This window comes from Drosophila ficusphila, unplaced genomic scaffold (genome assembly GCF_018152265.1).
Source record: "Drosophila ficusphila isolate 14025-0441.05 unplaced genomic scaffold, ASM1815226v1 contig_106, whole genome shotgun sequence".
In the NCBI taxonomy this organism is placed as follows: domain Eukaryota; kingdom Metazoa; phylum Arthropoda; class Insecta; order Diptera; family Drosophilidae; genus Drosophila; species Drosophila ficusphila.
Window position 1 is genome coordinate 7787473 of NW_025063993.1, and position 269194 is coordinate 8056666.

Below are 269194 nucleotides of genomic sequence, written 5' to 3' on the forward strand. Positions count from 1 at the left end.
TTAAAAAACTTTGCTAAAGATAGATGTTTTAAAGAACTTTAAGTTTGGAGAAATCATTTATGTAAATTTTAAAAACTATAAATAATTTCCTGCATTGTGTTTATTTTCCCACGCATTTAAATCCATTTAAAAACGAAAAATTCCTGTGCTATTGAAAAGTGCAAGTAATTTTTTAAATTAAAGCATTGACAAAAGTGAAAATAAAAGAGTGCGTTAACAATTCATAACCCACTTTCGGAGCCATGGCATGCCATCTTTATTGTTATTAATTCGCAATAAGTGCACAAGAATTTCACAATAAATCTCGACGCCGATCGATGCAACAAAGTATGCAGCTTTATATGTGCGGCCACATTCAAATAATTGCGCTGCGCAATCAGTTGGCAAATTTTTTTAGCCTGTCGGCAATGCAATGGAAATGAATGGTATAAATTATTGCATTACTGTTAACAGTCAGCTGAGCTGAGCTGAGTTCTGCGAGGGATCGCTTTTGGGCGGGATATGGGATAATGATAGGTGAGAGGACAAACAAGCGAATGACAACTTACATGAGGCGGAAAGGACAACATGCAAAACACGAAATAACCATAAACACACACACACAGACACACACACACATAAGTACGCGGCCAACTGCATAGTTACATATATAAACACTGCAATTCATTGCATTCAAATGACTGATTAATATTTTTAATAAACAACAAATACGCCGCAACTCAATAGCTAAAAGGAAAATTGTGAAAACATGCACAAAACATGGGATAAGTGTTCATAGCGGGATATTTTTTTTTCCTCCTCAATTATCAATGCGGGATTTGTTGTCGCATATTTGTTTATAATTAAATTACAGAAAATACCGGCAAAAAAAAGTTAAGCAAAAACGAGCGCTAATGAATACAAAGCGAGTGTCAGAAAGGGGCCCCAACACAAATATTATAATAAATTAATTAGCGCTAAATAAAGAAAATAGTTTAACCCATAGTTGGACTGGTGAATAACTAGCAAACAACTGAAAAACAAGATACAAGTATTTTAATTAAATTTATTTTAATTGAAATTGTTTTGACTTCTGAGCTGCGAAATGTGAGAAGAATTTTCCTAGATTATTATGTTTTGTCACTTTTAATCCAATTTTGCTATAAGCCAGGTTTGTTTTTTTGCTTTTCGCTCGAAATAATAACAAATATTTTGTTGGTAAAGTTATTTTACCTCGGCCCCAGAAGAGTAGCTACTAACTATTAGGATAGGGTAGGTATAACGTTTGAATTGTGAGGCAAATCAAGCAACAACAAGAGTCGCAAACTTCCGCATTGAAATTGGACAGAGCAACCCGGACGTAGCTGTAATTAATAATTGTATAAAATAAAGAAACAACCTCTAACTGTAGTTAAATTTTAGCGTATTTAGTATACTTTTCATTGGCATGAGTCACGTTCTTTATTGTACATAAAACATGCGAAACGACGCTTAAATGGGCTAAAGTTGAACATTAACACAATAAGAGAAGGAAGCGAATACCATAACAATGATCAAGTCATATCAAAAGGCATTCAAAATGGTACTAAGATTATCCAAACTAACATAACAAGTTGAACATAAAAATTGAATTAAAAGATACTTAAACCTATTGTAAAATATTTATGAATTCATCGTTGTTAGCTCAAATTTGTGTGTGCATAAAATTGATTAGAGCATTTATTTTTAAAACCACTTAATGTTTGGTTTTTCTTATGGGTTTTGGATATGGTGGCCGTTTAAAAGTTTTATAAGCCAGGCAGGGACTCTTCAAACAACAACTGTTGCAGGTGAATTGCATTTAAACTCAATTTCAGTTATTTAATCTGTGACAAAATCAAAATCCAAATCAAACAAAGCCGCTAAAGTGCATAAATAAATTTAATATCAATAGTAAACTGAAAATTCAAATAAAACTACCGAGATATATGTATGTGCAAGTGCAAGAGTAAATACCTATGAATATAAATGGTAAACTGTCTAAACAAATAAGTATTTATATATATATATCTACAAATACGTATGCGAGCGAACAACTAGAAATGTGTTGCCACAAAGAACTACGAATCAAATCAGATAATAAAACCCGGAGACAGAGCCAGGTCCGAATAAAAAAATCTCAATTGACACTGCCACCAAAAATATAGGCAAATCAAGCGAATTTGGCCCACGGCAACATGACTACAATATTGAAGAGATCAAAAAACAATTAGTATTAAAAAGCATAGCCGTAAGACAAAATCAAATTTAAATACAAAACAATTGTATTTTTATTCAGTGACACTTTTATTTTAACTGATTGAATTCTGACGTTGCCCGAAAACCCTTTTAACCTTTTTTTTTTTAAACACCTCTCACATATAGTCATGCGTAATCATGTGTATAAATTTCAATTTATTTGTAAAATATTACCGAGTAAATACATGAAAATGAGCAGCAGTCGGAGCGGAGCATTTGATATATTTATTAATATTTAGCAAACATATTGTTATCGAATTGCATTTAACTGCCCAAAACCGAAGTGAAAGCATAATGAAAGCAAACAAAGATGGTAAATAAAACTAGCATAATAATAAACATTTTAAACGCACCGTTCTTTTCATTTGGGGGGGATTAATTTGACTTCGAACCTAATGGATCATCTGGCTGAGTAAATGAATTATTCATCTGCCGTAGGGGTGTCAACACTCCATTCTTCTGGCTCCTCGTTAATCCAAATGAATTAAGACAAATTTGGCTGAGCAAATAAACCCGGCTGGTCGGCACTTTGCCCGCTCGAAGCCAACTGACTTAGGTAGCTGAAAGCATTTGCGCAAATTGACGGTCTACCGCACTTGCCACATGCGGCAGCTGAGAAATGCTTGAGCACTCGCACTCGCACACACAAACAGGCGAAAGGATGCCTTTATTATGAGGTCGCTGTGTGCACTGCAGTGACATGAAGTGCTACCCACCAGCCGCCCACCACTCCTAATCAAGAGTTGAGCAAGGTACTCCCTATGATTTACTGGATAATATTCTAGGAACTTAAGGCACACTAACTTACAATTAATATAGAAATTTAAAGCCATTCATAGAAAATTTTGTTATGATTTTACTATGGAAACACAGGTAACGTATAAATATTGTATTACAGATAACAGATACAGAATATAAAAAACTTTTTATACAATTTATACCAGAGTTGATGTGAATTTATTTTAAATAGTTATAAAAGTTCTATACCAGAGTTGATGTGTATAGGTATATATTAAATAGTTATGAAAGTAATACAAATTTATTATAAAAGATCATAGAATAATTTTCAAGCCTCGCTTGGTTTAATATTATATTAAAATATAATTTGATTTTGAAGAGTATCTTGAAAGTGCATAAAAGAAATGTTTATCTATCTTTTATATACTTTTGCTTTGTATTTTTTTCTAAAAAAAAAACAATGGAATATTTTGTTACAATAAATACTTACTAGAACGAACAAGTACCTAATTGTGTACCCAAATTCTACCCATATCTGTTTCGAAACGCAGCGACTAGGCCTTCGCCATCTGATTTCGGTAAACTATTTACTGGATTCTTGGGCCATGTGTGTGTGCAACATGAACTAAATGCGTTTGCGGTTGAATTGTTGCCTTGCCGTTTGTTTTGTTGCCACCAACTCCACTGCAACATAATTAGAAAGCGGGATGGCTTGCAAGTCGGAAGTCATGATTCACGAGTGCCGCACACGCCGCAGTAATTAACACACAAACAGCAAAGTCAGACCCACCAACTGCCAACTGCCAACAGCCCACAGCCAACAGCCGGAGTTACTGGCTACTGGGCGGCTTAAGGATGCCCCGTGTTGGCTTAAAGACCACTGGCAACCTCAAAAGATCTTCGCCACACAGCAGCCGAGTAGCACTCACTCTCCACATTAGCATAAAAGCACTGGGCCAAAACGTGAGAGTTTTGGGCCAAGATTTAACCCCCTCCCCGTCCAAGAAGCCCTTGGGGTATGAAATTTTCCATTTGACAAGTGCCAAAGTTGGGCCGTCATAAAATTAGCGCCGTTTTTAACTTTACCCAGTACACAAAAGGCATCAGTGGGAAATGGTCTGGGGGAAAATGGTGGGTCAGAAAATCCCCAGCATCCCTTTCTCCGAAAATTGCACCCTTCGCACACGCACACACTAAGCAAATAAAGAAAAGGCCGGCCAAAAGTGAAATCATAAAAAGAAAAGACCGAAGTTATTCGGGTTGTGGATGACCTCGTGATTATAGTGATAATATAAAGTCCGACAAACTACATAAAGAATATATTTTGAAGTATGATAACATATCATATCAAAGATATATAGTCACCTGTACTCGTTTAAAAAAAAATTGACAATAATGTAAGCCGTTTCATATAATAAATGGTATTTTTTGGTAACAGACAATTATTCTGAGAATAAAAATTCTAGAATAAAAATCAATACAGACATTCACAGAAAAACTCAGCAAATATAAAGTAAAGAAAATGAGATGCAAAACCATAAACCGATTTAATTCACAACCAGACCAGAAAAGATTGCATTGCCGCATTGTAACAAGCTTATTAAATTCCAAAGCCGACTTGAAGACAGTTTTAATAACTCCGCCGTTGTGCGTTGCAAAAGTTAAGTACTTTCACGAAAGTAAAGCCCATCTCTAGCGAGGGTTTGCACATTTTTGAATACCTTTCGGATTGGGACGGGCTCCCTGCCTTTTGAGCCTGCTCCTCGATTCCCCCTCTACTGCGGCATAAAAACAAATGAGGCCCCAAACGTGCACTGGCACTTCGCTCGGCGGGCGGCTCAGTGGAGCGTTCCGTGATGAAATGGCAAACATTTCGGCCGAGTCCGGCCATTTCTCATAGCAAAAGTAAATAGACTGTTGGGCCAGAGGGCGCTGCTTTGATGGCTCTAATCGATCAAAGGCAAACGCCAAATCAATTGCCCGCTGCCTCCTGCGATTCTCAATTTGGTAGTGATGGTGGTGGTGTGGTGGTTGGGCGGTGGTGGTGGTGCGGAAGTGGCCAAGGCTGCGAATCACTTACCATAATGAGGGCCTAGATTGTCCAGACCGCCCCGCCCTTGCCGGCTTACATGCATTACGTGCTAATAAATCTGCCCGAATGTGTTTATTTATTTGGCTGCCGCAACGGTTGAGCCTGTCACGGCTGCCTTACACTTTCCATTGATTTATGCCGACCGCGTTTGTCGTTTTAAATATTTATCGAAATGATTGGCGTCCACTTGCCTCACATCTTAATTATCGGTGCGAGTTGAATGGAAATGCATGAGGGCGGGCTAAAGCGCCTCAATTTACATGGCAATGGAGTACCAAACGCCCAGTGGATTACACTGGCCAGCCGATTATGGTTTATGGTTAATAAAATGTGTGGTAATCAACAAGAATATCGAGGAATTTTGTGTATAAAAAAGGTACAAAAAATTGTAATTACGTTTTAAAACTTTGAATAAAATATAAACATCCTTATTTCTGTAAATCATAAATATACTTTTTGCAAAGGTTATTTGATTTATATTTTTAACATCAGTTCGTAACAAGAATTTGTTAAGAACCAATGGCATTGATGTATACTTCAGAATACATTTTGATTACTAATTTATTATTTAATGAAGTAATTACATTAATATGTGTATATAATAATACCTATATATAATATAAAAAATATATTTCCCCCTCAAATGTTGAGCAGTGTATTCCAATTAGGACGCGGCATGCGTGCTTCGAGTGCGGCTCCGTTTATTTCGCTGCTCCGACGGGCTTAATGAGCGGTCATCTTCAATTAATGTGCAAAATATGCATTTACAATTTTTAATTTATTTTAACCATTCTTCCGCAAAGGCCCGCTTGAATGGGAGCGAAACGCCGAGGCAGCTGGAGTGTGGAGTGTGGTGTGTTGTACGGCAAGTAATGCCAGTTGCCGGCTGCCATATCACTTACCTTGCATATTTTATTGAAATTCAACACCCGCATATAAGTTTTGTGTTACTAGCGCTGGCCAGCGTCCACGTAAATTGCCGAATTACGTTGCCAGCATTCGAAATGCGGCCGGGAAACCCTAGAGGAACAGAAACCGGAGCGAACCGCCGGGGAAATTGGTCCTACGTCGTCCTTCTGTCTGCGTATGCCTTAATTACCCGTTATATTAGAGCCGACTCCGACACTCCACCCCCCATTCCCCCCGCCCTCCCATCATTCAGTCCTTGGCAAGGCGGCTCGTATTTTTTGGTCCTATAATTGATATTTTGGGAATTGCGGGTCTGTCTTGGGCGAACGCTTCGTGTTGCGTAACATTCAAAATGCTTCAGGAATATTAAATGCGATTTTAGTGCGGGCAGGGTGTCCTTTGGCTTGTTTATGGATATAATACGATGAATATCCGTTTACTCGCCTCGTTTTCTAATAGGAATAAAACAACGTACATCAGATTATTTAATAGGTGTTGATATATTATTATACAAACTTAAAGGTTCCCATTTGTCTGCTTTTAATGAAGGTTATAATTTTCAAAACCAATCTACCCAATGCATATAAAATCTTTATTTATTTTAATTATCATTCCAGCACTATTCCCCCCGAAAATTCCCATACGTTATTACCCACATTTTATAGGTCCTTCCCCTTTTCCCACGACCCCTCGCCCATTTTGACCCGGCCATTATTAAAAGGTTTTGCGGTTTTTCTGTTAACCAATTTGCTTGTTTCCCGTTTACATGTGGATGCCATTTTGGATATTGAACTGCCGTCTCATTCCGTCACATGTCCGCCGCCCGTCGGCTGATGCTGAAATATTGAAAACTTTTGTGCGGTCGATCGGCTGGATTTTTATCCTTGTATCCTTGCATTTCCGCAATTGTCAATTAAAAGTATTACGAGCCGGCCCACGAGGAGCTGGAGGAGCAGGACGATGGGTATCGGCCACAAAGCGGCATGTAAAAATCAATCAGAGGACGGCGACATCGACCGCATTAGCTGGCCAACTAGGCGAAAAGGACGATGGACGACGAACGAAGGACGACGGACGAGACGGCCTAGAAACCGCAGTCAACTTGCTGATTGCGCTTTGTCCTCTGGCCATAATCCCAGAACCCAACCTCGAGTCCTCCGCCTTGTACTTCGAATCCTTCGAATCCTCCGCTCCTCTGCTCCTGCGATCCTGCGGCTGCTGTGGTGCCCTTTGTGCTCGATTTAGTTTCGGGCCGAAAAACTTTTGCCGTCTGCCAATACAAGAGTAATTATCGGAAATGCGGTCTAGACGTAATCCCGGCTAATGAGCAGTTACGACTGCTTCAAGTGTCGCCCCGGACAAATTGAAATACGTTGTGTAAGTCGCGCTGTGTGCTCGTGGCTCGTAGATATGTCAAAATATGAACTGTCGTGGCATTAATACAGCGACTGCATCTGACAGACCGACGACAACAACTTCTGCTAAGCTTTACTTCCTCCTATTTTTTTTTTTTTTTCTTCGCCGAACTGAAGGGTAGACGAATCGCACTCCTGACAGCTGATTGATGCATTTTGCAATTATTTTTGACGCTGCCGGCGAGCTGAGATTGAAAACTTGTCAGTTGCATTGACGGAAAGTGCGGAAAAATGCCGAAAATGCACATAAATGATGCGACAACGATATAGGTTTGTTAACACGATTTATCAGTTCAATAGGGACAAGAAATTTTCAAACTAAAATATATACATATATAAAATACAACTATTTAACTCCCAACTTGTATGTAAATCTTGGCATATTTCTTACAAATTTCTACCAGCGATTTTAACTTTCAGGTGAACCTTTTTCAAGAAGATTAGTAGTTTTAATAAATCCGTTGTTTAACTTTCAGACCGTACTTACTACCAGAATTGTCATCACTTCGCTATCCAAAGGCAAAGGACCCAGGGGAATTTCAGCACACGCCTGAACAATTTTTATTTGCCACATTTTATCTGCATCGAAACTTTGGCGTAACAAAAGATTAGCAAAGTTATGCCAAAAGAGCGAAACTTGTTCTTCCTAGATATTTTTTTTCCTTTTTTTTCCGTTCACCTGATTCTACCTTTACCGGTTACAATTTTTCCTTCGCCAATTCCCCGGCGTGCCGGTGGAAAATGCATAGAATTCAACTAATTAAGACGCAGGGCGAGGAGAAACTAAGGAGAGCGTGCGAGAGATCTTATCGTTTGTGCTGAGGTGCTGAAAAATATTAGAAAGTTTCACTGCCTCAGAGAAAACTTTGCCTTTGACCAGTGGCAGGAATAAAGTACGCAAATGACAGCAAATCCTCACGACGACGAAGGGAAGCGCTCACTGCAATTTTCTGCATAAAAATAAATTGGCTGGGGATCAAGCTCGAACTTAAAGAGCCCGGAAAAGCGCAGGTGGTTTGGTGGTTGGGTGGTTGGATGTGGTTGGATGTGGTTGGGTGTGGTGGATGTGCTAGATGCAAATTGCTTAGTTTTATGGCTTTGGCTGCAGCTAATCGAAGTGAAGCCAATGAAAGGTAATAAGAGTTCTGCAAGTGTCGTAGTTGTCGGAAATAAATTGCAATTGAAGATGGCCCTGGCACATACTTGATTTTATTCAACCCCGAGTCGACAGAGTCGACAGATAATTGAGTGCCGAAGTGAGCGGAAAATTGATGTACGGCTTCGTTGTATTTATGAGATACTTTGCACACACTTTGCCCAACCAAATTGATTACCTCAAATGGCGAAGAGGACTACTACTGCTACTACTGCTTAAGCCCGACTTTAAATTGCTGCTCGTCCTCGTTTCGCGCGCACAGGATGCACAGTGTGTAAGCCGCTTGTAAGCCGAGCAAGAAGTGCGCCACCCCTTTTCGGTATAATTAAGTATTTACTTTCACTTTGCCGTCCAAGGGTGTAGATGTTCCTAGGACAGGAAGCGGAAATGCGATGCGATGCGATGCGATGCGGCAGGGAAATCAAGAACCAGAAGCCAGCCGAGCACCGACATGAAAACTAAGCGAAAAAGCAATTAGAGCTAAACAATGGGAGCCAAGGGGAATGGAGAGGGGGAAGGGGAGCGATGGTAAAAGGAAAAACGATGCTGTCTCTGCAAACTTGATATTATGGGGCTGCCATGTGTAAAATGCAGGCGAGCAGGAAAATCCCAGAGAGCTGGCAGCAGAGGGGAGATGGCAATAAAAGTAGCGTGTGCATATTTCAGGCAAATATGCAACATAAAAACATTAAACAAATGCCAGACGAAGAAGGCGAAGAAGAACCAGTCGAATGGCAGACGCAAATACAGAAGCATTTAGAGGAAGAGGGGAGAGAGAAGAAAAGAGCAACGGGACGTATACTTCATGCGTGGCTGGCAGAACTCACATAACGTATACGTCCCGTTGCCGCTGCGATAAGTGTGACAAACTGACATGTCACAGGCAAGTTGCTCCTCGACCAATCCCCACTGGTAACACGATATGAATTTGCAATTTACACTGACAATTTTCGAGCCCACTTTTCTGGGTGCAACGTGGCGTATGCGTAATTATGGTTTTGCCAACGGCCACATCACAAGTAGCCGTAAAACGGCTTCAACTTCAAAGCGAAAATCCGAAAGCTAAAGCTAAGCGGCCCCAGGTGCACCGAACTTTGATTAACCCATTGCGAGAACGCGACAGAAAGACATGGAAAACCAGGAAAACTCCCCGTAAACTGGGAAATTCTATGACCAAGGATCGGGATCGCGCGTTCGGTGGCTTTCCTATCAAAGACTAATTAAAAACTTTGGCCAATGCCAAAAGCGCAAAAAACGCTTGCCATGTGCAAAGTTTTGTCATTTGAAAATTTAAACAAAAAGCTGAGGCAGCCAGCGGCGGCAACAACAACTGCAACAAGTGCTGCTGCCACCGCCGCTTCCTTTGCCACAGTGGCAACTTTGAAATTAATAAATTATTCATGATAAATGAAAGTTGCGCGAGTTTCTCGTGGCGAGTAGAAATTTTAGGGAACTTTTGGCGAAAGAGCTCGTGCTGAAATCAATGCTAGTGCCGGGTGCTTAAAATCAATAAAGTAGAATGAAACGGAAGTAAATAAAACAGAACAGCTTTATACCGTTGTCGATGGCCTCGGGCTACTGCAATTATTGGCGAAAATTCAAGAATGGATATGTCAATCAGAATGCGCCGTTAAGCAGCATAATCAAGCTGGCAATGGTTTTTATACGTTTACTTTGCCCGTTGTGCCATCGCTTTTTCATGAGTTTCAAGCCGAGCCAATTCACATTTTTTTGCAGTTTTTATAAAGCCAATATAGGGTAACAAAGGTAGGAGTCCATATGAAAAACCTGTGCTTTCAGATTTATGTATTCTCCGGTCTCCCATGCATTCTGTTTTAAAACTTATCAAAACATTCAGCGAAATAAAAGTCATAAATGTAAATGATTACTGCATTTATTTAAAAACAAGTTTTTCAATGATCATACATAATTTTCAAAAATAACAAGCTTCTTCGCTGTTTATATGAAACAACTGAGTAAGCTGATGTTCCGAAGGTCTTCAGTTATTTTTGCCAGGTGCAGGGTTTTTAAAAACGTTGACATGAATAAATATAATAAATGCAGTTTAGCACTTTAACAATTTGTCCGACGGTCGTGCAGTTTTTTGGCCTGCACCTTGCGGACCGCTTGGTTTTGATTTTTTTACAGCGGGGGGAAAGCCCGCGAATCGGGGAATCGAGAGTGAAAAATGCATGTGGCACAAATGGCAATCAGCGACATTAATAAATAAAATCGTTGGTCTTTTGCCAACCGACAGTAATAACATGCACGGGACAAACAACAGAAATCAACGAACAAAATGAGATTTGGGTGAGCGGGGTGAAAAAACCGAACGAATTTGTTCTCTGTTTGTTGTTTGGTTTTTGCCGTTCGCCATTTGCTGGCAAACAGAACTATGTCAGCATTTTTCATTATGTACCGAACTGCGGCGGAAAAGGGAAAGGGCAATTGTTGTGCGGCAGTTGGCATCATTTTTTAAGGCGTCACTTGAGTGGACAGCCATCGAAATGTAATTACAGAGCAGATAGCATATTTTAATTAAATTCAGCAAGCTCAAAGAGCAGAAAAAGCCAAAGCAGCTATCATGTTCGATGCAATTTCCAGTACTTCCGGTGTGTGTCACTCGCCCTCGTGCGGCAATCCATGCAATCCATGCCATCCATGTGGCAGAAAGCACGAAACTTTTGCTGAGCGGCTTACGTGGCGTATGCGCAACGCAAAGCCGAACAATTTAAATTGCACAAAAAGTGCCAGCACGTTGCTTTCTAATTTTAATTGTGGTAATGCGGTTTGCCGGCTTAAGCCCAAGCCAAAGCCCCTTTTGGCAAGAACGCCCCTTGGAAAAACCCTGCCGGCTTTTAGCAGAGGGAAGGGAAAACCTGCGAACGGTAACCGCGCTGTTTGTCAAACAAATTAGCAAGCTGCCTAAGAACTTGCAGTAGTTTTGCAACTTTGCTACTTTGTTATTGCAGGGCAAACAATTTTGTGAAAATTTAATTAAACTTTCGCCGAGTGCGCTGCCACTTTAAAGGACACTTGCCGCTCCACTCCAAACAGGAATAAAAGCCATTGAATGGAATGTGAGGGGGATGGTGGACGCTTAAAGGGCAGAAGCAAATGAAGACTGTGACGAAAATATGTCAAAATCAAGAAGACTTTTCCGACCAGCGTACCAGCGTTGATCGATTGACTCGTTGCCCAGGCCCATTTCATTTCGGACCAAATTGTTGGAAACATTTTTTAACTTTTATTGTTGCTGTCACCGGCAGAAGAAGCGGCGAAGACTACGTGTCTTTTCCACGCTCGCCACTCATCAATTTCCCGCCCACCCGAATCGGAGTAAGGCAACGAGGAATATGGGAAAATGGGAAATGGCAGGGAGTTGGGAAGGCGAGACGGCCATTGGAAAACGACAAACGGAAAGGGAAACAAAGGCGCTCACAAAAATTATGCTAGCCCATTTGCAAACAAGCCACTCGACCACTCGATGCTCAACAACTGCTGCAATTTCGGTTTATAGTCCTTGCTCCTGATCCTACTGCTCCTGCAGTTCCTACTGCTCCTGCCGCTCCTGTTTCTGTTGCTGTCCTTCTGCTGGACGAGTGCATTTGCAGCTTAAACTCAATCAGCTGTAATTTGCACAATGCGGCACAGCAAAAGGGGCTTACTGCCATCGAAACGAGTTGGAGTGCATTAACCGAAAACCAGGATCGGGCCGGGGAACAAAATCCCATCTGCCCACTGCCTGCCCATTGGCCATCATCTTTGCTCTGGCGCAGTTTGATGGCTGCCGCAGACACGGCTCAAATGTGTGAGCCCACTCGGCTAGATAAACACACGGCTATCCGCTCGGAAGTTAATGATTATGCCAGATTTTCGGTTGCACTGCCCATGGAATTTGCGTATTATTTTAATGCCGATAATTTCCGAATAAATGCTTCATTTATTCGCTCAGAGGAGCGGGGGGAACTAGCAGTCGAGTGGTTGGCAAGAGCCATTGCAAAATTGCTGAATAAATCAGAAAGCGAGCTACTTACTCAGCCACCAAACGATTCCGGTCCGATAGCCAATGGTCATTGTTAAATATGCACTTGGAAAATGACTTCTGCACCGAAATAAAACTAAAGAAATATTAAAGCTAACAAATTATTTTTCTAACCTATAAGATACATATTTAATTAGCTCAAGCTTATATATAATGTTAATTTTGCAAAATACTTTGGCAAATGTTAATTTTCCTCTCAGATTTCAATTCAATTTACAGTGTATCCAAATATTGGAAAAACAAACTATAATATCTTTCGTATTTATTAGTAGCAAAATAATGGGGTTCTTGGTCAAAAGGCAAAAGCCATTTAATAAACTCAAATGCGATCTGCCAGTCATATTTTCCGAGTGTCCTACACGTGTGGGCCGAGCGAGAGGATTTAAAATTTGCAAATGGACACAAAAGCGATTTCCAGCTTATTGGTTCGGCATTAATAATTTAATGGGCCCTGCTTTTGGCCGACGCCAGCAGTTGTTTAGTTTTGATTTCGATTTCGATTTCGTTTCTTACAAGCTGGCCGGCCACACACCGCACGGCAATATCGCATATGTTGCAGATCCGGCAACGAGTTGAGGACTGAAGACCGGAAATGCCCATTTTCTGGCCGTTTTTCCGCTTTTTCCCAGGACCATTGTCACCTTTTTTTTGCCAAGGAGCTGGGAAGAAAAAGGCGAGGAAAAAACAACTGTCAGTGGCTTGTTGCCTTTTTATTGCGTTCCCTTTATTTTTTTTGTTTTTTTTTTCTTCTTTTGATTTCGTTGCGTGTGTGAAGAGGGTAGCTTTTTATGCGTCCTGTCAACGCAGCAGTTTCTTTGGGCTTGGGTCCTCGAAATCCCAGCTACGCCTGACAGCCGGCTGTTGGCAGTTGCCAGTTGGTAGTTGGCAGATTCTGTTTCTGTTCCTCTTCCTGTTGCACCTAATCGCATAAATGTGCTGCCAATGAGTGGTGCTGCTGCATATTTCATAAGCCAACTGGCCTGGCGATGCCACCCAACTGGGAAGGCATGTCAAGGCAAAAGTTAACAGGATCAGCTGGATAAGCATAGAGTGAAAAATATTGGTAACAACTATATCGTTGTGCCATATAAATATTGTTCTCCATTAAACAATAAATAGGTAAAATAGAGACCAAACACAAAATAAATCTTCTCACTGATTAACTATAATTGGTGTAAAATAAACTTTTAAAAAAGGATTATTTTATAAAACAAACGCACCGAAAATTATTACTCAACAAAAAAGACTTTCCTGATTTAAATTGTTAATTTCCAATTCTTGAACTTTAGGGGAATATCCTTTTTTTTAAATACCCTCATAAGTGAAACCTTAGTATCAAAAGAACACATTTTCCCAGTGCACCCATAGCGATGCCATAGAGATCTGCACCTGCAGTCGTGCTGCAGATTTAAAGTTTTTAAGTTGCCTGGCCATCATTTTGCCAGGACGGCATTGATGGGGTTGTCCAGCTTACCTGATCCAACAAAAGCGCCTTAGAAGTGTGGCAAAAAATAAGGGAAGGGAAGGGCAGTGGCAACGGAAGGGGGGAGAAGGCAACTTATTTGGCAAAGGATTTGGCCTGGCTTAATGATAGTTTCAATTATCGCCCATGTCCCAGCTTCGTGCACCATTGCACATGGTACAAACCTCAGATTTGAGACCTCATGGCAAACAGTGGCAATGCGTTTGGGCCCTTTGGTGCTTGCTTATCATTTGGCCATAGTTCTGGTCGTCCTCCTGGGTTTTGCTCATTATGGCCAGAAGCCAGTTGGCCGCGTTACGTCTCCCGAAATCCCAGTTCTCCATTCCCTTCTGGTCTGGCCATGTGACAAAAGCAAGTTATGGCTGCAGCTTAAAATGGGGGCAACTCTTAAAGTCTGAAATGAGCATGGCTCACTGGTTCTTAAATCAGTGCAATTCTGGTGGAGAATCGGAGCTGTTTCCGCTTTCCGATCATTTATTTAAGTTGCACTCAACACAAAGTAAAATCGGCAACATTTGATTGCCAGCTCGGGCTTTACTGGCCTTTGGCCTTCGACCCCTCGCAACTTTCGTTTCGTTTCGTGCTCGGCGAAAGTTAGTCAATGCGCGCAATTTGCTAAAAATAAACAGACTGGAAAAAAGTCGGAATGGGTGCGATATTGAAAAGAAAGCGGAATAACAAATGCCCTGAGGCATTGCAATCAAGAGTTTGCATCTCACCTAAACATCAATGCTTTTCCCTTTGGCAGAGGTTGTTATTTGGCCTTTGAAGCCTTTAAAATGCATGTGCAATGAGTGCTTTTATGCTTTCCAAAAGATTGATATATCAAATTATTCGTGTATATCAAATAAATTAAAACAAAACTCACCAATTAATTATTAATGAAAAGGCAGTTTCGGTATGTAGAAAAAGCAATCAATTAATTTGATATATTATGATGTAGCATTTGAAAAATTAATTTTACCACTTAAATTAGAAAAAACACTTATTTATAAAAATGATTTTCTGTGTGTAATGGGACCCTTAAATTTCAGGGTATAATGAGAGCCATTGGTAACTTGAGTCTTTGCTACAAAGTGTTCTGCTTCCCATTCCTTCCTTTTTCCCAGGACCCCTCTTTCTTTTTGTTTGAGCTGCGCTTTTGGCGGCAATACGGAATGGTTTCCCAGGAACCAGAGAATCGAAGGCGGGAAGGCGGGACTAAAGTTCTTTCTTATTACAAGTCGACTTTGGCTGTTTGAGTTTTCATTTTTATGATATTGTAATATATTTGCTTTCAGCTCGTAATTGACATGGGTCGTTTGTTTGGCCAGCAGCTTGCACTGAATTTTTCCGAATTTCTCTCCGCCTGCAAATTGATTCGGATGCGAAGGGGATTCTTATTTTTTTCTGCTGTTTTTTTTTTTTTCTTCGTTTTTTGCGTACCAAATTGGCCGCGCTCCGGTTACCTCAAAAGGTTGACTTGGCCACTCGGATGCGGACCGGGTTTCTAGTCGCTGTTTGTTCAGCTGGCAGTTCATCGGCAGGTTCTGGTAGCTTATTAAATTTCTTGGCCAACTTTCTAATGGCTTCATTTTAGTCTTTATATTTCTCTGTTATTTTCTTGGAAATTTTGCCCGAATTTTTTATGGCAAAGCATTTGCATGGCATAAAGAAGAAGAAGAGGAAGTCAGAGCATCAAATCTCCGCTCACAATTCATAATCACGCCCCAAGGTGGCATCAAGCGAAACGAGTGTCGCATTTATGTGATTTTCCTAAGGGGGCGGGGCGGGTATGTGTGTGTGTGTGTGTGTGTGTGTGGAAAATCCACTTGCCCCGGAAGGCAACGCCAAATTGATAATCATTTGCCGCGGAAAGCTTGAGGAATTTGACAAAATATTAAGTCGCATAAATTCAAATGCGAAGCCAAGCCGCAAAAACTTACGAGGGGCATAAAAAAGTTGCCCCCGCCGACAAATTAAAATACTTTGGGTTAAATACTTGGCAGAGCAACTAACCCTCAAGTATGCACATTAGTGTGTGAGTCCTGGGCGAATATCCTCGTGCGACGGACTACGCCCTTCGGAAGTTTTTGAGCGATTTTCAGTGGCTCAATGCGCTCACATTGGCCCATTTCTACGCAACTTGCCAAACAAATATAAAAATAAATTGTTGTAATAAAGCGCCAAGCCCACACACACACACATCGAAGTTGAGGCTGCTCGGCTTAGACTTTGGCTGTATCTTTTCTATTGCCACGTTGTTGAAATCTATTAGCCACATTTAGTGTGGCTCATAAAATTCTATTGCATCATTTGTTTCTGGTAACTGGGCGGGTTCCGGTCCTGCTTTCGCCTTAGCCATTGCCACTGCCACTGCCAGAGGATCCCTTTCTGGTTTTTCGGCAAAAGCAAAAGTATTTCAAAACAAGTTTTCTGGCTGGCGAAACAATTTGCCGCGCTTTCGCACATCGCTTCTTGCTGCTGATAAGCAAATGAGTTTATGGACAGCCAGGGGATTCTACTACACTGCCGAAGTATATATGTATTCATGCTTATACGGAACCCGACCCCACTGAACCCTTAAGTGCTATGAGTTACAGGCATTGCATATAGCCTGTCCCATTGTCCTGACCTCCACTTCGTTCGAAGCAACAGTGATGGCGTCTAATTTGTTTCTTCCCATCCCCCCTCCCCTTCGATTCCCTTCAATTTCTCCGAGTTTTGTGGCCCGTTGGAAGCCAAGAGGCTTTTGGCCTAATGCGCTTCAAACTATGCAGCAGCACGCAAAACAATTTCAACTCGACCAGCAGCAATTTCAAATGATTTGCCATAAGTTTTGCATTAAAGCGAGTCCTGAAACTTGTGATTAAAGTACAGCCAAGGGTAGAGAAATATATGCTAAAGGTAGATTAATTAAGGGGAGCTTTAAACTCTTGCGTTTTTTTTTTTATATAGAAATTTCATACCAAGGTGATTAAAAAAGTTTGTTATTGAAAACGTTTAATAATCTCTATTTCAGTATAACTATTTCAATTATAAAATATATAGACAAAGTTAATTTTATTCAAATTGGTGTGCATTTCAAAACACTGAAGGGATTTTTTAAATATTATATTATTTATTAAGCCATAAGAAACCTTTTATTTAAAACAGGATTAAGCACCTAACTCTGGAATATTTTTACTCTTATTTTGGCCACATCTGTATATCCCGCCACCCCAATTTAATCTGGCCAAATGAGGGAATGAGTTTGAGGCTATCGATGGCCCTCGCTCATTGCCATTTCCATAGCCATTTTCAGAGCTATAGCCATGGCCATTCCCTGGCCTATACTGTGTGCCAAATGTCAATCACTTTGAAAATGTAGTCAAATCAACTGTCAAATAAGCGTTGCATTGCCCCATATGCGTGTGTATGTGTGTGTGTGTGTTTGTGTGCGTGTGTGAGAGTGGTGTGTGTGCGCAGCACTCAACGGCAATTCAATTGAAATCAAATATGCAACAGCAATCGAGTTACCCAACGAGACGGTTGCCACGCCCCTCCTTTACCCCCATCCACCTCCTCCGCCCCTCATGGGATCTGCTATAAATGTTGCTTGGCGTGTTATGTAGGTGTTTGCAAGTATGTCACCATCATCGCCCAGGAAAAGGGGCTGCTGCTGCTTTAGGGGATCTAAAGGGGGATGGAGAGGGGGAGGGGGAGGTGAAGGGGAAAAGGGGGAGTGGCCACAGCAGTGTGCAAACAAACATTGTTGTAATTGCTGAAAGTGTGTCAAAATGACAGGCAAACCGAGTGTTTGGAGACGTTGAGAGAACAACCTGCAACTTCCTTGCAACAGATGCCCCAATATTTTGCTGGACTGTCCCTCTATTATGCAACTAAACACCTTCCTTAATTCTCAAGGTAGCCATTAATCTCCACTACAATCGTTTCATTCAGTAAGGTGAAGGTAATGTGATTTGATGGAGAAATCACATCTAGAACTCAAATTAGAAGAGTTCTTTTCCGAGTGTCGCATGAACTTAATGGTATTCCTTTTTTTAAAGCAATTTAATACATTAATACAACAGATAATACATTTTTTTCTCAAGCATTTCTTATATTTATAAGACTTAATTGAAAGATTGCTTATATGTATATATTTCTTTAATAAAGTAAAAACATTTTAAAAAATGATTTAATTCCGTAGTGTTCAGTAGAACTTATAACCTTAATTTACCATCTTTCCATTTCAAACTTTCAAGAATGACAACCTTTTTCCACTCGAAATCAATTTCCATAGTCACGACTCGCCGAGCCCCAAGGATGAATTAACTTGCTTTCGCTGAAAACCGCAGATCCCTAGAAATTGCGGCAAACACAACAACACCTGGCACACCCACACAAGCATACAAATACTTATACCTAGCCCACACAGACACTGATAGACAGATCATTAGCAGGCAAGCGTAAAAAACGCTGATTAACGAGTCCTTGGGGAGAAAAAGGACTCCAGACCGTTGCGAACTAAACCGGCTTCCGGTCAAACTGTCGGCGGCCTTGTTCCTCGGGCGTAGATTACAAACATAAATTTAAATTATGTTAAACAATCCCGTTTCAAGGACATTGGCAATGACATTTATTGTATAATTTATAGCCTCTTTATTGGCGCCGAATGCCATTGGAGACTCTATAATATTGATTGCCAAATAATTGAGATTTTTCCTTGCGCATAAAATTTGTTGCCATATTTTATGGTCACACAAGGAAATTACGCAACCTCCCATATACACACATACGCATTTCTATGTTTGTCTATGTATGTGTAGTGGGGGCGTGGCAAAATAGGCCCGAAGAAAGGAGGAAAAAAAAACATAACTACGCTCAAAAGCTCGTTTTGCTGTTTATGATCTGGGAGCAGAAGCAGAGAAATGTCCTCGGGCGTCAAAGTCATAGTAATAATCACTGGGAAAGGTTGCCCCACCTTCGGCCCCTCTGTCAGGGGGCGTGGCAAAGGGCCTCAATAAAATGCCGAATGCCGAAATAAAATCGAAATAAAAATCAGCAAAAAGGTGCGAATATATTGTCAAGGAAAAAAGCGGTAGCTTAGCCAAAATGGCCAGCCGAATGGCCCCAAAATGAAAGGTGCAGGTGTGCTGCTGAAAAAAGATTTCCACCGAAATGTTTTTTTCCCTCTTCGGGGTGTTGATTTGCCAAAGATTAGGGGCGGTCGGCCGCTGCCCTAATCCCCAAAAAAGGAGACTCACCAGGCTCCAACAACAACAAAAAAAAGAAAAAACGAAGCCAAACGAAATACACTCAGCTGACGAATGGATGAAGTCGGGGTGGAATGCTTAAAAGTTCAGCTGGAAAGTAGGCAATATATTTTTTATATTTCCTGAACAAAAGCTGCAATAGCCAGCCCGGCGGAGCAAGGTTTATGGCTCTATGGCTATATAAACACCTCCGGCAGTCATATAATTTACCGTTTTTTGCGAGTTAATAAAGCTAAAAGAGGGGAAATGGAAGTGATCCACCCAGGAATATGCTACAAAAATTGTAATTATCAAATGGACAGCAAAGCAAAGGGAAAGAGTTTTTGCTCCTTAAAATCGTAAGATGAAAAGATTGCTTTGCTCACTTTTTTCAAGCAATACATCTTACGATTTTTTAAACCTTTCGCAAAGATGATTAAAGTAAAGTAATTTTATGTTTGTGTACACTTTGTAATAGTTTCTTTTGACACTTTGATCTCCTAGCAAATGTAGTGACTGAAAAACAGCTTTCAGAATCCTCCACTTATTAACCCAAGAAAGTTTTAGACGAGTTCGTGCCTCTCAGGCGAAACTCCACTTGCTTATCTCATTTCATGCAAATCCCAAGCCCAAAAAGCACAGAACTTTTAGCGCAAATAAATTTACATTAGCGACAATCGACTTTCACATGAACTGGAAAGGCGAGGAGCGTTTTTCGCAAAACAAGCCTGCAGTGTGGGGGTGAAACAGAGAGTCAAAAGTGAACGTCAACGGGAACGCACTTGCTGGGGATTAGCGCAAGGATTGACTTTAAGACGTCAGCCAGTGGGTACATAAGCACTCTGCCCGGCAATAAAGAAAAAAGGCACCGCCGAGCAAAAGAGCTGGCTTAGTCCTCGCCAAAAAGCCAGAAGGTGAGGGTGAGCAAACGAAGGATGTCGGCTACGTCTGTGCCGACGAAATGGCATAAATTTCAAAGTTTATTGCATAAATTGTCGTATTTTGAAAATCTTATTGCCTTTATAATGCCCCGGCCAGGCACTGGGCCCACCTGTCTGCCCTCCTGCGACTCCTTACACTTCTGCCAGTTCTGCCAGTCCTGCAACCTGGCAGGATTCCGGGTTTGCTAGTAGGGCGTATCATTTACTTGTTTGTGGCAAAGGCTCCTAGGCGCCTTTTGGCTGATGCTCGGGAGTTTTTATTGCGATAATAATCATAAAACATGCACTTAACAAGCAGCTTGAAATATGAGACCCAGTCGCAGCTCGAACTTAAATTTCTGCACATTTTATTGGAGCTGATTTATTTTCCCCCTAACCCCCAGAAGGAAAATAAAGATGAGGATGGCGAAAGAGCGGAATTGAGACTGCAAGCTGGAAATCAACCGCGACTTAATTGGGTATGTCGGCTAATTCATTTGTAGGCACCAACAAATTTGTTAACAAATTTGCGTTAATGCCATAAGAAATATTTACACAGTTTTCCCCAGCCGCTGCTTATTTGTACAAACGAGTATATGTGCGCTGCCATAAATTCAATTGTGGGGAGCGTATCTTGCGTAAGCCTTTCGACCTTCAATGAGGCATGTGCCGGCAGCAACTCATTAAGCCGTTGGATAGGAAGGGATGTGGATGTCCTGGCTTCGTTTTGGGTTGGGTTGCGTTTGGGAAAATGGGGGTGGAAAAGTCCTGGAATGGGAGCGGAGTTGGGAGCCTTGCTGCTGCGGTTTATTTTCGGCTGTTATTATTTGTTTAATGAAATAAACGCACGACTTTCATCTTCATAAAACGGCATTATGGCATTAGCGCCGCAAATTTATGAGGTTCACCCCTCTCTGCCAACTTGACACCCTTCTGCCAGCAATCGTCTCCAAAGAGCAGAAAAACACAAGTAAAAGTTCAGCAGCCAAATGTTGACTAGAAAATACTCTTCCTCAGTAGAAATTAAATACCTTTTTAATCATTTCAAGCTTTTTTCTTAAATGTATTGTAAATGTAATGAAATTTACAATTTATATAGTCAATAATAAATGTTTAATTGCCACTTTTTTTACTTTACTCGTTACATGGAATTTCCAATATCATAACTATTTGTTTTGCAAACAATCCATTTGATTTAACAAATATTTTCATAATTTCATCAAAAAGACAAACTATAATTCATTTAATATTTCTTTTTTTTTGCAAATATTTTGTAAATATTCCCCTAGTAATTACCACCCCATTATGAGTGCATAATTTTATTTTAGCTAGTTTTGTAAATATGCAGGGGGAACATAACTACGACATTAGATTTAACTAAAACAAAATTGGTATTTATTTATTCAGTTGCAAATGTTAAATCCATCTGAATATTTGTATAATACCCCCAAATAACACATACAATAAAATATCGTTGCGTAATAAAAGGGAAGCCATTTTACAATTATTCGCTGGGTTAATTACTTGGTGGGAATTTCCATGTACCTTGGGAGAAGAGTGAACATCTCCCGCTTTTCCATTTAGTTGTGTTTTCGGTTGTGTTGATTTTTATGAACTTCGCCGAGCTTTAAACTTTCTGTGGCATACTTTCCGGCGTGCGTGGGGTCACAGGCGCTACGTGGGGTCAAATTCGTGAGTGGGTGTGAGTGCGATAAACGAGTGCGGGACGCTTAATGGGCCGCCTCTGTTGCTGCTGCTGCTGCTGCAGCAGGATTGCTTTACTGCTGCAGTTACTTATGGCACTGCATCTGGTAACCTAATTCCCGGGGAAATGTCATGGCCAAAACGCTCCGTCATACAATCATTGGGCGCAATCAGGGGCACACACACACGCTTTGCATGCACCATTTGCAGGGCTCATTTGCCCCGAAAGCAGTCACAAACCATAAAGCCCCCGCCCGCCCGACGTAGCCGATCTCCTCAACGAAACATATAGAAAATGTAATTTTCATATTTTCTTGCCAAAAGTTCTGGCAAGCCAACGACAGTAACGGAAGGAAAGTTTCCCAGTGATGCATGGCTGGCCTCTTACCAAGTTCACAAGGCGCTGAAATGTCTACTACAACGAATTGGATGCCTGGAGTAAGGATGATGGAAAAAAACCAGAAGACCAGGCAAGGCTACATCCACATGGCATTAACAATTGATCAGCGAAGGCGGGGAGGCTGGGGTGAAGAAAACGAAAAAAGTATTATCAAGTATACGAGTAGACAACAACGAAAAATTGAAAAGAAATAATAGCAGGTGCCGAATTACATGAAAAATCACTTAGGAAAATTAAATTTCACATATTTTTCACTTCAACACCGAGACACGCGGCCATGTCTTTGAAGTTTCTCCTTTTCTTTTCATTGTTTTTTTTTTTGTATGTGTTTTCTTTTTTTTGTTTTTCCTGGCAGCTGTGCGTTTTGCCACCACAAAACATGAGTAATGCGTTGTTCACCGGGGTGAGCTGCCAGGTGCCATGCAAGATTGTTAATGCATTGTCTCAGAATAGGAAACTTTGGGCCGCTGGAAATTCATTTAAAGTCATCTAAATCAATTACATTATTCAGCACTTGCTGTCAAATGCAGGAAAAGAACTGTCAAAACTCTGGCACTTCAGCGATAAGAGAAAAAAACCAAGAAAAACTACCGAAAAGCTAAACAAATCAAAATGTAAATCTAGCCGGAGTTGGGACAGCTGGGCGGCGAGGGAGGAGAGTTCCCCCAAAATGCTTCTAGAATTGCACAAATAAAATATAAATACGCACACAGACCATAGAATTTGAAAATCGTTTTTGTCGTTGTGCAGATTAGCAAATAATGCAGGAGACGCAGACAGAAATAGAAGAGGAATCGGGACACTCAACTCGGGATATTCTATACTCCTTGCGGCTGCTGCATGCCCCTAGATGTATACACCCACTCCTATCCAGATATTTTTAGAGATGCAGCACAGAGAACAAAAACATAAAAATAAATAATATAATAGTAACAAAAATAATACATAAACATGTATTCTACCTTTAATATTTTGATCAAATAAATCTAAACATTTTTATAAATTTTCCCTAAAGAACTCAAGGGTGTAAAACCTCGATTTAACTTCTGAATCCTACAAAGTATTCTCTTGTAATAATTCAATTTAAAGAAATGCTAAAATTGAGTACATAAAACATTTTCTTTTTAACGAAAAAATGTTTACTCACAAAATATTACAAAATTATGATTTTGTAGGAAAAACTTCAGTTTTTTTGGTTATTATTTTGGGGTAACATTTTTCTCAGTGCATTCCCCCCGCTGCCGGCTGTGGCCAATGATGCTTGACGTTTGGCACTGCCAAGTCGTCGTCAACGCCACAGCACCTACACACTGCGAAGGATTCCGGGATTCTGGGATTCCGGGTGGCGAGCAGCCAGCCAAGACAAAGGCGAAAAACAAACAAACAGACAAATAAAAATACTCAAATCCGTTGGCCAAAGCCAAACAGGAGTCATCGTTGTCGAGCTCCTTGAAAGTTTCCACTCGACTGGCCTTCGAACGCATTTTCCGGGGCAACATCTTACGCAGGGAAATTCTTGGGGCATAAGCCCAAGCCACACGCACATCAATCAACTTGCCCCCTCCCCCGCAGCAGCCAAACCAAAAAAACAGATGGATACGGAAAGTGAGAGGGGGGGGGGGGCAACTTAATTTCTCATGTTACCTGCCCACGAAACTTAGGCAACATTTGATTGAAATCATTTTCAACAAGTCAAGTGATGGATGGCCAACATGTCGGGGGATTAGAATAATGACGATGGGAATCGACATTTGATTTTCTGCGGCTCGCTGCAAATATTAGTTTGCCAATGAATCGGGCGATTAAGATCTTGGCATAAATATTTTTCCATCATGTTTTGTTACTTCCTACTTGAATTAATCTTTTTGCCAACTTGCAACTTAATTTTCCGCATCCAAATCGAAAAAAAGAGAAAGGCAAAGGCAAAAAGCTTCAAAGCTTTTTACATCAATTTCTTCGCAAAAAGTTTGCGCACAAAACTTCTTGGCCAAGTTTTATGAGTGCTGTAAAAGTTTATTAAAAAACCGCAAGCGAAATATTATTCCTAAAATGTTAAGGGGACAAAAGGGGCAAATAAAAAAAAAAACGTTGCAGCTTAAATAGTGACCTATGAACAGCGGCTTAGCTCCAATTTAGTTAACTATTTCAAGGTCACATAGACACACACACACGCACACACACACACGTTGATCCTTTTTTATTCAATCTATATGTTGATGTAACGCAATCTGTTACAGGGTTCAATTAAACGAAGCACGCACACACACACACACACGGACAAGAGCGAAAATTGAATTTTAATGAATCAACGTTTGCACAGCCATAAAGAGAGGGCAAAACAGGGAGGGGTAGAGAGAGAGAGAGCGAGAGCGAGACAGTCGCACATTTCGCCGAATGGCGGCCATTTATTTTGTGAAAAAATAAAATTGAAAAATAATTTTGTTTTACAAAAAAAAAAAAGGAAATGGCTCCTCTGTCCTCCGGTTTAACGCCAGAGATTTGCCAATCGACATTGATTGATGAAAATTGATAAATTGTGAGCGCAGCAGATACCATGCGGCGTATGAGCAACAAAACTAATTGTGCGAATTGCGTATACGACACGTGCAACCTGCACTTAAAGTTTGTCATGCTTGCGAATTTATTTACGACATGTTCCGAGTTCCGAGAGTTAAGACTAGAGGAGCAACAGCGAATGTCAGCAACAGACGATCAAATTGTAAAACTCCTGCACATAAATCTTGAGTTTTTTGTGTCCTTCTGTCATAACTCTCCCACACACTCACACACACACGCGCGCACACACACAATTGCACGGGCACAGGACCGCACCTGTTTCGTCCTGGACTTTTTGTGCAGTTTCATGAATTGCGTGACGCATTTTTATGTGCCTCCCCACCCACAGACTTGTATTTTTTTGTGGGTCAACATGAAAAGCAAACATTTTACAGAGAATTCCGCCTTAAAGCATTAACAATGTCTGGCCAAATAACTTTTTGATATCAAAATACTTACCAATACAGCTAACTTTTTCGCAAAATGCCCCAAAGCGCTGAGAAGCGAGGAATAAAAAGTTTAACCTGAAATTTGAAGGTGAAGCTGATTTTGATGGAGACTTTAAGAGTACACCCCCTAAGCCACCCGAATAATTTCTTATTAAATTTTCGAGCGCAAGAAACCCCAGCCCGAGGGCTCGATTGGAAATTCATGAAACTTTGCCAAGTAATGTTTATTTTTTCTGCTTCGCCCCATTCCTCCTATTTTCCATTGTTGAAGTAATTTGCACGGCAAGGAAAACAAGCAGAATGCCAAAGCAAACAATTCCAGCTCGTGGAATATTTTTGATTGATTTCATTTGCCTGGCGCAGGTAATTGGCCAGGTCTACGCGTTGGTTGGCCAGTTTGTTAGCCAAAACATGGCGCTGGCGCCCGAATAATGCAAATGGAGCTGCATCGCCTAAGTGGCCGACACCCAATTTTATATTATAAGCCAGCGTGCAGGCCTACGACTGCTTTTGCCTTTGCTTTTGCTTTATTATTATGCAAATTTCTCGACGCTACCGAACTAACAATGTCATTTCCGCATAAAAACGCTATGAACGCGCCACATTTCCGTCGCAATTGCCGCCATTTATAAAACGGGCCGCAATTTGGCCAACAACACCAAAGGGACGAGGCTTTCAGCATGAGCCAGCAAATTGTTTGCGTTAGTTTTTGCAATTGACAATGGCCGCGGAATGAAGCTGCTGCCACCTAATTGACCAGCTAAGTAATGGACGTGCGACAAATTTTAGCCAAAGAAAAACGAAAACTAAAAGGGGAGGATTTTTTCAACATCCATAGGGTAATTTTTGTGTGTACATCTCAATATCATTTAAGAAATTGCAAAGAAAATATTAAGTTCTGTGTGATTGCTTAAATGGACTTATGAAATCTGGCTTTTCGTACCCTACTTCCAATTTAGTTAGTTATTAGTTAGAGGAGCTCAATAACATTTAAGAAATTCAAAAAAATATTAAGTTTTGTGTGATTGTTTAAAGTTTTTAAGAAATGTGGCTTTACGTAACTTACTCGCAAATTACTAAATTGAATCTAATATTTAACGATGATTTCAAACTGATTTATTAAAGATAGTAAAAATAAAAAAATTATTTTTCAAAAAGGGGAGAAAATCCACCTTAAACACATTTTTTTCTTACCGTCTTGGCCAAACAAATGAAAGCAGGAACGAGAAAATTTGACAAATTCGACAAACGCTCGTAAATCATTGCCACCTTTTGGCACAAAAGGCCAGTCAGTCGGCCATTCGGGCCAACCAGCCACCGGAATTCCCCGGTGAGGCTTCTCTGGGATTGAGTGGAAGTCTTTGTTGCCCGCTGCCAAATGCCAAATGCCAGTCGGCGATGTTGCTGTTGTCGCTGTTCATGTTGCTGCCGTTGCTGCCGTCGATGTTGCTGATGTTGTTACTGTTACTATTGTTGTTGTTGTTGCTGTTGCTGTTGGCGGTGTTGTTGGGCTGCAGCGTGCTCGCCGTGCTAATTGTTACGCTTGACAGGTGCGTTTGACAGTTGAATTTGACAAGTTTATACACAAGCCAAGCCAGCCAAGCTCTTGAAGCTTAGAGCTAGAGAAGCGAGAAACCGAGAGGGGGTGGCTCGCAATCACGAACAAGAAGACTGAAGGCTGGGAAAACCAGCTAAAAGGAAGGGAAAAAAGAAAAATTATGCCAACAACTTTTGCAAAGATTTGACATGAACTCGTATGGCAAGTTTCGGCCAAAGAAAAAAAGAGTAGATAAAGCGTAATAGGAGTTGTAATTTAAGCTCTAAAGACCCATGAATTCATGAAATTTGTTGTACATATATAAAGCAGTAAAGTTAAGTGAATCATGCTTGGTTTTTCCAATAATCAAGATACGAAAAATGCTAAAACCTGAACTGAAAAAAGTTGTTCGGTACTATGGTATTAATTCAACTTGTAATAAACAATTTTTGTATGCAAATACCACAAAAGAACAACGCTTTTTTAGAGCACCTGTTCAATGTTTAATTTGGTATTATGCCAATGTAGTAAATGCAATGCTTTATATAACTATATCTAATCAATAGACCAAATGCTCAGCTCGGTTATTTCCCACAATATCTAGCGACGACCAACTGAATAATTTCGATTGATTTCGATTTGGAAAAAAAAGCCCGGTATGCACATGCAATGCTCTCCAGAGTGCAGTCAATGAATTTCGAAAACCGAACCCCTTTCTCTTCGCTGGAAACAAAATTTCACTAATTAGAGCTGAAATTCGCTTTTGTGCAGCGGGTGCGATAATTAAATTGAAAGCAGCACCGCAAGTATGCAGCGTTTAATTATAATTTTGGGGCAGTGGCAGGTGGCAGGCGGCGGTAGCGGCAATGGAAGTGCAACCCTCGGAATCGGGGGAAATCAGCAAAATGCGAATCAAATACTCCCCACCTCAAACGAGGCACCAAAAATCGCACAACACCACCGAAAATGATCGGGCTCACGTTTGCTGCGGGTAAATTTCTGTTATTTTTTGCGGCCAAGTTTGAGCGTCAGATTTCTGGCAACTTGTTTATGCAAATTGTGTGACTCTGTGCTGGCTTTTGGGGAAAAGTGCGCCAACCATGTCTGCGGCAGCCATAAAAATTATATCAAATTTCCGGGTACCCGGTACCCTAAATGAAATGTAAGCTCACCATTAATATCAGTTAGCATTTATTAGTGCACGATTAAAGTTGGCCCAAGTATGTGGGAGCGACTTTGTTTGGGCTGCAAACTTTATCAAATTGTTTGCATGTTTGTCCTGTCTGTCGTTTATCAGCAAACACACACACCGGGTGTGTCAGAGGGTGACACCCCACAGGACTCTGGCCGCAAAAGAGTGATAAAAATGTAAGCCACAAAAGCGTGGCCCACACACACACACGCACACACTTACACACATTTTGGCCCTCTTGGCAACATGCGAGTTTTTTGGCTCGTTTGACTAACAAGCAAAAGACAGTGACAAATTAGTTTTGGTGAGCTGCTTATGTGAATTTTCATGCAATTTGCATAATGAGCACTGCCCCTGCATGTGTATTTGTGTGTGTTTTTATATACGTATGTGTGTGTGTGTGTGTTCCAGTTTGTGTGACATAAAAATGGAATAAAATTAAATCATGGCTGACACTTTTTGAGTAGTGGCCGCTCGGCTTGAGGTTTTCCATTCGGCACTTGATGAATTGCCGGTTGGCTGCGAAACGAGTGCCTAAGCAGCCATGAAATTCCCACCCGAAACTCGATTATTTATTACTTTGACAGCGAACAGAAAACAGAAGACAGGGAAACAGACAAAGGATGTTAAGGTAAAATCAAGCCGGGAGATAATGATTTGAGGAACTGGCTCGTTTAATAGGCCCCATCGTTTTGGGCTGCTAATTTAAATTTTATTTCTGGCAATTTGCCAAATTTGTTGCCATTTGTGATGACACGCTCGTTTTATGACAATGATACGGCCGGAATGCCATTGCCCTCCGGCGGAAAAGCAGCGATGGGGCTGCCGTTTCGGTTGACATTCATTGAAATTCATGTCGCGTGGCCGTTCAATAATAAAATGCAAACGCATAAATAAAAAATAAAGGTAAATAAACGCAAAAGGGTTTGCTAATGGCCAGCCAGTCGAAAAAGAGGCGCAGACATCCTTCGAATGGTTGGGGGTCGTAAAAGCAGCCTTGATGGGCGTAACGTGTCGGTGCAGAGGGAAAAATAAAAATATATTTTGGTGGTACCAATGACAATGTATTCTTAGAAGTTTATTATTAGCTGAAGGATCAAAATATGAAGTTTAAATAACTGTTTACATACAGAATATTTCTTTTGCCTAGGAAAGAAAGTACATTTTAACAATCATGTTCATCTTGAGATGTATTCATTTATAAATTAGTAATTTATGCTGATTCTATAATGAATTATTTTTTAAACTAAGGTTTATTATTTTTAACCAACAAATCCCGATATAGCCTATCGAATATCGGGATTTGTTGGTTGAATGCACAGAATGTTTACATTATAAATTCCTTTTTTCGGTGTGGTCGAGCATTAAAGATGGGTCTTTAAGCAGAAGTCAAGCGGGTATATAGGCATGTATCCCTCGCCGACCCCTTCGCTTGCATTTCAATTAGACGAGGCAGCCGGCAAAATGTGCAACAAAATTAAAATGCGCATTTATGCAGATTTGCACATTGAAACTGTCACGGCAACGAACTGCCAACGGTGGCAGGAGCAACGGGAGCAGAAGCACCAGGAGCATTGGGAGCAGAAGGAGCAGAGGGAGGAGGGGAGGGGGGCAGCAGAAACAGGAGCCAAGCGTAGTAGCTGGTAAACAATACCCCAACTCTCCCCTCCCCCTCCCCCCCTGCTCCCCTGCTCCCCGCTCACCGAATTTACCGACCCCTTTTTGTGTCGCTGGGTCCTGGGCACAATGCGTGCCCACCTGGCAGGCTCTAATTATTTTTCTGCCGCTGCAGCGACTCACCTGGATCTGGCTGCACTTCGCCGGCATCCTTTATGCCCCATGCCACCGTATCCTGGCGCTCGCTTTGTGCTCCTGTCTGCCGGCTGCCTTCTGCCACTGCACAATAAACAGGCAAAACTGAGCGGCATAAAGCAGGATCCTGCATCCAGGATCTCCGCCTCTTCGGGCCAAGTTTCATGTTGCATTTGCATAATGAACTGTTTGCTTATGTTTCGCATCATGGACATGGGGGCCTGGGCCTAACATTTTAACCAAATTGTGTGCGCTCTATTATGCAATCCCAGTTCCCATTCCAGGCGAACTAATTTTAAAATCATTTGCCGAAGCCAGTGGCTTGTAAGCGAGCTGAATTCGCACACCTCACAAATGATTACCGAGCGACACAATTGAGCTCTAATTGAAGGATGATGGCTGTCCTTGTGTGAGGTGTGATGGCATACCTAAAAATAAAAACAAATAAATATATTACGCCAAATCAAGCATAATGGAAATGTCTTTTCATTTCGAAATATTTTCTCCCCTGAGGTGCACGTAATATATTAAAATATCTGGCCGACATGTGACCGACTCATTTGCAACTTCTGCACTCCCGGGGCCAAAACTAACAGCCTGACAATAATAGAGCACACTCGAGATATGAATATTATGGCTGGGCGCGAGATCAAGCAGCCATTGTGTGCAATTCCCATTTGCCATTTTCAATATTTATTCTCACCATTACAAGAAAAGCAAGGGAATTTTAAGAAACAAGGAGTGGGAATGAGCTAGGTATTTTAGGAATGGAAAGTACCCCTTAACTAATTACAAAAATTTATATAAAATCTCTGTACTATTTTTCAAAATTTTTTGAAAACTAGAAATAAGAACGTATTAAAATTTTATTTACGAATGCATGAATTACTCAAGTAAGACTTGTTATAGAATACTTGTGGTTTTATCAGGTTCTACAAAATTTGTCGAATCACTGCTTTTGGCATAGGAAACATAGTTATTTTCTAATACTCAGACTTTTGCCCAAGCCATCCAAATAAAATCACAATAAAATTCTTTTGATCCACTTTATGATCTCGGATATTTTCACTTTGTGCCAGACAAATATACGAATCAACTGCGAATGCAATATACCCATGGGTGCTAATGGCAGCGGGGATTGGAAAAAAACGCAGATGAGAAAGACACAGCAAGGCAGCTACAACATATAATAAAAGTAATATGCTCGGCACCAATGCATTTGCTGCCAAGAATATCAATTTCAATAAAATACAAGAGACTTTCCCGTGCACACACAGATATACTTACACTTACACTTACACACACACCAACATACAATCGTATGTTTTGCCAGCAATTTCGAGAGTGCCGCTCACATCGTTTTCCTCTTCTTCTTCTTCTCGCTTGCACTCGCCCACTTTCGCCATAGTTTTTTGTCGAAACTGTCAATGCTGCCAAGGGAAGTGCCGAAAGAGATGGCAATACCGGGAAGGGAAAGAGACAGACAGAGAGATAGAAAGATGGGGAGAGAGAAGAAGAAGTCCCGCTGCGCTTTTGGGACACATCGTCTTATGCAATATTTGCTTTGTATTTTTAAGAAATTATAAAAACGATTCCGAGCATTGCTCGAAAAAAATACAACGTGAGCCAGGAAAAACCCAACGCAATCAGGGCAAAAAGGAAACCAATGCAAAACCAAGGCAAAGCAAAGCAAACCAAACCAAACTTACAATCGAACCGAATTCGAATCGCTTTCGGTAATGATATCCTAGTGAGCTCTCGAGGACGAGAACACACTGTGCCGTCAAAGCTTTGTGCTTTGGACCAGGACCTCTCGCTGGCCATTTTCTATTTGTTTCGCCCCGGAGTGGGCGTGGCAATGTCCGGGTGCAACTCAAGTGTCGCCGGCACATAGCCTTCAATCCGATGGAGCAAACAGAATTTCGAAACGAGTCCAACTTCCTTTCGATATTGGAAAAAGGAGATGTGACTACATTGAAATAAGTCGACAGTTTGATGCTCTGAATGAAGCAAATATCCTGTAAAATGTTACCCCGTGTTCAAAATATTTTTTTGGTAAAAAAGTTTACAATTTGTATTCAATTTAAATATTGTATTTAAATAATCATAATTGAATTCTAAAAAACAAACAAACGCTCTAAATAAGCCCAAACCTATCTAAGAACAACAATAATAACAAACAAACAGTAAAATCTTTTCATCAAGGCAATCAATCACTTGTTAAGTTTCTACTTCCCCACCTACAATACTGTAGAAAATTCCTAACTCCCGAAGGACGTTTTAACTTTATCCTTCCGGCAGAAGTTTAAAGGATCCCCAGGGAGGGAATATTTAATAGAGAACGAGAGATTGTTTGTCGCCTGCATCATTTGTCTTTAGCAGGAACTGCAGTTGCAATGGACCCCTGTTCCACTTTCAGCCATTCTTGGCCCCTGCTGCGTTTTATTGCAATAGAAATTGAATTTCCATTAGGGAGTTCCTTTACTTTTACGGCAGGTGCTAAGCAGGCGCCATAATGGGAGAGCGGTGACCATTGAAAGACTGTTGATTGCATTTGATTTATTTTGGAAGAGGACATGTCGCAAATCATAAACGTATTTCCAGTGCCCCCTGAAAACTTTAAAAGAACCCTTCGTATTTTGTTGCATGTAAGCTGCGGCTGACTAAACGAACAGGTGAAAATTGCCAACATGAGTTGACAACAAGACATGACAGTTGCGCAGGGAAAACGGGGAAAGGGAAGGGAAGGGGTTTGGACATGTCAGAGAATCAGAAAATGAGCAGCTAGGACGGCAGGTATAAAAACTATTTCCTATGTCATCCTGTGGGTCCTGACTGCCCTGCATTTTTACTTGCCCGAGTCACGTCCTGTTGCAACAACAAAACATATCTGTATATATTATATTTGGCTTGGGTTTTTGTGTGGGCCAGCATGATAGCCACAAATATGACAACTGCAACAACCGGGCGTGTCAAGTGGTCTTGGCCACATTTTTATCATGGCCAAATTGAGAGCTGAGCTTGTGGCCAGGAATTATGCATGCCTGTTAGCAAAGAAAGCTAGTTTTCAACTGATGATATTTTCTTGTGGGCGATTAACTTAATAAGTGTCAATAAAGTGTTTAAGGCGATAGAAATTCGAAGAAGGTTATGGCACTTTCATTTGAAGTACAATCGATACGAACAAACTTTAAAAGCCTGGAAAATATCTGCAGCTACACGAATAAATACAGTCAGAGCATTTCCTTTTTTCTTAAATGTAAAAGGAAAAAGGCGAACGCTTTAATATGGTCCAATTAAGCGGCTCGCTTGCGGCTGCAATTTTTTAAAGAAAACAATTTGTCATGAAATGATATTTTGTTTATTCAATCGATGGGATGAACGATAAACTTAATTAGCGTTAATTAACTCTTTATAATACCTCATAAAATTGGCACGCCCACACACACACACACACGCCGCTTCCCCTGCCGGAATTTAAATACAATGGTAATTAATCAAGCGAACGCCTAAAGTCAATTTCAACAAATTGATTCAAATTTGTTGGGCAAACGCGCGGCTTAAACGACACATCCATCCCTTTCGCAGTCGCAGTCGAAATCGCAATCGCAATCGCAGACGTGGAGTCAAACAGTCAGCAGAACGGTGTAAGCCTGCTATTTGAGTTTGGCAACACGCAAAAGGCTGCCGCAGTTGGCAACACGTATACGCACCCTCATACGCACACACATACACACTCACATACGCACACCCACGAGGGCAAACATTTATTGCATCAATTAAGTTGGACATGTTAATTGCGTTAAGTTGAAACATCACGCACAGGCTACCTGTTCTGCCTGTTCAGGTGTTTCCCGGCTCTTCTGGCTTCCTGCTGCGTATGTGAGTGTGTTACAATGCATATACGTGTATGTGTGTGTGCGTATGACAATGGAGGCAGAGGCTGGGGACTTCGGCCAAAAGCGTCAGCGTCAAAGGCACCAAAGCTATTTACGCATTGCGTGCTAATTAGAAATTGGTTTGGGTTTGAGCTCTGACTTCCCAGGCATCGTGCATTTGAAATGTGACTTAAATTCAATTAAACTGTTAATAATCAGCAAGCAAAAAAAAAAAAATAATAAGAGAAAATAATAGGAGAAACTTTGATTAATTGCGTTTTGCTAACCGCAAAATGAATTCCGCTCGACTGGCTGCCCTGCGAAGTATGCTATTTAATTTGTGGGCCCCACCCTTTAAATGCAAATGCCATTACTCAAGGATCCACGGGACTGCATCAACAGTTGTCGGCACTTGCCTTAACCTATCGCAACTTGGGCCACCTTATTATAAACCCACAGCGGGTCCAGCTACACTTGAAGTTACATAAATCACCCGCGGAAACCGAAACGTGGAAAAGTTCTTGCTAAAATGTCTGCGCCAAATGTTACATTTTCGTTAAACAGTAGAACGGCGAAAATTTATGGCAACCTCTGGGCAACATGAGAAAATAAAGAAAAGCAAATACAGCCGCACAACACGAAAAAAGTGGAAATTAAAGCGACATTTCGTTTTTCTGCGAAAAAAATAAAATAAGAATACGTCTTTAATTTAAAGAGTCTCTTGATATTTGAGTTTTCGTTTTATTTGCCAAACAACTAATAAATAGTTTAGTTAAACAGTTATGCCACACAATTGATACCATAAATAGCATCTGAATATTCACAAATTAATTCGAGACGAGTGTATGAAATAAAACAAACAGAATCCATTGGTTAAATGAGGTATTTTTTGCCCAAAATTAGTATCAAATGCACGACAAAGGCACCGCAAATGCGTATTGGCTTTTTATGACATTAATTATTTTGTTATAAGCGCCGACTTCGCTAATATATATCATCTGTGATACAAAATTCTGCCCGTTGGCATTTTAGTCGGTGGTCGACGCAACAATCTATTCGGATGTTCGTGTTTTGCATTATTTGCACCTGTCCGACGACGTGGAGTGTGTTTTTCTACACCGTGTTTATCTGTAAACATGTATGCATTTCTGCGGTTATTTATGGCCGTTGTTGAATTTGATGTTGTTCTTGCTGATTGTTATTGCTAGCCCCGGGCGATGGTTAAATGAAATTTTGATAAACACAAATGTTTGACATGACTTTGAGGCGGCGAACAAAAAGCAATTTTTACGTTGGTAGTTAATTAAATTGAATCAAATGTAAATGTGTGTGCCGATAGTTATTTAAATTATAGAAATTACATTATGCTTAATTGACAATTAAGCGAACACAGAACTGAAATGATTGAATGGACTGCAAACAACTTGGATTTACATTCTGCCACGTGCGACTGAAACGGAATCCCACAGGTTGCAACGAAATGGGGGGTTGTGGGTGTGGATTTTCCATTTTCACCTGGCTGGATGTGCCGCCTCATCAATCACCTGGCGCGACTAGCTGCCACGCCCTCGGAAAAAGGGCTGCTAATGATTTATGATCGCGGAGCGAAGAGGCAAGGCTAAATGCGAAAATTCAATCATTTAATTAGGGCAACACAACAAAAGAAAATTAATTAAACTCTGAACTCGGCGAAGGTGAACGCCAAGGAAAATTTAATTCAATTTTGGTTACGCCCTCGCGGGGCTTTTTATGGCTGTAAAAGTTAGAACGTGGAGGGGAAGGGGGTACTCAAGGGGGAATTGGAGAAAGACAACTGCCCCCGCGTGACATTTGCATTATAAATTGTCCCAAGCTCGATTCCCATGCACGCTGACATTTCGTGATGGGAACACGTAAAAAATTGCACATCCAGCGACTTTGTCAGCGAGTACATGAAAATTCATGACCCTCCGCCAGCTGCCTGACACTTCGAGCATTAGGTGGGCGTGGCCTGGGGGCGGCCACACATCCACAATCCAGAATCCCGTTGCCCGCATTCCACACACCCCGCACCCCGCATATGTGTACGTACATATATAGTATCCTATATCCCATATCCCATATCCCATAACCATCGCCTTCGTCAGCTGAATTTTCGTGTGTTCGGCTAACGGAAAAATCTGTGTTGCGGCGTTTTAAAGCCAAATTTGATTTACATTTCAATGCGCGAAAGTGAATTTTTGGCGTTCCAGTTAGACGACCAGACGCCATTTTGTTTGTCACCAAAAGTATGCGAGTGTGTGTGTATGTGTGCGAGAGGGAAAGAGAGAGTGCATTTATTTTTGTTGACTTTTGCATAACTGCACTAAATTAAATTACTCAGCAAGAAAGTAAATCCAAAGTATTTCTATAAAGACGAAGAGAAAATACACTAATAAAATTAAATAAAATAACACTTATAAATTTAAATAGAAAAGCATTTTAGTTATTTAGACAATAAAATATAAAATAAAATAAAAAAATGTAAAAACATTTATTTTGCATTGCTCCCGCTTTAAAATCCTATATTTACCAACTGTTGCACATTTAGTAAACTTAAAATGTATTTTCTACAAGCAGTTCCCGTTTGCTCTCAGTAAATTTAATTTACTCAATAGTATTGCAACCACTTTTCTGATCCCAAACCGCAATTCACTCGCCTTCGTATCCCTACTTTCATTTGACAAAGAGTACAAACTTTGTCCCATAAAGAGAGCTTCTCCAAAAGGCAAAACGCTCACAATTTGTCATAACTTTCACAAAACTGTCGCAGCAAGCATGGCAAAACAACAACAATAAAAACAATAACAACAATAACTGACTCCCGGAGCAGCACAAAAAAATAAAATATACTAAAAACGAAATGAAAACTGCCAAAAATTGCAACCAACTGCAGCGAGTGAACAGAAAAAAAAAAATTTGCATTTTTATTGAATTGCAAAAGTTTTTTCGGTCACTGCTGTCACAGTGCTGACTGTCGGTCGGGCCAGATCCCAGAATAACCCCTCGCGAAAAACAGTGTGGAAAAGCCCCTTCCCCTTTTGTTCGGATCGGAATCCAAACCGGAAGCCCATTCGCGGCATGCGAGCAAGTGGAAAATTGCAATAATATTGAATTTGGCTATTAAGTCGTTAAGGCTTGTTTGTTGTTATGTCATAAACTTGGCTCGAACCGGAGTTCCGTTACCAATATCCACCTACAATAAACAGGCACTAAACGAACATAAATATGTGCCACGCCCCCTTGTCCATATCAAAACTATATATGAGGGGGGCGAAACCTTTTATTATGACTGCCATTGATTGCCTATTTAGAGCCGCACGTGACTGGCAAAAAGCCGAGGTTTAAGCCAAAATAAAGAAAAAAAAAAAAAAAAAAGAAAACTTGGCGAGACGGCTGAGCTAAGCGAGCGTAAAAATTAAGAGGCCCAAGCGCTAGTTTATATATTTTATACAATTTATTTTATCGCAAACTTTTAAGCCATTTAACCGATTTGGCGACACTAAAACAAGCGACGAGCATTAACATTAACCCGCACGAAAATTGATTCATAAAAAAGTAGTCCCGGCGAAATAAATTCGTATGTTGGTGTGTGTGTGGGGTGAATTTCATTGTTGGTTTTTAAGTGAATTTTAAAAGGCTTTTACCAGTTTTTCGCTTCATTTGCTGTTTTATGTCCGCCCCAGACAATATTGAATCTAAGGAAGGATGCAGGCGGCTGGGGCGTCAAGTAAATGGTTTTATTTATTGACACATGTTTACTTATCGGCTGCCTGGCTGCCTGGTTGCCTCGATGGATGTTGTTGGTTAGATGGATGCGAGGCTCTGGGCACAAAGGTTGTCATGCTTCATTTAATGCAATCGAAAGTCCCCCAACTTCCCGGAAAAACAGCACGTGCCCTGCTCATTAGGCATCCTTATCTGAAGGCATGTATCTGAAGTATCTGCTGATAGATGCGCTCGTTCAGCGGCTTCAAATGTGGTAATTTTTAATGCATGAGCTCGCAGGCTGGCTCGTCAAAACAAATGTAATGATTAATTGTGCGAATGGATTGCCATCATTTCAAACATAAAATATTAAATAAACTTCAAGCGAACTGCCGGCGGGCGTGTTCCTTCTTCGAGTTCGCCAATAGTTCCGGACTAATTTGGGCAAATTATAAATGAGAAATGCTTAAGCTTCGAGTGTGGCGCATGCAGTCAAATGTGAGCTTAGATCTGGAATTACCCACAGCCGAGTGCCCAAATACGTAATCACAGTTATGAGGCTTTAGCCGACGTAGTTACACACAGAAGTAGCCGACCTAAATGCACATTATGCCAGCATATTAATGACGATATCTCCGCCCACAGAGTATTAGTCCTACATAGGTACTATATATACAGTATATATATATATGCAGTCCTGTGTGCAGGACGATGCCATATAGTAATACCTATACAAGCGCATTTACATAAATGCTGCAGTCCAGCGACGGAAATACAGAGTGGAAACTATCTGATGGCCAGGTAACTGCTAACTGGGCCCAACAAACTTGGCTTTCAATCACAGCTCGAGGCTCTGACATGTTAATTGACCAGATCCTGTCAAGGTTAAGGGTCCTTCGGAAACTTTCCACTTTTAATTAAACACGTATAAGTTTTCCACAGATTTTCACCCTCTTGCCTCTTCGAGTTTTAACTTTCAAATTAAAGACACATTTAGCTAGCAAATCACAGTCAGCACAAGGGGGCAAAAAAAATGGGAGTGAAAAACAAACGGAAAGCGGAGGAAACCGTTCTGCACCATTAATTCTAATGTTAATGCCAGTCCGAGGGCCTCGGCAATGTCACAACAAAGACGCATCATCGATTTTATTCGACCTTCGATGGGCCGCCAAGCGAAATAATGACGGGCTCCTGGCCCCAAAACTTCAACCCTCCGCCAACAGTTGCACGGCAAAAAATGTGGCTTCTTTTAGAGAATCTTTGTTTAAAATTAAGCGGGAAAATTTAAATGCTCAAGTCCAGAGAATTCATACTTTAGAAAAAATATATGACGAGTTGTTTACAATAATCGGTCTGTATAAATTTAAAATTGATTATTATATAACCTCTTAGCAATGAACAAAAGTTTGGATGCACTCTGTAATGGTTTTAAAGCTCTTTAACTGCTTCTCAAATGGGGCTCAGTTTTAAGTTGAAAATAATATTTCGATATTCGACACAAATTTATAATATTTTACAGGTTCAAGGAACTTTTTTTCATTACTACCCAAAATAAAGGCAAGGGGTAAGTATCTCTCTCACATCGATTCTTAGGACTTTTTAATCTGGGGCATTAGGAAAAGTTACTTTTTTCGGTGTGGTTCAAAGTGCCGGACAAAAGACCAGCAGACATGAGTTCTCCGGACACATGTCAATTAAATTTGGGCCATGGCTCGCTGGCTCGCTTTCCCACTTTTCCATCCCCCTCCCCCGGGCGACAAGTGCAGCAGGACGTGGTCGCGCGGTGGGACAATGGACGGCAAGGAAAGCAAGCGGTGTCAGCGTTTTCGAAACATTAAGAGCATTTTAAATGGCGCATAATTATATTGGACTGGCACATTTAGCGGTCGCCCCGAGGCGAAAAACACACACTGCATTCTGTCTAATAAACTTTACAAAGCCAGCAGCAAATGGTAGGGCACAAAAACAATGACAGGAACAACCAGGGGAAACTGGGAAACTAGAAACTGGGAAAGAGGAGGAGGGAAGAAGCGAAAAGGCAAACGAAGTTGGCCGCAGGACATGTAAATGCAATTAAAACGCTGCCTTTGTGCCACGCCCCCCTCCCTCCTCCAATTGCCGGCAACAAAAGCTGTTGACTGATGCAGTCAACGTTGCAATCGTTGCAATCGCAATCGCATCGATTGCGGCCAGTGTACTAATTAACTTAATGGTTATTTTGGCACTGACCCCGGGCTAAAAAATAAATGTACATGGCATAAATTTTCCCAAAAATTACCGTTTCTGTTTTGGGCCCTTCTAAATAGTTGTGGTACAGGCACTTGATTTTTTTTTTCTTTTGGCCATTTTCGTCGCCAAATTGAGTTTTCTGTCGACACTTTGGGGGCAACGTGGCAGCGCTAATAAAGTCAACACTAAAAGCCTCGTTCAATATTCAATTAGACGCACACACACACACACATACCCACTAACTCTCAATCACACACACACACACATAGAAACAAAGGCACGCACATTTTGTTTTCACCGCCGTTGTCACCGTTTTTGAGCTGCCATTGACATTTCCGTTTCCGTCGCGCGCTCTGATTCAATTAGCACAAACCGTCGATGGGCGGTGGGCGGTGGGCGATGGGCGGCGGTTGATTGTGGGCGGGGGGCACCATTGTGGAAAAGCACTGCATATGAGCCCGCTAATAGGCGTAATAGTGGATCGGCATCTCAAGAGTGGGTGGAAATAAATGCTGGAATGGTCGCCTCCCCAAGTAAACTTGCTCCAAATGACACGTGTAAAAGCCACAATGTCTACCGGATTTAGCTGTGCCAACAACTTCGAATTAGACAATTATGATTTCGCAATTCCAACGTAATAAAGTTATAAAGTTTCAAGTTCACTTGCGTTCACAGATTGCCCACGTTTAATGGGATTTCTCATATGTATTCAACATTAGATTTAAAGGGCACAACTGCTCCAGCTGCGATAAATAAAAACTTATGACTATATTGGTCACACGTGACTTTGATTTAGGTATTTGTGTTTAAAATTAAAATTCATAACTACAAGAAATGTTTTATAATAAGTTATTAAGTTGGTATAACCTTTATAAAATTAAAAACTGCCTTTAGTTGTCTTCCAGAAATGTATTATAATTTTTAAAAAAATATTTGCAATTTCACAATTCCCAGTTTTTAAAAGTAACTTTATTTTTTCACCACTTTTTTTTTTTTTTGCTCAAGAATACAAGAACCAGCTCTATAATTCATTTGTTTCTTCTTCTTTATTGCTTTTACATACTTTTTATTAAGGCTTAAAATATTTAATATTTTTATTAGCCTCTCAAAAAAGGAGCTTTACAAATGACACGTAATGAAGCCTTAATTCCTGGATGGTTTTAACTTCAAATTAAACAATTATTATTTCATTGAATATAAAACATATTTGGCATTATAAAGTTATCGTATGTGGAGCCCTTAATAGCTTCCCTATTTTTAGTTTCTGGTATCGCAGAAGCGCCACGCGTTCTAGTCGTAAAACAATTCGTGCCCAATATAGTTGGCTGGATAATATACACTTGGCCGGGGATGTGTGTGGCATGACGGACCCCTTTGGGGCTGGTCATTTGACAAGTTTCAAAGTTGCCACTCGTAAAGTTGGCGCAATAAAAGCCAACAAAGGCACACGCTACCGCTGGCCAAAAGAGGCTCCACGGCCAGGACAATCTAACAGGAAAGGAAACAGGCCTAAGGACCCTAGCCCCTGGCCATAAATATTATGTCCATTGTGGTCATAAAAGCCGAAAGACATTCGGCGGGCGAAAACAAACCGACAAAATAAAATAACGAAATATCATAGAAACGAAGGAACCGAGCAGGCAACAAATTTAATTTATGTAAATTAAACTGGCAAATAATTGGCCCAAAGGCAGGACGCCGAAAAAGGAGAGGAAACGAAGGCTCTGCAATGGCAATTACTTAGACGATAAGACGAAACGAAGATGCCGTAAGTAAAAATGTTGGATGTGCGCTAGAATTTCCCTAAGAAATCGCTGCAATCAATCAACGTGCAATGGCAACAAGCAAAATCAATTGAAATTGAAAGATGATTTCCCTGCCCTGGTCTCTTGGCCCCACTGGTCCAAGATCAGCGAGGGGAAGTGTCTTGGGTAAAAATCCAAAGGGGGCGGATGCAGGACTCCGCCATGTAAACGAGCGCCCGCAAGAAAAATCACTTACATTAATGAGTTCAAGTTGTTTTTGCCTTGCGGCTGCTTCTTGCTGCTTGGTAATTTATAATGTCAGCAACCAAAGGAACCTAACCGAACCGAACCGATTTCAATGCATTGAAAGAAAATATAAACAGGTGAAGCTTTTATATAGGTATAGTTTTTGTATTATCAACGATGTAAATAGCTTTAAAATTAAAAAATATAATAGAAATGGTAAGTTACTCTGATGAAGTTTTGCCTTATTTCTTTGTTTGTTTAAATATACAAGTTAATTTTAAACATAGATTTATTTACTTAAAACATGTCCAAACATCTTCATCTAATGCTTTTTTAAAAATTATAACTTAATCTCCTTTTTAAACCATCTTTTTGAACGGTGTGAAGTTTCACGGAGCAGAAGTTACATTTCCATGCACAATTTACACCAATCTACCAGATACAACTACACATGGCGAGGAAAAATCGAGGAAAAGCAAAGCAAAGCTTGCGGCTGAGCTAATCAATCTCGTGGCATGTCAGTCAGTCAATTTGTGAGCATGTGTGAGTTCATATGTACTCGTGTGTGTGTGTGTGTGTGTGTGTGTCTATTGTAGCGCTTGTAAGAAGTTAGTCTAATTAAATAAATAAGTGCATGTGATTTATTTGCCAGACGAAACAAAAAAAAACAAAAAAGACAGGCAAATGGAATAACTGATAGAAGACGAGAGCTTATTGATGTTTATATTTTCACCATTCATTCTCTTGCTACTGTCAATGAGAACAGACGTGTTTTTATATCGCTCCGCCGTGTAATTAAAAATACATCGTAAATAGCCGAATTCCATTTCGCGAAAAGACGCTGAGGTAACGCATGGGTACATGTACTCGTGTTGCCTATGAAATAATTTCAAGTTGTGTTCAAAATACGAAAATAAACAATAGTACAGCTGATCATAAACAAAGCCAACGTTTAAGAGCACCAGCTCTGTAACGAAGAGTGATAATGAGCAAGGCTCGGCAACAACAACAAGACGAACGTCGGCTCTCGTCAATTAGAAACAACGCTTACTTCTCCATAAGAGCGGAAGAGTTGGAACCGACAACAAGTTCAACACTAAAAGTGAGTACGGAGAGAGCACGCTCGCTCTCTCCCGCCTTATTATGTCCAAGCGGCGCATCACAAAAACAGCCGTGGAGTGCCCAATGCCTGTCCCCCGACCCCTACAACATTACCAACGATCTGCTGATAACAACAACGACCAGCACAATGCCATCGTTTAAGACGGTGACATCGACACTAGCGGCGACAACAACCACTACAACAACCACATCAACTGCAGTTTCTGTTTCGTCAGCCCTTACTGACAAGCTAGCCAATACCCAACCCAAAAATAACAAAAATGCTAATAGATCGTTAATTCAAACCGGAATCGATCGGTACGTGCAAATTAAGAGAAAATTAAGCCCACAAGCAGCCAAAAAAACAAATGCATCAAAAGTCACCAAGAAAGTTGAAGCCACTGCACCTAACAATGCACTAACAAGAAACCGATTTTCTATTTTGAGTGACCCAAAGGAAGATGAAACCGCTCCAAAACCTCAGACCAAGCAACTAAGGCCACCACCAATCTTTGTACGTCAGGCAAATTGTTCTGAATTGGTCAAAAAAATAACTGATCAAATAGGAGCAAACAATTTCTACGTTAAATCCTTAAAAAGGGGAAACATTAATGAAACAAAAATACAAGTGAACAACGAACATGACTATCGATCTGTTGCCAAACACCTTGACAACGGAAAAATTAATTACTACACCTACCAACTTAAAAGTTGCAAAGGACTACAAGTAGTTATAAAAGGCATTGAAGCAACAGTCCCTACTTATGAGATAATAGCTGGACTTAAAGAAAAGGGCTTTAATGTCAAACAGGCTATGAACATATTAAATAAAAATAAAGTTCCACAGCCAATGTTCAAGGTAGAGTTGGAGCCGGAAATTTTGAAACTCAAAAATAATGAAGTCCACCCAATTTACAAGCTTCAATATCTTCTGCACCGTAGGATCACCGTGGATGAGCCCCACAAGCGGAATGGGCCTGTGCAATGTATGAATTGCCAGGAATACGGCCATACGAAGACTTACTGCACTCTACGTGCAGTCTGCGTTGCCTGCGGAGATGCACACTCAACTGAGGCCTGCCCAATAAATAAGGATAACCATTCTGCAATAAAATGTAGTAATTGTGGGGGAAACCACACTGCAAATTACAGAGGTTGTCCTGTCTACAAAGAGTTGAAAAGTCGACTAGGCCAACACATAACTGCAGCTCGAAATCCTGTAACCCGAAACAGTTCTTCTTTTATACCAACGACCACGATCCCGGGAGTCTCTTTTGCACAGGCTTTAAGTAACAACAACGGGGCGAACGCCACAGTATCTAAGGTGACAGTTCAGCAAACCACTGCTGATACAGTGCGGCAACAAATATTGAACCAGACTCCAGAAACTACTGGCCAACATGTGAATGCAAATACACAACTGCCTAATGGCGTAGAAGCAATGTTGGTAACTATAACCAACACAATGGTAGCAATACAGCAAACGCTGCAGGAACTTATGCGCTCTCAAAATCTCCTTTTGGAGCTACTAATAAAACAAAAATCTGTTTAGATGGGTACTCTAAAAATATGTTTCTGGAATGCGAATGGCATTTCTCAGCACAAATATGAGCTCTTGCAGTTCCTAGATCAGTATGACATTGACGCCATGCTTATATCAGAGACTCACCTAACTAACAAAAACTACTTTCACCTAAATGGCTATTCATTTTATAAAACCAACCATCCTGATGGTAAGGCACATGGCGGCACTGGCATACTGATCAAGAAACGCATCAGGCATTATGAGTTGCCATCATTCGCAACAACCTTTTTACAAGCTACATCAATACAGATTGATACCCAAAGCGGTTTCTTAAACCTATCCGCTGTATACTGCCCACCACGCTTCTCCATTTCCGAAGATGAATTTGTACAGTTCTTTAGCCTATTAGGTGACCGTTTTATAGCGGCTGGTGATTACAATGCGAAACACCCCCATTGGGGCTCTCGACTCACCAATCCGAAAGGAAGACAGCTGTACAACGCCATATTAACACCAAGAAACAAGCTTGACATTATCTCTCCAGGTAAGCCTACATATTGGCCAACAGATCCTAACAAGAAGCCTGACCTGATGGATTTTGCCGTCACAAGAAGAGTGCCTAGAGGACATGTCCATGTGGAACACTTATCAGATCTTTCATCGGATCACTCCCCCATTTTAATTCTTCTCTACGACCATCCACAGCTTTCTAAACAAACACATCTCCTAACTTCCAGTAAAACAGATTGGCTTAAATACAGAAAGTATGTAAGTACCCATATTGATGGCTTCCCAAACATGTACCAAAAAGAAGAGATTGATAGCTCAGTTGCAGCACTAGTGTCTGTTATGTCACTAGCTGCTCAACACTCCACACCTACTATATCGGCTTGTAAGTTTAATTCTAATTTTAGCAACAGTCGAGCTTCTGGGCATATCAACGAACTGCTACGCAATAAGAGAAGGCTTCGGAGGGAGTGGCAAGCCCACAGATCGCCTGCCTCGAAGGAGCGGCTCAAAACAGCCAACTATCTTCTACGCACAGCCCTAGAAGATGAAAGTAATCGATCCCAATTATTCTATTTGCAGAATCTCTCCCCTAACAGCAGACGATATCCACTGTGGAAAGCTAAATCGGGTATATGTCCACCAACCGAAAGCGAATCGCCATTACACACACAAACAGGAGAGTGGGCTCGCAGCAACGAAGAGAGGGCGAACGTATTTGCTGCGCATCTGGAAAACGTCTTCAAACCGCTTCCATCAACAAACGGCTTTGTGCTCCCAACAATCATCACTCCAGAGGCTACCCTGCCTATCGTATTCGAACCAAGAGAAGTGACAAGAGTGATCGAGGCTCAGGAAAAAAAGAAAGCGCCAGGACACGATCTAATCTCCCCGAAAATGACTATGGAATTGCCAAGCTGTGCAGTAAATCTTATCACCACCATATTCAACAGCATGATGAAATGGGGCTACTATCCACAACAATGGAAAAAGTCCGTTATCACAATGATCCATAAAGCTGGAAAGGACAAGTCCCAGCCTTCATCATATAGGCCAATCAGTCTTCTGCCGTGCCTATCAAAAATATTTGAAAAGACTCTGCTGAATCGTATAAAAGAACACCTGCAGTCCCATAATGCCATCCCAAGTCACCAATTTGGTTTCCGCGAGAAACACGGAACCATTGAACAAGTGAACCGAATAACCGCAGAGATACGAAATACATTTGAAAGTCGAGAGTACTGTTCCGCAGTCTTTCTGGATGTCGCCCAGGCCTTCGACCGCGTTTGGTTAGACGGCTTGATTTATAAAATTCAAAATTTGCTACCACAGAACACCCACAAAATACTGGAGTCATATCTTGTGCATAGAAGTTTCGCTGTACGGTGTAAAGATTTCCTCTCCGATTACCATCCAATCGAAGCTGGAGTACCTCAAGGAAGCGTGCTTGGACCAACGCTGTATTTAATCTACACAGCAGACCTTCCGACAACCGGCCTTACAATAACCTCAACATTTGCTGATGATACTGCCATTCTAAGTCGATCTAAGTGCCCCACGAGAGCAACGCAAAATCTATCAGCTCATCTCGGGCTTTTGGAGAAATGGCTAGCAGATTGGCGCATAAAGGTTAACGAGCAAAAGTGCAAACACGTTACTTTTACCCTTAATAGACAAACTTGCCCCCCACCATCTCTGAACAACATCCATATTCCACAAACAACGGAAGTAACGTATCTTGGAGTCCACCTTGATAGACGGCTTACCTGGAGAAGGCACATCGAAGCCAAGAGAACACAACTAAAATTAAAAGCAAGAAGCCTACACTGGCTAATAAATGCTCGCTCTCCGCTTAAATTGGAGTACAAGGTACTTCTCTACAATGTAGTTCTCAAACCAATTTGGAAGTATGGCTCCGAGCTATGGGGGAACGCATGCGTTAGTAACCTAGAAGTGATCCAGAGAGCCCAATCAAAAATACTAAGAACAATAACTGGTGCACCGTGGTACATACGAAATGAAAATATTCACAAGGATTTAAACGTGGGATCTGTTAAAGAGGAAATCGACAAAGAAAAAGCAAAGTATATGATCAAGCTACAGGCTCATCCAAACAGGCTGGCGCGGTCTTTAACGTGGAACACTAGCCACACACGACTCCGGCGAAGAGACCTCCCCACCCAGCAACAATAGCTAGGGCCGTTTTACCACAAAATAAAAACTTAATCTTAATTTTAATTAAATAATTATATGTATTAGGCTAAGATTTGAATACTTGTCGTTAGTCTCATTGAGAGAAGGTCCGATAATTAAATACCGTAATTAAAAAAAAAAAAAAAAAAAAAAAAATATTTTCACCAGACCCCCTCCATCCCTTTCTGTCTCCCAATTTCACCATAAATCCATCTCTGTCGCTCGCCTAATTGAATGATACAAATTTCATGACGACCAATAGGTTACCATGACACAATTTTATTTATGCCGAAGGCTTTGGGAAAATAATTAGCGAAGGCCTAACTTATGGTTGCATTTTCCCGATTCTATACCAATAATTACTAATTGTAAATTCGTTTTAACAGAATCAATCCAAATGCAGATTTTGCAACAATTTATGACATTTGTATATTTACAAGCTTTGTTTATTAATTTGTAAATGCATTTTTACAAATAACTAATTTGTTGAATTATTCGATACATCATTTGTAATTGTAATCTGTTTTTCCGTATCCTGTTACATTAATTAGATAATTTTATGATTTAAAGTTAAGACCACTTTAGCCATTTTGCACGAAAATCATTACAATGCTAATTACTACAATTAATTGCATTTATTTTAGGCTAGCTTTCATCATCTATTTTGAAAAAGAGTCACTCCCTAGTTCTGCTGACAAAAATAAACCTTACTCAATGTTCGTATTAAGTGCTTAGCCTAATAAATTTTAAGTCAATTGATCTTGACCGCCTTTTGAACAAAGATTAAATTTCCAAATACGACAATTTAAATCAAGGTCAATTGAATTAGCTTGCCACTTTAAGCTCTTTTAACTAAGCGGCTGAAGGCTTTTTGAGGAGTCCACTCTAAGCTAGTTAAAAAAGCCAATCAAATAGTTACTTCTCTATTCATTGCACATTTCTTTCGGTAAACGAAAACTCTTAATCCTGAAAGACATGTTACAAATGCAAAATCGTGTGTCAAGACTCTGTTTAAATAAGTAATTTAAAAGCAATTAAAAAGTATACTACATAACAAAGTTATTTTAGTCTTGATGTTTGTGAGAGTCATTTAAAATACATTGCATCAGCACCATTTTGTGCACTTGAACCCTGATTAAATTCCTTATGCCGGACTTGGCTATTAAGGCCACAAATGGCTATATTACTTTGCCCTCTTTGCCACTTGGACTGGGGCATTTAATTTGCCAGTCAGGCCACGCCCCCCGAGCTGAAAAAATGAGGCGGAAGGGGGGAAGGGGAATGGGGGTTGCTGGCCACAGACGAGCGACCATGCCCACATGCTGCACAAAGGATTTAATGAATTTTGTAAATTTATTAAAGCCGCACGCATTGCAACCATGGGCAACGTTTCGCCGCTTTTCGCCTTGCAGTTCCTGCGACAGACGGCCAACACACCAACAACGAGGCGAAAAATTTAATTAATTGCAGACCAGTAGCGGGAAAATTGCAGCATCAGGATCGGGACAAGGAGCAGGACCAGCAGCAGCAGTAGCAGGACCAGCAGAAACAGAGAGCAAGAGCAGGTCCTGGCTGCTCCTGGCATTCCGGTGGAGCATAGTCGCCCCCAGTCCGGCAATCAGAGGGGGGCGGGCCAAATCGGCATGGCCTAATGATTTTCCTGTTATGCCATCTAAAGGCAAAGAAAACATAATGAAGCAGCAGACAGCAGAAGATGGCCGGGAATTTGGAACAGAATCGTTGGAACAAGGATAACGACAATGACAAGGACTTCATTACCAAATTGAGCGGCGACTGCCATCGATGTAGCTGTGTGTGTGTGTGCTGTGTAGACTCCGTCGTTTCCGTTTCCGGCTGCATTGACTGACCGAAAGGAGCTGCACCAATACCAATGCGCCGGCGAACATCCTGGCGCTGGCGATATATAAAGATATAAACGTGGCCGAGCAATCAAGCGGCGATGGCGACGATTTCCTTTCGGATTTGTTTCTGTTCTGCTCCTCTGCTCAACTTCGCGAATTTCGCCTTGGGCTTAAATACCGCCTGGAAAATCCATCAAAATCTTTGCCAACGACTTTTGAGGCCATAAACTTGTGATTGATACCGAATTTAATCAACTCGAGCGCATTTGGCATCGTATCGTTGCGGCCCTCAGTCTCATTTTTGGTATGCGCCTTCATTTTTTGGCTTTGCTGTCGGCCGCTTCTTATATTTTTAATTTACGCCTCGCAGCACGATTCTGCATGGCTTATCACAGAGATTGGCAAACGGTTCTGCTTCAGTGCACTTCAATTAGTTGGCCCGGCCGGAGAATACGACACCAGCGAGCGGGACGGATCATCCATCCATCCGTCCGGCTCACAGTTCGTTTTTTTTTTTTTTTTTTTGGGGCCATTTCCACGGACATGGTACATATTTATTTCTATGATTACTTGTCCTTTACAGAGAAGAAAAAAATTAACATTTTGTTTTATTTAAATAAATTTATTCAATTAAGGCAAACTTTTTTCTTAGTTGGAACTAAGAATATGTAGATTTGGGGAGACTTTAAACTAAGGTAATGCCAATTAATCTTAAACGAACTTAAAAAAAAATGAGAGAATAGATTTTAATTTTAATATTGTCCTCGTTTTATTGTCGACTAATTTAGAGATTTTATTATCAAAAATTAGTTTCTTGTAGAAATTTTTTTTTTCTGTAATTTCCCAGTTTCTTTCACCGTTCTTGTTGTGGTTTTCATTTTCAATATGCACAAAAAAAAAGAAAGCCCCAGAATTCCGGATGTTCATCAGCCAAATGAGGGGAAAGCTAGCCAAGAAGAAGACCCAGAAGGCCAATGGAAAAGCGGAAAATGCTTTCACTCCGATTCTGGGCCGGGGTCAGGGGTCGCGGCGAGTCGAGAAGGTCGCTGCGCTTACAAATTTCAATTTGACTAAAATTGGTTGACACACATTGCAGCAACTGCATCGCACTCGCCCTTTTCCTCTTCTTTTCCTTTTTCTCCGTGTGTACGTGTATGTGCACCGCCGAAATATTCATGCAAATGCACTTAAAACATTTTAAAAGCGTTTCTGCGGTTCAATTTGCATAATTCCAGCCACACTCACACTGTAAAAATGTACAACATTTTACCACTAATGGTGCATACACCCATGCCTCTGTGGGTATATGTGTGTGTGTGTGTGCCTGCACTCTCGCACACATGTGCATACATTTAATTATCGAAATGGCAACCGGACCTCCCGCCACCCCATTTTCACGACTTGGTCTACATTTCAGTGAAATTGACCAGAAGCAGACATTAAATTGCACGTTGCCAGTAAGCGGAGTAAGGCGCCTTGGTGTCCCATTTAACAGGATTGCGACAAAGAACCCACTAACCTGATGGAATCGGCCAAATCAGAGCAATTTAATTAGTCACGCTCAAAATTATTAATCAGTATTCAGAAATTTAAATCAAATTGGATTTGTAATTTTTAATGGTATAACACCAATCAATAATTTTATGGGTTAAGTAAACTTTAACTAATACTGGTCGAAAACTATTGTTCCTAAGGTAAAAATAGTAAACGTAATGTACTCTTATCACACATTCTACTGTTCGTGAATTACATTTAAAATAGATGTGCTGTAATTTAACATAACATTATGTTGCCATAAACTACCCCTTCAGCGTTTTGTGGATCCAAAAAGATAACATCACGAAGGAAACAACTAAGCAGGAAGGGTCTGTAACTTAACATCTGTGGATACCATGTTATGTGATTTTTATGGATCCAAGCATTAACATTATGTTTCCCATAAACAACCCCTGCTGTTATTGAAAGTTAACAGGAGGTTAACTTTAGCATTAGGTTTGCCATAAACAACCCCTGCTGTTATTTAAAATTAACAGACATAACATAACAGCAGCAGAAAGTCACTCCATAGCAACGCCATTCCACCTTTTCTAAAAGATGTCCATAAACTACCCCTTCTGGAAAATGTGGATCGAAAATTGACAGTATAACATAGCAGCAGAATAACAGAACTAATAACATCCTCAAAGTAACATTTCTGTTGGCTCTAAGAACAGTTGAGAAACGCATGCGTTGCGAAAAGTGTTCTCATTTTATGTTCAGGGGTAGCCACTGTTAAAACTAACAGATTTACACTAACATTTATTAAGTGTTGCATCCTTTAAGCGGCTCAAAAAATCATGCATAATCATTAGACAAAATACCTAGCAAGCTAACCAAAGTCACGCGCCAAAGTCTGCAAGTACTTGCGATAATTGTGAGAAAGGCTGCAGGAAAATTTTACTTCGACACGCAGTGCATTTGGAAAACATTTGCTTAAATGCCGCAAACCAAAACTCAGATAGTTCAAGAATGAAATGGGCACACACACTCGCACACACACACGCACACACAATGTGTTGGATGGTGCAACTGCGTTCCGTACACGTTTTTGCCACATATGCAACCATCCCATCCCCACCCCTTTCCGAATGAAACCCACCCACTCGCGCGCTTGAACTCAATGGTGCACCACAAAACGCGCAGCCAATACGCCCGCGGGTCCATGTTAACTTGGGATCAGGGGGGTATAGCGATATGGGAATTGGTATCGGTGTTGGTAATGCACAGAAAAGAAAGTAATGCTAGAACTTTAAGCGACTAAAACTTTTTTTAAAAAGAAAATATATTTTAGCTAAAAATCATTCATTTTAATAAAGTTATAAAGTTATAAAGTCATTTATTTTAATAAAGTTATTTTTCTTAAGATTTTTTTTTTTTTTTTCTTTGTAATAGTTACATACTTTAAAATTTTAAACTTTTTTTACAAAACTAAATTTTGTAATTGTGAGACAAAAAAGAAAATTCTGTAAAAACTGCATATTGTATTGTAAAAACCAAAATTTTATAACTTTAGTCTATTAAACTTAAATTTTAGTCTAATAAAATAGCATATTATGATGGTATATAGGACAATAAGATTTTTATGTTTTTAAGTATAACCAAATTTCGCCTGTTTCATATTCTGTTGTATGAATTCCATTTCCTTTCCTTTCATAACTTTTATAGAAAAACCAAAATGGTTTAATCTCTGACAGTGATTTTTCTGTGTGTCACAAAGGCATTGTGCACTGGAATGGATGCCAACTAGCACGCGAGATATTGATGTGCACAAAATATGCCAAATATCAGTGAGGAGGCAGGCCCATACATTATACAATACGAACATGTGCACGAGTGTGAGCTGCCAAATCAAGCGCAAGCCCAAAAGTAGCAACAAATAAAATTTTATGCGCTGTGCGAAAAGTTTTCCTTTTGCATAACGCCCAGCAAATACAACAGCCACAACACAGGAGCATCATTGGGGAAGGCAATGCCAATTTACATGTACAATGCAAAAGTTTCGATTTTATTGTGTGGGAGTGTTGGTGGAGAAGGAGATGTTCCTTTTTTTTCGAAAAAATGGAGGGGGGGAGAAGGAGTGGCTTTTTCGGGGCGTTTTGGTTGAGATGTCTGATTCTGTTTGTTTTCACTCTGACAGCCATTGGAGATCGAAACGTTCTGTGCGCTCCACGTTCCACGATAAACACAAAGGGCAGCAACATCAAGCGATTGCCGCTGCCGGCGATGGACAAAAAGTCAAAAATAGTTTCGAAACGCCATTTGTTGTACTTATTTTCGGGAATGCCAGTTAAGTGGAGGGACTTCATTTGCCATTACACGCTCAAACCTGTTTGAACGGATCGATGAAACTTGTGTGTTTCAGTTTTAAATGGTTGGCCAACCCAAAGGAGATTGTAGCTTAAAAATGTTCAAGAATTGGTTCTAATAGAATTGCAATGTGGGGTATTAATTAGAGAGATTTAAAAGGTCGTTTTAAATTTACATACTTTCCCAGTAAAAGTGCATGGATTTATACAAGCTCGTTTCTGATTATAAAACCACAGAGTCATCACAATTTCTATCTTTTAAATTGTGGCAATACTTCATGGAAGAGCTCTAGCTGAACTCTTCGGAAAGCAGATAAATCGTTGGCAATTTCAACCATGCAACGCATCGCATTCTACTTATGCACATCTGCTCAAGCCGAACAATGAATGATACGGATGCACATACATACATACTCTATACATATAGTACATATAGTATATGCGCCCTAATGCAGTTTATACCCACAATTTAACATGGTCAGCTACCGCAGATGCAGTACAGTTCCTGGCCATGGCTAATTTGCATATTGTCTGGGTCAATTGCATTACAGAGACGCAGCATTCCAGGCGAATCCTAATCAATTGGATTGTTGTGTGTTTATAAACCGAAGACTAATCAGTCCATCATTACGACTAGCCTCGGGGAATTGCAAAATTAAAGCACTGTTTTGCAGGGGGAAAGTAAGATAAGGAATATTTTGACTTTAGAAACGCTTGCTGTTGTGAATTTGGATGGGATAAAGCTGTGCAATGCAGTGAAATCGCAACGGAGGTGGCGGGTCAAGGCCTCCAACGTATTAGCGGACCCATGACAGTTTAAATTGCCACAGAGCCACTTTTTTGCGCTGCGCTTTTGTTGCATATTTCAGGGCGCCGCTGCCCATTGCTCTTGTTGGCCAGGAAACACAACGAACTGCCAAATGGCTTGCGCAAAGCGGAAGAAAAACTAAAACAAATGTCAGTCGTAGTTGACGCGTTGCCACCGACCACCAGTCACCAGCCACCGGAGCGGTTCCGCAGCAGCTTCCCCCTTTCTCTACGGGATCCCCAGGATCTACTCTTTCCCATCCTGCAATCCTGCAATCCTCTCCCCACTTCCCCTCTTCCCCCCCGATCCCCGCTGGCTGCCAGTGAAATGCAAATGTCATTTGCAGTTGACACTTGACTCAGCACTTCGCACTGTCCTAGGGCACTTTGGGGTTTTCACCTGCGTCTTCGCGCCCGCTTTCCCGCTTTCCCCACCCATTTACTGCATTTGGTGGCACAATGGCGCTGCCTTCCCCCTTCACACCACGCAGACAGCGGCAAATAAAAGAAAGTCAAATAAAACAAAAGTTGGGGGGCCAGGTCAAAAAAAATATAAATGTAGAGGTGAGCGCGGGGAATAGGGGAACAGGAAGGCGGGAAGCGAAGGGGTATGGGGGAGGAGGGAGGGGCGACTAATGCCAACTGAACATGAATAAAGTCGTGGCCTCTTGGGAAGCTGCTACCGCTGCCATGTCGTCGTTATTCTCGTGGTCGTCATTAGGAGGGCAGACGTCAAAGTATGCGCTTTGTTTTTGCTGCGTGCCATGCAGCGTGTTAATAGCCAGGCACCGGGCTCCAATCCACCAAGCACTGCACTAGGAGAAATATCCCTTCATTCTCTCTCAAAATTCAGATAGAGAAAACAATTAAAAATAAATAAAACTTTATCCAACAACTTCAAAAGAATTGGGCTTTACAAAATATATTAACCCAATTGATTAAAAAATATATTTATATCTGTAATTTATTGTTATCTGTATTATTAACTTCCAAAATTTAAAAAATTATTTAAATATTTGTTTGAGTTTGAGTTTCAATGTAATAATGTAATGTAAAAATGACAGCAATTGTTTAACACAAATCAAAAAGAAAATAAACCAAAACAAATAATCTTAAAATTCCTTATTCATATTTTCTCGCTGTGCAACACCGTGAGGCATTAAACCGCTTTCCGCCCAAAAGCCAGAAGCCGAAGTTGACAGAGCCTGGGAAGGGGGCGTGGTGAGGGGGCCGGGCGGACCACGTGGACCAAGGGCCACGGCAAAGTCGAGTGCTGGAGTTGCTGTCGTGTGGCGAAAGTGAAGCTTGCACAGCGTGCAGCGAGTGGCTGACATCTCGTGTGGCTGCTGGCTGAGTGTTGAGCACATTAAATTGATGCGCTTGATGCGGATTACAAGGAAAAGGCGGCTTAAAGTGCGCAATTAATAAAGAAAACGCACATGAGAATTAAGAATACATAAATAGAATCTATTAAAATATCAATAACATACAATTAATGAAATATTAAACAAACCTTTTAATATTTGTATATTAAATATTAACAGGTGCATCGGTGCGTATGCGTAATTTAAACGCCGCCCTTTGGATTGTTCAGTGAACTTAAAATAAGCTTTACCTTAACTTTTTCAGGCATTTACTAACATAAATACCCACTAGGTGGCGTTACCTCAAGCTTTAATGAAATATTTAACAATAATAACTTAAGTACAATGATTTTCCCCATTAGAAAATTTATATTTCTAGGTGATATTACTTAATATGCACTAAGTGCTTTAAGTGCTTTTCTAGCTAAGTTAAGGCCACAAACATTCCACCCTATACGCAAATCAAGCAAATTCAATGTTGAACACTTGTCGTTTAGCTGGCGCGCAAGCGGTACACAAATCACAACACTCTGGAGACAATATCGGATTTTTTGGAACGTGATCACCAACATAAAAGGAAATATTTCAGCATTAACAAGGTATCAAACGATGAGATATTGAATATTTTAATAGGACTTGCAACGTCCAAAAACATCACATATTTATGCAATATAATCCTAATAATTAAAAATATCACTTCTCATTTAAAAAACGCACTTACAAATGTAATGTTTTTTTAGTTTCCAAAGGTGCACTTGTATGTTGTTAAAAGGCAATTATAATATTTATATTTATTATATTTATTTTTTGATTATTTTGTTTGTTTTTTTTTTTTTTTGGCAGAAGGAATTTATGTAGCAATGGATAACAACGATCCAACGCCCGAAAATGCACTGTGGTCATTGCAGGGCGGAGAGCGACCAAGTGCCGCCCAAAGACTCCATAACCTGACTTCGGGAGCAGGATCGAATCCAGCTTCCGGATTGCCCCTGCCACCGAACATCTTCACAAACCCATCCATCCAGCCCTCCAGTGTGATAAACCTCAATCATTCCACCGACGTTGTGATCGGTCCCAGGTATCATGGACCCGTGTCCATATACTATATGGATTACACGGAGGCACACGCCACAGCAGCAGGTGAGTCCCCCATTCTGGGAACAGGGGAAAATATTTTACCGTTTACTATCGGGAAATTCAATCAACAATTGGCTCAATTCATTAACATAATAATGAAATAATATGTGACAACTTTGATCAGTGAGGAAACCATTGATGGCAAATTAGTAGTTCGTTGCACTCAAATGAATGAGAGAGAGAGAGAGAGAGAAATACGGTTATCCAGTGTTTGTGGATCAAACATTAGCCACTTGCGATGCACATCGCACATTGCGCATACGTCACGTAGTACAAATGAGAGAGGGAGAGAGAAATGTGAGAAGAAAGAGTGCCTTTCCCTTACACAAAAGCAAGCGATATGGCTGCTTTTCGAGCGTTTTTGCCATTTCTGTTTCTGTTTCTGTGTCCCATCGACAGCTGCACCGCATTTCCAGTTTTTTGTTCGACGGGTTCAGGTGCGGTGGCGGTACCAGTAGCACTCGCCTGTGCAATTATCGGTCAATCCCATTAAAAACCATTATAAAACAATAAACATCCAGGCCGCTTCTGTTCCCCGGTATATTCTGCCCGCTAGCCGATAATGCTCAGTGTTGTACCATTTATCCAAAAATTGTGATAAAACTTCAATAGGAGCGCACGGCGCGCAGGCGACGTACTCCAGAACCCAGTTTAACACACTCCCAGGATTCATCAAGTATATATAAATAAAACATCATATCGCATAACTCTGACTTTCTACTCCAAAAAACAATATTTAGTTGAAGCAATAAGGGGTGTCAGATAAGAATCGTGCACTGAAGGAACATATTACATATTACATAGTGATACTTGATACTGATTTATAACTTGAAGTTGATTTATAATAAGTCTGTTTTCTAACTTTTGTTAAACAATACATTGATAAGCAAATTTTTAGCATAAGAAACAATCCCACTTTTTGGGCTCGGTGTATAGCAAATGCTAATTGATTGGCTTTCGCTAATTTAGGAATCAACAGTCACAATGCAAATGGCAATGGCAACGCCAACCGAGGCCGCGATAAAACGCCATCGCAGAGACTCACCCGGAATACCATACTCCTGATCACGCTGATCCTATTGGTCCTGGCCACCATATTGGTGGTGCTCTACGTGGAACTCAATCGACCCCGAGCGGAGTTGCCCAGCAACAAGGCCATCTACTTTGGCAACAACTACGACCACGATACGTGTAAGTGGGCGGGACTCGGATTGTCCTCATATCCAATTCAATTTTACAGTTCCGAATCTAGGAAACGGCCACCTGGTCATCGACAGGAAGCAGTGGGGAGCAGCCGAGAACACCCCCGCCCTGATCATTCCCCTCAAGAGACCAATTCCCTATGTCCTGATCACCCACATCGAAGAACAGTCGCCTTGCGAGAACATGGCCAAGTGCACCATCAGGATGCGAACCAACCAGGACTGCGCTATTGTCGAGAGGGGATTGCCGGATTTACAGTCCAATTTTTATGTAAGTAATTGAATTGATTTCCTAAAATATATGAGAACAAGAATAAGGGGGCTGTGCATAAAATTGGAACGCAAATTGTCAAATTTCCGAGTTTATTTCGACCAGGTTTCGGAGGAGGGCAATATCTACGTGGGCCGCGGCTGGGACTGGGCCAACACGTATGCGAACCAAACGTTGGGCGTTACCTTTATAGGCGACTTCACCCGCTTTAAGCCGTCTGCCAAGCAATTGGAAGGTGTCAAATTTCTGCTAGCCCATGCAGTGGCTAACCGAAACCTAGAGGCCGACTACAAGCTGGTAGCCCAAAATCAGGTAATAACGCCAGAGACTAGTGAAATCTAAAAATACACAATTAAACTATTCCAGACAAAGACGACGAAAAGCCCGGGGGCCTATGTCTATCAAGAAATCCGGAACTGGCCGCACTTCTACGGCTGCGGAATGGACGGGGCACCGGCTTGTGGCATCGAACTGGGCATGAAACCGGAATCGTGGAATGGCAAGCAATAGCAACAATAGACTTTTTACCAACTAAGTGTATCACCTGCGTCTTCGTGTCGTGGGCTCATGTCATCGTTATTCTCGTGGTCGTCATTACTTTGTTTATGCTGCGTGCCATGCAGCGTATTAATAGCCAGGCACCGGGCTTCAATCCCCCAAGCACTGCACTGGGAGAAATATCCCCTGATTTGGACAAAACGCAGATGGAGTAAAAATTACAACCAAACCAAACTGTAATCCTAAAGCTTCAAAAAATACATTGGCCCAATTGATATTAATATGCCTTTAAAAATATATTTAAATTTTTAATCTATTTTTTACTTACAAAATGTTAAAAATTAATAAAATATTTGTTTGTGAAACAAGAAAGAAAGCTAGCTTCGGCAAGCTGAAGCTGATATCGAAGATGGGCCACCCTGTACATAAAGGCTAAACCACATCACATAATAATTTTATATATTTTGTTCATGTGACAGCTATATGATGTAGTTGTCCGATTTTTATGAAATTTAATTCGTTAGAAAACTCTATATTCCAAAAATCATGCTTGTCTGATGGAGTTGCCGTCGTATGGCGAAAGTGAAGCTTGCATAGCGTGCAGCGAGTGTTGAGCGCATTAAATTGATGCGCTTTGTGCGGATTACAAGGAAAAGGCGGCTAAAAGTGCGCAATTAATAAAGAATGCGCATAAAAAAATTAAACAAACCTTTCAATATTTGTATATTAAATATTAACAGGTGCATCGGTGCGTATGCGTAATTTAAACGCCGCCCTTTGGATTGTTAAGTAAACTTAAAATGTTCTTTACCTTAACTTTTTCAGGCATTTACTAACATAAATATCCACTAGGTGGCGTTACCTCAAGCTTTAATGAAATATTTAAGAATAATAACTTAAGTACAATGACTTAATTATTTCTATGTGCTATTACTTAATATGCACTAAATGCTTTAAGTGCTTTTCTAGCTAAGCCCTATATGCAAATCCGGGAAAATCAACGTTGAACAGTTGTCGTACGGCTGGCAAGCAATCGATACACAAATCAGAACACTCCGGAGACAATATCGGATTTTTTGGAACGTGATCACCAACATACCTAAAAGGAAATATTTCAGCATTAAACGGTATCATACGATGAGATATTAAATACTTTGTTGTTTGTTGTTAAAAATCAATTTTAACATTTATTACTTTAACAGTGCTTGGTTAGCTTCAAAACAATTTTTTTTTTTTTTTTTTTATTTTTATTTGGCAAAGTAATTTATGTAGCAATGGATGACAACGATTCAACGCCCGATAATGCGCTGTGGCCATTGCAGGGAGGACAGCGACCAAGTGCCGCCCAAAGTCTTCACAATCTGACTTTAGGAGAAGGATCAAATTCTGCTTCCGAATTGCCCCTGCCACCGAACATCTTCACAAACCCATCCATCCAGCCCTCCAGTGTGATAAACCTCAATCATTCCAGGGACGTTGTGATCGGTCCCAGGTATCATGGACCCGTGTCCATATACTATATGGATTATACGGAGGCACACGCCATGCAAACAGCATCAGGTGAGTCTCCGATTCTGGGAACAGTGGAAAATATTTTACTATCGGAAAACTCAATCAACAATTGGCTCAATTCATTAACATATTTCTGTGGTAATAATAATATTGGCATAAATTGCATTATAAGAAATATGAGCTTAAAATTTTTAAGTATAAGTAAGTATAAGTATAAGAAGTTTATTTTTCTACTGATTAAAAAAACTTTGTTAAACATAAACTTGCTAGATAAAAATTAAAATATTAAAAAAAAAAGTATAGTATAAAAGTAACTTTGATCAATGTGAAAACATTTGAAGGCAAATTAGTAGTTCGTTAACTCGATCGTCAGCTATGGATATTTTATAGGGTCAATAATTTTACGGGAGGAACAGAACAATCAAGGTAATTGAAATGCAAATCGTGCGTTGGGGATTCCAGGAATCCCCTGATAATCGTACATATATATTAAAACTAGAACAAAGAGAGTCCCCTCTCAGTTGCATTGATATGAAGAGAGAGAGAGAGATTGAGAAATACGGTTATCCCGTGTTTGTAGATCAAACTTTAGCCACTTGCGATGCACGTCGCACATTGCGCATACGTCACGTAGTACAAATGAGAGAGGGAGAGAGAAATGTGAGAAGAAAGAGTGCCTTTCCCTTACACAAAAGCAAACACGAAACATGTCAACCAAGGGAAGAGCGAGATGGCTGCTTTTCGAGCGTTCTTCCATTTCTGTTTCTGTTTCTGTGTTCCATCGACAGCTGCGCCGCATTTCCAGTTGTTTGTTCGACGGGTTCAGGTGCGGTGGCGGTACCAGTAGCACTCGCCAGTGCAATTATCGGTCAATTCCATTAATTATAAAACATCCAGACCGCTTCTGTTCCCCTAGTATTTTCTGCCCCCGCGCTTGTTGTGCTAATACCAATGATTCAGCGGACAGTTAGTTATCGAAAATAACCGATAATGCCCAGTTTGGTATCATTTATCCAAAAGTTGTGATAAAAGTTCTCCCTGAGCGCACGACGATACTGATTCATAACTTGAAGTTGATTTATAAAATGTATAAAAATGATATTAAACCAAAAACAATTTTAAGGCCTTACAATTTAATCTTTATTAAAACAGTGAAACCAGAGAATATACAAAACATCAAAAAATACAATACATTGATATGCAAATTTGTAGCATATGAAACAATCCCTATAAATTGGGAAAATTGGGCACGGTGTATAGTAAATGCTAATTGATTGGCTTTCGCTAATTTAGGAATCAACAGTCACAATGCAAATGGCAATGGCAACGCCAACCGAGGCCGCGATAAAACGCCATCGCAGAGACTCACCCGGAATACCATTCTCCTGATCACGCTGATCCTTTTGGTCCTGGCCACCGGATTGGTGGTGCTCTACGTGGAACTCAATCGACCCAGAGCGGAGATGCCCAGCAACAAGGATATCTACTTTGGCAAAAACTACGACCACGATACGTGTAAGTGGGCGGGACTCGGAATGTCCTCATAGCCAATTCAATTTTACAGTTTCGAATATAGGAAACGGCCACCTGGTCATCGACAGGGAGCAGTGGGGAGCAGCCAACACCACTCAAGCCCTGATCATTCCCCTAAAAAGACCAATCCCATATGTGCTGATCACCCACATCCGAGACACATGGCCCTGTGTGAACATCTACCAGTGCACCCTCAGGATGCGAAGCAACCAGGATTTCGCTATTGCCAAGAAGGGATTGCCGGATATACAGTCCAATTTTTATGTAAGTAATTGAATTGATTTCCTAAAATATATGAGAACAAGAATAAGGGGGTAACCCTTATCAAATGGACTTTTCAAATAGCATTAATATAAACTGTGCATAAAATTGGAACCCAACCAATTGTTGACAATGGAAAGTTGATTAAATTTTATAGATCCTAAATATTTTTCAAGTTTATTTGCAAAAAGAAATCCCGGCACGTGCCATTTTGGGCAATTAGCTTTCCGCTTACGCAAATCGTCAATTTTCCGAATTTATTTCGACCAGGTTTCGGACGAGGGCAATATCTACGAGGGCCGCGGCTGGGACTGGGCCAACACGTATGCGAACCATTCTTTGGCAGTTACCTTTATGGGCGACTATGGCCGCTATAAGCCGTCTGCCAAACAAATGGAAGGTTTCCAATTTCTGCTAGCCCATGCAGTGGCCAACCGAAGTCTGGAGGTCGACTACAAGTTGGTGGCCCAGAATCAGGTAAGAACGCCAGAGACTAATGAAATCTAAAAATACATCATATAACCATTGCAGACAAAGACGACGAAGAGCCCGGGGGCCTATCTCTATCAAGAAATCCGGAAGTGGCCGCACTTCTACGGCTGCGGAATGGACGGGGCACCGGCTTGTGGCATCGAACTGGGCATGAAACCGGAATCGTGGGATGCCAAACAATAGCTACAGACTTTTTTCAAACTAAGTGTATCAGCTGCGTCTTCGTGCCCGCTTTCTGCAAATAAAACAAGAAAAGAAGCTTATATACCCATGCAGTCATCAAATATGTCGAAACAAATACATAAAGGCTAAACAACATCGATGCTATGACGGTTTTTCTAATAATTTTCCAAATCTTGTTCATATGACAGCTATATGATGTAGTTGCCAGATTTTGATGAAATTTAATTCGTTAGAAAACTTTATATTCCAAAAATCATACTTGGCTGATGAAAAGCAACTATGTATGTTGTAATTTTATTTCCGTTATTTCTATATATATTCTTTGATCTTTCCTGTGGCAGCTATATGATAACGTTGTCGGATTTTAATTAAATTTTTTCTCGATTCAACGGTTATTAAAAACCCCATATTTTTAAAATCATGCTCGTGAGATTAAAAACAACGATGTTATAATTTTTATACCCTTCCAGAGCAAAGGGTATTATAATTTCAGCGGAGCGGTCCACGTGGACAAAAGTGTGGCAAAAGTAAAGCTTGCACCGAGTGGCTGACATCTTATATGGCTGCTGGCTGAGTGTATAGCACATTTAATTGATGCGCTTAATGCGGATTACAAGGAAAAGGTGGCTCAAAGTGGGCAATTAGTAACGAAAACGCATAGGAAAATTAATAATATATATAATCTATTAAAATATTAGTAAAATAAAATTAATAAAATATTAAACAAACCTTTTAATATTTGTATATAAAATATTGACAGGTGCATCGGTGCGTATGCGTAATTTAAACGCCACCTTTGGATTGTTTAGTGAACTCAAAATAAGCTATAAACACCACTATGTGGCGTTACCTCAAGCTTTAATAAATTATTAAATTATTAGAACATTTATATTTCTAGGTGCAATTAATTAATATGCACTAAATGCTTTTCTAGCTAAGCCTAGGCCACATATATTCCACCCTATATCTAGATCATGGAAGTTCAACGTTGAACAGTTGTCGTTCGGTTGGCACACAAGCGATACACAAGTCACAGTACTCCGTAGACAATAACGGATTTTCTGGGACGTGATCACCCACATAAAAGGAAATATTTCAGCATTAACACGGTAATAACGATAAGATATTAAAAAAATATGGAATATATCACATGTTTACACAAACTGTCCTAAAAATTAAAATTTCAGAATGATTTTGACAATTTAAAACATAGTTTTCCATAAAAAAAATTGCATTTAAAAGTGTAATGATTGTTTAGTTTCCAGAGTTGCACTTGGATGTTGTTAAAAAGCAATAATAATTTTTACTACTTTAAGAGTGCTTGGACAGTGCTTGGTCAAAACAATGTTTCTGTTTATTTTTTTCCTTTTTTTTTTTTACTAAAGTAATTTATATAGCAATGGATGACAACGATTCTATGCCCGATAATGCGCTGTGGCCATTTCAGGGAGGACGGCGACCAAGTGCCGCCCAAAGACTTCACAATCTGACTTTAGGAGCAGGATCAAATTCTGCTTCCGGATTGCCCCCTGCCACCGAACATCTTCACAAACCCATCCATCCAGCCCTCCAGTGTGATAAACCTCAATCATTCCAGGGACGTTGTGATCGGTCCCAGGTATCATGGACCCGTGTCCATATACTATATGGATTATACGGAGGCACACGCCATGCAAACAGCATCAGGTGAGTCCCCTATTCTGGGAACAGTGGAAAATATTTTACCGTTTTCTATCGGAAAACTCAATCAACAATTGGCTCAATTCATTAACATATTTCTGTGTTAATAATAATATTGGCATAAATTGCATTCTAAGAAATATACATAAGTAAGTATAAGTATAAGAATTTTATTTTTCTACTGATTAAAAAAAAAAAACATAAACTTCCTAGATAAAAATTAAAATATTAAAAAAAAAAGTATTTTAAATCGTTAAGTCATAGAACGTGTTTTTCCACACTCGAGATGAATTTCGATTAGATTATAACAAGACTTGTGATCTGATTACTAATTAATTGTCTGAGAAATACTTTAAACACTAATTTAAGAACAGAGAGTTTGTTTGTAGATCAAACTTTAGCCACTAGCAATGCACGTCGCATATTGCGCATACGTCACGTAGTACAGATGAGAGAGGAAGAGAGATATGTGAGAAGGAAGAGTGCAAATCGTAAGTATGTAAAATGTGATATGGTAAAAAGTTGTTTGTTCGACGGGTTCAGGTGCGGTGGCGGTACCAGTAGCACTCGCCAGTGCAATTCTCGGTCAATCCCATTAAAAACCATTATAAAACAATAAACATCCAGGCCGCTTCTGTCCCCCGGTATTTTCTGGCCTCGCTTATTTGTTTTGTATCATTTATCCAAAAGTTGTGATAAAAGTTCTCTCAGAGCGCACGACGATACTGATTCATAACTTGAAGTTGATTTATAAAATGTATAAAAATGATATTAAGCCAAAAACAATTTTAAGGCCTTACAATTTAATCTTTATTAAAACAGTGAAACCAGAGAATAGTATATAAAACATCAAAAAATACAATACATTGATATGCAAATTTGTAGCATATGAAACAATCCCACTTTTTGGGCACGGTGTATAGCAAATGCTAATTGATTGGCTTTCGCTAATTTAGGAATCAACAGTCACAATGCAAATGGAAATGGCAACGCCAACCGAGGCCGCGATAAAACGCCATCGCAGAGACTCACCCGGAATACCATTCTCCTGATCACGCTGATCCTTTTGGTCCTGGCCACCGGATTGGTGGTGCTCTACGTGGAACTCAATCGACCCCGAGCGGAGTTGCCCAGTAACAAGGCCATCTACTTTGGCAACAACTACGACCACGATACGTGTAAGTGGGCGGGACTCGGATTGTCCTCATAGCCAATTCAATTTTACAGTTTCGAATCTAGGAAAAGGCCACCTGGTCATCGGCAGGGATCAATGGGGAGCAACCAACACCACTTCCGCCCTGATCATTCCCCTTAGGAGACCGATCCCTTATGTCCTGATCACCCACATTGGAGAACAGGCGCTGCCCTGCGAGAACGTCTACCAGTGCCTCATCAGGATGCAAACCACCCAGGATTCCGATATTGCCCAGAAGGGATTGCCGGACTTACAGTCCAATTTTTATGTAAGTAATAGAATTGATTTCGTAAAATATTTGAGAACAAGAATAAAGGAGTAACCCTTATCAAATGGACTTTTGCTTTCCGCTTACGCAAATTATCAAATTTTCGAATCGATTTCGACCAGATTTCGAAGGAGGGCAACATCTACGAGGGCCGCGGCTGGGACTGGGCCAACACGTATGCGAACCAGACGTTGGCCGTTACCTTTATGGGCGACTACACCCGCTTTAAGCCGTCTGCCAAACAAATGGAAGGTGCCCAATTTCTGCTAGCCGATGCAGTGGCCAACCGAAGTCTGGAGGTCGACTACAAACTGGTGGCCCAAAATCAAGTAAGAACGCCAGAGACTAATGAAATCTAAAAATGCATAGTATAACTATTCCAGACAAAGACGACGAAAAGCCCGGGGGCTTATGTCTATCAAGAAATCCGGAACTGGCCGCACTTCTACGGCTGCGGAATGGACGGGGCACCGGCTTGTGGCATCGAACTGGGCATGAAACCGGAATCGTGGGATGCCAAGCAATAGCTACAGACTTTTTACCAGCTAAGTGTATCACCTGCGTTTTCGCGCCTGCTTTCCCGGTTGACCACCCACCGCCCACTTACTGCATTTGGTGGCACATTGCCGCTGACAGCGGCAGATAAAAGAAAATATAATAAAACAAAAGTTGGGAGGCCAGGACAAAAAAAATATAAATTTATTTTTACAGCATTTGCTTGCCGCAAATCAAAAAGAAAATATACAAAATAAATAAACTTAAAATTCTTTTATTTTTTCCCTGTGCAACACTGTGAGCCATGAAACCGCTTTCCGCGGAGCGGTCCACGTGGACCAAAGTGAAGCTTGCTCAGCGTGCACCGAGTGGCTGACATCTCGTGTGGCTGTTGGCTGAGTGTTGAGCACATTAAATTGATGCGCTTGGTGCGGATTACAAGAAAAATGCGGCTTGAAGTGCGCAGTTAAGTAAGAAAACGCACAAAAATAAAAGAGATATAGAATTTATTGAAATACCAGTAACATAAATTTAATGAATTGTTCATAAAACCTATTTTTATACCCTTGCAGAGCAAAGGGTATTATAATTTTGGCCAGAAGTTTGCAACGCAGTGAAGGAGACACCTTAGACCCCATAAAGTATATATATTCTTGATCAGCATCACCATCTGAATCGAAATACGTCTGTACGTCTGTCCGTCTGTCCGTCTGTCCGTCTGTCTGTCTGTCCGTCTGTCCGTCTGTCCGTCTGTCCGTCTGTCCTCCTGTCCGTTTCTGCCCAAACTAGTCTCTCAGTTTTAAAGCTATCTTGCTGAAACTTTCCCAAAAGGTGTGTAGTTATTGCACGCAGTATATAAGTCGGAACGGCCCGGATCGGGCGACTATATAGGATAGCTCCCATACAAGAGATTGAAATACAAAATTCTAACGCCGTTGTTTTTAATCAGAACGACTTGATTTCTTCCACATGGCGTTTTCTAGTTACTATTGAGTTTCGGGTTAAATTTTATCGAAATCGGATAACTCTATCATATAGCTGCCATAGGAGAGATCAAAAAATATATATAGAATTAAAGGAAATTAATTGATTACGTCATTGTTTTTCATCACACGACTATGATTTTTTCAGTATCAAGTTTTTTAACTAGCCTTGGTTCATAAAAAAAATTTCATAAAAATCGGACAACTATATCATATAGCTGCTATAGGAAAGATCGAAAAATCTATATAGAATTAACGGAAATAAAATGATAATATCCTTATTTCTCATCAGAAAATCATGATTTTTGGAATATAGAGTTTTCTAACGACTCTTGAATAACAAATAAAATTTCAGCAAAATCGGACGACTATATCTTATAGCTGACATATGAACAATATTCAAAAATATGAAAAATTAATAGAAAAGTTGTCGTTGCTTCGATGTTGTTTAGGCTTTGTGTATTCTGTTTGAAATATTTAATGACTGCAAGGGTATATAAGCTTCGGCTTGCCGAAGCTAGCTTCCTTTCTTGTTATATTAAATATTGACAGGTGCATCGGTGCGTATGCGTAATTTAAACGCCGCCCTTTGGATTGTCCAGTGAACTTAAAATAAGCTTTACCCTAACTTTTTCATGTATTTGCTAACATAAATAACCACTAGGTGGCGTAACCCTTAGCTTTATTAAGATATTAAAAAAAAATTATACCTTAAGTACAATGACTTTTCCCATAAGAACATTTTTATTTCTAGATGCTATTACTTAATATGCACTTAATGGTTTTAGTGCTTTTCCAACTAAGTCTAGGGTAATATTCCACAAATATTCCACCCTATATGCAAATTATGCCTATATAAAAGCCTACAATTGAATATAAAAATATGCATGATTAACAAAAAAATTCCCCATTCACACTGATTTTCATTTCATTACAATAAAAATAGCTGCGCCAACTTCGGATCAGAGAGCGAACGGCACTTGAATCTCAATCACTATAGTGCCAAGTAAGTAAGCCACGAGAGAGGACTCGATATTTTGTTTACTTTTCAGTTTGAACCCCATCCATGGAAGTTCAACGTTGAACAGTTGTCGTTCGGCTGGCACGCAAGCGGTACACAAATCACAACACTCCGGAGACAATATCGCATTTTCTGGGACGTGATCACCCACATAAAAGGAAATATTTCAGCATTAACACGGTATCATACGATAAGATATTAAATACTTTAAAAGGACTTGATGCGTTAAAAAAGATCACATATTAATGCAAAATGATCTTAATAATTATAATAGTCATTTCTCATTAAAAAAAACGCATTTAAAAATGTAATGTTTTTAGGTTTCAAAGTTGCACTTATATGTTGTTTAAAAGCAATTATAATTTATTACTTAAACAATACTTGGTTAGCTTCACAACAACTTTTTTATTATTTTGCTTCTTTTTTTTTGGCAAAAGAAATTCATATGGCTATGGATAACAACGATCCAACGCCCGGAAATGCACTGTGGTCATTGCAGGGCGGAGAGCGACCAAGTGCCGCCCAAAGACTCCATAACCTGACTTCGGGAGCAGGATCGAATCCAGCTTCCGGATTGCCCCTGCCACCGAACATCTTCACAAACCCATCCATCCAGCCCTCCAGTGTGATAAACCTCAATCATTCCACCGACGTTGTGATCGGTCCCAGGTATCATGGACCCGTGTCCATATACTATATGGATTACACGGAGGCACACGCCATGCAAACAGCAGCAGGTGAGTCCCCCATTCTGGGAACAGTGGAAAATTTTTTACCGTTCACTATCGGGAAATTCAATTAATTAATTAACATATTTCTGAAGTAATAATAATATTGGTAGTAACTTCTATTATAAGAAAGCTGAGCTTAAAACTTTAAAATATTTTTATAAAGTAATAATTTTTATAATTAATTTTTTTTTATTATTACAACTCTATTAAACAAAAGCTTGCCAGAATAAAATTTAAAACTTAAAAAAAAATTTATTTTAAATTAATCATGGAACGTGTTTTTCGCAACTCGAGGTGAATTTTGATTAGATTAAAAGCTTTTGTGATCTGATTACTAAATAATTGTCTGAATTGGCAAATGTGCGTTGTCGCGATTTTTTTTATGCTAAACACTTTGTAACAAACTTTTAGTAAAAACTGACGGCATTTAAAATAATAAATTTGTTTGATCAGTGAGAAAACCATTGATGGCAAATTAGTAGTTCGTTAACTCGATCGTCAGCTATGGATATTTTATAGGCTCAATAATTTAACGGGAGGAACTGAATAATCAAGGTAATTGAAATGCAAATCGTGCGGCGGGGATTCCAGGAATCCCCTGATAATCGTACTTATATATCTAAACTCGAGCAAAGAGAGTCTCCTCTTAGTTGCACTCAGATATGAACAGAGAGAGAGAGAGAAAGAGCAAAATACGGTTATCCAGTGTTTATGGATCAAACATTAGCCACTTGCGATGCACGTCGCACATTGCGCATACGTCACGTAGTACAAATGAGAGAGGGAGAGAGAAATGTGAGAAGGAAGAGTGCAAAGCGTAAGTGTGTAAAATGTGATATGGCAAAAAGACAACAATAACAACAAAAGGCCGGCAGTGCCATGACGCATCCGCTCCACTCTCCCCACTTCCCCTTTTGCCTTTCCCTTACACAAAAACAAACACGAAACATGTCAACCAAGGGAAGAGCGAGATGGCTGCTTTTCGAGCGTTTTTGCCATTTCTGTTTCTGTTTCTGTGTTCCATCGACAGCTGCGCCGCATTTCCAGTTGTTTGTTCGACGGGTTCAGGTGCGGTGGCGGTACCAGTAGCACTCGCCTGTGCAATTATCGGTCAATCCCATTAAAAACCATTATAAAACAATAAACATCCAGGCCGCTTCTGTCCCCCGGTATTTTCTGCCCGCGCTTATTATGCTAATACCGATGATTCAGCGGACAGTTAGTCATCGAAAATAGCCGATAATGTCCAGTGTTGTACCATTTATCCAAAAGTTGTGATAACCGAGTGACAGCCACCGTGAAGCAAAGTGCCATGAAACTGCTGCTAAAAGTTCACTCGGAGCGCACGGCGCGGAGGAGACGTACTCCAGAGCCCAGTTTAACACACTCCCGGGACTCATCAAGTATATATAAAACACCCATCACATCACATATGTATCTCTGACTTTCTACTCCAAAAACAATATTTAGTTGAAGCAATAAGGGGTGTCAGATAAGAATCATGCACTGAAAGAAAATATTATTAATGTTTTATTTATCAAGTTTAAATGATTTCTTTTTACTGAAAATGAAAATGGGTATGGAAATAATTTAAAAAAAACTTTTAAAGTGGTTATAGTTTAGTTCTTTTCATTAAATCAGAAAGATAAAAAAAATAAGTGAATATCAACTGATTCATAACTTGAAGTTGTATTCATCAAGTATAATGTTTGAATGATTTATAATAAGAATATAAATGACATCAAGGGAAAAAATTTTTTAAGGCCTTACAATTGAATTATCTTTATTAAATCAGCGAATCAACGGAATCTATAATATGTTTCTTAACATCAAAAAAACAATACATTGATATGCAAATTTGTAGCATATGAAACAATCCCTCTTTTTGGGCTCGGTGTATAGCAAATGCTAATTGATTGGCTTTCGCTAATTTAGGAATCAACAGTCACAATGCAAATGGCAATGGCAACGCCAACCGAGGCCGCGATAAAACGCCATCGCAGAGACTCACCCGGAATACCATACTGCTGATCACGCTGATCCTTTTGGTCCTGGCCACCGGATTAGTGGTGCTCTACGTGGAACTCAATCGACCCCGAGCGGAGTTGCCCAGCAACAAGGCCATCTACTTTGGCAACAACTACGACCACGATACGTGTAAGTGGGCGGGACTCGGATTGTCCTCATAGCCAATTCAATTTTACAGTTCCGAATCTAGGAAACGGCCACCTGGTCATCGACAGAGAGCAGTGGGGAGCGGCCAAGACCACTCCCGCCCTGATCATTCCCCTCAAGAGACCAATTCCCTATGTCCTGATCACCCACATCGGAGTGCAGTCGCTGCCCTGCGAGAACATCTACAAGTGCTCCATCAAAATGCGAACCATCCAGGATTCCGCTGTTGCCGAGAAGGGATTGCCGGACATACAGTCCAATTTTTATGTAAGTTATAGAATTAGTTTCCTTAAAAATATGAGAGTCCTATCTTACCGCCTAAAAAAAAACTTAACAAAATGATTTTTCAAATACATTAATATCAACTTTGCATAAAATTGCAACTTTACCAAATGATTGTTAACAACTAAAAGTTGACTAAATTCTAGAAGTCCTAAAAAATATTTTTAAAGTGTATTTGCAAAAAGAAATCCCGGCGCGTGCATTTGTGTTCCCGGCACGTTCACTTGCCATTTTGGGCATTTAGCTTTCCGCTTACGCAAATTGTCAAATTTCCGAATTTGTTTCGACCAGGTTTCGGAGGAGGGCAACATCTACGTGGGCCGCGGCTGGGACTGGGCCAACACGTATGCGAACCAGACGTTGGCCGTTACCTTTATGGGCGACTACGGCCGCTTCAAGCCGTCTGCCAAGCAAATGGAAGGTGTCCAATTTCTGCTGGCCCATGCAGTGGCTAACCGAAACTTAGAGGTCGACTACAAGTTGGTGGCCCAAAATCAGGTAAGAACGCCAGAGACTAATGAAATCTAAAAATACATAATATAACTATTCCAGACAAAGACGACGAAAAGCCCGGGGGCCTATGTCTATCAAGAAATCCGGAACTGGCCGCACTTCTACGGCTGCGGAATGGACGGGGCACCGGCTTGTGGCATCGAACTGGGCATGAAACCGGAATCGTGGGATGCCAAGCAATAGCTACAGACTTTTTACCAACTAAGTGTATCCGAGCACAAATTATATTTAATACGTATACTAAGGCGAGGCGGGCTTTCTTTTAATCGGTTATGCTGGCTCGAAAACACCGCAAACCGGTTGGGAGCGGGCGGGTTATTTTTAAAAAAATAAACAGATACTCGTATCGCCCTCTCTCTGGAGCTCTGTTTGTATAAACTGTCGCTCAAAAAGCTGGAAATTCCCAAGCCGCAGTCAACCTATCAGTACCAGTACCCCATTCTCCCACAGACAGGCTTTAACACTCATGGATTGTGTGTGTATTATATATGGACAGCCTTTGTGCGCCAGTACAACATCATTATCGGTAGCTTCACTTCACTTGTATTGATGGTGTTGTGATCGCTCTGGCTGCCTTTGTCACTTATCTGGTTTTCAAGTTAATTAATACACAATAATAATGATAATAATGAGGTTGTAAAACGTTGGGAATGAGCACTTTCCAACTCACAGGATGGCTAGATAAGTCTGAAATAAATTGTAAATAAAAATATTGGATATCCCAGTTGTGAGTGAGTACTTGAATCACAGAGCTTCAGTGTAAGGCTGTAAATATGTGATGAACATTTGTTGATATTTAACAGTCACATCCACATGAAAAATAAACTATTTATAACTATTCTGCGGTCCCAACTTTTGGACTTTAACTATGACGGCATTGCAGCATATACATATTAATAATTTGCACAGAAATATGGGTATACACTTTGACCCCTTATCGCTAATGGCCTTCGGTTCAATCCCCTAAAAAGAGTGACGTACATTCATTGACTAATTAAACACAGACCACCTTGAGAAAAATAAATTATACCTACTCCGCGGAACGAATTTTTGGCCAAAACAATGACGAAAGTGCGGCACGTGTAGCGACCAAAACAAGAAAAAAAAAAAAAAGCAAATGCGATGAGGGAACCAAGTTTGGCAAAATAATTAATAATAATTAACAAAAGAAAATGTGTAAAGGAATGTGTACAAAAATAGATACGCTGATTGATTTTGCAGCTGATGTAAAAAAATACGTCGGAAATGATTTACAATAATTACTAGTGTTTTTCGCAATAAAATGGGTCAACAAAGAATAGATTGCCTGGCGACACACGATATTCATAAATCACAAAGAGACAGTTTAGTTTGAACTTGAACTGCAGCCATACAAATAAATTATAAATGCCACGCTATTTCTTATCAGTATTTTAAAAACACTTAGAAACAGAAACTTTACTGTTTTCCGATCAAAGGTTTTTCTGCTTTCTTTTAGTCTCTTTTATTTTAAAATTATGGAAAAAGCGTATTTGAAATTCGTTCCATTAATTTAATGATCTTTACAATTTATCTATCAACAGTTTCCCGGCGCCCTTTTTATACTTTCAACGATCACCAAACCACCGCTCGTCTATAATTACATTAAATATTTTTCAACGCAAGCACAATGGGTCAAGCCGGAGTTCGTAGAGAAAAGCGATATGAGAAATGGCCAAAACCGATTGCGGGCCACAAACAAAACAATTCTCGGAAATGGTAGCGCAATTTAAAATGTTCAGATTTTTGCCCACACTGCACTGTCTGTACCAAAAGTATTGGGAGTCGGGAGAGAGCCGCAGATCTGTGTTGTTTATTGGTTGAACAAATACAAAAATATAATACGTATACGCCGTGTTGGGTGTATTGGTGTTGATGTGGTTTGGACGACTAAACAAAAACAAACAGTCATCGTCAGGTGGGTTGGCAGACTGGAGTGCCCGATCTCCAGCCACGGGGCGTAGATAGAAGTATCATTATGAATTTGACTAATATCTGGAAGATATATGTATATAAAAAAACCCGAAATCAAGAACAGGTTCCTCAACTTCGGTGACGCATGGAAAAACCGAAAAATGCAGGTCTGAAAATGCAGGTATCGGCATTTTTTCAGATTCTTTGGATCACTAACTTTCCGTTTCAAACTTGTTTCGGCCTGGGAAAAGTTGCCCCACTAGTAACTAATTAGGGGATTCTTAGTAAATTATTTATAAGCTCATTCAGAGAGCAAAACAAAACGAGTTTTACCGATGTAAAAATAAAATTAAATATGTTTATTACCATAAAAATAAACTTTTATAAAATTGATACAATTCAACATGATTAATATTTACTTTATAATAAAACATTTTTTAAAATTTGACTTTGATAAAGTTTTAATATGTTTTTGTAACATGGTACGATTTTGAAGTACATCAATTTTTTTGAGAATATTTGGGACAAGGTTTTCCAGCCACACTTTGAAAATCTTTTCAAAAAAATTATATTAAAATGCAAATCTGGAACGAGTTGAACTGCTATAAAATCGGATTCAAATCAAACAACTTTGGTTAAATAATAAAAAGGCGGCCGCTCTTTCCATCTCTCTCTTATTTCTCAGCGCTCTGATCTCTCTCTCGCGCTCCCACACGCTGCCATTTAGGCGCTCCAGCTTTTCAGGCCGCTGCGATTTGATCGGCGCTCAGTTGATCAGAGTCACTCGAACGCGCCGCTGCTCAACGATTCGGAATTGGCGCGCAAAATCAAAAAGAAAATAAATTCAACTTACAAGTTTTTTTATATAGTATACCCGCTCAAATATTTACGCGCTGCAACGGATTCGCCGTCAATTCGAAGTGCGTAAAATGTTAAAATATGTAAAGTATTACACACCTTAAAAGAAATCAAGTTAAATCCCCATAAAATGTGACCACAATTTAAATATAATTGGCCAATTGAAATAAGTGCATAAGTGTAAACTAGTTCAAGTGAAATATATTTAGTTTAAAAAACGATATTTACTCCAAAGAATGTTAATTACAATTATGCCTTCAAAGAGGAAACGGAATATTTCATGGAACAACAAGCTATCAAAACACCGATCAAAAATCAATTAATTTGCACATAGGCCATATTTAATGATAATTTCCAAAACACGTAAAACACCAGAGTTGTTAATTATTATCGATTCTCCAGACAGACAGACAGACAGAACCCAACCAACAAAGAGACACCCATACTGGGATGATGTGCAAGTATGTTAGTGACAATGGCCGCCGCTCAAATGCCAGTGTATTGGTGCGCTCAGTAAACTCTAAGTGCCATTCCGTTCCTCATTTGTAGCCGTTGTCGTTGCTCGGCATTTCGTGTTATCTCAAAAGCGCGCTCTGTGCCAACTCTAGCACATCGATGCCGACATATACACATATAGTCGAAACCCTCTGCCTCCACTCGATGTTCCTACGGGTTTATCAGAATTCCGGGAATTCCGTAAAAGAGAGTTACTGTCTTGCATTTGGCAACCACAAAATCTTCCACTAAGACGTCAGACAACATGCCTATTATGAACTTTTAACCCCTTGAAGATCTCAACCAAAAGTCTTCCACTAAATTTCCATGAAATTAAGCATATTTATCCAGCTAGTAGCAAGTGTATTTTGTGTTTCGAATTCGAATTCTCGGAATCCACTTAAGTAAATTTACTACGTCAATAATTATAGGTAATTTGCATAAGCCCCGCTTTCGTGAGAGCTTATTGACCAACTTTATGAATCGAACTGAGGGGTATACAATATAAGTGAGCAGTAAACTGAATATATCCGAGCACTGTTCGAAACCTGAGTGTCTTAATTATACGAACTTCATTGCTACACAGCAGCCGCACAGCTTTTATTCGCGTTTTGAAAACGCAACAGACCCTCGGCCAATTGAGCTTATCTTCAATCGTGTATACATGAACTATAAGCGTTGATTATACTTATAAAGCGCAATTCAACTAGCGAGTAAAATAACCTCTAATTGACTGTGATAACAATAAATAAATATTTTAATCACTTGCAATATCAGTGATATTAAATATATGTATATAGTGAAGTAATGACAAAAACAAAACAAAATAACTCAAACAACAAAGTATAAGCTTTGGAAATTTAAAATTTGGGAAGTGTATTAAAAAAATTTGAAATCTGTTCAAGAATCTAATCTTATAAATAAATCTTACTTTTCGAAAAAAATTTAAAATAATACTTAATCACTGATATGAAAAACATATTGACCAGAGAACTCAAAGTGCACTTTAAAAATTAAACCCATTTAACCCCAATACAAACAAAGACTTTCTTCGAAATTTATCATTTGACTTCCTCATTATCAGCCAGTTAACGGGAACAAAAAAAAAACCTTACCTTATTTGCAGATGCTCATGATGTGATGTTTGCTGAGAGCTGCGCCAAGTCAGCCGATCTGCCATAACAAAAAAAAAACTAATTCCCGGCGAAAATGTTCTACTCAATCTGCTAATAAAAAGGCCAACACAAAAGTTTAGTTATATAGAGGAAATAGAAACCTGGTTACGTAACTGCTTCGATAGATCGACATGCATTTTAGCAATGAAACGGAAATGAACCAATGTCCTAATCCGAAACGCAGAAACCTCGATCCGTCGGCACCAAAAAACTGTAGTACTTCGTCAACGGACTCGGGAGTGATACTAAATGAAAATGTGGCGACATTTCGGCCGAAAAAGGATGGGGAGACCAAAGATCGGGGGACGAACGAAGGGCAGTCCGAATCAAAATCGGAAACGAAAACGGAACCCAAACGCATCAGCATCGAGCACACTGTGAATATAACAAATGAAAAGGCCGGGAAGTCATCTTCGCCGACGGTTTCCATACGGAGCACCACCATTTCCATTGTGTCCATCGATGAGAATGCCGTGGACTCCAGTTGCATCGATAGTGATTCGGAGGCCGAGGCCGAGGATTATACGGTCCAGAAGCTGGGTCACCAGGTCACCTACCCGCCCAACAGTTCCCACCTGCGCGACCTCAATGAGGGTCTAAAGGTGGTAAGCCACCAGGTTGCTCCGGGTCAGTCGGACATTCCGCCGCCACTGCAAGCCGGTGTTGTGGCCAAGCAGATCCTGAACGGAAGCCTCGCAGTGGCCACGCCCACTTCTCCGCCGGGCGGAACGACCCAGGGCATCGGGAGCATCGCACTCACAAACTCCACTGACGTGACCTTCGGTGATAAGCACTTCTACGAGGGACCCGTCACGATACAACAGTTTCTCATCGACAACCGGGACAAGTGGAAAGCGGGCGAAGGACCAGGCGGTGGGCAGGATAATCCCGCCTTTAATGGCGGGGCAACCACAAATGGCACTGCGCCGGGTAAGTCAACCAAGGTTTTTAATTTGTAACATTATGTAAGTTTGGAAAATACCCAATGATCATTTATAGTCAGGCAATAAGGCAATAAGGTTAGACGGATTATAAAGGTATACAATAGGCCATAATTCTGTAATAAAAGAATATTAAATTAGTATTTTTAACGTTTTTCAGGGAAAATACGTTAGAATAAAATTTCGTTGCTTAATATTTTCATCACAAAAAAAATACTGTTTCCAATTAATAAATTGCTTTCTAAAAACATATTTCTTAAGTTCATATTTTGATATTCTTTGAATAAAATTCTATTTTATTTTTTACTATATTTATTTTGCTATACATCCTTTGAACATATTTATATTATCGTTGCAATTTCCTGCTGCCTTTGTTTACATTCCTTCTCCGTCTTTACCTTGCCTCGGTTTTGTTTGCTTTAATGGGCGATACTGAACGCGTGTGGCGATTTGTTTACCCAAACCAGTCAGACAGTTGGCCAGGTCTAACGATCGTGCTGCGAATGGTAGATTAGCAGATGGCCCACAAACCGCTTAAATTTATTAGATACGACTAGAACCAATACTACTTTGTACTCGAATAACGATACGATTGCATTTTATTCCACAAGGCCAAAGAATCTAAGAAACTCTTTTTTGAAAATTGTACGAAATTTCTTGTTCAGAAATGAGATTAGCAGTTTATTTTTTTAAATACATAAATTTTCCTAGAAATAAATAAAACAAATGAATAGTAATTATTTTATTTTGTAGACAGTGGACGGTTATAAAGAACAATAGCAAAAAAAAAACATAGTGGACTAATTAAAAAGAATTGAAAATTTTGTAAATAAAATGGTAATGCTTAATGAATAAGATCTATTTACTTCACAAAAGCAGAGCACGATTTCATTCACGAAAAGAAAATGAATCTATGCCGATCCAAGGTCTCTTGGCTCGTAAATCAAAATGGTGAAAACTCGCAATAAATTCTTAAAAAAAACAATACCGGCTGCCAACATGCAATTGTTTACTTGAATGGTTTTCACAATTACCATAATTAAAGCGCCAGCCAGAAATCAACATCCAATTGGAGTTTAACCAGGCGAAGGGGTGTAAATTTAGTTAGCTGTACTTAGGTAATCGTACTAAACAGACAGGTGATTCCCCTGGATCTGGCAATAAAAAGCCCTCGTGCCTCTTTGGCTTGGGGGTTTTTTTCATTGTGAGAGCCTTAAATACTTGCTAAATGAAAAGTACAAAAAAACAAGAGTGAAATATGCATACGCACTGATCAGAAAAAGTACCCACCGATCGGCTTCAGTTGTTCATATGGAGCGATCGAATAATGTCGTGGAACGCGCTTGAAATTTGCCTAAAGTGCCAAAAGTTAATCGTGGATAATTCCAATCGAATCAAGTGTGACAATGGGCTGTGCGGTCGATTTTGCCATCGTAAATGCTCGGAATTAAGTGAAGATCAGCTTAAAATGCTGGATACAGTGCCCAATTTCAGTTGGAAATGTGATAACTGTCTGGGCAAGGTGAAAAGTGGAGCAAAAATGAGCCAGTGGTTGGAAAAATCCTTAAGGGAACATGAAAAACGATTGGAGATCCTAGAGCAGGGCCTAGAAAAGCGTAAGGAAATGTTGAAATCAAAATTATTATCATTCAATTGTAGTTTAACAAAACAAAATGAATATTTGTAAATCAACTGTAATAGGGGAACCAAAAGTTCGAAAATCAAGTTTTTCTAATATTTTTTTAATTGTTTACTAATAAAATAAAAATATTTATTCAAAAAATATTTTGCACAAAGAGATAAGAATATTATCTTTTTAAATAAAATGCTAAAATGATGATCATTCATCAAAATTCTTGCAGATAGTTTGTCATTGAGTTTATTTTCAAAAATTTTTTACTAACCCACAATTTTTTACTATTTTGTAGGCTCAAAGCTGGAGGACCCGGTAGCTCCACCCATCTGTCCCTTTCTTCCTACCTCAATTGGTCGAAGGGCTCTCATAGCAACAGTGGCTTTTGCGTGTTTAACCATCCTGCTGTTCGTAATTTTGGCGACCACCACAAACCTTTTTGGGAAAACGTTGAACCAAAGTAAGCTCGGCGATGTCGACGATTCCAGACAAAATATTCCAATCAATTCAACAATAGGTACAGTTTTGTCCTCAATTAGTTGTGCGATAGTGCTTCCGACTAATCAATATCGAATTGGCAAATGTGCTCTTACATATCCTCTCGCACCAGCCCAACCAGCATGTAAATAACCCATCCTAATATCATACTGTATATAATAACTCATTGGGAAAGGTATGTCGTTATGTGTCAGTGCATTATCCATCTTTGTGTTCGAATTGCGCGTTTCTTATCACTGTATCAGTGTTGTGAAGTGAACCATGAATCAAGAGTGTGGCCTAAAGTTCAGTTGAATGGAATATGCCAGTGAATCGACCCAGTGCCACCTTTTCATTACGCCCACAAAACAATGGTAGTTTGATCGAACATCGAAAATGGATGTTTAGTTTTCAAATGTAGATTCTTTAAGTACCAGTATCTTTTAAACACAAAAAATTGGGTTTATTTTTTCGAGTGATCAACTCCATTGTTTTGGGCGCTTTTGTGCCATGCTAACCCCCCAAACTCTCCATGCAGCCGAGGATGTCGTCGATGATAAATCCTTAGTCATCTTAAAAGTGCCCGACTGGGGCGGAAGGCCCGCCAAACATAAGCTGGCTGAGCAGGTGCTGCCCATCAATCGGGTTGTTATTTCGCATACTGCCGCCGAGGGCTGCGAGTCTAGGGTAAGTTAATGCCACATTCCATATCCCGATCACTCAATACAAATAACTTCAACCAATTCACATTGCCCATCGAAGGAAGTATGCTCCCAGAGGGTTAAAGTGGTCCAATCCTTCCACATGGACAGCTGGGATTGGGATCACGTTGGCTACAACTTTCTAGTGGGCGGCGATGGTCGTGTGTACGAGGGGCGTGGCTGGGACTATGTAGGTGCCCATACCAAGGGCTATAATACCGGCAGCGTTGGAATATCCTTTATTGGAACCTTCACGAAGACAATTCCGAACGAGAGGCAATTGAAGGCCTGCCAGCTTCTTTTGGAAGAGGGCGTTCGACTCAAGAAGTTATCACCCAATTATCGCCTTTATGGCCATCGGCAACTGAGCGCCACAGAAAGCCCCGGGGAGGAACTCTACAAGATCATCCAAAAGTGGCCCCACTGGTCACACGAAATTTGATAAGTCATGTATTATAAATATTTCCAGTAAATAGAGTCTTTAGAAATATCAGAAAAATATGTTTAATCGATTTCATTTCCCCCAAAACCCCGACATGAAAATTCAAAAAGAAGCAAGTGTTCCAGGAGTTGAGTTGAATGGAATATAAACTTAATAATAATAATAACATACGAATGACTTGAAAAAAATATTTGGAAAATCTTTAAGGAAAGGTTGCAAAACTTTAGAAAATGTTTAATCTGCTTAGAATCTGTTTTCTTAAAGTGATTGGTGGTGATAAGTTATATATTTATTCAAATATCCAAATTAAACTTTTTTAATCATTTTAAAAATTAAATTAATACATTTATAATTGGACTTCATTTTTAAGTTTGCATCTTTTCCTAAAAAAATCCCAATAGTTAACTAACACAGCTGCTGTTTTTGAACCAGCCGATGATTCCGAGGTCCGTGTCGACGGAAAACTAGTGGTGATTGGCTTAAAAAGCTGGGGAGGATTGCCCACTAGGGGAAAACTAGAACCTCTTGACATCCCGGTATCCAGGGTTATTATCTCCGATACTCCGCCAGAGATGTGTCTGACAAGGGTAACCATTTAGAATATATAATCTTTAAAAATCAATTAAAAGCATCTCTTACATTATCCTTTAGGAATCCTGTTCTTATTGGGCGCGAGTGCTGCAAAGCAGGCACATGGACACCTACAACTGGGGTCAAATAGGTTACAATTTCATGGTGGGCGGGGATGGACGTATTTACGAGGGGCGTGGCTGGAACTTTGAGGGCGCCCACACGAGGGACAACAACAAAAGCAGTATCGGTATTACCTTTTTGGGAAACTTCCTACGAAACGAGCCAACTCCCAAGTCACTGGAAGCCTGCCAACTACTCCTTGATCAGGGTGTACGCCTAAAGAAACTAAAGCCCGATTACCAACTTCTGGGTCATCGGCAGATAACGGGAACCTTAATGCCCGCCGAGCGGCTCTACAAAATCATCCAAACCTGGCCACATTGGCTAAATTTAACTAAGACGTGGCCCGATCTTCATATGACGCATTAAACACATGTAAATGACTAAGTTAAGATTGAATAAAGGTGCCAAAAAAAAACGTTATTGAAAATTGATTTACATGAAGAAAATGTATTAAAACTATTAGCTATTAACCAATAACTATAACAATAACATCATAGCTATAAGTACGAATCATTGAATGGAATAAAGTAAATGACTAAATAAAAATTTGGTGTTTGCCTACTAACATTCATAATTGTTTCATTTAAATTCCCTAACTACTAAAGCGCTTAAATTTTCTAACCAAAACTAAAACATTGCTGTTAAAATCTAAAAACTAAAATAACCACTGATTAATTCACAGATCAGGACAATATTGGCGGCGGCTTGATACTGAGGTTCGTGGAGCGTCAGCAATGGCTCGCCCAGCCGCCGCAAAAGAAGATTCCCGATCTGGAGCAGCCCGTAAAGTTGGTAATAGTCCTGCCAACAAACTCGGATGATTGCAGCACGCAGGCGCAATGCGTTTTTCGGGTTCGCCTGCGACAGTCGTTCGATATCGAGTCCGTGCAGGAGGACGATATAGTCTTTAACTTCCTGATCGGCGGCGATGGCAATGTGTACGTGGGACGCGGATGGGATCAAGTGGGCGCCCACATGGCTGGCTACAACTCAAGAAGTCTTAGCCTGGCCTACATTGGTTCATTTCAAACGCGCAAGCCGTCGGACAAACAGCTCAGCGTGACTCGACTTTTATTGGAGCGCGGCGTTAAGTTGGGGAAAATTGCGCCAAATTATCGACTCACAGCGGCCAGTAAATTGGAGCCCAGTCTTACGCAATACAAAGCGGATGTCCTCTACCAAAGCTTTGGCAACTGGACGCATTGGTCGTGAATAGTTTTATGAACATTGATTTAAGGAAATTATTGTCAGTTTCGTATTGATATTGTAGCATATATAGGTGTTCTCTCTTAATTCTGTGGCATATTCGCGTTAGCTAGAATTACTATTCGTTTGGAAAAAAGAATGTGATATTAAATAAAGCAAAATGATTATTACTTGATGAATTTCAATCATGTCAGCGGGTCAAAATCTAACTGATAATCGGGGATTTTATTTTAGGTAATGTCTGAAACGACCTGAAAGCGGAAAAGCTGAGTTACTGCGTATGTCTATTCGCAAGATGCCGTGCTAACTAGATTTTGTCTTTCCATTCCGAGAGTTCGGGGGACTCCCCATTCTTTTAATACAACCTGTTTGTCTTCTTTGTTTTGGCTCGCTTATAATGGGCGATAACACCATTACTACAAAAGCCATTCTTATTATTAAAATTCATAATTTATGATTTATTGTCAAAAAACGTTTGACTGTGGTTTTTGATTTAAAGGTAAAATATTTTTGAAATGATATTTACTTTCTACTAAAAGACAAACTATTGATTTCTGTGTCAATTTAAATTCAACTTAAATAAGGACATTATACATCGGTTATACACGATTTGTGTGTAAAGAGTTATGTACGTACAACATTAATAAATGTGGAATTTTTCCTCATAAAAGTACTAATTATAATAAAACAAAAATATAAATTAAAAGAAACAAACAATATTGACGTTGAATGACTTTTGCAGATAAGGATGTGCAAAGCTTTTTTTTTGCAATGCTGATACATATGTATTTTTAATTTGATGCTGACTAATTTCAGTGTGCAATCAGCTTTTGTTTTGACTAGGTTACATTTAATATTTGTATAGTATGGAAACTCTCGAGTTAAATGACCTTCTTGAAAATCAGGATAAGAGATTGAAAATAAAACGGTTATGGATAGTCGTTTTTTTCTTTTTCTTAATCACTCTACCAGTTGGATACTACATTTGGATCCGGAGTACGTGTAAAAAAAATCAAAGGGACTATTAATGCTTATCAGTTCAGTTTAGGTCACAAGAATGATCTTTTGATGATTGAACGTGATGAGTGGGGAGCTAAGGAACCCATCGAAAGGGAATTTCTAAATCTGCCAGCCACAACTGTAGTTATTTGCCACACAGCCACTGGCCCTTGTGAAACCAAGGTAAGAAATTATTAAGCTTAAAGTAAACCAAACAAATTATGCTATTATGAATCTTTTAGGCTGCTTGCATACGTCAAATGCAGACCCTTCAAGACTTCCACATGAATAGCCAATTTAGGTACGACATTAGCCTGAATTTCCTTGTGGGCGGCGATGGAGAGATATATGAGGGGCGTGGTTGGGATGTAAAGGCTCAGCATTTGAACGGTGATGGAAGTGTATCTATAAGCATTGCTTTTATTGGAACCTTCTCCAATGTGGAGCCTCCAGCACGACAAGTGGATGCAGCAAAGCGATTGATGCTCGAAGGAGTTCGCCGGGGAAAGTTGCACCAAGATTATCGCGTTTATGGCCACCGTCAATTTCAGCCCACCGAAAGCCCTGGCCAAAAACTATATGAGCTTATCAAGCAGTGGCCGCGATGGTCAACTATTATTAAGCATATTAGCACGATACCTTAAAATTTTTGAAGTCCACAAACTAAATTTGAATAAAATTAAGTAAATATAAAAATTGCATATTAAAATGAACAATATAATAAAGATTATCAAAAATTTTCTTATCAGACATTCAAAGCTTTTTTTATATATATTTGGAACACGAGGCTGACCAATCTCAGTGTCAATCGAGTTTTTGTTTCGAGTAGGTTATACTAGGATCGCCTAAAATCAACGAAATGGAACTAGAGGAAAATCGGGAAAATAAGGTGAAGAACAAGCGACTGTGTTTTGCAGTTATCCTGATTTTCTGTATAACTTTACCTGTGGGCTACTTCGTTTGGAATTTCTTCCAAGCTTCTTCCAGTGAGTCGGTACAATTAATTGAGCTTACGAATCATAAATATATATCAATTAATTTCAGGTCAAAAAAATGATTTATACATTTATCGCAACGAATGGGATGCTGAAATGCCTCTTAAAAAAGATTTTTATTTTATTGTGCCAGTCCCAAATGTGATTTTCTATCAGACACCCACCCTTCCGTGTAAAACAAAAGTAAGATATGATGTAATATACGGCATAGGAGTTCCAAATACTAAATATTTTAATAATTTGTGTCAGAAATTTTGCAAAGAAATCGTTAAGTTTCTTCAGGTCAACCACATGAGCTGGGGTTTGCCGGACATAGGATGGAATTTTCTTGTGGGCGGCGATGGAAATATCTACGAGGGGCGAGGCTGGGATGTACGGCCCAAACCTTTGAAGGGTTATGAGGCAGTATCCATAAGCATTGCTTTCATTGGTCTTTTCGAGGGTGTGGAGCCATCAACGCGCCAAGTTGATGCAGCCAAGCAGCTTTTGAAAGACGGAGTTCACCTCCAGAAATTAGATTCAGATTACTTTATTTATGCAGAACGACAATTTGAATTCAGATGTGGTTGGTGTGCTGACCGAAAACTATATGAGATGATAAAACAGTGGCCGCACTGGTCAGACAATCTCGAAAATTTGGCCAACTATGGTGGAAATCGTTTTCTACTTTTCCATATTTGAAAAATATTTATAAACAAATAAAAACAGAGCAAAGATCGTAAAGAACCTTTTTTGTGTCAGGCGGTCAAAACTTAACAAACAGTTTTAATCGGACTTTTGTTCCAAGAAACCGGAAAATAACATGATTTGGTACAAAAGATGCGAACAAGAGCTATAGAAATACCAAGATGAAGTATACGCCCCCTTGGCCAAAGGGGGTTCCCATTTCTTGGACTCCTCACTAGCATTTACGATCTCTTTCTAATCCCAAGTGGGCGGCGTTTGAAGATCACTCACCCTGTTCGGAAAATAACACCCTTTATAAAGCTTTCGAAGCTCACCAAATATAAATTTATTTATAGGTATGAATATGTCTTATCAAAGAGCTTATGAACTGCGCAGCCGCTGCGCAGTTTTGAACGCCGGGGATTTTTTCCAAGCGTCAACAGAAATAAACAACAATCAAGCCAACTTGTTAATGGGTCCGGCTCCGATCAGTTGGCATCGGACGTTCGTCTGGAGAGGAACGATCGCTGTTGGGTTTTCTATTTATAGTATATCGAACACATCTTAAGATGCCAAAAGCCGTGGCAACTGATCTTCCCGAAGAGCCGAGAAGTAACGTTAAGAGATTTCCCCGTGAGCTTCTCTATCTCAGCGCGATTCTCCTCATTCTGGTGGCTTTGGTGTTTGGCTATTCGTTTTGGGTTATGAGTGAGTCTCTAAACCGATCAAAGATTGATTGAAATTTAATTGTCGACTCAATTGTTAACCTGGTTTAGCCCACTCCACGAATTCTCCGAACAAAGGCCTGCATATACTCGATCGCAGCGAATGGCAGGGGGAACCCCCAAGTGGAAAGGCTCCACATATAAAATTGCCTGTTTCCAATGTAATTATCAGCCATACAGCCACCGAAGGATGCGATCGGGAGGTAAGTTCAATTTGGGATTCCTAAAACTGAAGTAGCTAGGTAACAAAGTATCTACTAGAATATTTATGACGCAAAATGAGTCATAAAATGTTTAGCAATTCCAATAACAAATATTTGAAGCACGTTTTAAGACTCAGCTTAAACAGGTCATAACTAAATAATTTTCCATTTCCATCTTTAAATAATTCAATAGATAAATGTATTTTTTTCTTCTAAAGTTGTTATCTGAAACACTTCTTGGAAAAGCCCATCGTAAGACCCACATTTTAAGACAAAAGTTTCTCTAAAAACCCCCATTTGGTTGATGATGTGTACCGAAAGCCAACTTCTTTTAAGAAAAATCCCCTATCTTTCATTTTTTTTGTTTTTGGACTTTTGAAAATTTATTTAGTGCTTTGACAAATATTTATCAACCTAAGAAATGGAGCGAGAGCTTACAGGCATTTTTACTCATATTCACACTTTAATTTTATATATTTTTCCAGGATGTTTGCATTAACCACATGCACAGCATTCAAGCATATCACATGAAATCCCTCGGTTGGGTCGACATTGGCTATAACTTTTTAGTTGGCGGCGATGGTCAAATCTACGTGGGACGAGGATGGCACATTCAGGGTCAGCATGTGAAAGGATATGGTGCTATATCCGTTAGTATTGCCTTTATCGGAACCTTTGTGAACATGGAGCCACCGGCTCGGCAAATCGAAGCAGCCAAGCGATTGATGGACGAGGGTGTACGACTTCATAGATTGCAACCAGATTATCGCATTTATGCACATCGTCAATTGAGTCCCACCGAAAGTCCTGGCCAGAAGTTGTTTGAACTGATGCAGAAGTGGCCACGTTTTACGCCGGATGCTACTTCATGTGAGAATAACTTAGGAAAGAAATCTTTTATTTATTAATTATATGTATTATATTTTTTTAGTGCGCCTCCTCAGCAATTCTACGTTGAAATTCGTTTCCAGGCCCTATTGGCTTGCTCAGCCACCAACTATGCCACTGAATCCTCTACAACTTCCGATTCAGAGCGTTAGATTCGTTTCCACAAAGACTGAAGCATGTTCTACACAAGCGGAGTGCGTCTTTCGTGTGCGTCTCCTGCAAAGCTTCCATATCGAGGGTATGGGGTATAAGGACATCAACTTTAACTTTGTGGCAGCTGGAGACGGTCATATCTACGAGGGCAGAGGCTGGGATCACAGCTGCGAGCCCTCCAAAAATGGAGATCAACAGGATCCACAGGAACTAATTGTCGCCTTTGTGGGCCCATCAGAAAGCAATAAAAAGCTAGCTTTAGATCTAATTGAACAGGGCATAAAACTGGGTCACATAAGCAAGGATTATAAACTAATTGAAAGCTCAGAAAAGTCATAGAAGTTGAGAGCAGGCGGGAATGAAGCTGTACCAGTGCCATGCCTGTGCCATCTTTCAAAGTGATAATAATTTAAGGACTATTTTAAGACACCGAAGATATCTCATTTGGAATACGTGACAATTATTTATAGAAATAAACATGCCTTTATTGAGTTTTAACAACTGCTATCTTTTTATATATCTCATTTGAACGACTACAACTAACATTTTTGAAAACATATTGCGATGCGTTTTTGAATAAAAAACCCTGACTGGCTACCACTTAACGATATATACAGACGACACACTTTGTGCTTACAACAATTGGCTAAATCAAATTCGTAATTGAAAATTTGGAACGCGAACGTGGCTACTACATAGAACTTAGAAAATTAGGCTACAGTTAGTGAGACGACATCCAATTGCAAAGGATTTGGTTTAGTGGTCCAAGATGCGCATGTTGCCCGACACGATCTTGTTTTCCAGAATGGCGCCGGCGGGAATATCGATACGGTCGCCATGGTTGGCAATAATGATCACAGTGCCCTATTTAATTATATAAACAAATTAGCATACAAAGGGCATCATCACAATGGCATTTAGAAACTCACGCGAAGGGAAACACCACGACCGAAGGTGACATCACCGCTCACGGTCAAGTGATCCAGCTCGATGATGTCCGGGATGTTGGCGAAGCGACCCAGGAACTCCTTCACCTTGGAGAAGTGATTCTCGCCCAACTTCACCAGCGGCGTGGTGGGGAACATGCGCTGCGGCGACATCACCAAGCTGCCGTTCTTCAGGGTGTATAAATTCGACATGACCAACAGCAGATCAGAGGACTTCTTCACGGGCAAGAAACGAGAACGAGGCACATTGATACCGATGGCGCCATCGAAGCACTTCATTGCCGCTCCCACAGCAGTCTCCAGCTGGATGACACGGGTTCCGTTCTCCAAAGTCTTGTTGTTCACAATGATCTCCATGTTTAAGGTGCGCTCACGCAAAACGCGATCAATAGCTATTTGAAACGAAAAACAGTCGTTTTTAAGGCTTGCCTTGGAATAATTACTTTGGTGGTGACTCACCTGCCAGGTTGGCCCAAATGTTGTTGGTGTTGAAGAACTTGAAGGTCTTAACGGACTTGAAGTCGTCCACATGCTCTGGAGGCACTTGAGCGATTTCCAACAGTCGCAGCTTGTTCTCCATTTGGATGAGAGTACCACCCTGGAATAAAAGAATTTAAATTAAAAACAAATCAATTACAAATTAATCAACAAATACGGAATCAGTTTTATAAATATTTCTCGATGTAGTGATTTTATACAGTAATCGTTATCTCACTATAACATCTTAATACCATTTATACTTCAACATTTCCTGCACAACTCTTACCTTAACGTCAGCACGGGTCTTGTCAGTGACCTCCATCACAAATTCCACGGGAGTGGTGGCCCGCTCCTCGCCCACCAGCTTGTTAAGAATGTTCAGATCGACGGTGGCGCCCAGGTTATCGATGTTAGAAAGGAAGCAGTACTCGCGGCCCTCCTCAATGAACTTCTTCAGCAGACCAGAGTTGCGGAAGGTGTCGTAGAAGTCACCGTGACCAGGTGGATACCAACTAAAAAAGGAATTTATTAAATAAAGAACATATTTATCTAAAATTAAAAGTCACTCACGCCTCCATATCCTTCTCAACCTCAAAGTCCTTGGCCACCGGCAGGTAATGCTCCCGACTGATGCGCGGGAAGCAGCTCTGGTTGAAGGTGTGGATCTGCACCCGGAAACCCTTGTACTTCCGCACGATCTTCTCGGTATCCTCGTCGGTGTTGAAGGAGTTCATCAGGACCAGCGGCACATTGGCATCGTAGGTCTTGTTCAGGTGCTCGATCTGCTGCACGGTCAAGTCCAGGAAAGTCAGATCCGAACGCACGGGGATCACACTCTTGGGACCATGGCAACCCATCGAGGTGCCCAGACCACCGTTCAGCTTGATGACCACCAACTTGCCCAGCATGTTGCGAATCTAAATACGAATCGAAATCGTTATTACCAGTGCCACAAAGTTAAATACCAATAAGGTGCTGGGTTAAAGAGCTGAGAGGAGTTGGTTAAGCTGCAGTGATAGCCGAATTTCATTAGGGTTTAGTACTACAGCGCAGTGTTTACAAACGAAATAAAACTAAAACTACAACAAAACTAGGTTCAAATTCTAAACGAAGCGTCCAAAGCCCAATAAGATTAGATTTGAGCCCATATTTTAACAAGAAACAGAGCGTCAGCGAGAGACACACATATATAAATATATAAATATATATAGTGAGAGCCGTGAAGCGTAGAAGTTTAGGTAAGGGAAAACGCTTTACCTCATTCTAGGTGCGATACACACGATTATGCATAGTATTTATAGGCAGACATAGCCATATTCAGTATTCAAATCAAAGAACATGAAAATATGCAAAGTTGGTAAAACAAATTAAGATAGTTGTAATATCATCGAGTTGGACCCAGTTTGTGATTTCGGTATCAAGATGTAATTCATTGACGGGACAACTTGGAGTGGTTTTTTTCGGGGTCTGGCGACAGGCCCTCCGCATACCTGCTCGTTTTTGGGCGACTTGAGATTCGAGTAGTTCATCACGGCGTTCTCCGGCAGCTTCTGGATCTTGTTCCACTCCAATGCGGGACCCTCTAAAAGGATAAATCGATTTTAGAAGATAATCAGTTTAAATTTAATAAGCTATACTTACCCTCCTGGATGAAGCGTCCGAAGAGATCGGCAAAACGTTCCATTTCTGCCTTGAGGGCAGGCTGACGGGCCTTTTCCGTGGTCTCCAGCAGGCGGTCCACATCGTGCTCCAAAAGCCTCAGGGCATCCCGTTTGGTCACCTCGTGGAACTCCTTGGAATCGGAGGGTGCTCGCTGGTGGCCACGCACCTGTTAAAAAGAAACACAAAATAAAAACCATAAGTTATACTTGGAGAAACTTTAAAGCCGCATCGATTAACGTGGCCAGCAAAGCGCATCTTTGGGATGCACTCAAGTGACAAAATTAGTGGAGGAAATGCTGACAAAAATTGTTAGCTATTTGTGGAGCTGTCGCAAGTCGAATTACAAGCTTGGGCTGCCACTCAGACGAGGGCGTTGCCAAATGCTCAGGATCGGCGACAGTTTGAATCCAAACCTCGTAATGACAAGTCGCTGGCTGCTATTCAGTTTGCTACTCTATTTGGGTGGCCAAGAGGCCTCCTCGGGTGTAATGGATAATTTCAATGATGGCTTGAAAATGGCCGGACAAATGTTTGGCATTAATACGGCCGCGGATGTGGCCAATCTGGTGGCCAAGGCCTTTGCCGGAAAATCAATGGCAAGTGTACCGAACCTGGTGAGCTATGTGCAAAAGAGCTTCGGAGGTCCGCCAACAAACGACGAGGACGAAGAGCAGAATGAGGATCAATCGGAGGAGCAATCGGAAACGGAAAATGCCCAGGAAGAGCCACCGGTTGAGAGCAGCACCAGAAGCCCTCCTCCAATTTCCTTCGACTCGGGACAATTGTTCACGAACATGCTGCGAATGGTGGGATTTGATACCCGCAAAATTGGAGCTCTAGCTTTGAATGCTCTGATTATGATTGCCCAGGCGGTGAGGTCCTTAAATCACAGCTATCATTTCACAAACAAAATTTTGTTGTAATACTTATAACTAAATATTCTTTCAGATTGGCAGCTCCTTGATGCAGGTAACCCGGGGCGGCGGAGGAACACCAATAGATGCTCAGGAATCCGTGTTCGAACCCAGTGACCATCGACCAAGGTCCCTGTCCATTGGTTCTCCCATCGATTTCTTCCTGCAACGAACCGATCGACATAGCAAACGACTAATCAAGGATATCATGGATCGGGATCTGCCGGATTATATCGTAAACATGATCGAGGACAAGGAGAATCCGAAAGAGGGCATAAATGCTGGATGCCTAAAGCTACTCATGTGCAAGGGAAAACCTCTTATTTGGGGCATGCAGGAATCTCTAAAGAAGCGACTGGCTGAAGAGCCCGAGGAACCCGAGGAATCTGACAGCTACTTCAACAAGCAAATATTCTTTAAGTACTTGCCCAGTCTGGCGGATTTCAGGAACCACAGTGCTAGCTGTGAAACTAAATATCACGAGGATTGCCCCAAGAATGCAACAACTGGGAGCTTCTTTTAAGATCACTATTCTCGTTAAAAATATAAATAATAATTCTGTTGCAAAAAGTTTTATAATAAATAAAATCAACGTGTTTAAACTGTTTTAAGTTATTTTATAAATATATTTAAACCAAAGAATTTACCTATATGCAATCTTATTTAAAAACAATTCTATCTATTTTTGTTTAACCGGGCCAAGGAAATGTAAATTATGTTTAATGTGCATTAATAATAGGGCAATGTTGTACGTGGACAAATCATATAGATATAGATACACTAATTATATTGTATAGTCTAAACAATTTTCCACTGGTCATCATTAGTTGACCCAACAAACGCTGACTATTTAGCCGTTTAATGATGAATTCGACATTCCGATCAAGTCAAGGATGATGCAGAGATAAGAGCCACCCAGTTGGGGTTAAAATTCCAACCTAATGTCCCATGAAACGACCTCTAAAATGCAATAGCCCTGGCAAGTTGTGTAATATAGTAATTTGCGAAATCGTAACTTTGTCAACGAGCGCCTCCCCTATCGCCCCAACTGATAACTAATCTGAATGCTTTATAAAAACTCACCATGGCTTTACTAATTCGGAATCTAATCATTTAATCTAAGCGTTTCTTCCGTCATGTATTTCTTATTTCTACGTCACATCTGATAATCAAATCTCGATTTGACCATTAAGAATTTCTAAGCATTCTTAGCTAAACATGTATATATTTTAGTTCAATGAACTCTGGTAATGTTCTTATCACACTCTGTGCCTCTGGTCGCAGCTTATCGACTAATAGCATGGTAATAATGATTGGGAAGGAAAATATGCAATCGTTAAATAGGCAATAATGGTAAGGTAAATATTTTTAGTTTTTTTTTTTTGGACCTGACATTGACTTTTAGTTAAGGTTGTCACCAGCTCTTGCAGATGGCAAACCCAATATATTGGAAGTAAACAAAGCTGAAAGCTAAACAAAGCAAACTCCACAGTGTAGGCAAAGATAAGACGCCACCTAGCGTTCGGATTGGTTTTAAGCCTTGTCAATCAAAGCAGACAAATGCAATTGACTTATGCAAAATAATTGCTGTAATCGCTTTTATTTTGCTGTTTACTTTTCGAAATCATTACGCAAAAGGCGGAATAATGAGCAGAGTGTATGGAGTGTAAAAACACGTGCCACGCCCACGGCGCCTCCGACGATGCCAGACGATTGCATGTGGGTTATTTATAAAGCAACCGCACTTGCCGCCAATGAGCCATTTGAGCCCCAGCGATAAGCCAAAGTCAGAGGGCAGGTGTTTGAACTTCGGCAAGGTCAATATGCTCAAGATAATTTGCTAACGTTTCATTGATGCTTCTGCTGGCGCCGCTTTTTTCTTATTTAGGTAAAGGCTTTATGCATTTCATCATTGATTAATTGCTTAAAAACCTCTGAGATCACAGAGATTAAGTAAAACGCCAATGAGGAAGTGGATTAGATAAGGTATGAAACTGTTCTCGGCTATTTAATAATCTTTCACTGCCCTGAAGATCTCTGATCCAACATTTTCCCATTACTCACTCTGAATTTTTCAATTATGTATTACAATTGTTTATGTTAACTAATATTAAGTACGCAATTTCCTTATATCCGCATATTTATTTGTAAAATAATATTAATTTAATCGAACTGTAAAGGCAAATAATAAAAAATCAAGTTAAACAATTTTGGTTTGCGTTTTATGTATGTGGCCTCTCAGATAAGATACGTGGACAGTTCCGAGGAGAAAAGTGCAAAATGATCGGCGGAACACCTTAATTAATGAAATCTGATTTTGTTTAATAAAAATATTTTTCCTCGAAAAGAACTGATTAAATTGTGAAACATAGACAGTACTCTGTGATTAGCGGAAGAATTTGTCTTTAAGTTTAAAAAACGAACAAACACAACAATGTTTCGGTTTACGGGTCGAATGATAACCTTTTGAATTTACGCGTTAAATATATTACATGATAAGAAGGTATTTACAGAGGTGTGTTGGCCATATTTCTGGGTTTTTTTTGTAGACAGCTTGTACATTTATGTTTTTCAGTTGGGTAAAAATTGCAGTTCCATTTCCTGATTCAGTGGAATTTTTAGGAAGCAATTTTCCATATCATATTTTTTATTTTTGGATTAAAATACATAACGACTTTGCTTGTAGTCTAAAGTAAAATGACATTAATTCTTTGAACTTGGCCCTAATATTTCATTTCGAAGGTATTATTCTCGGTAAAGTTAGAAAACTTACGCCGGCGCGCTCCAACAGAACGTCAATGGGTCTTATGCCGGAGGGCATTGTGAATTATGGAGCACTACTTTAATAATATTTCACTATGGGACACCGAATCTTAACTTTTCTAGTGTTTTGCTTTGCACTCGCGGCAAAATCGAGAGAAAAGAACGCAATGCGGAGAGGCGCGAAATGAAAACGAAGCTATCTGGTCGAGTGTGCAATTGAAAATAAAGCTGAGTTCCAAACGAAATTTGAATTTCAATACGAATTTTTCCAACACGCGGCGGCCGCGACGTCGCCGTCGACAGCAGCAGAACGACACAACGCGGCGACAAGTGAAGTGAGCCAGCAACAAGTGATAGCAAAAATAAAAAAAAATTACTACTACGAAAAAAAACAACAAAGCGGCTGTTACGGGAAGCGTGTGTGTGTAAGAATTGAGCAAAACAAAAATAAAACAAAAGAAACAAATGGAAACAACAAGCCGGCACTTAAGAGGGAGTGAGGAGGATGGCTAGATAGTTGGGAGAACAAAAAGATGAAGAAGAAGAGGAAGAACAAGAGAGCTGCGGGTGCTTATCAGTAAAAATAAAAACAAAAACAATCCGTTTACGGATTCCGTTACAGTGGCGGATACAGGGGGGCGATAGGGGCGATCGCCCCCCTCAGCTTCTGAAAAAGGTGCTTCACTGGCGTGAACTTCGGAAACCTGCGTGTTACAGCGTGTCGCCAGTCCTTCCTTGCCCTACTTCTTCCCTTGTCTATCGCTCCTCCTAAGACTAACTAGCCTAGCATTGCTACATACGCATTCCGAAATCAGTATTCACATCGAGAGAGTTATAGAAAAGTTTTTAAAAAGAGGGAAAAGAATAATGGAATTCGCCATTTAGATTAAAATTAATTAATTTATTTGTACAGAGTGTTTTGAATAAAACTGCGTATAATTTTTGATTATTTGCCACCTGCTACTTGCATTGTTTAAAAAAAAATTTTGATCGCCCCCCCCCAGGCAGATACCTGTATCCGCCCCTGTTCCGTTACTACGATTCCAGGGGCATGTTCTAGTGATAAGAGAGCCGCTATTAGATATATTCCATGATTACGGCAACTGACAACAAAACCAAGCTAATTTTTGGTTTCCCCAAAAGTATACACGCACACACCCACAAAAGACAACCATACCGAAGGCGACACATGCCTGTGCTTGGAGGTCACTTGAAGGTTAGCGCTAAGCAAATGCAATACATAAAGCAAAAATCCAAAGACAAAACCAGTCAAGAGGGCGCAACTATAACTAAGGAAATGGGCCCATAAGTATAGCCCCTCTGGAACCGGCAAAAATTGCTGCATATACTGGAATGTGCAAGCTGCACTCACACAATTGCAGCAAGAGCGACTTGGAATAAAATCGCGGAAGAGAACGCTTCCCTTTCCTCTAGCTTTCAAAACTGTAAACTTAACAACTCACCTTTGCTTCGTGTGGAACATCCAACATTTTTAAGGGTTTTTAGTTATTTTATCACTTGTGTAATTAAGCAATTAAGTGTCACTAATTTAAATAATTTCGCAGCTTCTACACACGCACGCCCAAGAGAGAAAAGAGAATGAACCCGCAGCTGTGCGATTAAAATGGTTTTCCGCAGTTTGATTGGCGCTGCCCCAAATCGACGATACCAACAACAAGAACGAGCGATACGATATTAATTTATTGGACCAATTTTGAAAGATCTCAGAGGTCTCGGCTTCGTCGCACAAAAACAGCTGTTGCGCCTAACAGCACAGGAATTTAAGACTACAGCACGCTGTTAACCAATCAGCTGTGCCAGCAAAACAAAGGGTGAAGGAGAGGCCGAAAAACTACGCAAAATTCCAAAGAAGCCCTATTAGACGGGAAACCCAGAAAAAGCCAACAAACAAGTGTTATTTGTTCAGGAAATTAGTAGTTAATAAAAATTGAGCATTATGGGAGTCTGTCTATCTTGCTGCGGCCAAAGTGCCGAGGAAACCAACCTAATGCCCTCGCCTGTGAGTTTATGGTTTCTCTAACTGCAAAACAAAGAATATCTTTAAAAAACCTGTATGATTTTTCCAGGAGGAGCGAAGACAGCAACAATTGGAGGCGGCGGAAAGGCGTCGACAGGAAAGTGAAAACCGAGGTATTAAAAATCCAGACAGTGTACGGAGACAGCAACAAAGGGCGGAAGAACTCCAGCGAAGGGAGGAGGAGGCCGCCCGACAGGGTCAAGGACAATCCAATCTAAGGGTGATTCATCAAGAACCTCTTTCTTCAAGTACCCTATATTAAATGTCCTTTTATTTCAGTGGCAAACGAGCTAAAAGCAGGAGGATCTCCATCCTCTACTTGCTTATAAAGCACATCCACCTTTTCCCTTCTGTGTCGACTGCCTTTTGACCAGGCCTTTTGTACTGCTCCGTATTTGTACTGTACTATATACACCCCCTGTATTCCGAACTTTGTATATTTTTAATCTTTGTAAACGGCCACCTTCGATTTACCATAATCCGAAAACTTTTAGCTGGCGACCAAATTGTACAACCAAAAATAAAGTGCACACCAAATTGTTATCAGTGATTGAAAATTCAAAGGAAAACTTGAATAATTATTGTGAGAGTTAGTTGAACTTATTCAGAAAATGAATTATTACTATCATTTTGTCATGACCAGGGCTAACAGAGTTATGTTTTTAAATGAAAAAATATTTATTTCCATATTTTCGCCTTTTTTCCTATAAATCCATATTTTGCACAATCACTTGAATAAATCCATATTTTGAGCATTAAAGTGTCTGAAAACCTATAGAAAGATATGTTTGGCTCAAATATTAAGAAATTTCTGTCGTTTTCCTTATACTTTACTAATTGAGCGTTCATTTTCATCATATAAACACATATTGAGTGACAAACGCCGTAGTTTTGTTTTTACTAATCTGACACAACATGTCATATTGTCTGCAATGATCTTTGAGACAAACGGCGCACTTTTGTTTGTAGCGATTTCTAATTGTTCATTGTCATAAAAAGTTGATATGATCGATATAATCGTCTGCGTTTATTCATTTTTATACCTATATTTATCCCTTTTTTCGTCTATACTACTTATATTTATCCATATTTATCCATTTTATTCCATATTTGTCAACTTTTTTGTCCATATTTCGTCCATATTTCTCTATTTTTTCGTCCATAAATCCATACATATTTTTACGTTTTTAAGAACATAACTCTGTTAGCCCTGGTCATGACTATTTGAATATCTACATAGCACTTAAATCAATTAATAAGCTCGTTTTACATATCATACAAAAATATTTAAAACATTTTAGACTATTCGTTGCACATGTACGTATATATAAGTGTTTTTCATAGTATCCGGGTGCATTCTGTCTACAAATATATATTTAAATTTATATGCTTTGCTAAAAATTTCACCGGTAAAAATCTTTCAATGTTACTTGTCATAGACTTTAAATTCGAAATGCCTTTATTACAGAAATACTATACTTGCGGTGTTCAAAGGTAAGTCAAGGCAAAGGTAGAGTTTTTTATTACTTTATGTTGTAAATAATATTTATATTGATAATAAAATACAAATATTTCACCTGACAAATAAACTTTTCTGAAGGTTTGTAAATATATTAACCGTTATCTAGTGGCGGATCCAGATCAGTATTCAAATAGTTCGATAGTTTGAACCGATGTTTATTCACGTACGGATACTCGCTACGTCGACCTGGTAACACTGCATAATGGGGGTGTTGATAAAAGGGGGTATTGTAATGGATTTGATTGCATTCCAAGGCCGAGCAATGACGACTCGTTAATCTAATAGAGGTCCAATCTCTTATATTTTGTTTACGCGAAGACCGCTCACTGTTTACACCCGTAATCTCCGCCGAAGAGGTTGCCACTCATCGGTTATCAGTAGTTATCAGCTAGAGAGACTATATATTCCCGCTCCCTGGCTGATAACATGGTTATACTTTCCGGTTATCTCTGTGTGAGTGTGTGACTTCTAGGCCCATTAGCTCCATTTGTTCATTGATCGACGGTCACTCGACGCGGAAAGTTACACGGAAAATCACAGCAAAAATGTCACAGGCAGCTACTCCGGGAATCAAGCGGGTGTTATCCATCCAGAGCCATGTGGTCCACGGATACGTGGGCAACAAAGTAGCCACTTTTCCCCTGCAGGTTTGCAACCTTGACCTTTGTCTCTTGGTAATTTGAACTCACTTTTGGTAATTACTTTTTGTTACCAGTTACTCGGCTTCGATGTGGACCCCTTGAACTCGGTGCAGTTTTCCAACCATACGGGATATAAAACCTTCAAGGGTCCCGTTTCCAATGAGAAGGAATTGGGTAAGGTCACAAAGTATTTGCGTTATTTAAAGTCAAGTTTTTAAACTCCCTATAAATAATAGTTTGCATAGGGTTATCCTAGCAATTTTGTGTCCAGCTTAACGGTATCTGCTCGTCAAAAAAGAAAAGAAAAAGTTTCCAAGCAATAACCAACTATTCACAAATAAACATGAATGGTTATATTTAATTAACTTGTTGCATACTAAGGGAGTTTATTTAGTTTACTTTAAATAGTAGTAGCAACTATTTATTTATATTATTTATTCTCTTAATCTCTATTAGCCAGCATATTCGAGGGACTGGAGGAGAACGAATTGCTGCCGCTTTACTCACATCTCTTAACCGGTTACATTGGTAATCCCCTTTTCCTCCGCCAAGTGGGTCACATTGTAAAGAAACTGCGACAGGCTAATCCCAATCTGGTGTACGTGTGTGATCCGGTGATGGGTGACAATGGGCAGCTGTACGTGCCCAAGGAACTTCTTCCTGTCTACCGGGATGAGATCATTCCCCTGGCGGACATAATCACTCCGAATCAATTTGAAGTGGAGCTGCTCACGGAGAAGGAGGTTCGCAGTGAGGCAGCCGTTTGGGAGGCAATGGATTGGTTTCACAAGCGGGGCATCAAAACAGTGGTCATCTCCAGCAGTGATCTTGGACAGCCTGGTGTGCTGCGTGCTTTCCTCAGCCAACTGGATGGGCCCCGCCTGGCCATCGATATTCCGAAGCAAGGAGGCAAGGATCTGGTCTTCACCGGCACCGGAGATCTTTTCGCCTCGCTTTTCCTGGCCCACAGTCATGGCAGCAAGGATATAGCTAATGTGTTTGAGAAAACCATCGCCAGTTTGCAGGCGGTAATAAAGCGAACCGTGGCTGCCCTGCCAAATGGAGGAAATGGTCCGGTTAAGGCAGCCGAACGAGAACTAAAGTTGGTGCAGTCCAAAACCGACATCGAACAGCCACAAGTGCTTTTAAAAGCGCAGCGACTTAACTAAACCGGGAAAACATATCTGCACCTGGACATAAACGATTACCTTAAATATACATATACTCATTGTACTTGTTCACGGACAATAACCTTTTGATACCTATAAATCAGCATTTGTGTGCATTGTTATAACGATTTATGATCATTTTGAACACACAAAGTGACAAGCTAAGTACCATAAATAATGGATTATCAGCAGAGATCAAATTTATATATCTATGCTCGCGTTACGGACATGCTTTGATACCATAAGTTAAACTTTTATATGCATTATTATAACGACTAACTATACAAATATATAAAGTGACTATTGTAAAACTATAGTGACAACTTGTTGACATCTCAAAGACCCTAACGATACGGTTCTTTGCCCTTGGCGACCGACAAGTGGCTATAAAAGATTGCAGCCAGCCGGCGAGAAAAACAAACCCAAAATAGCAAACAGAAGATATGTGGCTGCCGCTTATCTTTATTGTTTGTCTCGTCGGCGTGAGTGGATCAGTGGGTGGTGAGGGAAAGCTGCCGGTGGAACAGGCCTTTGTACCCCGATATACTCCGGTGGTGGAGGGAAAGCGACAGGATCTGGATTTACCCGCCGAAGGAAGTCTCGACCAGCAGCAGAGACCTCCGGTGGTGGACAAGAAACCCTGGCGACGTGTGGAGTACGGCTACGATGGACTTCCCTCGGCTTCCTGGGCTGCTCCCTCAGCTCCAGGTGCCATCCTTTCCATACTGAATCCCCTGCTGGCACCCGGATTGCTTCTTCTGGGTGTTAATTTAGGAGCACTGCTCTACATGCTGCTAGGTCTCTTGGGTCTCGCTCCCCATCGAAGTGGCCCCACTAGCCGGGTGGCCCCGCATCCGGATGCCAATCCACATTCCTGGCCCGACGATCACATCTTCTACCGCCGAAACAGACACAATCTGGATGAGGGCAAGGAAACGGCTGTATATTTCTAGATATAGCGCGTAACGCAAGACTTTCTTTCAACTTATAAAACGTATAAAAAGAACATATATAAATAAATTCAAGGGTTAAGTTATGGGTCAAAAGAACTGAAAGCGAACGGGCATATTTTTGGAGGGGTTAGTGTTCTATCTATATCTATGGTTATAGCTATGGCCCTCACAGAAGATATGGTCACCAAGGCAAACTCAAACTAACGATATAAGAGCCCTACTTCTTCAGGCGGAACGAGGCTGCCCGATTGAACTTCACCAAAGGCGGCTCTTTACTGGACGATCCGAGGGGCTTTCGCGCCAGAGTGGAGGTGCCTGCAAGGGCTGTTCGAAACAAGATAATTATAAATATAATTTAATAATTATGTTTATTGTAGAACTTACTTTTTGCCATCAGCGCTCGTGGACTCTTGCGGACATAATTGGCGTTGTATTTGACATTTTCCTTGGCTAAAGAAGCCGCTGCCAACGTTCTTTGAAGGCCTTGGGCAGTAAAGTGATTCGATTTGAGCAGAGCTGTAATGGTAAACCATAGTTATAAAGGTTTTTTAATAGTAATTAAAAGTGGTAACGAGCATTCTGATTTGAATAAAATTACTTAAATAGGGATTAATTATGAATTATATTACTTTTCTTATCAGGGTTATAAAATAGTTATGGCAAATTAAATATAACAAGCTGATAAAACTGATAGGCCATCTTGTTTTCTACAAAATTAAATCTGAAATATACAAACATTAATTGTACATCTGGTAATTTGAAAATCAAAATACCCTTCGAAACAGTAAAAAGCTTCTCACATTTAAAAAGCAGAACCGTACCCTTCTTGATCTTTTCGTTGCCACCGCGCACGTTGTGGTCGGACAGCATATCGCTGATAATCCTTTGATGGGCGCTCCTCGGCTTGGTGACCGTTGCCGTGAGAGCTTTCCTGGCGCTACTGGTGCTACTGCTGGAGCTATTGATGCTACTGGTCGAGGGTGCGAGGACCTGTGTCTCGTTCAGGTTGCGTGGTCTCTTGAAGGTCAAGTGCGCGTCCTCGGATTCCGATTCGGTGTCCTGGCTGTCGAAGTCCTCCATACTTAGATGCAGATCGTCGTCGCTTTGGGCGGCTTGCCTCTGTCGCTTTCTAGCACTGGATGTCAGGCTGCTGGATGGCTCATCTTCATCTTCGCCGCTTCGCAGAGCTTCAGGCACCACCAGCGAATCCATCTCGGTCATTTTAATGTTGGCCTCGGAGTCCGCAAATCGCATCTTTCGCAACAGGCGCTCAAAAACAGCCTCTATTTCTGGCGTCAGCTTTTGTCCATCCTCGAGGCGATCGTACGTCTGATTAAGCACCTCGCAGGCTGCCCGGAACGACTTTCGCATCAGGTCTAGATTCTCAACCAGCTCCTGGTTAATTGCGTTCACGTGGCTGTTAAACATGTTTTGCTTGGTCAACTGCAGGTCGAGATCCTTGTACTTAACGTATACGATGAGGATCTGATAGGCCTTCGACTTGTTCACCTCTCGCTTCAGGCTTTCCAGATCCTGATACACTTTCTCCATTTTGCTTAGCCATGATGGCAACTCTTCCTTGTACTTTTCCATCTGGCTGGTCAGAGTGGTCATGTAATTGGCAAAGCGCCGGTAGTCCTAAAAAAATATAAATAATAATTTAATCTTTCTACATTTGTAAATAAAGTATTTACCACCTTTAACATTTTCAACTTTAAATTTAAATAAAAATATTTGATTAAACATAAGATTTTAAATTAGTCCGCCAACGTAAGACTTACGTTACGTAAGCATTCTTTACGTTTGCGTTTTTTACGAGTTTCAAACAACAGCTGATGCTGTGCAATCGAAAATCACTGCCGCATTTAATCCAAACAAAATAGCTTAAATTTAAATAAAATGCTGCGAAACGCGATGCATTTAGCAACTCTTGGGGTGCGCCAGACCCGAGTGATAAACTGCCCACAAAAACATCTTGCATTTCTGCAAAATAATTGTAGTAACGAAATAAACCTGCAAGTGGCGCGCGATTATGCAAAGGGCAAGGACAAAAAGAAGGAAAAAGGCGGCAAGGGAAAACCCGGCAAGGTGGAAATCAACGAGCAGCAGCTGCGCGAGATCCTCAACTTCGATGGACTTAACAGTCAGATGGAGAAATCCGTATTACAGATGAAGGAGGATTTTGTAAAACACCTTTCACTGCGCTCTACCAGCGGTGCGATCGATACACTACGGATTAAAGTCGATGGTCAGGAGCACGAGCTGCAGGAATTGGCCCAGATATCCCGGAAAAATCCCAAGACCATCATAGTAAACATGATAGGTTTCCCTCAAACGATTCCCGATGTGCTTAAGGCCATCGAAAAGAGCGGCATGAATCTGAATCCCCAACAGGATGGTACTACTCTGTTTATACCAATCCCAAAGGTAACCAAGGAGCACAGGGAGAACCTGTCGAAGAATGCCAAAGCCCTGTTTGTCAAATATCGCGATGCCATTCGTGGCGTGCAAAACGAACACATCCGCAAACTAAAGAAGCAACCGGAATTGGGCAAGGACGACGCCTTTGCTGCCCAAGCTCAAGTGACTGCCATTGCTGATCGGTTTATTTCGGAGGCGGACAAGCTGCTGGCCAGCAAACAGAAGGAGCTACTGGGCGACTAAAACCAAGACCAAGACTGATCCTGTTCCAAAAGCCTTTTAAATCTAAATACACACATGTTAAATAAAATGCAACTGTCTAATTATTAATGTATTAACGAAAACCCCTTACTTGTGAAAATATGGAAAAGGCTACTCACCTCCTGGCAAACTCGCTGATCGACGCACATTAGCTTTCTGAACTCTTCCAGCTCTTTTTTTAGGGTATGCCTGTAATTGATGTTCTTGATCTTGCTGCGCATACCAAGGACATGTTCCTGCAGCTGTTTGGCGGCCGAATATACAGCATCTATCTTGCTGTACCACGACTTAAGCTCCTGCGGATCGAAGCCATTGCTGCCCGCTCGCTCCAGCTGGTTAACCTTTGCCTCCAGGGTCTTATTACGCTCCTTGAGCCGCTCGTTTTCGGCCACCACCTCGTCGATCTTCTTCACATAGAACTCGGTAGGCATCTTTGACTTCAGAACATTCTGCTTAAGAGTTGTGCGTATCTTCTTTGCCCGACTGGCGTACTTCAGCGTGTTGTAAGTGTCTTCATAAGTCAGAGAGCTCATGGAGACATTTGCCACCATCAGCGTGCGACAATTGCCGCCCAGCGAGTCCTTCAGGATGCGTGTCAAGTTGGAGTCGCGGTAGGGAATGTGTTTTAGACCATCGGCAAGCTTGTTGATACAATTTCCCAGCGCCAACAGACTTTTATTGATGCTGGCGCCCTCCTTAAATCGCACACCAATTCCCTTAGTGCTCGCCGCTCGTTCACTGCCAGCCAGATCAATCATGGAAAGTTTAACAGTCCTTTTGGTGTCTGTCTTGCGTTCGGTTATCCGGATGTGCACCTGAAAGATGGCATGTGACCGAGAACTCTCAGCGTTCGCATCTGTGGGATGCTGGGTGCGATTGGAGTTGCCCAAGACAAGCATTCTAAGCAGCTCTTCGGCGCTGTAGATGGGCGTGAGGCAAAGACCACTGACAACCACGCCATTGGTGTCTTCACGGAGTTTAAGAGGACCTGATTTGGTCAGCAGATTCATCACATGCTCGTTATAGACCTCCAAATAAGATACACCAACATCGAACTTGCGCACATCACTCTGGGCTTGGATCTTATCGAAGAGATCTTGCATGGTGAGGAAGGTCAATCCCGGATGAGCTTCACTGCCTAACATGGTGAAGGTTTTGCCGGCGCCAGTCGCTCCATAAACAAAAACTGAGCAGTTGTAACTAAGGAAGGGTAATGAATTTAATTAGTTAAATGGGTTATGAAAGAATTGAAATTTTATTTACCCATTTAACACTGCGTCGACCAGCGGCGCCGTGCACTCTTCAAACAAATCCTGGTTGGAATTGTCTATATCGAAGACCCTATCGAATTCCATGGTCAACTTTTTGTTCATCCTTTTGGTAATATCACGGTATGGCTGTTTGGCTCCTTGGAAAAAGAACTCATCGTCCTCTTCGTCCGGATCAAAAAGTATGGCCGATCGATCCATCACTTTGATAATACTCCGCTGTTTTTGCTCCAATTCCCGGACATTATACGGCCGTACGCGAACCGCGACTTTAATATTCGTATGCTGCTCCGAAGGCATTTTCAATGAAATGCTCTTTGCCCGTCACTTTTAATACTTATTTTATCTTTTCCTGGTTTTTGTCCTTTTTTTCCAGCAGTTTCGATATCCTCGCACATATAATTTTCTTGTACAGCCTGAAGTGATCGTTGTTATTTGAATCGTTGCTATCGGCGCATCCGCTTTGTGGGCATCTTTATCTAATTTGCTTTGCGCGCTTGTTCTCGATTTTGAACTGTATTTCCAGGGCTGCTAAGGCTGCGATCGATAGTTATGACAGGGCTGCAAGTTGACAATGCTGGCTGTCAAATGGGTAATTTACACATGAATCTTGTGCAATTTTGGTAATGCTAAGCTCTTTTAGAGCGAAGTTAATTAATTTCAATATTTTCAAGCCGCATACGAAACTTTAGTGGGGCAAATGAATTCTTTTTTAACAACCCTTGGACACTTATTTAATATTTAATATTTAATGCTTTATTCGATCTTTTTTAAGGTGCTAAACCTTATTTATAATCAAAAAGTAATTTATTTAAAAAAAAACAAATTTACAAATATCGATTGAAAACTTCCCTGAACTCATATCGTTTCGTTCATCGCTTTGACTATCGCTCCCCTACCATCGCTAGCAAAAAGAACCATTTTATTTAAAGCAGCAGAAACAACAAGTTTTATAGAATTCAGCACAAAAGCGAACAAACCTCAACAAAAACAAAACCGCCGAACGCCAAACAGGATGAGTGGAAAAGTATTATTCGCCTGCTCCAAGTGTTTTTCGCGCCATCCGTACGAGGAGCTTTCCTCCGGCCAACAACTATGCAAGGTGAAAAGCAAACCAAATGAAAAAGAAAAAAAAAACATTGACCGACACTTGAAATTAAAAAAATCTCGAAGCCGACGCCAAACAAAATGCAGTGTCAGCATTCCGTGTGTGTTTGTTTGCCAGCCGAGAAAAATGACGCGGCGTTGGCAAAAAAAATTTGCTGCGCAAAAAACCAGGGAAAATGCAAAGCAAGAAGAAGCAGCCAGGCGTCGCGTCTAAAAATGAGTTTAACAACAAACAAAACAAACGAAATAAACAAAAGCCATAAAGCAGTCAATAAACTAAAGGATAACCTTGACTTTTTCAGGGCTGCCGTGGTTCTACCTCAGTTGGTAAATGTACTTACTGCCGCTCGGAGTTTCAACCCGCCACGTAAGTACGATAATGTAGCTATATAGCCCATACCTTATAATATATGTATATACTATATGTATATTCCGCAGCAAATCACAGAGTGCCTGCAAGAAGTGCGAACATTATCTGGGGAAGTATGGAAAGCCCAGTGCCTGCGAGTGCTGCAAGATTGTTGCCGCCTTCGGTGGATCTAAATGCATGCGGTGAGTTGCGATTCTTTATAATCTGTAAGCCGATCGAGTAGATAGATCCTATAGTAGTTCATTCCGCCGAACCACAACGGCCGTGTAACTTGAATGCACAATGCAAGAGCTTCCTTATCTGATCACTCTTATAAACAGTTGAACCTTAACCAAGAATTGTGCCTTCAAAGTACATGACTTTGCAGATACTCCTTCCCGATCTCTCTCCTTCGGAACACACCAAGCAATTCAACCGTCTCTTATGAACGCAAAACATTTCTCTTCTTCTCTTTTCCACCCGCCAAACAATCAAAACGAAATAAAACCCCACATCGCATCGAAATATAGATGCGCCAGCTACGAGGCAAAGTACGGACCGCCGGTGCAGTGCGATGAATGCAAGCTGCGATCAGCCTTTGACAGGCGCGACGAGAACAAAAAGGTCAGCTCACACTGCTCGCAGACGAGCGAACCTGGAGGATTGTTCGCTACGGAAGCAGCCCCTAATGTTAAAACCCTAAAATTAAGCCAAACCATTGTAGAAAGAAACTTGAGCACCGTGTACTGTACCCCGAGAGTCATGAACTTGCGTTCATAAGAGACCGTGTTGTTTGTAGCCTAAGATTATCTACCTAAGCCTTCACTGTAACCGCTCGAAAAATATTTAAATCACCTTTTGTCGCCGGCAGGTCAATGGCAAACTGCTTTGCTGGCTGTGTACCTGCGCCTACAAGCGAGCGCTGCTCAAGGCGCAGCAGGAGGGCCGAATACCCATGTCCAAGAAGAGGCCGCACGAGAAGACATCGTCCTCGCACAGAGATAGCTCCGCGGCCAAGAAACCTTCGCGCAACGAGCTCGGGAAGAGCGGCAGCGGTGGCAACAGCTCCGGTGTGAATGCGGTCAGTGGAGCTGGACTAGATCTGCCCGACAAAATATCGCGCGGAAATGGTGGCAACGGGACCATCGCAGCACCAGCTGCCATTACTGTGGACACCAATTCATCTGACCATGTGGTGGCCATCACATACCTAAAAGAGCGCATCGCTAGTTTGGAAAAGCGCCTGAATCAAAAAGACAAAGAGCTGCTCGAAAAGGACAAGCAGGTGGGTGAAGCAAAAGCTGGGTAAAAAGGGGTTTTTTTTCCACCCCAAAAGCTTTATCTGCATCAGCAGCTGATCAAATCTGAAAACTAACATCTGCAATGTTTTACCATTAGAAACCAGTCTGCCAGCTGTGAAGCTATATCCTTTCAATTTATATTAACTACTTTGTCATTTCAGCTAACTGAACTGAAGGGCAAGAACTTCGAGAAGGAAAATGACATGCGCAACCGACTGAAGGAAGTAGAGCGACTGCACGACATGAAGGTGGACAACTTGAATCGCAAGATCGCCAGCGTGCTCAAAGAGTTGGCCGTGCTCAAGAAAAGCAGCAACAAGAAGGGCACTGCCCTCAGCAAGGCCGAGAAGGAGGCCATCAAGCGGGAGAACCTCTCTCCCAAAGAGGAGATCCTTGCGGCGGCGGCGGTGCCGGAAAAACAGATCAAAACCTCGTCGGAGCCGGCCGATCTTGACAAGGATGAGAAAAGTCGCGATCGCGACGAGGAGCGAAGCGAGCAGGAGGATCGGGCCAGTGTGCGTTCGCGTTCTGGTTCCAGCAGCCCCACGCCCTCATCCAACTGAGAGGCAACGACTTCCAGCTCCTGTAGGAGCGGCAGGCCAGGATTCAGGATCCACAGAGTCTTCATGCCCTGCCCTTTTAGTTTTTCGCTATACAAATTTATATTTTTGTACTTCTGCTTTAATTGTAATATAGTTTTACAAGATTGTTTCATATCACTCTTTTTATGTCGCTCATCCCAACCGCCCGAGCTCTGCGTCCTTTCTCCTTTTCCTAAAAATGTAACCCAATCATCAGTTAGAAAATGTAATTTGATAGGCTCAACTTAACGAATTCTTATTTAGTTTAATTCATGATGAAACAACACAACCGAAGCATTGTTTACATCTTAAGAAATATACAAGTTGGGAAAGAACCAAATGTGGTACTTTAACAGTCGTTATATTTTCTAATAAAACAGGATAACAATAATGTTAGTGGGGCTTAGGCTTGTGGCCGTCCACGTAGAAGTTTCTGGTGGCCTTGGGCAACTCCAGTTCCATGCCCTCCATGCTTTTGTCCAGGACTATTTGACAACCAAGTCGGGAATTCTCACGCAGAAACGGGGCCATGTCGAGCAAGTCATCTTCCTTTTCCTCGGCTTCTTTAAGCTTCTCAAGAAAGTCATGCTGAATGTAAACATGACAGGTGGTGCAGGCTAGAGAAGCCTCACATGCGCCCTCCATTTCGATTCCATGCCGATGGGCCAAGTACAAAACATTGTCACCCACTTTGCCTTGAACCTTGGTGCGTTTTCCATCCTTGTCCACGTATGTGATGTTTACTCTGGTTTTGCAGAAGATTTTCTGGTTATGGGGCGTATACTTAATAGGCTTTTAGAAACTCACATTTCATCAGGTGACTTGGGATCCTGCCATTCGAACTCGCCATGCCGCCGAGCTGCAAAGTCATCCGAATTTCATAATCTCAGTGGGTTTTTTATTTTAAAATATCGTTAATTCTATGGATGAAACTGGTCTACTTACGTATTGTAGTGTGCAGAGCATTATTAAATGTGTAGAGCGCGGGCTTTTCTATCTGTTTACAAATTAATTTGCAGGTATTATGAACTGCAGACCGCCGCAAAAGTAAACAAAACATTTTTGAGGTTACAGTGTCAGCTGGAGATGGGGGATTAACGATATGTCACGGGTTTTGATAAGACGGTGTACAGCATATCAGTAAACATAAGTTTTGATTTCAAATTTAGTCACTCCCACCTTAAAAAAATAAATTTGTTACAATTATATCACGAACAGGGCCTTTGTTATTTAATTAACTTAGTGACATTTTAGAATTTTACTTTTAAAAAACTGTTACTATTTTGAAAACTGTGACTGAAATCTATCGATATCTGGACTTTTGGCGCGCTTTCATTTATAATTCAAAAAGTTCATTTCAGTTACTCCTGGGAAAAGGCTTTAGGAAGCTTTCTTAAGTAGGATTGACATTTGGGGACCTAATTTAAATATGCACAGCTTTTAGGATGCGCATAATTGAACAAAGGAAAGTAACAATATTGTACCAAAAATTCAAATTTACAGATAAGGTAAGAACAATTTTTTGGTCTACAATTTGTAGTATAAGTGTTGTCTTTCAATATTGTACCAAAAATTCAAATTTACAGATAAGGTAAGAACAATTTTTTGGTCTACAATTTGTAGTATAAGTGTTGTCTTTAATTATAAAAACACGTATTTATTGTTTCTAGATTTGATAATTAAAAGTTATATCTTTATTTATCAGAAATAAACCCTTAAAAAGAGAGCAATAACTGAGACATTCATATTCCTTTATTATAATACTTGGTTTCGATTAGTCTTAAAATTGGATTGGACTTTTAAAATTTAGACATTAATGAATAAATGAAGTGCGATGCGTGCGTAATTTTCATGACTTTTTAGTGCAACGATAAACGAGAGTCTTGGGAAATCACTTGGCTGCTGAAGCTGCAACATTTGGGGGTTTTTTACTTGGTCTCCTGAGCTGGAGTGGAATCTGGGGCAGCTGGCTCCTTGTGGCCGTTGCCATTCTGGAAGAGATCCGAAGGACCCACATGCTTGATGGGTATTACCCGCTCCTTGGGCTCCTCCTTGGAAACCAATGGAGGAACTGTGATGTTAAGAACTCCATCCTCCGACAAAGTGGATGCAATGGCATCCGAATCGAACTCCTTGGGCAGCGGATAACGACGAACAAAGTGTCGGGAAATGTGTCCATGATCATCCTCCCGTTCCTCGTGTTTTCCCTCGACAACGATGCAATCGTTGACCAATTTAACCGTTAGTTCACCCGGTTGAAAGAGTCCCACATCCAGGTGAACCTCAAAGTTTCCCTGCTTATCGCGGGCTCCAGTTCTACCCAAGGCAGCCAGCTCTCCGCTCCTCTTGTTGGTCACCAGGTGATGGGCATGTGCACCCATCCGGGCAATCAGGCCCAGGGTATGCAGATCCAGCTCGTTATGCTGCCGCGAGTGCAATCGCCTATAGATGCGATTCGGGAACATATCATGTCCGTAGTACATGGAGTCCGGGGAATCCAAATTCAAGACAAAGGGAATGTCTGGCATTTTTCCTTCTTAACTTCTTTACTTCTCTGTGTATCTAGCGGAAGTTCGATGAACCGACGACCTGCTTTCCTTTCAAGAAGATTCCAGGGGTTGATTTGCCAGCGGGGGGGTTGAATTTACAATTTCCGTTGCAATTTTTCGCTTAATTCACCTTGACTTTTCCGACTCGAATGTGGAGTTTTACGGGCCGTTGCTTTCTTTTATAGACCCGGAAAAGCTTTTCCGACGCGTCGAGCTTTTCTGGAGCAGCAACTCGGTGTTTCGATGATTCTGGGGCGACATTTGGGAACCTTCTGGCTGCCAAGCTTTCGGAGATGTGCCGCTGGCTAAACCGCAGACAACATTCGAATTTGATCCGATTACAGTGTACGCATGTACCGTGTAGCCCACTTAAACTGAACCATTATGCGAATCAACAAACTTTAATTTATTAAAAAAGTCTGCCATTTTTAAAATTAAACGATTTATTTTAATAAACAATGAAATATTGATTTATAAAATACTAATCTATAACGGGGTTAATGTTCTTTCCCAATAAAAAATTATTTATTTTTACAATTACCACACAGTTTAATTTGATGTGCAATTTAATTTGACATATGAACGTTCGACTATGTAGCAGATAGCAAGCTCTGTCTGAGAGACTATCCCACTATTTGAAATTTAAAGTGAAATCGGATCGAGGGGCCCAACCGGCGCCGTTTCCAGCGGACAATTAGCGGAATCTCCAGCGCCTGCGTCAAGTAAACTGACTTGGCAAACAAGGCGACACCACAATAATCAGACTGCGATAAGCCGACGTGGACAAGCATACTGGGATCGCGAATCTCGAGCTCCATAAATGGATCTTCTCGGGCCCGCTGGCAAGTCAGTTGTTATTCAGCTGGCGAACCGTTTGAAGTTCGTACTGCGTCCCCTTAGCACAATGGCCACTTACGAACAAGTTAAGGATGTCCCCAACCATCCGGAAGTGTATTTAATTGACGTCCGGCGGAAGGATGAACTTCAGCAGACGGGCTCTATTCCGTGCAGCCTCAACATACCCTGTATTATACTGTTTTCCCTATCATTTCTATAAATATCTTAAATATTTATTATCTTTCCTTCAGTGGATGAACTGGACAAAGCTCTGAATCTGGATAATGCCGATTTCAAGAACAAATATGGACGATCCAAGCCGGAAAAGGAGTCTAGGATCATATTCAGCTGCCGATCGGGAAATCGGGTGTTGGAAGCTGAGAAAATTGCCAAGGGCCAGGGATACTGCAAGTAGGTTTTGAAAACCAAATATAGTTATGCATAATTGTTATTTTTAAAATTATATATTTTCAGCGTGGTAATCTACAAAGGATCCTGGAACGAATGGGCCCAAAAGGAGGGACTTTAAACTTTAAGTCCTTATAGTCTATTTGGATTTGAAATTATTGTTTATTTTTATGATTGGTAAAATTTGGGAATCAGGTATTGAAATAAATTCCAATTTGTACAACTACAAAGAGGGTTTAATTAGCATTCTAAATTAATTTAAACAAATTTAGAATGTTTTAAAAGATTCTGATATATTTTTAATTATTCAATTCCAGGGTATTCTTCTTTATTTAAAACAGAAAATATAATAAACAAATAGAAAAATGCTAAAAAAGCTTTAAGACAACTTTGATTAACTACACAAGCCCAACCACACGGTACAAAATAATATAACTCATACACCCTCAGAAAGCGATAGCTCTCTCTATTTCTCTTCATTATAGTACTCTCTTAATGTTGAAGAACTGACCTGCCCCACTGCGCGAACTAAAGAGATTGTTGTTGAAAGGTTAAATAAAAAGTAAATAAGGTATCTTCAGAGCACCAAAAGTACCGGAAACTTCTACAACTTTCTCTAAAGGCCAGAATTCAACCCCTATTTAAATGCCAATGCCCGATTTCAGGCAAAACTGAAAATTGCATCAGCAAAGAGCGAAGAAAATTCGAGAGAGTGCCGGTGGTTTCTAGATTATATGGTTTTCCTCTTGCCAAGAGTATAAATAGCAACCGGTTGAGCGCCGTTCTCGCAGTTCAAAAAAATCAAATCAACAGTTGACAACTCGCTAAAAATTAAATTAAACTAAAATTTCACCAGCTAAATAGAAAATTACAAGCTCAAAATAAATAACTCAAAAAAAAAGACTATTAAAAAAGATAATTCAAAAGAAAAAGAAAACATTGCATCAGCTAATAACAAAATTATAAAATCTAAAATTTCATTAGAAAAACAACACAACACAAAACTAAATATTTAGTTCAGTTAAATCAAATATTAAATTGAACAGAAATAGGCAAATATAAACCATAATGCGTTCCCTACCGATGTTTTGGCGCATGGCCGAGGAGATGACCCGAATGCCACGCATCTCCTCGCCGTTCCACGCCTTCTTCCATGAGCCTCCAATTTGGAGTGTGGCTCTTCCCAGGAACTGGCAGCAGATCGCCCGTTGGCAGGAGCAGGAGTTCGCCCCACCGGCCACCATTAACAAGGATGGCTACAAACTCACCCTGGACGTCAAGGACTACAGCGAGCTGAAGGTCAAGGTGCTGGACGAAAGCGTTGTCCTGGTGGAGGGTAAATCGGAGCAGGAGGACGGCGACCAAGGAAGCTACAGCTCCAGGCACTTTCTCCGACGGTTCGTCCTTCCAGAAGGATACGAGGCTGACAAGGTCAAATCGAGCCTGAGCAGCGATGGTGTTCTGACCATTAGCGTTCCCAATCCACCGACGGTTCAGGAATCTCTTAAAGAGCGAGTGGTGCCCATCGAGCAAACTGGCGAGCCAGCCAAGAAATCCCAAGAGGAGCCCAAAAACGAGAAAACCGAGCAGTGAAATAACGAGCTCCGACTGAAAAAATCAGATGCTAGTGACCATTAGTTATTCCTCCCAATCTAAATTTAATTAGTTTAGTGACTAAATTTGGAAACCAAACAATTGTTTAAGTAGTAAAAGATAATAAATTTGAAAAGGTTATTAAACAAAATATTGGTTATTATTTTGGGGAAATTTTCTTAAGCACTGATGCATAAAATTTTCTATCATTGTTAGTTTCTAATGGCCCTTGTATTTGTACATTACGAAAATTAATTTTGGGTCAAACACATTTTAAAGTATAAGGAGAACAAAATGCTATAGTAGGGTGCTACTCTTCGAACTTAATGAAAATTCCTACAAATAAAACTGCCATCTAATGATTTCTGTTGGCCTGGTATTTGAAATTTTAGAGTTCCAATTGGTCTTGTCAAAATCGGTCAGGCAAGCCCATTATTTTTGGTCCAAACGCAATTTGAAGTATCAGGCGAAGTGAATGCAATATTAGGTGGCTCTACGAATTTCTTACTTGTTCCCAAAAGTTTGCTACTGTTTTTTATGGAAAATTTATACAATAAAAACTCCCATCTAATGAATTGAACCCTAAGATTTCTTACTCAAAAATATTAAATAATATACTGAAATTATAATTATAATACGCATTGCAAGGGTAAATTAATATCCGTGAGCAAACGATCGCTCGCTAGCCTTTTTATTCCTTTCCTTACATGGAAATACTTTTATTAAGCCCCAAAAATACTTTCAATTCGTCTTATATTTTCCTCACACCTTGGCCCCGTGAAAGTGCAATTCCTCATATCTTTTCCGTTTCCTTCTGTGAATCCGGTGACGTAGCCACTTGACGCGGGTCCAACTGGCCGTAATATTGTCGTGTGCACCTCGTTGGCCTCGTCGCCTTCACCGCTGCACTTGGCCGATCCGATCCGATTCGTTCCGATCCCGTCCGATGCGCCTCGTCCGGATGATTCATCCGTCGTCTCCGCCAGCAGCCAGCAGCCAGCAGCCATCCGCAATCCGCATCCGACGAGGCCAGACGACCATCTATAAAAGAACTGACGGCGGCGGCGACAAATTTTATAAGAATTTCGGACTCGAACGCAAGCGAATCGTTGCCCTAATCCCGGCGAGAAATGTCCCTGGTGCCCACCACATATCGCGATTTGTCGCGCGAATTCGATCGACCACGTCCGCTATACCAACCACCGTATGATTTCCAACTTTATCCGTATTTGTGGGACGATCCGCGGATCTGGTGGCCAGCTAATACCTCAAGCAGGAGTGACTTACTTCGACCTCTGGATGAACTGGTGACGCGACGAGTGAGGAATCAGTTGATTCAATCGACGCCGTACGAGTGGTCACATCCCATGAGATGGGATAACTACTATTCTGGGGAGAGAGTCCATGTGGATGAGAAAGGATTCCGGATCGACATCGATGTACGGCAGTTTCATCCTCACGAGATCGTTGTGAAAACCAACGACGACTATGTCATAGTTCAGGGGAATCACAATCGTCGCAATGAGGGATCCAATGGAATGGTGGAGAGGCACTTCGTAAGGAAGTACCTCCTGCCGCGCGGATATAATGCCAATGAGGTGATTTCGGATATATCCAGCGATGGTATCCTCACCATCAAGGCTCCACCACCGCCGCCAGCCAAGTACTATTCGCCCGGAGAGCGATTGGTCCGGGTCCATGAAACCGGAAAGCTGGCCCTGCCCTGGAAATAAGTAAGCTATCCAAATCGAGGAAGGCAAACAGTAAATGTTTACCAAACCCAACGAAATCCCACCCATCAAAAGCGCCTTACTCAAGGTGAACTATTTTCGGACGGCAAGCAAGTGCAGCCGAACATTTAAATTGGATTCAAACATAAATAAAATACAAATTGTACTCGTAGGTAATATATAAAATGCGCAATAAATATTTGCTAGAATCATTTTGGCTTTCGGAGGGGTCTTGGCCCGGTCGCGCCCAAATGCAGGCGTCAATGTTAAGGTGCAACCAAAATTTCCTCGTGGAAATTTTCTTTCAGAAATGAAAAATTATTTCATTTGGTTGAACAAGTCGGTATCTTTATTTGTAGCATACATAATCTCAGAAGTGTTATGATTTTTGACATTCAATAACAATAAAGTAAAACAATGAAATCATTTTTTACCTTTATTTAAACAAACCTTCGGTATGTCAGAGGAGCAGATCAATAAATATAGTAAACATTTTAGAAAACTTTAAAAAAAAAACAAAAGAAACCAAAAAAGTTTCAATTTTTCACACCAGGTGAATAATGGTTTTATTAAGTTGTTTTTTTTTAAGTCTTTAGCTCATTACAAATGCGATGGAATAAATAAGGAACAGATTTTTGGGGGAATGATGGATGATTTTTGAGGGTTTCTTTGTGAAGCAGATTCTCTTGCAGATTCTCTACTTGGCGGTGGCTTTGTTGCTGGCTCCATTTTCCTTGCCTTTCAGCTCGTTTTCCTTGCCTGGCTCAGTGGAATTCGGTTTAACGTTTAGGTGAGCAGGTCCAACTTGCTGGATCTGGATGATGCGCTCCTTGGACTTGTCCTGGATGGCCTGCGGCTTGGGAATGCTGACGGTGAGCACGCCATCCGAGGAGAGTTGCGACACCACCTGGTCCGCCTTGTAGCCTTCAGGAACTTTGTAGCGGCGCACAAAGTGGCGCATTATATGGCCATGGTCATCCTGGCGCTCCTCGTGCTTGCCTTCGACCAAAATGGAGTCATCCACCACCTTGACGTTAAGTTCACTCGGCTTGAACTGGGCCACATCCATGCACACCTGGAATCCATCCTTGCCCACCTGGCTGGTTGCTGGCCAATGGATGTCGTTTTGGTTGGCTATCTCGCGACGTAAGGCCAAAACTTGGCCGGCGGGCGACGAAGGACAAATGGGCGAGGCGCATGGACATCCGTTAATCGAACGGCGATGTTGGTTGCCATGTGGCTGCAGGTAGCGGGAATATGGGTTTATTCCCAATCCAAACTCGTAAATGGGGGAGCGGGGCTCCTGGAGTTCGTCCACCAGCGATAGAAGAGTAGATAGCGCCATTTTTGCTTTTGCTTTTCAAGTTAGGTTTTCGTAGATGTTAAACAAAATATTTTCTTTGGTTAGGTTGAATGAACTTGTATGACTTGCAAAGGTGTTTTCTCCCTTTTCTTTTATGTAGATGCTTTTTAGTTTTGCTTTTCAAGCTAAGTTGCTTTAACTTCGCTCAGAGCTCTTTTCTGTTCGACTTTTGAATTTGAACTGTGCTCACTTCGAACAGCGGTGCCGCTTTTATAGCCGGCCGCGGCTTTCTAGAAGAGTCCAGAAATAGCAAGCAAGAGTAATAATAAGCAAGAGAGTAAAAAAAAAGAGAATGTGTACACAGAAAAAATATTTTTTGTTTATAAAAAGCATCAAGCTTGCAAATTTGAGTACAAAGCCTAAAATTAATTTTATTTTATTAATTTATTTGGTGTTTGTTTAAAAATGTTTCTAGAAGAGTTTAGAAAGACCGACAATTGTGAATACTCAATTTCTAGAAGAGTCCAGCAGTTGCGAGAAGCCAAAGAGTAAAGTTCTTGCCGGCGCCTGAGAGGAAGAGGGAGAGCGAAAATGAGACCGCCGGTTAACGGCAAACAAAACAAAAGAGCAATTTTTTTTATTTTGTTTATCCTCTTTATTGTTAAGTACATTAATTCGTGTTTCTTTCTTTAAGTTTTACTGGAATACTTGTAGTTGTTGTCACATATGTTTTTAGGAAATCAAACATCGTCCGTTATCTCCCACGCTTACTAATTGAGTGCTTTTCCGCAGCTTTTCGTTAGCTCTTTTGTGAAATGCAAAGGGAAACACAAAAAACATTTATGGAATAAAACGCACGCCTACTCGTGCAGGTTATTATTTGTTCTTAATTATCTGTTTTTGTTTTTTATTTTAGTTCAGTCTTCACTTGGCCAACTCCTCGGTTTTGGCAGCTGTGGCTCCATTTTCTCCTTGGTTTTTGGCCAAAAGTATGGCCGCATCCACGGCGGCCAGTTCCTCGCCGCCCTTCTCCTCCACTTTCTCTACTTTTTCGAGCTTCTCCACCTTCTCCTCTTTGCTCTCTTCTGAAGGAATTTCGGGTTTTTTGGCCAGCGGCATTTCCACATCCTCGGGTGTTATGGCTGCAGCTCCATTACCGTTATTCGAGGCAATGGCCACTTCGTTGGCATTTGCATCCTCTGCTTTTAGCTCCCCTTCGCTGCTCATAACGGGATCGGGTGTTGGTGTGGGTGTGGGTTCCTGTTCCTCCACTTTGGCAGCCTCATCGTTTTTGGCAACCACTTCCATGGACTCCGGCTCTGCAACGCCATTGTTGGCACTGGAAGTGGTTCCTGCAGTGGAAGGGGCTTCCACTGCAGCGGCAGCCTCGTTGGAAAGAGAGGGAGAGAGGGCAGTCACTTCCGACGATTCCATCTCTATCCCTGTCTCTGGCTCCACCTGACCGTTACCGTTGCTCTCGGCGAGAGTGAGCGAGAGCGATGGAGTGGGGGCAATAGGTGGAGTGGGTGTGGGTGCACTGGTAGTGGAAGAGGGAGCATTAGCTACCGCCTGCTGCTCTAACTGCTCAGCCGGCTTCGGCGGCTGCGCGTCCTTCTCCTTCTGCTGTTGCGAAATCTGCTGGATATCCACGATGCGCTCTTGCCGTTCCAAGTTTCCCTTCGCCACTGGAAGGGGTGGCGGCGCCTTGACCGTTAGAATCCCATCGGATGACAATGTGGAATGCACCTCGTTGGGATCGTAGCCCTTGGGAAGGATGTACTTGCGGATGAAGTGGCGTGAGATGACCCCGTGGCCATCCTCCTTCTCGTCGTGTTGGCCTTCCACGACGATGCAATTATCGATGGTCTTCACAGTCAGTTCGTTGGCGGCGAATTGCTTCACATTCATGCTCACCTGGAAGCCATTGCGATTTACCACTGAATAGGCGGATTTGCTGGCCGTCGGCTGGCTGGAACTGCCCCCTCCACCACCGGAAGTGCCCTTATCACCCAGCTCCTTTTCCAGTTCCAGCAGCGACTTATTGCAGCAAACGGTCTTGGCTCCAGCCACTCGGTTATAAGGATGATGGCGATGCTGCTGCACCGGCGATTGCCCCTTAATGGGCACCCACATCATGGCATTTCCACGCCCCAACGAGCGACTCATCTGTGGCGCATGCAACTGTGAGGAGGCCTCCAGAGGATACAGCCCAAATCCCGACGAATCATCGATATCCATGGCCAGGCTGCGATTGAAGTCGTGCAGCTCCTCGGCCAAATCGAGTATGAACGGTATCAGCGACATTTTCACTTTTCCTTCGATGACTTTTAGTTTTCTATTTTTTGCTTTTTTTTAGGTTTTTGGGGGATTAGTTTCTTCTGGGAACCGGCGGCGATCCGTTCTGGTCTCCAACTGGACTGCGTTTGAGCCCTTATGGCTGAATGACGACGCTTTTAAGCGGCGGTGCAGCGCTGAATGGAAAACCTGGTCACTTTCCAGTCCTCCTTCCAGGCTAGCTCCCAGGCGAAAAACCATGAAACCTCCTCCAGAGAACCCGAAAAGTGTGAGGAACACGCATACAACTGGCATCCAAACCATGTACTATGCCATTTTGTGGTATATAAACCGAAATACGAGATACTTTTCCTATATCTGAGATACCCAGAGAACAAAGAAAGTACTCGTATTCCAGGGCGAAACCAGAAAAACTGCAGCGCAGTGCAAAAAAAAGAGGCAAACCGGCTTGAAACCAAAGGAATATATGCACGAAAAACCCCCCAAGAGATGCCATCTCCGTGGCAGTGGATATATAAACATATACACATATATATTTATAGATGGGCTGTATGTAAAGTGGTCGTGTTGCAGCTGAATTTCCACTGCCGGCATTGAGCGAACAGCTGAGAGTCTCGTGCCGGTTGCCGAGTCGCCGGCGATAAACAACTACAACAACAGCTGAGTCGCTGCCGCCGCCTGGAAGCTACAAATCCGCTGGAGCTGGAGGATTGGCAATCGCAAAACCGGCGTCGCGTAAACATGCGCAGTGTCAGCGTCTGGAGGAAAATCGTACATATGGTCTGGGCATATACATATGTACTGTGCCACACAGATGATGATATGCTGGTTCGTACACACACGATATTACATAGCCAAGTGCAAGCGATGGTAACCGGTTGAAAAGCTCCAATAAGCAACAACAACAACAACTTCATCCAGACGAGGGCCAGACAGTGGAGACTTGGTTAAATTTTAGTGGGACCCCGAGCTCCATTCCCGGATACATTTTTACGCGTATATTCCCAGCTGCAGTGGGAAAAGAGCAAAAACCTTTCGAGAGTTCTGCGTTCGAGAGATGCCCCCTATGTGCTGTACCACATACAATCGCAATCGCAATGTACTCGCTTTTATTTACCCCAACAAGGGGGAGAAATCAGCCAGACGGGCACTCTGGTACATTATATGACCACCTTTTTGAATAGACAACTTCCATTGCGTTGGCGTTGGGTTGTGTAAACCTGAGGTACATTCCACATACTATGCATATATGTACATACATATATTCCTGGGGAAGGGAGCACAACAAAAAAAACGGGGCCATAAATAAAACTCAAATGATATAACAACCCAGGATCGAGTTCCAGAGCAGTATATGGTTATCCGAGAACTGAGTTCTCGTTGTAACAATAATTTTATTTAAAGAAGGTTTAAGAGGGCAAAAGTTTCATTTTGTAAAATGGTTAACCTTCAACGTTAACACGTTTCTAAGAAAAAGTAACCTTATTAAAGAAAATACATACATATAACTCAATCTTAAATTTAACTAACCTAGTATTTAATGTGTTACTAATAAAATGGTAAAGCCTTGATAACATCTAAACTGTTTGTCTTTTTTTATTTCATAAATTTACTAACATCAAACAAAATACCCAAACAAATTATATTAATTTATGATTATACATACCTTATAATAAAAATGTACTCCTTAATTTATAAAGTTTAATAAAGCTTTAAACAATTTTTAAAGTATTTATTAATTAAGTGTCAGTGGCTAAATGCAATCCCCTCTTCATTAGGCATTTATTAATTTTATTTACATAACCACTTTTCTGCACGTTAAAAACTCCAACGCTTGAATGCCATGGCATAAAAAAAGAATTGTTTGGCAGCCTCGAAGTTTCGCGAATTTACTCCATCCTCCGAGGTCTCTGTCCGCTATCTTTTCACATCGGGTATATACACACATTGGTCTGTGCTGATGCAGCGAGTTATCAGCCCACCAGGCCTACCCCATATCATCCCTCCCCTCTCCACTTTGCTCATTTTCCATGGCGATACTCTCGCTTTCAATGGCAGATAATGCGTAGTTCCTGCAAATTCGAGAACTTTTTGCTATATTTTCAGCCCGAGAAGTTTCGTGGCCCTTCTAGATGTTTGTGCCCAATTGTACACAGATACGACACACACACAGCGCCGGTACTCGCACAGATACGATAACACACATACAACGGCGGCGCGCGGTTGTATAAATAGCCGGCACTTTCATTCAACCGGCGTCAGTTGAATTCAAACAACCGAAGCGATAACAGCTAAAGCAAATCAGCTCAAGCAAAAAAGCTAAAGCAAATCATCAAAAGCATAACATTACCTACCAACAAGTACTATTTTCAAAATAAATATTCTGCGTATAAAAGCCAAAGCGAAAGAGATACGAAAGAAGAAACGAAGAGATATTTGAAAAGTACATTTTATAAAAACAGAAAAGTATCTTAAAAGCATTTGAAATGGCAAACCTACCGTTATTGTTGAGCTTGGCCGACGATTTGGGCCGTATGTCGGTGGTGCCCTTTTATGAGCCATATTACGTCCAACGCCAAAGGAGTCCTTATTTTGCCATCGCAGGACCTTTGGAACAGCAGTTGCGTCAGTTGGAGAAACAGGTGGGAGCCTCGGGAGCCTCTGGAGTAGCTTCGAAGATTGGGAAGGATGGCTTCCAAGTCTGCATGGATGTGTCGCACTTCAAGCCGAGCGAACTCACCGTTAAAGTCCAGGATAACTCGGTCCTTGTAGAAGGCACTCATGAGGAACGCGAAGATGACCATGGCTTCATTACCCGGCACTTCATCAGGCGCTATGCCCTTCCCGAGGGCTATGAAGCCGATAAGGTGGAGTCCACCTTGTCCTCGGATGGAGTTCTCACTGTGAAGGTCCCCAAGCCGCCGGCACTCGAGGAAAAGGGCAATGAGCGCATTGTCCAGATCCAGCAGGTGGGCCCTGCCCATCTCAATGTCAAGGAGAATCCCAAGGAGACAGTGGAGCAGAAGCAGGATAACGGCAGCGAGAAGTGAAGGATCTCCTTTTAAGCAAAAACTATATTAACCATTATCAAAGTCATGTATCTGTTTTATAAGCTATAGTTGAACGGGATACTCTACCACATACAAGCCATAAATGAGTGTCCTAATTTAATCTTAATTTGGAATATGTATTACTTTAGTTGGCTGAATTAATATTAATAATACAAATAAAAAAAACAAATTTAAATCAAAGAAAACATTACATTTCTGCTGTGTTTTTGGCTGGTCGGTAAAGAGAATTTTCAAAACTTCTTGTTTTTGCTTTTCTGAATAGAGAAGTATAGAGAATTGAGAATTTGGCTTCCACACTTGCAAATCGTAAAATGGTTCGGTTTCCGTTACTTCTTAATTTTACCCAAACCTTGCAGATCTGATATTGGATTTTTTTCATTAATCTAGAATGCTGTTGGGGATTTATTCCCTGCTTAATCGTGCACATTAAGTGAAGCTAAGGTCACGGGAAAAGATACAAAGGGAAAAGACTCTCTTAAAATGGATATATTTGGTAATAAAAAGACTCCCTTTTAATAGATGGAATAAGCTAAGTAATAAAATGCAAAAGCCCCAACAAATGTATGAAAATGTGTTTTTGTATGTACGTAAATATGTAGCATACATACATATGTATGTACATACATACAAAATGTAGAAATGGAAAGCCTTTTTTTAGGTTTATTCTTATTTCTCAAAGGACTTTGTTTGATGGGTGAAAAGAGAAGAAGGAAAGTAACATCAATTAAACATAATTAGAATACTTGTTGGATAACAAAATGGGTTTATGCAACTGTAAATGTGTATATATGTATGTATGTACATGTGAAGCAGCACGAAGCAGAAAATGCGAAAGGAAAGTTCAATGCACCTTCTCCAATAAAAATATCATCTCCGTTGCACTCCGAACAGACAGCGTTTAAAGGTCCGATAAGAGAAGAAAATGTTTTAAATAAATATTGAACTTATGTACATACATAAATATGTATGTACTGATATTCAACTGCTTTTTATGTTTATTTTTTTGCAAAAAGAAACTCCCAGAAATGTCAAGAACTTTCTAGCTCTCTTCCATCTTCATATACAAAAGCCGGCTGTGATAGAAAGAGCGAGAAAATGCGAGAGAGAACTGAATTCAGGGGCGGAACAGAAGTTAGTACCCCTATTTTAAGCATACGATTACTAACATTTTTTTACTTTGTTCTGTGATAATTCGCTTTCCAGTTATATTTTAAGGTCAATTTTAACTTCCAAAACATTTTGGTTAAGTTTTTGATTTACTTACGTGGTAAGCAAAGGTTGTTGATGTACAATCCCCTAAATGTTTCCCTAGCTCCACCCCTGACTGCAATGCGTTAGTATGTGTGAGCCCAGCGTCGGTATAAAAAGCCGGCGTTGACGCCGACAGAGCTCATTCGAAATTCGAAAATTGAAGGAAAAAGTTAAAGGAAGCTTCACACAAAACTAAAAAAAAGTATTTTCTTTGTCTAGACAGAATCGTGAATAAAAGAAAAGGAAACAAAAATGTCGATTGTACCACTTTTGCACTTGGCCCGTGAGTTGGACCACGATTACCGCAGCGACTGGGAGCATTTGTTGGAGGATGATTTCGGTTTCGGGGTCCATGCCCACGATCTGTTCCATCCACGCCGTCTGATTTTGCCCCACGGATCCCTGGGTCGTCGTCGCATTGCGCCCTACGACCGCCATCATGGCGGCCATCATCATCATCAGTTAGTGCCACGTCGTTCGTCGGGCGGCCCCAATTCTTTGCTACCGGCCGTGGGCAAAGATGGCTTCCAGGTTTGCATGGATGTGTCGCAGTTTAAGCCCAATGAACTTTCGGTCAAGGTAGTGGACAAAACCGTCGTGGTGGAGGGCAAACACGAGGAGCGAGAGGATGGACACGGAATGATCCAGCGCCACTTTGTGCGCAAGTATACCCTGCCCAAGGACTTTGATCCCAACGACGTGGTGTCCACCGTGTCCTCCGATGGAGTGCTGACCTTAAAGGCTCCCCCTCCCCCCAACAAGGAGCAGGCGAAGTCGGAGCGCATTGTCCAGATCCAGCAAACTGGTCCTGCCCACCTAAGCGTTAAGGCTCCCGAATCCGCAGAGGGAAAAACCGAAAATGGCGGCGGCGAGAAAATGGAGACTGGCAAATAAAGAAGTGGAAAAGCAGAAACCAATATTCGCTGGCGAAGAAGGAGAAGAAGAATTTAAAGCAGAAACGGGAGTGTTGCAGCGCTGCTCGGAGAGTGCAAGACTAAGAAAAGGACACCACAAAACACACCCAATGTATTACTCTCACACAAACACACACATCATCACACCTTAGACCTAAGCGATTTTAAATCTCCATTCATCATAAAGAAAAAAAAACCATTTTAGTCTGTACGATTAGGATAAAAACTGGAGAATCCAATGCTCCCTCTTTTTTGAGTTGATTCATTTTGTAACATGAACAGCCGCAACACTCGAGAGAATTTCGCATTTAATTTGTCCATAAATAAAATAAAATATACGAAAAAGAAATCAGCTGGGTTTTTTCTTCTCCCCTTTTTTGTTCCCTAATTTGCAGTCTGCACATTTGCGATTCAGAATAACTGGTTTTTAATGGGCGTTGTTTACTTCGCTGAGTCTTTATTTACGTTTCCCGACAATGTCCTTGATTTGCAATTATTTTTCATTTCAAGGATACGTTGGAATGATGATAAACGTGAAATAGGAATTGGAACATTGAAAATCAACCTTCAGATGTTAAGTTATTAAGTGTTAATTTGGAAAACTTGTTCTATATTCAATCCACTTCTGGAAGATTTTTAAATCAAATCCCAATAAGAATAACAGTTAACTAATTTAATCAAATGTTTGCACATATTTATTTAAATATTTAATACATAATAAAAAATTTAGTTGCCCGTTTTTGTTTCTTATTGGTTTTTATGTTCGTAACTTGTAGCGATCATAAGTATTTACTGTTAATGCTATGTCTATATCTAAAACGGATTCTAATCATATTTCTCAGCAGGGTTTCGAGATACGGATGTATCTCTAATTCTCGGCTCCGTGGAGCTTTCGCTGTTAACCGCGAAAAAGCTTTTAGTGGTTGTCATGTTCTTGTGGTTGTTGGTTTTATCTTAGTTGATGTTAAGTAAAAATGATTTTTATCGGCATTTTCTACTGCTGCGGCTGCTGTCAATATGTTTTTGCTTGCATTTATGCATGTTATGTATGTATATTCAATGACGCTTAATCACAGATCAATTTTTTTTTAAATTTCATTTGACTTAGAAGTTAAGAAACAAAACACACTTTCTACACATGGACTAAATAATTACTGTCTCTGGTTGGTTTCTGGGCTTTTTGGCTTGGACAACTTGGTGGACATACATCAGAGTGGACATGATCAGATGTTGGATAATAGCAGTAAACGAATACAGGATAAATTATACATCGATTCAGCGACTAAATCTAGATACGCAGACGATCTGGTTCTAAACTTTACAATATTCTCTTTCCTTAAGTTTTTGCTTTTGTGTTTTGTTTTAATCATTGCAGTCTCAAATTGTTAATGGGCTTTGCTATATAGAGAGGAGAACATTGGGATTGCTGGGCCGCTGGCCACGATCTGGCTTTTGAAGCCCCTTGGTGTGCGGTATAAAAAATAGTATTTCGTTTGTTTTACATTCTATGTGGATCTCGGGGTCTCCTTCGACCAGCGGTGAATACTTGAGAGCAGAGGGTTTCATTTTGGGGGATAGAGAGCGCGCAGATAATGGGGGATCACATCAGATCAGTTGAGCGGGGTATGTCCCTCACTTTTGGAGCAAACTTTCGCAGCTACTGCTGAGATTTGGCAACGACTTGAAACTGAGCCGCGTACGATCCATCTGGACGTCTCTGCTGCTCCTGCTGCTGCTCACTCCATCCACACCCCGATCAAAAGATGAGGAGATGACCAGCGGATGCGGATGCTGGCGCGATTCCCTCTGCTTCTGCTGGCTGGCATAAGCGGCAGGTGGCGATAGTGGCGATGTGGGCAGATCGATATCCAGTACGGTGTCCGCCTCGCCGGGCTTTAACTTGGGATCAGAGTAGCGCCGAAGCTCCTCCTTCGCCTGCTGACCAACCAAACAATCGGTGGTGCAACAACCAATGGGCAAGTCCACACTCATCATGCCCGAATGACGATAGTCGATCTTTGGCGGCGTGCTGTAGTCATAAGGATGAACGGCAGTATCCGGACCCACGCTGGTCTGATCGCTCAGCACATCGCGGTTCTCCAGAAAGATGGACGAATTGGAGTAGCGCTTTGTCTGGTGCGGCTTGTAAACGAAGCCACCAAGGCCATTGGCCACCGCATGCGACACTCCGGAGCTGATCGAGGGCGCCTTGTGCTCGCCACTGCCTAAAATCATCATAGTTGAGTTAGTAAAGGGTATGAATAAAATTATAAATGAATTATCCACTCACCACTGAAGCTGCTGAGCTGGAGGGCATGTTCGCGGCCAGTGTCCGTGGAGATGCCGCTGGCACTGAGATCTTGACGTGAACCGGCACACAGATCCGTGGCCGAGCCGCGACTTGAGCCCTCCGAGTGCTCCAGCACATTGTGTATGGAGTCGTGGAAGGGCGTCATGCTGCCCGATCCCTGGGGACAGGGCCGGAATGAGGAGATCTGTGAGACGACGTCATCGAGCGCCCAGTCGCGATCGTAATTGTGCTGCGACTGCGAGCACTCAATGTTGGCGGCCACCGCCACTTGGCCCAACTGCTGACCGCCCGGCTGCATCTGTTGGTGCCGCTGGTGGCCATGGCCGTCCTCCGTTTGCGTGCAGGCACTGCTACTGCTGTGGGGCACCTCCAGTTCCGCGGCCAGTTGAAGCATATGGTGTGGTGAGGCATTAAGAAGGCGCTGCATTTGCTGGTGCAGACCCAGGCCAGGACCACCGCCTCCGTTCTCCATTGACGCACAGCTCGCTTCGTGGGCACAATGACCGCCGGCCGCTCCGCTGGCATTGATCTCCACCGCTCCGCTGGCCGGTCCGGCATGAGCCAGCGGCTCACTGAAGTGCTGATGATGGGCGGCTACTGGGGATGGAGGCGCCAACGGGTGGATCTTCTCCGGGGCATTCTGAATAAGCAGAATTCTGTAAAACAATAGATAGACGATAAACCAATTATTTTAACGTTCAAAGAATTGTTTAAAAAAGCCAAAGGAGATGTAGTAATCTCCTTTAATAAAAGGCTTAATAATAATTCAAAACCAAAACTAGTGTATGCAAATTTTAGCAACATTTGTTTAAATCACACTACCCGCACAAACAATATTTTAAACAATGGAGAACTTAGATTTTTCAATACAGAGTTATTATGATCTTCGCTTAATAAAATTTGTATTTCTCTTTGTCTTTGCCAAACAAAGAGAAAACAATAATTTCGTTTGAATGGAATAAGTGAGGAATAAATTATGAATTATTTCAGACTATGCAATTGAAAATGGCTCATATTCCTTTAAATTCACAAAGATTCCAACCTATTCTAATTGTATTTACTCACTGATTGCGTATAACAACATTTCTCACATATTTAAGATTTCTAAGATTAAACTTTGAGTGAAATATTTTATAATTATATGGTATCATTCTAGCGGCATGTTACATAAATTATATTTAATTTCCGGCTCTAATTTCTATTTAACATTTCTTATGTAATTCTCTGTAATGCAATTCTCTAATGAGATCGTTTAGCAAACTATTCGAGTTCTTACATGCACCGAGTAGCTTTAATAATAGCATTTTCTAATTGGAATTTTGTTAAGCAATACCAATGATCTAAGGTATTACAAATTTCAGAATTCCCGATCTGGTAACCAATTTGATATTGACCTGTTGCGTGCCTTCCAGCGGTGGCAGAGATGCAGATACGCCTTGCACTGGATGTACATGAAGACAATTCCGCCGGTCAAGCCCACGGTGACAACGGCCAGCTTCGTCCAGAAGGGCCAATCTGAAATGGCAAAAGGGAACAGGTAATTCGAAATCCGCAAATAGTAAACAGTCGGTGTAATAATAGCTCAAGTTCAAAGGCAGGTCGAGCGCAATTATACAATTACGGTTTTCGCTGAGCGGTTATTTGACCTTTCCGAACTCGAGGCTCGAAGTACTAACAACCCGCACCTATTAGGCCACGTTGGACATCGTCGGCGGCCCGCTCGATGAGCACACACAGCGACCAGATGACGCACAGGGCGGCGGCACAATGGAACAGGACGGAGCAGCACAGCCGCCGCCTTTCAATGCCGGAGATGTCAAGGCTGCGCCACTGCAATTGCCATTGCAATTACACCCATCCAGTCCAATCCAATCCAATCCAATCGAATCGAATCCCGGCCGCAATCCAATCGATTCCGAAGCCAAACAATGCAAAGACAAAATAAAGTAAATTAGCTTGACTTTCGGTGCTGAAATGTGACAACCCACCTCGTTGAAGGGCTTAATCTTGGTGTGCATGATGAAGGGGAACTTGCAGAGCTCGCAGGAATTCGTCTCGGAGGCGGTGAGCCATTGCTGCAGGCAGGCCTGGTGCACGTACTTCAGGCTTCCGGAGCAGTAGCACGGCGTCAGCAGCGGGTTCTGCGGATCACTCTCGCAGTGGCAGATGCGGCAAATATCACCGCTGTTCTGCGAGGCCTGGCTGCTCCCGGAACCGAATCTATAAAGGATAAGAAAAGGATTAGACTTTTCTGAATTCATTTATGTTTAAATATAGTATCTACGGTCATGATTTTATTTATCCTGCCTCTAATAATAATGGATGTTAAATTCTTTAAAGTACACTACTCAGAATACATTAAAAATTACCATTTTGATATTTATTTTGAAGCGTTTGATGAAATGCCTAATAAAAATATAGGTCATAGTGCTTGTGATGCTTTCTTTTAAAAAATATTCAATAAATTATATGAGGCTAATTCGTGCTCGCTTATATGTAATTTTTAGTTCATTACGATGCATCACGATGTCACTAAATCAAATCAAATCAATTAACAGGAATCAAATAGTTTCAGCCTGGCTTTTCAACCGAATTTTGTGTTTATTAAAAGCGTAGGTACTCATGCATACTATAAGCTATTATTCAATTTCTATCTAAGTAAATAATGATGTGTTATTAAATTTTTACATCATTATTTATGAGAAAATTGATTGAATTTGATAAATTTCCAAAACAATTCAAGCGGACGGGTTCAATGAATATTCATTGTTTCTGGTACAAACAATGCAAGCATTCGTACTATTCTCCATTTAATCAAAACTTTACTTAAATATTTAATCAAATTAAGCAAGTCATTAAACATTTGTTAATCGGGTAAAAATATGATAATTGCACTTTTGTTTACATTATTAATTTTCTTTCTTGAATTGTATAGCTGTGTAGTTTTCCGTACATATTTATTGAATTTTATCGCATGATGCCATATCTCACATATCATCATTCATTATAAAGTATGCATTTTAATAAATGATGAGTATGATTCATCATCATTAAATGATGAAAGTTAAATTGTAAACAAGTCATTGACACTTGCTTATTCAAGTTAATGTTAATCGTGGGTGAAAATGTGCACATATATTAAATAAATAGGCGGATATCTGATTTGATTATAAGTTGTTAATGTGATATTGTGAACTGTTAATATTTTTATTTAAATTTCGTATGAGTAGTGTTTAACAGAAAGTTCAAAGCCTTTGGGCTTAAAAATAGTAAACAAAATTTGTTTTTTTTTTTTTCAAAAATTTTTATCATAGTTATAACCGCGTTCTATGAATTTATTTGGGTTTTTTTCATGTGGAAACTTCCAGGAATAGTCTGGGTTTTTTATTGTGACTTCTAAGCAAACTAATGCCGATACACTTTGGGCGGAAACAGCAATTGAATGTAAATATTTTTCTAAGAAAATAACAATAATAATAATTTAACTGCATATATGTATGTACATGCACAGTTTTAGAGACTAATTCGAATATGAACAAACACATATTATGAATAATGGGGAACGACGAGTGAATTCTGTGGGAGCCTTCTTCATTACTAATAAAAAGTAAGCATTCTCATTCACAGCCCTTCCACAGAAGGTACACATATCAATTAAGTTCTGATGCGGTTCCCTTTGGACTGCGGCAATCTGGTGCTGGTTTATGGCCAAGGCAATTAGCTCCGTTGGCCGCCCTATCATTATGGCTGGCAAACGCCCACTCAGCACCTGCGAGGGGTTTTTTGAGGGACGGAGAGGAGTATCTAATCTAACTAACGGCCAGTGGATGGCGTAAAACTTTTACTTTCTCCGCATGAATGCACGGAGAAAAACAAACAAAACATTTGCGATTGAGCTCCTTCGAAGAGGTAAATACATATGTGTGATACTCGGGGAAACCCATTTTCTTCGAAACTTTTGGCTCTGCAGTTGCCACATTGCTTTAACATAAGACTTACAAAAAATAACGAATACTAATGTAATGCAATTTTCAGGGTTTTTTTTGTTTAGATGGGATTCTTCTTTTAATTTTTAATAAAGTCCTAACATATGTATATCTATGGAAAGGTAATATTACAAACTTTAATATACCATTTTTCAAATTTCGAGTTTTCTTAGTATTATACATGTTATTCGCGTTTAAAGTTGCAAAAAAACAAAAACCGAATATTAATGTGATACACTGTAGGTTGTTATAGTTCTGTAGTTGATCTTGTTTTTAAAAATATATTTTTTTATCAGAGAAATTATCCTTGGAATACCCTGCCATCATGTTGAATTTATTTAGCTTTTTCCTCAGTGCACTATAACTTTCCCCTGCCAATCTGCACTATCTGGAGTACCTCTGTCCGTGTGTCTGTCCGTTTGTCTGTGTATCCTTTTTAGAGTTCAGGCAGCCAGTGCGTGATTGAGGCGAAGGACAGGCCAGTCAAAGGCTCTGCCAGCACATTTGTTGTGGCTGTCGACATGGTCATGGACATGGAACTGGACACGTCCTCCCCACTCCTGCCATGTTTTTTTGGGCCAATCGACTGGCCTTGGATCGATGGAACGCGCTTGTGGCCTACACCGCAGAAAGCGGTTCGAAAAGTACACAGCCGCAAGTACACATGTTTGTCTATCCGCAGGATGGAGCAACATTATCCTTTCTTGGCACTTCTTGTATGGCAAGGATATGCGTAAGTAGCAAGTTTTACGACTTCATTAGACGACAGACAGTCGCCGGTTAGACATTTCCACACCTCCTGGAGCCACTCAACCGAAACAGCCTCATGACTTGGCATTTATGGGTCTTTTGGGAAGGCAAATTGCCTGTTTGACATTGAACGCAACAAATTTCGACTCAATTAGAACGGAAATGTCGATTCAAACCCATAAATACACACTGTAGTACATATGTAAATTCTTGTCGATCATAAACACAAAAAAAAAAATAAATAAAAACTAAGGGAGAACACTTCTCGGAAAGATTTCTCACATTATTGATCGGCCTTTTTCTTTTGTTTTGTTTGTTTTTGCGCTCCACAATTTGATTAAGCGATATCAAAGGGTAAATACTATATACACACATACGAATCGCTATCGCATTACCAGGTAAAAGAGAGAACGCGAGACAGGTGCTTTATTTCAGCGAAACTAAAAATACGAAAAACCTTTTCGCTCTCGGGTTTAGGGTTTCAAGTGCAAGCTGCAGTTAAGCATTTATTGCTATTTTGCCCCTGACAAAGTGCTTCCGTTTGAAATTTCGGAATTCTACGAACAGTCATTATTTGGCAACAAAACATTTATGTTCGCCAATCTAATAGAGCTCAATCCTTATCATTTTAGTAAACTTTAATTGTGACTTAATCAGTAAAGCGTATTCAAAGCAAAAAAAAACAATTTGGTCTTTTTTAGTTCCGTACTTTGGTTTTGATAATTAAATACTTTTGTGTAGATAACTAAGAACAACTAAATCTATAATACTGTACTCTCGAGAGTAAGTTTTGACCCAAAAAGGGAGCTTAATGGCATAATTATCCAAGGGTCAGTTGGCAATTCCAGCTTAAGCGGTTTTATCTCAGTGCTTTTTATGTTATTTGCGTAAGAATTTAGTCTTTTGAGGACCTGATACCCGAGTCGTGCCCACTTTTAATTACAACTAAATTAGCGCATTTTATTAAATTCCACACCAGAGCAACGAAACAGGGCACGCCCTCTCTTATTCCGCCGGACCAGATGAAACAAGTAATCTTCACATGATTCCGGGGGAATTTCGAGGGGAACGGACGGGAGGGGGACTGGGGGAACCGGAGTCCAATTCAACTGCTTTGCGCTTTGTTTTCGCTGCTCCGCTTTGTTCCAACGCTTTTTGATATTTTGCGCATTATTTTTTTTTTGTGCGCTGTGTAAAACTTATTTTTAAGTCCCAACTGGTTTAAGTTCGAGGCAATTAATGCAAAAGTTATACCCGAATGGGGGAGCCAAACATGCTTGGCCTTTGTTTGAAAAACCTATTCGAACTGCGGGTTGCGAATATACTTGGGGGAAAACCCGAGTCTTATCAGCGGTATATTTTCCGCTCCGGTTCCATTTTACATTTTCATTATACTCCGCAAATATTTGATCGTAATTGCCCAAGCCGCCAACACATAAACAGCAACAATTGCCAATGTTGATTTAACAACGACACCTGAAATAACAAAAGCACCAGCTAAGGAGACACATTTACACACTCCGGCGACAGATTAGATTTGCGATGGACGGGTGATAAGCTTCATCCGTCCGACATCGAGGGTGTTGACTGGTCTATATATATTTCACAAATGTACTGATATAAATTAAAGCGTCACAGGAGCTACAGATATTTATGAAATTAAAATATATATTTCGCTTGTCTATCAAATAAAATTATATTAATTGGTCTTCTATTCACACATGACAGGTATAAATCTAATTTAAAATATGTTTTTGAAGTCGAATTTTATGTGAGCTTGATCCGTCTCTTTCGTGTTAATTAAAATATGTACTAAAAAAGACATTGCCCGCTGACACTGCTGATTAAGTTATAAATAAATCACAAATAAATTATAAATTTATAATCGCTCATAAGATAACAGCCGGCGCCTCGTGTCAAGTACTTGTCACCTTTTGCACATAGTAAACTCATATTTGCATTTCAAATGATTCAAGTGCCGATCCGCTTAATACAAGTATGGTAAGTAGAAGTAAGTGCAATTAAACGATGTTTAATGGTTGTCATTAGCAGGTTTTCAGTACGAATTAGACAGATTAAGATCTCAGCTGTTAACAGTGGCATAAATTTAAAAAAAATATGAATAAGTGGGGCAGGTGAAAGTGATATCATCTTAAGATGAATCACTATCTACTTAAAACTGGGGTATTTTTGTTTTCATTTAAAGCCGTATCTTATCTGGTTTTGGCTCTTCGAGGGGGTGTCTTGATCAATGTATGGACAGCTGGATTTGAGTATTGAGACCGAAACACAGCATTCTCTCTAGCAATTAGATACGCGTAAAAAGCTTAAGAACTCTGCGTTGAGAACTTATTTATTTCGATTCCCCGAGCAATCAAACATTTAAATCATGTCCGTTTCCTGGCTATAAATAAACAATGGACAATGCCAAGAAGAATGTCAACCATCCCACAATTTTTCAATTGCGTGCCTGCACTTGGTTTGTTTTTATTTTTATTTTATGTGGTGTACTTGAATAATTTATAGGGTTCTCTTTATTTTTTTTTTTTTATTGGCCATGTCAAGGGCAAGCCAAAAAATTATACAAACTCACCTGACATTTGCATAGTGCTGGCCGGAATTCCAATCCACATGCTCGATATCCGAAGAGGTTTTGGCGTTGTCGCAAGGCATTTTGTTCGTAAGTCTTCTCTGTAAACTAGACTGCACGGTATCTCATAGTCGTGGCGATCCTGGTCGGCTTTCTAAAGAGGGGTTTCAACCCCAAAAAGGGGGGTCCCTTTGTCTTTTTTTGCTGGTTAGTCTTGCGCTTTTGTTATGATTCTCCGCTGGTTATTTGTTTATTTCCAACGATAAACAGAGGCTGTCGCCCGTCTTTATTTTTAGCGACCCTGTTGGCAGGGGCTACTTCGATTTTTTGCACAATGTAAACCGAATCTATTGCACTTTTATTTTCCTTTCTTTTCGTTATTTTTTCCTTTCGACGACAACGAACTTCTCTGCGTGAGTTTGTTTGTGTGTTGGTAGGTCTATTATTATATATTTTTCTGCTTATGCGCGCAGAACGGTTTCACGAACGTTGTACAATTTTATTATTTTACCTAGCACTCGACTGATTAACTACTCTACGCTGCTATTCTAAACTTTTAAGAATTGCACATATTTTTTTATGTATTTTTATTAACTAAACACGGAGACATATCCTTTCACGATTTCTCCAACGACGCGACCAGTGTGACTGTGGGTTGGCAGTTGAAACATGTCATAACAGTGTGGCCGGTTTCCCCTGTGTCTTTATATACTAGAGCTTATCGCACTTTTATAAATACAATATCTTTTCATTAGTTTATTATTTTTTATTACTATTATTATTGTTTATATATTATATACGTATATTATTGTTACTTGAAAAATCTTATAAGTGCCTAAAAACACATTAATGTGTGGAGCTATCGATAAGTCGATACCGATTATGGTCACCCTAAAATTTTGCAACGTTTTTTGCTAAATATTCAATTTCAAATTTGGAATTAAAATATTTGTTACCATAATACGCTGGGCAACGCCACAATCGTTCAGATTTTAGGGCTTCTAAATGTAAAAAAATTTTACGTCAAAAGAGTTCTCTAAAACCTAGTTCCTATTAAAGTCACATAACATAATTTATGAAACCATGTTCAAAAGTTCAAGAAGTAATGGGGTTTTTAGTTTAGATTTTTATTATAATAATTTTCCGTTAAATCCATTATTGACAAAGACTACAAAAAGCGGATCGATTTAATAATATTAGCCGATTTTTGATAACAAAGGTGCCTTTTTCGGTTTCGTTACGCGGGTCTTGGACAAGAGTTACGATCTGCCATTTATAAGCATAAATAAAGGCAACACAAACAATCTACAAAGTGTAGATCGATTTGACGTTCGAGCCTTGCTTGACCATCGTGTCCTTGTGCAACTGGTACTGCAGCGAGTTGTTACGTCCCAGACGCAGGGCATCGCGCAGCTTGTGGCCAATTTCTAAAGCGGCTTCCTCGTTGTTGCCGTTGGCAGTCCAGATCGCTAAAGAAAAAAGAAGGAGGTAATAAACAATGGAATTCATAGGAAGTTGGGGGATGTGAAAACTTACAAATCTTGTTGCTCTTGCCACGAATGTTTACAACAGCCCCGCAAATCTGATCGGAGTGGTCGAAGGCCTCGCCAATCAGGCAAAGCAGCTGCCATGAAAAACATATGATTAGTCATAAAGAACATAGGTGATCTCATTGTTGTTATTGTTAAATGTGTTTTAGAAGAAGATATATTATCGGCTCTATTGATATTATTGGATTTAATTATCTTTGATTTATAAAAACTAATCTGATTAAATTAGGATTTGCTTACCACATCAAGCCATAGGTTATCCAGATCGCTCTTGGAGCTTTTGTTTAGGGTGATGACCCATCGGCCGCCCTGCTTGTTGGCGGCATCCTCCCACATGGGACTGCGTTCAAGGAGAGGAAGAATATTAATGAGATAAAGTCTATTGACCTAAGATCCAACCCACCGAATGTTCTTTTTGAAGAGCGAGTAATCACTGCCCAGTTTGATTTCTGATGGCGGCTTGATGTGGTTATATAGGCTCCAGAAGTCCTCGACGGTGTCAAAGCTGGTGATTTCGTTTTGCATGTCCTCCCATGACTTAGATCGATCATTTTCGAGATACCACAAGGTCCAGACGTTCATGAGCGGGTGCTTAAACAGGTGCTCGGTGCGAACAGCATCATCGCCGGCGGGGGTAGTGGATGCGGTGTTTGCTGCTGGCTCAGCAGCCTCCTGGGGATCCTCCTTGGGCTTGACATCCTTCGCCTCTGCCTTGGCGGGTGCAGCCGGAGTGGGTGGTTCCGGACGACCCTGCTCGCTGCTGGGGGCGCTGGTCTACGAAGAAATAGGTATAAGATCGGACGAGGGGATTCAAAAGATTAGATTAGCTTGGCTTAGCGACTAGGCGCGCTAGAGAGTATTACTTTGAACATTGATTTGGGATTGGCAAAGTTCTTCATTCTGTGAAAGTCGCTCTGCATGTTGGCGGCCGTGTTTTTGGATGCGTTTTTGATGGTAGAAGGATCGTAGGATCAGTTCTGTTTCAGTTCCGAAGAGGATTCGCCGTGATTCACTTGCCGCTCTCTCTTTCTCTCAGTCGTGGTGTGTGATAGTGGTGGTGGTGCGAGTGTGTGTGCAAGAGAGCGAAGCTTTTGATTTCTGTTCGAGTGTGTGTGGATTTTGGATTGTTACTTGGTATCTGACTGCAATCCACTGCTTTTCACTTGTGTATTATTAACCAAAAAACTAAGTAATGATAATACAAAAAAATCTCGTTAAACTTGTATTATTGAGTGGGTGGGAAAGTATGTTGTGAGTATGTAGAGTATCCTGTTTCACTTTGGGTGCTACTAGTAGCTAAAAAAAGCGAACAACTGTTCCTAGCAAACTCCGAATCGAGAGTGGCGATGGAATTACAGCACACACACACACGCGCACGTATTTGACATAAAAACACAGATTGCCTGTTGAAAGAATTGGAATTGATGTTTTATATTTGAGTTTGAATTTATTTTTCGTTATTTTTTCTTTGTTGCGGCTAAAATTCGAGACTGCGTGTGCGACAGTTCAAAGCAGCGGCGCGTTTAACTGAAAAAAGTCGAAAGGAAGGAGGTGGAAAGTGGAGAAGAGAAAAACCAACGGTTCTGGCGATGCCCGAACTGCAATGGCCGACAAAAAATTATGATTTAACTGTTGTTCGCGACTGCTTAATTGCAGTAATTCACTCTTTTTATTTTTTGTTCTTTTAGTCTCTCTGCCTATTTATGTAGCAAAAAGAAACAGAAACCCACACACACACGCGCGCGACGTCTTGACAAATTCCAGCCACAGAGAGAAAGAGCGAGAGAGAGAGCAGTGAAAACGTGTGGTATGCAAATGCGAGGAGAGGAAAGAGAGCGAGTGACCGCGAAAGCGAGATAGCCAGATAGAGACAGAGAGAGGAAGAGCTATGACGTAGACAACAGCGTGCAAGTAGAAATAATTAGCAATTATAGTGCGCGAAATTACGGGGCTGCTAATTAAGGTGAACAATGAGAGGGTGATGCCACGCCAACTGCACACTTCTTATTTTTACTCGACTGTCGCCTCCCCCTCTTGTGCAACAACCCTGTTTTTTGTTGTTCCTGCCACGGCTCAGCCGAAATCGGAATGGAAACCATGCGGCTCTTGCCTTTGCCCGTCTTACCTTCTCCGTCTCCAACACTACCATGATTTCACTATCGCTTTATGGGATCCTATTTGTCGGTTACGCACTCGCACTGCGTAGGATTTGGGCTTAATTATTATTAGAATTATTAAATTCTTTAATTAAGTTTTGGTTTTTGGTGGCCAGACACAGTGTGACCGGATCCAAAAAGGTGGAATAAACCAAAATATACCGAAATTTGGTGATGGCAGACTTTCAGCAGTTATCGGATTATCGATAAGACAGTTCTTCGCATGGCTGTCACAAACAGGTTGCTATAAAACATTTACACCCGTTAAATTTAAATTTATTTGGGAAAGAAAAAAATTTTGTGCGAAAGCTGAGCCAGAAACGTCTAAGAAAACAATGTATTTATTATCTATTTTCTCTTGACATATATATTAAGACACGTAAGTCATTGGTAAACTTTACTTCAAGAGGCTCTATTTACGTATGAATTTATATGCAAGAGTGAATCATTAAACTCATTAATATTTAATCTTCAAATACAGTATAAGTTTAACTGAACCGTTAAAGCAATTTAAATAATATATATATAAAACAATTTTCAAAACTGTGAAAATTCGTATTTCATATAGGCTGAGAATATTATCAAATTTTAAATTTAAAATTTAACAACAAGCTTGTACAGGTTTCATGGCAATAAAAACCTTTTATTGGACATTTTTTTACTAACACCTTCCCTCTCATTGTTCCGGTTTTACTTTTAAAAAATGATTATATTGCTTACATGTTGAATAACTTACTTCAAATTCATAAGGAAGTCAGATAAAACGCCAAAGCCAATCCTAGATCTTTAATCACAAATATAAATGCAAATTTAATTGACATTTCATCTGTTTCCCACAGCACGATCGCCATCAACAACAAAGTTTGCGTCATTTATCATACGCAATTATTTGATATTTTAAAGGCAGCAAAAAATAACAATATATTATAAATAATTACTAACCAAAATTTGAGACGGAGAGGCCCAGAAAACCTGATTTTTGGTCGAAAATTAGGTCTTCGTTTTTATTTAGACACTGGCATCATCAATTGGCATTCAATAACAAAATAACAAACTTAAGAATGAATCAATGAGTTTTCCAAATAATAGGATGCTAGTTTGTTTATTTGTTTTCAATGCGGATTCCAGAAACTGCCAGAAGAAATAAAAATTAATGAATGAAGTGACAAAGTAACAAAATTACTTTAACTAGAAATTGGACGTCAGAGTTTATGATTTTGCCACATAACTTAGTCCAACCAGTTGGTGAATCATAAACAATCCAGAATTTTAGTGGTTTCTAAAGCTGTTTAGTTTTAGGAACCAATAAAGTTCTTTTTCAAGATTGGCTCGCCTTTGTCTGCTTTAAAAATAGCAAAAAGACCCCGAAAAAACAGTGGGAAACACTCGGCAACAGATTGTGATGATGCTACTTATGAAGATGATGTGGCGCTTTGGATATGCTTGACTTTTAAAATAGACTGTTGCAGTAGTCGCAAGCTGAAAGATTGAAGATGTTTACGGGCCCAGCCTGAAACGTGAAGCGTGTTTATTATTTAAATAGTTAAGTCATTTTGTAAACGAACAACTGCGCAGTTGCCCTTGTAATCGCCTAATAAGCGGGCTTTCAAGAGTTTTTCACGATCGCTGCGCCGAAAACCCTTCCCGAAACCCAACATCCGTGGTCTCTAATTACACTTGAGCCGGGCTTATTGAACTGACATTTGATCGGACACTCGAGTGATGCGATTACCCATCGAATCCTCTATTATACTCGCCTCGCATCTAATTATGCAGCAATCAATCGGAGCTCGAGTGCTTGGCGCATGTCTAAACAAAAACTTCCGCCGATCTACAGGAAACCCGGAGCCAAAGTAAAACCTATAGCAGTAAACTTTGCATTCATTAAAAGTAAAAAGTGATTGAGGCGCTCAAAGATGCTTAATTGTAAATAAATCATAGCCAAGTGGTTAGAGGAAAAAACCCTTGGGGTCAAGGGGTTCGACTTGGGGGTACCTCTTAATTTTGTATATATATTTCAAAATATTATTTCAATTATTTCAAATAATACAATAACGTGTGGAAATTCACTGAAAATCAATGAAAAATCACTAAAAAAAATGTCATTAAAATGTTGGAATTTCTAAAAACAAATTCTTTGTACAAAAATATCTAGTTGAACCGTCATAGAAAATTCTTTTCAAAGACCTCTAAACCAAACCGCTTTTAGCCATCAAGATAAGATAATACAAACCAGACTTGAGACATTCAACCACCGAATATGCCTGCCACACCAGCGAATTCCAATTGGCAAAAAAAGTATCTTTAAGATACTCGAAACTGACAGCCAGTGAGCGCTGAAACTGCCACTTGAAACGAGTCGAAAAGGGTTCTCGAGAACGGCAACCAAAGATGGGTAGACCACAAAACTATTAGATAACTAATTGACCAAGCGGCATACATACAATTAATGATGTTTTCATAGCTGTCTCCGCATCCCCCCAGATATAACCCCCACCTTGGATATATCCGTAGTATCTGAGTGTGAGAAGTGCGAATTTGAGCGACGTTGATAATGAACTTCAAACTGCCGCCACTGGCTGTGGGATCCGAATCGAGATTCTAAAGCTGAGTAAGAAACCGGACAGGAGAAGCTCCGTCCGCTGGTCAGTGAAGCACACCAGCACATCTTCATTCAGATTTATGCAAAACGCAAAAAACAACAATACACCGCCGACTTGAAAGTTAGTATAAAAGCAGTCACTTTGGATATTCAGTTATTAGTAGCGCGCCAACTGCAGAACAGCGAAAACGTATTGATATCTGGATATATAACTCACATTTCGATCGGAATCCATAATGAAGTGCTTCATCTTGGCTGCCCTCTTGCTGGTAAATGCAGATAATTTGCATAATTAAGCCGATATTTACGATCATCATCGCTGAATAGATTCGATTCCATTCAATTAAAATCCGGGTTGAGCTCGCTATAAAATGTCAACTGTGTGCGCGATTGGCAGAGTGCAAATACAAAAGTTATACAATGTGCAAAAATTAAGCAAACCTCGGGTTACATGCGAATTGAGACTTTAATCAATGACATGACATCATCTTTGTTTTTGTGATCTTCTCGCCAGAATTTGTGTAGCGTGTTAAATTGGCCATAAAGCCAGCCCACCTTTAAGCCATAACTTTATGCTTGTCTAAGTTTTTTTTGCTAATTATATGCACACGTCTTTCGTTTTATTTTAGGCCACCCTTGCCAGCGGAGAGAACATCTTCAAGATCAACATATCGCCCGAGGAGGCGCAGCAGTTTCTGAACAGCGCCCAACTGCGTGGCATCGGCGACATCGAGTACGCCCCGAAAACCGGCGAGAATCCTCTGCCCGAGGCTCGCAACGAGAAGGGCGAGTTCGTGTACATGGGCCGCGTGATCGAGCATCCCGAGGACTATGTGGAGGAGCACTACGATGCCCACCAGTACCATGGTCAGGATGGCTTGGGTCAGTTTGCCTACGGCTACAGGGACTGGAACCAGGGCAAGAACGAGAAGCGGGATGAGACGGGCAAGGTGACCGGATCGTACAAGTATGTGCAGCCGCATGGCCGTGACTTTGTGGCCAACTACTATGCCGACAAGACCGGCTTCCACGTGGAGGACAATCGCCCTGCCCATCTCAAGCTGCCAGCCACCAAAACCCCGGCTGTCCTGAAGGCCGAGGAGGAGCACTTCAAGCTGTGGGGCGAACTGGCCGCCGCCGCCGGTCACAATCCCGATCCCTATGCCGCCGAGTACCAGCAGGAGGGTCGCTACCAGCCCGCCGAGCCGGAGTACCAGCCCTACGTCCACGAGGAGCAGCCATACGTGCCCGGTCCCGAGGAGACCGGTGAACCGAAGGGCTTCTTCTACGCCTTCGACTACAATGTGCCTTTGTTGCGCAACAAGGAGGAGCGCACCGAACTGGAACGCCTGAGGGCCATCAACAACAAGGATGAATAAGGTTGGATCCTTTTCCAGAGCCTTCTGGTTAGAGAAGATCCAGCGCATCCATGTATAGGTCGTCCTGTAGAAAGTAGCAAACATTTCACATATTTATTGAATCCTTCGCAAAAATAAATCGCAGCTCCAACTACACTTTTGTCAAATACGATCTTTTATTATTACATACATATACATATAAAAATGTGTGTGTTCTGTTTGTGTTTGTTGTAGAAGTTTTTCCGGGGTGTTTTCTTTTGGAAAACTCTAGATGTTTCAGAGGCTGGGAGTGAACCAAAATTCGAATTTTTCTCTGGGAAACGTAGGTAACTTAATAAAATTAAAATTTTTTAAGGTTTCTTTTTTTGTTATCCAAATATCTAGAGTTTTCCAGTTGAACCCCTATTGCTATCAACTTGCCACACGCATTTTCATTATAATTTCCTTGCCCGGCTTCTCTTTTCAAGTAAAATTATTGCTTTTTGCTCTTCGCTTAGAAGACTTGAATCTTAAACTAGTTGAATTCTTTAATTATAGTGTTATGTTTGTTGTTGTTTGTGTGGTTGGGTTCGTGCTATAATTAAATACTAATTTTACACGAGCATTTCTCATTTACAACCAGTTAAAAACTAGCATATACTTTAGGGTTCTCGGTACTCATTCCAACTCACAATTAAGGAAACTCTGGATTTAAGTATAATACCAATTGGATGCAATCAATTTTGATTAATTCTCATACACTCTTCCTGTATGGCACCTTAAAAAAAAATAAACAAACGAAACACAAAAAGAGAATTTGGATCCTTCGCTAATGTGAGGATTTTTTCCTAGCAAACAAAATTATATTTTATTCGGTATACTTTGTGTATGTGTTTCTAGTTTCTCAATAAAATGCTTCGATGTGGAAACAAAATTAGATTTTCGATTGAATCACAATTGAAATTTCGTTCGTTTTGTGGAAATATGTAGCTAACTTTATATACAAAGTCGTTACACGTATATACTTTTTTATATGGCAGCATTGTTCAGTCCGATATTGCAGTTGAAACATTTAGTTTTCTCTTCTTTTTTTCCTTAGTGGTGTTTTCCCGAATGTCTATTCGAATTGTAGAGGTTTACTCCCTATAATATATGATTGAGTGGATGGTTTCGTTTGAAGTTGAGGGATCGGGTGTTAGCACGAAACAATAAACACAGAAAAAGGTTAAACATTCCAACAGTTTCAATTACAACACAACAAGCACGCACAGAAAATAAAATAGAAGGGGAAATAGTGGATCCCCTAGAGAGGAACTAAAGTTAAACTTTTTAAAATAAAACATAATAGCGACATTGCGGATCTGTATACTGTCCTCGCATTCGGGTATACTAAGGTACATAAGTTAGTTGTGGCACTCCAGAGCCGTCTTCAAAAACTCCCCCGTCGTACTGCCCCTCAACTTCAAAGCGTGGAGATCAATCGATCCAGGGTTTGGGTCTTGCTTGGATCAGCGAAGTTGCGTAATACTTTTGCACGGATATGAACTGGGAAATGTCTGGTGGGTTTTTGTTTGGTTTGCCGATGAAGTGACGATACAATTTGGGAATGGATCTAGTTAATTAGTGTTGGATGTTTAGATGAGTGCTATGATGTTCGATTTGGCGCATGAGTTTCATTCGACGATTACGTGTTTTAAATACATTAAATCTCGTGTTTATCAACTGGTTCTTGCTAGGTTCTTGTCGCTCTCTTGGGCTTTGTTGTATATAAGGCAAACTGTATGCGAATCATACATATATTGAACTATGTAAATACGTTTTTTTTTTTGTTTTATCATTTCATTTTGTTTGTTAAATGCCGGGGAAGATCCTGGGAGAAGCGCTGTCGTCTATAAATGTCTATGAGCTGGAGCATGGCACAACTGTTTGTTCATCTAGTCCTGTTTTTGAGTGGCTATCCGATAAATTGACCAACGGTGTAAACGGGTGTGTGAGTGTATACATTTTCTGTATATATATATATATATATGTATATATAAATCTTGTATATGCTACACGACTCTCTATCCACGACTCTAAGCCCTAAGTGCTGGCGAGTGCCGCCTCTCCTACTCCTTTCGTCCTAACTCCCACTTACCTACGAGATTTTGTGTGTGTGTGTAAATTCAGGATTATCTCTACTTGGCCGCCGCGGCCGTTGCCGCATTTGCATTTGCCGGCGATACTTTCAGCTTGATGAACATACTGTTGTCGCCATTGCTGCCGCTGTTCAGATCCAGCTTCTGCACCTCGCACTCCAGATTGTTGATGCAGTTCTTCTCGTACTGCGTGGTTCCATTGTCCGAAGCGGCGGCGGACTTCTCCGACGGCTGCTCGCTGGGCGCCACCTTCTTCTCCTTGCTCTTCTTCAGCGCATTCAGCAGGGTCTTCTCTTTGCTCTTGCCCTCCTTGTGACTGCTGTCCTTGTCCTTGTGCTTGTTGTTCTTGAAGCGCGGGAAGATGCAGCCGTTGGGCAAGAAGCCACCGAGTTTGTCCTTCTTTGCGGGGGCAGCCGGTGGCGGAGTTGGTGTGGCGACTGGTGCAGAAGCGGGAGCTGGAGCTGGACTGGGATTGGATGTGGTTGTGGCTGTTGCTGGCGGCGGTGTAGAGTTGCTGGCTGTAGGCGTGCTGGCTCCATTGGTGGTTGCCGTTGGAGCAAACTTTATCTCGGGTTCGATCTCCACCGCCCCCTTCTGATTGTCCAGCACAGCTGCTGATCCGTTTGTCGCTACATTAGCAGCTCCATTCGCCGAGCTGCCGGCGTCCGTTTGATCCACGCAAGCCTCTTCCAACAATGCCGATGGTTCCTGCTGTTCCGCCTGCTCGCTGGCCACCTTGTTGTCCAGTTGCTGGGCGAAGACAGCCAGGGTGATGCCATTGCCATTGCCGTTGCCGTTTCCATTGCTGTTTCCGTGCTCCGCCAGCAGCGGCTCAACCAGATGAGCCGGTGGCGAGCCGGCCTCGTTCACTGAAGCACCAGCACTAGCTGCCCGCGCGGCATCCGGTGACTTCGGAAACATCTGCTGTGTGGTGATGTTCTGGTAGTGCTGCTGCTGGCGCTGCTGCATCATCTGCTCCTCTCGCTCGCGATCGCGCTGTGCCTGCACGGCGTTCCACACGTCCTTTAGCTCGCCGGAGATGTCGCGATCCTTGAGTATTACGGCGTTTCTGAGGGGTATCCAGGTTAGTTTAATAAAATCTTGAGAATATATATAATATTTGTATATTACCTGACTAGTTTCACGCCTGGGTTCATAGCCTCCACAAAGTCGCACATCAGCTCCACCATGGCTCGCCGCTCCTCAGGATCTTTGCTGTGGCGTCCTGAGTCCTTAAGCACCTCAGGATTGGCCATGACGGCAAAGACAATCGGAGGACTCCGAGGACTGCCAGGTGGAACCTGAACAAATAAAAAAGTGTTTTTAATTTTAATACAGTATAAAATAAAGAAGTGTAATACTTTTTCTTATTGGTTATTTGTTACAGATAGAAAATGTTATACTCCATAAACTTACCCGCATGCCTCCGTAGAGGGGAATGGGATCACTGGGCTCCTGCGGTATCACAATACGCGTCCAGCTAAGGACGTTGATGAAGAGCTCCTCGCCGGACTCTGTGGTGGTGCGGATGCACATGTGCGGTTGCGGCGGATTCTTGAAGTGGCGATAGGCCCGCGAATGCCGGTAGCTGTGTGGCGGTGGTGAGGAGTTCATCAGGCTGATTCCGAGTCCTGCCATTCCGTTGTTGCTGTTCCCCTCGATTTCAGACTGCTGGGCATCCTGATGCAGCTGCAGCTGGGTTTCCGGATCCAAATTGTTGTTGTAGCTGTTTGTTGTGGTTGCATTTTCATCGATGGCAGTGTTTGTATTTGATTCCTCGCCTTGCTGACTTTGTTGTTGTGGTTGTTGCTCCTGGGCAGCAGATTCGGCTTCAAGCTCCGCAGCAGACATGGTTTCGGTTTTTTTTTTTTAAGTATATAGCTTAGCAGTCTTTAGTTTAATTATTTTAATAGGATTTCCTTTTGTTTTCCTTGTGATTATCTGGGCTAAGCTTCAATGCGCCTTGCGGCGAATTTGTCATGCGGCGAATCCGCTTAGCCGTGTTTTTCGTCCTCTTTGTTCTACCACGCACTCACACCAAAACATAAGCTCTCTCGCTCGCTCTTGCAGGCTCGCCGCCTTCTTACAACATTATCATTGCTTTCTTTGGGTCCTGGCTGCGTGCCTAACTTTTGACCTTTGGCGTAATTAATGGACTTGTCTGCATATTAGTGGCTATTATTTATGTCCCACGATTGACACCAATATCCTCCAGAAAAGTCAAAGTCTTTTATCTGGGAAAGCACACACACACGAATGCAAAACACCCTTCTGCCGTTACATACGTACAAGTGGGAGTTGGTTGGCTGCGGGGCAGGTGGGGGAAGAGAAAAGACGAGGTGAAAACATGAAAATGGAAAAGTTCAAAGCGTTTTGCGGTGCCACACTTACACATTTCCCTGCTTTTCATTTATAATAATCACTTTTCCATTGCACCGTGCACACAAAAACACTCAAACACACACTCGCTTGGGCGCAGTTACATACTTATATGTACACACACAAGATGCGTTTTTTCTGACTTGCACTCACATATTTTCCAACGATTTGGGAAAAAACAATGCAGCCACCGAACGTGTGCGCTGCGCTGATTTTTATATTTAGCTTTTTAGCAGCTTTTCATGGCGCAGACGGACACTCGGGAAAACAGCCGATTTTTCCGACAACGTTCCAACATAAACAAAAAACTAATGGGCCAATATGGCCAGATGGTCGTTTGGAGCCACGGTACAATATTGCCAGATGGGTGAAACAACCAGGAGTGTCACAGCTAGAAAAATAACTTATATTTTTAAAACATACTTTAAACTTTAAATAACCTCTTGACATAAAATATAATAAAACCATTTTCAACAAATCCAATAAATAAATATTTTTCTTTCCTTATATGTAACTCACAAATCGATATATTTCTTGAACCGGTTCCGCTCATAAGAACATAATCAATACTTTTGCAGCCCTGGTCCAGCCGGTTAATTTTTTGCACAAGCGCTGGACAAAAACTAAGAGAAAACGGCCCAAAGCGTGGTTTAATTGACAGCCACAATTGTAAATAAACAGTTTAATATTCGACTATTGTGGGAAAATAAGTTTTCATCGCGCAATATATTGATTTCTTAGTTTGTCGTCCAGTTCGAGCCGCAATTTTCACTTAGCGGTGTGTGTATAACAAAATGGCGTCCTCGCAAGTCTCAAACAAATCGGGCTCCGGATGGCCGCGCCGCGGAAGTCAAGGACAAGCGGATGCAGTAGCCAGCAATAACAACGGCACCCAGAAGTACACCAACCAAGCGCTGACCATTAATCGCACCATAAATCTGTGAGAACTACATCACCCACAATCTGAAGGGTTCTTGTTCTGATAAAGATTCATACATTTTAGATACCCCCTGACTAACTACACATTCGGTACCAAAGAGCCACTCTTCGAAAAGGATCCATCTGTACCGTCACGATTCCAGCGAATGCGCGAGGAGTTCGATCGCATTGGAATGCGACGATCCGTCGAGGGAGTACTCCTTGTCCATGAGCATGGATTGCCACATGTCTTGCTCCTCCAGCTTGGCACCACATTCTTTAAACTGCCCGGCGGCGAACTAAACGCTGGCGAGGATGAGGTTGAGGGCCTGAAGCGACTGCTCTCCGAGGTAAGCACTGAATAAATAAACACCAAATAGAGCCCGAAATGGAAATAGGTCATGCAGTTACCCAAGCCATATATCTGTCTGAGTTGGGCTTTAAACTAAATTAATTAATTAAAAATTTGAGAAAATGTTCCTCAAATTTTTTTGTTTGTTTTTCTTAAATAAAATATCATTTAATCATTTGCACTAGGTAATTAACATAAATATAAATTTTTTTAGACGCTGGGTCGTCAGGACGGCGTGAAGCAGGAGTGGATTGTTGAGGACACCATTGGAAACTGGTGGCGGCCGAACTTCGAGCCACCGCAATACCCGTACATTCCACCGCACATCACCAAACCCAAGGAACACAAGCGTCTTTTCCTTGTCCAGCTGCATGAAAAGGGTAAATATCCGCAAGTAGTTTTAGGGTTCTACGCGTGGGTATATCGAGCAAACCAGTGTATCCAGAATATCCATCTCTCCATGTAATTTAATATAACCTATAGATTTTGATGTTTTTTTGCCAAAAACCGAATACGCTAACAAACCTCATGTCATATCTTTTTAATGCTGTTTAGATACGGACGGGAACGCCAGTTACGATGTACCCTGAGCTGTTCCATTAGCGCCGTGTGTGTCGTATCTACCCAACTCTACTCTCAAGAGTGCAATGCCATAGAACAACAATCGAGCAAACAGATCATATCAAACAGAAAAGAAACAAACAGATCGCAAAGCAAGCAGGCGCACGCGACGTCTTAGTTAGTTTTGATTCTAGTCCAATTGTAAATTGTATTCTTGCTCAGGACTGCGTGTTGGCATATTTTGCTGTTTCCGACTCTTGTCATTCAAAACCCAAATATTGTTCTTGTACATTAATTTTGTAAATATGTCGACATACTTGTTAGACTGAGCGCGACCATGTTATCGTTCTATTTACATATTTATTTATCTCCTAGCTTCTACTCTTACTTTTGTCAAGTGTCATGTGTTGTTCATCTTATCCAATTGTGTATTATCGAAATGAATCCACCGGGCAGGCAGCAGAGAGCATTGTAACGTTGCTGGCTATCGCATTAATGCGCCCAAATCTCGCGTGTCTTGCAGATTTGCGTGCATGCCGGTCAGCCAGGTCGCCAGTCGCTCCTTAAATTAAGCACTCGTTTATGTAAACACAAGCAAAATACTTTTTAAACTTTCCGTTTCATGCTAATGGTAATGCCTTCGATGTGCGCTGAACTGAATTGCAGTCCCACCGGCTGAGGCAATTCAGGGCACAAATCGAACCTCACATATCATGTATAATGTTGTTCTTAATGGAAATTATGTTCATGTCTGAAAATTAGGAAACGTCACTGAGCCAGCAAAGTGCGAGTTGCTTTGCGAGTCGGAGCGAATCCTAGTTATTAGTCTAACGAATCTAACTATGAATGTAAAACGACTCTATATCATATGGCAGCAAAAGAAATCCTAATATGTAAATTGTACAACCGATTGTAATACCCCTAGATAATACATATATTCTGTGAATTTGAATACTCGTTGCTATTTCTACATACATGAATTCTGTCTCTATCGTTTTCCGTAATCTAGCACTATTTGCTGTGCCCAAAAATTATAAGCTTGTTGCTGCGCCATTGTTCGAGCTATACGACAACTCGCAAGGCTATGGACCGATCATCTCATCCCTTCCGCAGGCCCTCTGCAGGTAAGCTCCTCTGTTATACCTTACTTTCCAGACGTACCACTAATATATTCATATGTTTCTAGGTTCAACTTCATCTACATGTAAGGGAAGACGGAGGAATCAACGTCCAGCAATATTTAAGCAGCAGTGAAGCACCAACGAAAGGTCTACCTTAGAAAGTTCAGCACCCCAGATCAGCCCGTAGATTTCCATTTCATGTGTGTGTGTGTAAAACGTACATAATTGTATTGCAGATAAAATGGAAAGCCAGTCCCTTTCACTTGGCAAATAGAGTCGACAAAATTTGTGCTTTATTTGTATATCTTCGTCTTTAATCTATTTGCATTTGGGGGTTGTGTGTTCTATAAACTAAATGTTAGACCGTTTTTGAGAAAATTTTGAGTATCGTTATGAAGATGGGCTCTGGCCAACTGGCGCTCTCCCTATAGCATGTACTCGTCATAGATTTGTTCGAAATATTCGCGTTTTCTGTAATTGGAAGATACACACGGGTTGAATAACATTAAGAGGTTTTGCGATTACACGGTACAAAGCAAAGTCGTTGATAAAGCAAGACAAATTATGTTTGAAAATTATCTAGCTCAATACCGACAGTTTTAGATCTACATTTCAATTTGCTATTGTTAACATTAAATCGTGAGGATCTAGGTTTACAGATGCTCTTTGGAGTGCGTGGCTTGTAACAAATGAACGAATCAACAAAAGTCTGAGAAGAAGCTCACAACAAAATCAACGAACTGAAGTACAGGAACCGTTTGGTGTATTATTTCGATTAGGTAATAGATTCTTACTGTCTAGATTAATTTTGTTAATTATGCTTATGCCACACGTACAAAAAGATGCTAGCAAATATTGCGTGGTTTTTTCTTCGCCTTGTGGCTTTTACCACAACTTATTGTGATAGAACTTTAGATCGTAGTAGCCCTGATCGGTGAGGCCGCCACCACCGCCGCCGGAGGAAACGGTGGACATGGCATCCGTGTTGTCCTGGCCCGGTGAGGTTACTTCGTGGCCGGGTGGACGGTTGATCTTGACCACGCCGAAGTCCTCTCGCTCCATCTGATCGAACTCCATCTTGCTGCTGGGCATCACGGCCATTCCGACGCCGAACGAGCGATTCTTCATGCCCGTGTGCTGCTTGCTCAGCTGGAAAGCCGGTGGTCTCCGGTTGTCGCCAACGATGCTCTCGGCCACCTCGGGCGATCGCACGGTCGGAGGAGTCGGAGTGTGACTCTTTGGCGGCGGTGATGGTGGGGTAATCACCTCCGGCTCAGGTTCCGGTTCCGGTTCAGGCTCTGGTTCAACTTCCGGTTCCGGCTCAAAGTGGTTCACTTCCAAGTCGGCCAAACTCTGCCGCTGCAGTTGCTCTGCAATTTCGACAAGATCTGGATTGCCATTGCCGCTGTTGGAAGAGTTTTCAAATTGATTAAAACTAATCTTTATTTTATTTCCTAATAAACAAAAAAAAAAAAAAAAAACAAAAACAAACGCTTATAAACATTCAATTAATTAATATCATTGATTTTATTGCTCGAGAAAAAAAAACGAAAATAAGTTACGACCAACAATTATGTAGTTAAATGTTAAATGATAAGTTATATGTTGTAATCACAATTTGTCAGGTATTTTTGTATGTCTTGTGTAAACGGTTCCGATTTAGTGGTTTGCTATCTTTTTTTGCTTGAGTGTTTTGTTTGCTTGTTTGCTTCGGTTGTTTTCATGTTGTGTTGTGGGTGGTGGTGGTTTTGTTTTTGGTGGTGGGTGGTGGCATGCGGCAAGTGCAGCTTCATCTGCTTTAGCTCGTACATTAAGTAAATTCATCGTTTTTAAAATTAACTAGGCGAAATAATATAAATAATTGGCTAAAATCAAAGCTTTGTACAATTGGTTATTATGTTGACATTTCAGTTTATCTAGTTCTGATTTCTATTTCTTTTGTATGTGAAGCAGCCGTGTGCAATTTTTGTGGGGTTGGCTTTATCTATTTGATTCTGAAAGACAAACGAAAAGAGTAAAATGAAACCCAAATGAAGACCATACACAAAATGATAATGCAAAAGAAGATATTAGGGAAAATAAGTGCGGTTTTACCTGTTCGATTCCGCACTGCCGTTGCCTTTTCCACCCTTCGAGGTGCCAGCATGAATTATCTGAAAATGAATCAATTATTAGGTCAAACTCGGCGGTGAAAACAATTGGAGATAAGATCTGTCTATTAACTTAAATTAATTGCCATTTTGTGGGCCACACATTTCGACGAATTTCTTTATTAATTCCCAGGCCTACAACTTAGTATAAATATTAGGTACAAAACGCAAACTAGTTTCCCCGAAAAACAACCATTTGGCACGCAGCCAAAATATCACCCCCTGATTTTTTGGGGTGACTTCACCCCAAAAGTGGTTGACCCACTCTTGGTAAAAGTTAAAGCAAATGTTTTACTCCTGAATTTCTTTATTTACAAGTGTTTACCAATTAGACCAAAATGTTTTTATGTTGCCCATTGTCAACTATTGGTTTCTAAAAGGTAGATTTGTGTTAACCAGGTCGTTACATACTTTTTAAATCGTCTTCACTAATAAAACAAAACAGCTTCCAAAATAAAACGTAGAGTCAAGCACTTAAAATTTGGTGCAATTCACTCTGGATCGATTTTCTTTTTTTTTTTTACTGAACAGGTAGACTGGCGTCTCCATGTCCAAGCTCCGGGGTTCGCACTAAATAAATGGTGGTCTGACAGTTGGGACAAGTGGTGCACATCTCGGCATCGGGTGGTGCTGCAGCTCCCCCTCCGTTTTCCCTGGGCGCATTATTGCCGCCTCCTTGTTGAGTCATTGCTCCTCCAGTTGCTGTTGGCTGAGTTGCCTGCGGAGCTCCGGTTGCCGACGGCTGGGAAGGCTGTGGGGGTCAGATGGATTTTATATCCCTTCCAAGGCTCTCCAAAAAGGTTATTATATTTACATATCCATGCTGAGGCAACTGGTGTTGCGGCTGCAATTGATGTTGCTGCTGCATCTGTTGCTGCTGCTGCTGCTGAATTGGTTGAGTCGCTTGCTGCTGTTGCTCGTAGCCACCATGCTGTTGCATGTGCTGCTGCTGCTGATGTTGCATATGCTGCTGGTGGACATGAGCCCTTCCCGACGGTGGGGGCTCCATACGCGTTGGCTGTCCGGCAGCCGGTTGTTGCATGTATTGCTGTTGCAATTGTTGCTGCGAGGGCACAACCGCCGCTTGAGGAGGCATCTGTTGTTGTTGCTGCTGCTGTTGCATGGCATCCGCTGGAGGCATCTGCTGATACTGCTGCTGCTGTATTTGTTGCTGCTGCTGCTGCTGATTGGGATCCTGACCCCCGGAAACGCGGATGGGAGCCATTGCTGCTGTGCCCTGTTGACCAGGAGGAGCTCCTCCACCTGCAGCTGCCTGCGGCAGGTTGTCCCTATCCAATCCAGAATGACGAACCCTGGGCGGTCGGGCAAAGGCATTTGAGGCAAGGAAGGCATCGTCCACATCCTGCAAGCCGGATCGTCGCTGGAAAGGATTCTGATTGCGCACGGGACCGCTGCGGCTTAAGGCATCCAATGGACTCTTGAGGGGCTGTGATTGGGTTTGTCATTCGTGTAACTCCTAATCAGTCGGGCAAGTCTTACATTTTCCGAATTCCTGGCCTGACTGGGCGTCAGACTGACCTGGCTGACCTGCTTGCGTCCCATGGCTACTCCACCTCCTTCGCCACCGCCATTATTGGCGCCATGGCGTGACTGTAAACCAAGTTATTCAGTCATCATCTGGAGGAGAGTTTTATTCGACCAACTTACAGCCACGCTCGTCTTGGAGGCATGATAGCCACCACCACCACCGCCGCCGCCTCCGCCTCCGCTTTGGCGTGCCCCAGAGGCATTACCACGTTTGGCATCCATAAATTAAATCACTGGAAATTAGCAAGGCACACGAAGAACTTGGCACAAATCGCGTCGAAACGAGTTATATGTTAAAAAACATATAAAATACAAATATTTTTGTATATAGAAAGTCGAAAGAGCTGTCCGACTGATGTGGAGTATAAATTTGAACTGAAGTAAAGCCGAAGCTAGGTGGGAATATTGCAATTGACAGATTGGGAGCCCGAATCCTGGCAAGCTAAGGTTTTGATTTTTTTTTTATAGTTAGTTATACATAAAGTGGTTTCACATATGAATTAGAAACAATGAAATTGTCTCTTTTTCTAGATGGATTGTCTTGGATTTAAGCAAGAAATCCCATAAGAAAAAGTTTAGTTTAAAAAAATTAAATAAAATTCTTATACTTAGCTCATTTATTATATGAGTCCACAACTCATGAAATAAATAAACAACTAAATTAAAACAACTTATCGTTATGTTTTCTAGGAAATTAAGACCATTCTACAAACCATAACCAATATCTCAAAATTCCCAGAAACAAGGTTTGTAATTACTAGATTTAAATAAAGTATTATAGTACCTCGGCCATGCTGCAGGTGGGACGAGGTGCCCCATATCGTCCGGACGGAGAGATCTGTGTTATCTGCTGGAGCAGCACATTTGGTGTTGTCTGCTGCTGGGAGCCACGCCGCCGATTAGAATCCTCGCCCAGGTAAGTAGCACCAAAGAGCTGTGTGTTAGGACTGTTCTCGATGTGGTTGGTTATCATTTTGGTTATGGGTTAGCGCAATATGTGGAGAAAGAGTTAGGCACATTGATTATATAGGGTAAGAATGGAATAGATTGTTTACAATTTTATTTATGGCTATCACCTTAATGTGAACCATTAAAGTTTTGAGGTTTTCTTTTAGTAAGCTAACTTATGAGTTGGTCTTGAATGATGATTACTGGGGATAAAGAGGCAATGCAAGCAACAGGCCACCATTAAAGCGATGTCATTAATCAACTCGGACCGAGCTTTATCGATCGGCGGGCTTCCTACCGGCGAGCAAACAAACGAATCTAGAGTCCGATTTGCATACGATATGCAAATGGGGCCAAAAGAAATGGCCAACTGAGGCCGAAAGTGAAATGTTTCCTGCAGCGGCGAAAGCAACGCCTTAATTGCCACGGACTGCGCCAGGTGGGAAAAATCAAAGGAAGGCGACGCCTCCTCACCTGTTTGTGATGTGCAGGCCGTTCTGGTTGCGCTGCGGCGACTGGGCGTGGCCGTGGGCGTTACCATGTCCGTTCGCCGAAGCCGCATCGTCAAAGAATCCCTCGTAGAGTACGAAATTGTTCGCCTGCGGAATGATTCGCTTCAATCCGTAATGCTTGCTTAGGAAGGCCAGCAGCTTTTCCGACGGCCTGTCCACGGAGCACTTGAGTGGCGTCCACTGCTCCTCGCTTAGCATCGTCTGGAAGAGACGCTTTCCCAGGCCGGCACGTTGACGGGACTCGTGGACGTAAAAGTCCAAAATAGACGGAGCCTGCTCCACCTTGCGCGTCTGTCCGGTTTCGTCGAACAAATAGAGATCCTTTGTGCCCACCTTAAGAAGTCCCGTGACGGCACCGCTGGAAAAGATACATAATATATTATAAGATACATACAAGCTATAGAAGACTTACTTGTGTCCCGCCTCACTATCCGCCAGCAGATAGATGGTCTGGTTATCGGACATCCTCAGGCGCTGGGCCGTGGTCACCGGCTTGTTGAGTCCTTGCGAGATCGCCGACAGTTGGCCCAGCCGGTCGATGATCTCCGACATCTTGGAGGTGGCATCCCTGCATGCGTGCGTGGGCGAGTGAGTGTGGAAAGGGTATCGGTTAGTCGGATCAAGCCAACGGGATCCCACACCGCGTACAATTTCAATACTCACAAACACTGACGCCGATCGCCGCGGAAGGTGTGCGGCAGGAGGTTCGATGTCACCTTGATAATTGGCTGCGGAAACAGCGGCTTGATATCGAAGCGGAACTCCACCATTATGCTGGCCCTCGATTGTTCTCTTAGTTAGTTTCTCTTTGCTTTTTTTTTGGTCTACTTAGTGTGTGCGAGTGTGTGTACACAGTCCCTGCAATTGAGAAATGAGAATCGCGAATTTAATGGAGCGTTGCGAAAGCGGTGCGCAAACAATTTGATTATCTGATGCCGACTTTGGCTTTCGGCTTTGTCTATTTCGCTGTGGGAATCGCTGCACATGCAATCAAGCCAATCGTTGTTGCCTTCGCCCGGCGACCGCCTTTGTCAATGATTCAGCAGATGCAAGCCCACACGTGTACACTCGGAAAAATTGGAAGCTTGAGAGCCTAAACTTTTTATCACACGTATAAATCTCTATGTAAAGATAGACTGTATGAGAATACCTTTAGAAATAAATGCGCATTCCCAAAAGAAAATGCAAGAAAAAAGGTAAAACCTATTTCACCAAAAGTTTTATAAAAATAAGGAGAATAAATAGCTTTTAAAATCCGTAACAAAGCGGATAATTAACCAGTCATCCAAAACGAATTATATGGTTTAGATTTTATTTATAAAAAACTAAAACGTTTATAAACAAAACACCAGTCCTAGGGAAAGGTTCAACCATGAGGCTTTGTGCTGTTCTGTTCTATGGTATGTTAGTTTGATTTATGGGACCACTTAAGCTGACACCTTTACTTCCATTGCCAAAAAAAGGTCTTTCGGAAGGGACGCTTCTTCTAACTGTTATGGGTTTTCTAACGGTCCAACAAACGAGGCTAAAGTTCCGATTCTTTCACGAAGTGGCTGTTAATTCCCACAACTTAACCGTGGATCCGGTATCGGTTTCCCAGTTGGCGGAGGCAAAGAATAGGATGATTGCGTTGGAGAAAAGTGCCTCTAAGATGACCGAAGATCAAGTTCAGAACCATCTTTTGGAGATTTGCGACTCTATCAAAAGAGATCCCTGTAAGATCTGGCAGCCAGACGTTTGTCCGTCGTGGCGACCAGGTTGTTACGGCCGGCCACGGCAAGACACGTGTCCACCTTGGATCTCCTCGTGCCTGATTCCTACTCCGCCAGTGCAGTGCTGGCTCCATCCTGGCGAGTATTGTCCTCAGCCCCTGGGGGCCTATTGCCGTTTAGGTGGTTGGTGTAAACCTGGTGAAAAATGCCCCGGGGTATTGACAACTCCAACTACAACTATACCAACAACAACTACAACTACAAAAACAAAAACTACTCCAACTACAACAACAACTACTACTCCAACTACAACAACAACTACTCCAACACCAACTACAACAAAAACATTGCCTTCAGAGTTTACTACTTCAGAACCAGGCGAATGTGGAAGGCCTGGAGGTCCAGGTGGTCCCAATGGTCCAGGTGGCCCGAATGGCCCTGGAGGCCCTATGGGACCAGGAGGTCCTGGAGGTCCCGGGGGTCCTATGGGACCAGGAGGACCTGGTGGACCGGGAGGACCTAATGGACCGGGAGGACCAGGAATGCCTTGGGGTCCTGGAGGACCGGGGGGACCTGGTGGCCCAAACGGGCCTGGAGGACCGGGCGGACCCGGAGGACCTGGCGGCCCAGGAGGCCCCGGAGGACCTTGTGGACCGGGATGTGAGAAGGCAAAAAAGAAACCTAAGCTCAAATGTTGTCCGCCGGGTCATAAAAAAAAGGAAATCACCATATAGAGATACATCCGAATACCCCTCACTTACCAATTGGTCCGCCTGGACTTAATCATCGAACTAAGTTGACGGGAGGTCCTACTCAACACGAGGAATCCTTAACTACTAAGCAAATACTTCCCTGCAAGCCTTTTCTATCGCGGAAGACACTTCTGAGTGACTTCTGGAAGATAAAACTATCTTCCGCGACTATCGCTTTCGGATCGCGGAAGTGACGTCCGTCGGGAAGAACTGTGACACTTCTGCGTCACCCCCCAGAAGAGACTTCCGCGAAACTTCCAGAAGTGACTTCTGCGTCACCCCCCAGAAGAGACTTCTGCGACACTTCCAGAAGTGTCTTCCGCGACACTTCTAGAAGTGACTTCCGCGACACTTCTAGAAGTGACTTCCGCGACACTTCCAGAAGTTACCCAGAAGAATATTCCCAATTGGAAAAAAATAATAGAAAATATTTTTACTATATTTATTAAAAATTTAATTTTTTTTTTAAATATAATAACTTATACATATGTTAATATATTTTTTTTAATATAATTTTGTATATTTTCGACGCTTGTACACCCGATGAACTGTTGATGGAAGATTTTTTGATTTTTCAGCTCTGAATCATCCAGAAATTTAACAAATGTAAACTCTAAAAGAAAACAAACAAATAATATTATTAAAATGAAAAGCATATTTAGAAACTGATGTGCATTACCTTTATATAAAAAATAGTTGATCTTAACATGTGCTGCATTTTTTCCGGCATTGTACGCGTTGTTAGACGCAATAATATCTTTAAACACTTAACAATTTTCAGACTAGAACTGGCAAGTCAGCAATCTAGAAACTAACTGACGCTTTGCAGCAAAATCAGTACGCGGGTCAAAGGAAAATACAAAAAAATGTTCAGTAAAACCAGAATATCGGTAAATTTTTGGGACCTTTGCTTTACTATCTTCCTATCAACTTCCAGAAGTGAATTGGAAGATAGTTTTTTTTTGTATATTTGTTGTTGTAAAATGTGTGCTATCGTCTTTCTATCTTCCAGAAGTGACTCAGAAGTGTCTTCTTCGGGATAGATGTGTATTTTGTTTTTGTAAAATGTGTTCTATCGTCTTTCTATCTTCCAGAAGTGACTTATAAGTGACTTCTAGGCGATAAAAAACTCTTCTTTTTTTCCAAAAATTTCTATCGTCTTTCTATCTTCCAGAAGTGTCTAAGAAGTGACTTCTAGGCGATAGATGTGTATTTTGTTTTTGTAAAATGTGCTCTATCGTCTTTCTATCTTCCAGAAGTGACTAAGAAGTGTCTTCTAGACGATAGGGGATAAATTTATCTTCCAAAGGCTTGCAGGGACCAATCAATTGAACTCCATTTTAAGATCTGCACGTATGGATCACCCTTTTCAATATCTGAAAAGTTTGGACTGGGATTCTTCACGAAATAATACAAGGACACTAAATATGTTCAGAAGCGCAAACCGAGTTAATTGCATTGTGGCACATATACTAAAATCATTCAATGAGGACGAAAAAAAAATGTATGGGTAGTACTGTTTACGAAAATCTATTTTAACTTTTATTTGGTTCGGATATTTGATCATGATTATTGTTTTTTACATTTAAACAAAAAAGACAATTTTTTATATATACAATTTTTTAAACTTTATTGGGCAAGTGTATTTTTGGGGGCATAGCCCCGTCATCTGCATATTTTTGCTTCTGTTAGCGACTCCGCCTGTTGACCTAAATCATCGTATTAGGCTCGGATTACAATCGAAACTGTTGCGTTTTGCGGAGAATCCTTTTTGACAGAACTGGGAATATAACTTTTGTTCCGGGGGCGTGTCTGTCAGGACAAACGTTAGTCGGTTGCATGCCACTACCGCCTTTGTTAATTTGCGAAGTGCAATGAACTCTGAGAACTCAGAGAATAAACGATAACGCAGAGCAGAGCTTTCAATTGTAATTACCTTTGATGGAGGCGGGCAGCTAAACTTTTTCCCTTTGTTACGGTTTTGTCAGGGGAAAAGTTAAACAACTCTCTGCTGGCGTCGCAGTTAGCAGCGCTGCTCGAGTTTCCAGTGCGATAGCAACAGAAAAGACGTTGTCGGCAAATGACGTGTTTCCATTACGTTTTTACATATCAACAACACCTACAGCTGTGCTCAAGGCAATGGCACTAGAAAAGTCATAAAAAAAATACCTTAACTATTGCTACTTTTTTAAGCTTCTAGATAATAAAAACTTTAAAAAAGATCAGGGAATTTTTAATCTTGAACTACCGTAATTATACCCTTGCAGAGCAAAGGGTATTATAATTTTGGCCAGAAGTTTGCAACGCAGTGAAGGAGACACCTCAGACCCCATAAAGTATATATATTCTTGATCAGCATCACGAGTAGAATCGGAATACGTCTGTACGTCTGTCCGTCTGTCCGTCTGTCCGTCTGTCCGTCTGTCCGTCTGTCCGTTTCTGCCTAAACTAGTCTCTCAGTTTTAAAGCTATCTCGCTGAAACTTTCCCAAAATGTGTGTAGTTATTGCACGCAGTATATAAGTCGGAACGGGCCGGATCGGCCGACTATATCGGATAGCTCCCATACGAGAGAATGAAATTAAAAATTCTTACTCCGTTGTTTTTGATCAGATCGACTTGAATTCTTCAAGATGGCGTTTTCTAACTGTTATTGAATTTCGGATTAAATTTGATCAAAATCGGATAACTCTATCATATAGCTGCCATAGGAGAGATCGAAAATTATATATAGAATTAATGGAAATAAATTGATAACATCGTTGTTTTTTATCCCACGAGCATGATTTTTTGAATATAAAGTTTTTAACAACGTCTATATTGAGAAAAAAGTTTCATAAAAATCGGTCATCTATATCTTATAGCTGCCATAGGAAAGATCGAAAAATCTATATAGAAATAATGGAAATAAAATTATAACATCGTTGTTTTTCATCAGACAAGTATGATTTTTGGAATATAGAGTTTTCTTACGACTCTTGAATTACGAATTAAATTTGATCAAAATCGGACAACTATATCGTATAGCTCCCATATGATCTATAGTCAAAAATATGGAAAATGAATAGAAAAATCGTCTTAGCTTCGATGTTGTCTAGCCTTTATGAGTTTTGTTCGACATATTTGATGACTGCAAGGGTATATAAGCTTCGGCTTGCCGAAGCTAGCTTCCTTTCTTGTTTTTAATAATATTAAGTCACAACGTTCGTTTTGCATTAAAGAAGATCTCAAATTCTTGGTGCTAACTTTGCATCCTCAACTGTAAGTCGCACATGTCTAAGGCCCCCCAGCAAGGGGACTACCTTGTTGTTGTTATTGTGATTGCGATGGTTGTTTATTTTTTCAGTGCATGAAACCGTTGACGTTGCCATACACAATCAGCCCACTTTGTAACTGTTTATGAACCAACAGCAAGCGATGCAAAACAAAAATACAAGACGACAAAACAATAAAAAAAAAACCAAAGTAACAACGAGAGCGACAAAGAAAACCACGCACCTTAAAAGGAGTCAGAGGGAGAGGACAAGTGCAGTTCTTGGGCTCCCTCTTTTGCTCCACTTGTAAATGTGTCAAGTGAGCTTGTCTCTCTTGCACACGTAAACTTGATATGTAAAGGTGTGTAATTCCATACGAGAGCGTGAGAGAGTTAATCAGCGGAATTAAAATCGCGTGCTGCCCCGTAAACAAGTCGAGTGTTAGAAATTAAAAATGGAGGGATCGTCACAAACAATCGAACGGTTAATCAGTAGACAGCCCCACAAAAATAACAACAACTCGGCATGGAAACAACTGTGGAAAAACAAATCAATCGAGAGGTGCAGACAATTGGCAAAGCGAAATATAAATAGTCATTTCCCCATTAATCTGCCTGGTGATGAAAATTAATACAGCAATTTCACGCAGCCTTCAGTCTAGAACTGTATAGCTATTAAGCCCAGCCTATCAGCTTACGGCTGGAAAAACAATCCCACAAACTGTCGTGTCATTATGCAAGCCTCCGGCTTTTTGATTGAAAGTGGGAGGTAAAATAGTTGGGGGTGTGGTCAGGGGCTCAATTACCAAACAGCTGTTAACTGCCTCACTATATTCGATGTTGCTATTAATGGAAACACAATAAAAAATGTAACTTTTGATATAACTTTTGCAAGGGAATTTTTCAATCAAATAACATATGTATTTATGTATGTAATTTTTAAACAATACATTTAATTCTTTGAGTCAAAAGAGTTAAAGCTCACAATATACTATTTGTATTTTCTAAATGTCCAAAACATTTGTAAGGCTTCGACTTACAGAACTTGAACTGCCCAATACATTTTCGGTAAATTAGAAACCATTATCGCGTCAGGCACTCAATGGGCATAATAAATTAGCCAGCTCAGGTACTTTGCCATGCGTTTCAGATCAGGTGACGAGCCTACCTCTATACTTTGTGAGTCCAAGGAAAATATACCTACATACATAGTGAATAGGACTTGTTGGAAAATTTATGCAGCAACAAGGTCAATCGATAATGCAGACCCGAAAGGAGCACCAAAAACCCAAGACCAGTTGCCTAGGCAAGGAAAAACTTAAACTGGAAAACGAAAAATAGGAAAACGACAGGTGCCGCAGCCGTTGACAGGGTCAGGTAAAGGTACAGGTGTGTTCTCTACTATTATTTCCCCCAGATTTTCATTCCTTCTTGGGTTCTTTTGTCGCTCAAGGCAACGGCAATTAAAAGCAGTCAACGTTTTACGGTTTTGTTTAGTGGAAGTCACTGGCCGAGGTAAGCTTTAAATATGCATGAGAACATGTTCAAACATGCACATGCACGCACAGCACGCAATGAATTCTTTATCGTTATCGATAAAGTGTCATTGTTGGCAATGAAATACTTTTTTGCGGTCTGACCACCGTTTATTATGTTGTTTTGCACTGTTTACCACAAACGAACGATCGCGAACGGCCAAAACAACTTGTTATTCTACAATTGCGAACAAAAAAATTGCCATAGCAACGATAACAAAAACAACAACAAGAAACCGCAGAGGGAATTGCATTTTCATCCGACATTGTTGTTTTTGCCGCTTGCATTGCACACGCCGCGTTTTTTGTTGTTGTTTTGTATCTAATTGCTGTAGACTGAAAACAAATAAAGAGATATCAAAAGAGAAAAAATGATAGAAGATTCTCCAGATTACATTAATACATAATAACTGCAACAGTTGCCTGATATTGCATCAGAATCGGACAGTTAAAATATAATTCCCGCCGTTTTAAAAATACTTAGAGCTTACTCCAGCGATAATCAGCAGGAATTTCGGTTATTTTCCACATCAATGATTAATCATGAAAGCAAAAATGAAAGTATTGAAAACACGGCGATCAACAAGACCCAAAAGGTACACTGAGGTTTAAAATCGATAAGCGGCATTTGAAATACAGTCAACCTTGAAGAGCAATTGTTTTGAATGGATCGATTAAGAAACAATTTTGATAAAAAACAAATTTTCAATTTTAGCAATATCTAAGATTAAGTTAAGTTAACGAGAAGATTTATTATTATTAAGTTTTGTGAGTGCGTGAGATCGAAGTCTGTCCGTTTGTAAATTTTACTAGTCATGCTTTCTAGAACTGGGGTCATAAATGCCATGCTTGCTATTTGTTTGTCGATAATTTTGAGGTAGTCTTTCGATGTCTGGTCAAACCCCGTCTCCTGGAAATCACCCATAGTTAAATGGTGCCACAAAGATAAGGCATGATGGTCTGCTGCTGGCAAATCCAGTTCTAGGCGGTTCTTCTAAGCACTCGAGTGTCGCGGGTTTAATGACAGCTAAACCATAATTTTTCATTGTTTATATTTTTTGTGATAAGCAGACATTGTCGCATTCATGCAGCACATGTTGGGTTCAAAGGTTTATTTTCACCCAAAGCAATTCGCTCTTTCAATTGAAGCTGATTAAATGAATTGAGTGTTATTCTCGGATAAAAAACGAAGAAAGGGTAATCCCAAAGTCGTGGTGGACTTACGGCTGAATGAAAACTGTTGTTAATTTGTAGCAAAAACACACATTTCTCTCTCGTACACTTGTAATACTTATCGCTCGATCGCTACACGAAGAGAAAATTAGCTTAACAAGTAGTTGTTAACTTTGTAATTTGCCAAAACGTGTAATTGTTAGTATTTTAAAGTAAAATGTTCGAAAACGTCGACGTAAAATGTTTAAAAATCTTAATTTAATAAGAATTTATAGTTAAACTGTTTTTTCTCTGTGTGGTCCGTACGAGCAGAGAACTTAATTTCAATCAAATTTTTCTTTCGGTGTGGTCAGACATAAAAAAGAGAACGGAAAGAGAGAAACCGCTTTTGTGTGCGTTGAGCGGGTTTTTTTTTAAAAGGGCGATCGAGTCTTTTTGAGTCACTTGTGAAAAATCAGTCATCGCGAGCAGTTCGACTAAAGAAAACCCGCTGGCACACAAATTAAAACCACTTATCAAACAAAAACAATAAACAGCTGAGCAGCAGCCAACGCGAAGCGCGTGTGCGAAAAGAAACGAGAAAACATATACAAAACACAAAAGCACAAGAGATACACAAAAAAAGAAAAGAGAAGCAACGGAAAATTTTGGGGACCAAACAAAGCCGAAGCTTTTACGTCAAGCGGTTGGATAGAAAAATAATTCCTATCGAAAAAATCACAACGTGTACGCCGGTGAAGATGAGTGGTTCAGTTTTGAGTTTGGCGCGTCCCGCTGCAGCAGCCACAAATGGCCATAATCTGTTGGCCAAACAGCTGAATTGCAATGGCAACGGTACGTCGGGCGGGGCGGCCAAAACCACCGTGGCCTCGGCCATAACACCACCCAAACAGCCTCAATTGGCGGCCAAGGTCATCCAGCAGTCGCAGATCGTTTGCTTCGATGTGGATTCCACCGTTATTTGCGAGGAGGGCATTGATGAGTTGGCCGAGTTCTGTGGCAAAGGAAGCGAAGTGGCCCGCGTCACAAAGGAGGCGATGGGCGGTGCGATGACCTTCCGGGATGCCCTCAAAATCCGGCTAGACATAATTCGGCCCACCCAGCAGCAAGTGCGGGACTTCATTCAAGAAAGGCCCAGCACACTGAGCAAAAACGTCAAGCGTTTCGTGGCCCACTTAAAGGCGGAAGGCAAACAGGTTTATTTGATCTCCGGCGGATTCGATAGCCTTATTGCGCCCGTGGCCAATGAATTGGGTATCCCATTAACCAATGTTTATGCCAACAAAATGCTGTTCGATTATATGGGCGAATACGATAGTTTTGACATCAATCAGCCAACATCGCGTTCCGGTGGAAAAGCCGAGGCTATTGCCCTGATAAAAAATAAGGATAGCAATCAAGATTCCCTCATCACCATGATCGGAGATGGAGCCACCGATTTGGAGGCCGTACCGCCAGCCAACTATTTTATTGGTTTTGGTGGCAATGTCGTTCGACCGGAGGTCTATCGTCGGGCCCAGTATTACGTAACGGACTTTGAGCAGCTGATGGGGCAATGAGATGATATATACGTAAATCTGTATCAACGGCGGGGGAGGGCGAATTTAGTATTTGAAATCAACGTGTTATAGCTCTTAGTAATGCACATGTTATAGTCCATGTATGTGTTTAAATGAATGTATGTACAATAGTTCGTAACTAAATAACAATAAAAAGCGATAGTAAAATAATGAAAAACGAACAAGTGAAACCGCACGAGGTGACTTTGTTAATGTTAACTCCTACAGAGAAAATGTTAACTCCTACAGAGAATGTTAACCGCGCGCTTTAAGTGACGCAGCGCAATTTGTAAAAATACAGGGTGCGCCGCTTTTTAAGGTTTATCAAGTATAAGTGTTAAACAATAAGCAACCAAAAGCTAAATTTAAAATGAAAAGGTAAATAAAAAAAAATCTTATTAAACAAATAACAATTTTTGCTGTAATAAGTTAAATGCAATATTCAGTGGATATCGAATCATGGTAAAAGTCTCGCAATCAAGGCTTCCTATTTTGAAGACTAGGAAGTAGGTTGAGCAATAGGCAATCCAATAAAACCTCTGAATGATTTTAACTCGTAGCCATTTGGAGCAATTAGCAACTTTAATAGTAGTCTATTAAAATACAAAAACAAAAGAAAGGGCCTTTATGCTTTCAGCAAAAGTTCATGCCAAATACGAACCTAGTTTAGATTTCTGACGCTGTTTTATGCCCTTTAACAGAAATAAGATTACCTTATAAAATGTACAAACAAGGTTTCCAAGTATTTGTGACCGAATTCCCAAACAACTAATGCTTCTCATAAGCTTTATATTTTGTTTTCATTCACAATCTTAAGGCCAAGAAAATAACGTAAAAAATTACAAAAAATAATAAAAGGCAAAATCATATAGTAAACCTTATGGTTCATCATAACCAGCTTTTCCATCATTTGCGATTGAAGACCAAGCGTTTAATTGCCCAAGCAGCTTGCATTCCATTTGATTTTAGCACGAAGGTGCCAGAAATTGCCGGCTCCAAAGACCACTAATACCAGAAAACAACGCCTTCTTGAGCAATTATCAATTGCTGTAATCGACTCCGGCGGAGTTAAAAACAGTTGGCAAGCGAAAACAACGGCAAGGCCGAATCGTGGGTGTCAAGCATCGGGCGGTAATCCATGAATGGAACGGGTGGTTTGGCGGTCAACGTCATCGTGTTTAATTGGCTGCGGGAAACGCTTTGAGCCAGCTTAAATGTGGACCATATTAGGCGTGCTTTGACTGCCGTTTAAACGGCATAGGGGCGTGAATTAAGGCCAGGCTGCAGTCAAACTTAGAACGGGAAGAAAGCAGCCGCCGATGAGATCACCTTCTAATGAAAGGCGCCCAAATCGGATCTTTTATGCCCTGCAGCCCTAATGAATAACTTGTCTTGGGCACTACAGTAAAACATCTTTAACTTTTACTCTATCGTTTCGGGACTTCTAAAATATCTAATTATATACCTATCGAAGTTTTTCTGTGCCATGAAAATACTTGGGACTGCAAGATAACTACTTATGTTGTGATACATTAGTTTTAATAATATAAGTATTACTGTTATATGTCATGCAGATGACGCACTTTTTATGGGAACGTAGCAGCCGCTGTTGTCTCATTCTTTTTTCATATGTAACTTGACAGGGCAAGCTCGAAATATTAATGACAGCTATATGAGAAATAGTGAATTGGTAGAAGTTACGCTGAGAATACCATGCAAATGAATTATCTCAGTGGACGCTGCTGTCTCTTGGTAATGACTTCAGAGCTCCGTCGCATGACGTAAAGATGTTTTATTTATGTGCCCACTGAGCCACACGGCAGTGGCACGAATGCGAAAGCGGTGGGCAGCGGAATGGAAATGGATATGAAAATGGCATAAAACGTAAACAGAAAGCTTGACGAAGGTAGACTTACCGCAACAACGAAACAACAACCTCTGACGGATTTAAATTGGGCTTGGAAATATATCTCACGGCTATACGGATTGCACGTTCCAGTTTCCAGTGGTCGCCTATGGATGCACTAATCCGGCTTTTTTGCTGCAATTTTCTCTTACGGATGCTGCGCGTTGAGATGCGGGCGTATCTCTTTCTCTCTCTCACTCACTTAGACACTCGCGGGGGAGGTGGGTGTCTTATATTGATTTTGAAATTTGTTTCAGTCCGACCAAAATGTTTACGAGAATACTGTTCCGTACTTCCTTATTTGTTTTGCTCTAACACATAATTCAACACCTGGTGGTTTCTTGTTTGTGTATGTATGTATACGCGCCGCTTCGCTGTGGGAAATTGGAGCCAATAGGCGGATGGCCGTAACGCGTGGACTTAGCTCGAAAGTCGGTTAAAAACTGATGTTGAGGAACTGAACGGCGTTTGCGGCGAGCTCAGATTTTTTGGGGGTGAATGGCTAACTTCAAAGCCAGTTGCGAAGCTTTGGCTTGCAACACAGTGATGGCAAGCTGCTTATTGACCTATCGATAGCTTAGCGATGGGATTTTTTAATGTTGAAATGATGCACAAATATTAAATCCCACTATTAAGTATATTGTATATTCAATGATCCAATATTATTTAAAAATGATCCAAGATTTTAAATTCATAGGTTAACAATTAGGTTTTAATATTAATTGATAGGTGCTTAAAAGACTCAGGCTCTCTAGCAGAATAAAAATTTTGAAGCTCCACCCCTGACAACTATCGATATGTCTGCAGCTTATGCGGCCACACTTTTCCCAATACGGTCTTACCTTGAGTAATATACGAATTACTAATAACAAAGGCTGCTGCTGGAAAAAGGACCAGCGAGGACGCCCGAACGCTGTCACACGCCCACAGCAACCGCACAAATGCCGAAGAATGGAGACGCCGGCAACCGGAGTGGTTCCGGGACAACCAGCGACGGCTGCGTTTATCCGGACGACGTCATAATGGGCGTTGGTGTTGCATTCAATGTCCGGTACACGGGCTGCGTTGAGGTGAAGACCTCTATGAAGTCTCTTGATTTTGAGACCCGCACTCAGCTCGCGCGGTAATCAACAACTTTGAATGAATCACAACCACTGGTTAATCATGTTTTTCCCTCCGAAATAGGGAGTGTATCAACCGGGTTTGCGAGGCCGCAGGCCTAAAGACCGCTGGCAAGCGAAAGTTAACCAGCTTCATATCGGATCGCCCCAGCATGCAGCACGCCGGCACCAACATCGTCATCAACGTCTCCAGCCGTGCTCTGTCCCTCAGCAATGTGGAAACAGGCGAGGTTATAGCCAATCATAATATGCCCCGCATTTCGTTCGCCTCCGGCGGCGATAACGACACCCTGGACTTTCTGGCCTACATAGCCAAAAACGAGGATGAATGGCGAGCCTGTTATGTTCTGGAATGCGCCGGTGGACAGAGCGAGGATCTTATAGTAACAATTGGCAAAGCGTTTGCCCTGCGCTTCAACGCTCTCAGTCGGCTAAATGATCCATCGGGGGATTGCAACATCAATCAGAGTTGCAAGGAGAATGTTAAGGAGTATTACAACGATTTGCCCAACAAGCTGCCGCCCGAGCTGCCGGATCAACAACAGCAGCAGCAGTTGCCACTGCATCCACATGCGCCGCGTGTGGCACAGCTTAATTTGAAGAAGCCGCGCGATCGCCTGAGCAGCAATCTCATCGACCTCAACTCCCCGCCTCCCGATCAGACGACCAATAAACTGGGCCACTTTGATCCACTCCATGCGTCTACCACGGCTGCCAACTCAGTTTTGGCCACAGTGCGCGATGTGTTCGATGGACCGCAGTGTCCTCTCACCGCGGAGGTGTGGTTCCATGCGGGTATATCTAGACCAATTTCGGAACGGCTGCTGCAGCAGGATGGTGACTTCCTGGTGCGCGAGTCCGGGGGAAAAAGGGGACAGTATGTGCTTACCGGACTGGAGGGCAAGACGCCTAAGCATCTGTTACTCATCGACCCCGAAGGCGTGGTCCGTACCAAAGATCGCATCTTCGACAGCATAAGCCACCTGATCAACTATCACTGGTTGCACGCACTACCTATCATATCGGAGGATTCCGAGCTGGTCTTGCGCAATCCGGTGCGAAGGCCGCAGCAAGATCAGGCTGCGGCTCCAATTGCAACACCTGCTTCCTAAATCGGAGGGCACAATCATACATATACTTACCACCCCTCATATACACAACATATATACATACTGGCATCAGCGTACACGCTTAGATTTAAATATTGTGCACTCGTAGAGAATATCTTTTATATTTCGTCAGTATAGGAACGAACCCATTTATTTATGGATTAAATATTTACATATTTACAGATATGTGCATGTCTACATTTTAAATTCGAGTGCGAATAAAGAAGAGAAACTTAAGCATATATTTTGGGTTTTAAAAATGGAAAAGGGCTTGTAAATATGATTTTTTTGATTTCTTTGCTATTATATATAAAATGATATTTGCAAAAAGTACGATTATTAGTAAACTTCTAATAACGGTTGAGACACTTTTGAATTTGTCGATCTTATCACTACAGATAAGGACTTTGTAATCGAATATAGCTAAGGTACAACAAAGAAGATAAGAGCAAGTAGCTGATTAACAGTTTTGTCCAGTTTATTTATTCTAAAAAACTTTACGCATACAGTAAATAGTAACACCATGTTATGAATAGATATCATTTATTAATCAAGTTCAATTGCTTTATGATTGCTTTTATTATTAGTGTTCAAAATGGCCGAGAATGGTGAATTCGTTCTCAACGCCGACTGTCTTTTGGAGATCATGAAATACATAATTGCCGACCAAAATAAATTCCTAGGGACTCCCCTTCATGATGACATAATCAACTTCGTGCTGTCCCATGAATATTGCTTGCAAGTGTTTGCAGAGCAGTACAAAAGTCTGTACAAGGATATAGAGCGGGATCTAGCTCTCAGGATCACAGTGCTATTAATTGATTTACGGGTCAATAAGATATCAAAGGATGTAAAAGAACTTTTCTGGAATTCCTATCTGCACTCTTTGAGGAACAATATAAAACCCTATGATGTTCATTTGTTCTTCTACAAAGATAAAAACGAAGGAGATAACGGATATGTAAACATATTTATACCAGGTATACCAACATTTTTTATAATTTTAAAAACAGCTTGCTTCATTAAAAATATTTAGCTTTTAAGATTTTTAAAAATCTCTACTTTAAAACTACTTAATTTTAAAGGCACGCCTACAATCACCAAGCTGGTAAAACTAAACGAAAATATTACATCAGAAATATTAACAGACATCTGTACCACTATTCCAAATTTGAGGAAATTGGACTTTGAAGGAATCGAAATATGTGGAAGTTTATCGGATATTGTACCCTGTTGCAAAAATCTTGAAGAACTTGGAATAAAGTTGAATACAGGAATCGAGGGTGCCCAATATGCACCGCTAGTAATACTACCGAATTTAAAAAATATTACAATCACCGGAGTTCAAGAATGCGGTTCAGAATTGCAATTCTTTGGGGATTTACGAAAGTGGCACCGTCCTAAAAATCTTCCACCTTTGACATTGACAATCGTGGATTATCTGAGCGAATTAAATCGGTCGTTTAAGTTTGTGACATTTGCATCGTTGCGGAAGTTGAGCACTTTGGGTAGGTGTTTCGTCTCCTCGGATAAACAAGACTTGATTTACAAAACAGAAATTAAAGCTGAGTACGATGTGTATGAATTATGGAAAGAAAGCAATTTAATAGAGGAACATATCGCATCAATTACTTTATGCCAAGAAGAGCAGATTGAGTTTGATTGGTTTAAAGGAGAACTTAATTTGAATATACATCCAGAGTCGGACATTGGCAATTTTGCATCATTATCAAAACTTCCGAATTTACAAAGATTGGTCGTAAGGAATGCTAATACATCTAGTGAAAACGAAAATAACATGATACCACTCGCCAAGTTTCTTCGATTAATGGCCCCAAAAAGATCATGTTCCTTAAAGTCTTGCAGAATAGAGGACATACCATTAGATCGATTGAGCTGCAAGGAACTTGGAAGAATAGAATCAATACAATTTCTCAAGTGCGACATATATGATTGGGATTCGATCAAGGAATTAACTCAATTAACTAACCTCCAACACCTCATTATTCATGTTATGGAACCCATTAACTTTAACACTTCAAAGCTAATCTTCAATCTGCTAAATATATGCCAAATACAAGCTGACATATTTTGTTCCGCATTTCATATTACCTTTTGGAAGATTAAAAACCGTTTAAGGATCCAAAACACACAGGGCTTTAAAGCTCGCTATCGAGAATCTGAACTTCAACTTCAGATCGAAAAGTGCTCGGAACCTGGATCCCTAAATCAGCTCTTTGACGAATTTTCAGCCAGCAATTTATTGAAGATTGAAGAGTTGGAAATTTCCAATTCAAAGAAATTGCCATTTGAATACATCTCCAAATTGGCAGAGGTTCAAACAATAAAGAAACTAATTTGTGACCCCGATGACTTAACAGGCATTGAGAAATTGGCCAATTTGAGTAACCTTGAGGATATGACCATAAATTCTTCAAGGTATATTATGGACAAAAATGATTGCCTTTCTTTACTTCTAAAAAATATGGAAGCGCAACACTCAATTCAGTGTATAAACTTGCCATTCCAGAAACTTACTTTTGAAGAGGTTTTTATTATTTCACGGATAAGGTCACTGAAAAAATTGAGATGCGGGTTTTCCGAAATGGAAGACTTTCAGTCATTGTCAGAGCTAGCCAACTCAAGTATTGAAGAACTAATTGTTTTAGATACACGCTTCCCTGTTTTAAACTTATTGACTGCTTTTTCTTTAAATCGTACTACTAAGCTACAGAAGCTTGAATTTGTTAGAAATACTCTTGGCGTGAGAGAAGTGTCTGAGATTTCAAAAATTAAAAAACTTACAATGCTAAGTGCAACGTTCCAAAATTCAGAGAGTTTTGAAGAAAATAATTTGTTAGAGCCACCGTTGAAGATTTTGGCAATCAAATCACCGACAACACTCCAAAAATTGGAACTAAATGAATGGATTGGTATTGGTTCCACTGAATGCAATTATTTAACTCAAATCGAAACTTTGGAGTCTTTAAATTGTAAACTGCGTAGAGAACCTGGCATAGAAGTGTTGGCAAATATAAAAAGGCTTACAAAATTATTTATCACAGAATCATATAGTTCGCAAAATGAAGCGCAAAGTACTGCAATGGCCGAACTTTACCGGGCTTTGGCGCTTAAAAGTGATTCAATGTTACAAGAACTTCAAACGCAAGTGAACGATTCTGTTGAGAACTGTGAAATATCAAAAATAAAATCGTTACAAACTTTAAAAATTATCTATAATAGGAAATGTGACAACATATCAGATCTGGGACAACTAAGCGAACTTAGATCATTGCATATAGCTGAAAACTATGGAAGCATTGATTGCCATAATTTATTGTCAATATTTCAGTCTTGCCAAAATCTTGATTTCGCCACTTTTGAATTTAAGAATAATGATTTGGATGCAAGCTTTATAGACAAAGTGATTAGCATTTTAAAATCTTCAAGGGATCCCGTACGTCAAAGACCGTTAAAACTTCTTTTGATTGAAGAATCTACCTTTCCGAATTTCCATGTATGTAATTTTTATTATATTGGTAGGCCGAATCTTATTACAAACGGTTTTTCTTTCAGCTAAAGGACATTGACTCAGCGTATATGAACATCTCCTACGCGTACAAACCAGAGGACATGATGATTTTTCCAGATGACGGCGAAGAAGAATTTTATTTTGATGACCTAGATTCTAATGACTCGGAGTCCCTGTTTTTTTAATTGCTAGATATTTAAGAACAGTTTGTCTTGCAAAAATTAACTATTGTAATATATTTTATATTAATAAACAAAAAACAGTTTTAAAAAAGTTTTATAAAAAATGTATAAATGAATTAATGTTTGCTGGCCAGCCGAGAGCAAGAGTATCATAACGCGATATAAAGGCTAACTTTCTACGGGCCTTAGAAGTAAGCAGAGTTCTGCTTTGATTAATATCGCAAATAAGGCATCGATAGTGGTTCCCATATTAAAGCACTAAAATTATCGATACGATCGTATGTAATAAACGCATCTCTAGCTGTATATTTGACTCTTGGCGCATTAAGATTTTTTTATTTATTGCGTTGTAGAGAGTTTTTTCATTAATTTACAGTGTTTACCCATGAATATCAACAAGTTGTAATCGATCGTTTTATATTATTGTGTGTTTTAACTCAAGGTATGTTTTCCAAGTTTTTGAAGAATGAAATGAGTTGCAGTTATTGAAGGGAGATCTTAGTTTCCGGGGCCTCAAGATTTGAGAACATATTTTGGTTAATTGGGCCAAAATAAACACTTCTTACCAAATAAAATGTTTCGATATCTCGCACCGTTTACGAGATATTGAGACTTAAATGTCGGATAATAGTGCGGGCTGGTAGCGGGCGAAATTACTTATTGCACATATTTTTCGCGGAACTCGCAATATTTGCGGTACTTTTGGCCGAAGACAGACACTTATATTTATTTTTTCAGTTTTTAGCTAAGTGCGCGCGCACTTATGCATTGATACATATGCTACATATATTATTTTTTGAGGTTTGTTGTTTAAAAAAAAAATTCAGCCAATTTTCAGTTTTTAGCTTAAGTTTTTTTTTACAACAATCAATGCTTAAGTGCGCGCGCACCATATGGTATATTATTTTTTTGAGGTAAATTTTATAAAAATAAAATTTCCGCCAATTTTTTTATAAAAAAATTTCCAGTGTAACGACCGCACTATAATCCGACATTTAAGGCTTGATATCTCGTAAACGGTTGGAGATATCGAAAAATTGTTTATTAAAGTGTTTATTTTGGGCCAATCAGCCAAAATATGTCCTCAAATCTTGGCGCCCCGGAAACTAAAATCGTTCCGTAATTGATCATTTCTTATAAGTTTGATTTATCGTTTTTATTATTGAATGAAAATATTTATTGCTTTCACTATTAGCCTTCAAAATGGCAGGGAATGGTGAATTCGTTCTCAACGCCGACTGCCTCTTGGAGATCATGAAATACATAATTGCCGACCGAAATGGAAACCTGGGGACTCCCCTTCATAATGACTTAATCAACTTTGTGCTGGCCCATGAATATTTCTTGCAAGTGTTTGCAGAGCACTACAGAAGTCTGTACAAGGATATAGAGCGGGATCTAGCTCTCAGGATAACAGCGCTATTAATTGATTTACGGGTCAATAAGATTTCAAAGGATGAAAAAGAACTTTTCTGGAATTCCTATCTGCACACTTTGATGGGCAATATAAAACCCTATGATGTTCATTTGTTCTTCTACAAAGATAAAAGCGAAGGAGATAATAAATATGTAGACATATTTATACCAGGTATGCCAAAGTTTAAAAACACCTTGCCCCATTTAAAATCTGTTTCTATTAAAAGGAAAAGGAAATCTCTTTTCAAATTCATTAACCTAATGTTTAGCTTTTAAGATTTTTAAAAATCTATACTTTAATCCTACTTTAATTTAAAGGCATACCACCAATCACCAAGCTGGTAGAACTAAACGAAAATATTACATCAGAAATATTAACAGACATCTGTACCAGTACTCCAAATTTGAGGAAATTGGCCATTAAAGGAATCGAAATATGTGAAAGTTTATCGGATATTGTACCCTGTTGTAAAAATCTTAAAGAGCTTAGTATAATGTTGAATAGAGGAGACGAGGGCGCCCAATATGCACCGCTGGTGGTACTACCCAATTTAAAAAATATTACAATCACTGGAGTTCAAGAATGCGGTTTACAATTGCAATTTTTTAAGGATTTACGAAAGTGGCACCGTCCTAAAAATCTTCCACCTTTGACATTGACAATCGTAGATTATCTGAGCGATTCAAATCGGTCGTTCAAGTTTGTGACATTTGTCTCGTTGCGGAAGTTGAGCACCCGAAGAGGAGATTTCGTCTCTTGGGATAAACAAAACTTTATTTACAAAACAGAATTTAAAGCTGAGTACAATGTCTATGAATTATGGAAAGAAAGCTATTTAACAGAGGAACATATCGCATCAATTACTTTATGCCAAGAAGAGTCGATTGAGTTTGATTGGTTTGAAGGAGAACTTAATTTAAATGTCCATCCAAAGTCGGACATTGGCAATTTTTCATCATTAACAAAACTTCCGAATTTACAAAGATTGGTCGTAAGGAATGCTAATAAATCTAATGAAAACGAAAAGAACATGATACCACTTGCCAATTTCCTTCGATTAATAGCCACAGAAAAATCATGTTCCTTAAAGTCCTGCAGAATAGAGGACATACCATTAGATCGATTGAACTGCAAAGAACTTGGTAGGATAGAATCAATTAAATTTCTCAAGTGCGACATTTATGATTGGGATTCGACTAAGGAATTAACTCAATTAACTAACCTCCAACACCTGATAATTAATGTTAAGGAAACCATTAACTTTTACACTTCAAAGCTAATCTTCAATCTGCTAAATATATGCCAAGTCCAAGCTAACATATTTTGTTCAGCATTTCATATTACCTTTTGGAAGATTGAAAACCGTTTAAGGATCCAAAGAACACAGGGCTTAAAAGATCTTTTTCGAGAATCTGAACTTCAACTTCAGATCGAAAAGTGCTCGGAACCTGGATCCTTAAATCAGCTCTTTGACGAATTTTCAGCCAGCAATTTATTGAAGATCGAAGAGTTGGAAATTTCCAATTCATACAAATTGCCATTTGAATACATCTCCAAGTTGGCAGAGGTTCAAACAATAAAGAAACTAATTTGTGACCCCAAAAACCTAACAGGCATTGAGAAATTGGCCAATTTGAGTAACCTTGAGGATATGACCATAAATTATTCAAGATATTCTATGGACAAAAATGATTGCCTCTCTTTATTTCTAAAAAATATGGAAGCGCAAAACTCAATTCAGTGTATAAACTTGACATTACTGAAACTTACGTCTGAAGAGGTTCTTGGTATTTCACGGATAAGGTCACTGAAAAAATTGAGATGCAGGTTTTCCGACATGAAAGACTTTCAGTCATTGTCAGAGCTAGCCAACTCAAGTATTGAAGAACTAATTGTTTTAGATACACGCTTCCCTGTTTTAAACTTATTGACTGCTTTTTCTTTAAATCGTACTACTAAGCTACAGAAGCTTGAAATATGTGGAAGTATTCTTACCATTAAAGAAATGTCTGAAATTTCAAAAATAAAAAGAATTGCAAAGCTCAGTGCAACGTTCAAAAATTCGGAATCTGTTCAAGTAATAGATCAACTGGCTTGTCTAGAGCACTTAATAATAGATGGATTTAAAGGACAAGAAAGTCCTTTATTGGAACAACCGTTGAAAATGTTGGCAATCAAATCACCGACAACACTCCAAAAATTGGAACTAAATGAATGGATTGGTGCCACTGAATGCAATTATTTGACTCAAATCGAAACTTTGGAGTCTTTAAATTGTAAACTGCACATAGAACCTGGCATAGAAGTGTTGGCAAATATAAAAAGGCTTTCAAAATTATTTATCACAGACACATATATTTTGCAAAATAAAGCGCAAAGTAATGCAATGGTCGAACTTTACCGGGCTTTGGCTATTAAAAGTGATTCAATGTTACAAGAACTGCAAACCCAAGTAAACGATTCTGTTGAGAACTGTGAAATATCAAAGATAAAATCGTTACAAATTTTAAAAATTACCTATAATGAGAAATGCTATGGAAGCATTGATTGTCATAGTTTATTGCCAATATTTCAGTCTTGCCAAAATCTTGATTTCGTCACTTTTGATTTTAAGAATAAAGAATTGGATGCAAGCTTTATTGACAAAGTGAGTAGCATTTTAAAATCTTCAAGGGATCCCGTACGTCAAAGACCGTTAAAACTTCTTTTGATTGAAGAATCTACCTTTCCGAGTTTCCATGTATGTAATTTTTATTATATTGGTAGGCCGAATGGTCTTACAAATGGTTTTTCTTTCAGCTGAAGGACATTGACGCAGCGTATATGAACATCTCCTACGCATACGAACCGGTGGAATTGATGATTTATCCACATTACGGCGAAGAAGATTTTAATTTTAATGACCAAGATTTTGATGACCAAGATTTTGATGACCTAGATTTTTTTTATGACTGAGAGTCCCTGTTTTTATAATTGATAGATATTTAAGAACAGTTGGTCTTGCAAAAATTAACCATTGTAGTATTAATTATCTATTCTGCTTTTTATTAATAAACAAAGAACAGTTTTAAAAGTGGTCAAAAATTAATTAATGAATTAATGTTTGCTGGCCAGCCGATAGCAAGAGTATCATAACGCGATATAAAGGCTAACTTTCTGCGGGCTTAAGAAGTAAGCAGAGTTCTGCTTTGATTAATATCGCAAATAAGGCATAGATAGTGGTTCCCATATTAAAACACTAAAATTATCGATACGATCGTATGTAATAAACGCATCTCTAGCTGTATATTTGACTCTTGGCGCATTAAGATTTTTTTATTTATTGCGTTGTAGAGAGTTTTTTCATTAATTTACAGTGTTTACCCATGAATATCAACAAGTTGTAATCGATCGTTTTATATTATTGTGTGTTTTGACTCAAGGTATGTTTTCCAAGTTTTTGAAGAATGAAACGAGTTGCAGTTATTGAAGGGAGATTTTAGTTTCCGGGGCCCCAAGATTTGAGAACATATTTTGGTTAATTGGACCAAAATAAACACTTCTTAACAAATAAAATTTTTCAATATCTCGTACCGTTTACGAGATATTGGGATTTAAATGTCGGATTATAGTGCGGGCTGGTAGCGGGCGAAATTACTTATTGCACATATTTTTCGCGGAACTCGCAATATTTGCGGTACTTTTGGCCGAAAACAGACACTTAAATTTATTTTTTCAGTTTTTAGCTAAGTGCGCGCGCACTTATGCATTGATACATATGCTATATTATTTTTTGAGGTTTGTTGTTTAAAAAAAAAATTCCGCCAATTTTCAGTTTTTAGCTTAGTTTTTTTTTACAACAATTACCTCTAAAAATAATATAGCATATGTATCAATGCATAAGTGCGCGCACTATATGCTTTATTATTTTTTTGAGGTAAATTTTATAAAAATAAAATTTCCGCCAATTTTTCTTTAAAAAAAATTTCCAGTGTAACTATAAGCCAACATTTTAGGCTTGATATCTCGTAAACGGTTGGAGATATCGAAAAATTGTTTATTAAAAAGTGTTTATTTTGGGCCAATTAGCCAAAATATGTCCTCAAATCTTGGCGCCCCGCCAAGGCCGTAATTGATCATTTCTTATAAGTTTGATTTATCGTTTTTATTATTGAATGAAAATATTTATTGTTTTCACTATTAGCCTTCAAAATGGCAGGGAATGGTGAATTCGTTCTCAACGCCGACTGCCTCTTGGAGATCATGAAATACATAATTGCCGACCGAAATAGAAAACTGGGGACTCCCCTTCATAATGACTTAATAAACTTTGTGCTGGCCCATGAATATTTCTTGCAAGTGTTTGCAGAGCAGTACAGAAATCTGTACAAGGATATAGAGCGGGCACTAGCTCTCAGGATAACAGCGCTATTAATTGATTTACGGGTCAATAAGATTTCAAAGGATGAAAAAGAACTTTTCTGGAATTCCTATCTGCACACTTTGAGGGACAATATAAAACCCTATGATGTTCATTTGTTCTTCTACAAAGATAAAAACGAAGGAGATAATAAATATGTAGACATATTTATACCAGGTATGCCAAAGTTTAAAAACACCTTGCCCCATTTAAAATCTGTTTCTATTAAAAGAAAAGGAAATCTCTTTTCGAATTCATTAACCTAATTTTTAGTTTGTAAGAATTTTAAAAATCTATACTTTAAACCTACTTTAATTTAAAGGCATGACATCAATCGCCAAGGTGGTAAAACTAAACGAAAATATTTCATCAGAAATATTAACAGACATCTGTACCACTATTCCAAATTTGAGGAAATTGGAGTTTAGAGGAATCGATATATGTGGAAGTTTATCGGATATTGTACCCTGTTGCAAAAATCTTGAAGAGCTTAGTATAAAGTTGAATACAGGAATCGAGGGTGCCCAATATGCACCGCTGGCAATAATACCGACTTTAAAAAATATTACAATCACCGGAGTTCAAGAATGCGGTTCAGAATTGCAATTTTTTAAGGATTTACGAAAGTGGCACCGTCCTAAAAATCTTCCACCTTTGACATTGACAATCGTGGATTATCTGAGCGATTCAAATCGGTCGTTTATGTTTGTGACATTTGCTTCATTGCGGAAGTTATTGTTGCACTGTTCTTTCTTGGGCAGCACAACATTTAAAGCTGAGTACGATGTGTATGAATTATGGAAAGAAAGCAATTTAATAGAAGAAGATATCGCATCAATTACTTTATGCCAAGAAGAGAAGATTGAGTTTGATTGGTTTAAAGGAGAACTTAATTTGAATATCGATCCAGAGTTGGACATTGCCAATTTTGCAAAACTTCCGAATTTACAAAGATTGGTGTTAAGAAATGCTAATTTATCTAGTGAAAACGAAAAGAACATGGTACCACTTGCCAATTTCCTTCGAATAATGGCACCAAAAAGATCATGCTCCTTAAAGTCTTGCAGAATAGAGGACATACCATTGGATCGATTGAACTGCAAGGAACTTGGAAGAATAGAATCAATTCAATTTCTCAAGTGCGACATATGTGATTGGGATTCGATCAAGGAATTAACTCAATTAACTAACCTCCAACACCTGATGATTAATGTTATGGAACCCATTAACTTTAACACTTCAAAGCTAATCTTCAATCTGCTAAATATATGCCAAGTACAAGCTGACATATTTTGTTCGGCATTTCATATTATTTTTTGGAAGATTAAAAACCGTTTAAGGATCCAAACAGCAACGGGCTATCAAGAATCTGAACTTCAAATTCAGATCGAAAAGTGCTCGGAACCTGGATCCCTAAATCAGCTCTTTGACGAATTTTCAGCCAGCAATTTACTGAAGATCGAAGAATTGGAAATTACCAATTCAAATAAATTGCCATTTGAATACATCTCCAAATTGGCAGAGGTTCAAACAATAAAGAAACTAATTTGTGACCCCAATAACTTAACAGGCATTGAGAAATTGGCCAATTTGAGTAACCTTGAGGATATGACCATAAATTCTTCAACGTATTCTATGGACAAAAATGATTGCCTTTCTTTACTTCTAAAAAATATGGAAGCGCAAAACTCAATTCAGTGTATAAACTTGACATTCCTGGAGCTTACGTCTAAAGAGGTTTTTAGTATTTCAAAGATAAGGTCACTGAAAAAATTGAGATGCAAGTTTTCCGACATGAAAGACTTTCAGTCATTGTCAGAGCTAGCCAACTCGAGTATTGAAGAACTAATTGTTTTAGATACAGTCTTTCCTATTTTGAACTTATTGACTGCTTTTTCTTTAAATCGTACTACTAAGCTACAGAAGCTTGAATTTGTTAGGAGTATTCTTGGCATAGAAGAAGTGTCTGAAATTTCAAAAATTAAAAGACTTGCAAAGCTACGTGCAACGTTCGAAAATTCGGAATGTGTTCAAGTAATGGACCAATTGGCTTGTCTAGAGCACTTAATAATAGATGGATTTGAAGAACAAGAAAGTCCTTTATTGGAACAACCGTTGAAGATTTTGGCAATTAAATCACCGATAACACTCCAAAAATTGGAACTAAGTGAATGGATTGGTGCCACTGAATGCAAATATTTGACTCAAATCGAAACTTTGGAGTCTTTAAATTGTAATCTACGTAGACAACCAGGCATAGAAGTGTTGGCAAATATAAAAAGGCTTACAAAATTATTTATCAAAGAATCACCTTGTTTGCAATTTGAAGCGCAAAGTAATGCGATGGTCAAACTTTACCAGTCTTTGGCTTTTAAAAGTGATTCAATGTTAGAAGAACTGCAAACCCAAGTAAACGATTCTGTTGAGAACTGTGAAATATCAAAGATAAAATCGTTACAAATTTTAAAAATTACCTATAATGAGAAATGCAATAACATATCAGATCTGGGACAACTAAGCGAACTTAAATCATTGCATATACTTGAAAACTATGGAAGCATTGATTGCCATAGTTTATTGTCAATATTTCAGTCTTGCCAAAATCTTGATTTCGCCACTTTTGAATTTAAGAATAAAGAATTGGATGCAAGCTTTATAGACAAAGTGAGTAGCATTTTAAAATCTTCAAGGGATCCCGTACGTCAAAGACCGTTGAAACTTCATTTGATTGAAGAATCTACCTTTCCGAGTTTCCATGTATGTAATTTGTATTATATTGGTAGGCCGAATGATCTTACAAATGGTTTTTCTTTCAGCTGAAGGACATTGACGCAGCGTATATGAACATCTCCTACGCGTACAAGCCAGAGGACATGAGGATTTTTCCAGATGACGGCGAAGAAGGTTATTATGATTACCTAGATTCTGATGACCTAGATTTTGATGACTGGGAGTCCCTGTTTTTTTATTTGCTAGATATTTAAGAACAGTTGGTCTTGTAAAAATGAACTATTGTAATATTAATTATCTATTCGGCGTTATATTAATAAACAAAGAACAGTTTTAAATATGTAATAACAAAAATTAATAAATAAATTAATGTTTGCTGGACAGCCGAGAGCAAGAATATCATAACGTTGTACATAGGCTAACTTTCTTACAGGCTTAAGAAGTAAGCAGAGTTCTGCTTTGATTAATATCGCAAATAAGGAATCGATAGTGGTTCCCATATTAAAGCACTAAACTTATCGATACAATCGTATGTAATAAACGCATCTCTAGCTGTATGTTTGACTCTTGGCGCATTAAAATTTTGTTTATTTATTGCGTTGTAGAGAGTTTTTCACTAATTTCCAGTGTTTACCCATGAATATCAATGATGGGGACTTTAAGGACCTCCGCTGCAAACTGGACATCATGGGTTTCACCCAGACACTTCCCGTTTTGGCCATTCCACTTGTCCAGGTAATATGCATATTTATATAGAATATAAATTTATTTTTTGGGTTAACATGTTAACTCTTATTGTAGGCGATTTTTGGTGACTTGATCAAGACCACTGAATGTCTAAGAGATACGAAAAAGAAGGTTGCCGAATTACTCGAGGTGGGTGAGCCATTAGACGTTTGACTTTGGCCTTTTTCTATACCCTTGTTTAAATTATCAAAAGTAGCGCTTTGCCTTTAACTCTCATATAAGCTATCTGTCCATATCTGTATGTATGTTCGTATATAAACTTTAAAAAGCCCACGTTTTTCTGTTTTTATGTTGTGCCTTAATTGGTTGCTAAGCACACCTATTTGTTGTGGCTTTCCCTTTTGGCAGGAGAAAACCTGTTGGGAGCTGGGCGTCGAACCGTACAAGTGCGATAATTCTCGCCTGCTGGCCGAGTGTAATGAACTCCATTTGCAGTTTTTAAGGGACCGAGAGGACTATGAGCTGCGCCTGTGCGGTAAGTGCGATTGGGTTCTCCCTCTTACCTATTGCTAATATCCTCAATACCGTTTTGCAGAATCTGAACGCAAAATTCGAAACCTGGAGACGGACAAGCAGCACTTACAGAGCCACAATGATGGACTTCAAAGCCAACTGGATGCTTTGCTTTCCAAGCAAATGGTTTTATCAACAACGGCCAAAAAAGTTCCAACTGGGATAAGCCGTCAAAGTAGGTCGACAAACCTGTCCATTATTGGACTGAATATGTATTACTTTATAAGGGGACTACCTATTATTTTTGAACTTTTGTATTCTTAGCACTCTGACATCTATATCCTTAATTTCAGACAAGAAACCCTTCATAAGTACAGTGCGTTCCGGTAATGTTCTACCCACTGTACTGGGCACCGGCATTTCCGCCCTTAAGTGCACAAAATGCAATGCAGGGGTGTTCCAAAAGACGACAACAACCACCAAGGATGGTGTGACAGTCACCCAAACCAGTGGACAGGAGGAGCTGGACAAGCTGCAGAACGATCTCACTTCAGCTGGAGAACAACTGGAATTCTACAAACGCAAAGTGGAGGCCAGAAATCGAGAGATCATTCGGTTAAATGATATGCTAGCAGGAGGACGACCGCCGGCAGCTTTGGCCAAGGATTGCTGCTACAAGGAAGTGGGCGCCCTCTCCCAGGACATTGATTTGCTGCAGCACGAAAAGAGCGATCTGATGTTGCAGGTGCGCGATTTCCAGGACAAGATGCACGATGCCATGCAACGAGCTCTGGCTTCCGAGGACGAGAAAAGGAAGCTCCAAACGCAGCTGGAGGAACTGAAGGAGGCTGCACTGCAGGTCGAACAGCAGGCCAATGCGGAGATTGATGCCAAGGAGTTGGAAGTTAGACAGCTACAATTGGAACTGAAGCATCTGCAAAAAGGCAAGGATCAACGATTGACTGGTGGATATGCATGCATTCCAAGTGACAAACGCAATTTAAATGAGCGCTTGAATCAACTCACTCGCCGCGAAGAGGAACTGGAGGCCACTAACGAGAAGCACAAGAAGAAGCTGCATAAAATGCAGGCCAAGATTTTGGAGCTGCAAAAGGAGCTCAAGGATAAGAACCAACATAGCACTGTGAACCTGGACGAGGAGAAGATACGCCTGACATCCGAAAGGGACTTCTTCCAAAAGGAGTACCTGCGACTAATGAGCAAGTCTGGTTCGGAGTCGGAGATTGCCTTCCTGCACTCACAAATTAAATCGAAAGATGACGAATTGCGGGCCCTTCGAACTGAGTTGTTCCCTGGGGGAAAACTGCAGTTTTCGCCGCAAAAGTGTGTGCAGTATGAAACTCTTCCGCCGGCTACAGCTTCGTCCAGTGCATCAACTGCCAATAGCAACCGTAGTGACTGCGTCCAGGCCGCCATTGCCAGGGTGGAGCGGGAACGGGATTGTGCTAGGTCAGAGCTCGAACGAGTTCGCTGCGAGCGAGACACTCTAAGGGAGAAGCAACTCTGCACTGTTCAACTTCACGCCGAGGAGCTGCAAGCTCTACGCCTGCGCAACGAAGAGCTCAACGATCGATTGCGGCAGATGGAAAGAGATAATCGGGAACTCAATTCGGCTCGATTGCCAGCCGAGACAAATCTAGCGCTGCTCAAGGAGGATCTGGTTCAAATGAGACAGCGCGTGGCCACCATGCAGACCGAAATCGATCAGCTAAAGACGGAGAATAGTCAGATAACGTAAATTAATATAAATAACTATTAAATTCACTTAAACTTCATACATATTTTTGTCATTTCAGCATGCTCAACGATCAAAATGAACGCATCATAGCGGATTATCAAAGTAAACTTTTGGTTGCCGAGCGTCAACGGCAATCTGCGGATGTAAGGGCCAGCACCTTGGACTCAAGCCGGGAATCCAATCGTAACGAGGTGACTCAGCTGCGCACGGATATTGGAGCTCTGCGACAGACCTACATTTCGTTGGAACATGAAAAGGATACGCTACTGGTATATTTAATTTTTACGAGTTTATAAAAGATATTAACTGTAGCGTTTCTTGTTCATTAGCACCAGCTGGACAGCAAAACTGAGCGAGCTTATAAACTGGAGTATGAACTTAAGGATTGCAAAGAGAAACGAAATGCTTTGGAGCAAAACGTCAAGGAATTGGAGGAACAAGTGCGGTAAGTGTTGCATTATTTTAAACTTGGCCTGCCTTAAACCGAAGACATATTTTTCGACTACCAGCAAATTGATACTTTTTAATGCTTGGAAATTTATAAAAAGTTTTATAATGCTGCTAGTCAAATCCTTTTTTAAGCTCAAGGACATCAATAAGCATTAATATTTAATATCCTGAAAAAGTTTAATTAAGGTACAAGTTTGAGTTTTAATTATTGGATTAGTCTTTTACAATTTTTTATTTTGCCTTATTGGGAGTTTCCTTAAATAAGACTCGTACATAAGTCGATGTAATACATTCATGGCACAATCTCTTCCTATCGAACACGTTAACCGAATATTTCTAAAAACCACCTAAAAATAAAACAAAATGGTTAATTGAATAACAAGTGATCGGATCGAAAGAATAACACGCAGCATGCAACACACAGAAATCACAGGGGGAAAACGTGTAGAAACAGAGGGAAACAGGTAGGCATGCGAAGGAGGATAGCTTGAAGATGGGGGTAACCACTCAGGTGGCCCCAACAAGATGCAGATCATTGAGGAACTTCGAGTTGAGACGCTCGTTGGTTAAATACCTCGCCAGGCTGACGCTCGGTGCGCTGCAGTTGCTCAGGCCGCGCTGATCGGCCTCGGCGGGCGTGTAGCCCGGTCGGCAGACGCACTTGGCCCGGCTGGCATGGGCCAAGATCATCGAAGTGCCGTTCGATGATTGCGTTTTCAGCGGCTCCAGCCACTGGCCCGCCCCGCAGGGTCCTCGGCTGTACAGCTTGTGGCACTGGCCATTGATCTCCACCATGCCGGGCGTGGACTCGCATATGTTCTGCTCCCTATCGGCACCCTCGCCCGAGCACTGCTGGTCCAGATTGGTTAGCACGCCGGAACAGCCGCACATGCCGTTGTACGAGATGCCATCGATGGACGGCCGGGCCGTGAAGTCGAAGATCACGACCTGATGCAGGGCGCAGGGGCCTTGAGATCCGATCCTGTAGCAGGAGTCCTCCGCCGGGAAGTACAGGCGGTTCTTGCCGCAAAAGTTGCGCACACAGCTGGTCCCGTTGACCAGGAACTCGTTGGCGCCGCAAGGACCCCGGGTGTACAAGCGATAGCAGATGCCGTCGCTCCAGGGAACATAGCCCTCCTTGCACTGGCACTTTGCGCGCGGCAGCAGCTGCAGGGTACTGCCAGTCGTCTCCTGGACATCGTCGGGTATGCGGAAGATGTGCCCAGGTGGACAGGGACCAGGAGTATCTGTAAAAAATAAAAACATTGTATATGATAAGGAAAAATTGAGAGTTGCTATATAATAGGACTTTTCTAAGGCAGATAATTATAATATTATATTATATTATTAGAATACTGCCTTAGATGCGTTGTATTCCCTCAGTGATTCCCTTAACCGTAACCCAATCCTACCCAGCTCGTAGCACATTTGCTGCGGAGCATGATAGTGCGGCAGGTGCCGCTGGCAGTCGCATCGGCCGCCTGGCAAGAAGATGTGACCCGGCGTCGAGCAGGGTCCTTTGGTGTAGTGCTCGTAGCAGGACTCCTCGGCCGGATAAAAGAACGAGGACAGCTCGCCCTCGTTCTCGCAGCGGCATTCGGCCAGTCCGTCCTCGTTTCGGACGAGCAGTTTTCCCCGACTGCAAGGTCCTTTGGCATGCCTCGCATAGCATTTGTTGTCCCTCGGCCAGAAGATCTTGTCCTCCGGACAATGGAGTGGTCGCTTGCAAGTGCCCCATCGATTACCGGATCTGAAAAGGATCAAAATACACTAAATTTTAGGCAGGTCTTAAAAGAATATTTATCCTTGTTTCAGTAACTTCTACTCAAGAGGAAAGCTTTTAAGATTAAGATTAAACAGAATGGGTTCTTGTTTAATAAACTTTGGTTCCAACTAACTTATAGAGTTTGTGGGGACACGTAGGCCATGCCAAAATTGCCTGGACGCGTCACACATCAGAAACAATGTCAGAGGATTTAGTTGAGAAGGGAACGCTAGTTTTATTGAATTCAGCAGGAGACACACGCAACACCTTTGATTTCTTGATGGGCGATGACAGGAACACTTCGGATTTGATACCGGGATCAGAACCCATACGTAGCACCGGTGACAAGGGAATGGAGCCCAAGGACATCACGCTGTACGACTGCAACATTTGCCTGGACACGGCACAGGATGCGGTGGTCACCATGTGCGGTCACCTGTTCTGCTGGCCGTGTTTGCACCAGTGGCTTTTGACGCAACCGCAACGCAAATTGTGCCCCGTTTGCAAGTCGGCCGTGGATGAGTATAAGGTAATACCGCTGTACGGGCGAAACAGTAAGCGGCAGGAGGATCCTCGAGACGAAATTCCGCCACGTCCCACCGGACACTGGACGGAACCAGAACCGGAAGAAGACTTAGAGACCCTATATGCATTTGCTCGGGGTTTTCACGTGACCTTCGGCCTTGGGTTTCCGTTCGGCTTCTTAGCATCAACATTGAATTTAGTCGCTGCACAACTTGGTGGCAATGATATCGATGGAGAACAGAACCCGAACAATCCACAACTACCCAACTTTTTTCTCTACATGGCCTTTGTGCTCATTGGTTGGCTAATTTTCGTCTAGGAAGCTTAGGTAATCCACATAATCTGTACAAAAATTGGTAAAATTGAACAAAAGTCGGGGGTTTTATAAATTATGTTCAGTGCAATTTTTACATTTCATTAAAAGTTTATAAATAAATAATTATAAACTGTATTTCATTTTGTTGACAAGCCAAGAAAGAGTTAAATTAGATCTGGTTAAAGTTAAGGCAGCGTTTATAACAAGTATGAGTAGGTGCACAACCATATTTATTTATATATTATATATATTTAAACAAATTTCTTGTTTTACCGATCAAGTGCATTAGAACTTTCTCTATTTCTCAATTTGGAAAATGAAAGTTGTATTTAAAAGTAGTAATCATAACCTTTAGGAAGTGAAAATAAGAACATGTCACTGCCATTTTAATAGGGTCTTAGGTCTTATTTTAGGGGTCAAGAACTGATCTCACCTCTTGGTCTGATCCGGCATGGGTTGGAAGTACTCCTCGGGTTGGCAGGGTCCCCTCTCGTACAACTTATAGCAAACGTTGTTGGCCAGCGGACTGAGTGCTGTTCCCGGAGGACAGCGGCACTCGGCCGCCGGGAGATCCTTTCGCTTGGCACTGACAGCTGTGGGACTGAGCTCCATGGTTTCCGGACACGGATAGCCAAGGGTGAAGATCTTGAAGCACTTCTTTAGTGGCGCCCAGTAGAGTAACTGCCAGCCACCAGACATACTGGCGCAGGGATTCTTTGAGGGATCACTCCATGGGGGTGGCACAATTCCGGCCGCCACCTGGCGCGGATTGTGACCGGTGGTCAGCAGGAGGAGCAGGCAGGTGAGGATGGAGCTGCCCGCCTGCAGAGCAGCCCAGCAGATGAGCACTTTGCGTCGTCTCATTATGAACCTGAAAAAATAAAGATATTGGGTTTATAATGTTAAAATTAACAAATACTGTTCTCAATTAATTTTGTTACAAGAAAAAAATCTTGTTTTTAATTATAAAAAAAAAGTTTAATCTGCAAAATTTTTGAAAAAAAGGAAAGGAAAAATGTATTGATCTTTAACTAAAATTTCTTGGAATCTGATCACTGACTCCTTTTTGGAAATAGGTGTTTGTATCTTAAAAATGATCGACATAAAACAGCTTTAAGTTGTATGTTGTCAAAACCCATACTTTTATTATTATTATAGCCTTATTATTAATCTGCATATTATGTTGAACCATAATCAATAGGTTATGCCTTTTTTGAGGGTCATTTATTTTGAGTTGTTTGCCCAAAATTAGCCATTGACGTTTCGTGCAAGGGAAACCAAATAATGCGAAATTTAGTCATTAAGTTTTATTAAGTTTAAGTTAAAGATTTTCGTTTTTGATTATTATACCCTTGCAGAGCAAAGGGTATTATAATTTCAGTCAGAAGTTTGCAACGCAGTGAAGGAGACACCTCAGACCCCATAAAGTATATATATTCTTGATCAGCATCACCATCTGAATCGAAATATGTATGTACGTCTGTCCGTCTGTCCGTCTGTCCGTCTGTCTGTCTGTCCGTCTGTCCGTCTGTCCGTCTGTCCTCCTGTCGGTTTCTATGTAAACTAGTCTCTCAGTTTTAAAGCTATCGCGTTGAAACTTTTCCAAAAGTTGTGTAGTTATTGCACGCAGTATATAAGTCGGAACGAGCCGGATCGGCCGACTATATCGGATAGCTCCCATACAAGAGGTCAAAAAAATAAAGGATAAAAAATTATTACGCCGTTGTTTTTGATCAGATCGACTTGAATTCTTTAAGATGGCGTTTTCTAGCGGTTATTAAATTTCGGATTAAATTTTATCAAAATCGGATAACCCTATCATATAGCTGTCATAGGAAAGATCAAAAAATATATATAGAAATAATGGCAAAATAATCATAACGTTGTTGTTTTTTATTCCACGAGCATGATTTTTACAATATCGACTTTATGAACTACCCTTGAACCGAGAAAAAAATTTCATGAAAATCGAACAACTATATCATATAGCTGCCATATGAACAACAGTCGAAAATATGGAAAATTAATAGAAAAGTCGACATAGCTTCGAGGTTGTTAGCCTTTATGTATTTTGTTCGATTTGTTTGATGACTGCAAGGGTATATAAGCTTCGGCTTGCCGAAGCTAGCTTCCTTTCTTGTTTTTCCCTTTGCTTTTGCAAAGATTTCGGGGGAGGAAGCTCTCATTAAACCGGATGATAGATGACTTTTCCATTGTCGCCGTTGCTGTTTAAAAATCAATTCACCGCCGAAGCGGAGGGCTTTAAAGCGGGTCCAATTCGAATTAGCCAACCCTTTGGGGCAGCTGATTATCATGTTGACCGGACACCACCGAACGGACCACCAACAAAAAAAGAAAAACGGCCAAAAACCCCAAAAACCAAAAACCAAAACACTGAAAACGAGTAAACGGTTCGCGCGCGGTTAACCATGACCCAAATACCCATTTATCTTGACTTCTTTTGCGTCTCAGCCGCCGCCGATCGTTGGTCAGAAATCTTCTGCTCTTTTTTCAGCTGGTGGTCATAATCGAGAGGCCTTCTTATGTAACCGGCGCAACCGGCGGCAGCAGCAGATGATGAAACATGTGGCAGCAGCAGCAGCAACAGCCAGCGAAGCGATCACGCCGCCGGACACGAAAGGTGCCACACTTTTTGGGCGCTGCAAGTTGCGTGATTTGTGGCCCGTTTGAGCCGCTCAGTTAGCTAGTATCTGCATTGTAGCATTGGCAACTGGTTTTCTTTTAACGTTTTTTTTCTTAACTGCTGAGGATTACAGCCAGCCAGCCGGTCTACTTCAACATTTGATTCTGGCTTTCTTGGGATTCTCCGGCCCATTTACTTCACTCGATTTCGCACCTTTCGTAAGCCCATTGTGTTAACACACAAAACTGGATTTAATTTGATCGCTTTATATAAATCATTTTGGCGGGTTGAGCTCTTTCTTGCTCCAGGTTATTTCTTTAAATTATTTATTAGATTTTTTTATGACGATTTATACTCCTTTTTTTGGGACTACTCAACCTTAATTTATTTTTTTTAAGCACAAGAACTGCATTTCAACTTTTTAAGTATTTCAACAGGGGTTTTTATTTAAAGGTCAACATGTAGGTTTATTTGTATAGTGTTTTGTACAATCTGTCTTAGTTTTAGTTCTTGTTTTTTGTGCAACTTTTTGGCCCAATTTCATTAAGATCACGTAAGCGGTTGCTTGATTTAAACATAAACTTGATTTATTTGGTTGGCTTTGTAAACCTTATTAAAGCGAAAATGAGTTCATAATTTAATGTAAAAACGCTTACAAATTATGACCCAAACCAAATTCATTTCCTTTTTACACTTTTATTTCACTCTCACTTATTTGATTTATTTTTATTCCGGTTTTCTTCTTTTGCTGGGCCTATTGATCCGATTTTGAGATTGTAGCCCCTTATTTTATTGGTGTCTCCACCTTTTATAACATTTGCTATTATTAATCAACATCATTTCGTTTATAGAGTTTATGAGCTTAAGACGTAAGAAATAATTGCTATTGAAAAGAGTCTATTAAACCGTGGAGTCATAATAACCTTATTTATGAAGTCATGTTTTACCCATATAAGATCACTAAACTTATTTATAATCCGATTCTCCTGACTGTTGTGCATTAAAACTGATTTGATTCGATATTAGATATTCCAAAAAATTTTATTTTATGAAATTTTCATATGTAATTTTAAATTACAAAGATTTTATTAACTTCTCTTCTCTCCTTTGATTTTTTAGGGTTTTATATTTAATTTATAAATTCATTTCTTTCATAAAACAGAGGACTGGACTACTAAGAATTAACTCGAGCAAATGTTCTCGGTTTCCTCTTCAACGTTGAGTTTATTCTGGCTTTCTTGGGATTATCCCGCCCCTCATTTGCGATCGCACCTTTTGCAACTTCGTTGTTATAATAACCAAACTGGTTGCTTGCTGAGGTCTCAATTTGTTTTGATTTGGTTTCGTCAATCACGCACAATAACAAAAACACAAATATTCGCTACACTTTGCCTTAAATTGAGACGGTTCCCTAGGGCAGAATCGACTATTGACCACCGACCACCGACAACCGACCGACTGCACAGATCAAACGAATCAGAAACCAAGCGATCGCGGCGTCCGTTCGCTTGGGCAGGTAAGAAACGTCTGAGCCAGGTTTTTTTTGTTTGAGCCAGCTCTTAACGCTCTTGGCATATCCGCTCTTCCACACGGAGCCGCAAAGGTGAGGCACAACAGAGCCCAGTTTTGTGTAAATGTGTTAACCACTTTGGCCAAAAAGGTAACAACGAAATGTCAGTGGTTGTCTCGGCCACTCTCTTAGCCATCTTAGCCATCTGAGCCGAACTGAGCCGAGCTGAACTGAGTTCTGCGTCAGCGACAGTGACGGGTATTTGAACTTTGTTTAGCCTTAATGACTGACTGACGGACGACGGTGGATACGGCGATGGCTATGGCTATGGCGATGGCGACTTTGACTGCCTCTGTTGACTGCCGTGTGTTCTTGAGCTTCTGGCCAAGTGCGGATGTGTGTGGCTACGTGCCTGGCATCTGTAGTTATGCTAGACACTCTTGGCCACCATTCCGTGCACCGCGATTCAAGATCTTTATTTATAATTTATTTAATCTTCACCTGAAGGAAGGTACTTATTACCTACACATTTTAATGGCATATTATTTTATTTAAATACTTGAAAACAACTTTCGCAATTTAGAAAATAATACATTTAATGGTCTTACCATTTTTTGTACAATCAAATACATCAGTTTTTTGCATGTTTATATGTTATATGATATAAGATTTAAAGAATAATATACAAAATATTTTTTTTATCAGCAATAAATATTTTGTTCAAATTCAAAAAATTTTAGAGCTCTTGTATTTGCAATACATATTTTTGTTTATTTGCGTGTGAACGAACTTTTCTATCAAAAATTCGAGGTTATCTGCTGAAGCATTATACAAATTATTAAGGGGATTTCCGTTTAAAGGTTAAACCTTTTTTCTCTCAGTGCCTTTGTGAGCCGACTGACCCCCTCTTTATGGCCATCGGAAGAGGGTCAGGTTCTGACGGCGGGCAGTGGCATTGATTGCGCTACGCCTGAAACATTGATTCCAATTGATTTGGCCCGCTCTTTCTTTTTTCCAGCAAACTGACCAACAGGAACCGGCAGCGCGATTCAGAACTGACGGAGACCTCCACTGAAAGTAAAACGCTGCGGCAGCAGATTGTGGCACTCAAAGCCAGTCGCGATGAGGCAATATCAGAGAATCGGTGAGCAAAAAAGCCATTAGCGAGGTGAAGCTATCATAGAACTGCTTCCGCGCTGGGGCAAATCTTTTTCTTCCCCGATCATTAGGGCGGTTTTTTTTATGGTTTTCCAACAAACATATTGTAACCACATAATTTGTTGCCTCACAGCCATCTGATGGACAAATTGAGCGATGCCCAAGTGGAAGCCAGGACATTGCAAAATAAGCTGACGGATTCGGAGAAGCAGGTGGCCAATATGAAGCAGCAGCTGCACAAATACGTCCAGGAGGTGAAGAAGGCCGAGGATCTGCTCACCCAGAAGGTAACTAAATTCCTAAGATTAGTGCCTAAGTCCAAGTACTCGAGTTGGCATACAGATGCTCTCTAAATTAAAGGAAAAGGAGCGCGATGAGATGCTGGATCATTATCACTGCCTGACCCAAGATCAGGCGACGCTGGAGGGAAATAACCAGAGTCTGGAGTGCGAAGCAGCTGAGTTCAGGTGAGGTTTTACCTAAGTTAAGCATTGGGAAGGGACTCTAAAAATATCTATTAATAATTCTTAAGTTTTAAGCAACAATTGGATTTCATATTATTATTTCAATAACCTAACTCCTTACAAAATGAAGAGTACTACATTTATATGTTAACTATTTTAAACACAGACGACAGATCTGCGAGCTGGAGTGCGAGGTGCGCAGCCTGAAGGATCAGTTGCATTGCCGCCAAGGCGCCCTGGACGATATGGAGGTGCAACTGACCGCCGCTCGCGCCTCGTTGAGATGCCTGGAGCGGGAACTGGAGAACGCCCGCGATGATCTGCGTGTCCAGAAGGTGGATCTCGAGGCTCGCAAGGAGCTGTGCGACAAACTCGACGTGGAAAAGAGCAAGCTCAATGCGGAGCTCAACGAAGTTAATGAAATCCGTAAAAAGGTGAGCTTTAGCTCAGGTCCTGATCAGTATCAGTATCTCTATCCTAGCTAGAAATCTTCGCTGTAGTCCACTTCGCTATCTAACTCTACTCTTACTAACTATCCGCTTAAAATATGTGATTGTGAGTAGCTTCTATCCATTTACTATATTTATTACAATATTATTTGTAATGCAGCTGGAAAAACAATGTGAAAAATTGCGCGATGAACTCCAGCAGAGCTCGGCCCTCAATCAGATTACCACAGAAACCACTGATCAGATGCTGGGCCGCTTGCATAATGATCAACAGCGTCAGGATGACGATGACATCAGGGCCAAAAACGAAATGGATCGACTGCAACGTCAACTTCAACAAACTTTGGTGAGTATTGATCATAAAGGGCAACCACTTTATTTTTGCATTCATGGGGAATCCCATTTGCAATTGGTTAAAAATAGGCCGACAAGTCGATAACAATATTACTCAAGAAAGTTTAATAATGTTGAAGTTTGAACTTAAACAAAGTATAAGTAAATTAACTGGTTTATTATTAATGAAACAATGAAAATATATACATTTTTAACTGCAATAATTTATTAAAAAATTTTCTTATCCAAAACAAATGTTCTATTCTTTCCCCCAAACAGGATCAACTGCAGGAAGAGCGAGCTCGCTGTAGACACCAGGAGAACTTGGCCACCGAATTCGAGCAGCAAGTCCGCGATCTGCGGCGGAATCTCACCGAGGATCGTTACAACCAAGCCAGGACGCGCGCAGTTAGTCCTCGAGTGCCATCAACGACTTTGTAATGCTTTATTTGACAAATCTTGTAACTTGTTTGTATGTTAACTCAAATTTAATGTTTTGCTGGGATATCGAAATTGTAAAAATATAAGAAATGTTGTCAGAACTGAATATAAAAAATGGTTGCAACGCTGGCAGCGATAATCTCGGAAAAGGACTCTCACTGAATGAAGCGACCTTCCTGTTGGCACATGGCTGCCAGGTTGACATACGTCTGGTACATACAGGGACAGGCATTGAAAGAGGGCACCCTACCGAAATTTCTCTGGGAGTGCCCCTCATCGCAACTGGCAAAGTCCTCGTCATCGCAGTTGGATTCGATGCAGGTGTGATCCGCCGAACTGCTGGATCCTGCAAACATATATATTTAATGTGATTTATATTGTTTATGAGTATTTAAACCATTTAACTTTTTATAGATGTTATAATTAATAGATTATAAATAAAACTAGTTTTACCCTCTTTATAGATAAATAAGTTAGTAACTCACTGCAGGTATGATTATCATCTGTATTATCCGGCCCATCGCTTTGATCGATCAGGTGATATTTGGCGGCCCGTTCCCAATCGATCTGACTATGACAGGTTTCCTGCACGTGTTCCTCCTTGGTCAGATCCCCACAATCGTTTTCGAAGGTGACTCTTCGTGTGCGCTTCTCGCAAATAGTCTCCAAAACAGGATCATCCCGGTTTTCGATGCGTGTGTAATTTCTGGGGGAATGTAAACACGACCTTGGGCATCGATGATTACAAACCTGATTACTTTTGTTTGACTGGTGATATTCAGGTCGAGTCGTAATATATCTCGGCTCGATTTGATGATGACAATTTTGGTATGGGATATGAGGTTCCCCGAAGGACTCACTATCACTCTGAGTTTGGAAATGCTCCCGATTTCCACTCGTGTAAGGAATTTGTTTCTGATTGGACTTGGCTGGGCTTGGACTTCGATTGGAGTGCAAACTCGAAGGCGGATGGTTGAGTGGATAGTTTCCATTGGGACTTTGACCTCGGGCATTTAAAGAGTGGCTTGGACTTTGATTGGAGTGCAAACCCGAAGGCGGATGATTTAGCGGATAGATTCCATTGGGACTTTGACCTCGATCATCTAAAGATATGTTACTATAATACTCTTCATGAGGGCTTTGGCTGGCTAGTATGATCGAATCCTTTATCCTTCTAGGACTATACTGTCCGGATTCAGGACTTTGATTGGAGTGCAAACCCGAAGGCGGATGATTTAGCGGATAGATTCCATTGGGACTTTGACCTCGATCATCTAAAGATATGTTACTATAATACTCTTCATGAGGGCTTTGGCTGGCTAGTATGATCGAATCTTTTATCCTTCTAGGACTAAACTGTCCGGATACAGGACTTTGTTTGGAGTGCAAACCCGAAGGCGGAGGATTTAGCGGATAGATTCCATTGGGACTTTGACCTCGGGCTTCTAAAGATGAAATGTTACTATAATATTCTTTATGAGGGCTTTGGCCGGCTTGTCTATACGAATCTTCCATCATTTTAGGACTCGGTGAATCATATGATGACTTCTTTAATATTCTTGGTGCGCTTGGAGAAGTATCTCTAAGATTTTCTTGCATGTTTCCGTCTTTTTCATTCTGTGTGTAGTGTACGTTTTTAAATAAAGTTTCAGCACTTTCATTGTGCGACGAGACTTCATGAGGTGAAAATTTTGCTCCTGGTGGGGTTGGTTGCCCTCGAAAACTTCTCTGTTGTTCCAGGCAAACTTGGGCAGCCTTCTCGAACGAGGGTTGCGTCTCAGTTTGCGTGGGAGTTTCCTGCCGACTTGGAGTCTCTGTTTGGGCCTCTTTTTGAACCTGCCTCACTGCAGCAGCTTTCATTAGTTGCGATGGCAATGAGGCATAACTGGTGCTTTTCGTACTATAAGCAGAAATCGAGCGCGGATAAGGGTGAGCCTCTAATTTACTTACGTCATTCGATGCTTGTTGCAAAAAGATTTGCTGTTTTGATACCTCCCGACACTCCTTTTTTACCGTCTTTAACTTTGTATCTTTAGATCTGATTGATTTGGATTGATGAGGATTCATATCTGTTATGGTTGTATCCTTTTTATAATGATTTGTATACCTATTTATTTTAATTGGTTTGGTATAATTCCATGGAGCCACAGGAGTAGAATCGTAGAAGTACCTATCTTTAGCCGACTGTTCTTTCTGCCTCGAATAATCGCAATTAGTTGGGAGACTTCCAGGGGATCTGTACATTTCTTCTTTATAGAAATCTTCCGTATTAAATAAACCTGGTCTTTTGCCTTGATAATAACCATCGGGACCTGATCCTGGAGAGGTGCTAGGTGATAAGGAACCACCATTGAACTCATCACAGCAACAATTTTCTTTAAGTTGTTTGTCTTCATCAGGACTATTTTGGTCGCTATTTTGATCAACTTGGCAAAAACACTTGTCTTCTTCGAATATTTCACCTTTTTGATCTTCCTTAAAATCCTGGCATTCCTTCCTATCTGAATCCGTAAAATTATTTCTATTTGGACTATAAGATGGTTTTTGTTCGAGTTGCGTCGTGCATTCTGTATCATCAAGTGGTATCCTTGAGTACGTGGGAATTGCATCCACGTCCGTTTGGCCTAGATTTTCGCTTTTGCAGTGCACCTTTTGATACATATTGAAATATTCCTCATACATTTGAGCCTTCTTTTCATCCGTGTGGTCTTCATCGGCAAATTTAGTTGGTGAAGCTTTACTACTCACCTCTTTTGGGGAAACTAATTCGTCGCTCACTAATTCTTCCGATTTCACTTTAGTGCTTTCTGGCTGACAATCTTCTAAAGATTGATTTTCTTTTTTCATGTTATATTGCTTCATTGAGGCGGAGTCAATATTCTTAGCATCCCGGTTTGTCATCCTTTCCAATTTCCTTAAAGTTGTAGTTTTTCTATTCCTGTCTAAACACTTTTTATCCCGTGTTCGAGTTGGTGATGATGACTCTTTTTGATTATTTGGTGATGCAGTACGTTCTTTTATCGAGTTGGAACCCCGAGCGCGGCAAATCTCCTCGGTGTTCAGATCAGTGGCCTTTCTTCCAACAGTTTGACGAGGCATGACAAACTGCATATTCTGTTGAGGTGACATATCACCACTATAATAATTAAAACCGCAGCAATCTTGGTTTCCTCTTGTGTGGCAGATGCAGTTGCAGGGGCTCCTGGAATGATAGAGGCAGTTTCGATGGCAACATTGGTAGTTTCCGTAACAGCAGCCACCACATGCTCTTTGGCTAAGATCTCGAGAATCCGTGGTTGGAGAAGACTTTACGGCAATAGTGCGACATTTCGGTGACTTTCCCTCCGATTTGGGGGATCCTAAAAAGTCCTTTGCGAAACCAGATACCGGACTTCTATTTAAAGCCAGGGGACTGACTTTGGCTTGATTGGCCTCCAAACTATGGCTCCATGTCATGTTCCTAGTATCCGCCATCTGCGAGCTCCTCGATGTGGTCCTAATCTCTTTGCCTTTGAGGATATAGTCGTGGAAGTGCTTTAACTTGTCTATCTCATGTTCGATCTTCCGGTTCAGGCTGTTCACCTGCTGGAGGGTTCGCTGAATTTTCTCATTGCCCTCCGAGGAGGACGATTCCTTGGCTTTCGGTTGCTTCGTGGCGGGACCGGAAGGTCGCACCGATGGATGGCGGTAAAGTTCCCTAACCGGTTTAGGTTTGCTCTTGATGTAGATCCTTTGCCGTCCCTCGAAGGAAACGCGTTCCTTCCGTTCCAAAATAATGCTATGACCTGTGGAAATGTTTATTTTACAGCCTTTCAGTAAACATTTTGTTGTTTTGCCTACCTTTGTCGTGTTTGTCTTTATTCTCCATATGAGGCTTTCAAGCGGGCTTATTATCAACAAATTCATACAAAATATATTAGATGAGCTGTCATAGACAGCTTTCTATGATCACCTTGTATGCTTTTCCCATTGATACTAAACATTTTTTTAAGCAAGGCTCCCAAATTCTTTTCTTTAATGATTGGAAAAAGCTTAATTCTATTCTAATACTACCAATACCACATTAAAACACTTTTTGCTTTCGATTTTTTACGCACAATATACACTAGTAATTTCATTTTATTTTTTAAATTGACATAAATAATGCCGGGGATTTGGTACGCGTTGACTTTAGAGGGAATTGTGTATTGCAAATAATGATGTTAAAATTAAAATAGTAACTTTCAACAATTTCTAATTAACTACAATAAACCTAAGTATTTCAAGTGCATCAACAGTTTTACAGGCGTCTCCTCTTCAAAAAAAAAGAAAAATTATAAATACTATTACACGCCAAGATCGTTGTGATGGGATCGGCAACTGGAACTCCAACTGGGTTTTGGTGGTGGGCTTTCTACTCTAATCTAATCCTTCGATGTGGCATATGGCTCCGATCCGCTGCCACTGAACGAGCTGGTGGACAGCGGCGTGCTGACATCGCGGCTCTCGCCGTTGAGCAAGTACACCGGCACATGACTGGTCACCAGTTCGAGGTTGTGGGATGGCGAGAGCATCGAATTGCTGTCCTCGTTCTCCGGCGAACGTATGGGGGCAGCTATCTCCAGTTCATTGCCCACCTCGGGCACCATGTCCTGGTCGAACTCGAAGGCAGGTTCTGGATCGGCAGCTGAAACTGGCTTGGTTGGTTTTCCAACTGGAGTTGATTCCTCAATTGCAGTTGATTCCTCAACTGCAGTTGGTTCATCAACTGAAGTTTGTTCTTCAACTGGAGCAGGCTCAATAACTGAAGATGACTCTTCACTTGCTGCTGGATCTTCATCTGGAGCTGGCTCGGGTTGTATAGATGCGGTTTCCAGTCCAGAATCTGCTTCGAATTCCATGGAGTCAGCCAGAAGTCTCTGCTTCTTCAGCTTGTTCTTTGTGTGCGTCCAAGGGGTGCGCTTAACACGCCGCCTTCGCTTAGGTTTTTGGCGTGATAGTGCTGGCTCGATTTCATTTTCAATCTGCGGGTGAATTTCTGATTGCCGTCTCTCTTCATTCTTTTGGAGTTGCTCCTCCTCCAGCTCACGGTCATCGTCATGAGGTGGTTCTTCCTCTTCCGATAGCGTATCCTCTGGATGATTTGTTTCTCTCTCAGCCAGCATTTGACTCTCAACTTCTTGTGGATTCTCTACCTCAGGTGGCTGATCCTTTGACTGGCTTTCATCTTCAACATTTGCCTTCGGTTCATCCTCCAGTAGTTGCGCCTCCTCCTCTACCTGCTGCACTTCCCCCTGCTTTTGCTGGTCCATCTCCAGTTGATATTGTTCCTGGAGAAGCTGCTCTTCCAGAAATTGTTGATGCTCTATATCGTGCTCTTGCTCGTGCTTACTTTGCTCTTGAAGCCTATGGCTTTCTTTAACTGGCTCTGTTTCATCGTTTACAATTCGCGAAGAAACTAAAGTCTTCACTTCCTCCATTTGAACAATGTTCTCAGGCTGCTTTTGTCGCTCTTTTCGAGGCTTCTTCTTTCTCGTTTTCTTTTTCTTTTTCTCTGGGGTAGGTTTTTCCTGTAACTTCTGTTTGATATCCGCCCTTTCGATATTCTCTTTGCTCTTGCTCTTGGGCGTTTCATCCGTTTTCTTGAGATTAAACCGTTTCAGTCTTATTATTGGCAAATTTCGCGGCGCAGATTTCCGAATGGTGGACAGATTCTGTTCCAAATTCTCGATCTCGTTTCTTTTCTGGGCGTTAAGGTAGCGTAGCTCACGGCGTCGCTTCGTGGCCTGCTTGATCAGATTCTGGTGATCCAGCTCCTTCTGCACCGGTTTCTTTGCTTTTACAGTCTTTTTCTTTTTGTTGTTTAACCTGCGACGGCGGATATTCTCACGCTGCTGGGTTAGCAGCTGGTTGTAGTAGCTCACTTCATCGCCAGCAGCCTTGGCGAAAAAGCGACGACTGAAGCCCCAATCGCTGTGATTGTCGGTGGTTGCACTTTGATTCTGGCAGGGACTGCTTGAGCTGTGCGTTGAAGCTGGCGGCGTGGGCAAGCCCACTCTTTGCCCGCGCGGCGTTGCCCGATTGCGGTTGGGCGTGGCCGAGATCTTGGTGGGTGTACCACTGGAGGCATTGCTTGTTGTGGGTGTTAGTTGGCTAGCAGCGACATTTATGGCTTCATTTCTGGCCTTGATCTTGGCGTCCAGCTTGGCAAACATTTTCGCACTGGCCTTCTGATGCTCTGCAAACAACGTATTCGATATATTTATTATAATTTCAAACATGTTAACATGTTTTTGCCTTACCTGCTTTCCAGAGTTGAGATCCTAAACCGTTTGCCGGGGACTTTGTTATGTACTGCTTGATGGCTGGCTTCTTGGATAGACTGGCCTTGAAGTTCGAGGCAGTGGCTCCCAGATGCCGTGGACAGAAGGTAACCTGTTTCTTAAGCAGTGACGAATCACTGCAGTTGCTGTTCTGACTAGAAGTTTGCCGGCAGTGGATTATCGGAGTGAGTTGTCCGCTGGCGACGCTGGCACTGCTGCTTCGCGGGAAGAAGCCCTGACTGTGGGCACTGGGATATTGATCCCCTTCAATTAGATCCTGCTCCTCGTCCTCAAACGTTTGAACACACTGATCGACCAAATGCGGCGCTGTGGTCGACACCAAATGAAGGCTATCCCGGCGACAGCTGTAGCTGTTCACAATGCGCGGCACTGTGTAGGTGGCGGGTGGCGGCAAGGCCCTTTCGTAGGTGCGCAGGTTGCTGGGATAGATGCGGGTGACGGGCACGGAATCGTCCTCGCCGAGGATCGTTGTCGTTGTTTGATTCGCCGAATCGTTGGAGTTGGAGTTTGAGATAATACCATCCACATTGGCAGGCACATTAAAGTTCACGGAGAACATTTCCACGTCGTCGTCCGAGTCGCGTAGCTCAACGATTTCAATGGAGTTGTCGATGCCGCTGAAGAGAGCATTGGCCCGCTTGCACGGCTCCAACTGGCGCGCATTTTGGCAGAGATTCTGGAGAAAAACGGGCGGATGATTGTTCAGCACGGATGGCGGCGTACCCGATATGTCCCACATCGGGCAACTGTCTTCATCATCGGAGCTTAGTACCTGCGGGGGCGAAAGTTCAACAAAATATATTACAAACTGGAAAAACAATGTGTATAAGGAGGTTTGTGTTTATAGGCACTCAGCTGAGGTTGAAGTCATTTTGGGACAGTGAAATAAAGCCGGCCACCACCTGTCACGCGACTAACTGCGCCGGCAGTGGCTTCTGCCAAACTCGCTTATCCGAATCAGACCTTTTACTAAGACATCATAGTTAGCCAAGAAGAGCAACACAGTAAGTATAACTATTTTAAATGCTTGCAATGAGTTTTAATACTTGTCAATGCTAAGAATTCATGCAAGCACGATCAAATTAAAGGAAACCAAACTGAACTTTTCCTTACTGTGTTGCTAATTTCTGGTGATAATTAAAAACGCATCAGAAAAAAACTGAAACTTACCACTTCGTTTGACTGTTGCGGTCGATTGTCCACTTTGCTAACCACATGCAAACTGGTGCAGCTGCTTATCCGCAGATGGTTCAATATGGTACGCGTGGCCGTAATCGGATCTGTAAACTTAGGCAAGTAGTGGGCATAGACACTTTTTAAGGCCAGAGATCTAGAGGGTCTCATGAACTTTTCGGCAAACTCCACGATTCGCTCCTTGACCGACTCATCCGATTCCAGACGTTGCCAGTAGTAGAATATGAGTATGTATTCGATGTAAAGTTTGTCAGGCAGTTCTGCTTGGATCATAATATTGGGCATCGACCAATGAGGAAAGAGGCGACTGCGGAGTAAAAATGGGGAAAACATGATTTTATAAGGGTATACAAGCATTTATAGTGTCATTATAAGCCTAATACCTGTGATAAGACTAATTTCTAATTCAGATAAGATATGAAAACAATTCGATCGGAATCAAAAAGGAATTTCGAGTATTCAAACTTAATTTTAATTGCTTTATAGTAATTATTTATTATAGTTATAGGATAATGTTAGAATGTTATTTTGGCATGGTGTACATGGGAATAAAATTCTGAACTTAACTAATGTCTTAGCAAATATTAATGGACTTTAAAAAATAATCAAAAAAGTGGTAAGGCCAAAAACAAGTTTAAAGCTTTTAGATGGCACACTACACATGTGTCATTTGATCCGGAGATAACATGCGAGTTTAAATTAACAAAGCAAATAGAAACCATTTGCTAGCCTTATAATTACCTGTAAAGCATGGACAAAATACTGGCTCTGTTGAAGAGTTTTGGAGCAGCGAGCAGAGAGCGCAGCACATGCTCTCGGTGGACGCCTGCGCCACCTTCTCCGTACTCCACGTAGAGCTTCAGGCAGCTGTTGATCCGATTGATGATGATCTCCTCGCTCTCCACCGGCTCTTGGGCGGAACAGAGTTCGCAAGATATGTAAAAGCCGACGATGTTGCACATGCGTTGTCTATAACCTTCGTCCTGCTGAAGAGTCCGTCCCTGGACCATGGTGTGGATGACATTTGTGAGACCGATTAAGATTCTCGAAAGTTTTCGGCACTTCTCGGGCAAATACTGAGCCCGCTCGAACTCTTCCCGAATGGCACTAAAAATTAATGTTTATTATTTATTGCTGACTATGTACACCATATGTACTAACCACTCGTATTGCATGAGCAACCTGGCCATGCGCTTGTCGAAGCTATCATCGTTCATTGCTGCAATGGCATCATGAATCTTGCGTCGCGTCTCACTTAGATGGCCAAACTCCGGCTCGGGTTCATTAATATCCGGCTCCCTAACTCTTTCCCGATTCCGATCCGGGTCCGGTGACACACACTCCGTTCCATCAGCATTTGCCAGAGTGCTGACCTTGTCGAATTCGTCCAGCGTGCTACCGCTATTCCGCTTTCGGTTCCTGACCAAACAGCTCATGGTGCTGCATAAAAAAATTTGCAAATCGAAATGGATGCAAATTAATGCAATTGAAACCAGAAACGATATAACTCGTTAGCAGTGAAAGTCGGAGCAGCGCCCCTGTCGCGGGTCCCGAAGAAGAAAAGACCAAAAATGAAAGACTTACCATGAAAATGTGTATTTTTGCTAGAAAAACACTCTACGCACGAAATTTCGATGGTCCTCGGCAAGACACTAACGCACTGCACACCTGAGCGGATCCGAACATATTATCTTTGTAATATGCGCACTGTTTATATATCTTTTTTGTATTTTGAGCAGGAGCAATACCGATTAAGAGCTTCGTCGGATGAATTTTGCGTTTATGCGGTGCGCAGATGCGGTTAATCAGATATCGTGAGTTTTCTCTCTTCATATTGAGTTCGAGGACTCAATAATTTTTATATTCAGTACTGTATACGACAAATAATCTCTTCCTTGGTTTCGTGCCTTGCCTAAATCCACTTTTTAAAATTATATCACAGCAATTTGAACAATTATTAAATACAGCTTCTAGCGATTTTGTCTTAATGCGTGATTCAGGACAACGTGGGAACGAAACGAGCAGATGTCGTCTTTTTTTGGCAGTGTTGGATATCGTTGTCCTGTTGCCGATACTGCGTTTATGCATTAGAAAAAATGTCCCGAATTCCACTAAATACGATTGTTGTATTCTATTTATTTTTTCATCAATAATTTATAAGGAGGTATACAAACATATACCAATTACTCATATAAAAAATAAAATTGATGTGTAAGTTTTAGGTAAGCACATAAAAGTGTCTTTCTTTTTTAAAGCGGTACTGATTTTCATAAATATTATTTTAAATTTTTTACCTATTGAAACCTACTGTGTGAACAGGAACTTAGAATTTCACGAACAGTATACGATTTCAGGAGTTACACAACACTACCTAAACTACTGTTAGTCCTATACATCAGTATCGATATTTATAACACTATCGATTAAAGCAGAATTCACATTTTTATTATTTTTAAAATTGCTGGCCTTGTAAAATAAATACAAGGAAATCCCATTTTTATAGCGCAAAAATGTAGTAAAATCAAACTAAGCAAAAGAAGTAAAAATAATTTCAATTTACTTTTTTTTACATTTTCATTTAGTTTTTCTTTTGTAGTAATTATATTTTTCTTGAGACGGTAATGAATGAAAACACAACGGACACATTTTAATAGAAATTCGGCCAACATATGATTTATTTTTCTGAAAATCTAATTGAGTTGTTTTTTATATCAAAATATATAGCATTTACTTTATTCCCAACCCGATATATTCAGTAGACATGGATTTAATGTTGTTACCAACTTTATTTGTTACGTTCTTAATCAGTTCTTTCAATGATTCTAAAAATTCCAAAATAGAAAACTTAAAGAATTAGATATTAAAATTTATCGTTTTCGTTCATTCTTCATTAAAACTGAATTTTAAGTTAACGCAATCTGCGTTGCACGTGTATTATAAATACCGAGCAACGGAAGTATGTATGCGAATGAAAAACCGTGGGCGGGCAAATGCTTCGATGGCAGTGCTGGCGACCAGCTGATCCCATTCAAATCGACTGACAAAAACTCAGCCGCCGGATGGGAAAACTCTGGACGCCAGCAAACGCCGAAACGTTACAAATAAACTACAGAATGTACGTTGCTAGTTGTGGCTTGTTTTTGTTACACGGATGTTGCTGTTCATAGTTGTTGGATTTTCGTGTGTGTATAGATGTGTGTTTTTGTGTGGCTGTGGTAGTTGTTGGATTTACAACTCGTCCTTCTTGGGCGCCTCCTCTTCCTCCTCGGTCTCCTCGACGGGCTCAGAATCGGCGACCTCACCGTTGGCATCGAGGAACTTGACGAAATCGTCCAGGGTCCTGTCCAGATTGAAGTCAATGACCTTGTTGTCCTCCTTGCGGAAGTACTTAATGGTGGGGAAAGACGAGATCTTTATGCTCTCCAGCTCGTTGGCGGTGGAGTCCATCTTGGCAATGACAATCTCCTCGTTGTCCTTGTACTTCTCGGCCAGCTGGTCGTAGATGGGGGCCAGCTGCTTGCAGTGTCCGCACCACGGGGCGTAGAACTCAACCAGAACGCTCTTAGACTTGTCCAGGGCAACGCTCTCAAAGTTGCTGGAAACCAGCACCTTGACGGGGTTCTTGTCCCAGTCCTCAGGCAGTTCCTGGGAAAGCAGGTGCTGCTTTAGCTTGCCGTCGAGGAACTTCTTAAGGAAGGCCTCGATGGTCTCGGCGGACAGATCGTTCGACTCGGGCTTGTACTTGGCCATGTCCTCCTCCAGCTTGATCAGACGGATGGTGGGCACCTCCTCCTTGTTCATGCCGAAGAACTCGAAGATGCGGGTGTGGTCCTCCTCGTCGGACGAGATGGTCACGAACAGGATGTCGTCGCGGTACTTCTTGGCGATCTCCTTCAGGGGATCCACGTACTTCTCGATGTGGCCGGCCTCCCTCGACACGAAGAACAGCAGATGGGACTTGATCGAGCCACCAAAGATCTTGGAAGCAGACTCGTGGTTGAAGTCAACGATCAGGGGCAGCGACTGCACCTGAGCGAACTTCTTCAGGTTCTCCTCGGTCAGTTCACCTTCGAACACAGATTTCTTGTCGTCGAAGGGCTTGAACAGGATCACGCCGTTGTCCTTAGCTTCGTACTTGGCAATTACATCGGCATTGCTGCTCACACCAAAGACGAACGAGTCCAGTGCGTTCGCGGCCTTGGTAAAGGTCTTGGCCTCCTCAGACTCGGCATCCTTGAAGAATCCAATGATAGCGATCTCGTTGTCCTTAAGAAACTGCTCGGCATCAGCGACGCTGGTCAGATCCTTGGCCGGTGGGCCGGTCTTCTTGGTCACCCAAGCGATGATGTCAGCGGCCTGGCGGCCACCGCTGTACTCCACGGGAGCACCGCTGCGGAAGAACTTCAGAGTGGGGTAGCCGCGCACGGCGTACTGCTCGGCCAGCTCACCCTCGACGGTGGCATCGACCTTAGCCAGCTTGATGGGCGACTCCTTCTCGGCCAGCTGCTGGGCAGCCTTGGCGTACTCGGGAGCCAGAGCCTTGCAATGTCCGCACCATGGGGCGTCTGGAAAAAAATAGAAAAAGAAATCAAAGTCAGCAAAGGGAGGGCCAGTAGTTTTTTTTAGTAGATCAATCTATTAACCGGTTTCTAATAATTTAATGATATCATTTTAATCTGGGAGGCTAATGACGATTGGTCAAGCTACGCTATAATTGCTTCGAGATTGATCTAAAGTAATTTGTTGAGTTCAACATGGTGTGACCCACACGTATGTTGTATTCATACAAAGTATTTAAAGATTCATCTATAATTTGTGAGTTTAATTGTTGTCAATTAAATTATAAATTGTGTTAAACAGGTAGCATTTTGTTTAATATGCAGAATAAAGTTGGATAAACAAATTAAAACTTATAAAATAAAACTAACCATGGTAAGTAAAAATTATAAAACAAAAAACTTCCACATGGTTTCTAAAAGTTATCTATTCAGTTATCAAAAACTTCTGCTACCGACAGGGACTCATTTGTATAGGAATGGCTAAGTTTCAATGTAAATGCGAATATTAAATAATCCTATTCATTCTTCTGATGTAATGAAACCTTTCAAATCCCTTTGCCTCTCAAGATGCAAAACCCTTTTGTTTACATTAACGACTTGGAAACGCAATTAAATGGCGCGCACTGGAAGACCATCAGCCAAGTGTAAAATTCTAAATTTGGAGCGACAATTATCCGCGGTAGATTTGCCACGGATCTGGAGCAAGGCCCCCTGGACCTGGCCATATAACCTGCGCCAGATGTTGCCATTATGCAAATTCCACGTGTCGAAGTCTCATTGCCCAAGTGCAGCTCCTCAGAAGCCACGGCTGCAATTTGATTCGCATCCACGCACACAAAACGAAATAAAAGCTGGGGGTCCCGGCAGATGACATAATGCCGGGCTTGACAACGTCTACGATTAAGATTCCATCTTACATATAGAGTACGCCTTATCGTCAGCTTCTGGCTTTCGATTTAGTTATAGCTGCGGCTGACGTGGCCCTGGCATTGGTTCCGCCTTAAAGAACATCATTATAGTCCCACCGATAAGAACTTCGCCTTGGATGAGCGGGCAATTATCGACTTGGCTGACGTTGTCACCTACAGAAATCCCACACAAAAAACAACACCGACAAAAGTGCAAATTTTAATCAAACAAATAAAGAGAAAACGCTGGCATAAACAAACCACACATTCCGCCATATTGTTAGCTGCCTAGTGATGCCAAGCTAGCATATCTGTGGTTTAAGGCCAAATGGGGGGACTTTTTTGTATCACTGATTTAGGCTTATCTTTCAAGTGTTTTTCAATTTTCAGAGATAATAATGGGATTCGATTTTTTTGAGGTTCTCATTAGCAGAACATAAAACTCAATTGAAGATGTGTGGTTACAATGGGAGAAGCCGTACAGGAGTTTGTGACAATATTTAATAACCCTAAATAATACATTTTCACTTAATACAAATAGGTAAAATATAACAAGATAAAAAAGCTAAATATATCAAAATTATGGAATATATATTTCTAAAATATCCTTTCAGCTTTTCTCCGGCTTACTAGCAATCTGTTGCTCGCGCTAAGCATCACTGGCGGCTCAACACCGTTAGGCACGCGCAGAGAAAGAGTTGAATGAACTTTCCATTGCGTGGCCGCCGTGGAAAAGGGACCGAAACCAGATTTGAAGTGAGTATAAGAACCGAATAGAAAGCAAATGGTGAATAAAAGTGGGTTTAGGTTATTTTTTAGGTAACCCATATTCTCGAGAAAGAAGGAACTAAAAGTTGCCCGACGGCTTTCTGCCGCCTTTTGTTTCATTAGATATTTTTATTCTGAGATTGCTAAAGCGGATGTGTGATAAACATATGCCACGCCCCGAAGTCGCCAACTTAGAACAAAAAACTAGAAACGCCGACAAAAGTTAATCGTATAAAGAAAATAAAGCTGCCCACAATTTTGTTTCCTTTGGCATTTATAATTTAAAAGAGTATCAGGTTTAAAGCGACAACAATAACAAGTAGTTCTACAGTTCTCTCCTCTCTCGCTCGCACCTACAGGTGAGGAAAAGAGATGACACTTTCGTGCGAGAGAGCCCTCTCTTCTGCCACTCTCCCTACTCTCATAAGATGACGCGAGAGATAAAAACTGTTAAACAAACGATAAAATGCAGGAAAATTCACTAAACAAATTTTCCAAACCGCTGACTGGAACTACTTTTTCAAATGGATGACCAAAAACTATGCAATTGCGCTGGCTTCAGTTTTTCGTATTTCCAGTCAACAACAATTGCCACGCAGACAGATTTTCTCTGACGCCTGGAAAGACCACGTAGCCGCTAAGCTGCATGAATCAGAGAGTGCGAGCGAGAGGCCACTAGCGGCCGGCACTGTCATTTCGAAATTTACAACGATTTTCGGCACTTTTGTGCAGTTTTTTTTGGCCATTCTCAGACCGTACTTACAGAACTCGACCAGCACGAACTCGTTGTCGGCAATCAGCTGCTTGAAGTTGTCCACCGTCGCCACCAGAACGCCCTCCTCAACCTTGACCTCCGCCTCGGCGGAAGCGGCCACGTAGGACGCCGCCAGGAAAAGTGCACAGATCAGGAACTTCATCGCGGGCACTTGCGTCTTCTTATTATCAACTGGATTTGTGTGCCCTGTGTGGGTGCAGCTCACTCGCCAACCAAATTGGAATTCGAAGTTCGAACTGCGCTGGACTTGCCCGGTTGCAAGTAAAAAATCGAAATGAGACTTGTCTGGATCGGGGGTATATATATACTTTCTAGTAGAGGTGGAAAAACTTCGATGCTTCGATTCTAAATCGCTTTCTTGTATTCGATTACTTACTATTTAAAATGCCCGCCAGGTGTCGTTACTAATGAAAGTTTTCGCCGCTTGGGGCGCTCTTCTATTACGAAAATGTTTAGCGAATACATCTTCTTTTTTAACCGAAAACAACCTTCTAGCACAGCAAATACATCCTCTTAAATAACGACTACGTCCTTTTAACCCATTTTATCATGTGCATCAAGTTTTTCGTCACGTCACCACCCATTTAAGCCGAAATTTAAAAATAATTTTTTTTTTATTTTAATTTATACACTTGCTAACCGAAATTCTAAAAAAAGTGATGTTTTTCGGTATCCTTTCTTCAGACGATGGGATTTTGGTTTGCCTTGTATAATCTTAGGCAAAGTCAAAATACGTTGCTACTTTTTATATCGACCCCATAAATAGATATATAAATTTCTTATCAGCATCACCAGGCAAGTGCTTATAGTCATGACTACTCGGAATATCAACGGTTTTCATTTCTTTTTTGAGAATCTGACTAATTTGTTTTTATAAAATGCATTAAATATTAATAGTATTATTACTAATGAACATCACAAAAAAAAAATACATTTAAAGTATTTTTTATTAACATTTTAAATTTTTAGCAGGGCCTATTGTCCATTTTTAATCTTTAAAGAATTACAATTAAGTTATAATTAAATACCAAAATGAAGGGGTCATTCACCTTTAAAAATACAATATCTTCTGGAATTGTTTAAGCACAAATTAATTGCTTAAATGTTTTAGCAGTTGTACTGCCTTCCTGCTTATATTGTAAAGGCATTAGTACTTCCTAAATACAACTCATTTATTCAACAATTTACAGCACAATAATTGTAAATACACATAGCTTAAACAATACTTAAAACCACAGACGGTGGAGGAATTAAATGCAAACGTGAATTATACACAGGCTGCCACCTGTTGAACGCATTGTTCGACTACTGCAAAAACAATTTCAGCAGTTTTCTCGGTGCTAAATGGTTTGTCTATAGGCGGTACATGGACGAAGAGGCTCCTCTTTTTGTCCACATCCAGAGATTTCAGGTAGATATAGCCGCATAGAAAGTCGCCGACGTTTTTTGAGACCTTTGTAGCGCCAAGAGGCTTAATATTATCGTTTGTGGGGGCTACACATCCGTCGCACTCTTCATTTACAGCCGCCACAATCTTATCCACATCGAGACCGCATTTTAAGACGTTTGCATGCCCATTGTGGGGGAGTTCGCAGCTGCCGTTGGGCAGGTATTGTCCAGAGTTATCGGGTCTTCGGAACTTGTGGTTGTAGGCCAGCTTCTCTATATAGACACACTTTGCAACGCCCGAAACGCCAACATGTATGACCAGCTGGGGGGAAGATGATATCATTTGAGTGCTATTTATGGTCCAATTGAGAACGCAGTGCTTACATCTGGCTGGCGTTTCCATATCTCCGTCACAGCCTCGTCCACAGCTCCATATTCAACCTGAACCAGACGCTTTTCTATATCGTATTCGGTGCCATTGTAGCTGAGGACCTCTGGGAGCAGCTTCACAGCCTCCCAGCTGGCGTTGATGGTGTCATGGCCAGTAAATGGCCCGAACCCGGAGACCACAATTAGCTTTCGATCCGACGACGCCATAACAAACGCTCCAACTAAACATCATCCCACCCCCATGAACTACTTTATATATGTACCATATGTTTGTCTTCTTCTTCTTCTGTTTGATTTCGCGTCTCCACTGGTCATTTCATACAAGAAATTCAAATATTTAGTATATTTGTTAACGGTTATCAATAATATTTGCGTAGTCATATGAAATGTATAGGTTTCCATATAAACTACAAAAAGCCTAAGAAGTTTATCAAATGACTTAAGTGTTTTTAAAAAAACTGAGCGTGTATTATACTAAACTTACGTCTAATTTTTGGTGAAAATAGATACCCTGTAATTATACAACTAACCAGTTACAAAGTGGGACCAACCATTTTCGAGCAGTATTTTCTGGTTTTCGGTATTTTTGCGACATCTACCCTTGGGATTTCCACCAAAACAAGGCAGACGACGCAGTATGCGGCTCCAAACAGAGAAATAACACTCGAGGCGAAAACAAAAAGATAAATCCATACCATACATTCCATAGATCCGATCCGAGCAAATGCAACATCAAACGAACGACGGCCAATCGAATCGATAAGCTAGCGAACCAGATCCGAAAACGGGGAATATAGGTGGGTATTAGCTGGTAATCTAATCGGAGCGGATAAGTTGCTGGTGCTCCTCTGCTGCCACCTTACGCACACAGGTGAACTTTGCACATTAACAATTCATTAACCTCGAACAGGTCGCCGGTGGAGCGGGAAAAGCAGAAAAGTGGGGGAATCGGAAAAGCGGCTAGCAGTTGGCTCATTTCACACAACGCAGTCCAAGGAGCGAGAGTCCTTTCACCAATCGTTAACATGCTGTCGCGCCTGCAGGACTTCTTGTCACGCCACCGGCGGAAGTTTTTAGTGACCGGCGTTCTGGTGGGCGGCACCATCTTTGCGGCGCGTTACGCACAACGCCGTTTTGTGGAGTTCCAGGAGAAACAAGCCAGGGAGTTTTTCGAGCGGACACGCCGCCTGACCCACTTCGAGTCCACGGAGAAGACCTGCAACCAGGTCATACTCGGCATGGGCGAGGAAATGTGCCAGGCTGTCCTGCGGGAATGCAGCACGGACGAACTGCTCGAGCAGCTGCGTCAGAATCCCAAGAACAAGCTGGAACTGTGGGAGGACATGAAGATTGTGGCCTTTACGAGACTGGCCACCTATGTGTATGCCTCCTCCATGCTGGTCATTGCCCTCCGTGTGCAGTTAAACCTTCTGGGCGGATATATCTACCGCGACATCATGACGGAACAAAAGCAAATCACAGATGAGCTGAAGCAGCAATATCTCTCGCTCATCCGGCACTTTATCACCGAGTCGGGCATCCGGGACTTGGCGCGGTACATACGCAGTCAGGTCATCGCCGTTGTCAAGTCCATGCCGCTGTCCCAGCAGCTTTCCCTCAACGACTTGGAGCAGCTCTTCTGGTCTCTGCAAATGGCCATCAATGCGGACACCCGTCGGGATCCCAATTCCCGGATGAGCAAGTACCTGCTGCCCAGTCAGAACCCCAGTCATTCGCCGCTGCTGCAGAAGATGTTTAACGAAACGCTGGATTTGCTGGAGAGCGAGGATGCCATTGGTGTGTGCTCGCACAATGTGAGCCGGGGTTTTGTGTTGGCCTGCGATGCCATTGCCGAATCGATGGGCGAGACGCTGCAGCACCTGCCGCAGGCTGAAGTGCAGACCCAACAGGAAAACCCAAAGTTCAACCAGGCAGGAAGCTCCAGCAGTTCAAAGAGCCCAGCAGCGGAAAACAACAACTTCAACATCAACCGAGTGCTGATGGCGCTGGCAAACCTCATTCCAATCATAAGTGGTCTCACCTCGAGGGGATTCGACAGCACTGCGCGACCACATAACCTGCCCACCCAGCTAATCACCTTTTACGTGGTCGCAGAGAAGACGAAGACGCTGGGTGCCAACGTTTACGAGAGCTTCAGCTCAGCCTAGAAGCTCGACAAAACTTGGATTATGCACCTGTGCATAGGCTAGGCTAAGACAATTGCAACATTTTAGTTTATAAACCTGTATATTTTTAATACGATCATAATTCTCGGATGCATTGTTTGTATGTCTGCTTGAACCCCATCACGTATTAAGTTTAGCTCCTAAGAATATTTAATCGAAAGTGAATGTAAGGTATGCTTAAGTCGGTTCCCCATTGAGTCCAGAGGGAATTCTACGAGACAGGGAGTTACAATTCGAGTAACATGAAGGCCTTTTAAAATAACTGGAGTGAGTAATTTGTGCTTAGGGGGAGAATTTTATATGGTATCAAAAATAAATGGAAACGTAAATTATATGTGTGTAATTGTAAAGTTTTAAAGAAATTTATAAAGTTTTAAGGGAGTACAAATGTTTTGAGGAAAATCCAGTTGAAAGAAAAAATCGATTATAGATATCCTATATTAGGGCGTAGGTTCCATTTAAATGGATTGTAAAACACATACACACTTAATAAACAGCATTCCCTCTTTTAAATGATTATTTATAAATTAAAAAAAAAAAACTATAATCTGAGTAATCGAATTTTTATAGCATACACAGTGGATATCCGAACCGTTTGTAACGGTTGTCTTTGCTATCAGTGAAAAGGGGGTGGCAAAAAACCGCCCTGTGATAAGACAGCTGTGGCTGGTTTTTGTTTGTTTGCCATTTCTCTTGCTCTTGCCGCTCTCTTTCTCTCCCTTACTATAAGCACTTGCGCAGAAATGCCGCAAAAGAATGTCCATAATTATATTAGGAATACGCATATTATAAGGCTATTTTGTAGTACAACAAATTTGTTGCTTAACTTTTGGTTAAAATAGGTAAATAAAGACAGGTTGATATAAAATGTAATGCATAAATCTGTCTTTCTCTTTCTCCGGCTTAAGTGCTCTCTCTCTGGCTTGCCTCTCTCTCTCACTCCTTTGGGTGCCCAGCTGTCTGGTAAAAAGAACACATTTACATTTCCATTTTGGGCGCAGTTGCAAAAGTTACGTGAAAATCAAAGGACAACCGTTGCTTTTATACCATCCTTCGAGTTAAAGTGTGTGTGTGAGTGTGGAAAAATAATTAAAATTAAAAAAATAAATCATCCAGTAACCAGAAGCAACTAAGCCAAGTTTAAACCTATTGTGCAAATATGACAAAGTCTGCAAAAAGTACACAAATTAGCATAGCCAGCAAGAGAAGAAAAGTCTAAGGATTTCGGACAAACAACCAAACAAACAAGCAACAACAACACGGCGGCTCAATTGTGTAAGTGCACTTGCAAAATGTTTATTGACCAGTCGAGAGGGCTAAAAAGCCTTTAACCCATCAACTTTGGCCACAAAATGTTATTGATTAAGACAAAAAATGAAAAAATCAAAGGCACATAGGAGCACGCGTGAGGGAAGAAAACGGACATAACGGTATATTGGTAACGGGACAGACAGTGCGTGCGTAAAGTGGGGTGGGATTGGCTGGAAAAGTGGGAGGGTTGCAGTGGAAAAACCAAAACGCGAAGTATATGTGGGCTAAATATATAAACACTATATTATTAGACGGGTCACAAGTGAACAACCAACTAACGAGTTGTGAGGACACAATCAACAAATCCTCCAACGAAAGTCCTTTATAAACAGAGAGAACCTTTCTCTTTCGAAACACCAATCTTAAAAGATTCTTTATAAACTTTTGAAACATCTAAAAAGTATAAATTGTAAAACTAAAGTTGATACAGAAGTGAACTTGTAAACTGGCTTTTCGAAAGAAAACAAAAACTATTAAAAATTAGAATACTCTTTAGCGAAGAGTATCCTCTTGTAGCAAAGAAAGTCAAGTGCGGCAGCGTGAAGACAACAAAGAAATGGCATTTTCCCCAGCCAAAGTCCGTGTGGGATATTCAAGGAAAACAATGCATGCAAGTCGGGCAGCCCCTACAACCAAAACACCACCCCATTCACAAGTTTCCCCACTGGGTGCTTGAGCCCCTATATTGTACATATATATAGGCATATTGACATACTAAAGGCGTAGATCAAGTGCCTTGACAAGAGGCCACAGCACCTAACTAAATATAAACACATAAATTAGGGAAAGTAGAAGAAGCGTTCTCAGCGGAAAAAAGTACGTCATGGAAATTTGATGAAAAATAACAAAGGGTCTCAGGGAAAACCTTTAGGCTGCGGATATCTTGGATATCTCCTGATTTTAAATGTATATGTATTATATATGTCATTTAAAATTTTTAAGGGGTTCTCAATATCTTTACAAGTCATAATTCCGACAAGTCAATTAAAAAATATTTTAAATACTGCAATCGGTGCCAACTATTTATTCTCGTTTCCAAATAAATTAGCATTCAATTAATTCTCAGACAATAATAAACCCTTATCAAATTTAGCGTTAATGCAGTAACGAATTTTCTTGAATTTTGTAATTCTTATCAGCACGCTGTAGAAAACCTTTTTTTCTCTTGATTTACTGCAGGCGGCATGTTACTAATAAGCGTGCAATGTTAAATACACTGATACCCGGGGAAAATGGTTAGTTTTCCGGCAACTCTCTTCAGTGCAGGAATACAGAAAATACGCATGTGGATCGAAAAGTAAGGGTGCTGGAAGAACAACACCTTCGAGCTTTTGTCAAAGAACTGGGAACGGTGCTCCAATCAATAGAGTGAATTGAAAGGTGCATAAATAAACTCGTATCATGCTCCACTTGGACTTTTGTAACGGCTAAAAGGGAGTGCTATGGCATATATCCCAACCCTTTCGGACTATATAGATGTCTTTGCATGCGGTTTTGTTTGCTCACGCCACTTTCACATTCCAGTTCCCATCCCTGTATCCTTCCCATCCGAGTCCTACTTTTGCAACATGAATGAATGACTCTAACTACATTTTTCATGCAAGCCGAGGGATCCGCTCTGGTTATCCCCACTCCTTAATGCTTTCGTCTTTCTCCTGCTGTTTGCTTGTCAAAAACGTCAAAAATGCGATAGTGAAGACCCCAATAAAGAACAGGGTGGTCTGCAGGCTTCACTTTGGAAAAAAAGAACCCTAAGATTACATTTCTTAGAAATAAGATAAAGAATTAAATTCAAGATATTCTTTAAAGTATATTTATTCAATTCCAATTACTTCTACTGCATTTAAGATATTTTGTTTATATTTATAAATTATTTATGGGTTATATGGGTTATATTTTAAATATCCCATTTAAATTTGAGTATTGCCTAACTACTACCTCTATTTTTTTCGAGTGTGGAATACTTGCGAAGTAGAGCGGGCAACTTGAGTGTTGTTCAGCCCCAAACCACAACTTGCACCACCTTATTTGCATGGCTACCAAAGTAGTGCGGAACCCCCAGACCTCAGACCCAAAGTGATGTTGCAACCGCCGGCGGGATGACGCACACACACACACACACACACACACACTGACAGAGAATAGTGCCATAAATGACATGTGATAGATGGATGGACAGGACACTTGGTGAGGGCTTTGGGGGATTAGCCGGGAATGCGGCCCAAATGAAGCTGCACCCGTCTCCTGTAATTAGGCTTCCTTCGGGGCAGGTCCATAAAAGCCGTTGGTAGCAGCAGCCAGATCTGAGTCCACTTATTGCTTGGCTGCAGGACAATGTGGCTTTCACCGTCCCCCACTTTTTCAAGCACTTCACTCGATTCACTCTGGGCACTCGGTTCGTTTTATTACGTATACGCCCCGCCGGTTGCTGTGGAACAGCCCTTGACGCGAGACGGCCATCTGGCTCAATATTTGCTGTGGGCAAATATAAATTCAGATATTTTCATTGACCAAACGTAGAAGACTTTCGCCTCTCCCACATGCAGGTAATGAATATTTTTCCGGAGCTGGGACATCGGTTTCATGCCCTGCCGATCGACTTGGAACTAATGACATCCAATTTATTTGTTCAGCCATGACTAATTCAAAAAGACCGAAAAATAGCATCACTCGTAACTAATCAATTTTTAAATTGTGCAGAAAGAAACGTATGCCCTCGTTTTCAAAATTCATCCTTTGATAAGTTTGAGTTTCGGTAACAAAAATAAAAAATATAATGCAAATGTGTTCGGTCGATTCTAATATTCCTCGGAAAAAACTGTATTATCAGGAACTCTAGAGAATGTTTTGTGGCATGAATATATTTGATTAAAAAGCTGGGTAGTGAGTAATGTACCGCCCCTCATATCGCTGAAATGAAACATTCCGAAAACGGGCTCAGTTCACGCGTAGAGTCTAAGCGATCAACACGATTCAATAGAACTGAGAACCAAAATACAGAGTCCAAAATAATTAACACGGGTAATTAGAGCTGAAATTTTGTGGCTCTGACAGCGATGGCGATGGAGCTCGAAAGTGAGCCGTTTATTTGGATTTTTAATTTACCATAATATTTGTTCATCTATCTCGCACAGCACGATGACAAACGCCAGCTGAAGACGACGCAGTCGGTTTATTGGCCCCCGAATCCCGTAGTCTAGAGCCCCATCGCTGAGGAGTGGTCACCATGCGACGCCCGAAAATATCCCTCAAAAAGTACTTCTACTTCACACTGATATGCGCCCTCCTCCTCATATTTGGTTTCAATCTCAAGTGAGTAAAGATAGCGGTGTCGGTAAGGGTAAACAAAACCGATCCAATATTTATCTAAGAATGCCACACAGGTAGATTGAAAGAGATATAACATACCGGTTTTGGAAAATACTCAAACAAAGTTTACTGACTTATTATAGTTTAATTCTATATTGGACATAGTACAAATGATAACTGAGTTCTTAAGTTATGATAATATACATTTCTTTAAGCATTACTTCATAATTTGAAAGACTTCATTTTTCTTATGCAAGTTAAAGCTTAATTAGATGTATAATACCAGCAAATCTTATTAACAAATATCAACAAATAACATTCTTGTATGTACAAAAACTGATTTTATGACTTCCCGCAGAGAGTACGAAATATGGAAGACGCGGAGTCCCCGACCGTCGCAGATAACCACACAGCAGCAGCATCACCAGCACTTGCATCAACTGCAGTCCATGGACGAGGAGCATCCACTGGCCACCAGTTCGACACCTTCGCCAGCTGCGGTCACCTTGCTGCCTGAAGTGGCCGCCAATCTTGTCGAGGAGCCGGAGCAGACTGTTCTGGAGGAGGAGAATGTCGAGGCGGATCGGTTGCAGGAGCCGCCGGCGGAAAAGGCCTGGTTCTTCAAGAACGGCGAGTACTATCCAAAGCCAGCCAGGACCTACAGCAATCGAAAGGCCAGGAAGCGACATGCTCCTCGATTGCTGCCCCATCAGGATCCCTATTCCGATCGGATCGTTAACCAGCTGATGTATGTGCCGCACAACTACGAGGAGATCAAGTCGAGCGGAAAGCTGAAGACCATCCTTCTGTACAATGGACTGGGTCCTTGGAATGTGAAGAAGGGTCGCGACGTCTTCCTGAAAGCCAAGTGTCCCGTGGACACCTGCGAACTGACTGCCAATCGCGATCTGGCCAGTTCAGCTGACATGATCTTGTACAAGGATCACTACATCCCCACGGGCATTCGGCGACCCAGTAACTCCAAGCAGGTCTCCATGCTCTACTATCTGGAGTGTCCTTATCACACACAGAATGTCAAGGTGCCCGACGCCATCAATTGGACAGCCACATACAGGTTAGTCTCTTTCTAAATAAGGTTCAAGCTCAAAAAATGGAGCTTTTTTGCTACAGCTAAAATAGTTGATAACTAATTACCTCCGATAACCTCGACACCCCAAATTTAGGTTTAGGGGTTATCAGAGAATAGAAAAATGTTGGGTTTTTTAAGACATAAATAACTATGAATCATTTTTTTCTGCAGGCGGGACAGCACAATTGTCGCACCCTATGAAAAGTGGCAGTACTACGACACAAAGGTGCAGCAGCAGGAGCAGGATATAAACTACTCCGTCAACAAGACCAAGAAAGTAGCTTGGTTTGTGTCCAACTGTGGGGCGAGGAATGGTCGACTCCAGTACGCCCATGAGCTCCAAAAACATATTGAGGTAAGGTTACAATTGTTTATGATTTCATTGACTTAAATACAAAATAAGCTTTTAATAAAAAGAAGTAAAAACTACAATTTGGTAGTGCAAGTTAATAAGTCAAGTAATTATATTTATTTATTTCTATTCTATTTATTAATCTCAAATAATATCCTTCCCCAGGTTGACATCTACGGGGCATGTGGCAACTTCAAGTGCTCCCGGAGCACGGCGGACAAGTGCTTCGAGATCCTCGACAACGACTACAAGTTCTACCTGGCGTTCGAGAACTCCAACTGCAAGGACTACATCACGGAGAAGTTCTTCGTGAATGCGCTGAACAGAAGGGTTCTGCCCATCGTGATGGGCGCCCGTCCGGAGGATTACGAAGTGAGTGCTCCTCGGCGATCCTACATCCATGTGGACGAGTTCGCCTCGCCGAAGGAGCTGGCCGAGTATCTGCGCATCCTGGATCGCGACGACGAGCTCTACAACTCGTACTTCAAGTGGAAGGGCACCGGGGAGTTCATCAACACGTACTACTGGTGCCGCGTGTGTGCCACCCTCCACAACGAGGAGCAGCTGAGGAAACCCCGCTGGTACACAGATCTCAATGACTGGTGGCGAGGACCGGGAGTCTGCACGACAAGATCCTGGCGGAACTTCAAGGCGCGCAAGGACGTAATCAGCGATTCCAGCGACGACTGAGTCCAAGTTCTCGATGCGATACAGATCGTGGGATTGGGCATTACTTAGATTAGAGATCATCATCAGGCGTCTTCAGTGAGTAACTCGCTTCTGAGTGGTTGTTGCTTAGGTATCACCAGTCCTTTTTCCACAAGATGGATCCATTTTGCTTAAACATTTCTGGCTGAAAACTTCAGCTTCAAAAAGAGAGAATGGATAAGCCAATGTGTATTTAAATGTGCAATTTTACTTTAAAATATCCCAGTGACTAAAACCATTATTTTTAATTGATCGAGGTCAACGAAACTCTCTAGTTTAACTTTTTCCCCGATTTCTCATCGCGACCAAAATGTTTTTAGAGAAAAGCAACCTTCGCAGTCCATGTGTAAAGAACCGCTTCGTTTCTGCCGGAGTTTTACGTAAATGTGTTTTGTAGTTAGATAGTAGGTAAACCAAACCTCGGAGCTGCCGGCGCCCGGGAAACTCAAATCAAACCGAGGAGGCACGAGGTGAGGAGCGTTTGAACACTAGCCCATAGACTAAAAGATCCCCGTGCTGATCGCTGTAACATATACAATACCAGATGCATAAGTGAACCTAGAGTACTAGCCTAGTTATATATGGATATACAAATGATATGTATACATAGTTCGGTAATTTATATAGTTGTTTAAACTAAAAGCAAGTCCAAAATAGACCATAATAAGATAACGAACGAAAGGCAAGTTAAAGTAGTTTGACATTATGTATAGTATAGCTTCGGTGCAGTTAAAGGATGCATTAGCTATATTGCATAGATTTTTTGTAAGTGTTTTTGTGAGCTAACCGCAACTGATTTCAATTCACAATTTGGTTTTCGGTTTTAGACCTTATCAAGCCGGGCTTTTAGTTGAAATGTAAGCCGTAGAGAGCTACTTAAAAAGGTTTCCCAGCCTGTTGACTAACTAATTACTCTATACCCGATTCGCACAAGCTAACATATATATAATATATCTCAATACAAGTACAATTTACATTCCTATTTTTCAAAAAAATATCATATGGCGTTTAATTTCAATTCAAACAGTGCATATGAGTGTTTTTTACAGTTTTTAGCAATATTTATATTTATTGTGTGACAATTAATTTATAAGTATTAAATAATATCATCTGTGTGTGTATTTTGATTGTGAACTTGTTTCAATTTTAATTTTTACTGTGATACAAAAAAATAATAATTATAATAAACAAGAATTAAACAGTGGCAACTAATAGTAAGTTATTTCTAATGATTCCTGGACTTCAAATGAAATGTGAAAAGTAATAGTAACTGGGGATGGCGCATGTATTCATTAATAGAACATTCATGCATTCATTTATAATACTTAAAAATCTGAGCATCTTAAACATGGCACATTTTCAGCTGCACAAGTAATTCTTTAAGTGCGTTTAATTTCTCCTTTTTGGAATCATTCTTTCCTGCCGTGGCAGCTACGATCTTTGCCGTAATTTTACGTTGCAGTGCAATGGCTTCAACTTTCTTTGAAAGCTGCAAATTTAAGAAAATGTTTAAAGCTGAATAAAACACAACAAGTAAATAATCACCCACCTCATAAGCCCGCTTAATTATTCCTTGCGGCATTCCAGCTAATTTGGCTGCATTAAAACCATACGATTTGGGACAGGCACCAGCTGTGTATTTGTAAAGGAACGTGACAGTTTCTTGTGTGGGATCGGCATTGTCTTCGTTCTCCACCATGCAAGCCATGTGTCCCAGCGTAATTCTCTTGTCGTTGTGGAAGAAATCAATAAGATTGTGGTAATGGGTGGAGAAGAGAGTGCGACACTTGAGATTGGCCAGGAAGTTGACCACAGAGGCAGCGATGGCTGTGCCATCGTAGGTGGCAGTTCCTCTGCCCAATTCGTCGAGCAACACAAGCGAATGGCGTGTGGCGTGCTTGAGAATGAGAGAGGTTTCGTTCAGCTCCACGAGGAAGGTACTGTGTCCAGCAAGAATATCATCTTGGGCACCTAGTCGCGTGAAGATTCTATCCACCAACGAAAGACGACAGCTGGCAGCGGGAATGTGAGCACCCTAAAATTTAAATTAAATTAAGAAAAGATAACCAACTTATATGAAACAGAATAAACTCACAATTTGTGCCATGATCACCAGCAGACCGAGTTCCCTCATCAGCGTGCTCTTGCCGCCCATATTTGGACCTGTTAGCAGAGAAAGCGGCGCCTCCGATTCCGTGCCCAATTCCAGGCCATTGGGTATGTAAGTAGAAGCATTTACACAAGGATGATAGCCCTCCTCCAGCTGGATAAAAGGCTGCTCCACACCAGAGACCAGCTCTGGCACACAGATGACCATCTGTTGGCCGGCGTACTCCGCCAGGGAGCCCAGGACATCCAAGTTGGCCACGCAGTCGATGCATTGCTTCCATTGGTCGTAGTGGTTGGAGAACTTCTCGAAAAGGCGACGCGCCAAGTCCTTGAGCACCATGTTCCTTGTATCCTCGGCCTGCTGCATATCCTTGAGCAAAGCTCGAGTTTCAGCGGTGGTGTAGCGACGTGAGGGCTTCTTGCCCTTCGTTTGTCCCTCCAAGGTGTAGGACTTATTGGCCTTGTTGGCATGGGTTTCGGGCACATCCAACTGGTAACGTTTCTTGTCGCTGCCAAAATAGGTGATGCGACAACCGAAGTGGCGCTCCTGCTCCACGAGATAGGTCTTCAGGCGTTGCTCAACCTCGTTTATTGAATCCATTGCCGAATCATACTCGGCATCCATTCCGGCTTGGGGAGCAATCACTCCAGTTTTGGCCGCTGCTTCATGATCGAAAGCAGTGGCAAAGTATTTAAGCTCGTTGCTAAGATCGGGAAACGTTCCTCCAGACTCAGGTAGTTGGGTTATTCTCTTTAGCAAATCCGACTCACATTGATGAAACATCAAAGGTAATTTAGTCAGAGCATTAAATCCCTTAAGAACGGCCATGAAGCCCACAAGCTTCTGCTTGTTGTATAGTTTTTCCTCGAAGAGAATGGCCCGGGAGTCTGGGTGATCCATCTGCTTAATTTGCTTGTTCCCGAATAGGTGAATCTGAGCCAAATTTCGCTCGAAATCCGGCATGGGTGCAAGAAGGGCACGCATTTCCTGCAGCTCGCTGCTCATTCGAATCAGTTCGCCAATGGCATCTTGTCGCTCCTTGATCACCGCCACATCGCAACTCGGAGCACAAAGCCAGTGGTGTAGCAGTCGCTTTCCAAACTTCGTGCAGCAGTGATCCAAAGTGGAGTACAGGCTATGATCCTCGCCAATAATTCGCAGGTTTGACAAAGTAGTTGCATCCAGCACCATGTGGGAACGCCTCAAAGTGGAGGCCACGGCCGGCTTGGCATCAGCCAGCTGATCCGGTGGCACATATAGCTGATAGCGTGCCATTGGCATCACTTTTGGCTCCAGCTTGCATTTGTGAATGAAGAAGATGCACTCGCCAAGCGCTTTCAAAGCCAGCTTGTAGTTATCGTTGGGTGTGAGACCCAAATGATCCACATCCGACTGCATGGTGCGCAGAACCAAAGGCCAGTTGTCATCGGATCCATTTCCTGCATAGTAGCGCTCAGCCAAAAGTTTCAGGGTCTTTTCTGCATTACAGGCTTGCGATCCATTGCTTGGCACTTGCTCTTTTAGGATTCCACCCAACACAGTGCGGACAATTTGCTGCGAACGTTGGCTAAAAGCGGATTTCTCGCTGAGGAGCTGGGGATTGCAAACAAATTTAAAGTTTATAATGTAACTAACATAAAATTAGTGATCTTACCAGCACAGGCATGTGATGCGAGAGCAGTGTTAGAAGCCGGGAACAGTTTTTGTCGTCCTCGAACTCACCCAAATGGAAGTCGCCAATTGTGGTGTCAATGAAGCACACACCGAACCGACTCCAAGTGCCCTCATCCTGTTCCACCAATGCGAGCATATAGTTTGGCTGATGGTTTGGGCCGATCCTGCATTGTGACCCAAAGACCTGGGTGCCACGATTTGTAATCTGACAGATCTCGCGGGCCACCACTTTATCGAATTTTGTGGCCTTAATTCGCTTGCAACGTTCGGTCATCATGTCTGGGGTTTCAGTTTGCTCCACGCGAGCAACCTGGAGGAATGTCAAGAATAAGTTTAATTGGACTAGAGAGCTTTTCCTCCAAAACTCACTTTGTATCCTCTGTCTATGAGAACGGTGGACATTTTGTCGAAGGATATCTCCGGGAAACCGGAGTGCGCAAATTCACCACGCATGTAGGTGAAGCCCAGCTCATTGACGCCCACATCCGCATCCATGTGATACAGTTCATAGAACTTGCCAACTTTGAAGAACAAAACGCAATCATAGTTGTCCGATTTGAGAACCCACCACTGGCGAACTCCTGGCGATAGACCATTGAGGAACTTTTCCGGCACATGGAGGGTGCTCTTATCGTAGTCCGGGTGATCCGGCCGCCTTCCCGCCTTGTCCTTGATCTTGTCCGGCTGCAGAAACTCGAGTTTCTGGTGTGGCCACACCACAGGTTCATCCAGAGTAGAAGTGGTGGTCACTATGTCATCGTATGAAGCATCTTTCTTGGCATTGCTTTGTAGATTCTTGAGTTTCTCTTGGAAGGTAGAACCTTCGGCCAGCTGGACAGATGTTTCCAACTTGACCTTTTTGCTCAAGGGTTCGTTGTTGTTGTTGTTTAGGATTTTGGACTTTTTACGCGATTTCTTGGGCGTAGGACTGTCCACGGCCGTGTCATTCTCGCTGGGCGACAGCTCTTCTTCCCCGCTGCTGACGCTATCGTCGCTTGCTTCTTTGGCATCCGGTTCGTAGTCGGATTCACCAGCGGAGAAGTCGTCCTCTGATTTGGTCTCATCCATTTCCGGTTCGCTGTCGGTTTCCGGCTGAACGATGCGTTTCCGCTTGCGCTGGCCATTGACAGCTTCATCATCGGAGCCTCCGGAAATGGGTAGTTTTCTTTTGGCTGCTGGTTTGCTATCCTTTGCTTTGGAATCCTTTGGTTGCTCTTCTTTTGACTGCTGGTTCTTGAGATTCTCCTTTTCTGTGGTATCTCCCTCTATTTTTGAGCTCGGTGTCAACTTCTTCTTGTCGACAGCCGGTGACTTGCTGAAATAATTAAACAACGTATTTGTGGGTGTTCCTCCCACACTTGTATTCAACTTCTTGGACATGTTTGCGATCTAGAACTGATTGCCAAAATGCGCAAAAATCGCGATGAAGACGCCGGGATTATGCGCCAAAATGGGGACAAGTTGCCAGACCCTGCAATACAGGACAGATGAGCAGATAGCGCTGCCGGACTTTTTAAAAGAAAGATTTTAACTTTCAAAAGGACATTTGTGCTCATAATAATAAGATTATGTATATTCTAAGAAATAAACCAGGTTTAGGTCATAAAAGTATTTAATTTTACCTATATGCCAAAGGACTATTTTTGTGGCCCCGATTGTATATTGCCAATACATTTCAATATTTTTGGTGATGCACGTTTGGTATATTTAAGCGGCTGCGTTACGGTCACTCTATTTTCAGCACGCAGGAAAATAAAACATTTTTCAATAATTTCAGTAAACAAACTTGTAAATAAACAAAAATGTCGCTAGCAGACGAACTTTTAGCTGACCTCGAGGAGGACAACGATAATGAGTTGGAGGAGGACGATGCTGAGATGGCTAGTGCCGAGGACGAAAGTGTAAGACATTTAAACAATACTCGTGTCCTTCTTTAACACAAAAATTAATTCTGAATAGTTGTTGGCGGAGAAGTTGGCCAAACCGGCTCCCAATTTAATGGATGTAGACGTTACCGTGCAATCGGTGCGAGAACTTTGCAAGCTGCGCGATTCCGAACGCTTGCGAAATACCTTGCAGCAGATTGAGCATTACGCCAGTCGCCAGAGAACCGCAGCCGAAATGCTAGGATCCGTGGAATCCGATCCGGAGTATTGTCTTATCGTAGATGCTAATGCTATAGCCGTGGACATCGACAACGAGATCTCCATCGTGCACAAGTTCACCAAAGAGAAGTATCAGAAGCGATTCCCTGAACTGGATTCGTTGATTGTCGGCGAAATGGAGTACTTGCTGGCGGTCAAAGAGTTGGGAAATGATCTGGATCAAGTGAAAAACAACGAAAAGTTGCAGGCCATTCTCACGCAGGCTACCATTATGATTGTGTCCGTCACGGCTTCCACTACTCAGGGGTAAGTTATAATTTCTTATAATCCCCCAAAACATCTCATTTAAATGACTTCTTTTTTTTCAGTACCATGTTAACTCCGGCAGAAAAGGCCAAGATCGACGAGGCCTGCGAAATGGCCATCGAGCTAAACAACTTCAAGTCCAAGATCTACGAATATGTGGAGAGTCGCATGACCTTTATAGCTCCCAATCTTTCCATGATTGTCGGCGCTTCCACAGCTGCCAAACTTCTGGGCATTGCTGGCGGTCTATCCAAACTATCTAAAATGCCTGCTTGCAACGTGCAGGTTTTGGGTGCACAAAAGAAAACGCTTTCGGGATTTTCGCAAACTCAGATGTTGCCTCACACTGGCTACGTGTACTACTCCCAGATTGTTCAGGACACTGCGCCGGATCTGCGTCGCAAGGCAGCTCGTTTGGTAGCCGCCAAATCAGTGCTGGCTGCGCGTGTGGATGCCTGCCATGAGAGTGTGCACGGGGAAATTGGCCTGCGCTTCAAGGAGGATGTTGAAAAGAAACTGGACAAGCTGCAGGAGCCACCGCCAGTAAAGTTTATCAAACCGTTGCCCAAACCCATTGAGGGCAGCAAGAAAAAGCGAGGAGGAAAACGAGTGCGCAAGATGAAGGAGCGATATGCGCTAACAGAGTTCCGCAAACAGGCAAACCGAATGAATTTCGGAGATGTAAGAATATTTTAGTTAAAATCTTGTTCATAACTAATTTTTCTATTTATCTTACAGATTGAGGAGGATGCTTATCAAGGGGATTTGGGTTACTCGCGTGGCACCATTGGCAAAACAGGAACCGGCCGCATTCGCTTGCCCCAGGTGGATGAAAAAACCAAAGTGCGCATCAGCAAGACGCTGCACAAGAACTTGCAAAAGCAGCAAGTCTACGGCGGCAACACCACAGTCAAGCGGCAAATTTCCGGAACAGCATCTAGTGTGGCGTTTACACCATTGCAAGGCCTGGAGATTGTGAATCCACAGGCGGCGGAACGCTCACAAACCGAGGCCAATGCCAAATACTTTTCAAACACCTCCGGTTTTCTGTCAGTGGGACAGCGAACCACTTAAAAGAATAGCTAAACTTTTCATTTTCTATAAAATTAAGCACTTTTATTTGGAGATTTGTCGAATGTATGAGATAGGCGTAGTAAAGCTGCAATGAAGCTGCACAAGAGATTCCAATTGTTGTTAGCTGAGCTTGCCCACTTCCAGTTTGCGCTGAATGGCTTCCCAGGAGTTGTTTAGCAGGACAGCCAGAATGCCGGCCACCGTAAAGACGCCGCCAATGATGGAACAGCAATTCGTGGCAAAGTGGCCAAATGAACTGTGGATTCAAAACGAAACTAATAAACAATGTAATTAAATATTAATCCTCTGATTTACTGACTTGTGTTTTTCCGCATATTTGACCATCAGCGGCGAGAGTTCGTAGTTGAAGAATATGCCCGGCATTCCTCGCTCTCGGTCCGAGAGATCTTTTCGGTATCGCGTAACCGAGAACTGATTCGTGTGTATGGGCTGACCATTGCTTCCCCGCATATATAAGGTAGGTACGATTTTTAAATAGTAGTTGAACATTTCACTTTTGGAGTCTGTAAGCAACGATTCATTTTATATTAATAAAGGGACAAATTTTTGAATGTCGCGCTTGTTCGATAGCGCCCCTGTCGTCTATTTTCAAAAGCACAAAGATAACGTGGCAACCTTATTTCCGATTTGACAGCTCACGCACACCAGCGAAATCACACACATTTACGAACTGTTCGACAAATCGGCCGAAATAAATAGAAATAACTAGGAATATTCCTAAAATAAACGGACTCGTCGCCACTATCTCGATATTTGAAAGTGAATCAGAGCAACGACGTTTGCCACTTGGCGGGATTAACTAATTGAACAGGAGAGCGGGAGAAACCAAGGACTTTGCGGCATGCCACTGCCCACGAGCTCATTTTCCCAGCAGGGACCATCGTGTTTCGATAAAATGAAGACTGGCTTCATCATTGGATTCTGTGTGGGAATGGCCAGTGGAGCGGTCTTTGGAGGATTCTCGGCACTCAGGTTGGTTGGACTTTGCCCGCGGTTCTCAATTTATCACTCCTCCAATGGAGTGACGCAAGTGTAGGCCGGCAATTATGTAATTACACCGGCTAACTACTACAAATCTCTTACAGATACGGACTACGTGGCCGGGAGCTGATCAATAATGTGGGCAAGACCATGGTACAGGGCGGCGGAACCTTCGGGACCTTCATGGCCATCGGCACCGGGATTCGCTGTTGATCCTGCTAGCATTTTTGACTAGAGTTACTAAAAACCAACCTTAAGCCCTACTCCAATCTTGTTTAAATTACGCTAAGTTATTGCAATAGAGATGTTAAAGAGATACCAGAATGCTTTGTGTTCACAACTCACCAGTCACGTCTACTCTCAGTCCATCCAAAGGATGCGTTTTGGCGAACTCTATCTTCTCTCCAAAAGAAAGATGATTGATTGTGTGCGACAGTTTAACATTGCTGAATTGGAAATCGTGAATGTGGAACTGGCGGATGGAGAAGCTCTTGCCGGGCGCAAAATGGAAACTGCCGGCCATGCGGTTAACCTCCAGGTGGCCCTGAATGCGACAGCCCTCTTTGAATGCGTCCTCGTCGGTGCGTTTGTATTTTCCCTTGCACTGCTCGATCTTGTCCACTTGCACGTTCCACTTGCGCAGCCTGTAGGCGTCGAGCACTTCTTCGCACGTGTTGCAGCAGCTGGAAATAAGAAATATTGTTCAAATGCCTTGATGAATTAAAGCTATAACAACATGTTAATAAGCACCAGCTACATCTGAAAATGAAGATTTTAGCAAGCCAGCCATTACAGTAAATGTTCAAATTGGTTCCTAAGAACGACATAACTGGAGCATGGAAATATGCTTTCGTTTTCAGTTTTTTTAAAGGGAAAATGTGAGGCTAACGAAGTTAAAAGTTGGAGAAAGAAGACTAAATCGGCATCTTACTGGGTGGCATTGTGTTCCGCTCCGTAGCAACTGCCACAAGTGACGTTCTTATTGGGCGGAGAGACAGCAACAATTTCCTTGATGGGCGTCTCCTTGAGAGGCTCTCCCTTGAGATCCAACCGGTGCTTGAAGACATCATGATCCACCCTTAAATGGGTATCCCCCGAGGAATCCATAGCATCTAGTGATATATAATTGCAGGCCAGATTATGAAGGGTTACGTCTAGATTGATTCGCAACTTGTGACCCCTCGTGGTATCCACAAACAGTTCTTCATTCATGGTGGGTTGCATATAGTTGAGAAATTCGAGGAATATCAGTAAGCTGATTATGCTGGTACTGATGATTGTGACTGCAAGTCGAAGGAAAGCCGGTTGTTTAGGTTTCTTATCGGGACAATCAAATTTACACCTGCTCTCACCTGCAGCGCCTCCCACTGTGCGCACACTAAAATCGTCTAAGGTACGTGGATAGGCGTCCAAACGACGCAGAACGTCGGCAAACTTCATCTTAATTACAAATAACACGCAAAAAACACGAATCGGAAACGTAAACAATAAAAATTACATTTTTTTTTGCAGCGGCAGGTGACGTGTTGCAATTGACGTTGCCAGATAGATGAAGCCGTGGGTCCAAACATATGTTTGTCGCGATTCGATTAGTAATCAAAAATCGATAGAAAATAATCATCGAATCGGTTTTTGAATAATATTTTAAACAGAGTAGATAACTGTCCTTCGATGTTTTCGCTTTGAATGCTTACACGTAAAGAAATAAAAAAGGTGTAAAAAGAAAATTATATTAAAAAGGAGATATCTATAAAAACATGTTTTTTTTTTGCTTAGCAGGTCTTTTTTAATAAAGCCTATATAAGCACTCGTAAATAAACGTTATTATTGTTTGCCTTAAAAGTTCTATAAAGTGATTGAACTTAAATGTGGAAATTCAAATAAAAAATATAAAGTAATAACATTCGCGTATACAAATTTTATTAAATTATTAGAAATTCCTGTAACATTTTATTTGAATGTTGCTTCAAATAATTGTATGAATTCAATCGACTAAACTTGTGATCAAGTTTTTATAGTTTTGTTAAGTTGTTTTTCCTTTGAAGAATTTATGTTTTTTTAATTTTGTTGTTGTATTTTGGTTTCACTCTTCATTAGCTTCTATACATTGATTGCGCATACGTCGCGTTGTCCCGACTATAATTAAGACCTCAGTCTGCCCACCCCCGTTGCGTGGCCACGAATAATGTTTAATAGTGTTGTCATGTCTTGGGGCTGTGGTTGCGCATACATTAGGCAAAGCCAACCCACCATCGGCACCACCCCTTAACCCATTCTTGCTGCTGTGGTCCAGGCGACCGCGTCTAATTTTATAATACATGTTAAACAGATGAAAGGTTAATTGAAAGGAACCACAAGTTTCGACAGCCCACGCAGCCAATGGCTTGGCTTTTAGGGGTTGCCAGCCCACCTCCACCTCTCAAACTAATGCAAAAGCAAGAATAATAGGAGACCGTGGGTTATCCCCGGGGATTTTGGTTAGAGTTAAAAGTTTTCGCTTAAATATAAATCACCAAATGGCTTGCCGCTTGACTGGTTAAAGCCGAAAACCCGAAGGCTCGGGTCCATGAACCCGAAATCCATGCACGGTCACAAATAATTGTATGTAGGTGTAGAACATACCGCGACTTTGTGTAATTACCAATTAAGCTCAAGTCCCCGAAGCTTTCTCATTTTCTTTGGCACTCTCTAGTTTCCTTTGTCTCCCTTCTGCTGGCTTGACCTTTTTTTTTCGCAATTACCTGGGCTAGCAATCTGTAAAATCAGTCAAGGCAGCAGATGACAAAGATTAGCTAGCGGTAATTTTACACTTTTTTACTTTCTGAATTGAAGTAAATGGATTGGGAAGGGTATGAGATGGGAAATGGGATCTTTGATATGGCTTTAATTATAATTCTTCTAAAAAAAGCTTTTAAGGACTTGACCTATTTTAAATTCATTAAATTTTCAGTATGAATCTATATAAAAATATTTTTCCTTTGGCTTCGCAGTCTGATAAGTTCATAGCCCTTTTCTTATTACTCGCCCTGGTATTAGCCCAACTTATGGCCACAGGGCATTCGGGTTTTTCCATGACCATTTCCCCCGACCACGCCCTCTGACCGCCCCTCCTTATCTATCGCTAATTTGCATTTCTAACCATTTCGCTCTAGCCAATTCGCGTCATTTCTTATTTGAAACAATGAGCCCAACAGCAGCCAGAACAAATAGCGGAGAAGGAGTCATTGTGCTCCAGCTTTGCAGGCAATAAAAGACTCCGGAGACAAAAGAACCGTAGAAAAAAAGAAAGAGAGAGAGAGAGAGAGAGAGCGTGTCAAGAAACTTGGGCCCGGACGGAGAAAGAAAGCCTGAAAAGAAGTTGGCGTAAAGCAGCTTAAACAATCAGGACTGCCTAATGGATATTGACACTTTAATGCCCTGGCCACCGACTCAGGCTCTGATTCTGAATTCGAAACCGCACTGCCAAAAAAGATTTACAATTTATACACACAATATTTATATATATTTGTTCTGACACAACCCATTCTCTCTTTCACATTCAGTAGGTCAAAGCTTAACCGTTATTTATGCCTATCTATAAACAAAATTATTGGTTACAATCAGTAAACAATATTATAAATCAACCAACTATTATAGTTATAAATATATCTAGCATTTAGGTTGAAGATTTATTACAATCCAGATCTTATCAAGGCCTTTAAAATATTAAAATTGTGTTATTTATGGAGAAGAAGAAATACAAACCAATATTTAACTGATAAAAAGTAAAAAATAAATCTATGTATAGCTACTAATCAAAATTATTAAGATGCTATGTAAGTTATTACGTGTTAAAATGATAACAGAAAAAAAGGTAAAAAATTGAAAAAATTATTGAAATATGTTATGTAACAAATATTACATAACATTATTAATGTCATTAAAACTCCGAATCGATCCTAGGACGTTTTTTTCTATGTAAGTTTTAAATTGTTAATGGAGTGGGCAATCCCCGCGAGGAAGGGAGGATCCATCCGTGCAGATGTCCTGCTCTAATTCGGTTCGGTTTTCAGCTTTCCGTGGTCCAAACTCGTACATATTTTTTTCCTGGGCCGCATTCCTTGCTTTAAACAAAATTGCAGTGCCGAAATTAATTATAGAGCCGCCGCACCCGGGCCATATTTAATTAAACGTGGACATTTTAAACTTGGAACAACCGAACCACTGAACCACCCAAGAACGTGGAACCAAAAGGCGTAATTAATTAGTGGAGACGTGCCAAATAATTGCGGCAGAAGTAACTTTTTCCTTTTTTCGGGCGACTCCTTTATTATTTCGCTGGTCAAAGAATGTTTCAATTACGTGTATTGCTGATGGGCGATGGGGTTTTCGGGGTGGCTTTTGCACCAGGACTAAACTTTTCACCATCCAGGTCCAGGTGGAAATTAATTAAATTAGCAGGCGTCATTTTGGAAAAGTGTCGCGCAAGGACTTGAAATATTTTGTGCCTTTGCCGGTTTCCTGTCACTCACAACCTACAAGCCCCCTGAAAATTGCCAAAATGTGTCCCGAAAATTCGCATACATAACCTCCACATCCGCTGGCTAAAACCGAAAACGTCATTTCCGACAAATTAGTCCAGTCAACTGTGCCACGATATATTGTGCTCGGAAATGTGTGGGCGAGTCCCAGCGTTTATATCGTATGTGTGTTTCGGTGAACGATTTCAAATCGCTGACCACGTTTTAAGCATATTTCCTGGTTTAGCATGAAAAATCCTTTTTGTCTGCCCCAATGGCCGACAAAAGTTTCGAAAGCGTTTCAAAATGCCCCTATTCTCATTCTCTTATTCGATTCAAATTGGATGAATTATCATTTTATGAACATACATAATGATTTCTTCTGCTCGTTACTTTTAATTGTCGCGCCTATTAATTGCATTTACAATGTGTTATAATTAGGGGCGCATTAAGGACAAAAGCACCACCCCTTAATCAATAGTCTTAAATGCGATCGGAGAGGGGAGCAAATTTAAGATGTAAATGTCGATTGATTGAAGCAAATCCTATACGACTGAAAGTATTTAATAATTGGGAAGCTCTTTAAATGTCTTTTACAAATGCGAATGTTGTATGTGTATATATTTACATGTTTAAGAAAAAGTAAACAATTTTTAAAGACAGAAAAGCTTATGAATTAAACAGAAAATACTTAACATTTATTTTGTATAAAATTACTTCGGTTTTCAAAAAGAAGTTAAGCTATTTGAAGGGTCCATTTTCAGTAATTAGTTTGATTTAATTGAAAATCATTGCCACAATTGCAATATGCGGAAAATAAATTCAGAAACATATTTTCCTTGATTGCAAAATGTGCATTGTGGGTTTCCCATAGCACCGAGTCATTTTCATATTTATATTCATCTTTTTTTTTATAAGTTTTAATGAAATAATTGAAGACCATTTATTGGTGCGAAAAAACGCGAAACTTTCGCGTACGGGGTGCGCTTTTAAAACCCAGTCTGAAAATCGGTTCTGTTCAATCCTTTCACAGGATCCACTCCTTTTTGCACTTTAACCATTTTGTGGGCTGGACCGCGACAATGGGCTCTTTGTGCAGACCCTGTCGGGGTGAGAAATAGATGAATGGCCGCCAACCTTTAACCCCTTTTGTGTGGGCGTCCATTTTTCGCCTATTTTTGTTTATTTTCTGGGTGAACATTTTTGTATTTTTTGTTTCGCATACGCGCGGGTCACGTCAACAGAAGTGCATACTTTTGTTGTCGCTGCCGGCTGCCGACCGACCAGCAACATGAAAAATTATTTACATAAATATCCGCGCTGTCAATTGTGTGTTGTGGCATGTAAAGTGACAGAAGCAGCGCAAAATGGCGTCGCTGCCTCTGCCGGCGTTGTACGTGACTGCACATTTTTTTCGCTACTCGCCGCCCTCCAAATGTGGGCGGGGCTATCAAATGCAAATGCATTCTGCATGTCGCTGCACACAGGAAAAAATACCATTCAAATGAATCAATATATGCTTTTTTCAAACTTTTGTACATTTAGGTTTGTTATTAAAAAGTAAAAAAGGTTTTTGGATAATATTCAGTTTTTTTAATTGTTTATTTTTTTGCCTATTTATAAATTTTTGAACAGTTTTCGAAGGGTTGAAGATCGTCTCCTGCAATACATTTTTGTATTGACTTTAAGTACTTGTAATGCTTACCGTATGGTATTGATAACATATTTTCTCGCTGTGTGTTTGAATAATGGTCGAACGGGATGCAGTGCGGTTCGAAGGGAATGCGGTGTGTCAGTGGCGGTCAGACGTCAACGTTATGGCTGCCAAAGTTTTCAATTTTCCACTTAATTGCTTTCAATTAAGCAAAGAGTCCTCTTTAGTCCCCCACACGAACGCAACTCAACTCAACTCGACTCGACTCGACTCGATGCGACTCCTGGACTCCTCGACTCAAGCCCGACGACCCCACTGCCTACTACATATATATGTGTGTATGTTTGTGTGCGTCTCGTTATGTCCGTTCAATTAAATTACACACTAAAGCGCTGCGCTGCAGCTGCAGCTGAGACCTGAAAGTCCTGAAAAGTCCTGCCAGTCCGTCAGCCCAGTCAGTCCATCCAGTTCGGGTCACAGCCTCTGGAAAGGACCTCGCCGCATTGTTATCATTGTCAAGAAGCTGCAGCAACGGCCTCTGCTGGCAGAACCTTTTTTGAATCCGAATACAGTGGGTTTCAGATATTCTAATAATGCAAGCTCTTAATTACATTAGTCTCTTTATTGAATACTAATCACAAATAAAAATTAACAAACAATAATTGTATGACACTTGTTCTAAGGGTTAAAATCTTTTATTGAATAAATATAAATACTATGTATAAGTATTTCAAAGTTGTTGTTTTATTTAATTACTTGGTTGTGCGTTATCGAATTGGGAGGTCTACTTGACTGTAAAAAAGTCCCCAATTAGTCCTCTTTTGATCGAGTTACAAATTATAGAACAAACATTGAAATGAAGCAAGCTACGATGGTTAATTTTCTTTCAACCAAAACGTTTGTTGACCTTAGCAATCCACTGTGCACCCGCACAGTCAGGCTTCTGTGTGTTTGTTGTTGGTTTGTTTGTTTGTTTGTTTGCTGGGTGGAAAAGCGTTGCTGCGTGTTTTTGACAGTAAGCGGGGTTCGTGGCCGCCTTGATTGTTGCACCGGTTGGTTCTCTGCAAGGGGCCAAAGGTCACCGGAGAGCAAGCGAGATGCGAGGCAAACAAATGAACAAATAAACAAACAGAGCCACGTTAACCCGCTCCAAAAACGGACGACTACGAGGTCCCGGCTCCTTTGAGTCGACCATCCCGTCTCCCACAGCACAATATGCAAAGGAGCGTGTAATGCGACTGTCTGCATTCTCCGATGCCCCACTCTTAATTTATCCAGGTGCACAGAGGCGGTCAATATAATAATTTTACTCTAAAAACAAATAATTGCGAACCAGTAATGTAAAGGTGTCTAAAATTGGTATATTTTATTGGTTAATATGTACATTTACATAGCGGTCGAAAAGTTATAATTCTTAGAAGTTACATTTATTTAAAATTATATTTCAGATAATTTAGTGTTCAGATTTAGTGTTATTACTGTCGAACAGAAATATCAACAGACTTAAAGTCAGAAAAAAAGGTTACCACGTATTATTTTCGTAAAATAAGTAACAAGTTGCATTTCAAATTAAATTTTTTATCGTTATTTTCGTGGAACCCACTTGTAATTTGACCGCAGCTGTTTTTGAGATGTACTTAAAAACAAGTGCTGCATGCGGTTGGCTAATGCCGGGGAAAGTCTCACACTTTGAGCCCACATAACTGACCAGGCTGCCTCCAAAGGGACCCCAAAACCACGCCCAACCCTTTGCAGTCACCCAGCGGGAAAAGGTGTGGAAAATATACTATTTTCCTGTGCTTTCTTCATACAAGCGGAATGTGGAAAAAAGGGGTAAAGCCTTACATTTTTGCCGTCTCTCCTTTCAAAATACACGGGGGTGACACAAAAATGAAGGGGTAAAGGGAAAAATCCAGTGGACCTACAGCTGCTGAATGCAGGGCAAAATCCTGTGGATGCTCTGGCTGCTGAAAGCAGGGCAAAATCCTATGGACCTACAGCTGCTGAATGCAGGGCAAAATCCACTGGTTTTTGTACTGAAAAAACCAGTGGATTTCTTGCTGCTGAATGCAGGACAAAATCCACTGGTTTTTGGCCTTCCCACTTTACAGAATTTCCACAAGCAATAAAAAAACAATACTTTTTAATTTGGTATATGCATTTATTAATCTATTTACAGTCCAAGGGCCTTTATCATAAATATTGTTGTATGTTTTATTTTTTGCCTTAGTGAACGGTGAACGCAGATCATCTTGATATTGGGGAAGACTGTAATTGTCGTTTCTGAGTGACTCTGAAAATAAAAACCATAATATGTTAATATATTACATATTAATACAAGTAATAAATATATAAAAAGTAATGGGAAAAATGGATAAATTTAGAAAAATAAGTAATAAACATAGTAAAAAGCATGGGGACACAGGCCTGTTGAAACTTATTAAAAATGTAGTGAGTACTTACAAATGCTTCTGGATTGGCTTCGCCGTCGGAGTCCAAATGGCCGAGTTCTTCAAATGACGAAATCGAAATGTCCGCTTGCGCTTGTTCAGATTTGCCGTTAATATTAACACAAGGGCCAGAATCATTGAAGTCGAATCTATTACAAACTCTAAAAAAAACAATGTTTGTTCTTTTAAAATTGAAAAATAAATTTAAATGAAAAACTTACATACTTACTTGACAAACGCCTCCGGCGGCTAAAATGTAGTTTTTGGAAAAATGCCTATGTTCACCATATCCGTAACGCTGAAATAAGGATATACAAACAAAAATATTTATGTTATAACTTACCTTTATCTTGTTTTTTAAGATTAACACAACATTCTTTCACTTTTTACACTTTTTGCACGAAATTTTATACTGATGTGACCGTGCATCATAACATAATTTATAACAACATTCCGAAGAAAGACAATAATTAGTCACAACTTCGTTGTAACTTATGGTCATATTCAGAAACCCACCCCATTTAGCGGTCGGAAATTTTCTATCCCTTACCTACGCCTGCTAAAAGAAGTAGGTTTTCATCTATCCCTACCCCTACGCCTGCCAAAAGAAGTAGGTTTTCCAGTACTCTAAAAACCTACTTCCCACTTTCCCGCTGGGCAGTCACACACACTCCCACATACACACACACACACAGACACACACATCACACACAGGTGGAGATTTCGGCGCCTTTGCAAAGAGCCAAAAGGATATTTTAATTACATTTACGCAAAATTGCAAAATTGAATAAAGCCATGGTCAGGTGGATGGAAGAGTGTGGGTGGTTGGATGTTTGGGCGCAACTGCAACGGTGATTGTGGTGGAGAGTGAATGAACGCCGAATCCTTTAAGCTGCAATGTAAACAAGTGAAAAGCATTACTAAGACAGCAGGAAATCTGTTTAAGGTTATTAAACAACCATGACGGCCTCTGGATGCATTTCATTAGTCCCCTCCCCTCATTGTAATTACACTCGGCTGGAGAATGTCAGTAAATTGCTCATTTACTGCAGAATGGATCAGAGGTTGTTGCAAGAACGGAATCTGGTCAAGTGTGGATAAGTCCCGAACAATGTGGCGGCCTCACCGAGATTGATTGAAGGGGAATTCGAAAGTAACACTTAGCAGTTAAGTCCTTACAAACTTTGTCATTCTCTTTGAAAATTCAGTCTCTGAGGTATTTGAGTTGCGTATGTTGTATAAAGTGTACTTGCTGGGTGTTTTTTTAAATTTAAATATGCATACCATGTTGCACAAAAAATTTTAATTTCTTGCAATCGCGAAATAGTGAAACTATAAATCCATTGGCAAATATGATTCCAGCCCATTCCGTTTGCTCGCGTAGGTAGTACACATTTCAGCACTTACAGATCAGAGGGGGTCTCTTGGCCAAAACCCACTTCCCACTTTATGGCCACCTACATGCGGCACAGCAGTTGGCCAGCTCCGCGGAACTCAACACGAAGCGAAAAATCCAACTTATGAAAGCCCAAGCTGAGAAAAATTCCATATAATATACACAGTTCTTAAAAAACAAATAAGAAAATCGTTAACACAGAAACACATAATAATTCTATAAATTTAATCAAAAATGTCTGGAGGGCTGATGCGAAATATCGATCAAGTTGGAGTTTCGTTTTGGCTTCGAATGGATTCAGATGAACCTGGAAAATTTATATTAATTAGATGTATAGGGGTCAAAATATGTACCGTCTCCAAAATAAACAATTAAAACGCACATCGCTTTTTAATTTGTTCACAATCAATGTTATAATGTTAGAAAGGAGGTACTTACTTTAAGGGAAAACAAACTGCCCTTCAACTGTTTCAAAATTACGAATGCAGATTTTTTAAGAGTTGTCAATTGTATTTCATTTTATTGGCTCAGTGTATAAAAACTAAACCTCACTGAGGCCGAAAGCCTAATCGAACACGTTTCATATGACTGCGGCGCTAAAGATTACATTTTAATCTCATTGCATCTCGCTCTTCCTCCCTCCTCGTTCTCCCCTCTCTGTCTTCCCCGTTCTTGGCATGGCAACTAATCAATGCCCCGTACTTGATTTTAACTTGCTTGTAATTGGGCAGCGATAGAGAGCTTCGAATGGCGACGACAGCCAGGCGATAAATGTCCAAAAATTCTAGCCGCGTACAATGTGCCCCACCCCCTTCCCTCTTCACCGCCGCCTTCTTTTTTCTGTGTGTTGTCCGGCGGTGTGAAATTACCGTTTAATGAAAAAAGCTCCAACAGCTTCCCCCCAACGAAAAGGAAAAAAATCACACAAAAAGATACAACCACTACTTTTTGTGACCAGGTGCGTAGTCGGAAAACTTTGACGGGTACTAGAAAATGCACTCCAAAAAATATGACTCTATCTGCAAATATTTATAATATTTTATTTAAATATATATTATTATATAATTTTTATATGGAACATATTAATTATTATTTTTTAAAATATTTTGTATTTGTTACCTATTTTTAAAGATTTGGTGCTAATAATAAATTTTATCATACCTGTACAGAATTATAAATTTTGATCGGCTCATAAGTTCTGTTTTAAGTTTAGGTAATATTATGTCCATTATTTAACATTTTTTTTTGCTTAGATTTCAAAGTATCGTATTTAATTAAACTTTTCAATTATTTTTCTCTGTGTGATGTTTAGAATCTACGATTTCTGGATCTTTCGCCCGGGCCGATAAAGTTATGCAACATTCTTGAGGGGGCCGATTGCCCGACGCCCCTGGCCATGATTTCGGCCATAGTCGCAGCGGCAGTCACAGTCGGAATCAGAATCAGAATCAGAATTAGAATCGGTGAGCGCGTAGGTAGTTAGATATTTTCTGCTGAAATGCGGGAAATTGCCACCGCTGAAAACGCACACACACACAAACACAAACACACAAGCACAGCACGTGACAAGGTGAAAGAAAATGAGAAGCCATCAGCGGATGGCCACGGATGCCCGAGGTTCAGTTGCTCGGTTCGGTTTGCAGTTACAGATACGAATAGCACCGCGGAAGATACATGACGATACAACATCTTATTAGTTTTTAGTGCGGCTGCTAGATGCCTTCAACATCCAACTGCAGTAGCACTTGCGAAATTTGCATACCAGTCGGGCAAATATTCAACCGGCTACCGTTGACATCCTATTGCATTCCTCAGTGTCACTGGCTTTATTGGTTTGGCCGGAACTTCGGTTGGGCTCTGTCATTACAGATTTTCTATAGATTGCTGGCTAAGTGTTCTGCGAACTAAGCCAAACTTAATTATGTATAAATCCTTGAGAAAATTAGTTTTTTTGTCCCATTCTTTCACTAATTCCAAAGGACAATATTTGTGGGGTATCTGTAACCCAATCTTTATTTGTTTTTCTTTTTATTTATTATTTTTATATAGTAAACGCGTTTTGAAGAAATATCTTTTCTTTTGAAAGAAATAGCTATTAAATTTTTTTTTGATAGATAACATTGACAAGAATGAATATATTGTATAACAAAATATATTTACTTAAAAAGGCTTAACGTAGTCAACATGAATTGTAAGCCAAGTACCCAAGTTGTTAATAAAAAAAAATTTTAAATGGGTTTTATATTTTTTTAACTTCCTAAGCGGTTAAGCGGAAAAAATCGAACTCTCCTGATTGTCTTGGAACCTTGATTACTCAAACCTTTTAACCGGCTACCGCCACGCTCAATGACAGTTAACCCATCGCAATTGCATTACGGACATCGCCGGCCAAAAAGAAAACCCTATTAACCTTTGCAACTCCCGATGTTAACTAGAAACGGCGGGGGGTACTGATACTTGGGCACTGGGCATTGGGCACTGGGCACTTCCTCATCCTCATATCATCCTGCTGTTGCTGTTGCTGTTGCTGCTGCTGCGATTGGTGTTGCTTTTATTGCAGCTGCCTTCGACTGAAACTCCGGTCGCACTTTGCACAATTTACGTGCACATAAATTACCATTAATTAAATATTTCTGCGCTAATGCCGTCCGAGCGGCGAGTGGCCTCCCTTTCCCGGTAATGACAGCGACTTTTGGTCATTTCACGGCACGGGGGAACGGGGAAGTGGGCTTCTTTAAACCGACAAGTGACAAAGACACCGGTATCTCAGGATGCACAGAGAAGAAATATGATTTTATGGAAATTGTATTGTAAAATAAGTATACATATAATAATAAGTAAATAAAAAAAAAAACAACTACGATTAATACAACTTTTAAACTGGAATATATAATAACCAGTCTAGTAAGGAAGACTTTTTAGATTCATGTGGTAAATCATTGCAGCATTTTAGTATATTTAAATTATAAATATAAAATAATTTTTTCTCTCCATGTACAACCTTCCACCGATATAGTTAAGGACGTTCATTAGGCTTAATGTAGCGGAGCAGTCGTATAAAGAGGGTTTCCCCGTCCCCTCCCTTTTTGCATATGACAAACGCGCAGGCGCGTGGCCCCAACGAGATTTCAGGCTACCAGCTCCTTGGGGCCTTTAAATTTATGGAATTATGAATAATATTTTAAGAGAGCCCCGAGGGCGGCCACCGGGCATTGAAACCCAAGCCGAGCAGTCGGATTGTCCGGCTGAAAGTCGGCTCCGAGTTGAAGTTGAAGTTGGGTTAGTTCTGCTGGCTGATTGCCCGCGACGGTGACGAATCGATTGATGTCTCGCTTTGAGTTATCACGTCGCTTGTCTTCGGCCGCCTTTAACAAGGCCTTATCCCCCACACTGGAAAAAATATGTATCTGATTGATTTATGATGGCTCATTTAAGCCCAAAAAAATTTAGTTCTTGGAAAATAAAATTGTTTGTGGGGGATAACTAATTATTTTTTCAATTACTTTGATATCTTCATAATTTTAACTTTCTGAACTAACATAAAAAAGTTAAGTTATTTTCTAAGTACAAAAGATAACATTTGTATATTTTTTTTACTTTCTAATTAGGTTTCAATTTAAAATAACTTCGACTTTTTTTTTTTTTGAGGTTTTTTAGTAAGCAGAATTATTTTTTGGAAAATTACTGTAATTTAATTGACAAGCTGAAAGAAACTGTATAAACAGATTCCTTAATTTTCAATTTTTGAAAAGAAAGTTCTAAATTGATATACTATTTTTTCACTGCACTCATATATACCTACATAGATGCCATATCTGTTCTTGTCGTGCGCTGAATTTTTGATGAAAATCACTTATAATCCCATCAACATTCCCCATCTCGCTCTCCAATTGAAAGTTAATGTCTTGTCTTCAATGGGAGTGGGAGTTTTTGGATCCCGGACGGGGGGAAGTTATGAGGGGGAAAGGCCCGAAACTTCGACTTGTGTTTGTGTTGGCTCGTCGTCCGTATCTTTTTATTGATGATATCTTTGTTTATTTGTTGTTCCCATGTTGTCGCATTGTTTGTTGTCGTTGCTGCTGCCGCTGTTGTTCTTGCTGGACGCGCTTCAGCAATTTGTTGTTAAATATATCAAAAAAAGCAAAGCCAACGCAAACACATCAAACGCCAATGCCAAGGCAGCCAGCGAGCACTAAATAATTACCGAACAACATCCGGTGCTCCGTTTCAGAGGACATCAAGGGGATTTCCCCCCAATTTCTCCCCGGCTTCTGCCGCTCGTCGAGAGTTGACAAAGTGCTTCACTTAATATCGCATGACGCCTTCCAATGATGGCATCGCGAGAGAAAGAACTCGAACGATTCTTCTTTCGGTATTATAAACACATTCACTCGAGCTGAGCGGGGAGATGGGGAAAGATCTTCTAGCCGAAGGGATTAGGGGAATGTTTAGTGGTAGCAGTTGGAAAGAAATTAGTTTGGACTTAAAGCCAAAGCCAATTTAGTTATATGATCACTCGAATAATGTCAAGTTACTTGGATAATAGTCAAGAATTTTTAGGAATTTTTTTTAGGCAAAGAAAGAAAATTATCTATGAGTTAAAAGATTCGAAGAAACTTTTTTTTTAATTTTTTATTCACGCAGCTCACAGGTAGATTATTTAAAATCTTAAAGTTGATAGAAAAAAAGAAACTACGTTTTCAATGTTTCTTTTATGTAGGACAACTACCACAAATCAAATCTCGCAAAAGTTGTAAACATTTATCCATGTCGTATATCACAATGTTGTACATCGGTCATAATCTCCACATCATAAAGGCGTACGTTTGGTAATTGCCTTCACTAATATACGACTAATCGCCATATAATTCACTCGTTTTGGCAGCCGCCACGCCCCCCACCCAAAATAGAAATCTCGAAATGTTAGCCGCGAATTCCTTTGACAAAATCCATGCCATATACGCCCGCCTTGTGTTTTTTTTTTTATTTTTTTGCTTGTCGTTTACGGTATTTGTTTTTTGTTGACATTTTGCCATATGATTTCCATAAGCTGCCACAGCCGCAGCGTCTGCTATGGACAAGTATTGGAGGCACTCGCACATGTTGCTGCTTATTTTAAGATGCGATATACGGATATACGAGCATGCTATATGGTATACCCGTACGAACACAACAAATCCCCGACACCGCAACGCACTTAGTTACCAACTGCGGCAGAGCCAGCGACGTCAGCTTGCAGTGACAATTGTCAATGAAGTTTCCGTAATAAATTTTCGTCTTTGGGCTGTCTGTGCGTCCCGCCTTGTCCCCCACTTTCCCTCGATTTTACCGCCTTTCCCCTGCAGCGACACTCCCCTTTCGGGGCCAGCGACTAACTCGACACGTTTGTCGGTTTCATTTGTATCTGTGAATATCTGTGCGGCCAGAGATGCCCGAATCTTATCCCAAAATCAGGAAAGGTTTTTAATTTATTTTACAAAATTAATATATTTTTCAACAATAATAAATAATGAATTAAAATCAATACAGATATTTACAATGTTCTAGAAAATTAATAATGAATTCGCTAATAATATTTTTATACAATCCTATATGAAGAAGGTTTATTATTGAAAATGAAAAACGCTGCATTATGGTATTTCTTCTAAGATGTAGCTATAAAAATAAATAAGTTAATAGTGATCTAGCAAATAAAGGACAGATTGACAGCACTGGCTTGGGTATTTCTGGGTTGCATGCAACATGGACCCGCGAGAAGTGGAGTCCACGGCTCGTTTGCCACGCCACGAGGATTTGGTGTCGCGGCTTTTTATGAGGATCAGCTGCAGTTGCGGCCATATAAAACAAACACACGATGGCTGGAATCTATGGCCGATTCCCGGCCGAACTCCCTATACCCTCTACAAAGGGCGCCAGAAGGGGGATTGGGATCTCTCCAGATTGCCGGTGCTTCAAGTCTGCCCTGAGTTGTTTACGATGCTGTAAATCATGTGACAGATATGTGCGAACTAGTTTCAGGTGTCGGGTTAAAAGCGTGCTTAAGTACTTTCGGATATTGTAATAGGTAATGGGTAAGGAAATCGCGTAAGGCTAAAACGATCAGTTCCTTTCCGGGCTCTTAACCGCATTCTATCATATCATATTTATATCATAAATACAAATGGAATCTAATAAACTGAATACTGTTTGTGTTTTACTAAATCAAGCTAAGAAGAATTTTTATTTGTAGCTTCCATTTTATTATTATTTAAATATTTTATTAACTGATTTTTGTCCTATGTAAATATTAAAACTAATCCCTTTTATAAGTCTTCTGTAACCTGAAGGGTCACCAAACCTCCTCGGTAGTGATCTTACCCCTTGGTGAGGATAAAACAATCATTCGCCTCGATTCGCTTGGCGGCTGAATGATGGCAGAAGTTGGTCTTTTAATATGCAAAATTCACAGCATTAATTACACTTGCTGCGAGTCGTTCGCGATGTCTTTGAAGCAGCTAACAACATGGCTGCTTTCCTGCAAAATCCGACACCATATCGGGCGGGGAGCCTCTTTTCTGTTCGGTGCGGAAAAGTCCAGGCAGTGTTTCCCACTCAATTACCTTGACGCTGCGCCCGCCGGTGGCATAAATCATTTACCATAAAAACGTCGCCTTGTCTACACTTTTCCTTTTCGTATGCCAAAAATAAGCGAGCGCTTACGAAACACTCGAATGGTGGGGGACACCATCGGCTCCTTCGAGAGGGACCCATTCAATAATATCTAGAGGCTCACCCCCTCCGCGTCCTCCCCCCCATTACAACCATCCACCTTCGTGTGTAGCATGTTTTCAATGTCTATTTTTGGGCGTTGCACGTTTGTGTTTTACTCTTTTTTTGGGATAAATGTCCAAGGCGGAGAAGTCTTGCTTTTGGCCCCTCGTCTACGCTTTTCTGTGGCATTCATAAATATTCCCAGGCGAGCGTTGAAAAGTTGCCTCGACCAAAGTTGGCCACAAATTGTTTTCCATGATTGTCTGCGTGTGTGTGTATGTCGCCCCCTGGCGGTGATTTTGCGCAACTCAGTGCACGCTCCATAATTCAATCAATTAATATCATTATTATTATTGACTGGCCATTGTTTGCCCGGCCCTGACTCTCGGGTAATTAATTACAATAATTAGAATTTAACAAGCCATGTTTGGGTGCCAGCATCCCAATCCCCAACATCCACCCACCTTTTCAAAACAGCTGTCAGCCATCAGCGTTGGGAATTCCTCTCGAATTTCGTTTCCCTTCCGATTTTTTAAGTGAAACCATTTGCAGAGGTCACAAACTTGTTCAGTGAGGCAGGCATTCAATTTGTTTATTTTTTTCTATTTGTTTGTATTTTTTTTTTTTTTTTTTGGGGGAATCAATGTTTCTCTGGGGGAAAATCAAGCGTTGAGTAGTTCCCTCTGAATTTATGGTGGGAAATGCGTTGGACTAGTTGCTCTGTTTATATTTGTATATTTGAGACAAATCAAATGCTTAGGAGATCGAAAAAATGTGTTTATAATAAGGCAGCTAATGGGCAGAAAACCACGAAAAGGGGTCTGCCGATATCATTTACATGGGGGAGTTCTCTTGGGTCTTTTGTTTGAATAAGTCCGTTTGGTATCATAGCTCGTGGGAAGTTGAGGGCGACAAAGGCAATTGGAAATTGAGCCAGGAAACTTAAGAGATTACAGTTGTCTTTACAGATTAAAGTCACTACAAGGTTCCTTAAATTAATTGTTTTTTAAATTAACTCTGAAATTGTTGGCACCTCAGATTTAATAGTTTTTTCCCATTTACCAAGGTTTTCTCTTTGACCTTTAATGGTTTTTTTTTAGAGATTCTTTAAGCCTCATGGGATGCTACTTATCACGGACTTTTAAAAATGGAAAGTTGATACCAACAGGAACTCGAACTTTCTTTGAATAAACTTATCGCTTCCAAGGAATACTCTTTAGTACCTTAAACATCTGTTTATATAAAACGTTTACGGCTTCCTTTAACCAATTAAAGCTTCGTTGGAATATCCCATAATCCTGCTGTAAAGGATCTCATTAAGATAGGGATCTTTCATAAAAAAACCATTAACGAAACCAACAGATTTTAAGTGTTCCAATCCCAAAGATCGATACTCGTTTGATGAGATAGCAATGGGTTAGGATAGGCCCGATTAATGATATCCTCGGTGAGTAGTGAAAGGTGGAGAGAGGGGAATTTGGACTGCCAGTTCACTTTTACCCAATCGATCGCCGGTTGCCCAGAAGCTATAAACTGTTTTGAGTAGGGACAATTGAGGCAACAGCTGGCAGCGTGGTCTTAATGACTTGGGATCGCCTTGCGGAGCGAACCCGTTACGCCCTGGCCAGTTCCTCAGTTCCTCAATGGTTGTTTTGGCCTCTGGCGTATTAATTTATGTATAACTTAAAAACTTGAGGGCCATTAACATGTCCCATTGCCGCCGGGCGACTTCCGCACCAAAACGTCAAACGTCGGGCGACACCTTCTAGACCCAAGGAACTGGACCCTGATGTTAGGATATATATCCCATTGCTCCTCTGTGGGTTTATATTTTGTTTTTCTGGTTTTGTTTTTTAAGCCATATGTTCGGGTGAAAACGACAAGACTTTGCAGTCGCTCTCTCTCGCATAAAAACTTTAAAAACAGGCCGCGCTAAAAGCAAAATTCGATTCTTTGCCATTTCCATTTCCACTGAGTAACAAACAACCGTTGCGAGATGGAACTGGCACTGGATGTGGCTTTTACCCAATGGGATGGACGGACGAACGGGATGGCGGAGTGGCAATGGAAATGGCAATGGCAATGGGAATGGGAATGGGAATAAGACCAGGCAGGGCCCGATCCAGAGACCCTGACTTTAAGACAGGAACAGAGCCGAAGACCATGACCAAAGACCAAAGATCCAAATGGCCCGAGTCGTTGCATGTTTCTTACTTGATTTTCTGCTATAAATTAAAGGACTTTAATGACACTTTGGACGACGACGATCGCCAGGCGAATTGTTCGCCTTTGAGGCTGCGTCTGTGTGCGATGCAAAGTCATTCTCCATGGGTGCGAAAATGCCACGCAATGTCCAATAACAAAAACGGTACACTGCAATAAAAATTATACACATAAACAGTACTAAACGTTGGGTAACTTTTTTAAAACAAAAAAAATGGGGTTAAGGAATTGTTAAGATAGATATTTAAAACCATAATTTTTTTACAGTACCTTAAGCTTAGACATTATCAAGTTTATCAATATTAAATAAATAGTTTTTGGAGCTATGAAAATCTGAATATATTTTTGTGATTCATATACTTTCTAATGTTTTCTTTATCTCGATTCTTCATTTTGCTCTTAACTTGATAGATTTGATACTTTGCTTTGTAGATGCTTCACCCGTTTTTACAGATTTCAGAAATATATTTTCCTATTTAATACATATTTTTTTAAGTGCAGCAACACCATCAGCCCTCGACCATTGTATGACCAATAGAATGTGGATTTCAGACGCAGACTGTGACTGAAACTGAGGCTCTGGGCTCGGAACGCGGCCTTCCTCGATTCGAGTGCAGGAAATTCATTAAGTGTATTTATTGCTTCGATTAAGATGGACACTTCTCACCTGCAAAAGAGGTCCGAGGTTCCAGGTTCGGGGATTGGGGTTCGAGGTCCGGGGGATTGGAATTGGGACTTGGGGCCCAAAGATCTGGTCCGGCCGAAGTTGGTTTTGGCTGGCCTTCGATTCGATCCGTTTGGTTCTGTTCGGTTCGGTTCGGTTCGTTCTCCATTCGGCGGGGTTTGTACATAAATTTCAGGTCTCTCACAATGTTTACACAATGTCGCCGTCGTTTTTGTTAAGATTGGCACCGCCGAGGCCCACTCCCCTGGGCTGAAGGAAATATGCAGATGAAATCACCCAAAAACATTATGCGTTGATAATTAAGCCAAGGAATCTCAATTCTTAGTGTCAGGCTTGTCTTGTCGCCTTTTAAGTATTTGAGATGTGCGAAAGAGCCGGCAACAGGCAATGGGAAAGAGACGGAGACAGAGGCGAAAGAGGAAGACAGCAGGCAATTCACTCATTTCAATTTTATTGTTATTCGCCTCTTTTATGGCCTGGCTACAGTGGGAATTGGTTAAGGTGGAGGAATTTATTACAGTTACTGTTTACAGGATTAGCCGGGGAATCGAATCTCTGGCCGATTCGGTAGCCGGGGCCAGTGATCCAACTGGAAATGGGATAAGATAATGGCCAGAACGAGTCAGGCTTCGATTTTACTCGTTGTTATTATCTAAAAGATCTGGCAGGCCAATGCAATCGATTGTGGAACCTGATTAAAGGAAGTACTTAAATTAAGTGAATATGTCGCGATATAACATACTCGTACCAGAAATTGCAAATAACAAGTTGTACTTCGAAGGTTGTTTATTTAATTCTTTTAATTCCGCTTTAAAACTTAAATATATTTTCAGAAATCAATGTTCGTTTGAAAAAAACATAAATCAAACGTTTATTATGGCTTTGTTTGCTTTGGACAAAACTCCATATAACTTTATGTTTTATGGTTTTTTTATTCCTTGTTAGTAATTTACCTTAACACTTAGTCTTTAATTGGTTGTTGTTTACGAAAGTGGCATTTAGCCAAGTCAATTTAAAAGACGTGCCAAAGTGCTTCAGCATATTAAAACTTAAAATAAGCGTGAAGCGTTGTAAAAGCGCCGACCATAAATTTAAAATACATTTTCAGTTGAGTTTTAATGCTGAAATGTTTAAATACCAAGGAAATAAGTACATAATTATTTTCAATATTTCTGATTTTAAGAAATGTTTGCCCAATCTTTACCAATCTACAAAATTTATTTATAAGATACAATAGAATACGAAACTAATATAACTGACTACCAGGGCCGGAGAAACAGTTTTGAGTGGGGTGATGACCTCACAAATTTTCAATATCCCCCCACCCCCCCCACCCCTTTTGTTTCAAAATCATTCCAAATCATGATGAGGGAAACACTGTTGACATAATATAGGTAAGTATAAATTTTAATAAAACAACAACACCAATCTATCAAAATGCAACAGGTAAAAAAAACTATTTTAAATGTAAAATGTTAATTAAAATCCATTTAATGTTAATGTAATGTTAATTTAATGTTAAAATAATGTTAATTTAATATAATGTAAATGTAATGTTAACTAAATGTTAATTAAATTAATATGGCCACGTCAGCGACAATGATAATTAATTATTTTTTTCGTTTTCTCGCACCTATAATTCCCAAGTGGTTCTGGCTGATTCGTAGTGGGATACACCTTGATTTTGGCCAATTTCTCAGTTCTCCGGGATGACCGGCAGTTTCTCTAAGAAACTTTTTCCGGTGTCTGGAAGTGTGTGTGTGTGCGTGTGTGTTAGTGACGTGGTTCCAGAGTGGGAGAGAGTATCTGGCCAACTCCTCCTACTGGAGTCCACTCCCGGATGCAGTGCATCATGGGTCCACTCCTCCTACTGGAGTCCACTCCCGGATGCAGTGCACCATGGGTCGACTCCTCCTACTGGAATCCACTCCCGGATGCAGTGCATCTTGGGTCGACTCCACTTACTGGAGTCCACTCCCGGATGCAGTGCACCATGGGTCGACTCCTCCTAGGATGCACTGCATCATGACCTGACTTGGCATGAACTTAAAGGTGCCCGATCCCTTCCTGCATGTAGTGGACTCCAGGATGCAGGGCATCCAAACCTGAAAAGGTGAGTTGCAGTTTTTTTTAATTATGTGATGACGTGGCTTTTGTAAAAAAAATGCAGTTAATTAATTCAATTTTTTTTATATTTTTTTTCAGGTTTTTGGTTGTGTATTTGGCTGATTGCAGAAAATAATTGTTGACACCATCCAACTTGTAACTTGAAGTTCGACATCAGGATGCACTGCACCAAAGTTATTACGCAGTGAGTACATCCTTTAGACAATAAATAATTAAGTTATATATTTTAAAAAATCATAAATATTTTGACAAAGAAACTAAAAGAAACTGATAAAGATCTGAAAGTTTTCAAGAACATGAAAGAAATTTGAAAGGTAAATTTTATCAAATATTGAACTTGAAGTACATGAAAATCAAACACAATTAATAATTGTAAACAAGTAGCGAAATATAATATAAATATATGTAGTATATATATAGTAGTAGTTGTAAGAATGCGGTTACCGGAAATATATAGTATGCTGACACCACATAAATGGACTGGACAACAGGCTGCAGGATCAATTATGAATGGCGTGATCTTCTATTGAACTCCACTCCAGGATGCAGTGCATCACCTCATTGGGGTATGTATTTTTTAAACAACCGATTTGTATAAAATAATTTAACTAATATTTTGGAATGCTTCTTTTCATTACAGGTGATGACTATACCTTTCTACTTGGAGTGTACTTCAAGATGCAGTGAATCAATAACCCAAAGAGGTAAATACCTTTTTTACTAATACCTTTTTACTAACAAATTCATTCTAACTATTATTATTTGTTACAAATTATTTATTATTATTTTTTTTCTTATTTAATTTCAGGGTAAAGTGTAAAGTGTACATGTTGCGGATAAAGTGGTTGCAGTGGTTATCTTATTGAACTCCACTCCAGGATGCAGTGCATCACCTCATTGGGGTATGTATTTTTTAAACAACCGATTTGTATAAAATAATTTAACTAATATTTTGGAATGCTTCTTTTCATTACAGTGATGACTACTCCGTTCTGCTTGGAGTGAACTTCAAGATGCAGTGAATAAAAAACCCAAAGAGGTAAATACCTTTTTTACTAACAAAATAATTCTAACTATTATTATTTGTAACAAATTATTTATTATATTTTTTTTTATTTAATTTCAGGGTAAAGTGTTAAGTGATAATCTCATAATTATTTAAGTAGTTTTTACATTAAGTTGGAAAAAGCTTAACTTGGGAAGTATTTGGGAGAGTTACTATCTATCTATTTAAATAGAAACTGATTTAATTGGGCCGTGGTAAAGGCGGGATTTCTCTTCGTTTTTCTTCGATATACTCTATATGCAGGGCCGGAGAAACAGTTTTGAATCATACATTCAACTTATAATAATGGATGTAAATAAATTTTTTTCTACAAGTCAAGCATTTTGGGGTGTTGAATTCCACACCCGCTAAGATTTGGCGTGTGGAGTGCTCAACACCCGGTATACACCTTCCGCCGGCCCTGCTGACTACCTTTAATTCAGTTTCAGTTGTTACTGATCGATAGTAAAATTTTGAACATTCTTCGATTGATGGCCTCCCGTGTTGTTTTGAGCGGAAACATGTTGGTTTGATGAGTGTAGGCTGGAATTAGACTATAGGTTGGTACTGGTACCCTTTCCCGCCGTTGGACAAGCAGTGACCCTCCCACCTGGACGTCGAAGGAGCCTCCATTTAATGTCCATGTTGTTGGTTTTATGAGTCAGCAGAGCCTCAGTTCGAAAGCCTGGGCAGTTAAGAGCAGAGCGCGGCTGAGGCTGCAGTAAATTTAAACTTACAATTGTTTTAATTGCCCGGGCCCGTCGTGTTCGCATATTTATGGCATAACGGAAATGAGTTAATAACAAAGTACGAGCCAAACAGGCAAACAACAGAACGGAATCACTTTCCAGACGCCAAGACAGACTCGGGGGAGATTTAATACCTGACAGGGATAAACGTTCCTGTCCAACTGCGATTCCATCTGGGGGGGGAGAATCCCTTTCTCTTCGCAACGAGACGGTCTGGCGATGTCATTTAAATGAAATTACTGTCAGATTTTACAGAAATAAAATTTCGAAATTACGTCAGTTTTATGTACTCCTATTTCCCCCATATCCTCGAATCCGTTTCTAAGATACGAACTTCCGTGGAGCAAAAACGCACTCGTATTCCGACGGTCATCTCGCTCGTAAAATTTATGACCATACACCCTGGACAGCATAATTCGGTGTGGATATTTTCAAAGAGCTTTCGGCTTTTGCGGACTAAGAGCGCGAGTTTCGGGGGGAAAGGGGGGTCGTGAAAGGGGATAAGGTGTCTTACAACCACACACACACACATTTATTATATGTGTGTTTTTGCAGCAGCAGATAATCCCCTTTTGAAGTCCGGGGCTGTGAAGTTTGAAAGGACGAAGCGGTTTCACTTGTATGGGTTTTCAATTGCGGCCAGGAATATTATCCTTTCAGCCCTTATGGGAGTTGAATAAATCAGGAATGATATGATTAATGGTTAGTAATTATTACAGAGTAGGGTGAATTTAAATAGCAAAGCTCTTTTAAGATTACTTTTTAAAGTATTTTTTTTTTTTTTTAAATATCAAACTGTTAAGTATAATTTTATTTTTGACAAATAAACCTTTTATTATAAAAAATTAGCTTTTTAAAATATTATTCCTATTCCAAGTCAAAAAACAATTTTGTTTTGGACATTTCAATTTCACAGCAAAGACATACCTGCGTGGTATTAAAATGTATTTCCCGCAGATTTTCGCCAATACCCGGATTCATTTTCTATATAACCCATCCCGGGGCACTCCGGTCATCAAAGCGCTGGCCAGAAAACCATTAAGTGCCCGCCAGAATTGCAGCCATTGAGCGCCAGCGACAGCAATCGATTCACGTGCCATATTGAGTTGTTCGGATAGCCTCTTTTTTCGATTCGAGAGCGGACATTAAACAAATCCATTGACCGACCGGTAACATGGACAGGAACAGGAACCGAAAACCGAAACAGGAACGGAAACCGAAACCCAAACCCAAACCGAAACAGAAACAAAAACAGAAACACACGCAAATCTTGATTGAATCAACTTAATTTAGATCAGGGAACGGTGATTCGTGTGTGGTCGTAAAAAGCGCGACATATTGGGATTGGTAACTCGGACTTATCACACGTCGGTGTCCGTGGGTTATCCCGACCCACTATCGGTGGGTGTGTAAACTTTTATGACACGTGGTGGAGTCGCTGCAACAAATAACAGCAAACAGCAAGCAACAAACAACGAACAACGGACAACAACCAAAAACCAACCGGCGAAATCGACAACGGGAACAACAAGAGTTGTTTAATAATAATAAAAACAAATGAAAAGAGCACGTAGTTGTTGGCATCAGCAGCAGCAGCAGCAGCACAACAAAGGTGGATATGGCTATTGCCACAGGGTTCAAGGGTCAGGAGGCAGCGGGTTGGTGGGTGGCAAAGTGGTGCCAAGAGTGGTGCAGAGTGGATTGCTGCTCCTATGTGATAGGAATGCCATTTTGCATGTGGCTCGGTGTGACAAAGCAGCAACCAATTACCAAATACGAAAAATGACAACTTGCAACAAAAGCGCAAAAAAAAAAAAAAGAAACCGAACAACGAAATCTGCTACACAGGGGGAAATTACAAATACCTGGAAGCTGGGTTAAATATTTTAACAAAACAAATAAAATAAATAAAACATTGTAAAAATTACACACAAATAATAAAGATTCTTTATCGTCAATTACCTAATATTTTGTAACCTTTGAAGTCAAAGATCTATAAGTTTGTACATTAATTATGTTTATTCTATTACGAATCAGATAAATCACATAAATTTCTGTGACTTAATGCCTATTATTTTTCACTGGATCACGTTTAGTTTTTCTAAGTGTACTGAGTGGCGGAGAGGGCAAAATGAATGTTAGTAGGTGTCGGCGGGACAGCTGCAACAGCAACCAGCAAAACTTCCACTAACCGCAGCTCAAAACATTATCCTGTGCCACCAATTTGGCTTGATAGTTGGCACAGCCTTCCCCCTCCCCCTCCCCCTTCCACCTCACCCCTCCGGCAATTGACACGTTAGCTTGGAAGCTTTGGCAGCAGCCGGCACAACAACTGAATATCCACTTTGGCCAGGAGCAGCCGCTCGCTTTGTCCCGCTCCGATTTAGTTGGGTTTTCGTCTGGTTTGTTTGTTTTACGACCATGTTGCACCTACGGACCGAACCTGGAACCTGGAATCTCAGCCTGCGCGGATCTGGCTGCGTGTTCCGATCGTGAGATCTCTGTAGCCCAGCTTAGTTTAAGTCTTCCTTATATTATATCTTAAGTACTAGAGAACTAGACTTTTCAAGATATAACACAAAAAATTAAAATAAATAATTATATAATTAGTTAACAATATTAAATATGCGCTATGTATGTTATACTTTTATAGCTAACTCACTATCAATGAATTAAATATATATCTTCCAATTTAAAATTATCATAAATATTATAAAAATTTAAAAAGGTTTTAATACTATAGGGCGATATTAATGATATTCATTGTAATATAAAAAATATTTGAAATATAAAACCTATTGAATCTATTTCTTAAAGCTAATCATTAATTATTTCCAAGTCCGTCAGGTGAATTGTAATGATGGATTCCTTGTTCTGATCACCGCAAATTTCGTCCTGTCACGCTGCCATCTCTCCCCAGACCCACTCAAATTGGTTTGGCCCAGCCGCAGCCGTTGGTACGTGATTCCATCAAACATAAAAAGAGAAAATTTACCAAAATAAACAAGATACAAGCAAAACCAAACAAAAAATAAATATAACCAGAAGAAAAAAAAAATAAATAAATGGAACCGAAACCGACTGAAAGCCGAAAAGAATTTTCAAATCGAATGCAGAATTGTGCAAACTCGTGAATACAAAATGCTTTGTAGCCAGAACAGTTGGAGACCAAACTAAAGCTACAACTAAAAATTTTATTATACTACAGAAGGACTTTGTGCAAAAAAAAAAAAAAAAAAGGGAGCGCTATCTGTCGAAAGTCGAAATGAAATCACAGACATCGAGATGGAATAGTTCGAAGCGGGAGATGTGGAGTTGTCTCGCCTGTGTTTCTGGGCTCTGGTTTCTGGTCTGACGACCAATTTCTGGTCAGTGGCAAACTGAATTATATTTCTGAGTGGTCGCCACTCCCCTTAAAAATCGCTTGTTTCTAGGCATTTCTCTGCCATTTTCCCCCTGCTGACTGTTTTTATGTGTTTTGATGTTGTCAAGCAATTAAAAATTTTGTGCCAATGCCTTTAATAGACGTTTTTGTTTTGTATTTCCTACGTTTTACTTGCGACATTTATGCGAATTTCATCTGCAGTGAAGAGCGAGCAAAGAGGCTGGCAAACGGGGATTGCGAATTTGAATGTGTGTGGTATTTATGGGTTTTTGTTTCAACGAATTGGGGGAATGGATTCAGCTTGGACAGGAAGCCCAACATAAGTGATACACATTGGAGCTAAATAATTGAAAGAGCTGGAGCGAAATGTGATTTCAATGCAGCTCGGAAGAGAAACAGATGACAAAGGAATAAATCGCACTCAGATAATCAAAAGCAATATAAACTAAGGATTACCTGAATGCCTTACAAATTGCTCTAGGATAATAGGATAAATGTTCAGTTTTATTTGAAGTTTTTGTGGAAAATGGAGAAATCAAAACATGAGTCAGATTTCTGTTTGCCTTAACTTGACATTATTGGAGCAATTTAAATGTTGAATAAATACAAACTGATGACCTAATGAATGGCTTGCAAATTGTTCTCAGACAATGGGACAAATGTATTGCTTTATTTGGAGATTTTAATGAATTTGTGTGAATCGAATATGGGTTAGAAATTGTTAAAGCAAGCTGGGAATCCTTCTGGCTTCATATAAATTTATGGTCTAATGTTTTTCTAACATTTTGGTTATCAAATGTGGCACAAACTAGGAAGTTTATGGCTTATTGTGTCAATAAAAGCTTTGGCTTATCGCATATTTTGTTTATTCTAGGTGATAGGATTAATCAACCAGGAAATAAAAATGTTTAGGCTTAAGTTAAAGCTCTATTGATTCTTCTCCTTAATGAAGCCAATTTTAATGGGTACTCAAGAAGCTCTTCTGCCAGTAATTGCAATTTATAGAAATGTCTAAACTCAAATACACTTAAACGGCGTGGAATTCCCTTTATATTAACCATTAATGCTATGGTCATTAGATCGGCTCGATCATCGTCTTGGCAATTAATGTGAAGGAATGGCATTTGCGTTAATATCCGCAAATCTCTTAAAATAGCAACAGTAACATCAACAATAACCGTATAAACAAGCGCTCTCCCAAATAGATACGCACAATTTCGAGGCAATCCAATATTTAGCGATCACTGCCGGCTACCTACAAGATCATTTATGGATATATGGCCCCCCATGGACATGGGTTTCGCTGGTGTTGAGAAGCCGGCGATGCGAAGCCCAACATTACGATGCCGCTGGCAAAGTCGTTACACTTTTTACGAGTCGCAGTCTTGCCATGGAAAATCGCATTAGTTAATCCGACAGATACATATGCAAAAAAAAAAGCGTAAGAAAAGGAGAGGAGAACTCCAAATGGAGTAAACGAAAAAGTAGTTCCTGCACGGGGAAAAAAATGAAAGCTCACTTGTACAATTAAATACAATTTATAAACACACCGATTTAAAATTGATTAACTTTTATTATACCCTGTGAAAAATAAATACATACTCGTATTAACAAAATTACTAAATTATTCGCAAGCCAAGTATACAGGACTCTTGATTCTGAAAGAAAATAGAAACCTTTTCTCCAAGTGCATGAACTCTTCATATGCGAGTATGATAATTTCATTGGAGTTTTTCCTGGGCTCTCGGCTGTGCTTATTTAACTATTACCACTTCCTTCGCCGGCAATGGTCGATGGTTTCAGCTGATTTATTGTTTGTCATACGCTTTGAAATTGCGCTTTAAATTTTGCACCGCTTCTTGCAGCTCGCAACTTGCAACTTGCAACTTGCAAGTTGCAACAATTACATGGCCATGGCCATGAGGCCACTGCCATTGTTATCTCTCCTGTTTTTCTTATTTTTTTGTGTTTTTTTTTTTTGCATGGTTAGTGTGGATGGCAGGGTTTCATTTCGTTTCGCAAAACCCCTTTGGAAGCCCCGCGCTATTGACTATTTTTTTTCGCGCTTAAGTTGTCGTCGTCGTTATATTCCTTCCTGTCTGTCAGTCGTTGAATTCCTGAGCCGGTCCCCAACTCCATCTCTTGTCGTTCGTCGTTCTGTGATTTATAAAAGCACGGACGACGACTCGACGGAGCTGGAATGATTCTTCGACGCTGGGCCCCAAAAGAATTTGCAGCTCCACCACGGAAGGAGAAAGAGATGGGGCGAACTCGGGTGCGAAAGGGATGGCAAGAAACATGAAGAAGCTTTTAACGAACTCTTTTCATTTGTACTTTGGTACGTAGTATGATGACAAGGTTTTTTTTTTTTAACCCGCTCTCTACTTCTTTGAATGCCCTGCGATGAGGTACAAAAACCCGGTAATAGAGCTTGGGAAAGGAACTAGAGATGCTGGCATGGTTTTTATGCCATTTCAATAGTTTTTTCATATTTTTGTTTCGAAGGATACGTTGATAGCTCTTGATCACTTGGGTTTGTTTATGTTATCTATTTTGAATAGTTTACTGTTTTGTTTTCATTAGGGATCAACTGGATATTTGTGCTTGGTTTGTTATAAAACTTAATATATAAATAAAATTAAAATATTGGAAAAAAAAGTCAAGAGTATCACAATGGTCGTGTTATTCCCAAAAATACCTTTTCTTATCGCTTCCTTTGCTTTTGGTTATGCATATGTATCGTCTCTCAGGATCGTTCGATTCGGTATTTCTTTGGACGTTTCCCCTGATTTCTTCCAGCTTGGTTGTATTAAAATTTTGCTAAACAGAAATTTGTGTGTGTGGTGAGGTTTTGGGGTCTGGGTCTCCAGATGCCTACGACGAATGCTCCTTGACGAGAGGTCCGCTTGGTTCTGGGTTCTTAGTTCCCAGTTGTCGGTTTGTCTGGCGGCATCGACAGCGACATATCGACATCGGACTGGGTGCATCGGTGAGTTGAAGAAGTGATGACAACAACGACGTATGAGCACCCGGGTTTGTGCCGCATTTAAATTTCAAATTGGTTCGTTAACATGAAGTTAACATATCTGCTAATTGCTGATTGCCAAAGTCGCTCGCTGCCAGAGACCCAAAGCCAAAGAGGAAGCTCCTCTGCCAGCCGAACCCGAACCCCAAAGATTCGGGAGGGGAGCAGATGCCCAGATACTCGTATTCGGTTAGCAGCTACCAATGTAGTCCGGGCCAGTATCTTGATGCCTCTGTGCAGGCAACGGCAGCATCCACAACAGTAACAAGTTGGAGTAGCATAAAGCGGATCATCCCGACTTTCAATTACCTCGCAGGTGTAGTTCCTGATGTTGAAAGGAATTAGCTCACAACAATACATAGCTAACATCAAAGTATGTAATAAGAAAAATAATAAACATTAGGTATAATTTACAAAGTTCTAAGCAGCTGTTTCCGATTGTTTTTGTTATTAAATATAATGATATATATGAGCTCGGTTTAGTATTTTGGGTTTTATTTTAAAAGTTTGAAGGGTTTTAAGAGCCTTCTGAAAAAAACTGCCCTATATTTTCAAAATTTAAATTTAAGTTTTTAAAGTCTTTTACATTTGGCTAAGTATTGAATAAACACTGTGCTTCTTTATAGTCTTACATCATTATTTGACACAAAAGATCACTACTAATGATTTAATTTTAAAACCTTTCTTAACGTCTAGATATTCAGATAAGATGCTGGGCACCGATATCAAACTGTTGAGTTTTAAACTGGCAGCCAAGAACTTAGAAAAAATCACAAAGTATTTAATAGTTGCAAACTTTAAATATACTCAAAAGTAACATAAAACTACTAGGTATAGCAGACGAGAAAAAAGCAAAAACACCAGCAGCAAGAGCAACAACAAGTGTGGCAGGTATATTGCAGTCGGCTGCAACGTCGTCCTCCTCGAAATGAGCGTATCTAATAGATACTTGCACACGCAGTGGAAACTGCAGAGGAGTAGCAAAGCCATAGCATTTGCCATCGCCATCGCCAACCCCAGAAGCTTTTCCTTTTCTGCCTTTCTTATGGAAATTTGATGTTGTTGGAAAGTTAAGTTCATTAAGTGTTAGTATTTGAACCTCTGGCAGACAGCCTTGCCATCGATACCAATCTCGGGAGCCTCTACTTGCCTCTTCTTCCCTCCAACTTTTGCCGGCAACGGCTGATGATGAGCAAATTCAAGTGTTTTTGGCCAGCCGGTGGGCTTGGCCCGATCCGTTTTGTTGGCCTCCACTTGCAGCTCCGGTATTTGGGCATTTGGCCATTTGGGAACACACGCACGCAGCGCAGACACCTTTGATAAGCAACCAATTGATGCACACACACGCCCATGGGTGGGTTTTTAACTGGGATCTGTGGTTGCGGCACCTGGGAAAGTGTATTGGAAATTAACTGACACAACTCGAGACCCCAGGAGGGGGGCATATCGGGAAATAACCGGGAAATGGGCACGAGTCAGAAGCCTCCTTGTGGCATTCCTCCGTCTGTCTGCCAAGTTTTGGAAAATCCTTAAAAGTGGCTTCCTCGGTGCACAAACATGCTTTGCATAATTTTCAGACTGGCTTTGATTGACGTTTCTCAATTTCCAAAGTACCAACTAACTTTCATAGTCTTAGATAAATTTGGTTAATTAAATTTTATTTATGCATTTCGGACAAGTACCATTTCTTGTTTCTTTAAGATTTTTTACACGCTTTCAAAAATATTTCAAAATAAAATTCCTATGAACCAATATAAATAAATACTTTTTTTCAAAAACAAATAGATCGGGTTAAGAATAATTTTGGCATCTTCTGTTTAAATTAGGCAGCATCGAATTTCATGGGAATGTGACTCTTCAATGTCAGCACATTCGTCCTCTTCCTGATTTCACCAGAACTCCATCGAATTCCGAGGCAAAAACCATCTGTCAGTTGGCGCACATCCTCCCCCATCTCCAAAAACATATTCCCATTCACCCATCCGACACTTCCACTAACCCAAGGCCAAAAAAATTTCGCAAAGCCTTACAATAACAAACGGAAAAAATAACAACAGCTTCGACAACAACAAACAAGAGCGGACTGGGAAAAAAATTATGAAATATGCAAAGCAATAAACAATTTAAAATCAAATAAAAAGACAACTTCATATGCAACCCGAATCCGAATCCGAAAATCGAAATCGATTGCAGCTTAAACTTGGTCGGGACAGCACCACAAAAAAAAGCAGTCAAAAACCAGAACCAAATAAATAAAAACAAAAATAAAAAAGGAGAAAAAATATCAATATTTTATGCTTTAAGCATTTGTTTGCTTAGAACGACCCCCGAAAAGTCGAAATCCAGCAGACGAAGTGGAACGGCGATCGAAGTTGGAGTCGCCGGATTCCGAGTTGGACCACATTCGACCACATGGCGCACTCCGAGCTGGTGAATTGGTGCTCCTCTGGCCAAGTGTGTCCCCCCAAGGTTCCGCCCCCTTCGGGAACCCCCCCCTCCCGAAAAGCCCCCTCTATGTGGTGCCTACTACTGTTGCGGCTGCCGGTTCGTTGTTGTCTAAATTTATGATTATTGCCCTGCCAAGCATCTTACGACCAACGGCAAAAAAAAAAAACATAGCAGTGGCGGACTCAATTCGCCTTGGCTCAGCCGAAAAAAAAAATATATCTGTCCGATATGGAGGCTATCGAAGATCCTCATACCCTTTGGCTTGAACTGCGCTATCAGCAAAAAATTATACAAACAATCTAATCATGTGTAAGGGAATTTTGTTTACTCAACTATTGTTTCTATTTTTTCTTTATTTAACTGATTGGAAAAATTTGCTTGGCTTTGGAATTTAGAAAATAGCATTGTCAGATTATTTCAAGTTGGTTTATATACTTTACAAATACAACATTTTCACAGTAACAGGATCGATAAATTTCGGGTGCCAATGCTACAAGTATATACACAAATATAAATTAAAACAGATACATTTTATAAAGAATTTGTGCTGATCTGAAAAACCAAACTAATGAATCAATTGAAATGTTTATCTAATAATAGTATTATTATAAAATAATTTTGTTATAGAAGTAATAAAGTAATGTGCTGATTTTTTTCTGTCTGAATTTGATAAAGTCAACTTTTGGCATTCACAATCTTTGATAAAGATTAGGACTCTCTGATAGGGTATTGAAAATGCAACGAATATGTGGGGAGGCGGGTGGACAGCGGGTCCAAGTGAAGTGATTCTGCAGTTATAAAAATTGGATTTTGCGCGCAACTTAATCACATTTTCGCCTCCAACTCGAGAGACTCTCAAACTTGTGCTTTTCCTCCCGTCCACCCGCCATCCCCTTTGCCATTTCAGCTATTTTATTGCCGTCGACTCATTGTGACGATTTTTTTTGCCGAGTGTATGTGAGTGTGTGCTTGAGTGAGGTTCGCTTAGAGATTCCTCTTTGCGGTGGCTCCTTGTGCGCTGGGCGAAAATTTACGATTATATCGAAATCTGATGGTTTATATGCCAGACTCTCTGTGGCCAAAAAAGAAAAAGGATGAAAAACAAAAAGCACACACCCATAGAGCTACTTTGTATGTCCAACAACCGACTGGAAGATTTACGGGAAAAATTAATTTACGATTCCAGCGAAAATCAAATTACGTATTCGCCGTGTCTTCACCAAGCCGGCAACAAAGTTTTATTTAAATTAGAGTTCCGTAATTAATTTCCAAACACTGACGGCTGAAAATCGAGAAGACCTTTTCGTCCGCTGATTAAGGCTCATGAGATAAAACCCGTTTAATTTTGTTTAATGTCCCGCAATGATTAACCAATAACGATAATGGATGAAGGGGGATTCCATGAAAGTAGGAAAAAGTTTGTAAATGCAAGTGCACTCAATTCGTTGGCTGGGTAACTCACTTTTATGAGCTTCACAGAGAAATGCCCAAAAGAAATTACAGAGGAGGGGAATGCAATTGATAAGCGACTTAAGGGTTAGATAATGAAATTAAATGAAGATAGGTGGACCGCTTCTGGGGTTACTGTGTGAACTGCGTAATGAGTTTAAAGGGCAGTCATAAAAGAAATGCGTAATCCCAAGATCAACTGAAACGGGGGAGTACTTGTTGCTTCAGTTGATTCGTGTGGGAAGTTCTTTCGTCTGACGAAATGTCTAAGATATTTCCGAGTAATGTAAATTATAGAGTATTTATGCAAGAATTCCCCTTCGGATGACTCGGCTTATATTTTTAGATCCTATTGTAAATAAAGAAACTCAGGCTTGGAAACAAGGGTAAAACTGAATGAAGTAACAACAGGTAACATAAAATGATAAGAGCCGTTCTTTCGATCGTTTACAAACAATAAAACCGTATGTGAATGCAATAACAATATGCTAATGCTTAAAGATAAAGAAGCGATAAATCGTGACTTGCAGTGCAATGTTTTTAAAGGGCTTAAAGCAGCGTGGTTGCAAACAAATGTGCAATAATTCAACAGATTAATTATTATATTGCAACTTTTAGTGGTCGACCGTAAATACGTGAGGTAATATATAATCTAGTCATACACGATTCGTGTTGTACCATTTATATGATCAAAATAAAGTGACTCATAGACCGCCTGCAGATTAAGTGATTCTTAAGCGTTTGGGGCAAGAATTTTCTCCATAAACAGGATTGCTAAGCGTTACACCTAATTACGTAAGTCGATGCCCGCACACCCGCACCCAATGCACAATAAACGATAAACAAATGCCGTAAAGCGCGGTATAAAATAAAATATTAACAATCTAATCCAATAAAAAAGAGTTGTAAATGTGCCACGCGAATGGGGCAACAAGACCCCAAACAGGCCACAAAACGAGTGCGTTATACGCAAGCAGTCATGATGCTAAATCCATTCGATCCACTCGGACCAATCCCATATCATATAGTATACCCATACTACTATCCAATGAACAGCTTGTCTTTCAATGCTCGCTGCTGTTTTCTGCTCGATTCTACAATAAAACGACGGCAATTGAAGGTTTTAGCGCATAGTTATGCGATAGTTACGGCTGCTATATACTTAAACTATATATATGTTTGGACGACTGCACTCCAATCGTGAGAATTGCCGAGATGAGTGTTCTAACGGTTTATGCAAAGCATGGTCACACCATAAACTCCCCCCTTTAACCCGCCGAAGAAGTCGCCAAAGGAAAGGAGCCAATTAGCATGCACTAAAAGTGCAAAATGCATTCTGCAAGCCGGGGCATTACATTTCATTACATGCATTCGTCGAACGACGGGGCACGCATTGTAAAACATGAAAAGGGGGGGCGAGGGAAAATAAATAGAAATAAAATAAGGGAACATGGGTTCCCAAAGTCTGGCTGACCATTTAAATGAAGCTACGATTACTGGCTGGCCGAGACTTTTCGGGCCATGTAATTGAAATGTGCGACTGGGCTGGCCCAAAGAGAGTGCAACTATAAAATTAGTTTTCATGGCGTTAAGAACAGCGTTTCCAAGTAACCAAGGGCCAAGAATTCAATTTAATGCATTCAGGTCTCTCCTCGCTCTCGGGGTTCTTTAATTTTATGGTCGCCAGGCGAGCGCATAAAAAGGTTATCGGCATTTAAAAGGGCAACTATAAAAAAAGCCAAGTCGAGCTATTAAATAGCATTATTTACACTCGGGGAGCTGTCCGTCCGTATTATTTTTCTTAATGTCCGTTGCATGGGAGAGTGCCGAAAGTGCGTGCAGTGTCCGGGTAATTGGAACAATTCCGCTTCTTGGACAATGATAAGCATTACTTCGCTGAAGAGACAAAAGTCAAGTGCACCGCCCTCCCCTTAAATTGACAGAAATTCTCAGCTGGTCCCTGGGATTAGACCCGGCCAAGATTGCGTGCCAACGGAAGCCTCCCGGGCACGATCACAAATATAATAAAAATATAAGCACACTCATATTTTCATAATTGGCCAAACTGCTCCGCTGGGCAATTATCATAATTGCATAATTTTCGTTCTAAACAAGCCCGAAAAGAGCAGACATAAAATAAACAACACACATGACAGCCAATGGGTAAGTTTTGTGCACTGCAAGAAATCGAAAATCGAAGTTTCGTTCGTTTTTTTAACATTGGAAATTCTAGAAATATTTATATGAAAACAAGAATTGTGCAAAAATAAATAATATAATTAAATTAATTATGTTAAATGCTCAATAACTATAACATAGACTTTAAATAGTGCTACTTAATTAAAAAAAACTCTTTTGAACAAATATTCAAAATATATTTTTTTTTTTATAATAAATAAATATTTTAAAAAATTGTATATATATTAAAAAATTAGTAAACTTAAATACTATTTTTGAACGATTTACTTACATGCTTAAAAAGTAATTACATACTGTATAAAGATTAAACTAGATTATATTGTAAGTCGAACGACACTTTTAAATGTAGTCAATTCAATTCATACCTTTACATCTATATTTTCTCTGACTGTAGGGAAACTTAGCTAAATTTATATGTTTACTGTTGGATTTATGTCCCTCAGACGCCGGCGCAGCAGCCGCCAGCTCAGGTTCGGCAACAGATTCGGACTCAGATTCATATTCAGGTTCGGGTTAGGGTTTTCAGCTGGGGTTTCGGTTTGGGTTTGGGACTGGGACTTCGACTTGGACTGGGCTCGAGGTTCGGGTTACCGCCTGTCCAGGAAACAATTATCCACATGCTTGTTTGGCCGAATGGGGGAGCGTTCTGTACGGAAGCGATGTTTCCAGGGGCGTCGATTTCAAGGGGGGAGCATTACGAACTAGCCCGAGGGATCCCTGTGCTGGGTACTGGGATATGGGTAAAGTCGAGTCCGGTTTGTTCGTTGCGCATGCGCGTTTAATTTGCTGCGGCGGGCCGTCTGTTTTCGGTTTCATTTTTTGGGACAGCGAAAATGAGCGAGAGGCGGGTGATTCAAATTAGCCACGTCTCCTCGGAGGAGAAATATCAGGCAGTGGCAGCAAGACAATGGAATGAGCAGGCGGTGCCCGGAGGCGTGTACCAGGCCGAAAAGACTCGGGGTTTCGGAGTTGGCCAACCAGACCAATGGCCAAGCTAACCCAACCGACCAGCCAACCAAAGAGCCACGAATCCAGCTTTCCAGCTCTCCAGCTCCTCCTGTCCGAACTGCCTTTATGTGCATATGCGTTTCACTCGCTGATTATAGGGTCGAAATTGCCGGGTTCAACAAGATTATTAATGTGCGCCAGCTTGTTTATACAGATACACATATGCAGATACCCCTACAAAGTTGGCCAAGTTAATAATACTACTAATAACTAATAACTACTTGGCTTTTAAAATATTCAAAACTGTTTCTAAATTTTATTTGCTGGGTTCCATTATCCTGTCAATAAAAAAGCTTGTTAAGTGGTATAAATCTTTCCGAGCGCGCTAACGACTTTTTCAAAACAACGTTTGAACAAGAAATCTAATCTCAAAATGTTGTAAAAAGAAATAGCATATGTTTATTTTATTGAAAACAATTCGGTCCATAGACTTTATGCTGTAACAGTTGTAATTGAAAAAGAAGTAATTGCGGGATATAAAATAAGTTATACCATAAACCAATAGAGCTTTCGAAACGGTAATAAAGTTTGAAAAACAATTATAGTCATTTTAGGAATTTAAAAACAGGCAAAGAAAAAGAATATAAAAAATTAAACACTTAATGTTTTTGATTAACGACGTTACGTAATCTTTGCAGTTAAAGTTAATTGACGTAACTTATACTTTTAACTATTTAGCTGACCGCAACTGTAGGTGCGTGTGTGAGTTCGTACCTTTGTTCTTGTTTCGCATTGGGAAATAAATTGGGGAATGGCTGCAGTCCTAAAATAATTTACCTCTTAACCGTTGTTTGTTTAACCCAGAAAGCAAATTAAATGCGAATGACAAACGGACGGAATGGATGGCTTTGGATTGGACTGGACAGGCCAACACCGATGGAGACGCCAACAAATCAACGACACCCACACCGAAGAGTGCGAAAATAATGTTATAAATACTTGTGATCCCCGGCTCCCAGATCTGTGGAAGAAAGACCCATTTTGCGTAGGCCGGTCACTCGGTCCCGGTTTTGGACTTAAGGTCCAAACAAAAAGAAAACCCGGCCCGAAAAAATGTTGGTTCTGGTTTGTTTTTTTTTTGTTTTCTTTTTTTTTTTTTTGCTTTTTCTGAGATACATATGTTCATATGCTGACATATCCGCAATGTGGCAGCATAATATAAATTGACATTGACAGTTGACATTTGTGGTACATAAATGTTAGCCCAGGCCCGTTCATATATCACGATGACCATCAGCTCTCGGCCTCAGCATCCCAGAAACAGCAACAGAAACAGAAACAACAGCAGGCGGCGTCTTACTTATAGACCCGACCAGGTTTTTTGTAGCTTTCTTTCTCTGGCTTTTTTTCTTTCCGTATTTTCGAGACACATTTTTTTGTTTTGTAAGTTTTCAAGTTAATTTGTTGTTGATAGGTTGACATTTTCAATTGGGGCAAACAAGGCGTTCGCTGCATGTGGTGGAAGAATTTTGTGTTCAACCGAGATGAAATGAGATGAGGCGGAATGGAATGGAATGGTCTGGCCCGTCCGATAGTTGACCGCAATTCAATTTGAGTGAAGGAATTGTGGCCAAAATAATTATACACTAATGAGGTACGAGACGAGACTCGTATCGAATATTGAAATTGATGAAATTGTAAGCCTCGTTTTTGTTTTCACAAATTGTAATTGAACGAGCTGTGTGTTGTTATTGATGGAGTGGAGGGTTTGAGACACTCAAGTGACGTTAAGTCGGCCTACTGGTGGGTAGATGTCGGTCAATGGGTATCTTTCCGATGAACATATGTGCGTTATAACCTTGATAACATCTTTTGAAAGTGAAGGCATAGGTGAACGAGGTGGGAAAACAATGACACTGCCCTTAAAGTCTTTACAAATTATACAAGAATAATATAAACAAAGAAATAGGTTTTCAATAATAGCAATTCAAAAGAAGAATATTTATAAAGTGACAAGTGTCTTATTAAAATGCACATAACACTTGAGGGGTCCGTTCCTTAAAACCAGATTTCTCAGGCATTTTGCACTTAAAATTTAAAAATGTAATTTCCGATCTGATTTTCGCTTTGAAATACCGATTTTTTCGAGCACGTCAGCCCATAAAGAATTCAAGTTTAGTGCTTCCTCTCAATTGAATCGAACCGAGTGAGAACGATCCCAATCAAAAATCAAACCAGTGCTTACCCCTTCCTTCACTCGCTCGAGTTTCAGATCCCCAGTCTTTGATCCGATCTAATTAGTATGCCCGCTCATGCCTGCATATATGAGCCGATGGAGGTGCGTCTGGAATCGAATGGCCAGGATGACGGTGGTTTTCAACAGGAAAACGAAAGAACCTCCAGAGTCAAGCAGTCTGCTCCTGGGGAGACACTCTGTCTAAGCCAGGGAATATGGTAATTGTCCCTTTGGATTAATGAATCTCTGGTTTTTTTTTTATTTTGGATCTCTTATCGCGCCTTGTAGCCCATTATTTAAACTCCGTTGGCCTGATCCTTTGACCCGCAGCCTCCATTTGGCCTTTTATCCACCGCTATACTGGAATGTAACCCAAAATCAAACAGGGCAGAGCAGAGGAAACCCAATTTGATAAAATTCTCGATAAGAATCAATCGCTTCACTGATGGTACTCTAAAAAGAGTTACAAAATATACACATGCAACTGCACAGAAAAAAATAAGCCCATAATAAAAACAAAAAGTTAGTAAAGTCAGTAAAGTATGTACACATTTGAATTGTTAAATCAAATTAAATTAAATTTTTAGTGCAAAATTTGTTAAATCTGAACTTTTTTTTTTTACTTTTCAACAATATCATTATTTTGATTTATTAAGGATATTTACACTTTTAAAGTTGATAGGCTTTTTAAAGTCTATAAAAAATATTTAATGAATGATATTCAAAATATGTATAAGGATTTTTCTGTTGTTGATTAATTTTTTTCCCTGTGCATGGAATGCAAAAGACTACAGCTAAACTCGAAATTTATTCAAATTAGGCTAGGGTTAAGGTTATGGAAGAGTAGTTCACAGTGCGCGACACCTTGCGGCATCGACAACAACACGCACGTTGCACTCAACGCAACAACGCACACGGCAACAACAACAATAAGAACAACAATGGAGCAGCAACAACAAGTACCATCGGTAACAACAATGGAACATACTAATGCCACATAACCCATTCCATCTGTCCGGTCAAAGAGTTGCAGAGGTGTTCCTCCATCCCGAATTTGGAATTGTGTCCCCGGTTATTGTTATTTGGGTGCTTCTTCTTTTGTTATTGTGTCGTTGTTGTTTTTGTTGCTCTCTGTTGTTATTTTCCTGAACTTGTTTCGTATCGTAAATTCAATAATTTTGACATTTTATTGCATTTTTATTACGTTTTGTGACATCATTAAACGTTTTTATGAGTTTTCTTTGTCGCTATTTGCTGCCCTCGGAACTTTTTCTGTTCTTCTTACATTTTTTTTTGGTGGGATTGTTCATTTCGATTGTGTTTTTTTAGATGCTCTTCAGGCGAAAGAGTTGCGTCGAGTTGAGTGGGTTTAGTGCTGGGGTTTGTTGGTTTGTTTGCATCTGATGGATGCATTTGTTTCCGATAGGATTTAATGGAGATTAGAGCTCACATATTTATGGCAGTTCGGTCGGGCGAAGTAATTAATGATCTGAGTGATTGATTTGTCAATGAAGCTGTTGAAGTTAATCTCTGGTGAGACGCTGATTACAGCTCAGTTTTTAAAGCGGAAATGCAAATTAAGTGATATTTTTTACTGTCAATTAGACACAAAGAAACATAAATCCCGAGTTAGCACCTTAAAATATTTTATTTTGCTCGAGATGATTGAAATAATAATAATAAGAGAAAGTTAAGAGTTGTCTTGATTCGTACAAATAAATAATATTAATATTTATACAAATTAATTTGTTTATTTCTTGATAGGTTGTTTTTTTTTTCTAACTATTCCTTAGAGCATTAAATGCAAAATGTATAAAAGTTGTTTGGAAACAACTGCAGGTGGTTTAAACTATAGTTAGAGTATTACCACTTCCATGTTTTTCTTGGCCCATTTGGGGATCGCATTTCGTTCTCGGGTCATCATTCTTGCACTGGTCGTTTGATGTCAATAATAAAAGTCGTTGTTCCTCGGGAAGGCCAGACTTTGAGGGGGCAGAGGATAGGGGAACGTGCATATTAAATGCCCGTCTTCTGCGACCTTTTCTGAACCTGGCCCTTTCGGCTAACAGCCATGAAATTAGACGCACACACATGTGACCGGCGAAAGGGTTCAACTGAAAGGGGGGGAGGAGGTCAAACCTGATGGCCTATTGAAAAGTAAAATTCGAAACTTAATTACCTGGGGCAGGTTCAACTTGAACTTCCCTAACAAACAGCTGACAGTTGGGAAACACCCGCGCAGTTAGGCCAGAAATGAGTTGGATGAACTGGAGGAGGGTTTTCGAGTTAATGGCTAATGGTCGGCGATGCTCTTCGATTTTCTCATGTGTAAAATTGCTGTAAGCTGGCCCATCCGAGCACTCTGTTGTTTTGTTAATTTGTTTAATTGTCTTGCATTTTTTTTTTTGGGAATGTCGAGTCATGTGAACGAACATCTTGTGCGGTTCGGCGAGGTGAACGCAATGAACCCTAAAAACGCTTGCACATCCGTCTCACTGAAGCAAAACCATTGTTGCGTTTTGTTTCGTTTCATTTCGAGTTATTCAAAATAGCCTCCTGTGGGTTCCATTGTCCGGTGGAAGAAAAAAATGAAACACCGAGAAAGAAAGACACATCAGGTGTACCCAAAACGCTAATGAAACTCCTCGGAAAACGAAAACTTTTCTTTTTTTGGGAAATATTTCAACGATTCCAAAATCGATCGTGAGCACTCTCCGCTGGAGACGAAGATCCATCTTTTGTGCCGACCTGTGAAAAATACCAAACAACAAGCGGCTTAAATGGCGCTCTTTTGGGGGCCCCCGAATAATAATAATGATCACAAAGGCGGGGGTACAAAGGGTTCTTCGGCTCCAAAAAGTAAAAAAGAAAGAAACTACAAAGCCACGAATAAGTAACATGTGTATACACTTGTACAATGCTCGCGGGATTCCGATATGGTAATTCATGGCTTTCAAACGTTTTCGGTGATTCAAAATCTTGAATGGTGTTTGATTGAAGGAGGGAATATTTTTTTTGGATTTTTATTGAACCGCTGGTGTCTAAATTTGAGCAGCGATCATGGAGTCCGGAGTTATTGCATTTGTCTATTTTCGAAGACATTAGTTATGGAGTTAAGCAAATCAAAGGAGGTATTCCTAAAATAAGAAAATAAAAGTTTTTATGTAAAACTAGGTTTGAAATGGGAAATACGATGGAAAAGCTTTTTAAAGAAGATATAAAGTATAAAATACATTTGTCGGACATGATAAAATAATCATGAAAGCTTTAATTTTCTTTGTTTAAGTCGTTTAATATACGTATCTTTCTTTAGTGTTCTGAAAAAATATGATAAATGTCAATGCTTTTTATCTAAAGTTTTATTTTATTCAAACTAGACGTACTTGATAAAACGTGCTCGAAAATTAACACATTGCTTGTCGGTGCGGTTTCAATTGCTCGTGATTAAGTGTCACATGGAATAGCTAACCACAAAATAAAAATGATATTATTCATGTACACAGGACTCATAAATTTCAGCCAAGTGCTGGACCACCTACCCTTAGTCAACACCCCTACATCAGCACTATACGACCCCCCCGATCCTGTGTTCTAATTAATACGACACCTTTTATTCCTGCAGATATCCGCATTAGTTGTCAAGCTTTTTATCATTTGTCAGTCGAATTGGACAAATTAATAAATTTCCACGGGAAAATGGGGACAGTTGAGTGAAAAATTAGACAGTTAAACGGAGCCACCCCTAGATAAACACGGTACCCCTATAACTATGCTAATTATGTGAGATGTAAAAGTGGACTAGATGCAAGGGCATACTTTAATAAAAACGTTATAATAATTCACTTTCCGGAGGAATTTATCGACCTGGCTGAATGAGAGGGCTAGAAAAGCGAGATAGAGGCCCAGATAGTCGGTTAACCTGAAAGGCTGCACATGCTCAATGGTCGACATGTGACGATCCTATACCAACCATATCCTATATATGGCCGGGGTAACATTCGCATACCGACCACAACCGACCAACACACGCAACCAGATGGAACTAACAGGGGTTAAGGGTGCGAAAGAGACCGCCGCCACTGACAGAGAGGGGAAGAGTATAAATTTAATTTAGTCGGCCGGTCGGTCGGTCGGCTGTTTGCGCCTAACAATTAAAAGGCAAACTTCAACTAGAAACAATTTTCAAGATGAATACAAGCAGATAAGACACGAGGGCCACTGGAGGGTTAACGCAGGGG

General features: G+C 40.8%; 51 protein-coding genes and 1 long non-coding RNA gene across 83 annotated transcripts; 33 read left to right on the forward strand and 19 right to left on the reverse strand.

Moving 5' to 3' along the window:
• The first annotated feature begins 57120 nt into the window (after window positions 1–57120).
• LOC108096444 (peptidoglycan-recognition protein LA-like) lies at window positions 57121–58332 on the forward strand. The gene is made up of 4 exons (XM_017198047.2): window positions 57121–57236; window positions 57298–57518; window positions 57624–57830; window positions 57885–58332. Exons 2-4 carry the CDS (start codon window positions 57432–57434, stop codon window positions 58026–58028), a joined length of 438 nt encoding a protein of 145 aa, XP_017053536.1. The 5' UTR covers window positions 57121–57236; window positions 57298–57431; the 3' UTR covers window positions 58029–58332.
• Window positions 58333–59019: 687 nt separating this feature from the next.
• Window positions 59020–62132, forward strand: LOC108096443 (peptidoglycan-recognition protein LA-like). Of its 4 annotated transcripts, none has more exons than XM_017198041.2 (6): window positions 59020–59143; window positions 59277–59576; window positions 60822–61043; window positions 61093–61325; window positions 61593–61799; window positions 61854–62132. In XM_017198041.2, the coding sequence occupies exons 2-6, from the start codon at window positions 59291–59293 to the stop codon at window positions 61995–61997; spliced, it is 1092 nt and encodes a 363-aa protein (XP_017053530.1). In that variant the 5' UTR covers window positions 59020–59143; window positions 59277–59290; the 3' UTR covers window positions 61998–62132. The 4 variants fall into 4 exon arrangements, with proteins under 4 accessions (XP_017053530.1, XP_017053531.1, XP_017053532.1 ...); XM_017198042.2 differs by having other exon boundaries at window positions 59289–59576; XM_017198043.2 differs by having other exon boundaries at window positions 59023–59143; window positions 59339–59576.
• A 1067-nt stretch (window positions 62133–63199) lies between these two features.
• On the forward strand, window positions 63200–72057 carry LOC108096427 (peptidoglycan-recognition protein LA-like). Its single transcript, XM_017198014.2, is given in 7 exon segments — window positions 63200–63522; window positions 63524–63683; window positions 64634–64855; window positions 64905–65140; window positions 65263–65469; window positions 65524–65682; window positions 71539–72057. Coding segments are annotated over 6 exon segments (1095 nt in total). The 5' UTR covers window positions 63200–63396; the 3' UTR covers window positions 65668–65682; window positions 71539–72057.
• Window positions 67692–71584, forward strand: LOC108096426 (peptidoglycan-recognition protein LA). 3 transcript variants are annotated; one of them, XM_017198011.2, is made up of 6 exons: window positions 67700–67819; window positions 68077–68376; window positions 70306–70527; window positions 70577–70812; window positions 71119–71325; window positions 71380–71584. In XM_017198011.2, the coding sequence occupies exons 2-6, from the start codon at window positions 68085–68087 to the stop codon at window positions 71521–71523; spliced, it is 1101 nt and encodes a 366-aa protein (XP_017053500.1). In that variant the 5' UTR covers window positions 67700–67819; window positions 68077–68084; the 3' UTR covers window positions 71524–71584. The 3 variants fall into 3 exon arrangements, with proteins under 3 accessions (XP_017053502.1, XP_017053500.1, XP_017053501.1); XM_017198012.2 differs by lacking the exons at window positions 67700–67819; window positions 68077–68376 and adding an exon at window positions 69410–69773; XM_017198013.2 differs by lacking the exons at window positions 71119–71325; window positions 71380–71584 and having other exon boundaries at window positions 67692–67819; window positions 70589–70702.
• Window positions 72058–74019: 1962 nt separating the features above from the next.
• On the forward strand, window positions 74020–82066 carry LOC108096385 (peptidoglycan-recognition protein LC). 9 transcript variants are annotated; one of them, XM_017197946.2, is made up of 5 exons: window positions 74020–74192; window positions 75752–76730; window positions 78670–78834; window positions 80427–80581; window positions 80646–81121. In XM_017197946.2, the coding sequence occupies exons 2-5, from the start codon at window positions 75932–75934 to the stop codon at window positions 81054–81056; spliced, it is 1530 nt and encodes a 509-aa protein (XP_017053435.1). In that variant the 5' UTR covers window positions 74020–74192; window positions 75752–75931; the 3' UTR covers window positions 81057–81121. The 9 variants fall into 9 exon arrangements, with proteins under 9 accessions (XP_017053435.1, XP_017053434.1, XP_017053437.1 ...); XM_017197944.2 differs by lacking the exons at window positions 80427–80581; window positions 80646–81121 and adding exons at window positions 79390–79538; window positions 79614–80051 and having other exon boundaries at window positions 74027–74192; window positions 78670–78891; XM_017197947.2 differs by lacking the exons at window positions 80427–80581; window positions 80646–81121 and adding exons at window positions 79390–79538; window positions 79614–80051 and having other exon boundaries at window positions 74027–74192.
• Window positions 82067–82734: 668 nt separating this feature from the next.
• On the forward strand, window positions 82735–83625 carry LOC108096203 (peptidoglycan-recognition protein LF-like). The gene is made up of 3 exons (XM_017197589.1): window positions 82735–82892; window positions 82945–83078; window positions 83138–83625. The coding sequence occupies exons 1-3, from the start codon at window positions 82763–82765 to the stop codon at window positions 83537–83539; spliced, it is 666 nt and encodes a 221-aa protein (XP_017053078.1). The 5' UTR covers window positions 82735–82762; the 3' UTR covers window positions 83540–83625.
• Window positions 83626–83721: 96 nt separating this feature from the next.
• LOC108096183 (peptidoglycan-recognition protein LF-like) lies at window positions 83722–84606 on the forward strand. The gene is made up of 3 exons (XM_017197566.1): window positions 83722–83881; window positions 83940–84073; window positions 84140–84606. Exons 1-3 carry the CDS (start codon window positions 83755–83757, stop codon window positions 84569–84571), a joined length of 693 nt encoding a protein of 230 aa, XP_017053055.1. The 5' UTR covers window positions 83722–83754; the 3' UTR covers window positions 84572–84606.
• Window positions 84607–85062: 456 nt separating this feature from the next.
• Window positions 85063–87026, forward strand: LOC108096363 (peptidoglycan-recognition protein LF). The gene is made up of 4 exons (XM_017197915.1): window positions 85063–85264; window positions 85333–85484; window positions 85970–86354; window positions 86416–87026. The coding sequence occupies exons 1-4, from the start codon at window positions 85126–85128 to the stop codon at window positions 86862–86864; spliced, it is 1125 nt and encodes a 374-aa protein (XP_017053404.1). The 5' UTR covers window positions 85063–85125; the 3' UTR covers window positions 86865–87026.
• LOC108096362 (UTP--glucose-1-phosphate uridylyltransferase) lies at window positions 86986–94985 on the reverse strand. 4 transcript variants are annotated; one of them, XM_017197913.2, is made up of 9 exons: window positions 94755–94985; window positions 89594–89780; window positions 89443–89534; window positions 89210–89215; window positions 88523–88869; window positions 88239–88464; window positions 87932–88070; window positions 87455–87864; window positions 86986–87389 (listed from the first exon to the last, which is right to left on the reverse strand). In XM_017197913.2, the coding sequence occupies exons 1-9, from the start codon at window positions 94779–94781 to the stop codon at window positions 87282–87284; spliced, it is 1542 nt and encodes a 513-aa protein (XP_017053402.1). In that variant the 5' UTR covers window positions 94782–94985; the 3' UTR covers window positions 86986–87281. The 4 variants fall into 4 exon arrangements, with proteins under 4 accessions (XP_017053402.1, XP_017053400.1, XP_017053403.1 ...); XM_017197911.2 differs by lacking the exon at window positions 94755–94985 and adding an exon at window positions 93302–93513; XM_017197914.2 differs by lacking the exon at window positions 89210–89215 and having other exon boundaries at window positions 94755–94984.
• Window positions 89807–91119, forward strand: LOC108096364. Its single transcript, XM_017197916.2, has 2 exons — window positions 89807–90486; window positions 90563–91119. The coding sequence occupies exons 1-2, from the start codon at window positions 89908–89910 to the stop codon at window positions 91049–91051; spliced, it is 1068 nt and encodes a 355-aa protein (XP_017053405.1). The 5' UTR covers window positions 89807–89907; the 3' UTR covers window positions 91052–91119.
• Window positions 94986–95117: 132 nt separating the features above from the next.
• On the forward strand, window positions 95118–95892 carry LOC108096365 (small VCP/p97-interacting protein). Its single transcript, XM_017197917.1, has 3 exons — window positions 95118–95311; window positions 95379–95549; window positions 95609–95892. Exons 1-3 carry the CDS (start codon window positions 95249–95251, stop codon window positions 95621–95623), a joined length of 249 nt encoding a protein of 82 aa, XP_017053406.1. The 5' UTR covers window positions 95118–95248; the 3' UTR covers window positions 95624–95892.
• A 1176-nt stretch (window positions 95893–97068) lies between these two features.
• LOC108096342 (pyridoxal kinase) lies at window positions 97069–98977 on the forward strand. The gene is made up of 3 exons (XM_017197889.2): window positions 97069–97498; window positions 97567–97666; window positions 97949–98977. Exons 1-3 carry the CDS (start codon window positions 97397–97399, stop codon window positions 98659–98661), a joined length of 915 nt encoding a protein of 304 aa, XP_017053378.1. The 5' UTR covers window positions 97069–97396; the 3' UTR covers window positions 98662–98977.
• A 125-nt stretch (window positions 98978–99102) lies between these two features.
• LOC108096344 lies at window positions 99103–99710 on the forward strand. The gene has a single exon (XM_017197891.2). The coding sequence runs from the start codon at window positions 99105–99107 to the stop codon at window positions 99612–99614; it is 510 nt and encodes a 169-aa protein (XP_017053380.1). The 5' UTR covers window positions 99103–99104; the 3' UTR covers window positions 99615–99710.
• On the reverse strand, window positions 99584–104052 carry LOC108096341 (kinesin-like protein KIF18A). 2 transcript variants are annotated; one of them, XM_017197887.2, is made up of 5 exons: window positions 103560–104052; window positions 102416–103496; window positions 100415–101252; window positions 99999–100130; window positions 99584–99938 (listed from the first exon to the last, which is right to left on the reverse strand). In XM_017197887.2, the coding sequence occupies exons 1-5, from the start codon at window positions 103862–103864 to the stop codon at window positions 99832–99834; spliced, it is 2463 nt and encodes an 820-aa protein (XP_017053376.1). In that variant the 5' UTR covers window positions 103865–104052; the 3' UTR covers window positions 99584–99831. The 2 variants fall into 2 exon arrangements, with proteins under 2 accessions (XP_017053376.1, XP_017053377.1); XM_017197888.2 differs by having other exon boundaries at window positions 100436–101252; window positions 103560–104051.
• Window positions 101453–102379, forward strand: LOC108096343 (ribosome-recycling factor, mitochondrial). Its single transcript, XM_017197890.2, has one exon. It carries the CDS (start codon window positions 101514–101516, stop codon window positions 102276–102278), a length of 765 nt encoding a protein of 254 aa, XP_017053379.1. The 5' UTR covers window positions 101453–101513; the 3' UTR covers window positions 102279–102379.
• Window positions 104053–104463: 411 nt separating the features above from the next.
• Window positions 104464–107255, forward strand: LOC108096389 (protein FAM76A). Of its 3 annotated transcripts, XM_017197955.1 has the most exons (6): window positions 104464–104666; window positions 104974–105038; window positions 105110–105223; window positions 105551–105644; window positions 105892–106305; window positions 106483–107255. In XM_017197955.1, the coding sequence occupies exons 1-6, from the start codon at window positions 104580–104582 to the stop codon at window positions 106882–106884; spliced, it is 1176 nt and encodes a 391-aa protein (XP_017053444.1). In that variant the 5' UTR covers window positions 104464–104579; the 3' UTR covers window positions 106885–107255. The 3 variants fall into 3 exon arrangements, with proteins under 3 accessions (XP_017053444.1, XP_017053446.1, XP_017053445.1); XM_017197957.1 differs by lacking the exons at window positions 105551–105644; window positions 106483–107255 and having other exon boundaries at window positions 105892–106190; XM_017197956.2 differs by lacking the exons at window positions 104464–104666; window positions 104974–105038; window positions 105551–105644 and having other exon boundaries at window positions 105113–105223.
• LOC108096391 (adrenodoxin-like protein 1, mitochondrial) lies at window positions 107243–108476 on the reverse strand. The gene is made up of 3 exons (XM_017197959.1): window positions 107848–108476; window positions 107710–107761; window positions 107243–107647 (listed from the first exon to the last, which is right to left on the reverse strand). The coding sequence occupies exons 1-3, from the start codon at window positions 107960–107962 to the stop codon at window positions 107296–107298; spliced, it is 519 nt and encodes a 172-aa protein (XP_017053448.1). The 5' UTR covers window positions 107963–108476; the 3' UTR covers window positions 107243–107295.
• Window positions 108477–108632: 156 nt separating this feature from the next.
• LOC108096390 (heat shock protein 67B3) lies at window positions 108633–109616 on the reverse strand. Its single transcript, XM_017197958.2, has one exon. It carries the CDS (start codon window positions 109428–109430, stop codon window positions 108831–108833), a length of 600 nt encoding a protein of 199 aa, XP_017053447.1. The 5' UTR covers window positions 109431–109616; the 3' UTR covers window positions 108633–108830.
• A 417-nt stretch (window positions 109617–110033) lies between these two features.
• On the forward strand, window positions 110034–110922 carry LOC108096172 (rhodanese domain-containing protein CG4456). The gene is made up of 3 exons (XM_017197555.2): window positions 110034–110476; window positions 110540–110699; window positions 110763–110922. The coding sequence occupies exons 1-3, from the start codon at window positions 110272–110274 to the stop codon at window positions 110815–110817; spliced, it is 420 nt and encodes a 139-aa protein (XP_017053044.1). The 5' UTR covers window positions 110034–110271; the 3' UTR covers window positions 110818–110922.
• Window positions 110923–111485: 563 nt separating this feature from the next.
• On the forward strand, window positions 111486–112440 carry LOC108096308 (heat shock protein 22). Its single transcript, XM_017197794.2, has one exon. The coding sequence runs from the start codon at window positions 111765–111767 to the stop codon at window positions 112287–112289; it is 525 nt and encodes a 174-aa protein (XP_017053283.1). The 5' UTR covers window positions 111486–111764; the 3' UTR covers window positions 112290–112440.
• An 875-nt stretch (window positions 112441–113315) lies between these two features.
• Window positions 113316–114228, forward strand: LOC108096306 (heat shock protein 27). Its single transcript, XM_017197792.2, has one exon. The coding sequence runs from the start codon at window positions 113420–113422 to the stop codon at window positions 114020–114022; it is 603 nt and encodes a 200-aa protein (XP_017053281.1). The 5' UTR covers window positions 113316–113419; the 3' UTR covers window positions 114023–114228.
• Window positions 114229–114553: 325 nt separating this feature from the next.
• On the reverse strand, window positions 114554–115569 carry LOC108096304 (heat shock protein 26). The gene has a single exon (XM_017197791.1). The coding sequence runs from the start codon at window positions 115362–115364 to the stop codon at window positions 114717–114719; it is 648 nt and encodes a 215-aa protein (XP_017053280.1). The 5' UTR covers window positions 115365–115569; the 3' UTR covers window positions 114554–114716.
• A 384-nt stretch (window positions 115570–115953) lies between these two features.
• Window positions 115954–117765, reverse strand: LOC108096303 (heat shock protein 67B1). Its single transcript, XM_017197790.2, has one exon. It carries the CDS (start codon window positions 117624–117626, stop codon window positions 116247–116249), a length of 1380 nt encoding a protein of 459 aa, XP_017053279.1. The 5' UTR covers window positions 117627–117765; the 3' UTR covers window positions 115954–116246.
• Window positions 117766–119865: 2100 nt separating this feature from the next.
• Window positions 119866–120878, forward strand: LOC108096307 (heat shock protein 23). The gene has a single exon (XM_017197793.2). The coding sequence runs from the start codon at window positions 120104–120106 to the stop codon at window positions 120665–120667; it is 564 nt and encodes a 187-aa protein (XP_017053282.1). The 5' UTR covers window positions 119866–120103; the 3' UTR covers window positions 120668–120878.
• Window positions 120879–122071: 1193 nt separating this feature from the next.
• Window positions 122072–123202, forward strand: LOC108096448 (heat shock protein 27). Its single transcript, XM_017198052.2, has one exon. The coding sequence runs from the start codon at window positions 122192–122194 to the stop codon at window positions 122831–122833; it is 642 nt and encodes a 213-aa protein (XP_017053541.1). The 5' UTR covers window positions 122072–122191; the 3' UTR covers window positions 122834–123202.
• A 320-nt stretch (window positions 123203–123522) lies between these two features.
• On the reverse strand, window positions 123523–133156 carry LOC108096378. Its single transcript, XM_017197930.1, has 6 exons — window positions 132494–133156; window positions 127153–127384; window positions 126850–126994; window positions 126559–126679; window positions 125144–125820; window positions 123523–125078 (listed from the first exon to the last, which is right to left on the reverse strand). The coding sequence occupies exons 1-6, from the start codon at window positions 132571–132573 to the stop codon at window positions 124486–124488; spliced, it is 1848 nt and encodes a 615-aa protein (XP_017053419.1). The 5' UTR covers window positions 132574–133156; the 3' UTR covers window positions 123523–124485.
• Window positions 133157–133596: 440 nt separating this feature from the next.
• Window positions 133597–136350, reverse strand: LOC108096441 (eukaryotic translation initiation factor 4E1). Of its 4 annotated transcripts, none has more exons than XM_017198039.2 (6): window positions 136166–136350; window positions 134904–135225; window positions 134444–134814; window positions 134281–134380; window positions 134027–134114; window positions 133597–133959 (listed from the first exon to the last, which is right to left on the reverse strand). In XM_017198039.2, exons 2-6 carry the CDS (start codon window positions 134958–134960, stop codon window positions 133796–133798), a joined length of 780 nt encoding a protein of 259 aa, XP_017053528.1. In that variant the 5' UTR covers window positions 134961–135225; window positions 136166–136350; the 3' UTR covers window positions 133597–133795. The 4 variants fall into 4 exon arrangements, with proteins under 4 accessions (XP_017053528.1, XP_017053527.1, XP_017053529.1 ...); XM_017198038.2 differs by having other exon boundaries at window positions 134904–135443; XM_017198040.2 differs by lacking the exon at window positions 134904–135225.
• A 2595-nt stretch (window positions 136351–138945) lies between these two features.
• Window positions 138946–140312, forward strand: LOC108096354. Its single transcript, XM_017197903.2, has 2 exons — window positions 138946–139067; window positions 139428–140312. Exons 1-2 carry the CDS (start codon window positions 139035–139037, stop codon window positions 140175–140177), a joined length of 783 nt encoding a protein of 260 aa, XP_017053392.1. The 5' UTR covers window positions 138946–139034; the 3' UTR covers window positions 140178–140312.
• On the reverse strand, window positions 140309–144977 carry LOC108096353 (nucleolar protein dao-5). The gene is made up of 4 exons (XM_017197902.2): window positions 144665–144977; window positions 143690–144579; window positions 143405–143574; window positions 140309–143342 (listed from the first exon to the last, which is right to left on the reverse strand). Exons 2-4 carry the CDS (start codon window positions 144122–144124, stop codon window positions 142313–142315), a joined length of 1635 nt encoding a protein of 544 aa, XP_017053391.1. The 5' UTR covers window positions 144125–144579; window positions 144665–144977; the 3' UTR covers window positions 140309–142312.
• A 229-nt stretch (window positions 144978–145206) lies between these two features.
• Window positions 145207–147906, forward strand: LOC108096277 (cleavage and polyadenylation specificity factor subunit 5). Of its 3 annotated transcripts, XM_017197738.1 has the most exons (6): window positions 145207–145321; window positions 145394–145592; window positions 145656–145920; window positions 146137–146302; window positions 147493–147607; window positions 147670–147906. In XM_017197738.1, the coding sequence occupies exons 2-6, from the start codon at window positions 145447–145449 to the stop codon at window positions 147689–147691; spliced, it is 714 nt and encodes a 237-aa protein (XP_017053227.1). In that variant the 5' UTR covers window positions 145207–145321; window positions 145394–145446; the 3' UTR covers window positions 147692–147906. The 3 variants fall into 3 exon arrangements, with proteins under 3 accessions (XP_017053227.1, XP_017053229.1, XP_017053226.1); XM_017197737.2 differs by having other exon boundaries at window positions 145218–145592; XM_017197740.2 differs by lacking the exons at window positions 147493–147607; window positions 147670–147906 and adding an exon at window positions 146478–147435 and having other exon boundaries at window positions 145217–145592.
• On the reverse strand, window positions 147876–165193 carry LOC108096270 (alpha-tubulin N-acetyltransferase 1). 3 transcript variants are annotated; one of them, XM_017197731.2, is made up of 7 exons: window positions 164662–165193; window positions 153426–153620; window positions 153175–153330; window positions 152725–153120; window positions 152087–152249; window positions 149699–149757; window positions 147876–149009 (listed from the first exon to the last, which is right to left on the reverse strand). In XM_017197731.2, exons 2-7 carry the CDS (start codon window positions 153530–153532, stop codon window positions 148490–148492), a joined length of 1401 nt encoding a protein of 466 aa, XP_017053220.1. In that variant the 5' UTR covers window positions 153533–153620; window positions 164662–165193; the 3' UTR covers window positions 147876–148489. The 3 variants fall into 3 exon arrangements, with proteins under 3 accessions (XP_017053220.1, XP_043065021.1, XP_017053221.1); XM_043209086.1 differs by lacking the exon at window positions 164662–165193 and adding an exon at window positions 153913–153934; XM_017197732.2 differs by lacking the exon at window positions 147876–149009 and adding an exon at window positions 149113–149598 and having other exon boundaries at window positions 164662–165188.
• LOC108096272 (mediator of RNA polymerase II transcription subunit 15) lies at window positions 150044–151678 on the reverse strand. Its single transcript, XM_017197734.2, has 4 exons — window positions 151423–151678; window positions 151255–151365; window positions 150569–151201; window positions 150044–150505 (listed from the first exon to the last, which is right to left on the reverse strand). The coding sequence occupies exons 1-4, from the start codon at window positions 151522–151524 to the stop codon at window positions 150275–150277; spliced, it is 1077 nt and encodes a 358-aa protein (XP_017053223.1). The 5' UTR covers window positions 151525–151678; the 3' UTR covers window positions 150044–150274.
• On the forward strand, window positions 154118–155529 carry LOC108096273 (cuticle collagen 10). Its single transcript, XM_017197735.2, has 2 exons — window positions 154118–154162; window positions 154226–155529. Exons 1-2 carry the CDS (start codon window positions 154135–154137, stop codon window positions 155206–155208), a joined length of 1011 nt encoding a protein of 336 aa, XP_017053224.1. The 5' UTR covers window positions 154118–154134; the 3' UTR covers window positions 155209–155529.
• On the forward strand, window positions 161625–162927 carry LOC108096276 (phosphoserine phosphatase). The gene has a single exon (XM_017197736.2). It carries the CDS (start codon window positions 161927–161929, stop codon window positions 162743–162745), a length of 819 nt encoding a protein of 272 aa, XP_017053225.1. The 5' UTR covers window positions 161625–161926; the 3' UTR covers window positions 162746–162927.
• Window positions 165194–165472: 279 nt separating the features above from the next.
• Window positions 165473–167123, forward strand: LOC108096271 (SHC-transforming protein 2). The gene is made up of 2 exons (XM_017197733.2): window positions 165473–165774; window positions 165837–167123. Exons 1-2 carry the CDS (start codon window positions 165593–165595, stop codon window positions 166882–166884), a joined length of 1230 nt encoding a protein of 409 aa, XP_017053222.1. The 5' UTR covers window positions 165473–165592; the 3' UTR covers window positions 166885–167123.
• A 2110-nt stretch (window positions 167124–169233) lies between these two features.
• On the forward strand, window positions 169234–170641 carry LOC108096200. Its single transcript, XM_017197584.1, has 2 exons — window positions 169234–170398; window positions 170458–170641. Exons 1-2 carry the CDS (start codon window positions 169301–169303, stop codon window positions 170596–170598), a joined length of 1239 nt encoding a protein of 412 aa, XP_017053073.1. The 5' UTR covers window positions 169234–169300; the 3' UTR covers window positions 170599–170641.
• A 257-nt stretch (window positions 170642–170898) lies between these two features.
• On the forward strand, window positions 170899–175100 carry LOC108096435. Its single transcript, XM_017198026.1, has 4 exons — window positions 170899–171037; window positions 171791–172183; window positions 172330–174752; window positions 174812–175100. Exons 2-4 carry the CDS (start codon window positions 171799–171801, stop codon window positions 174965–174967), a joined length of 2964 nt encoding a protein of 987 aa, XP_017053515.1. The 5' UTR covers window positions 170899–171037; window positions 171791–171798; the 3' UTR covers window positions 174968–175100.
• Window positions 175101–175240: 140 nt separating this feature from the next.
• LOC108096434 lies at window positions 175241–179529 on the forward strand. Its single transcript, XM_017198025.2, has 4 exons — window positions 175241–175434; window positions 176196–176588; window positions 176734–179168; window positions 179228–179529. Exons 2-4 carry the CDS (start codon window positions 176204–176206, stop codon window positions 179393–179395), a joined length of 2988 nt encoding a protein of 995 aa, XP_017053514.1. The 5' UTR covers window positions 175241–175434; window positions 176196–176203; the 3' UTR covers window positions 179396–179529.
• Window positions 179530–179685: 156 nt separating this feature from the next.
• Window positions 179686–192261, forward strand: LOC108096374 (centrosomal protein of 135 kDa). Of its 2 annotated transcripts, none has more exons than XM_043207789.1 (13): window positions 179686–179876; window positions 179943–180017; window positions 180237–180363; window positions 180424–180576; window positions 180695–182096; window positions 182159–182369; window positions 182430–182545; window positions 190329–190454; window positions 190602–190755; window positions 190811–190935; window positions 191099–191366; window positions 191542–191727; window positions 191994–192261. In XM_043207789.1, the coding sequence occupies exons 1-13, from the start codon at window positions 179778–179780 to the stop codon at window positions 192153–192155; spliced, it is 3204 nt and encodes a 1067-aa protein (XP_043063724.1). In that variant the 5' UTR covers window positions 179686–179777; the 3' UTR covers window positions 192156–192261. The 2 variants fall into 2 exon arrangements, with proteins under 2 accessions (XP_043063724.1, XP_017053415.1); XM_017197926.1 differs by having other exon boundaries at window positions 190829–190935.
• On the reverse strand, window positions 182776–189881 carry LOC108096375. 2 transcript variants are annotated; one of them, XM_017197928.2, is made up of 5 exons: window positions 189073–189880; window positions 185590–186027; window positions 183963–184300; window positions 183125–183797; window positions 182776–182897 (listed from the first exon to the last, which is right to left on the reverse strand). In XM_017197928.2, the coding sequence occupies exons 2-5, from the start codon at window positions 186018–186020 to the stop codon at window positions 182873–182875; spliced, it is 1467 nt and encodes a 488-aa protein (XP_017053417.1). In that variant the 5' UTR covers window positions 186021–186027; window positions 189073–189880; the 3' UTR covers window positions 182776–182872. The 2 variants fall into 2 exon arrangements, with proteins under 2 accessions (XP_017053417.1, XP_017053416.1); XM_017197927.2 differs by having other exon boundaries at window positions 182776–183797; window positions 189073–189881.
• LOC108096376 (E3 ubiquitin-protein ligase RNF5) lies at window positions 184471–185282 on the forward strand. The gene has a single exon (XM_017197929.2). It carries the CDS (start codon window positions 184515–184517, stop codon window positions 185157–185159), a length of 645 nt encoding a protein of 214 aa, XP_017053418.1. The 5' UTR covers window positions 184471–184514; the 3' UTR covers window positions 185160–185282.
• Window positions 192262–192310: 49 nt separating the features above from the next.
• Window positions 192311–196023, reverse strand: LOC108096167. The gene is made up of 3 exons (XM_017197549.2): window positions 195996–196023; window positions 192641–195940; window positions 192311–192501 (listed from the first exon to the last, which is right to left on the reverse strand). Exons 1-3 carry the CDS (start codon window positions 196021–196023, stop codon window positions 192311–192313), a joined length of 3519 nt encoding a protein of 1172 aa, XP_017053038.2.
• A 220-nt stretch (window positions 196024–196243) lies between these two features.
• LOC108096431 lies at window positions 196244–201689 on the reverse strand. Its single transcript, XM_017198020.2, has 6 exons — window positions 201257–201689; window positions 200834–201112; window positions 200414–200779; window positions 199649–199979; window positions 198437–199250; window positions 196244–198372 (listed from the first exon to the last, which is right to left on the reverse strand). Exons 2-6 carry the CDS (start codon window positions 201106–201108, stop codon window positions 196559–196561), a joined length of 3600 nt encoding a protein of 1199 aa, XP_017053509.1. The 5' UTR covers window positions 201109–201112; window positions 201257–201689; the 3' UTR covers window positions 196244–196558.
• Window positions 201690–202438: 749 nt separating this feature from the next.
• Window positions 202439–206968, reverse strand: LOC108096380 (protein disulfide-isomerase). Its single transcript, XM_017197935.2, has 2 exons — window positions 206671–206968; window positions 202439–204237 (listed from the first exon to the last, which is right to left on the reverse strand). Exons 1-2 carry the CDS (start codon window positions 206822–206824, stop codon window positions 202901–202903), a joined length of 1491 nt encoding a protein of 496 aa, XP_017053424.1. The 5' UTR covers window positions 206825–206968; the 3' UTR covers window positions 202439–202900.
• An 868-nt stretch (window positions 206969–207836) lies between these two features.
• LOC108096184 (pyroglutamyl-peptidase 1) lies at window positions 207837–208725 on the reverse strand. The gene is made up of 2 exons (XM_017197567.1): window positions 208456–208725; window positions 207837–208393 (listed from the first exon to the last, which is right to left on the reverse strand). The coding sequence occupies exons 1-2, from the start codon at window positions 208666–208668 to the stop codon at window positions 207950–207952; spliced, it is 657 nt and encodes a 218-aa protein (XP_017053056.1). The 5' UTR covers window positions 208669–208725; the 3' UTR covers window positions 207837–207949.
• A 353-nt stretch (window positions 208726–209078) lies between these two features.
• On the forward strand, window positions 209079–210990 carry LOC108096440 (peroxisomal biogenesis factor 3). The gene is made up of 2 exons (XM_017198036.2): window positions 209079–209258; window positions 209372–210990. Exon 2 carries the CDS (start codon window positions 209487–209489, stop codon window positions 210627–210629), a length of 1143 nt encoding a protein of 380 aa, XP_017053525.1. The 5' UTR covers window positions 209079–209258; window positions 209372–209486; the 3' UTR covers window positions 210630–210990.
• A 644-nt stretch (window positions 210991–211634) lies between these two features.
• LOC108096415 (glycoprotein 3-alpha-L-fucosyltransferase A) lies at window positions 211635–218485 on the forward strand. Of its 3 annotated transcripts, none has more exons than XM_017197991.1 (5): window positions 211635–211922; window positions 215093–215270; window positions 215626–216342; window positions 216529–216712; window positions 216875–218485. In XM_017197991.1, exons 2-5 carry the CDS (start codon window positions 215185–215187, stop codon window positions 217397–217399), a joined length of 1512 nt encoding a protein of 503 aa, XP_017053480.1. In that variant the 5' UTR covers window positions 211635–211922; window positions 215093–215184; the 3' UTR covers window positions 217400–218485. The 3 variants fall into 3 exon arrangements, with proteins under 3 accessions (XP_017053480.1, XP_017053483.1, XP_017053482.1); XM_017197994.2 differs by lacking the exon at window positions 211635–211922 and adding an exon at window positions 214694–215033; XM_017197993.2 differs by lacking the exon at window positions 211635–211922 and adding an exon at window positions 214694–214979.
• A 44-nt stretch (window positions 218486–218529) lies between these two features.
• On the reverse strand, window positions 218530–222655 carry LOC108096410 (probable DNA mismatch repair protein Msh6). Its single transcript, XM_017197983.2, has 5 exons — window positions 221571–222655; window positions 221182–221511; window positions 219513–221120; window positions 218967–219452; window positions 218530–218906 (listed from the first exon to the last, which is right to left on the reverse strand). The coding sequence occupies exons 1-5, from the start codon at window positions 222579–222581 to the stop codon at window positions 218760–218762; spliced, it is 3582 nt and encodes a 1193-aa protein (XP_017053472.1). The 5' UTR covers window positions 222582–222655; the 3' UTR covers window positions 218530–218759.
• Window positions 222656–222917: 262 nt separating this feature from the next.
• Window positions 222918–224794, forward strand: LOC108096407 (U4/U6 small nuclear ribonucleoprotein Prp31). Its single transcript, XM_017197980.2, has 4 exons — window positions 222918–223102; window positions 223161–223612; window positions 223675–224293; window positions 224351–224794. The coding sequence occupies exons 1-4, from the start codon at window positions 223004–223006 to the stop codon at window positions 224684–224686; spliced, it is 1506 nt and encodes a 501-aa protein (XP_017053469.1). The 5' UTR covers window positions 222918–223003; the 3' UTR covers window positions 224687–224794.
• Window positions 224701–227251, reverse strand: LOC108096408 (endoplasmic reticulum-Golgi intermediate compartment protein 3). Its single transcript, XM_017197981.2, has 5 exons — window positions 227041–227251; window positions 226620–226971; window positions 226034–226371; window positions 225006–225210; window positions 224701–224942 (listed from the first exon to the last, which is right to left on the reverse strand). The coding sequence occupies exons 1-5, from the start codon at window positions 227126–227128 to the stop codon at window positions 224807–224809; spliced, it is 1119 nt and encodes a 372-aa protein (XP_017053470.1). The 5' UTR covers window positions 227129–227251; the 3' UTR covers window positions 224701–224806.
• Window positions 225352–226012, forward strand: LOC108096409 (reactive oxygen species modulator 1). Its single transcript, XM_017197982.2, has 2 exons — window positions 225352–225679; window positions 225793–226012. The coding sequence occupies exons 1-2, from the start codon at window positions 225549–225551 to the stop codon at window positions 225899–225901; spliced, it is 240 nt and encodes a 79-aa protein (XP_017053471.1). The 5' UTR covers window positions 225352–225548; the 3' UTR covers window positions 225902–226012.
• A 6839-nt stretch (window positions 227252–234090) lies between the features above and the next one.
• LOC108096215 lies at window positions 234091–234659 on the reverse strand. Of its 2 annotated transcripts, XR_001771696.2 has the most exons (4): window positions 234635–234659; window positions 234513–234566; window positions 234305–234452; window positions 234091–234134 (listed from the first exon to the last, which is right to left on the reverse strand). It is a non-coding gene; the product is annotated as an uncharacterized LOC108096215 (long non-coding RNA). The 2 variants fall into 2 exon arrangements; XR_001771695.2 differs by lacking the exon at window positions 234635–234659 and having other exon boundaries at window positions 234513–234625.
• Between the last annotated feature and the right edge of the window lie 34535 nt (window positions 234660–269194).

What these genes read in the sequence shown, in the direction of transcription:
- LOC108096203 (XM_017197589.1), top strand. Translation starts at nt 82,763, where the DNA reads ATGGAAACTCTCGAGTTAAATGACCTTCTTGAAAATCAGGATAAGAGA. An exon ending in ATACTACATTTGGATCCGGA is followed by an intron (nt 82,893 to 82,944) that starts GTACGTGTAAAA and finishes AGTTCAGTTTAG; the next exon opens with GTCACAAGAATGATCTTTTG. An exon ending in CTGGCCCTTGTGAAACCAAG is followed by an intron (nt 83,079 to 83,137) that starts GTAAGAAATTAT and finishes TGAATCTTTTAG; the next exon opens with GCTGCTTGCATACGTCAAAT.
- LOC108096375 (XM_017197927.2), bottom strand. Translation starts at nt 186,020, where the DNA reads ATGAGACGACGCAAAGTGCTCATCTGCTGGGCTGCTCTGCAGGCGGGC. An exon ending in ATGCCGGATCAGACCAAGAG is followed by an intron (nt 184,301 to 185,589) that starts GTGAGATCAGTT and finishes GATCCTTTTCAG; the next exon opens with ATCCGGTAATCGATGGGGCA. An exon ending in GCAAATGTGCTACGAGCTGG is followed by an intron (nt 183,798 to 183,962) that starts GTAGGATTGGGT and finishes TATTTTTTACAG; the next exon opens with ATACTCCTGGTCCCTGTCCA.
- LOC108096183 (XM_017197566.1), top strand. Translation starts at nt 83,755, where the DNA reads ATGGAACTAGAGGAAAATCGGGAAAATAAGGTGAAGAACAAGCGACTG. An exon ending in TTTCTTCCAAGCTTCTTCCA is followed by an intron (nt 83,882 to 83,939) that starts GTGAGTCGGTAC and finishes AATTAATTTCAG; the next exon opens with GTCAAAAAAATGATTTATAC. An exon ending in CCCTTCCGTGTAAAACAAAA is followed by an intron (nt 84,074 to 84,139) that starts GTAAGATATGAT and finishes AATTTGTGTCAG; the next exon opens with AAATTTTGCAAAGAAATCGT.
- LOC108096271 (XM_017197733.2), top strand. Translation starts at nt 165,593, where the DNA reads ATGCCGAAGAATGGAGACGCCGGCAACCGGAGTGGTTCCGGGACAACC. An exon ending in ACCCGCACTCAGCTCGCGCG is followed by an intron (nt 165,775 to 165,836) that starts GTAATCAACAAC and finishes CCTCCGAAATAG; the next exon opens with GGAGTGTATCAACCGGGTTT.
- LOC108096304 (XM_017197791.1), bottom strand. Translation starts at nt 115,364, where the DNA reads ATGGCGCTATCTACTCTTCTATCGCTGGTGGACGAACTCCAGGAGCCC.
- LOC108096426 (XM_017198011.2), top strand. Translation starts at nt 68,085, where the DNA reads ATGGCTATGGATAACAACGATCCAACGCCCGGAAATGCACTGTGGTCA. An exon ending in CGCCATGCAAACAGCAGCAG is followed by an intron (nt 68,377 to 70,305) that starts GTGAGTCCCCCA and finishes TCGCTAATTTAG; the next exon opens with GAATCAACAGTCACAATGCA. An exon ending in ACATACAGTCCAATTTTTAT is followed by an intron (nt 70,813 to 71,118) that starts GTAAGTTATAGA and finishes TGTTTCGACCAG; the next exon opens with GTTTCGGAGGAGGGCAACAT.
- LOC108096409 (XM_017197982.2), top strand. Translation starts at nt 225,549, where the DNA reads ATGCCACTGCCCACGAGCTCATTTTCCCAGCAGGGACCATCGTGTTTC. An exon ending in GGAGGATTCTCGGCACTCAG is followed by an intron (nt 225,680 to 225,792) that starts GTTGGTTGGACT and finishes AATCTCTTACAG; the next exon opens with ATACGGACTACGTGGCCGGG.
- LOC108096306 (XM_017197792.2), top strand. Translation starts at nt 113,420, where the DNA reads ATGTCCCTGGTGCCCACCACATATCGCGATTTGTCGCGCGAATTCGAT.
- LOC108096272 (XM_017197734.2), bottom strand. Translation starts at nt 151,524, where the DNA reads ATGGATGCCAAACGTGGTAATGCCTCTGGGGCACGCCAAAGCGGAGGC. An exon ending in AGGCCAGGAATTCGGAAAAT is followed by an intron (nt 151,202 to 151,254) that starts GTAAGACTTGCC and finishes ACCCAATCACAG; the next exon opens with CCCCTCAAGAGTCCATTGGA. An exon ending in AGTTGCCTCAGCATGGATAT is followed by an intron (nt 150,506 to 150,568) that starts GTAAATATAATA and finishes TGACCCCCACAG; the next exon opens with CCTTCCCAGCCGTCGGCAAC.
- LOC108096270 (XM_017197731.2), bottom strand. Translation starts at nt 153,532, where the DNA reads ATGGTGGAGTTCCGCTTCGATATCAAGCCGCTGTTTCCGCAGCCAATT. An exon ending in GGCGATCGGCGTCAGTGTTT is followed by an intron (nt 153,331 to 153,425) that starts GTGAGTATTGAA and finishes GCACGCATGCAG; the next exon opens with GGATGCCACCTCCAAGATGT. An exon ending in CCACCTGCAGCATGGCCGAG is followed by an intron (nt 149,758 to 152,086) that starts GTACTATAATAC and finishes ATTCATTTTCAG; the next exon opens with ATAATTCATGCTGGCACCTC.
- LOC108096391 (XM_017197959.1), bottom strand. Translation starts at nt 107,962, where the DNA reads ATGTTTTGTTTACTTTTGCGGCGGTCTGCAGTTCATAATACCTGCAAA. An exon ending in TGCTCTGCACACTACAATAC is followed by an intron (nt 107,762 to 107,847) that starts GTAAGTAGACCA and finishes ATGACTTTGCAG; the next exon opens with CTCGGCGGCATGGCGAGTTC. An exon ending in CCCAAGTCACCTGATGAAAT is followed by an intron (nt 107,648 to 107,709) that starts GTGAGTTTCTAA and finishes CTGCAAAACCAG; the next exon opens with AGTAAACATCACATACGTGG.
- LOC108096354 (XM_017197903.2), top strand. Translation starts at nt 139,035, where the DNA reads ATGAAGTGCTTCATCTTGGCTGCCCTCTTGCTG. An exon ending in TCTTGGCTGCCCTCTTGCTG is followed by an intron (nt 139,068 to 139,427) that starts GTAAATGCAGAT and finishes GTTTTATTTTAG; the next exon opens with GCCACCCTTGCCAGCGGAGA.
- LOC108096200 (XM_017197584.1), top strand. Translation starts at nt 169,301, where the DNA reads ATGACCATAAATTCTTCAAGGTATATTATGGACAAAAATGATTGCCTT. An exon ending in CTACCTTTCCGAATTTCCAT is followed by an intron (nt 170,399 to 170,457) that starts GTATGTAATTTT and finishes TTTTTCTTTCAG; the next exon opens with CTAAAGGACATTGACTCAGC.
- LOC108096343 (XM_017197890.2), top strand. Translation starts at nt 101,514, where the DNA reads ATGCTGCGAAACGCGATGCATTTAGCAACTCTTGGGGTGCGCCAGACC.
- LOC108096167 (XM_017197549.2), bottom strand. Translation starts at nt 196,023, where the DNA reads ATGGAGAATAAAGACAAACACGACAAAG. An exon ending in TAAAGACAAACACGACAAAG is followed by an intron (nt 195,941 to 195,995) that starts GTAGGCAAAACA and finishes ACATTTCCACAG; the next exon opens with GTCATAGCATTATTTTGGAA. An exon ending in AGATGATAATCATACCTGCA is followed by an intron (nt 192,502 to 192,640) that starts GTGAGTTACTAA and finishes ATATGTTTGCAG; the next exon opens with GATCCAGCAGTTCGGCGGAT.
- LOC108096431 (XM_017198020.2), bottom strand. Translation starts at nt 201,108, where the DNA reads ATGAGCTGTTTGGTCAGGAACCGAAAGCGGAATAGCGGTAGCACGCTG. An exon ending in TTGCTCATGCAATACGAGTG is followed by an intron (nt 200,780 to 200,833) that starts GTTAGTACATAT and finishes ATTAATTTTTAG; the next exon opens with TGCCATTCGGGAAGAGTTCG. An exon ending in CGCAACAGTCAAACGAAGTG is followed by an intron (nt 199,251 to 199,648) that starts GTAAGTTTCAGT and finishes TCGCCCCCGCAG; the next exon opens with GTACTAAGCTCCGATGATGA.
- LOC108096415 (XM_017197991.1), top strand. Translation starts at nt 215,185, where the DNA reads ATGCGACGCCCGAAAATATCCCTCAAAAAGTACTTCTACTTCACACTG. An exon ending in ATATTTGGTTTCAATCTCAA is followed by an intron (nt 215,271 to 215,625) that starts GTGAGTAAAGAT and finishes GACTTCCCGCAG; the next exon opens with AGAGTACGAAATATGGAAGA. An exon ending in AGCTCCAAAAACATATTGAG is followed by an intron (nt 216,713 to 216,874) that starts GTAAGGTTACAA and finishes ATCCTTCCCCAG; the next exon opens with GTTGACATCTACGGGGCATG.
- LOC108096407 (XM_017197980.2), top strand. Translation starts at nt 223,004, where the DNA reads ATGTCGCTAGCAGACGAACTTTTAGCTGACCTCGAGGAGGACAACGAT. An exon ending in CTAGTGCCGAGGACGAAAGT is followed by an intron (nt 223,103 to 223,160) that starts GTAAGACATTTA and finishes AATTCTGAATAG; the next exon opens with TTGTTGGCGGAGAAGTTGGC. An exon ending in ACCGAATGAATTTCGGAGAT is followed by an intron (nt 224,294 to 224,350) that starts GTAAGAATATTT and finishes TTTATCTTACAG; the next exon opens with ATTGAGGAGGATGCTTATCA.
- LOC108096435 (XM_017198026.1), top strand. Translation starts at nt 171,799, where the DNA reads ATGGCAGGGAATGGTGAATTCGTTCTCAACGCCGACTGCCTCTTGGAG. An exon ending in TGTAGACATATTTATACCAG is followed by an intron (nt 172,184 to 172,329) that starts GTATGCCAAAGT and finishes TTTAATTTAAAG; the next exon opens with GCATACCACCAATCACCAAG. An exon ending in CTACCTTTCCGAGTTTCCAT is followed by an intron (nt 174,753 to 174,811) that starts GTATGTAATTTT and finishes TTTTTCTTTCAG; the next exon opens with CTGAAGGACATTGACGCAGC.
- LOC108096441 (XM_017198039.2), bottom strand. Translation starts at nt 134,960, where the DNA reads ATGCAGAGCGACTTTCACAGAATGAAGAACTTTGCCAATCCCAAATCA. An exon ending in ATCCCAAATCAATGTTCAAA is followed by an intron (nt 134,815 to 134,903) that starts GTAATACTCTCT and finishes ATTTCTTCGTAG; the next exon opens with ACCAGCGCCCCCAGCAGCGA. An exon ending in TGGCAAGAGCAACAAGATTT is followed by an intron (nt 133,960 to 134,026) that starts GTAAGTTTTCAC and finishes TTTTTTCTTTAG; the next exon opens with CGATCTGGACTGCCAACGGC.
- LOC108096385 (XM_017197945.2), top strand. Translation starts at nt 75,932, where the DNA reads ATGCATTTTAGCAATGAAACGGAAATGAACCAATGTCCTAATCCGAAA. An exon ending in CACAAATGGCACTGCGCCGG is followed by an intron (nt 76,731 to 78,669) that starts GTAAGTCAACCA and finishes ACTATTTTGTAG; the next exon opens with GCTCAAAGCTGGAGGACCCG. An exon ending in TCCAATCAATTCAACAATAG is followed by an intron (nt 78,892 to 81,372) that starts GTACAGTTTTGT and finishes ATTAATTCACAG; the next exon opens with ATCAGGACAATATTGGCGGC.
- LOC108096444 (XM_017198047.2), top strand. Translation starts at nt 57,432, where the DNA reads ATGGCCAAGTGCACCATCAGGATGCGAACCAACCAGGACTGCGCTATT. An exon ending in ATTTACAGTCCAATTTTTAT is followed by an intron (nt 57,519 to 57,623) that starts GTAAGTAATTGA and finishes TATTTCGACCAG; the next exon opens with GTTTCGGAGGAGGGCAATAT. An exon ending in AGCTGGTAGCCCAAAATCAG is followed by an intron (nt 57,831 to 57,884) that starts GTAATAACGCCA and finishes AAACTATTCCAG; the next exon opens with ACAAAGACGACGAAAAGCCC.
- LOC108096434 (XM_017198025.2), top strand. Translation starts at nt 176,204, where the DNA reads ATGGCAGGGAATGGTGAATTCGTTCTCAACGCCGACTGCCTCTTGGAG. An exon ending in TGTAGACATATTTATACCAG is followed by an intron (nt 176,589 to 176,733) that starts GTATGCCAAAGT and finishes TTTAATTTAAAG; the next exon opens with GCATGACATCAATCGCCAAG. An exon ending in CTACCTTTCCGAGTTTCCAT is followed by an intron (nt 179,169 to 179,227) that starts GTATGTAATTTG and finishes TTTTTCTTTCAG; the next exon opens with CTGAAGGACATTGACGCAGC.
- LOC108096184 (XM_017197567.1), bottom strand. Translation starts at nt 208,668, where the DNA reads ATGGCGTCGTCGGATCGAAAGCTAATTGTGGTCTCCGGGTTCGGGCCA. An exon ending in TATGGAAACGCCAGCCAGAT is followed by an intron (nt 208,394 to 208,455) that starts GTAAGCACTGCG and finishes TCTTCCCCCCAG; the next exon opens with CTGGTCATACATGTTGGCGT.
- LOC108096408 (XM_017197981.2), bottom strand. Translation starts at nt 227,128, where the DNA reads ATGAAGTTTGCCGACGTTCTGCGTCGTTTGGACGCCTATCCACGTACC. An exon ending in CACAGTGGGAGGCGCTGCAG is followed by an intron (nt 226,972 to 227,040) that starts GTGAGAGCAGGT and finishes TTCGACTTGCAG; the next exon opens with TCACAATCATCAGTACCAGC. An exon ending in AAATATGCGGAAAAACACAA is followed by an intron (nt 224,943 to 225,005) that starts GTCAGTAAATCA and finishes TTGAATCCACAG; the next exon opens with TTCATTTGGCCACTTTGCCA.
- LOC108096390 (XM_017197958.2), bottom strand. Translation starts at nt 109,430, where the DNA reads ATGCCAGACATTCCCTTTGTCTTGAATTTGGATTCCCCGGACTCCATG.
- LOC108096172 (XM_017197555.2), top strand. Translation starts at nt 110,272, where the DNA reads ATGGATCTTCTCGGGCCCGCTGGCAAGTCAGTTGTTATTCAGCTGGCG. An exon ending in GTGCAGCCTCAACATACCCT is followed by an intron (nt 110,477 to 110,539) that starts GTATTATACTGT and finishes TCTTTCCTTCAG; the next exon opens with TGGATGAACTGGACAAAGCT. An exon ending in AAGGGCCAGGGATACTGCAA is followed by an intron (nt 110,700 to 110,762) that starts GTAGGTTTTGAA and finishes ATATATTTTCAG; the next exon opens with CGTGGTAATCTACAAAGGAT.
- LOC108096362 (XM_017197911.2), bottom strand. Translation starts at nt 93,349, where the DNA reads ATGCCCTCCGGCATAAGACCCATTGACGTTCTGTTGGAGCGCGCCGGC. An exon ending in AGACCCGTGCTGACGTTAAG is followed by an intron (nt 88,071 to 88,238) that starts GTAAGAGTTGTG and finishes CTTTTATTCCAG; the next exon opens with GGTGGTACTCTCATCCAAAT. An exon ending in GTCGTGGTGTTTCCCTTCGC is followed by an intron (nt 87,390 to 87,454) that starts GTGAGTTTCTAA and finishes ATAATTAAATAG; the next exon opens with GGCACTGTGATCATTATTGC.
- LOC108096308 (XM_017197794.2), top strand. Translation starts at nt 111,765, where the DNA reads ATGCGTTCCCTACCGATGTTTTGGCGCATGGCCGAGGAGATGACCCGA.
- LOC108096344 (XM_017197891.2), top strand. Translation starts at nt 99,105, where the DNA reads ATGTGGCTGCCGCTTATCTTTATTGTTTGTCTCGTCGGCGTGAGTGGA.
- LOC108096389 (XM_017197955.1), top strand. Translation starts at nt 104,580, where the DNA reads ATGAGTGGAAAAGTATTATTCGCCTGCTCCAAGTGTTTTTCGCGCCAT. An exon ending in GGCGCGACGAGAACAAAAAG is followed by an intron (nt 105,645 to 105,891) that starts GTCAGCTCACAC and finishes TGTCGCCGGCAG; the next exon opens with GTCAATGGCAAACTGCTTTG. An exon ending in TGCTCGAAAAGGACAAGCAG is followed by an intron (nt 106,306 to 106,482) that starts GTGGGTGAAGCA and finishes TTGTCATTTCAG; the next exon opens with CTAACTGAACTGAAGGGCAA.
- LOC108096342 (XM_017197889.2), top strand. Translation starts at nt 97,397, where the DNA reads ATGTCACAGGCAGCTACTCCGGGAATCAAGCGGGTGTTATCCATCCAG. An exon ending in TAGCCACTTTTCCCCTGCAG is followed by an intron (nt 97,499 to 97,566) that starts GTTTGCAACCTT and finishes TTTTGTTACCAG; the next exon opens with TTACTCGGCTTCGATGTGGA. An exon ending in TTCCAATGAGAAGGAATTGG is followed by an intron (nt 97,667 to 97,948) that starts GTAAGGTCACAA and finishes AATCTCTATTAG; the next exon opens with CCAGCATATTCGAGGGACTG.
- LOC108096376 (XM_017197929.2), top strand. Translation starts at nt 184,515, where the DNA reads ATGTCAGAGGATTTAGTTGAGAAGGGAACGCTAGTTTTATTGAATTCA.
- LOC108096307 (XM_017197793.2), top strand. Translation starts at nt 120,104, where the DNA reads ATGGCAAACCTACCGTTATTGTTGAGCTTGGCCGACGATTTGGGCCGT.
- LOC108096380 (XM_017197935.2), bottom strand. Translation starts at nt 206,824, where the DNA reads ATGAAGTTCCTGATCTGTGCACTTTTCCTGGCGGCGTCCTACGTGGCC. An exon ending in GTTCGTGCTGGTCGAGTTCT is followed by an intron (nt 204,238 to 206,670) that starts GTAAGTACGGTC and finishes ATTTTTTTCCAG; the next exon opens with ACGCCCCATGGTGCGGACAT.
- LOC108096273 (XM_017197735.2), top strand. Translation starts at nt 154,135, where the DNA reads ATGAGGCTTTGTGCTGTTCTGTTCTATG. An exon ending in TTGTGCTGTTCTGTTCTATG is followed by an intron (nt 154,163 to 154,225) that starts GTATGTTAGTTT and finishes TGCCAAAAAAAG; the next exon opens with GTCTTTCGGAAGGGACGCTT.
- LOC108096443 (XM_017198041.2), top strand. Translation starts at nt 59,291, where the DNA reads ATGGATGACAACGATTCAACGCCCGATAATGCGCTGTGGCCATTGCAG. An exon ending in AAACTACGACCACGATACGT is followed by an intron (nt 61,044 to 61,092) that starts GTAAGTGGGCGG and finishes TCAATTTTACAG; the next exon opens with TTTCGAATATAGGAAACGGC. An exon ending in AGTTGGTGGCCCAGAATCAG is followed by an intron (nt 61,800 to 61,853) that starts GTAAGAACGCCA and finishes TAACCATTGCAG; the next exon opens with ACAAAGACGACGAAGAGCCC.
- LOC108096363 (XM_017197915.1), top strand. Translation starts at nt 85,126, where the DNA reads ATGCCAAAAGCCGTGGCAACTGATCTTCCCGAAGAGCCGAGAAGTAAC. An exon ending in CTATTCGTTTTGGGTTATGA is followed by an intron (nt 85,265 to 85,332) that starts GTGAGTCTCTAA and finishes AACCTGGTTTAG; the next exon opens with CCCACTCCACGAATTCTCCG. An exon ending in TACGCCGGATGCTACTTCAT is followed by an intron (nt 86,355 to 86,415) that starts GTGAGAATAACT and finishes ATATTTTTTTAG; the next exon opens with TGCGCCTCCTCAGCAATTCT.
- LOC108096353 (XM_017197902.2), bottom strand. Translation starts at nt 144,124, where the DNA reads ATGTCTGCTGCGGAGCTTGAAGCCGAATCTGCTGCCCAGGAGCAACAA. An exon ending in CCCTCTACGGAGGCATGCGG is followed by an intron (nt 143,575 to 143,689) that starts GTAAGTTTATGG and finishes TTATTTGTTCAG; the next exon opens with GTTCCACCTGGCAGTCCTCG. An exon ending in CCAGGCGTGAAACTAGTCAG is followed by an intron (nt 143,343 to 143,404) that starts GTAATATACAAA and finishes GATACCCCTCAG; the next exon opens with AAACGCCGTAATACTCAAGG.
- LOC108096378 (XM_017197930.1), bottom strand. Translation starts at nt 132,573, where the DNA reads ATGCCTTGCGACAACGCCAAAACCTCTTCGGATATCGAGCATGTGGAT. An exon ending in TGTCCAACGTGGCCTAATAG is followed by an intron (nt 126,680 to 126,849) that starts GTGCGGGTTGTT and finishes TTGCCATTTCAG; the next exon opens with ATTGGCCCTTCTGGACGAAG. An exon ending in CGCTGGAAGGCACGCAACAG is followed by an intron (nt 125,821 to 126,558) that starts GTCAATATCAAA and finishes ATTGTTTTACAG; the next exon opens with AATTCTGCTTATTCAGAATG.
- LOC108096364 (XM_017197916.2), top strand. Translation starts at nt 89,908, where the DNA reads ATGCTGACAAAAATTGTTAGCTATTTGTGGAGCTGTCGCAAGTCGAAT. An exon ending in TGATTATGATTGCCCAGGCG is followed by an intron (nt 90,487 to 90,562) that starts GTGAGGTCCTTA and finishes ATATTCTTTCAG; the next exon opens with ATTGGCAGCTCCTTGATGCA.
- LOC108096410 (XM_017197983.2), bottom strand. Translation starts at nt 222,581, where the DNA reads ATGTCCAAGAAGTTGAATACAAGTGTGGGAGGAACACCCACAAATACG. An exon ending in CGCATCACATGCCTGTGCTG is followed by an intron (nt 221,121 to 221,181) that starts GTAAGATCACTA and finishes TGCAATCCCCAG; the next exon opens with CTCCTCAGCGAGAAATCCGC. An exon ending in TAATTAAGCGGGCTTATGAG is followed by an intron (nt 218,907 to 218,966) that starts GTGGGTGATTAT and finishes TTAAATTTGCAG; the next exon opens with CTTTCAAAGAAAGTTGAAGC.
- LOC108096374 (XM_043207789.1), top strand. Translation starts at nt 179,778, where the DNA reads ATGAATATCAATGATGGGGACTTTAAGGACCTCCGCTGCAAACTGGAC. An exon ending in AGGTTGCCGAATTACTCGAG is followed by an intron (nt 180,018 to 180,236) that starts GTGGGTGAGCCA and finishes CCCTTTTGGCAG; the next exon opens with GAGAAAACCTGTTGGGAGCT. An exon ending in ATGAAAAGGATACGCTACTG is followed by an intron (nt 182,370 to 182,429) that starts GTATATTTAATT and finishes CTTGTTCATTAG; the next exon opens with CACCAGCTGGACAGCAAAAC.
- LOC108096365 (XM_017197917.1), top strand. Translation starts at nt 95,249, where the DNA reads ATGGGAGTCTGTCTATCTTGCTGCGGCCAAAGTGCCGAGGAAACCAAC. An exon ending in CCAACCTAATGCCCTCGCCT is followed by an intron (nt 95,312 to 95,378) that starts GTGAGTTTATGG and finishes TGATTTTTCCAG; the next exon opens with GAGGAGCGAAGACAGCAACA.
- LOC108096440 (XM_017198036.2), top strand. Translation starts at nt 209,487, where the DNA reads ATGCTGTCGCGCCTGCAGGACTTCTTGTCACGCCACCGGCGGAAGTTT.
- LOC108096341 (XM_017197887.2), bottom strand. Translation starts at nt 103,864, where the DNA reads ATGCCTTCGGAGCAGCATACGAATATTAAAGTCGCGGTTCGCGTACGG. An exon ending in ATCAGCGAGTTTGCCAGGAG is followed by an intron (nt 101,253 to 102,415) that starts GTGAGTAGCCTT and finishes ATATTTTTTTAG; the next exon opens with GACTACCGGCGCTTTGCCAA. An exon ending in TACGGTTCTGCTTTTTAAAT is followed by an intron (nt 100,131 to 100,414) that starts GTGAGAAGCTTT and finishes TTACCATTACAG; the next exon opens with CTCTGCTCAAATCGAATCAC.
- LOC108096276 (XM_017197736.2), top strand. Translation starts at nt 161,927, where the DNA reads ATGAGTGGTTCAGTTTTGAGTTTGGCGCGTCCCGCTGCAGCAGCCACA.
- LOC108096277 (XM_017197738.1), top strand. Translation starts at nt 145,447, where the DNA reads ATGGCGTCCTCGCAAGTCTCAAACAAATCGGGCTCCGGATGGCCGCGC. An exon ending in TGTCCAGCTGCATGAAAAGG is followed by an intron (nt 146,303 to 147,492) that starts GTAAATATCCGC and finishes TCCGTAATCTAG; the next exon opens with CACTATTTGCTGTGCCCAAA. An exon ending in CTTCCGCAGGCCCTCTGCAG is followed by an intron (nt 147,608 to 147,669) that starts GTAAGCTCCTCT and finishes ATATGTTTCTAG; the next exon opens with GTTCAACTTCATCTACATGT.
- LOC108096448 (XM_017198052.2), top strand. Translation starts at nt 122,192, where the DNA reads ATGTCGATTGTACCACTTTTGCACTTGGCCCGTGAGTTGGACCACGAT.
- LOC108096303 (XM_017197790.2), bottom strand. Translation starts at nt 117,626, where the DNA reads ATGTCGCTGATACCGTTCATACTCGATTTGGCCGAGGAGCTGCACGAC.